The sequence below is a fragment of the Salmo salar genome, chromosome ssa19, assembly GCF_905237065.1.
Source record: "Salmo salar chromosome ssa19, Ssal_v3.1, whole genome shotgun sequence".
NCBI lineage: Eukaryota > Metazoa > Chordata > Actinopteri > Salmoniformes > Salmonidae > Salmo > Salmo salar.
Genome location: NC_059460.1, coordinates 12547797 through 12836154, shown reverse-complemented (window position 1 = coordinate 12836154; position 288358 = coordinate 12547797). Strand labels below are relative to the sequence as shown.

At 43.2% G+C, this 288358-nt stretch overlaps 7 protein-coding genes and 1 non-coding gene across 17 annotated transcripts in view; 6 read left to right on the top strand and 2 right to left on the bottom strand.

The window, feature by feature from the left end:
* ntng1a (netrin g1a) overlaps positions 1–18091 on the top strand; it is a 149029-nt gene extending 130938 nt beyond the window's left edge. For 3 of the 6 annotated variants that reach the window (XM_045702102.1, XM_014157321.2, XM_014157315.2), the window contains 3 exons: positions 3819–3953; positions 4698–4763; positions 16936–18091. In XM_045702102.1, coding sequence (XP_045558058.1) covers positions 3819–3953; positions 4698–4763; positions 16936–17189 — 455 coding nt within the window. In that variant the 3' untranslated portion in view covers positions 17190–18091. The remainder of the gene's footprint in view (positions 1–3818; positions 3954–4697; positions 4764–16935) is intronic. The other 3 variants (XM_014157326.2, XM_014157325.2, XM_045702103.1) reach the window with 2 other exon arrangements.
* A 27582-nt stretch (positions 18092–45673) lies between these two features.
* trnas-uga (transfer RNA serine (anticodon UGA)) lies at positions 45674–45749 on the top strand. The gene has a single exon. It is a non-coding gene; the product is annotated as a tRNA-Ser (tRNA).
* A 2830-nt stretch (positions 45750–48579) lies between these two features.
* Positions 48580–168548, bottom strand: vav3 (vav guanine nucleotide exchange factor 3). 2 transcript variants are annotated; one of them, XM_014157308.2, is made up of 28 exons: positions 168016–168548; positions 150093–150209; positions 110137–110195; positions 109971–110039; positions 109090–109201; positions 103928–104020; positions 103544–103612; positions 103172–103275; positions 101304–101403; positions 100993–101088; positions 97419–97487; positions 91689–91775; positions 91499–91584; positions 90946–91078; positions 89283–89392; positions 83967–84068; positions 82726–82817; positions 77435–77457; positions 76293–76326; positions 72432–72562; positions 69836–69901; positions 68735–68769; positions 68010–68126; positions 62769–62856; positions 62072–62201; positions 55799–55879; positions 54199–54350; positions 48580–53130 (listed from the first exon to the last, which is right to left on the bottom strand). In XM_014157308.2, exons 1-28 carry the CDS (start codon positions 168220–168222, stop codon positions 53086–53088), a joined length of 2607 nt encoding a protein of 868 aa, XP_014012783.2. In that variant the 5' UTR covers positions 168223–168548; the 3' UTR covers positions 48580–53085. The 2 variants fall into 2 exon arrangements, with proteins under 2 accessions (XP_014012783.2, XP_014012785.2); XM_014157310.2 differs by lacking the exon at positions 55799–55879 and having other exon boundaries at positions 168016–168546.
* An 18882-nt stretch (positions 168549–187430) lies between these two features.
* On the top strand, positions 187431–199127 carry selja (selenoprotein Ja). The gene is given in 10 exon segments (NM_001193497.1): positions 187431–187496; positions 187816–187882; positions 188507–188686; positions 188837–188935; positions 190738–190830; positions 191103–191259; positions 196670–196785; positions 197412–197489; positions 198097–198236; positions 198697–199127. Coding segments are annotated over 10 exon segments (1035 nt in total). The 5' UTR covers positions 187431–187493; the 3' UTR covers positions 198799–199127.
* Positions 199128–201960: 2833 nt separating this feature from the next.
* Positions 201961–227281, top strand: sh3glb1a (SH3-domain GRB2-like endophilin B1a). Its single transcript, XM_014157307.2, has 9 exons — positions 201961–202229; positions 204917–205058; positions 213217–213345; positions 216355–216488; positions 216861–216953; positions 224117–224206; positions 224540–224640; positions 224805–225033; positions 225275–227281. Exons 1-9 carry the CDS (start codon positions 202167–202169, stop codon positions 225380–225382), a joined length of 1089 nt encoding a protein of 362 aa, XP_014012782.1. The 5' UTR covers positions 201961–202166; the 3' UTR covers positions 225383–227281.
* A 10923-nt stretch (positions 227282–238204) lies between these two features.
* Positions 238205–257614, top strand: nrros (negative regulator of reactive oxygen species). Of its 2 annotated transcripts, none has more exons than XM_014157306.2 (3): positions 238205–238355; positions 248812–248932; positions 255254–257614. In XM_014157306.2, exons 2-3 carry the CDS (start codon positions 248825–248827, stop codon positions 257219–257221), a joined length of 2076 nt encoding a protein of 691 aa, XP_014012781.1. In that variant the 5' UTR covers positions 238205–238355; positions 248812–248824; the 3' UTR covers positions 257222–257614. The 2 variants fall into 2 exon arrangements, with proteins under 2 accessions (XP_014012781.1, XP_014012778.1); XM_014157303.2 differs by lacking the exon at positions 238205–238355 and adding an exon at positions 247068–247299.
* Positions 257615–260102: 2488 nt separating this feature from the next.
* LOC106578473 (F-box/SPRY domain-containing protein 1-like) lies at positions 260103–262955 on the bottom strand. Of its 2 annotated transcripts, none has more exons than XM_014157301.2 (3): positions 262324–262955; positions 261531–261887; positions 260103–261110 (listed from the first exon to the last, which is right to left on the bottom strand). In XM_014157301.2, the coding sequence occupies exons 1-3, from the start codon at positions 262639–262641 to the stop codon at positions 260904–260906; spliced, it is 882 nt and encodes a 293-aa protein (XP_014012776.1). In that variant the 5' UTR covers positions 262642–262955; the 3' UTR covers positions 260103–260903. The 2 variants fall into 2 exon arrangements, with proteins under 2 accessions (XP_014012776.1, XP_014012777.1); XM_014157302.2 differs by having other exon boundaries at positions 260103–261089.
* Positions 262956–265100: 2145 nt separating this feature from the next.
* Positions 265101–283547, top strand: LOC106578472 (myelin-associated neurite-outgrowth inhibitor). Of its 2 annotated transcripts, none has more exons than XM_014157299.2 (7): positions 265101–265483; positions 266038–266132; positions 266278–266364; positions 272594–272736; positions 280732–280918; positions 281064–281176; positions 281476–283547. In XM_014157299.2, exons 2-6 carry the CDS (start codon positions 266057–266059, stop codon positions 281162–281164), a joined length of 594 nt encoding a protein of 197 aa, XP_014012774.1. In that variant the 5' UTR covers positions 265101–265483; positions 266038–266056; the 3' UTR covers positions 281165–281176; positions 281476–283547. The 2 variants fall into 2 exon arrangements, with proteins under 2 accessions (XP_014012774.1, XP_014012775.1); XM_014157300.2 differs by having other exon boundaries at positions 265109–265483; positions 280735–280918.
* Positions 283548–288358: the final 4811 nt, after the last annotated feature.

The following is a 288358-nucleotide window of genomic DNA, read 5'->3' as shown; positions in this document are numbered from 1 at the left end:
TGAGTTGTAGGGGTTTAATGGCACAGGCAGGGAGCCCAGCCAACAGCGAGTTGCAGTAATCCAGACGGGTGATGACATGTGCCTGGATTAGGACCTGCGCCGCTTCCTGTGTGAGGCAGGGTCGTACTCTGCGAATGTTGTAGAGCATGAACCTACAGGATCGGGTCACCGCCTTGATGTTAGTGGAGAACGACAGGGTGTTGTCCAGGATCACGCCAAGGTTCTTAGCACTCTGGGAGGAGGACACAATGGAGTTGTCAACCGTGATGGTGAGATCATGGAACGGGCAGTCCTTCCCCGGGAGGAAGAGCAGCTCCGTCTTGCCGAGGTTCAGCTTGAGATGGTGATCCGTCATCCACACTGATATGTCTGACAGACATGCAGAGATGCAATTCGCCACCTGGTTATCAGAAGGGGGAAAGGAGAAGATTAATTGTGTGTCGTCTGCATAGCAATGCCGCGCCGGAGATGCCCAACTCGGAGAGGGTGGAGAGGAGGATCTGATGGTTCACAGTATCAAAGGCAGCAGATAGGTCTAGAAGGATGAGAGCAGAGGAGAGAGAGTTAGCTTTAGCAGTGCGGAGAGCCTCCGTGACACAGAGAAGAGCAGTCTCAGTTGAATGCCCAGTCTTGAAACCTGACTGATTAGGATCAAGAAGGTCATTCTGAAAGAGATAGCAGGAGAGCTGGCCAAGGACGGCACGTTCAAGAGTTTTGGAGAGAAAAGAAAGAAGGGATACTGGTCTGTAGTTGTTGACATCGGAGGGATCGAGTGTAGGTTTTTTCAGAAGGGGTGCAACTCTCGCTTTGGCATTGTCATGCTGAAGCAGGAAAGGGCCTTCCCCAAACTGTTGCCACAAAGTTGGAAGCACAGAATCGTCTAGAATGTCATGTATACTGTAGCGTTAAGATTTTCCTTCACTGAAACTAAGGGGCCATGCCCAAACCATGAAAAAGAGCCCCAGACCATTATTCCTCCTTCACCAAACATTACAGTCGGCACTATGCATTTGGACAGGTAGCGTTCTCCTGGCATCCACCAAACCCAGATTAGTCCATCGGACTGCCTATCACGTTTCAGGAGAAGACCCAGATGCAGACAGTGTCGAAGTAACAAAAGTTTATTACTAGAACAGGGGCCAGGCAAAATGACAGGTCAAGGGCAGGCAGAGGTCAGTAATCCAGATCAGAATCTAAAGGATACAGAATGGAAGGCAGTCTCGGGTTCAGGGCAGGCAGAGGTCAACAATCCAGGGTGGTGTGACAATGGTACAGAATGGCACTCAGGCTCAGGGTCAGGGCAGGCAGAATGATCAAAACCGGGAAAACTAGAAAAAGACAGGAGCAAGGGGAGAAATGCTGGTAGGCTTGACGAACAAAACAAATTGGCAACAGACAAACAGACAATAAATACACTGGGGATAATGGGGAAGCGTGATTCATCACTCCAGAGAACGCGTTTCCACTGTACCAGAGTCCAATGGCAGCGAGTTTAACATCACTCCAGCCGACGCTTGGCTTTGCACATGGTGATCTTAGGCTTGTGTGCGGGTGCTCAGCCATGGAAACCCATTTCATGAAGCTCCCGACGAACAGTTCTTGGGCTGACGTTGCTTCCAGAGGCAGTTTGGAACTCGGTAGTAAGTGTTGCAACCGAGGACAGACAATTATTTACGCGCTACGCACTTCAGCAATCGGCGGTCCCGTTCTGTGAGCTTGTGAGGCCTACCACTTCGCGGCTGAGCCAATGTTGCTCCTAGACATTTCCACTTTACAATAACAGCACTTACAGTTGACCGGGGCAACTCTAGCTGGGCAGAAATTTGACGAACTGACTTGTTGGAAAGGTGGCATCCTATGACGGTGCCATGTTGAAAATCACTGAGCTCTTCAGTAAGGCCATTCTAAAGCCAATGTTTGTCTATGGAGATTGCATGGCTGTGTGCTCAATTGTATACACCTGTCAGCAACGGGTCTGGCTGAAGTAGCCAAATCCACTCCTTTGAAGGAGTGTCCACATACTTTTGTATATATAGTGTATGTTTCACAAATAACCAGAAACACGTAGGAATCTGTTCTAAACATGTTTAACTTCATGCACATTCTTTAAGTAGGTCCCTGTATTTTGCGCAGTCATGTGACATTATCCTGTATTTTAGGCCTTATCCAGAAATAAGAATTCCACCAAAAATGAAATCAGTTGTCTGAGGATGGTGCTTAACCATCTGAATTGAAAAGAAAAGGCGGCAGTTGAATGTAAAGCTTTAAATTAAAGGTTAGAATCCAGGCATGTCACATGATTGTGCAGAACACCGGACCCTATAAAAAGTATATGAAAGTATATATAGATAGTGTATATAGATAGGTTTTACCATACGTTCCACTATGCCTTTCCATCTGGGTAGTTTGTAGTGACTCTGCACCTTACACATGCACATAGCACCCAATAAACATCTGTTGTCCCTCGCCCTCTGACGTTCTGATCTGGCTCTGGAAAACTGAAAATATTATATCCACCCCATATCCAGGTGTCTCTTCCAGCCTGAAGGCGAGTCTAATGAACTCGCACACTCCACGCGTAAACCCAGAGGTGTCGGAGCATGACAGATAAGCATGACGGCAATGGCAACTACTGCATATGTCACTGTGGAAGTGCTAGGCCCAACCCTGCCCAGGAATAGCAATGCAATTCCATCAGTAGCCTTTATAGGGTGCGTCTCAAATGTCACCCTATTCCTATATAGTGCACTACTTTTAATGTCATCCCTATAGGGAATATAGTGCCATTTCGGACGCACCCAGAGTCAGTGCGGTCTTGCCCTGTGTATAACCCTTTACCCTTACCCTTCATAGCGCGTCAGTAGTTGTGTTATCACAGTCAAACCAGTATTCAGATATATCTTACAAATGCTGTAGAGCTATAAGGTTACCATACAGATGGGAAAGAGGAGAGCCTTTTAAGGCTTCTATGTTCACAAGCAGGATTTGGAAAGAGCTTTAACTGTTGATAATGGTAAAGACATGGCCATTTTTGGTGTGGTTAATGATGGTTGTTTTGTTCACACATTATTCTACCCAGACAATATCCACTTATAGTATTAGTCAAATAAGCAGTTTACAATAAACATATTTGCCCTGTAGTTAATCAGTTTCCCATGAAATCTAAGTGTGAACCAAATTACTAATTGGAATTTTTTCGTTTTGGAATGACTTGAAATGTCTGGAGACAACATATATTACAGTACAACAATGCCCATTTCAATGTTACCGTCCCACTTTCGTCACATTTCAAACATTCGCTGAATCATACTGGACAAGTCCAAGCTATGTAAATCCTTTCTTGTACATTTCTCATGTAATTCCTATGACATCTCTTTGTATGTCTCCACTGTCTCTGTCTCACCTCCTCTGTTGTCATGTTTCCCTCTAACTTTCATGTCAGAAAATGTGTAATCTTAATGTCATGTCATTTTTCAAATATGGCTACCATATTTAGCTAAATAAGGTTTTGCTTATTGCACTATGCGTAAATGTGACTTGTTAAAATGCATAAAATGTTCTAGAAAATAATGAATCACCTCAAATGATCCATACAGTGCTTAATGTATCATTTCCTTCAGTCACTCTTTATCTTCATTTCACCTCATTACTTTTGAAATGGTAGCATTTCTTCTGTAAGTGATAGCTAAGTAATATGTTGCTTAGAAATGTTTCCCAATGAGCCTGTCTATGGCGGTAAAAGGTTGTAGCTGCTGTAAGAAGCCAAAGCACCACCTTGTTTTCCAGCATGTGTGTGTTTGTGTGTCTTGTTTCTACAGACTGTAGTTGTAATCCCTATGGCTCAGACAGTGTTCGCTGTAATGGCACAGGATTTTGTAAATGTAAGGAGGGAACTACAGGGGCTAAGTGTCGAGATTGTCTGCCGGGATATTTGTGGGACAATGGCTGCAAATGTAAGTAGAACCATACCCCTACTCTTGTAACTTTGCTCGGACCCCGACCTGTACCTCTCGCTATCTCTCTACTGTATCTCTACCTCTATCTATTCTATCTCTCCTTCTATCTCTCCCTCTTTTTCTCCCTTTTACCATCTTATCTTATTCTCTACTTTCTACTTTTTCGCTGCCACTGCTTGGTTATGCAGGCATGTGCAGCTTTGAATGTCCCCACTCTTGCGGGGAGTAGGCCTATGGATTTAACCCTGACTAACGTTGACTAACCAGAAATTAGCAGTTTTTCAATGATTTAAGACTCAAGGTTGTGAGGCTATAAATGCAGCGGTTTAGACTCAAACCGTTTTCTCTCAGCTTCTACTGGTAGATGTCGCTGAGTCCGTCAGCGAAGCAACCACGCTTTGCATTTGGATGCTTTGTGTTTAGTCATTCAGTGGCGTCAAAGAGCTGAAACATACAACAGCTGAGCTAATATTGACTGGCTGGCGAGCTGTTTGAGCAGCCCTTTCCCTCTCTCCACCATAACTGTCTGTTTAATGCTCATGTCCAGATGATGATGGCCAATGCCAGAGGTGAGCTATTGCATTGTTTAAAATGCTGTTTATCGCTCAAATTCCAGTATGTTGTTCCAATAGTTTCTATTTAGAGGCAAAAGTAGAGAAGGCATTGAACAGGTCAGTCTACTGTACTATTCTACTAATATAGAGTACCTGATACAATCGATGTGGGATTGCTGATCCACAGGCGTCATCAGCCAGGGCAACCTCTCACTGGTCGGTTCAACTCCTGACCTGGAACATCCTCAAGATGGTGAGTTGACAGTAATTGGCCAGATCACTGCTCGCCTGTGGATGGCTTCCAGCTTGGTGCATATCTTTTCAACAGCGCTTGCTAGGCGCTGAACCGCATATCTTCTGTCCTTTGTTGCCCAGAGCAAAAATCAGTCTTCATGTTGATTGGGCAGGGAAACCACCGCAGCTAACTCCATCTGGGGCAGACACTTTTTGAGTGTTTAATTTAACACTATTTGAATTGAATTAACACAGGCACTTTTGCTATGTAGAACTGTGATACATGTATTATTCCATTGTTAAACAGATCCGAATTGTTATCCACTTATTGAATATCAGATGTGAGGTTCAATCCATGTGTAAATGGATGAAAGGAGATGGATAAGTAGAAGATGCACTCTAAGGTCAGAGTAGATTAGACTGATGTATTCTGTGTACACATGGATGCACATGGAAACAGACTGTTAATGAATACAGTTTATCAGAGTGACTGGCAGCATCCGCACCATCACAACTCCACGTTCGCACATGCATGACGGGAGGTTTGAGCATGGGTCGGCACCAAATGGGAGAAGAGGAATAAACAGAGCGAGAGGAGGAGAGGGGGCAATATAGACAAGCTACTTTGGTGGAGAACATGTATTACTTGCATTACATTGCTGCATTACATTGCTGAGATTGTCTTAGTGAGAATGCTCTTTGTCCCTACTCAGTAAAGCACGCTAGCTAGACACACATCACTGGTTTAGGCCTACGCACAATAATTATACACAGCTAGTGTGAAGTAAAATCTCAGATAACTGTCTTTGACACTGTACATGAGCAATCATGCATGGCAATGAACAAACAACGGAGAGATGTATAATTGTTATATCAAAATTAAATACATTTTTATTTGTCACATGCGCTGAATACAACAGGTGTAGACCTTACCGTGAAGTGCTTACTTACAAGCCCTTATCCACAACGCAGTTCAAGAAATAGAGTTAAGAAAATATTTACTAAATAAACTAAAGTAAAAAATAAAAAGTAACGCAATAAAATAACAATAACGAGGCTATGTACAGGGGATACTGGTACAGAGTCAATGTGCAGGGGTACAGGTGAGGCTAGGTAATTTGTACATGTACAGTACCAGTCAAAAGTTTGGACACACCTACTCATTCCAGGGTTTTTCTTTATTTGTACTTTTTCTTTATTTTCTACATTGTAGAATAATAGTGAAGACATCAAAACTATGAAATAACACATATGGAATCCTGTAGTTACCAAAAAAGTGTTAAACAAATCAAAATACATTTTATATTTAAGATTCTTCAAAGTAGCCACCCTTTGCATTGATGACAGTTTGCACACTCTTGGCATTCTCTCAACCAGCTTCATGAGGTAGTCACCTGGAATGCATTTCAATTAACAGGTGATGAAACTGGCTATCATGAGGACCGCCACAGGAAAGGAAGACCCGGAGTTATCTCTGCTGCAGAGGATAAATTAATTAGTTAACTGCACCTCAGATTGCAACCCAAATAAATGCTTCACAGAGTTCAAGTAACAGACACATCTCAACATCAACTGTTCAGAGGAGACTGCGTGAATCAGGCCTTCATGGTCGAATTGCTGCAAAGAAACCACTACTAAAGGACACCAATAATAAGAAGAGACTTGATTGGGGCAAGAAACACGAGCAATGGACATTAGACCGGTGGAAATCTGTCCATTGGTCTGACGAGTCCAAATTTGAGATTTTTGGTTCCAACCGCATGTCTTTGTGAGACGCTTTGCTAGTGATGCTGTCGTGCTTTATTTAGAATTCAAGGCACATTTAACCAGCATGGCTGCCACAGCATTCTGCAGCGATAAGCCATCCCATCTGGTTTGTGCTTAGTGGGACTATCATTTGTTTTTCAACAGGACAATGACCCAAAACACAAGTCCAGGTGATGGAGTGCTGCATCAGATGACCTGGCCTTCACAATCACTCAATTGAGATGTTTTGGGATGAGTTGGACCGCAGAGTGAAGGAAAAGCAGCCAACAAGTGCTCAGCATATGTGGGAACTCCTTCAAGACTGTTGGAAAAGCATTCCTTGTGAAGCTGGAGAGAATGCCAAGAGTGTGCAAAGCTGTTATCAAGGCAAAGGGTGTCTACTTTGAAGAATCTAAAATATTAAATATATTTTGATTTGTTTAACACTTTTTTGGTTACTACATGATTTCATATGTGTTATTTCATAGTTTTGATGTCTTCACTATTATTCACAATGTAGAACATAGTAAAAAATGTGTAGTTGTGTCCAAACTTTTGACTGGTACTGTAGGTAGGGGTAAAGTGACTATGCAGTAGGGGTACACTTTGTTGAGTATGTTTAACATAGCTATACAATTTAAATGCTGTAAAAGCTTGATGTAGCTCTACATTATCTAACTACATTACCCATTATAATGTAGTGTTACCTACATTACCCAATGTAGGTCTATACCTGGCTCTCCTCAGATATCACTCAATTGTACATGAATAGGACAGTCTCAATCTGTATGCAGACTGGAGCATGCAATTAAAACTCTAATCTCTGACCAAATAGAGCCCGTTCCCACAGAGGCACACCTAGCTCATTGGTTTCCTTCTCTAAATATTATCCCTCATATCAAAAGTAAACCCTATATATCTCTGTTTATTCTCTGCGCAGGGTCTGTTTACTCTCAGGGAATGGTAAACGTGAGAGATTGGGAGGAACAGTGTGTGTTGATTGCATCCACCCCGTCCCAATTTTTGTTTACCTGTTCCTCCTCGACTGTCTCATCAGTTTTAGTTTACCTGTTCCTCCTCGACTGTCTCTTCAGTTTTACTTTATCTGTTCCCCCTCGACTGTCTCATCAGTTTTAGTTTACCTGTTCCTCCTCAACTGTCTCATCAGTTTTAGTTTACCTGTTCCTCCTCGACTGTCTCTTCAGTTTTAGTTTACCTGTTCCTCCTCGACTGTCTCTTCAGTTATAGTTTACCTGTTCCTCCTCGACTGTCTCTTCAGTTTTAGTTTACCTGTTCCTCCTCGACTGTCTCATCAGTTTTAGTTTACCTGTTCCCCCTCGACTGTCTCTTCAGTTATAGTTTACCTGTTCCTCCTCGACTGTCTCTTCAGTTTTAGTTTACCTGTTCCCCCTCGACTGTCTCTTCAGTTTTAGTTTACCTGTTCCTCCTCGACTGTCTCTTCAGTTTTAGTTTACCTGTTCCTCCTCGACTGTCTCATCAGTTTTAGTTTACCTGTTCCTCCTCGACTGTCTCATCAGTTTTAGTTTACCTGTTCCTCCTCGACTGTCTCTTCAGTTTTACTTTATCTGTTCCCCCTCGACTGTCTCTTCAGTTTTAGTTTACCTGTTCCTCCTCGACTGTCTCATCAGTTTTAGTTTACCTGTTCCTCCTCGACTGTCTCTTCAGTTTTAGTTTACCTGTTCCTCCTCGACTGTCTCTTCAGTTTTAGTTTACCTGTTCCTCCTCGACTGTCTCTTCAGTTTTAGTTTACCTGTTCCTCCTCGACTGTCTCATCAGTTTTAGTTTACCTGTTCCTCCTCGACTGTCTCTTCAGTTTTAGTTTACCTGTTCCTCCTCGACTGTCTCTTCAGTTATAGTTTACCTGTTCCTCCTCAACTGTCTCTTCAGTTTTACTTTATCTGTTCCCCCTCGACTGTCTCTTCAGTTATAGTTTACCTGTTCCCCCTCGACTGTCTCATCAGTTTTAGTTTACCTGTTCCTCCTCAACTGTCTCATCAGTTTTAGTTTACCTGTTCCTCCTCGACTGTCTCTTCAGTTTTAGTTTACCTGTTCCTCCTCGACTGTCTCTTCAGTTATAGTTTACCTGTTCCTCCTCGACTGTCTCATCAGTTTTAGTTTACCTGTTCCCCCTCGACTGTCTCTTCAGTTATAGTTTACCTGTTCCTCCTCGACTGTCTCTTCAGTTTTAGTTTACCTGTTCCTCCTCGACTGTCTCTTCAGTTTTAGTTTACCTGTTCCTCCTCGACTGTCTCATCAGTTTTAGTTTACCTGTTCCTCCTCGACTGTCTCTTCAGTTATAGTTTACCTGTTCCTCCTCGACTGTCTCTTCAGTTTTACTTTATCTGTTCCCCCTCGACTGTCTCTTCAGTTTTAGTTTACCTGTTCCTCCTCGACTGTCTCTTCAGTTATAGTTTACCTGTTCCTCCTCGACTGTCTCTTCAGTTTTAGTTTACCTGTTCCTCCTCGACTGTCTCATCAGTTTTAGTTTACCTGTTCCCCCTCGACTGTCTCTTCAGTTATAGTTTACCTGTTCCTCCTCGACTGTCTCTTCAGTTATAGTTTACCTGTTCCTCCTCGACTGTCTCTTCAGTTTTAGTTTACCTGTTCCTCCTCGACTGTCTCTTCAGTTATAGTTTACCTGTTCCTCCTCGACTGTCTCTTCAGTTTTAGTTTACCTGTTCCTCCTCGACTGTCTCATCAGTTTTAGTTTACCTGTTCCTCCTCGACTGTCTCTTCAGTTTTAGTTTACCTGTTCCTCCTCGACTGTCTCATCAGTTTTAGTTTACCTGTTCCTCCTCGACTGTCTCTTCAGTTATAGTTTACCTGTTCCCCCTCGACTGTCTCTTCAGTTATAGTTTACCTGTTCCCCCTCGACTGTCTCTTCAGTTATAGTTTACCTGTTCCTCCTCGACTGTCTCTTCAGTTATAGTTTACCTGTTCCCCCTCGACTGTCTCTTCAGTTATAGTTTACCTGTTCCTCCTCGAATGTCTCTTCAGTTATAGTTTACCTGTTCCCAGGGGCGGAAATCCCGGGGGGGACGGGGGGGACACGACCCCCCCATCCTGGGAAAAATATGATTTGTCCCCCCAATATATCACTGAATCATAACTATGTAATTTAAATAATATTAATAATACACAATGAAAGCAATTGTGCTGATTATAGACACTTAATAGCGCGTTTTTAAGTTTCAAATGATTGCGACCCCCCCGCCCTTTGCCTCACAATGGTTTGATCCACTGCCAGTTCCTTAGCTTGCTACGTAACTGCCGTGAGGTTCATCCAGTCAATCGCGCACACACACACTAGCTGAATATGCAGAGCTAGCGCGCAAATATTAACTATTAAGCTAGCTAGTACCTATTCCATTTATGTGGCGTCGTCAAAGATGGAATCAGCATGCAGATGATGTAAGTTAGTGCTTCAAAGTCCCTGTGATAAGGTTAGCGATAAACTGAAGTCCAAACTGAACAGAACTACACTCTCATCTACCATTGTCTTAAATATATTTAACGGTCTCGTTACAAAAGCTAAATTGTCGCAAGGGAACTTTTATTTATTTAATTTCACCTTTATTTAACCCGGGTAGCAAAGATTATAGCAAACACCACTGAAACTGAATTGGTGCTCGCTAGCTTTGCAAATTCAGCTATTGTTGGAAGCCAGCCAATATGAAACAAACTATTAAAATTACAAAAGGTTGCAGCATATGTTGTGTAAATGGTAAACTCATACAGCTGTCAACTCTTGTCATTTTAATCCGTTTCACATTTGCTAGCTACCTTTTAGATCGAAGCCCATATAGAATGATTGAAGATGATAGAAGCCCATCTCCTACTGTAAATAACCTACACACTGTGTGTGTAGCCAGCCAGGTAGAAAAATGGCAGAAAAATAAAAGACGGACATCAGAGTATTTTTCAATACACCAAAACGCATAGTAAGAACCCTAGTAGCCTAATATCTCAAAGACTAGTTGATAAAATGTTCATAAGAAAGAAATGAAATTCTAATGGAAATGTTTCACAATGATGTCATTAGGCAGAGCAGGCAACAGATGGCACACAGACAGCAGAGTTGGGGACAGATATGCAGGGACAGACTGGCAGAGACAGGGAGTCTCAGGTAAGTTTGTTGAGTCTTTGTTTGGCAACATTATGAAAGGTTCTCAATTTTTTTGACTTGTAAAATAGGAACATAATTGGAAAATGCCATGGATACCCCCACTCTCAACTTAAACTGGTGACTGAACTAAGATTTGTTAAAGGCAATGGTATTGCTGTTGTGATTAGTTGTGTAGTTTTGGGTACCGGTAGTTAGGAGTACAGCAAACACCTTATTTCATTGGTTCCTCAATATACATTTACCATATTACAATGTAGGCTATGTGTTACAGCACTACTTTTGGTGTCCCCCTCAGGAATTGCTCTTGAGAAAATTTCATGTAATTGTCCCCTCCAAAGTGGATATCAGATTTTCGCCCCTGCCTGTTCCCCCTCGACTGTCTCTTCAGTTATAGTTTACCTGTTCCCCCTCGACTGTCTCTTCAGTTATAGTTTATCTGTTCCTCCTCGACTGTCTCTTCAGTTTTAGTTTACCTGTTCATCCTCGACTGTCTCTTCAGTTTTAGTTTACCTGTTCCCCCTCGACTGTCTCTTCAGTTTTAGTTTACCTGTTCCTCCTCGACTGTCTCTTCAGTTTTAGTTTACCTGTTCCTCCTCGACTGTCTCTTCAGTTTTAGTTTACCTGTTCCCCCTCGACTGTCTCTTCAGTTTTAGTTTACCTGTTCCTCCTCGACTGTCTCTTCAGTTTTAGTTTACCTGTTCCTCCTCGACTGTCTCTTCAGTTATAGTTTACCTGTTCCTCCTCGACTGTCTCTTCAGTTTTAGTTTACCTGTTCCTCCTCGACTGTCTCATCAGTTTTAGTTTACCTGTTCCCCCTCGACTGTCTCTTCAGTTATAGTTTACCTGTTCCTCCTCGACTGTCTCTTCAGTTTTAGTTTACCTGTTCCTCCTCGACTGTCTCTTCAGTTATAGTTTACCTGTTCCTCCTCGACTGTCTCTTCAGTTATAGTTTACCTGTTCCTCCTCGACTGTCTCTTCAGTTTTAGTTTACCTGTTCCTCCTCGACTGTCTCTTCAGTTTTAGTTTACCTGTTCCTCCTCGACTGTCTCTTCAGTTTTAGTTTACCTGTTCCTCCTCGACTGTCTCTTCAGTTATAGTTTACCTGTTCCTCCTCGACTGTCTCTTCAGTTTTAGTTTACCTGTTCCTCCTCAACTGTCTCTTCAGTTTAGAACCCATTATTTAGTGTGGTGTTGACTATTTTCAGATGCTAATTTCAACTCCGCCTTGTCCTTGACCACAGTTTGCTTGAATTATTTTGTCATACTAATCCTCAGGCTGAAAAGACTCCTAGATGAATATAGATCTCAGTGGAGGCTCCTCAGAGGAGGAAGGCGAGGACCATCCTCTTCGTAGAATTTCATAAAAAGAAAAATTGTGAAACATAAAAAACACTAACATTTTTAGATAAAACTATACTAAATATATTCACGTCACCAAATAATTGATTAAAACACAATGTTTTGCAATGAAGGCCTACCTCAAAAGCGTGTAAGGAAAATGGCACCGATAGAGAGGGCAGCCGTGCTTCTAGCCCCTAGGGAAAACATTTTTTTACAAGCATTTCACTACACCCGCAATAACATCTGCTAAACACGTGTATGTGACGAATAAAAAGTTATTTGATTTGATTTGATTTGAAAGCACAGTGTAGGGAAGGACTATGGTGTAGCCGGAGGACAGCTAGTTTCCGTCCTCTGGGTAAATTGACATATATACTAAACCTAGGAGGCTCATGGTTCTCAACCACTTCCATAGACTTAGACAGTAATTATGACAACTTCCAGAGGACGTTCTCAAACCTATCAGAGGTCTTGCAGCACGAACTGACATGTTGTCCACCCAATTAAAGGATCATGAATTAATCTAATACTGTAAGCATAAACTACAGCTAGCTAGCACTGCAGTGCATATAATGTGGTGAGTAGTTGACTTAAAGAAAGAAAAATACAATAGTTGAACAATTTTGAACAAATTGATTTCTTGAAGAAGAAGCAAGAGAGAGAGAGAGATAGCTATATTTCGTTGTATATATTTTTTCACTTTCACTAAGCTAGCGAATGCAGCTAGCTAGTTTAGCCTACTCAAACACCCGGCTCAAACAGAGAAGTATGCTATGTTAGCTAGCTGGCTATGGCTATCCAACATGGGAAATCTTCCAAGTCAAGGTAAGCTTTTGGTTTTATTAATTTATTGCCACCGGGGCCCTCGGTGTAACTGCTAAACTGCTTTCTGACTGTACACTGTACTGCATGATTGTAGCAGGTTTACTAACACGTTACTTCTAGTAGCTATGTTGACTATGATGTTAGCTAATAATGGTGACAATGATGTAGGCTGTGTGTAGCGGTGAGCAGTTATGATATGAAGGTTTGGCTTGGAAATGTTTTTCGTCTGATCATAGACAGCTGATGTGTTGTGCACTGAAGTCCAAAAGTGAAGGGAAATGGTTAGAGGAGGAGAGCACGAAGGCACGAGAAGGAATTATTGCTACAACAATCAAAGTGATCATGCTGCTTGTATGTTGCTGCTATGAAAGTGAACTGTGTTTGCGTGTGATCAGGGGTGTATTCATTCCGCCTATTCTGTTGAAAAACGTTCTTAAACGGACGCAAACAGGGATAAACATGCATGAATTTGTAAAGGGAAAATGTTAGTATCATTTAGTAGCCTATTTTATTTGTTTAATCCTTATTTTACCAAGTAAGTTGACTGAGAACACATTCTCATTTACAGCAACGACCTGGGGAATAGTTGCAGGGGAGAGAAAGGGGGGTGAATGAATCAATTGGAAGCTGGGGATGATTAGATGGCCATGATGGTATGAGGGCCAGATTGGGAATTTAGCCACGATACCGGGTTTAACACCCCTACTCGTACTATAAGTGCCATGGGATCTTTAGTGACCACAGAGAGTCAGGTCATCCGTTTAACGTCCCATCCAAAAGATCTCACCCTACACAGGGCAATGTCCCCAATCTATTTTTTTAGACGAGAGGAAAGAGTGCCTCCTACTTGCTCTCCAACACCACTTCCAGCAGCATCTGGTCTCCGATCCAGGGATCGACCAGGATCAACCCTGCTTTCCTTCAGAGGCAAGCCAGCAGTGGGATGCAGGGTGGTATCCTGCTGGCTAAAACTTCTCAATGTTACATTAAGCTGGATGAATGGAATATGAATGACCGAAATAGAAATAAGGCCATGCTCATTAAGAAAATAATCGTCCTCCCTCATTTTGTATAGCCACTGATAGAGTTATTGGAACAACTGTATCCATACTTAGTGTAGCTCAGCTCCAACCCCTAAGCCTGTGCTCTGAGCAGTGGGCCAATATGAAGGTAACAGAGACACAAAGAGATGTGTGTCCAAGGTGGACCAGGAGCTCTCCCAGGGGTAATAAATCACAGGTAGGAAGGCAACATCTCCTGGGCTCAGCACCCTGGTAGGGCATGAGGGGACAGGGAGACAGAGGAGGGAGGGAGAGGCGTAGGAGAGAGACAGACAGAGAGAGAGGGAAAAGAGAGAGAGAAGAGAGACAATAAGAGAGAGAGAGAAGAGAGTAGCCTTCCCCAGGAAGACAGGGATAGAGAAACTAAAAAAAGTAACTTCCTCCAGCTAGAATGAATTATTTTCAGGTCAGGCCTCTCAAAACAGAAAGCAGAATCTATCCCACCTCTTTTAGTCTGACTAATGTAGTCTTTAGAACTCTGTCCAAGTTTACCATCACTTCATTTAACTGTCACCATTACTGCTCTCCTCTTCTACCAACTCTCTGGTAACACTTTGGTATTGATCTGTCAGTGTTAAGTGGTTCAGTGGTTAATGGCTGCTCTTTTCCTTCCACTGCATTTCTGGCCCTTAATTCAAACCCTGTTGTATTATTAGAGTATCAGTAAGAAGATTTATCTATGTGTTAGGAATAACATATTTCTAGGGACCTACAAGTCTCATTAGAATGCATTACCAGTAGATAGAGAATTAATATGCGCACACCATCCTTTGTCAGGGCAAAACCAATAAGGCCCCTCTTGCAAAATAATCATATTTTTGCAAAGGGCAATTGGAGATAAAAATGTATGGACAAAACGAAAGGTTGATGTTTAATTAATAGAGTCTTGTCCATGTCAGGATTACTTCAGGGACCCTAGGGGTAAAACCTATTTTTAATTAATTCACTTGATTACTCTCAATGCAATCTTGAGGGGAACACACACCCCATTACCAAGTTGGTCTGCCTGCCTGCTCATTTCCCTGATAGTATTTGCTGAACCAGACAGTGAAGAGGATAAAACAAAAGATACCTGACTCATAAATGAATCAGTGATGTCATTGTCATGTGTCAAATTGTCTGTTAATATCAAGCCGTCCATATGATGATTGCCTTGGTAACATTGCATTAACAGTCTTGACGCCACAGGTGTTTTATTTTTTTTACGTCCATGATAGTAAACAGTTGCTTGATAGTTTACAGGGAAAAGATGAATTAGCATTGTAGAGGAAAAAATTGTATTGGGCATGCTGGATGATGAACACAAACCCATGATTGGAGTCTGGGACTTGTAGTCTTTTGACAGTGTACCGGTCCATCAAACCCTGTTGGGTTGAACAGACAATTTCTAAATAAAATATAGCCTTTAAAGATGTTTAAAAAAACAGAAGTTCATACCTGCAGCTGTGGATATGAAAAATAAGTGTGAGAAAGGGTCAGTGTCAGTTATTCTTGTAATATTTGCTTTTCAAAATATTTCAGGGGGGGGAACATTCAACTGTCACATTGTTTTCCCCTTTCATGAAAGGGCAAAATGAGCTCCAGCTCTCTCTTGTTGTGCTGCATTGAGGTGGTCTGGCCCTAGCCTGCTTGTTTAGCACTGTTTATTTGTCTCTCTCCATCGGTTGGTTTGTTAGTTATGTGCTGGGTTGGGATTGTTGGTTTGTTTGCCTGCAGCTTGCTTGACAGCTAAGCTCCAATGGGAATAGACTGGCCTTGGTGTCCCCGTCTCTAAATATACCCATTCCCACCTAACTCTCAACTCAACTCATATAAAGTCAGTTCAGTGTTTTGGAAATGCCCACGGGCTGTGGAGAAACTTTGTGCCCGAGCTACTATTCATCACGTGGTATAGACCCTTCAGTGGGTTCCTAGTATATCACTGCAAAATGAAGCATGACAAATGGTAATTTTGGTAATTAATGTAATGGGAATGATAAAAGGAACACATTCAGGTTGGAGAGGAACATTTGAGAAAGACGCAATGATCAAGTGCGTTATGCAAAAAATATATGAATTGTCTATAGAAGTGGGCTTATAAACCAGAATCGTAATAAATAATTTCTATTTTGCATAGTGAGTACAAATGTTACAAATACTTTTCGTTTATTTTCGTTTCTTTATCTATTACAGAATGCAGTTGGAAGAAGAAAATGATTCATGCAAGAATTTCATAGATAGTGCTGAAAGACCAGCCCTTCATTTTGATCAATACAACAACAAAAGTTTTATTCACTACAACTGGAGTTGACATGAACTGTAGAACTTATTTGACAAAATCATGTTGGAAATGAAACTGTTACCTTACTGCAATGCAACAGCTGGCAGGGTGACAAATGTACCACAACAGTATGGTCAGAATAAATGTCTGATCAAAAATGTTTGGTAATAAAATATTATAGTCTTCTACCATTCATATCCTGTCGTCAATATTGTGGGAATCAGATGGTTGGAAATTGATTTTAAAAGATTTATGTTATTTTTATTTGTTTTTTGTTGTTGTTTTATAGTAACCAGTATAAATTACTGACATTCTTTTTTATTACTGCACTGGTTATGCTGCATGTGATGCGTTACTATCATAGTCATGATTGATCTGCAAAGTAGCTAAAATGCTGAATTCAACTTAATGCTAAGTAAACTTGCTAGCTACTTCAGTGGATGTTGAACACATTTTTACAGGTAAATGAACACATTTCTAGCGGCAAATGTGTCAAATTATAGCCATGGTATGAAAGAGATCATCAACGTGGGGCTCTATGCGTTCTCTGGAAAATAACAAAACTCTGTGGAAGGTCAGTTCTACTCCGTTAGTTCTTCATGGAACACGCCTTCCACGTCGTTCATTATGTTTCATAGAAAGCATAGCCCCTCGTTGATAATCCTTTCTTATTGCGCTCACTAGAGTGGAGATCAGCTCAGATAACAGTGCGATTTGTAAATCAACATAACAGTCAGGGTAGTGAGCAGTGCACAGTACTCTATTCCAGGTGTGTGTATGTGTCTCACATATCTCTCCATCTCTCTCTCAGCCCGAGTGTGTGACAACGAGCTCCTGCGCTGCCAGAACGGCGGTGTGTGTCTGAACAACCTGCGGTGCCAGTGTACCGCAGCATTCACGGGCCTGCTGTGTGAGAAGCCCCGCTGTGAGTCGGAGCTGGGGGGCTGTGGTGGGCCCGACTCGGGCCAAGCCGCCCTCTCGTCTACACCACTCTCCACCTTGCTGCTGCTCCTGCTGGGCTCGACGCTGCTCAGAGAGGCCTCCTACAGGCCCACCCTGCTCTGAGAACCAGAGGCCTACACTGTCTACACTGAACTGGTGGAGCGAACTACCCAATTACCAACTTCTCTACAACAACAACCAGAACTACAACGACCATGAGCTTAGTCTACTATACTGTACTGTACTATAATGTACTATACTGTACTGTACTAGCTGTCCACCAGTCACAGCAAGGACACACGCTGTCTATAAGGGAATGTGCCAGAATGAAAGCAAAACTTTAATTTGAGTAAAAAAATAAAAGTATATATAGAAATGAGAGTTTAAAAAAATGAAATCAATAAAGAAAAATAAATACCAGATATTTAAAAAGAGTTTAACTTGAGCATTTGCTTCATAAAAAGTCAAACAACAGACATCAGTGACCTAAGCCATACCAGAGACTTTTCCCCCTAACTGTCAAAAGGAGGGACTGGAGATGACAGACACTTTGTTCACTTCCTCTCTTATCGCCACGGCAATGGCAGCTGCGACCAATAAGCGACAGCAAGCTCTAGCTAGCAAGGCCAGCAGCTGCTAGCTGCCCCTGTCTTAGGGCGCTTTGGGGTTTGGTGCTGGCTGGACTGAACTGCTTCTGGGCTGAACTGACTGACTGACTGACTGACTGACTGACGAAGAACTCCATAGAACTGTCCCTACCGCTGCTGAAGGGTGGACAGACAGGCTGTTTGAAAAATAAAACCTAAATAGAGAAATTGAGGCAGAGGGAAAATAAAAAAGGAAATGTAAGCAATCTTTGCTGTCAGTGCATTGTGGATATAAGGAAATCCATCCGGACTGCCACATTTTGACCTGCATCAAAAATCTTGCCCACGTCTCTCTCTCGGTCTGTCTGTCTGTCTCTCTCTCTCTCTCTCTCTCTCTCTCTCTCTCTCTCTCTCTCTCTCTCTCTCTCTCTCTCTCTCTCTCTCTCTCTCTCTCTCTCTCTCTCTCTCTCTCTCTCTCTTATTCTCATCTCTCTGTCGCCCTCTCTCTTTCTCTCTGTCTCGCTCTCTTTCTGTTGGGCTCCCGAGTGGCGCAGCGGTCTAAAGCACTGCATCTTAGCGCTAGAGGCGTCACTACAGACACCAGGCTGTATCACAACCGGACGTGATTGGGAGTCCCAAAGGGCGGCGCACAATTGGCCCAGCATCGTCCGGGTTTGGCCGGTGTAAGCCGTCATTGTAAATAAGAATTTGTTCTTAACTGACTTGCCTAGTTAAATAAAGGTTAAATAAATACAATTCTCTCTGTCTCTCTCTCTCTTTTTCCTTTTCTGTTCTTTCTCTGTCTCCCTCTCTCTCTCTGTCTCCCACGCCATCCTTCTCTATATCTCTCTCCCTATATTCCTCACCTGTCCCCTTCCCTCAGTCCCACCCAGCCCCTCTGTCCACTGACCTGTGCTTTTGTGAACGTTACTCTGTAACCCTTGTCGGTTGAAAGATTTTTTTGTCCGGTGTTAGTGACGCACATGTGTAATAGCCCCATATCCTCCTTCTCCAAAAGATAGCCAGACTACCTGTGTACTTATTTGACCTGTAGACATCTGCATTACCTGAGACCTTGGTCAAAGAGCTTAGTGTTCACTTGAGCTGACAAAGTGCTTAGAGAATCATCAGTGTATTTACAATTTATTTTCTTGACAGAGCAAAAAATAAATGTAATAATTATTTTGTACTATTTGCCGAACAGTGTTAAAATGCAACTTGTTACTGTATCTACTCCAGATGAAAATGAAAAAGCAGAAGAAATGTTTTGGACTTGTTCAGCTTTTGTTTTTGTTATTTATTTTCTTTCACTGGTTTATTTTTCTCTTTTGGTTGCGCAGTTTGAGTTTCCTCAGTATTGGCAACGTGCTGGCATCAAAGAATATTGGTTAACATCTACAGTATACCATAGTGTAATAAGATCCCACAAAAGGACATTCTAAATGTTTTCTTGTTGCTTTAACACTGGACAAATTTAAGTGAATAAAAGTTTAAGAAATAAGTTGAGACAACTGTGTTGATCATTGCTTGTTCCTCAGTTGAAAATTCAACAGTGAATAAGCTGCAATAATAAAAAAAAAAGTGTGTATGTACTTTAAGGACACAAACAGTAGTAAATCGTTTTTCCAAGCACAACTGATGCAAAGAGCTTTAAATACCTTGGGAAAGGCTAATAATGGAGAATGCTATAAGCCCCAGTGAAATTTGAATGCTATTTATCTTGAATTCAATCCGGTAAAGATTTGTTTCAGTGAAATGCATTGTGGGGGAGGGAGGGTGAATTAAATATTAACAGCTATCGACGACTACCTGAGAGCCTGTGTTCAAAGTTTATAAAGTGGGTCTTGTCAGATACTAGACAGTTCATCCATAACCTGGAAAATCCAAACCTCACCTCCTGCTGAGGATCTCTTTCTTTCTTAGTTTCTCTTAAAGTTTAGGTTACTTGAAGTTTTAACTTTAGCATTGTTTGTTTAGTTGGAGGGCTTATCTGATGTCCTATGATGTGTTCTCCCTGTTGTTCCATCAGTGTGTATGCTGTGAGGATAATGTACCTGGTCTATGACAATGGCACAATGGCAATGTACGTAAAGAAACAGGTTGTTGTTGTTTTTCTTTTTCGAGTTTTGTCATCTTCATGAATGAGTATTGCTCTCTAAATGTCAGGATCTCTAGTGGCACTTCATCCAAATAGTGTTGGAAGAGATTACAATAACATACATTCAGCTCTCCCTGGATCCTTGTTATGGAAACCCCCCAGAAAATAGCTGCTTATATACTGTGTGTTTATTGGGGCAATAACTACTGTATTTATGCCATCTTCGCATTTTACAGCTTGGGCGACCATAACTGCCACTTTGCAGCCTACTCACTGATGAAGACATACTATTCGAACAGCCACGTGTTTTCAATGGTGTGCTATATCTTTATAAAACACAAAGTCAGTTGCCTAGGCAAAATCGCAGTTGGCAAAGGCCTTTTCTAATCATTATGTTTCTCAGGAGCGACTATCGGTTGAAAAAAAGTACAATACTGTAGTTTGGCCGAGTTACAGCAAGCTCAATGATTCATTTTAATTTCTGTGAAGGTCCCTGTTGCAATCCTGACGGAGCCACCAAATCATATTCAAATCCCAGGATTAGGTTGAATACCAAACCTGCTGGCCCTCTCAACCCTCTCACAGGTAACATATGGTGGCCGAGATTACACACTAGTATGCCTCTTTCCTCCGATGGAATAATCAACTATCAGCTTTACTCCTATTATCTTTGAAAGAGTAGTTGCCTGGCATTGGACTTTGTTGATGAAGAAATATAAGAGTGACAGGCCCCAAAAATAAATTCAATATCTTTTTTTATGTATCATTATAACAATAACGTAAGAAGCTCCAGGGTGTTACTTCCTCGCCCTCTCCAACATTTACACCCCAGAAACGTGTTGATGAAGCCAGTCAAAGTCGTGGTTTTGTCAAGGTCCCCTACAGTGGGACAATTTTAACTATATGTTCAGGTGTCAGCGTGCATTCTGTGTGGATAATTAAAATAGACTATAGTTGTTCAGGGAGAAGACTTCTTCCTAAATAGCTCACCTTCAACAGCTGTTCTGCTATCTATCTGCTCACTGACCTAAACACACAGAATCACTAAACACAACCCAGCTCTGTTAGCAAACACTGCTAATGGCTAGCTAGCGACTGTACCACTGGTTCACTTCGCTGTAAACTTTGTTAAGAGTAGTTTTAATGTGTAGAGAAGGGTTCCCCAACTGGCGGTTCGCGGGCCGAAGATGGCCAGCGGGTGTTTTTTTGGGCCCCCAAAGTATTATTATTGTTATATTATTTTCATTATCATTATTGGACAAAAGACTGTAACAACACCAGGAAATCGTCTCCAAGTGATTTTAATTTTGGAAATATGTTCCCAAGTATTCCCACGCATGATAGAGAGACACGTGATGTTTTAGTCAAATATGATATCTGTTTGGGCTTCTTGCGGTCAATTTGCAGTCTACAAATTATTTATAATAATGTTCCGGCCCCCCAACCAGCCACTCAATAAAAAATCGGCCCACAGCTGAATCTAGTTGATGATCCCTGGTGTAGAGTCTCACAGAATGTATTGTGAGAAGAGTTTTTTTGTTGCTGACCATATTCTTATCTATTATCCTTGTTTACTTGTTATATCGATCCATTTTGTGTTGTTCTGTTGTGTTTACCAACATTCCTTTAATAATGACCATACCAAGGGAAACGGACCAAGGAGGAATAAAAAGAGAAGATGCCTCTTGAACAAAAATACCAGAAAGACAAAACGACTCGAGAGATGCCATTAGATAGCTATGGGTTGTAGTGGAAACAAGCAGAAGAGAGTCTGTGTACTGTAGGCTACAGTAGCCTAGTGGTTAGAGTTGTACTATCATTTTACAAGGGGCTGGACTAGACCTGGGTGTAGTCTGCACAACTCAAGCACCAAAGACAATTCAGACCCTGTGCATAACTGCAGCAGCAGAGATATGCACTGTGGGGCTGTATTATTATGCACTGTCAATCAATCAATCAATGAAATGTTATTTGTCACATGCTTCGTATACAACAGGTGTAGACTACCAGTGAAATGCTAATTTATGGGTATTTTTCCAACAATGCAGAGTAAAGATAAAGATAAAACACAAGAAAAAATGGCGAATAACAATTAAGAGCAAAAGTAGCATAGCTAACACTGTGGGGCTGTATGTGGTGCTGTCTGTAGATTATGCACTGTGTGGCTGTATGTGGTGCTGTCTGTAGATTATGCACTGTGGGGCTGTATGTGGTGCTGTCTGTAGATTATGCACTGTGGGGCTGTATGTGGTGCTGTCTGTAGATTATGCACTGTGGGGCTGTATGTGGTGCTGTCTGTAGATTATGCACTGTGGGGCTGTATGTGGTGCTGTCTGTAGATTATGCACTGTGGGGCTGTATGTGGTGCTGTCTGTAGATGATGCACTGTGTGGCTGTATGTGGTGCTGTCTGTAGATGATGCACTGTGTGGCTGTATGTGGTGCTGTCTGTAGATTATGCACTGTGTGGCTGTATGTGGTGCTGTCTGTAGATGATGCACTGTGTGGCTGTATGTGGTGCTGTCTGTAGATTATGCACTGTGTGGCTGTATGTGGTGCTGTCTGTAGATTATGCACTGTGTGGCTGTATGTGGTGCTGTCTGTAGATTATGCACTGTGTGGCTGTATGTGGTGCTGTCTGTAGATTATGCACTGTGTGGCTGTATGTGGTGCTGTCTGTAGATTATGCACTGTGGGGCTGTATGTGGTGCTGTCTGTAGATTATGCACTGTGGGGCTGTATGTGGTGCTGTCTGTAGATGATGCACTGTGTGGCTGTATGTGGTGCTGTCTGTAGATTATGCACTGTGTGGCTGTATGTGGTGCTGTCTGTAGATTATGCACTGTGTGGCTGTATGTGGTGCTGTCTGTAGATTATGCACTGTGTGGCTGTATGTGGTGCTGTCTGTAGATTATGCACTGTGGGGCTGTATGTGGTGCTGTCTGTAGATTATGCACCGTGTGGCCATTTTAATTACGGAATATTTTGACTTATGTTAGCTGTCAGTCAAACAAACAATAAAAAAGTGAAACTGAAACTCAACTCGACGGTTAAGTTTAGGCGTTCATTCCGAGTGGGTTAAGGTTTTAGGTAAGTTTAGAGTTACTGGTAATTACTGATAAAATGACACTACAACATTATTCAAAAATTGCCCTCTTGCTAAATTGATGAATGCAGACATTGGAAAATAGTACAAAATGTTTGTCAGCTCTTAATTCCGAGTGGTTAAGGTAAGGGTTAAGGTTGGGATAGGTCTGAGCCTGCAGTAAGGTGGGCTGGGTGTAGAATAGCTGGGCTGGGCTGGGTTGGGTGAATATTGACCTTGGCCCTGGTTACTGTTTCCCTGCATGGCCCTGATGCTTCTCTCTCTGTGTGATAATCAATGCAGAGATCCAGCCAGAGACAGCAGCCATCGATTTGTGTTCCTTTCTGAGCAGTCGTCTTTACTTATCAAACGCCAGCTCTCTCCACGCTTTCAAACCTGCTATCGGTCTAGTAATGGAACCCAGGGTGTGGGTGTCACTAAATTGTAATCCTGTTTAGAACGACCAAACTCTATTGTCAGAGATTGTTATAAATACAGTGTGTTACAGTAACTTTTATTATACAGGTAACTGCCAAAATAAAGGAAACACTTGAGTTAATCAGGGATACAAAGTATATTGAAAGCAGGTGCTTACATGTGTGGTTCCTGAGTTCGTTTTTTTTCTTCATTTTTGGTATTATTTTCACAAATAATCACAACTCTTTGTACAGAACTCAAAACAGATCATGAAAAAGGCTGTTTTTTCAAAACTTTAAGCGCATTTTTAATTGACAATTACTTTTCATATAAAGTAATTGCCTTTCACAATGCAATACTCACAATACTTTTCATATGATTCTCTTCTTATTTGTTTAAATACGTATGACCATACCTTAATCCAACTTAACGGTTAATCACTTAACCGTTTGGTAAACCTATATATGGATGATTTTGAGAACTAAAGAAATAAAAGGTGTGTTTGTAAAGTATAAACATCTAAATTACATGTATGATACATGATAACCATACATAATGAATATTCGTTTTTGCAAACTGATTTCACATAGTGTTAACCATAATTGGTCACCATATAAAAGGGGTGTGTGTGAACACTTGACATTTCTTTCAACATGGAGCAGATAGACAGCAAGGGAGAGGAAGAAATCAAAGAGCTGGTGGACAAGGTGCCTGTCAGAGACGTGGGCACTGGCCCCATCAAAGAGGTCAAAGAGGTGGGCATGGGCCCTGTCAAAGAGGTCAAAGAGGTTGGCATGGGCCCCGTCAAACAGGTGGACATCAGAGAGAGGGAGGCAGACAGCAGAGAACTGTTGTATCTAATGAAGTCTGGGCCATCGTCGTGGACCGTGTGGTAAACAGAGGCTGCCAGATCACCCCAATCTGAAAAGATCAACTGTCAATTCGATCATCAGAATGTTTCGCAAAAAAAAAAACAGTAAGTCTGCAGGATATTTCATGTTTAACCATTACATTTACAGTAAATTACATATTGTAATGCAGGTAAATTCACAAAACATGTTACAGTATGAACTATTGACAGTATACTCTGTTCTACACTCAGAATTGACAGAAGACCCCATGGTGGTGGCCGTGGCCGTTTGCTGACCGACCAGCAGGAGTGGACAGTGTGGGACATGGTGAGGACCAGGAATGACACACAGCTGTCCGAAATAAAGCAGGCCATTGAGAAGAATGATGACATCTTTGCCAATGTGGCATCCATCAGCCTACCAATAATTGGACGCATTTTGAAGAGGCACCAGGTATCTATGAAACACATTTACCTGGTGCCTTTTGAGAGAAACAGCCACTGGGTGAAACAACTGCGGGCCGATTATGTTCAGGTACAGCACTATATACTGTATTACTGTTACTATTTGATGCACATGCTACTTCACAATATCATATTGGAACTATACTGTAAAAATAACTAACCAAAATATATAGAGGGTAATGGTGCTTGATGCTGCTGTGAACCATCACAAGTATATCTTTGTTGATGAAGCGGGCTTCAAACTGGCCAAACCTCATCGGCCAACGTGCAACCGTCCAAGTGCCTGGGCAACGTGGTGAAACATCTTCATGTGCACAGCTACAGTATGTCTGAAGATGGTGTGGTAGGGCGTATGCCATTACTTGGATCATACAATGCTGCACACCACATTGTGTTCCTCAATGAAATTGAGAAGGCCTGTCAAAGTGAAGGGGTCACCTATGTCATTGTGCGGGACAATATCAGGTTCCACCATGTAGAGGTGGTTCAGGCATGGTTTCGGGCCCATCCCCGATTTGTGACCCCCATACTCCCCTTTCCTCAACATTATTGAGGATTTTCTTTCAGCATGGAGGTGGAAGGTGTACGATCGCCTTCCCCATGAGAGTGCCACCCTCCTTCTGGCCATGGATGAGGCATGTGGCGACATCACTACAGACCAATGTCAAGCTTGGATTCGCCATGCCAAAAGGTTTATCCCGCAGTGCATGAACAATGAGGACATTCAGTTTGATGTGGATGAGAATTTATGGCCAAATGCTCAAGACGGGCTTGATGCAAATTAATATGTATTAAACATTATATTTTATTTTCATTCATTTAATTTCTTACATTTAATTACAGAAAGTACATCTAATTTGCAATCATATCTGAAAAATATGTTTTTTTGCATGAATGATTGTAGAGGATGTCTTCATTGATCACACCTTGGATAGATATTATGGAAATTATAGATTTTCTGTCAATTTGCCTAATGTGAAAATGTGTAATTTTGTAATTTACAGTACTGTAGCATATAACTTTTTTTTTGCTGTTGGATTAACTGGTAGTTATGTTGTGTTTTGGTGATTAAACCAATGTTCCCATTACATTTCACAATCAACTTATATTCTGAATCAATGATTGTGTGGTGAGAGATGTTTCTAATCCAAATGAATGCACAAACACTGGTTTTGAATGGAAGACTGCTGCGTTACAAGTGTGACCAGTTTGGAGTTTTGTACTAAGTTGTGAAAATGTACCACGTACAGTGCATTCAGAAAGTATTCAATCAATCAATCAATCAATAAAATGTATTTATGAAGACCTTATATCAGTTGATGTCACAAAGTGCTGATCAGAAATCCAGCCCAAAACCCCAAGCAATGCAGGTGTGGAAGCACGGTGGCTATCAGTATTGACTTTTTCCACATCATTTCCTCATCAATCTACACACAATACCCCACAATGACAAAGCAAAAACTGGTTTTTAGAAATGTTTGCAAATGTATAAAAAATAAAACTGAAATATCACATTTAGCTAATTATTCAGACCCTTTACTCAGTACTTTGTTGAAGCACCTTTGGCAGCGATTACAGCCTAGTCTTCTTTGGTATGACGCTACAACCTTGTAACACCTATATTTGGGGAGTTTCTCCCATTCTTCTCTGCAGATCCTCTCAAGCTCTTTCACGTTGGATGGGGAGAGCTGCTGCACAGCTATTTTCAGGTCTCTCCAGAGAAATTCGATCGGGTTCAAGTCCGGGCTCTGGCTGGGCAACTCAAGGACATTCAGAGACTTGTCCTGAAGCCACTCCTGCGTTGTCTTAGCTGTGTGCTTAGGGTCGTGGCCCAATGGGAAGGTGAACCTTCACCCCAGTCTGAGGTCCTGAGCACTCTGGAGCAGGTTTTCATCAAGGATCTCTTTGTACTTTGCTTCGTTCATCTTTCCCTCGATCCTGACTAGTCTCCCAGTCCCTGCTGCTGAAAAACATTCCCAAAGCATGATGCTGCCACCAACATGATTTACCATAGGGATGGTGCCAGGTTTCCTCCAGAAGCTTGGCATTTAGGCCAAAGAGTTCAATCCTGGTTTCATAAGACCAGAGGATCTTGTTTCTCATGGTCTGAGAGTCTTTAGGGGCCATTTGGCAAACTCCAAGTGGGCTTTCACGTGCCTTTTACTGAGGAGTGGCTTCCGTCTGGCCACTCTACCATAAAGGCCTGATTGGTGGAGTGATGCAGAGATGGTTGTCCTTCTGGAAGGTTCTCCCATCTCCACAGAGGAACACTGGAGTTCTGTCAGAGTGACCATCGGGTTCTTGGTAACGTCACTGACCAAGGCCCTCCTCCCCTCATTGCTCAGATTGGCCGGGTGACCAGCTCTAGGAAGAGTCTTGGTTGTTTCAAACTTCTTCCATTTAAGAATGATCGAGGCCACTGTGTTCTTGGGGACCTTCAATGCTGCCATTTTTTTTTTGGTACCCTTCCCTAGATCTGTGCCTCAACACAAACCTGTCTCTGAGCTCTACGGACAATTCCTTCCACCTCATGGCTTGGTTTTTGCTCTGGCATGCACTGGCAACTATGTGAGCCTTTCCAAATCATATTCAATCAATTGAATTTGCCACAGGTGGACTCCATTCAAGTTGTAGAAACATCTCAAGGATGATCAATGGAAACAGGATGCACCTGAGCTCAATTTCAAGTCTCTTAGCAAAGGGTCTGAATACTTATGTAAATAAGGTACTTCAGTTTGTTATTTGTAATAAATTTGAATTTTTTTCTAAAAAACTGTTTTTGCTTTGTCGTTATGGGGTATTGTGTGTAGATTAATGGGGATTTAGTTTTATTTAATCCATTTGAGAATAAGGCTGTAACATAACAAAATGCGGAAAAAGTCAACGGGTCTGAATACTTTCCGAATGCACTGTATTTGTGAAAATTGTACCAAAGCGATACCAAAAAACTGTAAGCAATTAACATGTCATCATACTTAGGGTCATGTATAAAAATGCCCAGTTGCCCATTATGTTGGCTACCATGGAAAGAATAAGAGAGCTGTGACTTTGAAAGAGGGGTCTCAAGGAGAATAGGGGGTTTAAAGGGTGGAATGGGTTTTAAAGGGTGTTATGGGGTTTAAAGGATGTAATGGGGTTTAAAGGGGTGTGTGTGTGTGTGTGTGTGTGTGTGTGTGTGTGTGTGTGTGTGTGTGTGTGTGTGTGTGTGTGTGTGTGTGCCTATGGTGCAACGCCTATTAAGACACTTTTAATTGGTGTTTCGTTTTTTATGGCAGTTACCTGAATGTTGCCCCTTACCTTTACTTTAGCAGATATAGGATGCTTTAATACAGTGTGTAACATTAAGTGTAATATGTTTACTTTCACCTTCATTTTACCAAGTATAGGTTGGGAGAAATATTATATGTTTATCTCAAAATGGCTAAAACGGGGAAATAATCAATCAATATTATGTTAAGATTGAAAATGATACTGAACTGTACAAGGTTCCTTTCATGACCCACATTGCTTCCTTTTAGTGTGCCTCAGCATTAATGGCGTAATCTCAACGCTTGGGTGACTAATGAACGTTTTCACCACTCCATTTTTCACAAGGTACAGACTTACTTCAGAGAGCTGCACACCTGAGAATATCCGTGGTGATGTTACCAGGGCGATATGTCTTGTTCAGTGATGAAGTGTTACGTGCCAAGCATTTTTACCATGGTGAATTATGGGTAGGTGCTGTAAAGCATTTCTTGGGGGAAATGTCCCTGGACATCTCCTGCAGTCTTTGGGAGCACAAGTTATTAGTTAGAGTTGGACAGACTGGAACACTTCTACAGTCATTACGGTATAGGTATGTTTATCATACATAAAAATAAAATGTCTACATTATGTGAATTGACTAAGCAGATATTTTGTCAATATTATGCATCAAAGTGTAGGTTTAGAAGGTGTTGCCATAAAGGAAGTGAAAAGGCCAAGGCCATAGATAAGTGTCTGTTGTCTATTCATAACCCCTCTGTTAAACACATTGCCAGTGTAGACAATGAATATATTATTCCACTATTATTACCACTCCAGTATGACCTTGCGTTAGCTTACTTTCTCCACCCGGCTATATGGAGGTGTGTAAACCGATACAAAATACAGTTAAATTGATACTGGCATTTCTTAACAGGTAGATCGTCCTGCCTGAAATTGACTTTTTCCCCATACACCATCCAGACAGAGGTAGGAAAGGACATCTTTCAAATTGTTATTCTTTTTTTGTTGTTGATAGAGACTAACAGTATTATGAATATTTGGTCATGGGTTTGAGTTATAGCTCTGTAAAACTAGGTAAGGACATCCCAGACTGAATATTCCTTCCAGCTTGTAGAAGGGTTGTGTAGAAGGGTGGTGTAGAAGGGTTGTGTAGAAGGGTGGTGTAGAAGGGTTGGAACAGCTTCCTGTGGCTCCTCTCTGTACTGTCGGTGTAGTGCTCCAGGGGGTTGTTCCATAGACATCATGTGAAAAGGACCGGCTCCTTCATTAGCCTGTGATTCTCACATACCAGGGCTGTTGATTCTGAAGCCTATACACTAGTTCCTGTTACACAGCCACACATCAGTGGTGACGGGATGTGAGGTTGCATGTGGGGTGGGGGGGTGGTAGTGCAGAGGGGGAGAAATCTCACCTTAACGCTGGAGAGCACTCGCCTGGGTTTCAGGTAAAGGGACTCACCCTTTTGACTGGAGCTCAGCACCTATCAAATAGCTTTTTCGTAATACAAGGAAATTGTCTCAGTACTCCTATTCTGTACCATCTTCTACTTTACATCTGATGGTCAAAAGGCCACTAAGGAAAAGAGGATATAGGAAGCTATTTAGTACTATTGTTTGAGACACAGATCAATTTCACCTGTTGCCAATGCCAGAGACAGTGGTTTAAATGGATTTGCACTACTTAGCTACCCTGGAGCAAGCTGTCTGAGGAATGTAGTCCCTGTTAATATGACATGGCTTCTTGTTTTTTTATTTAACTAGGTAAGTCAGGAACACATTGTTATTTACAATGACAGCTTTGGAACAGTGGGTTAACTGCCTTGTTCAGAGGAAGAACGGCAGATGTTTACCTTGTCAGCTCGGGGATTCAATCTAGCAACCTTTCAGTTACTGGCCCAACACTCTAACCACTAGGCTACCTGCCACCCCTAACCGCTGCCGCCCCTGACCTTGTAAACAGGTCTGAGAGACACCCCTGGATTTCCCACCTTGCCTCTGAACCCCTGAACCCATCATACCAACGCACCCCCTCCTAAATCACGTGACCCCATACCGACGCAACCCGTCCAATAACGCGGCCCCAACCAACGCACTAAGCACAATGCCTTGGGTGTTGATGATCTGGTCTTGCCATCACCTAGTGATCTGCGTGGGGTGAGGTAGGGAGGTATGAGGGAGGCTGAACTATTAATTAAGAGGATTAATTAAGAGGATATCACAGTGTTGCTGCAGGGTCAACTAAGAGGATATCACAGTGTTGCTGCAGGGTCAACTAAGAGGATATCACAGTGTTGCTGCAGGGTCAACTAAGAGGATATCACAGTGTTGCTGCAGGGTCAACTAAGAGGATATCACAGTGTTGCTGCAGGGTCAACTAAGAGGATATCACCGTGTTGCTGCAGGGTCAACTAAGAGGATATCACAGTGTTGCTGCAGGGTCAACTAAGAGGATATCACAGTGTTGCTGCAGGGTCAACTAAGAGGATATCACAGTGTTGCTGCAGGGTCAATTAAGAGGAGATCACAGTGTTGCTGCAGGGTCAACTAAGAGGATATCACAGTGTTGCTGCAGGGTCAACTAAGAGGATATCACAGTGTTGCTGAAGGCTTAACTAAGAGGATATCACAGTGTTGCTGCAGGCTTAACTAAGAGGATATCACAGTGTTGCTGCAGGGTCAACTAAGAGGATATCACAGTGTTTCTGCAGGCTTCACTAAGAGGATATCACAGTGTTGCTGCAGGGTCAACTAAGAGGATATCACAGTGTTTCTGCAGGCTTAACTAAGAGGATATCACAGTGTTGCTGCAGGGTCAACTAAGAGGATATCACAGTGTTTCTGCAGGGTCAACTAAGAGGATATCAGTGTTTCTGCAGGCTTAACTAAGAGGTTATCACAGTGTTGCTGCAGGGTCAACTAAGAAGATATCACAGTGTTGCTGCAGGGTCAACTAAGAGGATATCACAGTGTTTCTGCAGGCTTAACTAAGAGGATACCACAGTGTTGCTGCAGGGTCAATTAAGAGGATATCACAGTGTTTCTGCAGGCTTAACTAAGAGGATATCACAGTGTTACTGCAGGGTCAACTAAGATGAAGATCACAGAGGATCACACAGTGGACTTGTACTGCTGCCGTCAAAGGGAAATCATGTCACTGTGCAGAAAAGCTGTATAAGGTTATAAAGTCATTTAGGCACATGAGAAAGGGCATGCAATACATTACAGACAGTCTAGAACGTGGTAAAGAGGTTATTATTGTGATAAAGGTGAACGTTTTGTTTACAAGTTAATCCAACAGTAGTTGATAAGAAAGGTTTACTAAATGCATTATAAAACGATTCACAAGTGACAAAAAAATAACCAGAACTTTTCAATGGTTTCCATTGGCTGTGTAAATGAGGTAAACTAGTGCATGCTGCCTCTGTTTTTCCTTCGATCTTCACCCAGACGTGTCTACGGAGCCCTGTCAACCTGAGTACACACTGACCACGTTCCGCTGTTGCCACACGCCCGTTTCTCGGGTTCTGCTGTTGCCAGGGTACCTGTGCCCTGTTTATCAGGTCGCCCAGATGTGTACTCAACCAGAGAGTCAACAACCCAATACCGTCGATATACTGAGCAAACCTGGGCCTGAAACAATGTAAGCAGATGATACACCAGAGCAGGGCCTATGCTATCTATCTGTTGGAAAGTCAATCGGTTTGTTGTGTTGAAGTGTATTATGTGGTGACAAAGTACCTTATCATGACATTTTACTGTTTTCGGAAAATGCTTGTCTCTTTTAATAACCTCTTAGATGTCCACCTAAATAGACATACCCAAAAGTAACTGCTATTCATCTGTACGTACATGATTCTGACATGCCAAAACATGGTCTATTTGGAAAGAAGACATCTGGAGGATTATGAGGAAATGATCAGGAGATCGATAGGAGTTACATAGTTCAGAATACACAAGATCAAGCACACACAAAATAACCGCTTTTTGTATTTTTTTCATTTTGAAAGTAATCTTTCATTGACAAGCTATAAGTGAATTAGAGCTGGGAACACATCAGATGGCTTCCACAACATGTGAACAATATCAGAACAAAATGGGATTGGTAGACCTAACAACGAGAAATGGGCAGTGGTGTCAGGTGTGGTCACGGGACGTTTCCAAGTGTCCCTACTACCTCTCCAAAGTGACATATGTCTGTAAATTGTTACATATCGATGCCTCTCCTTGTTCGGGCGGTGATCGGCGGTCGACGTCACCGGTCTTCTAGCCATCATTGATCCATTTTTCATTTTCCATTGGTTTTGTCTTGTCTTCCTACACACCTGGTTCCAATCCCATTCATTACATGTTGTGTATTTAACCCTCTGTTTCCCCTCATGTCCTTGTCGGAGATTGTTTGTTGTTATGCTCGTGATATTCGATTGGTGCGCGACGGGTTCTTGTACCCACGTTTATTTTATTATGTACTTTGGTTTTGGAGGTTTTGTTTTACGTTATTAAACTACTCCATTTATACCAAGTTTGATTCTCCTGCGCCTGACTTCCCTGCCACCTACACACACATATTACATATTTGCAATCCCTAAATGCTATTTGATCAGTCTAAAAACACAATTTCTACCATATCAACCTCAATCAAACATTGCGTTGGTGTTATGGTGTATCCAGGGTACATTCAAATGTCCTTTCCTGCAATTACCACTGCAATGTGGTAATGGCAGTGTTTTTGCACACTGGACATGCCTAAAAGCTATTGTTCACTATGAAAACACAATTTCTACAACACCAACCTCTCTCAAACATTGTGGTGGTGTCAGGGGACATACAGGGGATATCCATGTGTTTTCATCATAGTTTTCATGTGCAAAGATATAGTCACTCTGTGGATATTCGATGTTGCCATTAAGTCATCCATCATCAGATAACATTGGTAATAGGCTAGATTTGTTCCTACCAACATAAGGATTCATTTCACCCCCCATGTAGCTATAGCTCAAACACAGACCAAACTAAAGCTTACCTTGTAAGATGTTTGCTGTTTGGTGAAAACGTGTAAAATAAACATTTTGACTCTCGGGGCTGGTGGTCAATAACGGTAGGTCACAGACAGACAAATAAGACATCCTCATGATCTGTGGAGTCCCGGCTTTCGGTATCAACATATTCCGTGTTTATTTTGTTTATGCTTCACAACGCTAACCAGAATGTAGGTATCTTGCGGTCATCGCCTACCTTTACACATTTGTATGGCCATATATAGTAGTAAGTCACACCAAAGATTTTAAAGCACAGATAAATAGCCAAGATACTCAGCTTTCTGCTGACACCCTGCTTTTGCAGTTAGGGGCTACCATTCTCATAAAGTCCCCTAAATATGGCGACTTTACATTTAAGAGGTTATAACTGATGAGTTTCTCCTTTATGTCAAGCGGTTTCAACTCTCAGTCATGAGGAGGAGTGCAGTGTTTGTATGAACACTAGTCTGCTTTGACAGTCAAATAGTTCCTAAAACACTTATTTAAAATGTCACTTACTTTGGTTCTAGGCATCTAGGTATCTAATTTTGTCTAGAGTCGTGTCTGTAGACTTCCAGTTAAGGCCATCATCGCAGGGTTTAGTGAAAAACAGCTGTCAAACTGTCTCTAAATGTGTTCCTCATTTCAGAGTAATTGGCTAATTCAGCAAGTCTATTCATACAGATTGTACAGTAGTAAATAGTTCAACTAATTACGAGAACATATTCAATATCCTTGTGTTTGTTGATTTTTAAATAAACTAATTTGTTGGTCTTCCTGGCTCTGTAATGACTGGTAACAAGTATCAAGCAGAAATGAAGTAGGGAACATTGGATCGCAATTGATATTGAGCCTTTGGCAATAAAATTGGTGCAAAGGGTGGGTTGATACAAACGTGCTATAGTTCATTCTCAGCATGACATATTGTAAAGCACTGGGGGAGAAATGTAAGTCCTTGGTTTCTCTTTGTACTCACATGTCAACAATGATAAAAGCTGTCGTCGAGACAAGCACTCCTGTTCTTATGAATCGGCCTGTCCTCTACCTATCCTGAACACTATAGCTGAACAGATATGGGAAAAACACAAACCCATTTCAGTTTATGTTTCACCTATTGTCCCTTGGTAAACAAAGTGATGCACTTCACAGATCACATATATATTGCTGTTTTCAATTGAAGCTATACCACTTTAAAACTAAAGTGGGAAAGGGGAAAATAACCCTTTGAATTGGGAATTAGTATTTCACTAGTGTGCATTTTACCTTCAAAGGTGGGTTGGGGGCTAAGTCCAGGAAGATCCCTTTGATGTAGCTCAGGTACGGCATGTATCAGCATGTAATGGTAGACAGAAGTAATGGGGTGAGCTGGGCTGTGGAGGATAATACGCCATGCTGCGTGTTAACTACAGATGAGGGCAGAGATGGGCATCAGCAACATCATTAGCGCAACATTCCTGGATATTTCTCTCTAGAACAAAAGAGAGAGAGTGTGTGTGTGTGTGTGTGTGTCTGTCTCCCTCCTCTCACAACTCAGTCATTGGCAGCCCCTACAGTTTTAATAAGGGTAAATAAGGACAACACGCCATCTGCATTGTTGCTCCAGTCCAGACTATCTCTATGAACACACAACCAGGCAACCAGTCAGAATAACCTTTTTTTTATATAGAATAGAAAAAAAGAACTAGATTTTTTACACAAGGGAACTTCTTTTTGGAGTGGTAAGTAAATATCATAAACATACTGTAGTTAGTCTCCACAGTAGACCTAACTACTAGGCTGAACTTGGTTACACAGATAACAGAGGAGGACAGGATGATGATTGCACAACATAAAAACAAAATACAGTGGTGCTGGCTCTCCATGGTGCTGGCTCTCCATGGTGCTGGCTCTCCATGGTGCTGGTTGGCCGGTGTCTCTGATCTTTGATGAGAATGATATGATATGGTGGATAACCATGGCTGCCGGTCCAGTATCTTGGCTAGGTCATTTGTTGTGTGGGCACGCTCCAGGGCTTGGAAAGAGCTATGTTTTGGACGGTTTGTGTCATTTTATGAGCAATTAATAAAGTATGTGGCCTATTTTCAGTAATTAACAATTATTTGAAACATCTTACCTAAAGGACCATGGCAATGTGGAAGACAAGTTTGATTATAAGTTCTGTTTCCTGGAACCGCCTTTGAATGGCCTAAAAGTCTCCCCTGTTCTTGTCACACACGCACGCACACACGCACACACACACACATGCACACACACACATGCACACACACGCACACACACGCTGTCCTTGTCTGATGTAGCGGATACAGTCTCTAACCTACATTACTGCAGGAGAAGGTAATTACAGATCTTATGCAGCACAGAGACAGAAACGTCCCCAAGGGCCAGAACAGGTGAATGAGTGGTACAATTATTCTTGGCATTTTGCACACCAAGTCCTCGGCACAGCTTGGGCAAACACAGTTCAGTGACAGAGGGAGATATGAATATATTGTTTTTTGTTTTTTACTTTTCATATTAAAGTTGGGTTGAAAAAGACTTGTATTATGTTTTAACCTATACAAGAGAATAATATATACTTTATAATGCCAGTATTTCCCATTTTTGCATTGATGCTGATCTCTCAGGAGTGGTATTTGGTTGCAGGTTTTAGCTGACATATATGCTGTTTTTACCACTTTCCCCTAGTGATTTTGCTTGATGCATCGCCTAAATCACAATGTCGTCGAGTCCTGCGCATCCCACAGTTTATCCAGCTTAACTTTTACTACTTCTACAAACAATCACTCGTCTGTCGTTATGATGCCATTCATGTGTCCATTATGGTTCCGTTCTGCCTCATATTAAACAGTCCCTCATTCAGTTTACAGCCCAGCCATCCATTACCATGCCAACAGAGAGAGGGAAGAACAGGCCTATGGAGAGGGGAGGGGATCCAGGATTCGGATGATGATCATGATGATGGTGAATATTCTCCCTAAGATCAAAGAGAGGATCAGAGGATCTTAATCAACCATTTTAGAGCTGCATGTTTTAAAATAAGAGATCATCTAAGATGCTTATTTACACATGAAGGGAACAGTGAGGTGGAGTCTGTTTTATCCACATTAAATACTCACTAATTGGATATAATGGGAATATTTACATATGACCTTTCTGTCTGGTTTTGGTTTGGGATTGAGGTGCGTCCCAGTTCATGAATATGAAGAGACAGCTAGATTAAAACCACAACTCCCAGATGTACAGAAGGATGTAATCATTACTTTGCTGACTATTTTCCTGCTTAGCAGGAGATGTATATGTGAGTTTTAAAGGAACTTCTAAAGTTTTACATTTTTGACTTGATTTCCTCTAGTGAAAAATGTATCAACTCCTACAAAAATGTCCAATAATTATAATCCACATTTGCTGTTGCTGCAGTATTATTTTCCTACTGTAGCAAACTGCCTCAAATTAAGATCCTACATCTGTATGGTGATGATGGTGAGAAGTCAGAGAGAGAGAGAGAGTGTGTTGTTGTGTGTGTGTGTGTGTGTGTGTGTGTGTGTGTGTGTGTGTGTGTGTGTGTACATGTCGGGACTATCACATAGGAGTGTGAACTGCCATAACCTGAGATGACACTCATTTACCAGGTGGAGTAATTCCCATTGCACCAAGGCAACCCCCAACACGCACACACACTGCTGCCACTCTGGGTCTCACGATAAACCTTTATTTTATGCTCTATGAACTGTCATCAACATTTCCAGATCATCCCACTGTGAATACACTATCAGCAAATCGACTTCCCTTTCTCCCTTCAGTCCCTCTCTCTCTTCCCCTTTCAGTCTTTCTTTCTCTATTTCTCTCTCTCTCTCGCTCGCTTTCTCTCCCCTCATTCTCTCTCTCTCTCTCTCTCTCTCTCTCTCTCTCTCTCTCTCTCTCTCTCTCTCTGACTATCTCTTCCAGTACTCTCTTCCACCCACCTGTTCTCTCTCCCCTCATTCTCTCTCTCTCTCTCTCTCTCTCTCTCTCTCTCTCTCACTCTCTCTGACTACCACTTCCAGTAATCTCTTCCACCCACCCGTTCTCTCTCCACTCATTCTCTCTCTCTCTCTATCTCTTCCAGTACTCTCATCCACCCACCCATTCTCTCTCCCCTCTTTCTCTCTCTCTCTCTCCCTTCTTTCTCCTCTTCCTCCTTGCCTTGTCTTCTATCTTCTACAATTTGGCCCAAGTTCGTCTTGTCAGCTAACGTATTTCTCTGCAAAGTGAAAAATGACATATCAGGTCGGGGACTTCAAGGATGGTCAAGTTAATGAATGGCCACCAGATGGCCCTTATTAGACTAATGTGCTCCCCTCTCCCCAGCCCTGGCCCTCTCCTGGAAAACAGCCATGCTCTCTGCTCTGCTCTGGCAGTTAGCACCAAGTGTGTGTGCGTGCGTATGCGTGCTTGTGTGTGCAGGAACAAACTCTAAAAAGCCACATTTAATCAGGTTAACCTGCCTCAACAGTGGGAGGACACTCCGTCCGTACATCTCTCTCTCTCTCTCTCTCTCTCCATGTCTCTTTTTTCTCTCTCTCTCTCTCTCTCTCTCTCTCTCTCTTTGTAATGTTTTGATGAGGTGAACCTGCTACCACAGAAAGACACACAGCTAACCTCTAACCTCTCCACGTCACCCCCGGCTCGCCCTGCTGTTTCTTGGGCTGACAGTTAGACAGGACCCGGGCACCAGCTTTAACATGACTCCTATGAAGTCTTAAAGAGGAGTAGCCTAGCCTAAGACCTAGTGAGATGAGAGTAATGGGTTAGAGAGAGGAGAGTGTGTCTCTCTGAGAGGCAGGTTCTTTCCCAGGAATCTGACAGCTTCTTAATTGCCTCATTTGTATAATCCATGCTCATGGTGTTGAGTAATTGCGGGGGATACACACTGATACAAAGACCTTCATTAAACTCTGGAATTATGCTAAACATTGTAATTAATTGAGCTTAATTTATTAGCTCATCATCGTACAGGGCCGACCGAAGTGCCTTTGAGTGTTTGGCCTCACGGTGTGGAGAGCTATTGTTGTATAGGGAGGGCAGAGGGGTAGGTAGGAGAGGAGAGGAGAGGAGAGGAGAGGAGAGGAGAGGAGAGGAGAGGAGAGGAGAGGAGAGGAGAGGAGAGGAGAGGAGAGGAGAGGAGAGGAGAGGAGAGGAGAGGAGAGGAGAGGAGAGGGAAAAAAGGGAAGGGAGGTTATTTTATAGGGAGGGAGCAGGAAGGGGAGGGATGAAAGGGAGGGAGGGAGGAAATTGTGGGGAGAAGAGAATCAAACATTGGTGTGTTTACAGAAAAACCACATGAATCTCATGTGATCACGTGTGATCTTGTGTGATCACATGTGATCTTGTGATCTTGTTTAATGTTATCACATGTTGCTTTTACATGTTGTCACGTTATCACATTAACTTCACATACTGTAAGATCACAACATTAAACTACACATGTGAAAATATGATATCATGTGAAATAAATGTGACATGGGGATGCAAATGTGAAAATGCAATTCTACATGTGCGAGTTAGATTTTCACATGACAGTTTTTCACATGTGAAAGTGCAAATTCAATTTTCAAATGTGAAAGTTTTTCAGCAATTCACAAAACATGTTATTCTCCTCACATGTCAATCATAATTCCTTTTTATGCACTTTTCTCTTTATGCATATTTGGACATTGAACCTAAACATGAGAATAGTATGCTATTCACCTGCTATTAGTTTTGGGATCTAAGAAATGAAGGTGTAGCGGAGGTGTGTCTACAGATACGCCTTATTCAGACCTTGATTAAATTCCCTCATAATTCCACCACCTTTACGTGCGTGGAAACTATAAATAAAGTCTAGCGAACCTACCGATTCCAAGTGGAGAAAGCATTTAATTAATGTTTTTCTGAAATATAACTCCATTCTCCATGCACTGTAATTTACAACTTGATAAGAGCTATTGATAACAGGTCGGTAAATGAGTAATCCATTTGGATAAGGGAATTGTAAATATAAATAATATTTGTTTTAGATATATTTTACGTTATAATCGCTGGAGACAAATGTGAAACCAGTCAAATGGCAGCAAACGGAAGCATATAAACATATCAACTTTTCCACAGTAAAGTTTATGAAATGCTATGCCATTATGCAGATTTTAATTGTACAGTCTTTTAACTTGCAGGGATGGGAACTCTCGAATGTTTTCATTTGTAAAGGTCCTGTGTGTAGCTGGTGTAGAGAGTCAGGCGCAGGACAGCAGATATGAGTAGAACAACACCAGGTCTGTAAGGGTCCTGTGTGTAGCTGGTGTAGAGAGTCAGGCGCAGGACAGCAGATATGAGTAGAACAACACCAGGTCTGTAAGGGTCCTGTGTGTAGCTGGTGTAGAGAGTCAGGCGCAGGACAGCAGATATGAGTAGAACAACACCAGGTCTGTAAGGGTCCTGTGTGTAGCTGGTGTAGAGAGTCAGGCGCAGGACAGCAGATATGAGTAGAACAACACCAGGTCTGTAAGGGTCCTGTGTGTAGCTGGTGTAGAGAGTCAGGCGCAGGACAGCAGATATGAGTAGAACAACACCAGGTCTGTAAGGGTCCTGTGTGTAGCTGGTGTAGAGAGTCAGGCGCAGGACAGCAGATATGAGTAGAACAACACCAGGTCTGTAAAGGTCCTGTGTGTAGCTGGTGTAGAAAGTCAGGCGCAGGACAGCAGATACGAGTAATCAACGTACTTTACTCAAAAAGACAAATTTACAAAGTAACATCACGAGCCCACAAAGACGGGCCGAATTACAATAAACAATCACTCACAAACACAAGATGGGGAACAGAGGGTTAAATAATAAACAAGTAATTGGTTGAGTGAAGCCAGGTGTGAAAGACAGAACAAATGGAAAATGAAAAGTGGATCGGCGGCGGCTAGAAAGCCGGTGACGTCGACCGCCGAACGCCGCCCGAACAAGGAGAGGGACCGACTTCGGCGGAAGTCGTGACATAATTATAGGCTACCTCATCTTTCTCTGTCTCCTATTTCTATCATCTTAAATATTCGACTGTCAGTAGGCCGAATAACTACACATATTCAACTGTCAATTTACTGGTAGTTCCCTTCAGTTGGTTTATCATTCCATTTCATTTACATTGTTTCGTTTACCTCCATTTGCTTCATCTGTAAACTCTGTCACGGCCATGTAGTTGTTCCTGAGGATCAGTAGTAACAGCTGATAATATAAAAAATTCATTTGTTATGGAGCGGGGCGCAGACCAAGCCGTAACAGTTTGAACCCAACGCATGGTGCAATACTTGGGTTTTTCTGTATAGTTGTCTACTGTACAATTCTGTTTTAATGTTACTCCTGAATCACCATGAGAAATATAAGTGTAGGAATACAGGTGAAATCAGACGATGACAAAGACATGGTGGCGTGGCAGGAAGATCGGAATGCCGTCAACCAAGAGGTTGAGCGTTCGAATCCCAGGTGTAGACATGTTGAATAATAATTACTGTAGAAAAGAACATACACAATGTAGTCATGTATCGAAAATATGAATGTTGTAAACACCTTATGTTAAAAGCACTGTGTGTATCCTAAAAACTCATTTTTGTTTGCACAGTATTACCTGTGAAATCTCATGTGAAAAATATTCACATGTGAAAATCCACATCAAAAGTTAATGTGAAATATGATCACGTGTGAAGTGTTCCAAAAACACATGGTTTCACATGATTTAACACGGACGGTCTGCTCTATAGGGTGATTGACATTTAAAGGCATTGTTCCCGCATTCGTGGAGACTGCATTCACGGTTAACGCTGCATATGTCGGTTCAATCGGAAATTACCTTTAAATTTCATTAATGCTATAGTGTGGCTCTTCGGCACTACAGATTGAATCTAGGACTTCCTCTACTCACCCCCTGTAAATGTTATCTTCTGCATATACAGGTGTGCTATCTTAATTTGATCAGTTTCTTACAGCAGGAAAATAACCCTGCAGCAACAAGAAATGTGAGTTATTATGTGGGTAATAATTCATTACCATTTTTGTAAGGGTTGATTCATTTTTCGTTAGCGCAAATCAAGTCTGACATTTTTAGGTAGACATTACAAACATTAGAAGCCTTTTTAAACCTTGCATACACTACAAGTTTGCATTTCCTGCTGTACAGAGTGATCAAATTAAGAGAGTACACCTGTAAAGATAGGCTTGTATGTGCCCAGGAGACAGCAAACTTACCAGATCCAGGGCCAACTCCATCCTGACCCCTATGGAACGGCTAACCCAGCTCCATACAGAAAATACATATTTACAAAAAGAAACTCAAAAAACGAAAGAGGTTAACTAAAACCAAACAAAGACAGGGTCTATGGCAACCTTTCTCTAAAGGATAGACAATCCTCCCAATTGCCCACACCTGTGCACTCATCAAGGCTTGACACCTTGACACGGTTGCTGCTGCACACTAGGGATGGAGTGTGGATGTGGTAATGTCTAATCATGTTCCTAAGACCTAACCTATTCCATAACGAAAGTCGCTGTAGTGACCTCATGAAGGACTTGGCCTGAGAATCTCTTTCTGTGGCACAGAAGCGCTGATGTCACCATATTATAAGATGACAAATGGAAGTGGAATATTTCTGGAGGCGGTCCCGGGGACACTGGGGACTTACCATGTACCAAGTGACAGGTTGGATGTAGGAGTGAGAGAGAGAGAGAGAGAGAGAGGGGGGGGCAAGAGAGAAAGAGAAAGAGAGAGGCAAGAGAGAGAGAGAGAGAGAGAGAGAGAGAGAGAGAGAGAGAGAGAGAGAGAGAGAGAGAGAGAGAGAGAGAGAGAGAGAGAGAGAGAGAGAGGGAGGGGGGCAAGAGAGAAAGAGAAAGAGAGAGGCAAGAGAGAGAGAGAGAGAGAAAGAGAAAGAGAGAGAGAGGGGGGGGCAAGAGAGAAAGAGAAAGAGAGAGGCAAGAGAGAGAGAGAGAGAGAGAGAGAGAGAGAGAGAGAGAGAGAGAGAGAGAGAGAGAGAGAGAGAGAGAGAGAGAGAGAGAGAGAGACAGAAAGAGAAAGAGAGAGAGAGAGAGAGAGAGAGAGAGAGAGAGAGCGAGAGAAAGAGAGAGAGAGAGAGAGAAAGAGAGAGAGAGAGAAAGAGAGAGAGAGAGAGAGAGAATACACTAAAGTACACTAAAGCAGCATCTGGTTACTGTAATGTGTTTTTGACTATACACTGTGTCAGAGGTGATGTTTACTGTCATTCACTGGAGAAGACAATTAAGGAGAAAAGAATGTACACATATTTCACCCATCTGTATATCACAACCAACTCATAGACTCACACACACACACACACACACACACACACACACACACACACACACACACACACACACACACACACACACACACACACACACACACAGTGCATTCGGAAAGTATCAGACCTCTTGACTTTTTTCACATTTTGTTACGTTACAGCCTTAACATTTATTCACTTGTTTTTTTCCTCTCATCAATCTATACCCCATAATGACAAAGCAAAAAACACGTTTTTTTGAATTTGTTGCAAATAAAATAAAATCGAGTAACTGAAATATCACATTTACATAAGTATTCAGAGCCCAGTACTTTGTTGAAGCACCTTTGGCAGCTATTACAGCCTCGAGTCTTCTTGGGTATGACGCTACAAGCTTGGCACACCTGTATTTGGGGAGTTTCCCCCATTCTTTTCTGCAGATCATTTCAAGCTCTGTCATGTTGGATGGGGACCCTTGCTGCACAGCTATTTTCAGGTCTCCAGAGATGGTCGATCGGGTTCAAGTCTGGGTTCTGGCTGGGCCACTAAAGGACATTAAGAGACTTGTCCCGAAGCCACTCCTGAATTGTCTTCCCTGTGTGCTTAGGGTTGTTGTCCTGTTGGAAGGTGAACCATCGCCCCAGTCTGAGGTCCTAAGCGCTCTGGAGCAGGTTTTCGTCAAGGATCTCTTTTTTGTATATTTTACCTTTATTTAACTAGGCAAGTCAGTTAAGAACAAATTCTTATTTTCAATGACGGCCTAGGAACAGTGGCTTCCGTCTGGCACTCTACCAAAAAGGCCTGATTGGTGGAGTGCTGATGAAATGGTTGTCCTTCTGGAAGGTTCTCCCATGTCCACAGAGGAACTCTGGAGCTCTGTCAGAGTGGGCATCAGGTTCTTGGTCAACCTTCTCCCTAGATTGGTGAGTTTGGCCGGGTGGCCAGCTCTGGAAGAGTCTTGGTGGTTCCGAACTTCTTCTATTTAAGAATGAAGGAGGCCACTGTGTTCTTGGCGACCTTCAATGCTGCAGAAATTGTTTGGCACCCTTCCACAGATCTGTGCCTCGACACATTCCTGTCTCAGAGCTTTACGGACAATTCCGTCAACCTCATGGCTTGGTTTTTGCTCTGACATGCACTGTCAACTGTGGAACCTTATATAGACAGGTGTGTGCCTTTCCAAGCCATGTCCAATCAATTGAATTTACCACAGGTGGACTCCAATCAAGTTGTAGAAACATCTCAAGGATGATCAATGGAAACAGGATGCACCTGAGTTCAATCTCGAGTCTAGATCAAACGGTCTGAATACTTATGTAAATACGGTATTTCTGTTTATAAATTTGCAAAAATGTCTGAAAACAAGTTTTTCTTTTGTCATTATGGCGTATTATGTCCAGATTGATGAGAATTATGATTATTTTTTAATCCATTTTAGAATAAGGCTGTAACGTAACGAAACATGGAAAATGTCAAAGGGTCTGAATACTTTCAATACTTTTTAAGTGTCCCACACCTCTCATGTCCACAGTTTAAGTGTCCCACACCTCTCATGTCCACAGTTTAAGTGTCCCATACCTCTCATGTCCACAGTTTAAGTGTCCCACACCTCGACATGTCCACAGTTTAAGTGTCCCACACCTCTCATGTCCGCAGTTTAAGTGTCCCACACCTCTCATGTCCACAGTTTAAGTGTCCCATACCTCTCATGTCTACACTTAAACTACTTTCGCTATGCATCGCACAACAGGTCCCATAAATAAAAGATGGGACGCTTTCAGCCAGGCACCCAGAATAAAACAGTTATCGCATTTAACATGTATTGACGCTGCGGAGTATACTGTAGGGTGAGCAGTGAAGAGGGAGAAATTATGTTATGCACACAAACATGTGTAACAGCTAGCTTCCGCTAACAACCCAACAGGCCTATAGCATGCTAGCTAGCTCCCACTAACATCCCAACTAGTCTATAGCATGCTAGCTCGCTCCCACTAACATCCCAACCAGTCTATAGCATGCTAGCTAGCTCCCACTAACATCCCAACCAGTCTATAGCATGCTAGCTCGCTCCCACTAACATCCCAACCAGTCTATAGCATGCTAGCTCGCTCCCACTAACATCCCAACAGGTCTATAGCAGGCTAGCTAGCTCCTACTAACATCCCAACAGGCCTACAGCATGCCAGCTGGGCAAAACATTCCTGCCATCCAGCCAATCAACATGGAGCATTTTGTTTATTGCTAAAAGCATTTTCGATACATGACATCACAAAGAGAGTGAAGTAATTAGATTCTTAACAATCATGACAATGAGATTAAGACAAAGGGATGAGGAACATAAAATATCATTCATTTAATTATTAAAATGTGCCCTTAACACATTTATGTAGTTGAGCACAGAGTATCTGTCCAGCTGCAATGGGTGCCTTTTAGCTGATCTCATCCATTATCCCTCTCTCTCTCTTCTCCCCTCCATCTCTCTTCTCCCCTCCATCTCTCTATCTCTACATTTCTCTCTTCTCCTCCTCTCTCTCTCTGTTTAGTGCAGTCATGGGCCATGAGGGAGCCATCATCTGGGAAGCAGTCACTGGCATGAAAATATCAAGCAGCACTCTCTGACACACACACACACACACAAACACACTCACACTCTCCCTCCTGCTTTCCCAGAGACGATCAGCGCTGCATAAACAGAGGTGAACTCACTCAACACATCTCCATAAAAATCAACTTCACATAAACACTGCCTGGTCTAAGCTAACCCAGTTAGAAACAGCTGCATCATATTCTCAGTGACACTAGACTGCTTTAACATTATAGTTTTACCCACAATGCTACTGTTTTTATGCTGCCATGGCAGGGAGGTTGATGTTACTATACATTGTTGTCCTGTACTGTACTGTCTTGGTGTTGAGCAGAGATGTGTGTAGGTTGATTCAACACGTGCACACACACACACACACACACACACACACACACACACACACACACACACACACACACACACACACACACACACACACACACACACACACACACACACACACCGTCGGCGCTGTCTCGACAGGGAGCTGTAGCAGGTAGAACCATCTTTCTGCCATCGGGGGAGTGGAGAGTGCATCTCCCTGACAGTCTCTCATGTGGTGGGCCAGCCACTTCAACCCTGATAAGATAACAGAGGCCGACTTCAACCCTGATAAGATCAGAGAGAGAGCGAGAGCGAGACAGAGAGAAAGAGAGAGAGAGACGTTCAATTCTACAACCACCTAAAAGGAAGCGATTCCCAACCATCCATAGCAAAGACATCACCTACAGAGAAATGAACCTAGAGAAGAGCCCCCTAAGCAAGCTGGTCCTGGGGCTCTGTTCATAAACACAAATAGACCCCACAGAGCCCCAGGACAGCAACACAATTAGACCCAACCAAATCATGAGAAAACAAAAAGATAATTACTTGACACATTGGAAAGAATTAACAAAAAAACTGAGCAAACTAGAATGCTATTTGGCCCTAAACAGAGAGTACACAGTGGCAGAATACCTGACCACTGTGACTGGTCCCGTGTGGCTCAGTTGGTAGAGCATGGTGTTTGAAACACCAGGGTTGTGGGTTCGATTCCCATGGGGGACCAGTACCAAAAAGAAAAAAAAAATGTATGCATTCACTACTGTAAGTTGCTCTGGATAAGAGTGTCTGCTAAATGCCTAAAATGTAAATGTAAAAAATGAACCAAAATTAAAGAACGTTTTGACTATATACAGACTCAGTGAGCATAGCCTTGCTATTGAGAAAGGCCACCGTAAGCAGACCTGGCTCTCAAGATAAGACAGGCTATGTGGACTCTGCCCACAAAATGAGGTGGAAACTGAGCTGCACTTCCTAACCTCCTGCCAAATGTATGACCATATTAGAGACACAGATTACACAGACCCACAAAGAATTTGAAAAAAACAATCAAATTTGGATAAACTCCCATATCTATTGGATGAAATACCACAGTGTGCCATCACAACAGCAATGTTTGTGACCTGTTGCCATAAGAAAAGGCCAACCAGTGGAAAACAAAAACCACTGTAAATACAAATGCTTATTTATTTTCCCTTTTGTACTTAAACAATTTGAATATCATTACAACACTGTATATATACATAATATGACATTTGAAATGTCTTTATTCTTTTGGAACTTCTGTGAGTGTAATGTTTACTGTACATTTTTTGTGTTTCTTTCACCTTTGTTTATTATCTATTTCACTTGCTTTGGCAATGTTAACATATGTTTTCCATGCCAATTAAGCCCTTAAATTGAATTGAATTGAAAGAGAGAGAGAGACAGAGAGAGAGAGAGAGAGAGAGAGAGAGAGAGAGAGAGAGAGAGAGAGAGAGAGAGAGAGAGAGAGAAAGATAGAGAGAGAGAGAGAGAGAGAGAGAAAGAAAGAGAGAGAGAGAGAAAGATAGAAAGATAGAGAGAGCGAGAAGAGAGAGAGAGAGAGAGAGAGAGAGAGAGAGAAGACCACGGTGTACAGTACAGGATCCAGGGCTGCCATATCTCAAGACTGATCTAGGGCTCGAATCAATCCGTACCGCTGAAGATCCGCATTGTAGCGTGATTGACATGTAGAGGTCATTTCCGATTGAGCCGACATATGCGATGTTTACCATGAATGCAGTCTCCGCAAATGCCGGAACATTGCCGTTAAATGTAAATCGCGCTAGAACGCAGACCTTCAGCGCTACGGTTTGAATCGATTCTCTAATGGTGTTCTGCTGTAGTCACTCGCTGCAGTCAATGACACACTGGCTGTTGAGCTGAATCTCTTTGTCTGCTAACATCGGGTGTGTGTGTCCACTCACAGTACCTCCCAGTATCATAGCATGTATGATGTTTTTCTTGAACAGGGCCAGATATACTCTCTGTTTAAGACTGAGAGCTACATGTATATATAGTAAGAGGATATTAAGCAGAGCCGAGGGTGAACATTTTGAACCACAGAGGAACAGGACAGCCGGACAAAGTTGGAGTGGAGTTTGTCATTCTTTTCTTTTCAGTGTGAGGTGGACTGAAGCAGCTACATCTTTGCCCCTCTCTGTCACCGTCCACCATCTGTCGTCCTGGCGGTCCTGTCGCTGCTGGCGGTCTGCTGGTGTGGCCGGCTGGCGCTGCCCAGGTAAGGCTGCCCACCGTGGTCAGGGGACCTGGAGACTCCTGGACCCTCTCTACCCCTATGGTGGCAGAGCAGGGTGAGGCGGGCACGAGGTTAGCAGCCTGACCCTGTGTGTCTCATCTTGTCTGCCGCACGTCCACCCAGGAAGGAGCAGATGGCCAAAGAGACCATCACCCACACATGCACATGCAGAGATGCACACAGACACACACACACTATAGTCATTCAAGACTGCACACACACAGACACACACACACACACACACACACACATTATAGTCATTCAAGACTGCACACACACAGACACAGACACATACACTATAGTCATTCAAGACTGCACACACACAGACACACACACACATTATAGTCATTCAAGACTGCACACACACAGACACAGACACACACACTATAGTCATTCCCGACTGCACACACACACACACACACACACACACACACACACACACATAGTCATTCAAGACTGCAAACACACAGACACACACACACACACACTATAGTCATTCAAGACTGCACACACACAGACACACACACACACTATAGTCATTCAAGACTGCACACACACAGACACACAAACAGAACATATACAGTGCACACATGATTAGGAACCCAATAACATGACCTTGCTTCTCCCTTTAATGAAAGCAGTGGAATCTGTTAATTTCAGTGATATTGTACTACAGCTTCCATTTTCACCATGCTTGCACACTCACCTTCCATGTCTGTGGGTGGGATGGGGGAATGAATGAATGGCACTTCACTATTGGTATAGTGTGTGACAGACACACGCACACAAGGACACATGCGCGCGCACGCACACGCACACGCACACGCACACACACACACACACACACACACACACACACACACACACACACACACACACACACACACTGAATATGTCTTCATATAATAAACACCTGTTTGTTGGTTTTATTCTCTTATCTGTTGTCGCTTCCTTCTCTCATTGGGCTGGTTTGTGTCTCATGCTAACAGCAAGCAGAGCATTCCTTCGTTTACCCGTTTACCTCATTAGATGTGCACCAATTAGCCAATTAGAACTCTGGAGCAGGCGCTCCGGTGGTTTTAATTAAAATCTAAGTGCAAAAAAACTCTCTTTAAAAAACAACAGTGTTTCCTTTGGTCTTGGCTGTGCAGGCAGAGGCAACACAATAACAACCACTTAATGAATCCTACTTAGGCTCAAGCTAATTTAGAAACAAGAATAATTTAAGCAGCTAGCAGAGAGAAGAAAATATGAATAAACAGACACTGCAATGATATTAAAAAGAAGCCATATACATTTGTGTTTATTGTGTGATATTTACATATTTACAGTATGATACAATTCTATGTGGTTATGTTCCACACTGAACTCAGATTGCACGGCTGTAGGTTAGTGAGGCCACAGTGGCAGGTTGCCATGGTGTTTACACTCAAATATAGGTACAGTAGACATATTTGGCTTCATAAACGATGTTCTAACAAGGTGAACAATGCACTATACAGAGTGTCACAACTGAGAGACACAGTAGAGACAGCACACCGTTCTGTTGTTGAGCAATATAACTATGGCTTCTTATCTGTAAGCAAAGGCTTTAATGGCTTGTCCATGACTTCCAGTGAGATGATGGTTATTTCAGCCACAAAAGACTGAAAATAAGTCTGTATGTGGCTGTCTGGTGGAGTAGACTGAAACATCTCCTCTCTATTTTACAATATAACAGAGTATATACTGTATATCCTATCCTGGTATGAAGATACAGTGCTGGGTTTCAACCACTTCACCGAGACAAGGACAGGGAGAGAATACAGAGAAGCAGAGAAAGAGAGAAACAGAGAAAGAGAGTTAGATATAGAGGGCAAGATGGAGCAAGGGCATAGTAAGAGGGAGAGAGAGAAATGAACAGATTGTTGGATGTAGTGGGTGTGCTAGGTGAGGAAAGATAGTGTAGAGATCAGATCATTGATACCCTTGAGGCTTTATTCTGTTCTCTCTGGTTAGAGGATAAAGACACACACAGGGAAGGAAGAAGCCCTGCTAGTGTAAACCCCTTAACGTCGCAGTTCACCTCTCGCGGAAAAGGTGGGGGAGTAGATTACTAGATCCCATGCTTAGAAAGGCTGTTCATATCTCTCTGTGTTAGTAGATTACTAGATCCCATGCTTCAAAAACCTGGTTGCAACCGGAAATGTTCTCTCTGTTATGTCTATGGTGGGGCTATCACTTTAAAGGCAACTCCCAAAGCATCTCATAATGAATTCAAACAACCCCCAGTCCACACTGTCATAGGAAGAGGCCATAAGTAAAGCATGGTTGAAGGTGGAGGAGAGACATGCAGAGAAAGAGGTGAGGGCAAAGATGTGCTTATGCTGCTGCCATCTGGTGGTAGCTAACATGCACTGCAGTTAGAAAACAGAGCAGGGGTGGATGGGGACACTTCACAATGCAACCTGTACACACACTATCATATTCCATCAAAACAATTCAAAAATAAAAATACATCTCTTATACACATTTCATCATATCAAGACATTATCCAGATGGCTTGCACATTAAAACAAATAAAACAAATAGTTAAGCTGGAATTTGAGCTGCCTTCACTTCAAAAAAGCATATTGCCATTGTGGTGGGAAACAGTTCAAATAAGCACAGGAGAGTCACAGGAGAGGACAGTCTTTCACTCCACTGATTCCTTATTACAGTTCAAACACTACTTTCCATTGAGACATACAGTATGGTAAAACACTACATTTCCCAGCATTCCAAGGACCAGATTCACATCATAATCCATGTTGTGCCTCAATGACCAGCATCAACACACCAAAGAACCACAGGAAGACAGCAGAGTTGTATTCATTAGTGCACACCATAGCAAAACAATTGAAAACGAATATGAGCGTTTATTATTGTTCAGGTAGTCCCTTTCCTGTTTAAGTCTGCTTGCTCCCATTTGGTGCCTAGTGAATACGACCCAGAAGACAGGGACATTGCTGAGGCATTGAATACCTCCCATTTATAGTTACAACCCTGATGATTTCATACGTTTTGTTGCCCAATATAATCTTTATAATAATATATACATCACGTATGTATGGATATTGAATGGGTGAACTGAAGACGGTTATGGCTGTGCCGTGTGTGCGTGCCCGCGTGTGTGTTTGTGCATGTGTGTTTGTCTAACAGCTCTCCTCCCAGACGCCACCACCTGAACTATGACCTCACAGAACTGTAATTAACACATTGTGGCATACCATAAACCTGTCAATCAAAGGCAGAGGGTTCAGACTACGGCATACAGATCCTGGTGCAATTGCATTGGGACTAAAAAGCCGTATGAATGAAAACACTGATCACTGGTGTGAGCTGTGATTTGGCTAACATCACCTCCCATTTTCTTCTGTACTGACTATTACACTGCATTGTCTGTGGTGACTTTTACATTATTACACGGCCTGATCCGCCTGCCTGAGTGTGTTTTTGAGTGTGTTTTGATGTGAAGTCATTATTCCCTCAAATGTCGTAAATCCCTCTCATTAGAGGATTATGAAGGAAGGAAAGCACTGCCTGGAACTTCTACTGGAAACCCCCTTCCGGGGAGAAAGGAGGGGGGAGTGGAGAGAGAAAAGAGAGATGAGGAAAAGGAGAAGGAGAAAGGGAGAAAAAAAGCGGGGTTAAAATAAGAGAACGAGAGAGGGAGAAAGAGAGAGAGAAAGAGAGAGGGAGAAAGAGAGAGAAAGAAAGAAAGAGAGAGGGAGAAAGAGAGAGAGACAAAGAGAGAGGGAGAAAGAGAGAGAAATAGAGAGAGACAAAGAGAGGGAGAAAGAGAGAGAGAGAGACAAAGAGAGAGGGAGAAAGAGAGAGAAATAGAGAGAGACAAAGAGAGGGAGAAAGAGAGAGAGAGAGACAAAGAGAGAGGGAGAAAGAGAGAGGGAGAAAGAGAGAGGGAGAAAGAGACGAAGAAAGAAAGAGACAGAAGACAGAGGGCTGGAGGCCCCATCAGTAGGGATAACAGGAGACAGTGTTTACAGGCCAATCAGAGTATTCCCTTTTGTTTTCTGTCAGAAGGAAGAGAAAGAGCGGAGAGAGAAGAGAGAGCGGGGGCCTCTTGCGTCCGTCGTAGGGTAGCATCACATCACTAGCTTGTTCCCTGACAAACCAGCCAGGTCCCTATAAGATCAACACACAGCGACAGCCCCTAACCCAGCCTGCTGTACAGCTGGAGAGATGAGAACATGATGGGTGGCGATGATATCCCCCAACATCCCTCTCTCTCATCTTTTGTGTGTGTGGCAGGTTGGTATTTACTGGGATGACTCATGTACTAGAGGCAGCTGTGCAGGGTGGTCACTAGCTGCCACAGCCACAAAGTCATAAAATCCCTAATCCCTAATCTTAACCCTAACCTTAATCACACTGCTAACCTTGTGCCTAAACCTAAATTAAGACCAAAAACCTCATATTTGTTACGATATAAACAATTTTGACTTTGTGGCTGGACCAGCTAACAAATATCGCTCAGCTCTGCCTCCAGGACTAGATTCATCTCAATAAACGTCAACCTGTGCGTGTGTCGTGTTCAGTGGCAGAGATTGTAATCTGTGAGGATGGGTGTGGGAAGTGTTTCATGACAGCATTAGGGTTACGTAGCTTGCTCAAGGTCACATTGACAGATTTTTAGCCTTATCGGCTTGGGGACTCGAACTAGCGACCTTTCAGCGCTCAAACCACAAGGCTACCTGCCGCCCTGTGTGTGCGTGTGTGTGTTTGTGTGTGTGTCTCTTCTCTCTCTCTCTCTCTATTTTCTCTTTCACTTTTCCAAATCCTTAGACAATCTTAGCTATATTCTGGGTGGTGTGGACAGATGGGTAAATGGATGGATGGATAGCTGGATGGGCGGCATTTAAATATTTCAGCGACAACTTGCGGTAGCAGTATTGACAGAGGGAGAGAGGTGGATGGGAAGGAGAGAGGGAGAGAGGAAGAGAGGGAGGGACGGAAGGAGAGAGCTGGGTTCTGGCAAAGGTCCTTCCCCTGCTGACAACAAAGCTGTTGAAGTGGTGGAGCAGAGCAGAGTGAACCAGTCACTAGTCTGTTGCAGAGAGAACCAGTCAATAGTCTGTTGCAGAGAGAACCAGTCACTAGTGTGTTGCAGAGAGAACCAGTCACTAGTGTGTTGCAGAGAGAACCAGTCAATAGTCTGTTGCAGAGAGAACCAGTCACTAGTCTGTTGCAGAGAGAACCAGTCAATAGTCTGTTGCAGAGAGAACCAGTCACTAGTCTGTTGCAGAGAGAACCAGTCACTAGTCTGTTGCAGAGAGAACCAGTCAATAGTCTGTTGCAGAGAGAACCAGTCACTAGTCTGTTGCAGAGAGAACCAGTCACTAGTCTGTTGCAGAGAGAACCAGTCACTAGTCTGTTGCAGAGAGAACCAGTCACTAGTCTGTTGCAGAGAGAACCAGTCACTAGTCTGTTGCAGAGAGAACCAGTCAATAGTCTGTTGCAGAGAGAACCAGTCACTAGTCTGTTGCAGAGAGAACCAGTCACTAGTCTGTTGCAGAGAGAACCAGTCACTAGTCTGTTGCAGAGAGAACCAGTCACTAGTCTGTTGCAGAGAGAACCAGTCACTAGTTCATCGAGAAACCCCTCTTTTCCCAAAGGTCTCTGGGACGTCGCTGACTTAACAGCCAATAGGAGGGCTGGAATCCCAGATAAGGAAGTCCCATCTCAGCAAGCTGTCAGATCAACCATAGAGGGTCCAGTACTAAACCAAACAGTATTTTCTTTATCACTCCTCTCCTTCTTCCACATAGGTAGATGGAAACCAGCCCACCTGCGATAAAAAGAAGAACAATTTTTGTTAAAAATATAGCGGTACTGTGTGTGTATGTGGACTGTTGTTACACCCCCCCCCCAATAACCTTCAAGACGACACCTGAGTGGCTTATGATGGTGATACTTTTAAATAGGCATCTGGCAGAGTGATTAGCCTATTAACCAGTTAGCTTTTCAGCCAGTTAAAAAGCTAACCAGTTAGCTGAAACGAGTTAGCATGTTAGCTTATTGTCTGTGAAGGCTACAGCTGTGCAGGGATAATAGCATCCAGCAGCAGTCCTTCACCAGCCTACTTCCTCGTATTATCTGATTCACTAGAGAGAGAGAAGCTCTATTCCCACAACCACAATGGCATTTAGAGTATTGCGATACTAGCTAGCACCAATCCATCTATTCCACTCTGAAGAGGGGCAGCAGTGCAGTGCTCTGCTATTGAACTCTGTTTAGTGATCACTAGAGCAAAGTCAACAGACAGACACCAGGGCTCAATAACAGGGAACAGATCTCAGTCTACACAGCAGCTCGAACAAACACACTCACACACAGTATTTGTTTTCATTTCAATTTGGTTGAGTTGTCAACTTATGTGAATTCAATGTGAAATCAATAAATACATTTTACTATGTCATCAGAAGTTGGGTAAAAAAGTGCCCTTTTTGAAAATCAAATACATTTTCCACATTGATTCAACATCATCAAGCAGATTCTTTTGGGCTGAAATGATTCAACCATTTTTTCCCCAGTGGGGAGGTACTCACATACATACTTCTTCGACCAATTGTCAAAGTTGGATATATACACACACATAACTGCACACTCACACAAAAACATACATACATAACGCATTTGAATAGGACCTGTTCATAGGCAATATCAAACAGGGATACAGAGACCTAACCATGAAAGAAGCATTTATACCATGTTGGTATGTATATATGGTATGTACTGTATGTTTGTGTGTTTATTTGCTTGTTTTGTACGTGACTCTCTCTCCCCACCTCCCCACAGGGATAACAGATAGGTGATTGGATGGAGAGATTGATTGACGTCTGGAGGGACCACTCACCCTGCCGCTGACCTCTCCCCTCCACCAGCCATTGGCTCCTGACTTGGTGTAGATCTTCACTACGTCTCCCTCCTGTAGAGACAGCTCTCTGGTGTCCCTGGAGCTGAAGTCATAGCGGGCTATCGCCACACCCATCACCTTAGGGGTGAACACTGTGGAGAGAGAGAAGAGAGGGAGAGAAAGAGAGAGAAGGGGAAGAGAGAGAGAGAGAGAGAGAGAGAGAGAGAGAGAGAGAGAGAGAGAGAAAAAGCAAATAAAGGAGAAAAAGGAAAGAGAATTTAAGAGAAAAGATAACGAGAGGGAGGATTAATTATACACTTCAAAATAAGAAGTCAGCTTCTACATAAGACCAACTCCTATTTCTCTCTCACACTGAGATGGATGTTATCCTCTCTTTCACCCCAGACAGACACAGTCTAGAGAGAGATGTGGAGGCGTGCATAATCGCATCACTCTCTTCTCTCTCTCCCCCCATTTCCCCCTGTCTTAGCCCAGCCCCATTTAAATAAATGATATGTGCAAAGCCAGGTCCAAATGAAGTGTCTGTTTTGATTGTGGGCTTGATTGTGTCAACAGCGTAATCCACACTCATACGGGTGGCTGGGTTAATCATAAACCAGAGCGTTGGAAGGGAGGAGCACTAAAAGGTTCCTCCAACCTGTCTCTACTTGGATGCTACGTTATCTTTAACAGACCATAGACTGCATACACACAAAAACAGCCTGTTGCTCTCCAGTGATGTCTTCATTCATTTTGTATGTGTATTGTACAGTACGGTGCTGTGATTAGACCATAGCTTTGTTTTATTATGATGCTTCAACACATCCCATCTGAAATACAGCCAGGAGAGACAGACAGAGAGAGAGAGAGAGAGACAGAGAGAGGGGGAGAGAGCGAGAGAGAGAGAGAGAGAGAGAGAGAAAGGCAGGCTGGCTGGCTGGCTGGCTGGCTGTGTGTGCATGTGTGTGTGTGGGTGTGTGTGTGTGTCTGCTGCTGCTGATGTGAAATACCTTGGCTTGTGAAGACACGGTAGAGACCAGTCTGTCTGTCTGTCTGTCTATGAGCTGCAGTCATGCAGACAGTAAGATAACAATGGGAAAAGACAGATATGGAACTGGAGCTGGTTAGCTCTGCAGGGTACATGGCAGGTTTGGACTGTAATACTACTGCTGCTGTGGGAAAATGCTTCACTGGCCTGACAGCTTAAATAGGGCATTTTGATTGGTCTGCAGAGGTGTCATTCAGGGTCACTGGGGTGTGATATGATGACCCAGTCAGGGTCAATCTACTTGGGCCATATCTTGGTGGTAACACAAATACAAACAAACGCTATGTATGCACTTAGACACACACGCACACACCTACACGCACACACCTACACACACACACCTACACACACACACACCTACACACACCTACACACACACACACACCTACACACACCCACACACCTACACACACACACACACACACACACACACACACACACACACACACACATTTCCAGGCAGATGGAGGGTGGTGAGATGTGGCCCACTGCGCATGCTAAACAGTCAGGGCCCAAAATGAAAGTAGAAGAAATAAAAAGTGGTACCTGTACCTGACCAGAAAGGAGCGGAGGAGGGAGGAACAAAGCTGTAGCCGGCAGGAGTTACATAAGTCAGCCCACAAAGCAATGGGGCTATGGCAGGGGAGAGGGAGAGGGAGAGGGAGGGGAAGGGAAGAGGGGAGGGGAGTGGAGTGGAGGAAAGGGGAGAGAGCAGGGTAGAGGAGTTGAGGGGAAGAGGGGAGGAAAGGGGAGAGAGCAGGGTAGAGGAGTAGAGGGGAAGAGGGGAGGAAAGGGGAGAGAGCAGGGTAGAGGAGTAGAGGGGAAGAGGGGAGGAAAGGGGAGAGAGAAGGGTAGAGGAGTAGAGGGGAAGAGGGGAGGAAAGGGGAGAGAGCAGGGTAGAGGAGTAGAGGGGAAGAGGGGAGGAAAGGGGAGAGAGCAGGGTAGAGGAGTAGAGGGGAAGAGGGGAGGAAAGGGGAGAGAGCAGGGTAGAGGAGTAGAGGGGAAGAGGGGAGGAAAGGGGAGAGAGAAGGGTAGAGGAGTAGAGGGGAAGAGGGGAGGAAAGGGGAGAGAGAAGGGTAGAGGAGTGGAGGGGAAGAGGGGAGGAAAGGGGAGAGAGCAGGGTAGAGGAGTAGAGGGGAAGAGGGGAGGAAATGGGAGAGAGAAGGGTAGAGGAGTGGAGGGGAAGAGGGGAGGAAAGGGGAGAGAGCAGGGTAGAGGAGTAGAGGGGAAGAGGGGAGGAAAGGGGAGAGAGCAGGGTAGAGGAGTTGAGGGGAAGAGGGGAGGAAAGGGGAGAGAGCAGGTTAGAGGAGTGGAGGGGAAGAGGGGAGGAAAGGGGAGAGAGCAGGGTAGAGGAGTAGAGGGGAAGAGGGGAGGAAAGGGGAGAGAGCAGGTTAGAGGAGTGGAGGGGAAGAGGGGAGGAAAGGGGAGAGAGCAGGGTAGAGGAGTGGAGGGGAAAAGGGGAGGAAATGGGAGAGAGCAGGGTAGAGGAGTGGAGGGGAAGAGGGGAGGGTGGAATAAAGGAGAGAGAAGCGAAGGGAAAGCATGTTTAATCCCAACTCAAAGTTCACAGGCAAAAGAAGTAGCTGGCAGTAGAACAGTGCAGTTTGATAGGACATGAAAATATCCTCTGACCAGAAACCCAAACAACCACAGCAATTTCACTGAGCTAAATGATGGTCCCCCTGTAGAATGCTCTGCTGGACTACTTTACATTTCTATTCACAAACCCATCCAGGGACAGAACTGAAGTTCAAATCAGTTATTTGAAAATGTCCATTCCTTTTTAGAATGTGTTGATTTCTGATAAATGGACACGTTGATTTATTTAACATACAGTACATTTTTCAAACGCTGCTCATTCATATTTTATGAGATATTGAATTGACATTAATAGCATTGAAATGAAATTTACCCAACTGTGTTTCTTTGTGTCCAGACTGTGTGTGTGTGTGTGTGTGTGTGTGTGTGTGTGTGTGTGTGTGTGTGTGTGTGTGTGTGTGTGTGTGTGTGTGTACCCCTCTCAAGCACCCTGCCACCCCATGCACCTGCTATCCGCTCTGGCAGTTCTGGCCCTCATCCTGCTACCATATGAATCCCCGTCTGACCAGCAGGCTCAGAGCAATGCAACAGAGCTGATGTCAACCATGCAATATGTTTACCCAGCTCACAGTCACAGGCCTAATGACTGCTGCTATACAGCCCCACACAGAGACATTTTATTCATGAGCCACCGCTGCCTATCCATACTAACAACCCACTGTACGAGCTTCACACACACACACACACACACACACACACACACACACACACACACACACACACACACACACACACACACACACACACACACACACACACACACACACACACACAAACACAAACACACACACACACACACCATACACACACACAACATACACACACACAACATACACACCACCAACCAGACTCCCTGGTCAACTCTTGCAATCCTCTAAAAATGTATATTAGAAGAAGCTCATTGAAAGCCAAGCCTGGTTTCTATCACAGGGAGGAAGATCAGAGGAGAAATCTGATGTGCATTTTAATATCTGTAGGTTATATCTCTCTCTCCTCTGCAGGAAATATGTTTCCATACGACCGCATACTGTGTCCTCTGAGGAGCCAGCTTCCTCTAGACACATACTGTGTCATGCAGGTAATAACCTACATATTACCCATGTGTGATGGATCAACAGCGACGTTATGGTCCTCAAGAGAGTTGATTAAGGTTGTCAATTCCAGTAACTCTCTCCATATTCCCTGGTTTCCCCGATGTCCTGCTTATTCCGTCCTGCTTATTCCATCCTGCTTAATCCATCCTGCTTATTCCATTTTCCAACTGGGAAGTCTGATGCTGCTAGGGTTGATTATGGTATAAATCTGCAGGGACCAGGAGGGTTTTGAGATATGTAGACATACAGCAGAGTCATGTCCAAAACAGAAAATAAACTGCATTGGCATTTCAGCCATGCTGGTAGAAATGAACAACTAAACAAAAGAGTGATTTACAAGTACAGAATGGAGCTGAATTCTATGAGTTGGGGCCTTAGAGAGGATGAAAGAGAATGAGAGAGAAGGAGAGAGAAGGACAGAGGATGAGAGAGAAGGAGAGGATGAGATAGAAGGAGAGAGGAGGAGAGAGAAGGTGATAGGATGAGAGAGAAGGAGAGGAGGAGAGAGGAGGAGAGAGAATGAGAGAGAAGGAGAGAGGATGACCGAGGAGAGAGGATGAGATAGAAGGAGAGAGGAGAGAGGATGAGAGAGGAGAGAGAAGGAGAGAGGATGAGAGAGGATGAGAGAGAAGGAGAGAGGATGAGAGAGGATGAGAGAGAAGGAGAGGATGAGAGAGAAGGAGAGAGGAGGAGAGAGAAGGAGAGACAACAAAAAGAGAGAGAAAACAAACAGGTTGGAATTCAATTCTGTCAGTGAGGGACGAGTTGTTTTCCATCCTTCCTCTCTGTATGTGTGTTTGTTTTTAGGCCGAGAGACATTCGAGAGCCATTTGAGTGACAAGCGAAATGAAAAGTGAGACATGCAGCATCCAGCTTCTGACTCACTATGATCCTCTGCCTTTCTGTTCTGTCGTGTTTCCCCAACACTTGCAACACGACCTTCAGCGAATCCTGGGAGTTTTTCTTGCGCTTTTCACACAGTGACATATGGTGCTACAATGAAATCTAATCTCAGCACTGATTGCGATGCGTCATAAACTCTCCATCAACCCCAGAGAGAGGCTCCAGTGCTGCGGGTGTGCTGCCGGCATCAGGTACTGTGTTTAACCCCTTCATCACCACTGGGATCCAACATGCCACTTCTCTGTCTCTGCTGTCTTCTTATCCATGCTGTAACAGCAGTACAGGACTATCCAGTATTCATGATGTACAGTAACACAGTGCTACTAACAGCGTTTTAACTGACAGGGACCACCACTATATTCTGACTCTGATTGAGGATCACTTCTATTAAAACTAGAACTAGGAACAGATTAAGAACCATCCAGTCCACACACCAGTCCACAAACCAGTCCACAAAACCAGTCCACAAACCAGTCCACAAAACCAGTCCACAAACCAGTCCACAAAACCAGTCCACAAACTAGTCCACAAAACCAGTCCACACACCAGTCCACAAACCAGTCCACAAAACCAGTCCACAAACCAGTCCACAAACCAGTTAACAAACCAGTCCACAAAACCAGTCCACACACCAGTCCACAAACCAGTCCACAAAACCAGTCCACAAACTAGTCCACAAAACCAGTCCACACACCAGTCCACAAACCAGTCCACAAAACCAGTCCACAAACCAGTTAACAAACCAGTCCACAAAACCAGTCCACACACCAGTCCACAAACCAGTCCACAAAACCAGTCCACAAACCAGTCCACAAACCAGTTAACAAACCAGTCCACAAAACCAGTCCACACACCAGTCCACAAACCAGTCCACAAAACCAGTCCACAAACCAGTCCACAAACCAGTTAACAAACCAGTCCACAAACCAGTCCACACACCAGTCCACAAACTAGTCCACAAAACCAGTCCACACACCAGTCCACAAACCAGTCCACAAAACCAGTCCACAAACCAGTCCACAAACCAGTTAACAAACCAGCCCACAAAACCAGTCCACACACCAGTCCACAAAACCAGTCCACACACCAGTCCACAAACCAGTCCACAAAACCAGTCCACAAACCAGTCCACAAACCAGTTAACAAACCAGTCCACACACCAGTCTACAAACTAGTTCACAAAACCAGTCCACACACCAGTCCACAAAACCAGTCCACAAAACCAGTCCACAAACCAGTCCACAAACCAGTCCACAAACCAGTCCACACACCAGTCCACAAACCAGTCCACAAACCAGTCCACACACCAGTCCAAACTATTTCACAAACCAGTCCACAAACCAGTCCACAAACAAGTTCACACACCAGTCCACAAACCAGTCCACAAACCAGTCCACAAACCAGTCCACAAACTAGTCCACAAACCAGTCCACACACCAGTCCACAAACTAGTCCACAAAACCAGTCCACAAAATTGGTCCACAAAACCAGTCCACAAAACGGTCCACACACCAGTCCACACACCGGTCCACACACCGGTCCACACACCAGTCCACACACCAGTCCACAAACCAGTCCACAAACCAGTTCACAAACCAGTCCACAAACCAGTCCACACACCAGTCCAAACTATTTCACAAACCAGTCCACAAACCAGTCCACAAACCAGTCCACAAACCAGTCCACAAACCAGTCCACAAACCAGTTCACACACCAGTCCACAAACCAGTCCACACACCAGTCCACACACCAGTCCACACACCAGTCCACAAACCAGTTCACACACCAGTCCACAAACCAGTCCACACACCAGTCCACACACCAGTCCACACACCAGTCCACAAACCAGTCCACACACCAGTCCACATACCAGTCCACAAACCAGTCCACACGCCAGTTCACAAACCAGTCCACACACTAGTCCACACACCAGTCCACAAATCAGTCCAAAAACCAGTCCACAAACCAGTCCACACACCACAGAAAGTGTCAGATACTATACACTATTTGATTATAATACACATTTTTGAGCCAATGTCTTGCTAATTTCACTATACAACTATTCCAAAACAAACTGTTGAAAATGTCATTTGTTTCGTCATACAACATATTCTAAGCAACAAAAACGACCAGCTAATGACTAATTAAATCTGCCAATGAGAGATTGAATGAGAGATTGAAATTGGAGCAATCATAATCATCCTGTGAAACACCTGTCCTCTCTCCAGGTGTGTTGCTGTGCTCACAGTGAAATGTCACCCAGCACACACTCTTTACCCAAGACTTATCAGCCAGCTATCGCAGCCATAGCAACACCGTTCTAAGCCAGGTTTCTGTGGTACTGTTCATAACAAACTCCTTTTTTTAAAACCAAACCTGTTTCTAGAACTGCCACTAGACCTCCATCCCTTCACTAGACAGTAAAAAGCCTGTTTCTAGAACTGCCACTAGACCTCCATCCCTTCACTAGACAGTAAAAAGCCTGTTTCTAGAACTGCCACTAGACCTCCATCCCTTCACTAGACAGTAAAAAGCCTGTTTCTAGAACTGCCACTAGACCTCCATCCCTTCACTAGACAGTAAAAAGCCTGTTTGTAGAACTGCCACTAGACCTCCATCCCTTCACTCGACAGTAAAAAGCCTGTTTCTAGAACTGCCACTAGACCTCCATCCCTTCACTAGAGAGTAAAAAGAAAGAGCAGTCTACAGTATAATTCGTTTTTTCACTGTCTCAGCAAAGAGCTTACCCAAAACAAAACCATGCATGAATGTACCTAGCCAACTATCTCTCCTGGGAGGTTAGTATTCAGCGACATGGTAGGCAGTCATCACATGATAGGAACCGAAATTCAATGATGAAGAGTTTGATTGTTATTTGCAAGTCCTGACTACAGACCCAAAGGAGGCAGTGCCTTTATGTGTACACTCTTTGAAAAAATCGTTCCAAAAGGGTTCTGCGGCTGTCCCCATAGGAGAACCCTTTTAGGTTCCAGATAGAGTCCTTTTTAGGTCCAGGTAGAACTATTTTGGGTTCCATGTAGAACCCTCTGTGGAAGGGTTCTACATGGAACCCAAAATTGTTCTACTTGGAACCAAAAGGGGTTCTTCAAAGGGTTCTCCTACAGGGACAGCGAATAACCCTTTTTGGTTCTAGATTGCACCTTTTTTTCTAAGAGTGTAGTGTTGTACTGTGTTCGTGTTGTGTATGTAGTGTTGTTTTTATACTCACTGTTTCCTCCAGGTCTGTTGGTGTGGAGCATAGCAGCATTCTCCTGCTCTCTGTAGGGGAACTGCAGTGTTGTGTCCAGGCTTCTGAAGCCTTCCCTCAATGAATGGTGTTTGTAGTACTCAATTAGTTCCTGTAACACACACACACACACACACACACACACACGCACACACACACACACACTCTCACAGTTAGCCAAATAGCCTCACACAACAACATCATTGGCATGAAAATTATTTATGAAAAAATAGTAGTGTGCTCTATATAATTCTAAACCTGTTTTAAAATGTCCTCTGTCCAATACCAATTAAATGAAAACAACAAAATGATTAACTTAATATGAAGCTTAATATGAAGATGAAATGTTTGGGTGAAATGAAAGTAGCATACACGTACAGAGTAGGACTAACAGCAAAATCTCATTTCTAACCGCAGCTGAAGGAAACACAATCCTGGGTGAATAGAAGGGAGAGAACACATCCAATCCACCCTGGACCGATCCCTGTCTATAACTCTCTACAAGGCCTACGGGCAGTAAAGTAAATCACACCAGTAATCCACCTCTAATCAGAGCTATTTTCACACAGCAAGGGGCTAAAAATAAGATTCATGTTTTGACATTTAATTAAAGAAACGCTGAGTGATTTATTTATGTGTGAAATGCAGAGGTGGTGCTATGAAAGGGAAACAGACTCACTAATATACTCCTGAACTTCTTGTTCTCTGCGATGTGGAAGCAGGCATCTCTGGTCAGGATCTTGATGTGCTTCACGTCATTGCTGTACCTGTGGGCCATGAATAAGGGATGAGTGTAATGTTCTGGTGATCATTGAGATCGATCCCCCAGTAGACCCATGCGGAGGGACCGCTGCCATGGTAATGCATGGGCCCAAAGGTTTCTGCAGCCTGGTCTCATAGACTACACGTTACATAGTAACTGTAAACCAGGGACATGCAAATTTGTATACAATTTTACGAATGGTATGTTTACATAAGACAGAAGATTAACTAAGGCAAAAACAAAAGGAGGGTGGTTGGTAGGGGTGGATGGGTGTGCTTATAACGCGAACGTCTAGCAACCCAAAAGTTGCGTGTTTGAATCGCTGCATGGACAACTTTAGCATTTCAGCTAATTAGCAACTTTTCAACTACTTGCTACTTTTTTTAGTTACTTTGCTACTATTTAGCATGTTAGCTAACCTTTCCCCTAATCCTAACCCTAACCTTAACCCTTTCAGCTGACCCTTCCCCTAAACCTTAACCCTTTAACCTAATTACTAACCTTAACCCTAACCTTTGGGTTCGGACTTCCTAACTTTAAATATTGTTAATCATCAGTTATACTAGAGACATGAGGGGTGCCAAAGTCTAGGGTTTACACCAGAAGTAAATGGTTATCTGTAGGAGGAAGGTATATGGTGGACGTAATTAAGCTTGAAATGTATTGAGTAAATGAAATAAAATCACATGTTGGCAGGCACTGATAAGGATGGAGAGCTGTGGATTAGTGAGAAAGGGGGTTGAGGTCAGGTCAGGTCACATTAAGGGAGAAGGAACAGTTTGTGGCCCGTATCACTTGCAGTTGAAGTCGGAAGTTTACATACACCTTAGTCAAATACATTTAAACTCAGTTTTTCACAGTTCCTGACACTTAATCCTAGTAAAAAGTCCCTGTCTTAGGTCAGTTAGGATCACCACTTTATTTTAAGAGTGTGAAATGTCAGAATACTACTAGAGAGAATGATTTATTTCAGCTTTTATTTCTTTCATCACACTCCCAGTGGGTCAGAAGTTTACATACACTCAATTAGTATTTGGTAGCATTGCCTTTAAATTGTTTAACTTGGGTCAAACGTTTTGCGTAGCCTTCCACAAGCTTCCCACAATATGTTGGGTGAATTTTGGCCCATTCCTCCTGACAGAGCTGGTGTAACTGAGTCAGGTTTGTAGGCCTACTTGCTCACACACAATTTTCAGTTCTGCCCACAAATGTTCTATAGGATTGAGGTCAGGGCTTTGTGATGGCCACTCCAATACCTTGACTTTGTTGTCCTTAAGCCATTTTGCCACAACTTTGGAAGTATGCTTGGGGTCATTGTCCATTTGGAAGACACATTTGCGACCAAGCTCTAACTTCCTGACTGATGTCTTGAGATGTTGCTTCAATGTATCCACATAATTTTCCTCCCTCATGATGCCATCTATTTTCTGAAGTGCACCAGTCCCTCCTGCAGGAAAGCACACCCACAACATGATGCTGCCACCCCCGTGCTTCATGGTTGGGATGGTGTTCTTCGGCATGCAAGCCTCCCCCTTTTTCCTCCAAACATAACGATGGTCATTATGGCAAAACAGTTCTACTTTTGTTTCATCAGACCAGAGGACATTTCTCCAAAAAGTACGATCTTTGTCCCCATGTGCAGTTGCAAACCGTAGTCTGGCTTTTTTATGGAGGTTTTGGAGCAGTGGCTTCTTCCTTGCTGAGCCGATATATGTCGATATAGGACTCGTTTTACTGTGGATATAGATACTTTTGTACCTGTTTCCTCTAGCATCTTCACAGGGTCCTTTGCTGTTGTTCTGGGATTGATTTGCACTTTTCGCACCAAAGCACGTTCATCTCTAAGAGACAGAACGCGTCTCCTTCCTGAGCGGTATGATGGCTGCGTGGGCCCATGGTGTTTATACTTGTGTACTATTGTTTGTACAGATGAACGTGGTACCTTCAGGCATTTGGAAATTGCTCCCAAGGATGAACCAGACTTGTGGAGGTCTACAATTGTTTTTCTGAGGTCTTGGCTGATTTCTTTTGATTTTCCCATGATGTCAAACAAAGAGGCACTGAGTTTCAAGGTAGGCCTTGAAATACATACACAGGTACACCTCCAATTGACTCAAATGATGTCAATTAGCCTATCAGAAGCTTCTAAAGCCATGACATCACTTTCTGGAATTTTCCAAGCTGTTTAAAGACAGTCAACTTCATATATGTAAACTTCTGACCCACTGGAATACAGTCAATTATAAGTGAAATAATCTGTCTGTAAACAGTTGTTGGAAAAATTACTTGTGTCATGCACAAACTAGATGTCCTAACCGACTTGCCAAAACTATAGTTTGTTAACAAGAAATTTGTGAAGTGGTTGAAAAACGAGTTTCAATGACTCCAAACTAAGTGTATGTAAACTTCCGACTTCAACTGTAACTTCCTGCCTAGTAATAAAGATGTCATGTTTAGAGAGAAGGAGGAGACTCTACCCAAATTGGGGTATATATATTACCACTGGTGGAAATATGTATATGTCTTATGCAGCTGTATGACCCAATGGGAGAACAAACTTGGTTTAAGCTTTACTAATTGTCCGTGAGTTTTAATAGGTTAATTTAGAACCTGAAACCCTAACCCTAGAACCTAGCTAACGTTAGCCAGACAGCTAAAGTTAGTGTTAGCTCCCTAGCTAATGTTAGCCACAACAAATTGGAATTTGTAACATATTATACTAACTGTAATTCGTAACATATCATAGGAAATGGATGATGGATACCCACAAAGGAATACATACCATACGAAACGTAACATATCATACGAAATGCCCTGAGACCAGGTTGGGTTTCTGACACCTGAGTGATGGAGAGGGGGTGTGTGTGTGTGTGTGTGTGTGTGTGTGTGTGTGTGTGTGTGTGTGGACGTCGATAGACAGGGGCACCATTCCTCATTATCAGTTGGTATTCACGGGACCAGGGGAGGGGGCTGATGGAAGGGCAGTCGCCCCCATTTAGAGGGTCTCAGTAGTGCAGAGTGGGGCAGGGAGGAGGGGAGGGTATGGAGGGTATAGAGACACAGAGCCAATAGCGTCAGCCCCCTTTGTCTGTCTCTCTCAAAGAAAGCCCTGTCCTCTCTTGATCTCTATTAGACGCCATTATTATCCTCTTATCTCCCTCTTAGAGCCGTAATCCCCCCAATAATATGGCCTAATCCATATTCTACGCACCAAAACAAACCCCAGTGACGGGCCTATTGTACACTGAAATGCCAGAGCTTAATTTAGACTGACTGGGCCCTCTTGGCTGGAGTCGCTGTAGCTTGTGGAAGGAAGACGGCAGGGTCTCAATAACACAGTAGTGTGATGCAGAGGGAGCCAAGGATAGGGCATTGTCTGTTTCAAACACTTTCTTAATGTAGTTTCCACACAGATGTGGAGTTTTCTTTTTTTCTCTTTTTCTCTCGTTTTCTTTGTGATGGTTTAAATAACCTTGAGCAGGCTGTCTAACAGTCTCTCTGGGTCTCTTCACTAGTGCTGCAGCGGCATGCTTCGCACACAAGCAATTAAGACTTCAGCTCTGGTGGAACTGGAAGGCATTGAAAAGCTCTGCCTTCGTAAGAGAGGAAAAAGGAGGAGATGAATTAAGTGGAGTTGAAGGGAACGTTTCAAGCAGCCTCTCAGAGCAGCTCTCCCTCTCTCTCTCTCTCTCTCTCTCTCTCTCTCTCTCTCTCTCTCTCTCTCTCTCTCTCGCTCAGCTCTACCAGCTCCCTTCAGGGAAGGAGTGTCGCAACCCAACTTGGGACAGAAACGGCGGCAGGTAGCCTAGGGTGGCAGGTAGCCTAGCGGTTAGAGCGTTGGGCCAGTAACTGAAAGATCACTAGTTTGAATACCCGAGCTGATGAAAAATCTGCCGATGTGCCCTTGAGCAAGGCACTTAAACCCAGAACTATGTACTAGGTACTATGTACCTAGTACTATGGCTGACCTTGTAAAACGGCACGCACCTATCCGGAGTATGTGACAATAATACATCTTGTTTTTTTTACCCTGCATATCATTGACATGTTCCAACCTGTCTGAACATACAGGACTGTAATCTGTCTATCTACAGCATACAAACAGCCTGGGGGGACTGAAATGATACAGTGATAACACGCAAAAGTGTTATTTTCCCATCTACCTCGCATGGGGTTTACATGTGCTTGCAGCAATTCTACACAGCATGTAAAACAAATACCACTCTACTGTAGCACTCACTTATCAGAATCGTAACTCCTGCACGCCTCAAATCATTGTTGTAATTATTTGTAAATTACTTTTTAATGCACAATACAATGCATGTATTGTCCAATGCTGTCCTTCAGCCCATGCACTTATCCAGAGCAGAGCAACATACAGTACAGTCTGTGCAGAAAGTCAATGGTAGGACTGAACCAGCATCTCACTAGCACTGACAGAACTAATGATTAACGCAAGCTTTAAGAGGACTATTTGCAGGGTGTGACTGTGCTGTGCTGTGCTGTGCTGTGCTGTGCTGTGCTGTGCTGTACTGTACTGTACTGTATTGTACTGTGCTGTGCTGTACTGTATTTTGCTGTACTGTACTGTGCTATGGTATACTGTACATTGCTGGACTGTGCTATACTGTACTGTACTGTACTGTGCTGTACTGTACTGTACTGTGCTGTACTGTGCTGTGCCATGCTGTACTGTACTGTGCTGTGCTGTGCCGTGCCATGCTGTACTGTGCCATGCTGTACTGTGCTGTGCCATGCTGTACTGTGCTGTGCTGTACTGTGCTGTGTTGTGCCGTGCTGTACTGTGCCGTGCTGTACTGTGCTGTGCCGTGCCTGCCATGCTGTACTGTGCTGTGCTATGCTGTGCTGTACTGTGCTGTACCATGCTGTGCTGTGCCATGCTGTACTGTGCTGTGCCATGCTGTACTGTGCTGTGCCATGCTGTACTGTGCTGTGCCATTCTGTACTGTGCTGTGCCATTCTGTACTGTGCTGTGCCATGCTATACTGTGCTGTGCTGTGCAATGCTGTACTGTGCTGTACCATGCTGTACTGTGCGTGCCATGTTGTACTGTGCTGTACCATGCTGTACTGTGCTGTGCCATGCTATACTGTGCTGTGCCATTCTGTACTGTGCTGTACCATGTTGCTCACTTACTTGATGCTGATGGCGTACTCTGTGAACTCGCGGCTCCGGTGGCGGACCAGGTAGGTGCTGTTCCCTCTGTTGATCAGCTCTGCCTCAGCCTGAAGTCTCTCCATGGGCCCAGCAAACCTACAGGCCAGGAGGCACTGACAGGTTACAGAACTATATATACACACACAGGTAGCACGTACAGTATGATACCTGTGTTTGCCTCTGAGGAGATAAATAAAGCAGCATTCAATTGAATTGAATAGGGGGGTTATATATACTGAGAAACACATCTAGTGACAGAAAAACTACAAAACAGTCTAACCTACACTCACAAATAATGATTTTACTAAACTATAGCCTACATTAACTAACAACCACATATTTATTCTTATGTACTTATTATTTATTCTAACAAACACATATTTATATTGTTACAATTAATGGTATGGTAACTTGATAATTAATGGTATGGTAACTTGATAATTAATGGTATGGTAACTTGATAATTAATGGTATGGTAACTTGATAATTAATGGTATGGTAACTTGATAATTAATGGTATGGTAACTTGATAATTAATGGTATGGTAACTTGATCATTAATGGTATGGTAACTTGATAATTAATGGTATGGTAACTTGATAATTAATGGTATGGTAACTTGATAATTAATGGTATGGTAACTTGAGTTCATTATCATGCATTTTGTATTCAAGTTTGATGAGGTCCAGGCGAACGTGAACATACCAAGGTTGTGTGGAGTAGTCGACAGGTTTGGGGACCTGGGGGTAAAGACGAGCGACAGAGAGAGAGTGAAAGAGAGAGAGAGAGAGAGAGAGAGAGAGAGAGAGAGAGAGAGAGAGAGAGAGAGAGAGAGAGAGAGAGAGAGAGAGAGAGAGAGAGAGAGAGAGCGAGAGAGAGAGAGAGAGAGAGAAAGAGTGAGAGAGAGAGAGAGAGAGAGAGAGAGAGAGAGAGAGAGAGAGAGAGCAACATGTGAACCATTGTTCTTTCATTCCCATGAATCCCACCCAACCTCAAGTTCACTTTTATCCATCTAAGTCAGTAAAGGATTTATTTTCCCCTATTGGCAATCTAAGTCAACTGTGTTCTATTTTTTTACTGTAGTCCGGGCTACAATAGATACGTTTAAACGTCATGGTTTTTTTGTTTTCGTAAACAGGTGGTTTGGTGGTTCTTATGACCCCAGTGAAGTAGGATAATGTATTGTTATCTTTATGATGGTGTAAGCATTCAGATAGCACTGCAGGCCATCTACTCTGTGTCATTGTAAAAGTCCATCGATGCAGCTGCTGACCATGTGAATGTCATAGTGTCAGACTAAGAACAGACACATTACAGAAATGTGGATTCTGAAGGAACATGATGTCCAGTGATACAATCAAGTCATAAAGGTTTCATTCAAAATACACTAAATTTAGTTTTATAAGCAAATGTTTCAAATGCATTTAGTAATAGATAGCCTAGTACAGCATTTTCCAAACTCGGTCCTGTGGACCACACGGGTTCTCTGCACTAGTACTACTCAGCTGATTGAAATAGTCCACTCATCATCAAGGTAAGAAGTGTGAAATTACACAGTGAAGTATCTAAACTCTCTTTTTAATTAAACTGTTTAATTAAATACTGTAGCTAAAGCTACATTCGCTCTCTGCTTTTAACATAATCAGGTAAAATCACCTACAATTTCCTCAAACATAAACTGCCTGTCATTGATCTCAGTGTCAGTTTCACCACCAGGAAGAATATGTTCATCTGCCTGCTTCCTCACCCGCGCGCCTACTCTACTGCTACAACACTTCTAACATGGGTGCTTAGTGCTTAGCTTACACATGGGCACGGCTTCACGGCGTCACTTGGAAAGAAGCCGACCTCTCTCGTCGACAGAATTTTGCCCTGAAACCATAGCAGAGAGAAAGAGAGAGGGAGACAGAGAGACAGAGAGAGAGAGAGAGAGAGAGAGAGAGAGAGAGAGAGAGAGAGAGAGAGAGAGAGAGAGAGAGAGAATTGCGTTACATTCGGCTGGTTGATTTCTTCTCTGTAATTTAGGAACAATTCGGTCAGCAACAACAGCAGAGCAGATTCACAGTCCTAGTTAACTATTGTTTAATAATCGCTCAAGGAGAGAGTTGAGTTAAGGAACAGCTGAGACTGAGGACTTTCTTCTCTCCCAATGGTAATGACTCGAAAGGAGTCTAGTAGCATGTAATACAATGCAGACTCATTGGCTGATTTAACACGTGTGTGTGTGTGTGTGTGTGTGTGTGTGTGTGTGTGTGTCGCACCATGAAAACCCAAGTATGCTGCTCCGCATTAGGCCTGTGTTTCCTTGCCCAATCTCTCACTTTCTTCCTATTCTCTGTCAGGCTCTTTCACACACATAGATATACACATCTGAGCCTCTTCCTCCTGCACTTGGGCCCATCTGATTTGGTTAGGCCTGCGCTCCTGAAGCGCCCCTGATACAGTTAGCCTAATCACATTGTATCAGGGCTCTTGGAAAGCTTTGCTATTGGTTATGAGGTTATGGGGCGCTGATGAGTGTTGTGATAATCATCAAGCCTTAACCCTGTTAGAGTAAACAGACGCAAGCCAAGGGGGAAAATGAAATTACACTGATCGATTATATTAGTCTGGCACCAGCACAGGAATTATGGTCTGCTGGTTACCACGGTGATGAATACTGAGCATTCAGTAATTCGGTCCGCTGTCACAGAGATTAAGTAACCTAAAGGTGATGATGTAATGATGTATTTTTTTGCACAATATCAAATTAAATTAAATATATTAAATGATAAATATAAAACTCTCATTCAACAGCTAATGGATTGGTGATTGTACACTGCTTGGCGGCACACTTCCCCCGAAATAGCATGCTAGAGATTAATCTGTAGGAATATCAAAAAGGACGCTCACCACACACACAAAAATACACACATATGAATACACACACACACAAACACACAAACACACACCTCCCAGCCTATGCCAGCTATAGTGAGGCTGTGCCAGCAAAGTGACAGTGCTGAAAAGCCTGGGCTATCACACCTAGTGTCTCTGACTCCACTGGGTCTGACTGAGCCAGTCCAGAGAGAGGGACAGGAAGGAAGTGGGAGAGAGGTGAAAATGGACGGTGTGAGAAAAAGGTGAGGGCTGGGAAGGGAGAGGGAGAGAGAGAGAGAGAGAGAGAGAGAGAGAGAGAGAGAGAGAGAGAGAGAGATAAGATAGCTTCTATATCTAGGCCCACGTGGACTCAGGCAGAGCCAGAGCAGACAGCATAAATAGCAAATAGCCTTCCTCCCTGCAGTTGCTGTTGTAACGCCGTCCATCCATCCATCCATCCATCCATCCATTCAGCCAGCCAGCCAGCCATCCATCCAGCCAGCCAGCCAGCCAGCCAGCCAGCCAGCCAGCCAGCCAGCTAGCCCAAAACACACAAACAAAGAGCTGGAAGGTGTCTGAATGGGCGTGTGCCTCTGTGTGGTTTGGAAAGGCACAAACACACACATTGGCAGGGTAGGCTGTACACAAAGACGGTGATGCCCACACCCTCATTTGGCGTGCTCCTGAAGGCCTGTTATTGTTCTCCCAGATTAAAGTCACATTATGGAAGAATGTGTGTGTTTGTGGGTGTGTGCATGCGTGCGTGTGCGTACGTGTGTTGTAAGACTTCCTCCACACGACAACATGGTGAAATGTTCAGTGTTGTCTGGGTGTTGTCTCAGTGTGTACCCCCATGTTCACGACAGCTCCTCAATGTTGCTGTAAAAATGCCACGCTGAAACCTACAGTTTCAACAATTAACAAAGCAGTGGATTAGCCACTCCCTGTGCAGTTACCCTTAGCAGTGTGTGACAGACAGACAATGCGGCTAGAAATGCACTGGAGTCACACAGGAGTCACACAGGAGTCACACTGGAGTCACACAGCGCAGAGGCACAGTCAGACTAGAATAAACTGCCAAACAAAACAGACCAGTCTAAGAAAATCAATTAGAGCCATGTTGATTACTGAATATTGTCAGAATTAAACAGAAATGGTCAACAGAAAGAAGACTTAGAAAATGACACTTGTTTTCCTTTCACAATGCTCATTTAGTTCTTGTCCCAGTCTAATAGGTGTGTCTTTCAATAGGTTTTCCTGTACAGTGCTAATACACAACAACGTTATGTCACTGGTCAGGGCAGGGCTTCAGTTTACACAATGGTGCATATGATTCACTGATTGAACAAACCAATTCCTTTAGTTTCATCTGAAATAGTTTGTTAAGACATGGTTTGATCAAGAGGGGTGAGGTAACATGTAATGGTCGAGAGAAGTGACACTTCGCCTGCCACACACACACACACACACACACACACACACACACACACACACACACACACACACAGAGAAAGACACACACACACACCGATGTCTCTCTCACCTGCCACCAGGAGCTGTGTAGATCGGCACAGACCAGCTCGATGATGTCACCTTGCTGGATGTTGAGGGGCGGGCCACATATGGGACTTGGCACGCCAAAATAGTTCCTCGTCACCAACATCTTAGGTAACCCTGAGTGAGAGAGAAAATACAACCACAATATCAGTGTGTTCCTACTCATCTATATGGGTGCGTGTGCAGATCTGAACGCAAAACAATGCACCTTTGCCACCCTCCCACTTGTCACCATACCAACCATCCATATACGACCAAGCAATCTAAAGCTATGAAACAATAGCTTTATCCTTGGTCTTGGTAACATCGCATGTGCTATTGTCCAATTTTCCAGTCATCAAACATTTTTGTTATCCAAAGGTAAAACAAAAGCCAGGTAGAATCCAACAGTGTAGACTAGAATTAATAGAACCATATTCTTGGCAATATCTGTTCAATTGTGTTTGTATCTAAGGAGATTCAGCTCAAACAAGAACAGTGTGTTTACAATCCACCACACATTGCTGTGTTTCTCACTCCATGGTGATGAAGAAAGCTCAAACTCTTATAAAGAGAGTAGAAACAGAACAGCAGGATGGGGGAGAATAGATTAAGGATGGTCGACAAGAGAGGGATGCAGATATATTTTAAAGTACCTGTGTTCCTAGGGAAGTCAGGGTTTGGATGGGGGGGGGCTGTGATAGTAACACTCCTTAAACCTCTAATCCTTATGGCCTAAGATGGAGATGGTCTGGACAGAAGCTCTCCTGTGAGCTGAGAGGGTGCTTAAATACTAGAGAAGCTAGCAGGGCTGAAGATGGGGCTCTCACGGTCACTTCTACACACACACACACACACACACACACACACACACACACACACACACACACACACACACACACACACACACACACACACACACACACACACACACACACACACACACACACACAAGACAAAGGATATCTTCCATTAAGCACGACATTGCCTTTCTCTCCCCACAGCTGCTCATGACGAGAACTGAGGGAATAGTAACCCTGCAGTAAGGCCACAGACACCAGGGAGAGAGAGAGAGAAAGAGAGAGATAGAAAGAAAGAGAGAGAGGGTGAGAGAGAGAGATCAAAAAGAGAGTGAAAGAGATTGAAAGAATCTCTAAAAAGTTTCTAAAGCCAAGCAGAGGAGTTTGAGAACGACAAAAGAGAGAGGTTGATTATCCTTCATCTCATAGGAATTAATCATTTGGGGGAGGGTGAGCACATTTTTCTGGAAAGATAAAGCATTTTGTGAGAATGAATAGTTGTGAATGGCCTGTGTGAAGGGGCCAAAGGGAGAGTCTGAGGGCGAGACTGAAAGAGAGACTGAGGGAATGACTGAGAGAGAGACTGAGGGAGAGAGAAAGACTGAGGGAGAGACTGAGAGATAGACTGAGGGAGAGACAGAGAAAGACAGAGAGAGACAGAGAGACAGAGAAAGACTGGGGGTGAGACTGAGGTAGAGACAGAGAGAGACTGAGGGAGAGACTGAGAGAAAGACAGGGAGAGTCTGAGAGACAGAGAGAGACTGAGAGAAAGACTGGGGGAGAGACTGAGGGAGAGCCTGAGAGAGAGACTGGGAGAGAGACCGGGGGAGAGACTGAGAGAGAGACTGAGAGAAAGACTGGGAGAGACTGAGAGAGAGACTGGGAGAGACTGAGAGAGAGACTGAGAGAGAGACTGGGGGAGAGACTGAGGGAGAGACTGAGGGAGAGACTGAGGGAGAGACTGAGGGAGAGACTGAGAGAGAGACTGAGAGAGAGACAGAGAGAGACAGAGAGAGACTGAGAGAGAGACTGAGGGAGAGACTGAGGGAGAGACTGAGGGAGAGACTGAGGGAGAGACTGAGGGAGAGACTGAGAGAGAGACTGAGGGAGAGACTGAGAGAGAGACTGAGGGAGAGAATGAGAGAAAGACCGGACGAGAGACTGAGGGAGAGACTGAGAGAGAGACTGAGGGAGAGACTGAGGGAGAGAATGTGAGAGAGACTGAGGGAGAGACTGAGAGAGAGACTGAGAGAGAGACTGAGGGAGAGACTGAGAGAGAGACTGAGAGAGAGACTGAGGGAGAGACTGAGGGAGAGACTGAGGGAGAGACTGAGGGAGAGACTGAGAGAGAGACTGAGAGAGAGACTGAGGGAGAGACTGAGGGAGAGACTGAGGGAGAGACTGAGGGAGAGACTGAGGGAGAGACTGAGAGAGAGACTGAGAGAGAGACTGAGGGAGAGACTGAGAGAGAGACTGAGAGAGAGACTGAGAGAGAGACTGAGGGAGAGACTGAGAGAGAGACTGAGGGAGAGACTGAGGGAGAGACTGAGGGAGAGACTGAGGGAGAGACTGAGAGAGAGACAGCCTCCCAGCAGAGAAGCTGTGCTTTAGTACCAATACAGAGGCAGAACTGAACTGAGGTCATTTCACACTGAGCAACTTAATGAATCAACAGACCCCAATATACCCAGGGTGACCCCCATGTCTTCATGTACGCTGCAACACTATGCCGTGGATTTCATCCTGATGGAGTGTGTGTGAATATGTGTGTGTGCGTACCCGTTCACACGCGCGATTCTCCTAACTCTTTTACAATATTCATGATCCCATTATAGAAGATAACGAGGGGAGACACACGCACACACACACCTGTCGTTCCATCATAACCATAACCTCTCTCATGTCATAATGTTTCATCAAGTTAAGCATGCAGACATACAGTATAACTGTACTCTAGTTCCTCGTCCTGTTATCAGATGGGAGATAACCTTCTTCAATTATGTGTGTTTGGGTTCAGACCTGTTTCTTAGACCTGTTTACCGGGGAACTACCATTAACTGGTTATTTCCTGGTTGTCCTACAGTAGCACTCCTAACCTGGCCTATTTCACCCTGACACACTAGTACACAGTCCCCACTCTACTGTAAACAACGGGGTGAGACTGAGGGGTGACATAACTTGCTTTCTGTTCTGTTTTCCTCTCTGTATCTGATTCCAACGAAAAGTCTATTGAGTCAGGGGTAACGTGTGTTAGCTTGCCCGAACAGGCACAGACACTAGTACGTGAGAATATCAGTGAGGAGAACCGAGTCTCAGAGCATGAAATGCATTTCCAACAGCACAAAGACAAACCCCGTGTTAGCCCACCTTTGAGCAGACAGAACTATGCGAGTGCGGACAATTATAAAACGATAAGGGCCCAAGCAATCAAGTGCCTATTGATTTCACTGTATGGTGGGTCAATAAGGATTTTCCACAGTATAACAGGCAATTTGCGCCCTCCTCCTCATGTAGCTGTGTGTCTATGATTTGAGAGTTTGCAGTATGTCATGGTCCATTCCGACAGAGGAAGAAGGAGGGTGGAATTAAAAGAGAGAGATAGAGAGAAGGGAGAGAGACAGCGAGAGAGCGATAGAGAGAGAGAGGAGATAGAGAGGGGGAGAGAGCGAGAGATAGAGAGGAGATAGAGAGATAGGGGAGAGAGCGAGAGAGAGATAGGGGAGAGAGTGTGAGAGAGAGAGATAGGGGAGAGAGCGAGAGAGAGAGATAGGGGAGAGAGTGTGAGAGAGAGAGAGAGAGAGAGAGAGAGAGAGAGAGAGAGATAGAGAGAGAGAGAGAGAGAGAGAGAGAGAGAGAGAGAGAGAGAGAGAGAGAGAGAGATAGGGGAGAGAGTGTGAGAGAGAGAGAGAGAGAGAGAGAGCGAGAGAGAGAGAGAGAGAGAGAGAGAGCGAGAGCGAGAGCGAGAGCGAGAGCGAGAGAGAGAGAGAGAGTGAGGAGGGGGGGATTATGTGACTGATGTGAGTGGGTAGGAGGTGACTGTTATTACCATGTATTCAGAATGCACTAACCTGGATCTGAGCGCCGTCCTTGCACTGATTTTTCCTGCAATGGAAAAAAACAGACACCATGATTAACTACTGTGACACACACACACACACATACACACACACACTGAAAGTTCACTCTCACTGCACTATGAAACACAGGTTTGCTCAGAAAGATATTGAGATGTAAACCTAATGTTTCCTCTCCCTAACCTACGACCTGCATACTGTACATCCCTAACATACATACATACATCAATTGTACATGTTCATTGTGACACGCACACAGTGACATGTATTCCAATGTAATAAAGCTGACCAGATACTGTAGCAAGCAAACCTGCCATGATGAGAAAATGGGGCTTGCCTCCAGTTGGAACTCATATATACATATATTACGTGATAACTTCAATTCATATACGGTAATTTTACAGGCCCACACAAACCTCCCCCACTGCTGTAGGGTAAATGGGTTAAAGAAGTCATACTCTGTAGGGTTGCATTGCATCACCAGTAAATGCATTTCTATCTAGCGTTGCATGCTAAATAACTGATTTATCTTGTTGCAGTGAGATGAATATAGAGGGGACTGGTTGGGTAATGCTATGAATGTGCCTGCTCTGCTGTGCAAACACACAATGAATATTTCATCCAATGCTATCTCTGCAAACAGCCGATATGCATTTTTACACATAATGCATTATAACCTCCATCTTAATTTATAACCTCCATCACCAGTTATAACCTCCATCACCAGTTATAACCTCCATCACTAGTTATAACCTCCATCATAATTTATAACCTCCATCACCAGTTATAACCTCCATCACCAGTTATAACCTTCAGAATCCCGGAATCGCAATCTATCTTAGCCACCTTCAAAAAAAACATTCAGAATAGTTGCCAAAGTTGATACATTTCTTATCGTGCATGTTTCAATGAAACACATGGGGGTTGCAGTTATACGCTAAGACCTGGCCTTCACAACTCTCCAATCATCTACAGAAGAATTGTATTCACTATCTATCGGCTCACGCTAAAATAAGTAAAGTCAATTGGAGTTTCTTCGGCAATATAAACAGAGAGGGGAACGTCTTCAAAGGGTAAGAACAGAACAGAGCAGAACTTTGGAAAGGGAAAGGAGATAGAAAGACACACTGTCTTACCTGAGTTCTGAAGGAGCCCGGATCTGAAAGGAGTTTGAAAACAGGCATGGTGAGTGGGTTACAAGGAGAACGCATAACAGCCACACACACACTCACGATCACACAAACAAACTGTTACCCAACACACACACACACACACACACACACACACACACACACACACACACACACACACACACACACACACACACACACAGTGTTCCAGCGCTGCAGAAGCACTCTCTCATTAGTGAAGCAGAAAGCAACTGGCAGTACTGTCTACTCTTTTTCCTCATTGGTTTGTTGTGCTGTGCTGAAGGTACCTGACAGGAGTAAAGAGTCTGGAGTAAACCACTTCAGGGGGCAGGGCTGACGACTGTTCTGCTCTGAGAGTTTGTTCTCTGTTTGTTCATTGGCTCTCCTGGGACGGGCTACACCCCATCAACAAGCACCCCTCCCCCTCCCTCCTCCCGCTCCCTCTCCAGCAGACAGCCAGGCAGCTCTGGATCGAACTTTGACCTGTTACACAAAGTAACGCTGAACAGGGCTGATAACGAAGAGCAGAGGGAGAGAGAGCCAACTGGGACCTGAGGTAAACAAGCCTCACCTGCAGAACACCCTGGAGACAGAGTACTGTAAACACATACCTCCCGCAGAACTGCAGGCATAACGCGGTGTCCCAAGGCACAGCATTCATTGCTGTAATGCACATTTCTGATTGTCCATGGATGTTGTGATTGTGTTCTGTTTTCCTGTCAATAACTGCTATGTGTTGATGAGGTTACTATATCTATTGCTACTGGTCCAACATCAGCCATGCGTTAATAACTGCTTAACAAGCAAGTTGGTAGTGAAAGCATAGTTGCAACATAACATATTGCAACCAAGTGCATTCTACTTTCTAACACTGTAAAAGGGACTAACATTTATCTTTTCTCCAGCCCCCCCGTGGCATGACACTAATCTATTCAGGGAAGCTAGTGACCAGGTGTGGCTGGTGACTGCGATATTGCACTGCTGACCTGATTGCTTGTGAGTGATGCCAACACCAACAGGAGCAGGCACCTTGCTGCAATCTGCGCACGCACGCACGCACGCACACACACACACACACACACACACACACACACACACATACATACACATACACACACACATACATATATATATATATATATATATATATATATATATATATATATATATATATATATACACATACAGACCACTGACACACTCACTGCCAGTCAGGGGAAGTCTGCAGGACCTGTTTGTCATGAGGAATGTCATGACCAGTCTACTCTAATCACTCATGTTCCCATTGCGTGTGTGTGTGTGTGTGTGTGTGTGTGTGTGTGTGTGTGTGTGTGTGTGTGTGTGTGTGTGTGTGTGTGTGTGTGTGTGTGCGTGCGCTTACATGTGCGCGCGTGTGTGCGTGTGCACATACGCGTGCGTGTGTGTGTGTGTGCAGGGAACAGTTTAAAGGTATGTATAGTGAGTGAGCACAGTGAGCAGCTTGCTGCATCTAATGTTATTTGATTGGAGTTATATAAGTGTTCAGGTTTCATACTCTGACCAATCCCCGTACACAGTGACTATGAGCTTTTCCTTATTGTAGGTTAATTATCAGCAGCTTTTCAATTTACTTTCAGGTATACACATTAACATGAAATATACATTTTAAGAGTATATATACACAAGTATGTGGACACCCCTTCAAATTAGTGGATTCGGCTATTTCAGCCATAACCGTTGCTGACAGGTGTATAACATTGAGCGTGCCGCCATGCAATCTCCATAGACAAACATTGGCAGTAGAATGCACAATACTGAAGAGCTCAGTGACTTAGGATGCCACCTTTTCAACAAGCCAGTTTGTCAAATTTCTGACCTGCTAAAGCTGCCCCGGTCAACTGTAAGTGCTGTTGTTGTGAAGTGGAAACGTCTAGGAGCAACAACGGCTCAGCCGCAAAGTGGTAGGCCACAAAAGCTCACAGAACAGGACTGCTGGGTCTGTCCCCGGCTGCAACACTCACTACCGAGTTCCAAACTGCCTCTGGAAGCAACGTCAGCACAATAACTGTTTGTTGGGAGCTTCAAGAAATGGGTTTCCATGGCGGAGCAGCCACACACAAGCCTAAGATCATCATGCATAATGCCAAGCGTCAGCTGGACTGGTGTAAAGCTCACCACCATTGGACTCTGGAGCAGTGGAAACACGTTCTCTGGAGTGATGAATCACGCTTCACCATCTGGCAGTCCGATGGACGAATCTGGGTTTGGCAGATGCCAGGAGAACGCTACCTACCCCAATGCATAGTGCCAACTGTAAAGTTTGGTGGAGTAGGAATAATGGTCTGGGGCTGTTTTTCATGGTCGGGCTAGGCCCTTTAGTTCCAGTGAGGGGAAATCTTAATGCTACAGCATACAAAGATATTCTGGACAATTCTATGCTTCCAACTTTGTGGCAACAGTTTGGGGAAGGCCCTTTCCTGTTTCTGCATGACAATGCCCCTGTGCACAAAGCGAGGTCCATACAGAAAAAGTTTGTCGAGATCGGTGCGGAAGAACTTGACTGGCCTACACAGAGCCCTCAACTCCATCAAACACATTTGGGATGAATTGGAACATTGACTGCGAGCCAGGTCTAATCGCCCAACATCAGCCCCCGAACCTCACTTAGCTCGTGGCTGAATGGAAGCAATGTTCCAACATCTAGTGGAAAGCCTTCACGGTAGAGTTGATGCTGTTATAGCAGCAAAGGGAGGACCAACTCCATATTACAGTTTTTTACAATAGCTAGGAACAATTTCTCAATACTTAGGTCACTTTTTCAAAATTCTTCACACAGTGAACACAACAGCAGTCTATGTGGGCTAAACTGTGGATCATTTGTCATTGCTTTGGCACAAAATGCATTCAATGACTACATCTTTCAAATTTCATGAATTATTTTCTCACTCAGACACAACCACCACCAAAACTCTATGTACCTACAGGCCAATTTGCACATGTTTACATACTCTTTTCAAAACTGTTAAACTTAAGTTCAAAACCTAACATAACACAAAATTGAATAAGAAAACAATGTGCTACATTTCTACAGTAATACCGTATTGAAATATATTCCAAATCTAAAAAATGAAACACTATCAAAACAATTAGACCAAGCACAGCTGATTCCCATTGCACCTGAACACCTACCCAGGTGTTAGTCATTCAATTTCATTACCATCTATACAAAAGGGGACATCTTAGGAATAATGCTGTACTGTAATGTAAACATGGACCCAGCCAGAGATAGAGAAGTGGCTGACAGAGGAAGAAGAGTGGCTGGGAGAGGGAGAGGAGTACGTACGCGTGGTGGAAGAAGACCGAGAGGAAGCTCAAGAGCTGTTGTCTCAGATGAGATTAGGGCTACTATAATTGACAATGTAATAAATCATGGTCTTTCAATGAGAGAGGCTGGTCTGAGAGTGCAGCCAAATCTGCAACGCTCAACAGTGGCATCTATTGTGAGAAATTTCCGGCAAAACAACAGGTAAGATGTGCATTCTGCAAGGGCATCTGACTGAACTGCACATTACAGAAGTAAATTGAGCAAAGCCTCCAAACTCATTTGTGTGTAATTGTTTTTGTATTTCTGCTTAGGACCCAAAGGTTACCTCCCACAGGCAGGAGAGGTAGGATTTTCACTGCTGTGCAGGAAACTGCAATCGTTGATATGGTCATCAGAAACAATGGCATAAAACTCACAGAGATTCGGGAGTGTTGGCAGACAACAATACATTTGGAAATATTCACAATGTATGCATAACAACTATTTCTAGAGTCCTGAAACAACATCAAGTCAGGATGAAGCAGATGTACACTGTCCCCTTTGAGAGGAACTCTGAACGAGTCAAGCAACTCAGGAACCAATATGTCCAGGTAAGATGACTATAAAATACACAACTGGTTTTGAACAAAACCAAACAGGGCAGAGAAACACAATGGCCTGTTTTTAGCTATAATGTAAACTACTGTAATAGCCTAACTCTTATGTTGCCTTGTGGATTTATTTTAGAGAGTCATGGAGATTGAAGCCAGGCAAACACCCCACATATTCATCTTTGTGGATGAGGTTGGTTTCAACTTGGCCAAAACACGGTGGTGAGGAAGGAATGTGATTGGGAAAAGAGCCACGGTGGATGTCCCGGGCCAGAGGGGTGCCAACATCACAATGTGTGCAGCAGTATCCTCTGATGGATTGCTGTTACACAAATCGCTAATTGGGCCATACAACACCGAGTGTCTCATTTCATTCCTGGGTGACCTCTATGGAAGGGTTGTGCCTGGTGAGGAAAGGGTTGAAGTGAGGCGAAATCGGCCAACGTTTGTAATTGTATGGGACAATGTGTCATTTCACCACTCCTGTGCAGTCACAGAGTGTTTTGCAGCCCATCCCAGGATGGTGTCACTTTTCCTCCCACCTTACTCTCCATTCCTCAACCCCATAGAGGAATTCTATTCCTCATGGAGGTGGAAGGTTTATGACCACCATCCACATGATCAAATGTCCCTCCTGGACGCAATGAATGCTGGATGCCTGGACATATCTGCAGAAGATTGCCAGGGATGGACCAGACATGCCAAAAGATTCTTTCCTATGTGTATTGCCCAAGATGACATAAGATGTAATGTGGATGAGAACCTGTGGCCAAATGCAGAAGACAGGGTTGACTAGCATTGCTGCTGTATCTGTATTGGTAGATGGTGTATATACAAATTCTTGTATTTTGGAATCACTCAATGCCAAAAAATGACACAAAACATATTGAAGCTTACTGCATCATGTCTGATACATTCCTGTAACATATACTGCAGTGAATTCTAAACAGTAGAGAGGTGTCATTCTTGTTTTGTATAGAAAACATTGTGTAGTGCTACCTGTTGTTAGTGTTGTTTAGGTCATTGTTTTATGAGTGACAACGTGTCCTTGTTGGGTGACAACCTTTGCTATTTCTATGGAAGAATGAGTTGATTTGAGACATATATGAAGTGTTTTGGTAGTTTTAGTGCATTTTGGATGTGAAATGAACTGCTCTGCCAAGCTGAAAGTTGGTTAGGAGAACTGTGTGAAGAGTTTTGAAAAAGTGACCTAAGTATTGAGAAATGGGTCCTAGCGATTGTAAAAAAACTGTAATGCTCATGATTTTGGAATGAGATGTTTGACGAGCAGCTGTCCACATACTATCGGTCATATAGTGTATGTACTGTACTACTTGTACTGTACTGCTTTCTTGAGTCTGTGTTTTGAGGGGGGTTCTCACCTGTTTTTCCACAGCTGCCAAACCTCCCCAGACATTCCTTATGGGCTCCAACACCACACTTGGAGCACAGGTACCCCTGGTTAAAGATGCCCCTGGAAGAGAGAAGAGAGGGACAACCAGCATTACTCAGTGTGGTGTGTGTGTGTGTGTGTGTGTGTGTGTGTGTGTGTGTGTGTGTGTGTGTGTGTGTGTGTGTGTGTGTGTGTGTGTGTGTGTGTGTGTGTGTGTGTGTGTGCGTGTAGGATAAAGAGAGGGAGTAAAGAAAGAGGAGGACGACGTCTTTAAAAGATGTGACTTGGTGCCATTCCAACTTCCCTGTCTCGGGTTCAACCATCCGTCATCGCCTCTCCACTCCTCCCTACCTGCGGCGGTATTTTCTTTCACATAACTGCTCCAGAACCTCCTGCTGATTACAATGATGTAAAGCCCGGCAGCCCCAGTCTGACTAACTCTCCTGGTGAGCCATGCACAGACACAAGAATTAGGGTTGAGCCAGGGTGTGGACATCCATGGTAGCTAAGGTATGGGTTAGGGTTGAACCCAGATGTGGACTTGAAGCTGGGGTTAGGGTTAGGGTTGTGGGTGAGGCTATAGGGTTAGGGTTGAGCCAGGTTGTAGACATGAAGCTAGGGTTAGGGTCATGGGTTAGGGTCATGGTTACACACAGATGTTGTAATCGCACCATACACACAGGTGCACTGCACATGCTCAGTCAGCTCACACTCTTGTTACTCCCCTTCTCGCCTAGTATATTTGTCCTCTTGCATGCTCAAATATATTTTAAATATATTTTCCCCATCTGACATCCACCCGGAATGGGCAGTTATGGGCCATATTGGGTCATCAGCTGGGTCTTCTTCACATCATGCGCCCCCAGCCATGAAGTGATCCATATATTTAACTAGGCAATGACGGCCTACCAAGGAACAGTGGGTTAATACCTGCCTTGTTCAGGGGCAGAACGACAGATGTTTACCTTGTCAGCTCAGGGCCAGTAACCTTTAGACGCAACGCTCTAAGCACTAGGCTACCTGCCGCCCCAACCAATATATACCCATTGGTTGTAGATACAGGCTCAGGGTTGTCAGTCAAAAATCTGTTTGCACTCCCCTTGAGCAAGGCACTTAACCCTAATTACTCCTGTATGTCGCTCTGGATAAGAGAGTCTGCTAAATGACTCAAATGTAAAATAACATGTAGTATGTGATAGTGTGTGCGCGCATGCGTGTGTGACCCCGTACCTTAGCAGCATGTGGCAGTAGCTACAGGATGTGATTCTGTCGAAGGTGTGCATCTTGAACTCATGGAAGTTACTGGTGCCGTTCTCTGGACGTATGTTGGATCTACAAGACATGGAAAAGGAAGGATATGAAGATTAGAAAAGACAAGTGCAATTGTACATTGGCAGTTTCACATTGTGACGTTAAGGTAATTGCAGTCAGCTATACTAGTAGCAAATCTCGGTTCCACATTGGAACTTGACTGTAGCTCTACAGTCTACATACAGACTACACAGTACTTTGATACAAGCTTGGCAGTTTCTGTATTACTTCCATAAGTCGTTATGTTCACACGTGGCCCATAGTACCACCTGATGTCAGGGGCCTTCACCTAATTTTTGCCAATTATGAAAAATAAAAAACCTGGTAGCAACCCGAGACAGACTTCCTGGTTCTTCACACATGAAAAAATATGACAGTTTACTATAGAATATTACGGTCAGTACTTACTATATAATTCTATAGTAAAATGTAGTATACTGTAGAATAATACACTACACGTTGTAGTATCCCTCGATCATGTGTAGTACTTACTATAGAATGTTGTAATATACTGTGGAATACTATAGTAAATACACCAGTAATGTTCGCAAAACCGCTAGTCTGCAAAAACACTACACTGCTTTTAACTATAGTAAATACCATACTATTTAATTTGCATATACCTAGCCCATTCCCCTCCCCATATCACATTTTGTGCCACCCATAAGTGAGAAACCTACATGCCTAGTATAGACCATATTGTGTTCTCTACAGGTTATAGAAAAGAGCAGAAGCTCTGAACTATCCGTTCAGACACCAGTCCTACCTACAGTGCATTCGGAAAGTATTCAGACCGCTTTCTTTTGTGCCATATTGGGGCGGCAGGGTAGCCTAGTGGTTAGAGCGTTGGACTAGTAACCGAAAGGTTGCATGATCGAATCCCCGAGCTGACAAGGTACAAATCTGTCATTCTGCCCCTGAACAAGGCACTGTTCCTAGGCCGTCATTGAAAATAAGAATTTGTTCTTAAATGACTTGCCTAGTTAAATAAAGGTAATATATATATTCTAAAATGGATTAAAAATAATGTCCCTCATCAATCTACACACAATTTATTACTTAAGTATTCAGACCCTTTACTATGAAACTCAAAATTGACTCAGGTGCATCCTGTTTCCATTTTTTAGATGTTTCTACAACTTGAATGGAGTCCAACTGTGGTAAGTTCAATTGATTGGACATTATTTGAAAAGGCATACAACTGTCTATATAAGGTCCCACAGATGACAGTGCATGTCAGAGAAAAAACCAAGCCATGAGGTCAAAGGAATATTCCGTAGAGCTGAGGAAGGGTCTGGGGAAGGGTACCAAACAATTTATGCAGCATTGAAGGTCCCCAAGAACACAGTGGCCTCCATCATTCTTAAATGGAAGAAGTTTGGAACCATCAAGACTCTTCCTAGAGCTGGACGCCTGGCCAAACTGAGCAATCGGGGGAGAAGGGCCTTGGTCAGGGAGATGAACAAGAACCCGATGGTCACTCTGACAGAGCTCCAGAGTTCCTCTGTGAAGATGGGAGAACCCTCCAGAAGGACAACCATCTCTGTAGCACTCTACCAATCAGGATTTTTTGGTAGAAGCTACTCCTCAGTAAAAGGAACATGACAGTCCCTACGGTGAAGCATGGTGGTGGCAGCATCAATCTGTGGGGATGTTTTTCAGCGACAGGGACTGGGAGACTAGTCTGGATCGAGAGAAAGATGAACGGAGCAAAGTAGAGAGAGATCCTTGATGAAAACCTGCTCCAGAGCGCTCAGGACCTCAGACTGGGGGTGAAGGTTCACCTTCCAACAGGACAACGACCCTAAGCACACAACCAAGACAAACCAGGAGTGGTTTCGGGACAAGTCTTTGAATGTCCTTGAGTGGCCCAGCCAGGGCCTGGACTTGAACCCGATCAAACATCTCTGGAGAGACCGGAAAATAGCTGTGCAGTGACGCTCCCCATTCAACCTAACAGAGCTTGAGAGGATCTGCAGAGTGGGAATGGGAGAAACTCCCCAAAGACAAGTGTGCCAACCTTGTAGTGTCATACCCAAGAAGACTCGAGGCTGTAATCACTGCCAAAGGTGCTTCAACAAAGTACTGAGTAAAGGGTCTGAATACTTGTGTAAATGTGATATTTCATTATTTATTTATTTTTTAATTTGCAAGCATTTAAAAAAAACTTTTTGTTTTGTCATTATGGGGTTTTGTGTGTAGATTGATGAGCGGAAAAAAAACGATTGAATAAGTTTTACAATAAGGCTGTAACGAAACAAAATGTGGAAAAAGTCACGAGGTCTGAATACTTTCCGAATGCTCTGTATCCACAGGTTATGGAAAAGAGCAGCTCTGAACTATCCGTTCAGACACCAGTCCTACCTACCTACAGGTTATGGAAAATTTCCCCAGTAGGTTTCCTGAAAGAAAAAGCCTCCACTTCTATGTCAAAGATAATAAAACTAAAACACTACAGTAAATATTACAGTATACTACAGTCAGAAAAAAAACATAATTATAATAGTTTTCTTTTACTACAATATTCATACTATAGTTAACTGTAAATACTACAGTATACTACAGCTAACACTACAGTGAATACTACAGTTAAGTCCGCAAACACACTACAGTGAATACTATAGTATTTATATCATAGTATACTATAGTATTTTTTTATGTGGGTTAGGTCAAGTACTCCAGAGTTAGTTTGAGTACAGTGCCATTATATTAGCAGTCTAAATGTGTCTCCTCCTCCTCACTGTGTTGAGCTGAACTGAGCTGCAGCGCGTGACAAAACAACAGTACTGGGATCAGTCAACAGTCTCTCCAGGGAGCCAAGTGACTCAGTGATTGTGTGCCAAAGAAACTGAAGGAGCGTCTCTCGCTCTCTCTGTCTCTTGCTCTCTAACTCTTCTGCCTCTTTCTGTCTCTATTTCTTTCTCTTCACAGTCTCTCTCACACTCTCTCTCGCTGTCTCTCTCTCCTGTCTCTCTCTCTCCGCTCCAATCTCATTAATTCCACTGAGTTAATCAAGCTCAAGCTTCTCTCAGCATTGCGTCACGCCTTTTCACTTTTTCCCCCCTATTTTCTATTTTCTTCTCTGATTCTGTCTTCCTTCCTTCCTTCCTTCCTTCCTTCCTTCCTTCCTTCCTTCCTTCCTTCCTTCCTTCCTTCCTTCCTTCCTTCCTTCCTTCCTTCCTTCCTTCCTTCCTTTCCTCCTTTTCTCTTTTTGTTTCTAATATCACTGGCATAGAACAGTCCAAAGTACTATTTAATATAATTGACCCTTCACTAAGCCCCGCCCCAGAATTTTCGGCAACCAATTGCAGCGTTTCAATGGATAGCAACTGTCGTCGAGTCCAACACCTTGGACATTCTCATCTTTAAATCACATGAAAGCCAGTGAAGGCTATGGCAAAAACTGAGTTTAAATGACAAAATAATTGGGGAGTACTTGCTACTGTGATTCCTGAATCCGAAATTATACTGTTGTTATATTGTTTGCTAGCTCAGCTGGTTAGCTAGCTCTCAGTCTCACCAAACATTGCTAACACCAGCTAGCTAGCCACTTAACTTATTTTCAAATTTTTGTAATATTTATTTTTATTTAACCTTTATTTTAGTCATGCTGAGACCAAGGTCTCTTCTACAGATGAGCCCTGAATTAAATAAATTACAGAAAATACACGAATCAATATAAATACAAAATGCAAGCGGAAAGAAAAACACGATCATAATAAAAAAAACACACTCATCAGTAATAATGTCCTCAATCAGCTTTGTGAATTGCCCTAGAGGAACCAAAACATCACATTTAACAACATTTTGAAGATTGTTCTAGAAATAAGGTGCAAATAAACTATGTAAATTTTTTTATGTTAGCTAGCTAATTTAGCAATGTTATGAATAGAACTCCAATCTGCTGTCGACATCAGGATAGTTATAGCTTTGACTGCATGCTGACAGTGAATTCAGAGCCATTCAGTGGCTAACTACACTACAAACATCATTTTACTAGGATCCTGTGAAGCAATTGTAATGACAATCCACCACAACATACCCAAGAGTTTCTTGATTAGCAAGGGGTAGTCAGTCTGTGTTTAATTTCATTGTGTGTTACAAACACAGTTTGAGATCATTGTGGGGGGATTTTGAATGTGGTTGAATGGGAATTGGGCTTCCAGGGAAAATGTTGTCCGAGGTTGGAACGGTAACCAAGGGTCTTAGCAAATGGTCAATTGTTCCCCCCCCCCCCCCTTTTTTTTTGCTGTAGCAGGTGCCCCCAACCCCCCCTGTAAACTAATTGTAAATGTCGTTATCAACACCAACAAAGCCTCTAATAATCCCAGATCCTCTGATCTCCACTCAGGGGAAAAGGACCCCTGTCCTCCACTAGATGACCAGATGTGTTTGTGTTTGGCTCAGTGGTTTTTTATGATGACAGGTGCATGTTAGATCACATGTGCGAGTGAAGTCCCCAACGAGACTGAGAGAGATGACACAGAGGACTTATAGGGACAATATTCCTATATGGCCAAGTGTGCATGCAGTTGAGTCAATGGACTACTTGATAAAACCGATTCTGAGTCAGAGTCACTAATCAGCTTCTCTGTCAGGACATTGTTAGATATCCAGTCTATTACAGAATGAATTTAACACACTGGTGTTTATTCAAGCAATTTGATAAAGTAGTTAAACATCCCCTTATATTTGGCAATATTTGGCACAGTTTTATGTTTTTGTGCAAAGTAATTATAGAACATACTGTACACAAGTTTCATCCATTAATCAAAGCTGGAACGCTTGAGTGTATTTGCCAAGGAGGCGCTGTTCTTGTGCAAGCATAATATATAATTGCACCATTCACTGAAAGGAGTTTTGATTGTCTAAGAAAGTGTTATATAGGTTTTGTCCAGGCAGTCAGTTCTGGCTGTTGTATCAGTCTGGTGATTTGGAGCAGGTGAGGGGAGGGGAGTCTTTCCTGTCTTTAGTGTTTTAGAGCAGGGTGCCAGGAGAGTTCAGGACTGTGACACTCATTAATCCTGATCTGTACTTACCTGAATAACTGGAAGAGTGACATGTCAATACTGTGACACTAAGGCAGTACACACAATAGAGGACACACACAAACACTTTATCTGTCTCTCTCACAGAAACACACACACACACACACAAACACACAACACACACACACACACACCGCTGCAGGGGGAGTGAGGCAGAGGCATGACATGGGACAGTACACACACTCACATGGCCATGCCAAACTGCTCCAGCCATTTCTTCTTCAGCTCCTTGGTTTTGAAGAACAACTCGAAGCCACTCTGCCCCTGGTTGTGTGTCAGGTAGAACCCATAGGACCACTAAAACAGGAGACAAAAAGGGCGATAAGAGAGTGAACTAGAGAGAGACAGAGGGAGCTAGATGAGGGGGTCATAGTGAGGTAGAATGGGAGATTCAACATAGAAAGAGAGAGTGGTGTATGCAGGGAGAGAGAGAGAGCGAGAGAGAGAGAGGGGGAGATAGAGAACACTGTATATAGACATAATATTAGACATAATATGACATTTGAAATGTCTTTATTCTTTTGGAACTTTTGTGAGTTTAATGTTTACTGTAAAAAAAAAATATTGTTTATTATCTATTTAATTTGCCTTGACAATGTAAAAATATGTGTCCCATGCCAATAAAGCCCTTAAATTGAAATGGAAATTGAGAGAGAGAGAGTTCCTGTGAACCAGTGTCCATGCAGCCCCAGATATCAACGCAGATACGACACTGCAGAAGTTAATCACTAAAGATTAGCCACCTTAAAGACTAGCCATTACTCCAGCGTCCCTGATAACAATCTGCTACAACCACCTCTCCTTGTTATTACACAGAGACAAGGCTGTCTTGAAAAAGGTACTCTGACCCAAATTTCAGCACAATAAACAAGTGTATATTGAGAGGTAATGTTGTGTGTTCTGCTAGAGTTATCGTTCCTACAACGAAAGCTCTGTGGTCTGCATTTACCGTTACTGCTCAGTGCTCAGGGCAGCTGTGCTTATAAAAACAATGAGAAGAGCCATTAAAGGGACAATTAAACTACAAATGGATGTACAAATTCCAGATTGACCCTTTAAAGTGGTCTTCAGGTTGCAGTGGTTGGGGTAAGCCACCAGTCAATCAGATAAGAGAAAGAGAGCCTCATGACCAATCATAGGGGGTAGGTGGGGGGTCGTGTGAGAGGGTGGGGTTTGAAAACAGGTACCGTACACTATAGACCAGCTTTCGTAGGTTCCTAGCCTTATACGACAGACAAGGGGTGGTCTTTCATGTAATAGGAAAGATGCGTGCTGCTTAGATTTTGGCTTGATTCTTGTTTCATTTCTTAACAAATTAAAGTTATTATAAGCTAAATGATTATTATCCCCTGGGAAGCCATTGTGCAATGTATCATTATCCACAACAGTGAATATTATACTTTGCTGTGTGTGTGTGTGTGTGTGTGTGTGTGTGTGTGTGTGTGTGTGTGTGTGTGTGTGTGTGTGTGTGTGTGTGTGTGTGTGTGTGTGTGTGTGTGTACCATCAGGCACAAGGCAATGTTTAATAAACACACCATCTGGGGAAAAGGCAAGCTGTTCTATCCATCAAACCAACACAATATCTGATCACGCTCATTAATGAATGTGGCAATCTCAATGTGTGATCTGATTCGCTTTCAGTGACAAATTTCCTAAAACTTACATTCAAAAATAAAAGTTTAGCATGTCCTCTCCTGTACAGTACTGCCTGAGCCTGCAGCAAATTAAGAAATCCCTCAAAGTCAACAATAATTCAAGTGTGAATGATTGAAGGATGATAAAACTACGATTGTTTTTTGTGCCCTCTTTCATACACACACGAGCGAACAAACACACGCACGCACACACACCTTCCTGTTCTCCTTATCTGACGTGGGGTTGTTGGTGATCTTGAAGTGGTGCAGGTCGATCACCTCCTTCATCTCATAGTTGTCTCCTCTCCTCTTACAGACGATCACAGCAGCATCGAACAGGAAGATGTGCCTGTGGTGTCAGAGGAAAGACACAGAGGGAGAGATAAAAAGAAGGTAAAAGAATGAGAGGTCTGCACACAGAATATTGCTGTTCCCCAGTGCTTTATTCCTGCCCCCAAACACACAATGTTTCCACTTCACAGAAGTCTTTGTCAGGTGAGATAAAAAGATGACTTTGGTTAGCATGAATACCCTTTTCAGAATGTATTAGAAGTGCATTTGTAATGCCTGATTGAGTTATGCATAATGCACTACAATAGCTGCTAATAAACACCTATTACTGGATCCATAAAGCATTACGAGCAGGCAGTAGACGAGGGACTGTAAAAAGACTTGATCTTATCTTGCCACGTTCCAGACAAACATACACACATGCACTCACACAGAAACACACAGAAACCCACACACACACACCAGACAGACATCTCACCGGTCCTGTTTGGCACGTTTGTCGATTGAGGTAACGCGTACCTCTCCGTCTCCTTTTGGTCTCCCATAGGTACTAAGAGACTGATTCTGAAGGGGTGGGGGGGGGGGTGGATGAAAGAGAGAAAGAAAGAGGTCACACTTAAAACCCAGCTCACTTCACAATAATTTTTTAATCAAGATGAGTTGCTTACAAGGTTTTCGATGGATTTCTGATACTGGGCTATGTCTCTCAGAGTCTCATTGTCTCTCTTCACTTCATTGACGTACTGAGCCAGGTCCTACAGTACCCAACACAACACAGAGAACACAAAACAACAAACATTAAGACTTGACATTCAAGATGGGTGCATTTTGGCATACACTATATGAGACAGGCTCACAACAAATGACTGCTTTCCAATGCTCTTCCATACAGTAGCCTAACTAATAGTCCTGGAAACAGTCTAACTCCTGTTTCTTCATTAGTTCTGCATTAGAGTGGAGCAACAGTATCTACAACTTCATGATTAAAATCGCACCACCTGCAATGTCAACATATTCTAGAGGACTTTCTCTCTCTCTCTCTCTCTCTCTTTGAGCAGCATGATTAATTGTTTACGCAAGAGTACATTGTGTAAATCTTCCTCTCAACACAGAGTGAGTCTGGTTCAAGTAGCACTGTTTAAAATCCCATCTTTCATAAGGTCTGAGATAATCAGCGCTGAAAAACACTTGGTTGCTGTCGCACCACATGACGCAATGCAGAGAAACACTCCAGGAACATTAAGCACATTAGCTCCCCCAATCAATGTCAAGTGGATCATTTAGCCAATTGAAATCATCGCAGACGCCCTCAGAGTAAATGTTCACTTTCATACCCGACGTGACTTGCTTCTAGTACTTTCCTGGTACGTGTCAAACTGTATTCACACACCCACATCATCAACACCCTGTACATCAAGACTAAAGAGATAAGTGATTTTTTAAGTGCAGATTTCAGAAGAAAACAATGTCAAGCTGAATAAAAAAACGAATGATGCGCAATAAATCTTTCTCAAAGAGAGATGGGGAGCCACGAAATTGTGTAACTGCTGTCAAACTCCTATGCAAAGAGAACAACTTAAAGTATTTATGTTGTACCTAATCTTGTCAGAGATATTTCATTGAGATACAGTTGAAGTAAGACGTTTACATACACCTTAGCCAAATACATTTAAACTCAGTTTTTCACAATTCCTGACATTTAATCCTAATAAAAATTCCCTGTTTTAGGTCAGTTAGAATCACCACTTTATTTTAAGAATGTGAAATGTCAGAATAATAGTAGAGAGAATGATTTATTTCAGCTTTAATTTCTTTCATCACATTCCCAGTGGGTCAGAAGTTTACATGCACTCAATTAGTATTTGGTAGCATTGCCTTTAAATTGTATAACTTGGGTCAAACGTTTCAGGTAGCCTTCCACAAGCTTCCCACAATAAGTTGGGTGAATTTTGACCCATTCCACCTGACAGAGCTGGTGTAACTGAGTCAGGTTTGTAGGCCTCCTTGCTCTCACACACTTTTGTAATGGTCACTCCAATACCTTGACTTTGTTGTCCTTAAGCCATTTTGCCACAACTTTGGAAGTATGCTTGGGGTCACAGCCCATTTGGAAGACCCATTTGCGACCAAGCTTTAATTTCCTGACTGACGTCTTGAGATGTTGCTTCAATATCTCCACATAATTTTCCTGCCTCATGATGCCATCTATTTTGTGAAGTGCATCAGTCCCTCCTGCAGCAAAGCACCCCCACAACATGATGCTGCCACCCCCGTACTTCACAGTTGGGATGGTGTTCTTCGGCTTGCAAGTCTCCCCCTTTTTCCTCCAAAAATAACGATGGTCATTATGGAAAAATAGTTATATTTTTGCTTCATCAGACCAGAGGACATTTCTCCAAAAAGTACAATCTTTGTCCCCATGTGCAGTTGCAAACCGTAGTCTGGCTTTTTTATGGCAGTTTTGGAGCAGTAGCTTCTTCCTTGCTGAGCGGATTTTCAGGTTATGTCGATATAGAACTCGTTTTACTATGGATATAGATACTTTTGTACCTGTTTCCTCCAGCATCTTCACAAGGTCCTTTGCTGTTGTTCTGGGATTGATTTGACTTTTCGCACCAAAGCACGTTCATCTCTAGGAGACAGAACGCGTCTCCTTCCTGAGCGGTATGACGGCTGTGAGGCCCCATGGTGTTTATACTTGCGTACTATTGTTTGTACAGATGAACGTGGTACCTTCAGGCGTTTGGAAATTGCTCCCAAGGATGAACCAGACTTGTGGAGGTCTACAATTCCTTTTCTGAGGTCTTTCTTTTGATTTCTTTTGATTTTCCCATGATGTGAAGCAAAGAGGCACTGAGTTTGAAGGTAGGCCTTGAAATACATCCACAGGTACACCTCCAATTGACTCAAATGGTGTCAATTAGCCTATCAGAAGTTTCTAAAGCCATGACATCCTTTTCTGGAATTTTCCAAGCTGTTTAAAGACACAGTAAACTTAGTGGATGTAAACTTCTGACCCACTGGAATTGTGATACAGGGAGTTATAAGTGAAATAATCTGTCTGTAAACAATTGTTGGAAAAATGACTTCTGTCATGCACAAAGTAGATGTCCTAACTATAGTTTGTTAACAAGAAATGTGTGGAGTGGTTGAAAAACAAGTTTTAATGACTCCAACCTAAGTGTATGTAAACTTCCGACTTCAACTGTACATGTGTTGGTGGCAGGAGTGTTTTTAGGTTTTTGTGTGTAGGCCTAGAGTACGCATGCCGTAGGTCTGGAGTGGTGCTTAAATAGCTAGCAGGTTGGTAGAGTCATCGTTATGACCAATAATCTGGTCTCAAGGCAGGTCTCAGTAGGAGGCATATGTGGACCTTCAGAAAGTATTCACAACCCTTGACTTTTTCCACATTTTGTTCTGTTACAGCCTGAATTTAAAATGGATTAAATTGAGATTTTGAGTCACTGGTCTACACACAATACCCCATAATGTCAAAGTGGAATTATGTTTTTAGAAATGTTTACAAATTCAAAATATTTCAGCTTTTACAAAATATGAAAAGCTGAAATGTCTTGAGTCAATAAGGATTCATAAGTTCAGGAGTAAAATAAGTTCAGGAGTAAAAGTTCAGGAGTAAAAAATGACTGTATATATTTAGTTATGTATTAATTACTGTATATTTGTAGTTATGTATTAATTACTGTATATATTTAGGTATTAATTACTGTATATATTTAGGTATTAATTACTGTATATATTTAGTTATGTATTAATTACTGTATATATTTAGTTAGTACATAACTAAATATATACAGTAATAAAAATGTAACTAAACATAGAACAGCCTCAATTTGTCTGGACATGGACAAGGTGTCGAATGCGTTCCACAGGGATGCTGGGCCATGTTGACGCCAATGCTTCCCACATTTGTGTCAAGTTGGCTTGATGTCCTTTGGGTGGTGGGCCATTCTTGATACACACGGAAAACTGGCACCTTCTAATACCCTGTTCAATAGCACTGAAATCTTTTGTCTTGCCCATTGACCCTCTGAATGGCACACATACATAATCCATCAATCAATCAAAAATTCCTTTTTACAAAGCATATGTCACAAAGTGCTTATACAGCACTCCAGCCTAAAACCCCAAACAACAAGCAATGCAGATGTAGAAGCACAGTGGCTAGGAAAAACTCCCTTGAAAGGCAGGAACCTAGGAAGAAACCTAGAGAGGAACCAGGTTCTGAGGGATGGCCAGTCCTCTTCTGGCTGTGCTGGGTGGAAATTATAAGAGTACATGCCCATTAAGGCCAGATCGTTCTTCAAGATGTTCAAACGTTCATAGATAACCGGTAGGGTCAAATAATAATCACAGTGGTTGTAGATGGTGCAACAGGTCAGCACCTCAGGAGTAAATGTCAGTTGGCTTTTCATAGGCGAGCATTCAGAGGTCGAAACAGCAGGTGCAGTAGAGAGGGAGACAGAGAGGGAAGGAGGGAGAGAGAGGGAGAAGGAGAGAGGGTTGAAAACAGCAGGTCAGAGACAAGGTAGCACGTCCGGTGAACAGGTCAGGGTTCCATAGCCGCAGAACAGTTGAAACTGGAGCAGCAGCACGACAAGGTGGAACGTCCGTTAAACAATCAGTCTCAATTGTCTCAAGGCTTAAAATTCCTTCTTTAACTTGTCTCCTCCCCTTCATCTACACTGCTAGAAGTGGATTTAACAAGTGACATCAATAAGGGATCTTAGCTTTCACCTGGATTCACCTGGTCAGTCTATCTCATGGATAGAGCAGGTATTCCTAATGTGTTGTACCCTCAGTGTCAACAGTCATAAATACATAACTATACAGTAAATAGAGACATTTTGAGTCCCTAAAGACGTGTTCTCCTGTTTATTGAAAGCTTGCGTCAGTATTTAATAGCCTGCAGTCTGGTGTATAACTGTAGATAGATGAAGACTACTCACTTACATTGCAAGTGTTAGCTGGTGTGCCTGTGCACGCCTGCAAAAAAATGTGTGCCTACAGTGGCTTGCGAAAGTATTCACCCCCCTTGGCATTTTTTCTATTTCATTGCCTTACAACCTGGAATTAAAATGGACTGTTTGGGTGTTTGTATCATTTGATTTACACAACATGCCTACCAAGCAATTACAGCTGCAAGTCTCTTGGGGTATGTCAATATAAGCTTGGCACATCTAGCAACTGGGATTTTTGGAAATTCTTCAAGGCTAAACTGCTCCAGCTACTTCAAGTTGGATGTGTTTCGCTGGTGTACAGCAATCTTTAAGTCATACCATAGATTCTCAATTGGATTGAGGTCTGGGCTTTGACTAGCCATTCCAAGACTTTTAAATGTTTCCCAATAAACTACTTGAGTGTTGCTTTAGCAGTATGCTTAGGATCATTGTCCTGCTGGAAGGTGAACCTCCGTCCCAGTCTCAAATCTCTGGAAGACTGAAACAGGTTTCCCTCAAGAATTTCCCTGTATTTAGCGCCATCCATCATTACTTCAATTCGGACCAGTTTCCCAGTCCCTGCCGATGAAAAACATCCCCACAGCTGATGCTGCCACCACCATGCTTCACTGTGGGGATGGTGTTCTCGGGTGATGTGAGGTGTGGGTTTGCACCAGACATAGCATTTATCTTGATGGCCAAAAAGCTCAATTTCAGCCTCATCTGACCAGAGTACCTTCTTCCATATGTTTGGGGAGTCTCCCACATGCCTTTTGGTGAACACTTTTAGCAATGTCTTTTTTATGGCCACTCTTCTGTAAAGCCCAGCACTGTGGAGCATACGGCTTAAAGTGGTCCTATGGACAGATACTCCAATCTCCGCTGTGGAGCTTTGCAGCTCCTTTAGGGTTATCTTTGGTCTCTTTGTTGCCTCTCTGATTAATGCCCTGCTTGCCTGGTCCATGAGTTTTGGTGGGTGGCTCTCTTTTGGCAGGTTTGTTGTGGTGCCATATTTGTAAAAAAAATTCTGATCTTATTTAGGGGTTCATAGCAAAGGGGGTGAAAACATATGCACGCACCACTTTTCCGTTTTTTAAAATGTTTTACATTTTATTTCACTTCACCAATTTGGACTATTTTGTGTATGTCCATTACCTGAAATCCAAATAAAAATCTATTTAAATTACAGGTTGATAATTGAAAATAGGAAAAAGTGGGATGAATACTTTTGCAAGGCAGTGTAACTATGTAGATGTGCGTGTGTGTGTGTGTGTGTGTGTGTGTGTGTGCGTGTGTGTGTGTGTGCGCGTGCGTGCGTGCGTGCGTGCGTGTGTGGTGTGTGCGGTTCAGGTGAGGAGAGTCATAAGATCAGACACAGACCTGGCACCCCAATTACTCTTTCATTCCTGATGTGATGCGAGAGCGTCGTATAACACTTACCTTCATGGCATCCAGCGCCAGCCGCAAATTGCTCTTGTCAGCCGCGTCGTGAGTGTGTTTCACTAATTCCTGTAATTGGATCAAAACAAAACACAGTGCTATTTTATGCTCTCTGTTTTCACCAGCTAGCTAATTAGCCACACAGAGCCCTGAGAGAAGTAGGAAAAATAGAGATGACAGGTAGGCATTAGGCCATCTCTCTCTGCCTGACACTTCAACTACAGCTCAAAATTATAGACAAACAGTGTCAACCAAGGTTCTACCATGTTAGAAATGAGCTGTGTTTATCAAGTGATGTTGTTTCATTTGGACTGCGACTTCAGGGTTAGAAAAATAAACAAGGACAAACAAACGAAGCGATCGTTGATTTCTATTTTCATGTCACACACACACAGACAAGTTACTGTTGCTGTGCACAATCACACACATACTGTGCACACACTTCTATACAAACACACACACACACATACACACATACATACACACACACCTGGAAAGTAAATCCCAACCAACATCATAATCCTAGATATGAAATAAAAAGGTGGGATACCATGAAAGAAGCCAGTAATAAAATAAAATAAATTGCTGTGTGTGTGTGTGCATTCGTGCGTGAATTCCTGCGTTCTCTGTATGTATATGCTTATCTTGTGTGTATCTTGTGTGTGGGCTGAAATTGCTTTCCTGTAGCTGGCGAGTAAACAAGACATCTAAGCCGTTTGTCTGTGTTGTGGAGGATAAGGAAGGTTACCATGCATATCCTTCACACACACACACACACACATCCCAGCCCAGATAAATGGCTTCCTTCCCCTCTCCTTCCCCTCGCCCCAGTCCCCTCGCCCCCAGCCCCCTCGCCCCCAGCCCCCTCGCCCCAGTCCCCCCGCCCCAGCTCCCTCGCCCCAGCTCCCTCGCCCCCAGCCCCCTCGACCCCAGTCCCCTCGACCCCAGTCCCCTCGCCCCAGTCCCCTCGACCCCAGCTCCCTCGCCCCCAGCCCCCTCGCACCAGCCCCATCACCCCAGCTCCCTCGCCCCCAGCCCCAGCCCCCTCCCGCTGGGCCGTATGTGTCTGCCTAGAACTCCTCAAATCCCAGCTATCACTCAAGCTGAACCTGGGCATTATTATCACAAGCAATGCGACAGGACCCTATTTTTCATTCTCTGCTCCTAACACACACCTACACAGTGAGCCCATGGGAGAGGTGGGGAGGGGGTAGCAAGAAAGGGAGAAAGAGAGAGAGAGAGAGAGAGGGGAGAGAGAGAAAGCGAGAGAGATAAATAGAGAGAGAGAGAAAGAGAGAGAAAAAAGTAGAGAGAAAAAGAGAGAGCGAGAGAGAGAGAAAAGGAGAGAGAGAGAGAGAGAGAGAGAGATGACCAGATAGTACAGGCTTATTGATGGATTCCAGTTATAGTGAGTTTGGAATAAATAGAGAAATGGGAAGAAAGCAAAGAGTGATAGAGAGACAGAGAAAGAGAGAGGGTTCTGACACTACTGGCATATTGATGGATTCTGGTTATAGTGAGTTGGGGACTGGTGGGAGCCACTATGAAATAATTACAGAGGGAACTCAGAGAAATGGAGGTAGAGAACGAGAGAAAGACCTACCTGCCCTCCATCCTCCTTACCTCTCTTCCATGATCTAAGCACTCACCTCCACTCTTTCCTCCCACCTCTTCCTCCCCTCCCTCCCTCACTTCCCTCTCTCACTCCCTTCCTCCTCCCTCCCTCCCACTACCCCGGGAGCGTGTTCCCTCCATTGGAGTGGATCGGGGATTGGCACAGGCCAGGCCAGGTCCCCAGGGTCCACATACAGCCCTCCTAGCCCGAAACAAACAGACAAACAGACACACACACATACACAGCCCTGACAGACAGACAGCTCTGACTGGCTCTCTCCTACGCAACAGTGCCTCCTGTCCTATGGAGTGGAATGGAACGCACCGACAGGGAGGAAGGAAGAGAAAGAGAAGACGGCTCGGAGCTGACCGCCAGTCACACGTCAACCCCCTAGGAACGTACACAACCACACACGCCTTTCCACCTTGCCCCTGACTGCTAACATGTCTGCCCATGCAGTGGTGGCCTAGGACTAACGTTAGGGCTGCAGGAGTCAGGGCCAGAGGGCTGCCTGACTGACTGATTGCAGTAATGCCTTATCAGGGTATTCACACCCACTACTTTTCTCTCTATCCCTCTTCTTATCTCTTTCTTGCACTCTCTTGCTTATGACTACGACAGTCAGACAGTCTTGAAGGAGTTCCCACATATGCTGAGCACTTGTTGGCTGCTTTTCCTTCACTCCGCAGTCCAACTCATCCCAAACCATCTCAATTGAGTTGATGTCGGGTGATAGTGGAGGCCAGGTCATCTGATGCAGCACTCCATCACTCTCCTTCTTGGTCAAATAGCCCTTACACAGCCTGGAGGTGTGTTGGGTCATTGTCCTGTTGAAAAACAAATGATAGTCCCACTAAGCGCAAACCAGATGGGATGGTGTATCGCTGCAGAATGCTGTGGTAGCCATGCTGGTTAAGTGTGCCTTGAATTCTAAATAAATCCCGGACAGTGTCATCAGCAAAGCACCCCCACACCATCACACCTCCTCCTCCACCTACTCTGAGTCTCACAAAAACAGCGGTTGGAACCAAACATCTCAGATTTGGACTCATCAGACCAATGGACTCTTCTTCTTATTGGTGTCCTTTAATAGTGGTTTCTTTGCAGCAATTCAACCATGAAGGCCTGATTCACGCAGTCTCCTCTGAACAGTTGATGTTGAGATGTGTCTGGTATTTGAACTCTGTGAAGCATTTACTTGGGCTGCAATCTGAGGTTCATTTAACTCTAATGAACTTATCCTCTGCAACAGAGGTAACTCTGGGTCTTCCTCTCATAGCGCTTGATGGTTTTTGCGACGATACTTGAGGAAACTTCTTGAAGTTCTTGAATATAACCTTCATGTCTTAAAGTAATGATGGACTGTCGTTTCTCTTTTCTTATTTCAGCTGTTCTTGCCATAATATGGACTTGGTCTTTTACCAAATAGGGCTATCTTCTGTATCACCCCTCTACCTTGTCACAACACAACTGATTGGCTCAAACGCATTAAAAATGAAAGAAATTCCACAAATTAACAAGGCACACCTGTTAATTGAAATGGATTCCAGGTGACTACCTCATGAAGCTGGTTGAGAAAAAGCCAAGAGTGTGCAAAGCTGTCATCAAGGCAAAGGGTGGCTATTTTGAAGAATCTCAGATATAAAATATATTTTTTATTTGTTTAACACTTTTTGGTTACTACATGATTACATATGTGTTATTTCATAGTTGTGATGTCTTCACTATTATTCTACAATGTAGAAAAAGTTAAAATAAAGAAAAACCCTTGAATGAGTAGTTGTGTCCAAACGTTTGACTGGTAGTGTACATCCACAGAGGCGTCCAGGACTAGTGTATGATTAAAACATGGGTAACTGTGCCTCCACTGGTGATAGTCAGTAGTGGAGCTTTATTCCTGGTACTGAGGTAACAGTTGAATAGAAGTCATTCTCAGCTCTCAGAAGATATATATCTTACCTGTAGAAGAAGATGATACTTCAGTACCCGCTGCATAGGGACCACTAGCAGATCCCTCAGTGTAAACTTTCCATAGTTGGCTCTCTTCGCACATTCCTGGCACACACAATAAATCAATTATACTGCATGGTATTTGAACTGTCACTGCAATATAACACAAAACATATTCATTTAGAGAAAAAAAATAGTACTTATTCATTGAAAAAAATATATATATAATTGCAGTTGGTGTGCCATGATCTGTAATACCTATGGTAAACACTAGATGGCGGTATCTGACCACTGATATAGACAGATAATGCAGACTTTACCTCCAGCTTCATTCGGATGTCCTCTCTGTGTTTGCAGATGTCATCCAAAGCAACGATGGCCGTTTCTACATGGCTACAGTATTTCCCATATATTAGCAATCTGGAATAGATATCAGTATATATCAGTATATATATTGAGGTGAACGAAATTGAGAGAGAGACTTGGGCTTGGGCCATGACTTGGGCCCTGACAGTGAATCTCAGTAAGACTAAAATAACGGTCTTCCAAAAAAGGTCCAGTAGCCAAGACAACAAATACAAATTCTATCTAGACACTGTTGTCCTAGAGCACACAAAGAATTACACCTACTTCGGCCTAAACATCAACACCACAGGTAACTTCCACAAGGCTATGAACGATCTAAGAGACAAGGGAAGAAGGGCCTTCTATGCCATCAAAAGGAACATAAAACTCATTAGGATAAAACTTTAATAAGCTATGGAACCTATTGCCCTCTATGGTTGTGAGGTCTGGGGTCCACTCACCAACCAAGAATTCTCAAAATGGGACAAACAGCCAAATGAGACTCTGCCTGCAGAATTCCACAAAAATATACTTTGTGTACAATGCAAAACCCCAAACAATGCATGCAGAGCAGAATTAGAACTATGCCTTCTAGTTATCAACATCCAGAAAAGAGCTGTTCAATTCTACAACCACCTAAAAGGAAGCGATTCCCACACATTCCACCACAAAGCCCTCACCTACAGAGAGATGAACCTAGAGAAGAGTCCCCTCAGAGCCCTCACCTACAGAGAGATGAACCTAGAGAAGAGTCCCCTAAGCAAGCTGGTCCTGGGGCTCTGTTCACAAACACAAACAGACCCCACAGATCCCCAGGACAGAAACACATTTAGACCCAACAAAATGATGAGAAAGCGAAAAGATAACTATACACTGGAAAGAATCAACCAAAAAACAGACCAAACTGGAACGCTATCTGGCCCTAAACAGAGAGTACACAGTAGCAGAATACCTGACCACTGTGACTGACCCTCAATTAAGAAAATCATTGACTATATACAGAGAGAGGCCGCCATAGGCAGACCTGGCTCTCGAGAGATGACAGGCTATATGCCCACTGATGAGGTGGAAACTGAGCTGCACTTCCTAACCTCCTGCCAGATGTATGACCACATTAGAGACACATATTTCCCACAGGTCACACAGACCGACAAAGAATTTGAAAAGAAACCAAACATTGATAAACTCCCATATATGTCAGGTGAAATACCTCAGTGTGCAGTCACAACAGCAAGATTTGTGGCCTGTTGCCATGAAAAAAGGGCAACAAGTGGAGCACAAACAACCTATATTTCTCTGTTTATTCTCCCTTTCATACTTCAACTACTTGCACATTGTTACAACACTGTACATAGCCAATAATATAACATTTTAAATGTCTATATTCTTTTGAAACTTTTATGGGTGTAATGTTTACTAATGTTTCCCTTGTTTATTTCATATTAGTTTATTGGGTATTTCATTTGCTTCGGCAATGTAAACATGTTTCCCATGCCAATAAAGAGAGTGAAAGAGAGAGAGAGAGACAGAGAGAGAGGGAGAGAGAGAGATAGGGGGAGAGAGTGAAGGAGAGAGAGAGAACCAGGAACAAGAGATCGAAAGATCGGAAGAACAAGAGATAGAGAGAACGAGACAGAAAACCAAGGCTGGTTCAATCAACGCTGTTTCAACACGGAAAACTGGGAATTTCGTCTTTTTTTTCATGTAACTTTTGACCTAAATCCAATGTGATTTTTGTTGTTGTTGATTTCACGTTGAATTCATGATTTACAACCTAATGTAAATCAAAAATAGACGTTAAACTGACGTCTGTGCCCAGTGGGATAGTTCTGTGGAATTGTACCTCTCTTTGTAGTTGATGAAGATCTGGTAGATGTTCTGAGCACTTTTATGGCGGACAGAGTCTTGGATCTCCACCATGAGACTCTTGTGAACTTTAACCAGGTCCTGAAACACAACAACAGTCCATGACAAACAAACACTGAAGACCCATCGGGCTTGGGACAACAGCTATCAGCTCATATGTTGGAGAAGGGTCTACTTGCAATAACTGTGATATGTGTTGGCTTTTTTACTACTCAACATAGCAAGTCAAATCCACTGACTGTAAATCAATCTGGAATAAGAGCATCTGCTAAATGACTAAAATGCCACTGCAATCTCCATCTGTACCATCTACATGTGGATAGTTGGGGGTTTCCGTCCTGTAACTTACCGGAATGTTGACAAACACTTTCTTCATCTCCTCTGAGGACAGGAATGTCGTAAGAGGTGCCATAAAATACTGGATGGGGAACAGAGCATAAGAAAAAGAGTGAGTGGGTTGGTTCCACTAAAACAGGAGAGGTAGGTAAGCAGTTGCTGCATGTTTACGGGGACTATTTGGGTCAGCCAAATAATGACTTGTTGCACAACCCAAGTGATTTATCAGAACAATCTTAATCTTAAACAGTGTCTGCCTACATAAGGGACGGTTTTCATAAGGTCATGAACGGAATGGTTAATGAATGAAGAGGATTGTGATAATACAGTATGAAGGGGGAGGTATTTGGTTGTAGCACCAGAGGGGTAGGGGAGGCATTTGGTAGTAACACCTTACCTTCTCTATGGAGTCCAGAGTCTCTGTGTACTTCTCCTCAGTCTGCTTGATCTCTGTCAGACAGCAGCTCCTGATGTCTGTCTCTACCTGCTTCTGTAACGATTACATGCACACACACGGACACACACACGCACGCACGCACACACACACACACATACACACAGCTGTCAAAGCAGAGCCTTAAAGCTAGAATCCATACTTGCGACATCCATTTTTTGACTTATAAATGTATGATATATACCTATTGCTTCTTGAAGAATATAACTTAGAAATGCCTCATGAGCTTAGTTCATGTCGTACCCCCATCAGAACCCAAAATATAAGCTTGGTTTACTTGAGTTGAGTTATTAATTGAAAGTGGTGAGGGTAGAAAAACACATGTCAACAAATCTATGTACCCAAATAACAAGTGTGCAGTCAACATACAGATGTATTTTCCCAGGGGCGCGGAGTTAAACAGGGGAACAACTCGAGCTCAAGTCAATGTAAGATCTATATAAATGAATTGGACAAAAAGCTTGAGCAATCAACAGCCCCCGGTCTCACTCTTAAAGACAGGAATAAAATACCTCCTGTACACAAATGATCTGGTACTGCTGTCCCCGACAAAACAGGATCTACAGCAACAACTAGATCATCTGCAACAGTTTTGTCAGACTTGGGCAATGACAGTCAATTTCAAGAAGACAAACATTATGTTACCGCAGAAAAGGTCTAGAGGTCAGGGAAGATTTTTTTACTGGGCTCGATTCATATAGAACACACACACCTACAAAAACTTGGGACCCAAAAATTGCTCCACAGGGAACTTCAAGCTGGCCATGAATTAACTGAAAGTCAAATCAAGGAGGACTTTCTATGCCATTAAAATATATATTAAATTAGACATACCAATTTGGATCTGGCTCAAAATATTCTAATCAATAATATAACCAATTGCACTTTATGGCAGTGAAGTGTGGAGTCCGCTTACCAAGCAAGAATTTGACAAATGGGACAAACACCCAATTGAAACCCTGCATGTGGAATTGTGTAAGAGCCTCCTCAGAGTACAGAGGAAAACTCAAAACAACACTTGCAGAGCAGAATTAGGCCAATTCCCTCTTCTGATTCATATCCAAGAAATATCCACCACCATATCCACCACCAAATGTTATAATCATTTAAAAACAAGTGACCCCCACTCTTACCATTACAGAGCCCTCAAATGCCAAGAGGTGAACATAGAGAAGAGTCCCCTCAGCCAGCTACCAACCCAACAAAGCCTCAGGGTAACACCCAGAAAATCTGGCCCAACACTGTGTTCCGGAACTCCAATTTGAGCAGCAGCAGCTGAAAAATGAGCTCCTACAAATATTGAAATTTACATGGTTTTTAGAGTGAAGTACATCGGAAAAAAGCAAAAGAAAACTGCAAGACTGAATAGGAGAAAAAACAAGCAACAAACAAAGAAGATAGGCTTTTGAAAAATAACTATTTTTCATAAAATTGTAGTTATCTTAGCTAGCTGAATTGTTTACCAGTTGCTAAGCAGTTGCTAGGGACTCTTTTGGAAGAAGCTAGCTAGCTAACGAAGAACAACAAAGAATATCTAGTTAACAGAAGAAAAGAAAGAGAAAATCAGGACAGAAGAAAAAGGATATCAAAGTGAAACAGTTCTCTAAAGACACAGGAGACAATAATACAAGAAACAACACTTCTGTAGCTTGTCAACTATGTGTCTGTCTATCCCTGTTCTCTCCTCTCTGCACAGGCCATACAAACGCTTCACACCGCGTGGCCGCTGCCACTCCAACCTGGTGGTCCCAGCGCGCACGACCCACGTGGAGTTCCAGGTCTCTGGCAGCCTCTGGAACTGCCGGTCTGCAGCCAACAAGGCTGAGTTCATCTCAGCCTATGCTACCCTCCAGTCCCTAGACTTCCTGGCGCTGACGGAAACATGGATTACCACAGATAACACTGCTACTCCTACTGCTCTCTCTTCGTCTGCCCACGTGTTCTCGCATACCCCTAGAGCATCGAGCCAGCGGGGTGGTGGCACTGGAATCCTCATCTCTCCCAAGTGGACATTCTCTCTTTCTCCCCTGACCCATCTGTCTATCTCCTCATTTGAATTCCATGCTCTCACAGTTACCAGCCCTTTCAAGCTTAACATCCTTATCATTTATCGCCCTCCAGGTTCCCTTGGAGAGTTCATCAATGAGCTTGACGCCTTGATAAGTACCTTTCCTGAGGATGGCTCACCTCTCACAGTTCTGGGTGACTTTAACCTCCCCACGTCTACCTTTGACTCATTCCTCTCTGCCTCCTTCTTTCCACTCCTCTCCTCTTTTGACCTCACCCTCTCACCTTCCCCCCCTACTCACAAGGCAGGCAATACGCTTGACCTCATCTTTACTAGATGCTGTTCTTCCACTAATCTCATTGCAACTCCCCTCCAAATCTCCGACCACTACCTTGTATCCTTTCCCCTCTTGCTCTCATCCAACACTTCTCACTCTGCCCCTACTCGGATGGTATTGCGCCGTCCCAACCTTCGCTCTCTCTCTCCCGCTACTCTCTCCTCTTCCATCCTATCATCTCTTCCCTCTGCTCAAACCTTCTCCAACCTATCTCCTGATTCTGCCTCCTCAACCCTCCTCTCCTCCCTTTCTGCATCCTTTGATTTTCTCTGTCCCCTATCCTCCAGGCCGGCTCGGTCCTCCCCTCCTGCTCCGTGGCTCGACGACTCACTACGAGCTCACAGAACAGGGCTCCGGGCAGCCGAGCGGAAATGGAGGAAAACTCCGCCTCCCCTGCGGACCTGGCATCCTTTCACTCACTCCTCTCTACATTCTCCTCTTCTGTCTCTGCTGCTAAAGCCACTTTCTACCACTCTAAATTCCAAGCATCTGCCTCTAACCCTAGGAAGCTCTTTGCTACCTCCTCCTCCCTCCTGAATCCTCCTCCCCCTCCCCCCTCCTCCCTCTCTGCGGATGACTTCGTCAACCATTTTGAAAAGAAGGTTGACGATATCCGATCCTCGTTTGCTAAGTCAAACGACACCGCTGGTCCTGCTCACACTGCCCTACCCTGTGCTTTGACCTCTTTCTCCCCCTCTCTCCAGATGAAATCTCGCGTCTTGTGACGGCCGGCCGCCCAACAACCTGCCCACTTGACCCTATCCCCTCCTCTCTTCTCCAGACCATTTCCGGAGACCTTCTCCCCTTCCTCACCTCGCTCATCAACTCATCCTTGACCGCTGGCTACGTCCCTTCCGTCTTCAAGAGAGCGAGAGTTGCACCCCTTCTGAAAAAAACCTACACTCGATCCCTCCGATGTCAACAACTACAGACCAGTATCCCTTCTTTCTTTTCTCTCCAAAACTCTTGAACGTGCCGTCCTTGGCCAGCTCTCCTGCTATCTCTCTCAGAATGACCTTCTTGATCCTAATCAGTCAGGTTTCAAGACTGGGCATTCAACTGAGACTGCTCTTCTCTGTGTCACGGAGGCTCTCCGCACTGCTAAAGCTAACTCTCTCTCCTCTGCTCTCATACTTCTAGACCTATCTGCTGCCTTTGATACTGTGAACCATCAGATCCTCCTCTCCACCCTCTCCGAGTTGGGCATCTCCCGGCGCGGCCCACGCTTGGATTGCGTCCTACCTGACAGGTCGCTCCTACCAGGTGGCGTGGCGAGAATCTGTCTCCGCACCATGCGCTCTCACCACTGGTGTCCCCCAGGGCTCTGTTCTAGGCCCTCTCCTATTCTCGCTATACACCAAGTCACTTGGCTCTGTCATATCCTCACATGGTCTCTCCTATCATTGCTATGCAGACGACACACAATTAATCTTCTCCTTTCCCCCTTCTGATAACCAGGCGGCGAATCGCATCTCTGCATGTCTGTCAGACATATCAGTGTGGATGACGGATCACCAGCTCAAGCTGAACCTCGGCAAGACGGAGCTGCTCTTCCTCCCGGGAAGGACTGCCCGTTCCATGATCTCGCCATCACGGTTGACAACTCCCTTGTGTCCTCCTCCCAGAGTGCTAAGAACCTTGGCGTGATCCTGGACAACACCCTGTCGTTCTCCACTAACATCAAGGCGGTGACCCGATCCTGTAGGTTCATGCTCTACAACATTCGCAGAGTACGACCCTGCCTCACACAGGAAGCGGCGCAGGTCCTAATCCAGGCACTTGTCATCTCCCGTCTGGATTACTGCAACTCGCTGTTGGCTGGGCTCCCTGCCTGTGCCATTAAACCCCTACAACTCATCCAGAACGCCGCAGCCCGTCTGGTGTTCAACCTTCCCAAGTTCTCTCACGTCACCCCGCTCCTCCGCTGGCTTCCAGTTGAAGCTCGCATCCGCTACAAGACCATGGTGATTGCCTACGGAGCTGTGAAGGGAACGGCACCTCCATACCTTCAGGCTCTGATCAGGCCCTACACCCAAACAAGGGCACTGCGTTCATCCACCACTGGCCTGCTGGCCCCCCTACCTCTGAGGAAGCACAGTTCCCGCTCAGCCCAGTCAAAACTGTTCGCTGCTCTGGCACCCCAATGGTGGAACAAGCTCCCTCACGACGCCAAGACAGCGGAGTCAATCACCACCTTCCGGAGACACCTGAAACCCCACCTCTTTAAGGAATACCTAGGATAGGATAAAGTAATCCTTCTAACCCCCCCCCTTAAAATATTTAGATGCACTATTGTAAAGTGGTTGTTCCACTGGATATCATAAGGTGAATGCACCATTTTGTAAGTCGCTCTGGATAAGAGCGTCTGCTAAATGACTTAAATGTAAATGTAATGTAAATGTAAATTATCACGAAGCAAAAATAAAAACATTTCACCTACTGGAAAGACCACACAGAAAATCTAAAAGTCAACTTCAATGCTATTTGGTTGTAAACAGAGAGTACATTCTCACTAATTCATCATTGCCCTCATTCATTTCTTTCTGTATTCTCCTGTTAACTGATATTACTCATTGAGTATTATTATTTTTCCTGTTATTATCGTTATCACCATGTATTTATTCCTCGTGTCACTACTTTTATATTTACTGTAACTCTGCATTGTTGGAAAAGGACCCGTAAGTAAGCATCTCATTGTTAGTCCACACCTGTTGTTTACAAAGCATGTGACCAATACAATTTGACTTGATTTGAACTAACCAGAGGAGGAGGGACGGCTTCAGCCTTCATCAGATCTTCATAGATCTCTCCTCCGTCTTCATCATCGTAGACACAGTCATAAAGATCCTCCTCATCCTCCACACCTTTCTCACTGTCTCACACACAAATGGGTTACCATTATAATAATGTAACATTTATACTGCTGTTGTTATCATCAGCCTACGCGTAGTCATGCACGTGATTGTGCGCATGTTTGCATTAATGTCTGTCTGTGTGGGTTTGTGACTCTTTGTGTGTCTGTCTGTGTGGGTTTGTGACTCTTTGTGTGTCTGTGTGGGTTTGTGACTCTTTGTGTGTCTGTGTGGGTTTGTGACTCTTTGTGTGTCTGTGTAGGTTTGTGACTCTTTGTGTGTCTGTGTGGGTTTGTGACTCTTTGTGTGTCTGTGTGGGTTTGTGACTCTTTGTGTGGCTGTGTGGGTTTGTGACCCCTTGTGTGTCTGTGTGGGTTTGTGACTCTTTGTGTGTCTGTGTGGGTTTGTGACTCTTTGTGTGTCTGTGTGGGTTTGTGACTCTTTGTGTGTCTGTGTAGGTTTGTGACTCTTTGTGTGTCTGTCTGTGTGGGTTTGTGACTCTTTGTGTGTCTGTCTGTGTGGGTTTGTGACTCTTTGTGTGTCTGTCTGTGTGGGTTTGTGACTCTTTGTGTGTCTGTGTGGGTTTGTGACTCTTTGTGTGTCTGTGCGGGTCTGTCTAGAAGCCTGGGACAGTGTAAGTGTGAGTAGACCCACTGGCCATCTCTGACAGCCTACATCATCTAAGCCAATTAGCTTAGCAGCTGTGTTGTTATCCCAGAAGAAGCCAGGGACAAGAAGTTGTGAGTAGACCAGTAAGAGAGAGTAAGACAGGCCAAGAGGTAGACTTACTCAATCAGGTCTTCTAGGTGGTTATAGATGTCCTCATCTTCTTCTAGACTCTCCTCTGACGGAAAAGCCCTTTCGGAAAGAAAAGCGATGTCATGGCACCAAACACGTACTAATACAAAACCCAATTTGATTTGTGAATTGGAATAAACACTTGGTCAGAACTTACTTTATTCCGGTTTGTTCTGAAATCGTGGTGTGGGACAGTTTGGACAATGTGTCCATAACCTGCAATGAAAATGAACGGAAACGTTATAGACTTGGTTATTGTAATGATCATATTAATGTTGTACTTCTGTGTTTAAGTCAGCAGAGGGCAGTGTTATCCAATAGTAGAGTATTACATAAGAGACCTGTGGAAGAGTAGTAAATTGTGAGAGATTACATGACATTCCAACATAATCCATAAAGTTAACAACATTGTGTTTTATTGCAAAGATAATTAACATATTTTTGTTTCTTGTTTCCGACATCACCAAATGTTCTTTAAACACCAACCCGAGAGGCTTGCAGGAAACCCAAATAAAAGGCTATGACTTTATCAGCTGCTAAAGAATGTCATCAATACAGCACAACATGGAACAATCAGTGTGTCTTAGGTCCTTGCACCTTCAGTCTGGCATCAATCACTATCAACAGATATGAGAATAATCCATAACATTCAGTATCAAGTCTAGTGACCATCAACCCAGACCTTGAGTGTCAAAAACAGAACATGAAATCATGTGTATTACAGAAAGGGGAAATATATAAATATGCAAAATAATGTGATAATCACTCTAAACTGAATGGGAACCTTAAGTGATCTTACATTTCCCCATTATAATCCCTATAGAGATTCCTGTTAATAAATCACAGTACATAAATTACTAGATAAAATAGCAATGAAATTGCAAAAATACAAATAGACCAATATGTCGATATAACAGTGTAAACATGGTTGAAGAATAAAATCAATGATTGTATCTTTAAATTAATTAGTAGTGTTAGGCCTCTGTGAGTCAATTACCAAGTGATTGACATGTATGACACACGACATGTAATTTCACGCTGAATCGGTCAGTAATGACAATGCCCTTGACCTGATACAGTACAATAAGAGCATTGTATGCTGGGTGATCAAAAAGGCAACTTTAAACAAACATGTTCTTATAGTGGCTTCATATTGCGTAACATATAGAAATCTCCTGTTGGTTCATTGGTGTAATTCCTTCCTTTTTCTCTGTAGATGATCTATCGGCCTGTAAACACAGACTGACACACACTTCATCACTAGCCCTCAGCTCTCACTGATCAATACTGATCAAACTAGCTCATCTAGATGTTTCCTCACCCAGCCACGCTACTAATAGACACACACAACCCCACACAGGATATTGGCCAAGAGATCTAGAGTTTTTAACTGGCCTTTGTTTCAAAGCAGATTGATGATACTACTATTGCTCTCCACTTGACTGGGTTAGGTCAAGTGCATAATGAAGGTTGTGGTCCAGTCTGCAGTTGACCCCAACAGTGGTCATAGTAAAGCCAGTGGTCACAGTAATGTGTTAGTGAATGTTTTATCTTTTTTTTCACCTTTATTTAACTAGGCAAGTCAGTTAGGATCAAATTCTTATTTTCAATGACGGGCTAGGAACAGTGGGTTAACTGCCTTGTTCAGGGGTAGACAGATTTTTACCTTGTCAGCTCGGGGATTCGATCTAGCAACCTTTCGGTTACTAGTCCAACGCTCTAACCACTAGACTACCTGCTGCCCCAATGTGTCAGATAAGGGTGTAGTATTTCCCCAACATGACTGCAGGCCCTGTGGGGCCCAGACGGACAGAGAGATGGAGTGGGATGGAGAGCAAGAAGGACAGAGAGGGGAAAAGAGAGAGAGAAAAACTGAGCAAACTAGAATGCTATTTGGCCCTAAACAGAGAGTATCCAGTGGCAGAAAACCTGACCACTGTGACTGACGCAATCTTAAGGAAAGCTTTGATTATGTACAGACTCAGTGAGCATAGCCTTGCTATTGAGAAAGGCCGCCGTAGGCAGACATGGCTTTCAAGAGAAGACAGGCTATGAGCAATCTGCCCACAAAATGAGGTGGAAGCTGAGCTGCACTTCCTAACCTAAAGACACATATTTCCCTCAGAATACATAGATCCACAAATAATTTGAAAACAAACCCAATTTTGATGAATTCCCATATCTACTGGAAATACCACAGTGTGCCATCACGGCAGATATGTGACCTGTTGCCACAAGAAAAGGGCAACTAATGAAGAACAAACATCACTGTAAATACAACCCTTATTTATGTTTCTTTCTTTTCCCTTTTGTAATTTAACTATTTGCACATCGTTACAACACTGTATATAGACATAATATGACATTTGAAATGTCTTTATTATTTTGGAACTTGTGTGAGCGTAATGTTTACTGTTAATGTTTATTGTTGATTTCACTTTTGTTTATTATCTATTTCACTTGCTTTGGCAATGTAAACATGTGTTCCCCATGCCAATGAATCTATTGAATTCAATTGAGAGAGAGAGAGAGAGAGAGAGAGAGAGAGAGAGAGAGAGAGAGAGAGAGAGAGAGAGAGAGAGAGAGAGAGAGAGAGAGAGACAAGGAATCACAAGTGTTGTCCATTGTTAGCATCACCTCAGACACTATCTACTGAAACCCCTGTGACACAGTGTGTGTATCTAGAATACCACGTGGTCACTGTTGTGGGAAAACACTATTTATCATCACAGACAGAAGTGGAGCACAGAAGTGCATATATAAAAATATGTGTATGTAGTGGAAAAATAGAAAGAGTGAACAAATGTGAACGATGATGAAGGCCAGAGATGGTGTGTCTAGTGACTTTCTGACGAAGGCGTGTTGATTCAATTTGACATTATCTGGATGGATGGCTGCATATTTGCATCTCACAGGAGAGTCACACCTTCGCCGTGGCAATTTTCAGGAAGAGGTGTTCTCACGGAGGTCCTGGGGTGTCTGACACCAGAAGTGTGACGACTGATCAAACTTGAATTGACTAAATGAGTGTTACTGTGTGAATGAAGTGTTTGGATTGTTTCAAGAGTTCTTAAAGAGCTATGCATTTTGATATGTTTTATTGTACTGTAAGTGCTATGGATTTATTGTTACAGAGACACTGTGTTATTCTGTTTGTCGGACGGCGGATAGTTGAAAGAGGAGCGACACAGGGGTGTGCTCTTATCATACAGTATTTAGGTGTGATGACTAGATTAGAGAATGCGTGTGGAGTTTAATGCCTTCTGTTTTAATGTTTTGAGCCATGCAAAGTGAGGTTAATTATATGATGGAAGATACTGGGATTTGGCGTTCTTGGAAGAATAAAAGCTGGGTTTAAACGTTGATCTCTTGGCATTCTCTCAACCAGCTTCATGAGGTAGTCACCTGGATTGCATTTCAATTACTCGGTGTGCCATGTTAAAGTTAATTTGTGGAATTTCTTTCCTTCTTAATGCGTTTGAGCTAATCGGTTGTGTTGTGACAAGGTAGGGGTGGCATACAGAAGATAGCCCTATTTGGTAAAATACCAAGTACATATTATGGCAAGAAAAGCTCAAATAAGCAAAGAGAAATTACAGTCCATCATTACTTTAACACATGAAGTTCAGTCAATCTGGGCAATTTCAAGAACTTTCAAAGTTTCTTCAAGTGCAGTGGCAAAAACCAGCAAGCGCTATGACGAAACCGGCTCTCCTGAGGACCGCCACAGGAAAAGACGACCCAGAGATACCTTTGCTGCAGAGGATAAGTTCATTAGAGAGTTACCAGCCTCAGCGCAAATAAATGCTTCACAGAGTTCAAGTAACAGACACATCTCAACATCAACTGTTCAGAGGAGATTGCATGAATCAGGCCTTCATGGTCGAATTACTTAAAAAGACACCACTACTAAAGGACACCAATAAGAAGAAGAGACTTGCTTGGGGCAAGAAACACGAGCAATGGACATTAGACTGGTGGAAATCTGTCCTTTGGTCTGATGAGTCCAAATTTGAGATTTTTGGTTCCAACCACCGTGTCTTTGTGAGACGCAGTGTAGGTGAACGGATGATCTCCGCATGTCTGGTTCCCACAGTGAAGCATGGAGGAGGAGGTGTGATGATGTGCTTTGATGGTGACACTGTCTGTGATTTATTTTGAATTCAAGGCACACTTAACCAGCATGGCTACCACAGCATTCTGCAGCGATACGCCATCCCATCTGGTTTGCGCTTAGTGGGAGTATCATTTGTTTTTCAACAGGACAATGACCCAACACACCTCCAGGCTGTGTAAGGGCTATTTGACCAAGAAGGAGAGTGATGGAGTGCTGCATCAGATTACCTGGCCTCCACAATCACCCGATCTCAACCCAATTGAGATGGGTTGGGATGAGTTGGACCACAGAGTGAAGGAAAAGCAGCCAACAAGTGCTCAGCATATGTGGGAACTCAGCATATGTTGGAAAAGCATTCCAGGTAAAGCTGGTTGAGAGAATGCCAACAGTGTGCAAAGTTGTCATCAAGGCACAGGGTTCCTACATTGAAGAATCTCAAATATAAAAAAATATGTTGATTTGTTTACCACTTTTTTGGTTACCAAATGATTCCATATGTGTTATTTCATAGTTTTAATGTCTTCACTATTATTCTACCATGTCGAACTTTTTAAAAATAATGAAAAACCCTTGAATGAGTAGGTGTGTCCAAACTTTTGACTGGTACTGTACGTGTGTATGTCATAGTGGTGAATGTTCCATACTGTTTACATTTTAGTCATTTAGCAGACGCTCTTATCCAGAGCGAATTACAGTAGTGAATGCATACATTTCATTAAAAAAAAAAATTCCCGTACTGGTCCCCCGTGGGAATCGAACCAACAACCCTAGCGTTGCAAACACCATGCTCTACCAACTGAGCCACACGGTACATCCTTAGTTAAGACAAAGGATGTACCATTTGTTAATTGTATTCTTATTGCATAACCGTAATACATCTGATTACATTTAAATAGATTCAAACCGTAGTCCTCACAATCTGAGTAATATTCCTTGAATTATTATTTGGTAAAATGTCTAATGGTAAATGTTATTCCCAATATACATAGCATAAATGCTCAGTCTCTAACATGCTGACCAGACCGCACACGTGCGTCCGTGTGCGCTATCGCGCGCAAGTTGATTTTGTTCACCCACACCTGACGCGATCAGGACAAACAAACATTTATGGCAATTTAGCTAGCCAGCTTTCTGTTGCTAGCAAATTTTTCCTGGGATTTAAACCTTGGGTTGTTATTTTACCTGAAATGCACAAGGTCCTCTACTCTGAAAATGAATCCACAGATAAAACGGCAAACCAAATTAGTTTCTCGCCATCTCTCCTCCTTCCTTCAGGCTTCTTTTTCTTCTTTGGACTTTATATGGCGGTTGGCAACGAACTTTACAGCATTACTACAACCGACTGGAGTGTGGACCTCAGTTCATCTTTCAATCACCCACGTGGGTATATGCTCCTAAAAACCAATGAGGAGATGGCACATGGGTATATACTCCTAAAAACCAATGAGGAGATGGGACGTGGGTATATGCTCCTAAAAACCAATGAGGAGATTTGAGAGGCAGGACTTGCAGCATGTTGAGCATCACAAGTAGAACCATGTTCTATTTTAGCACCCGGCTACACAGACCAATGATTGAATAACATGTACGTGTACATTTATTTTGCAACGCGAGCGGTGTGGTCAGCATGTAACTGTGCATCTCTGAGCTAAGGTTAACTCAATCATTTATTGCTAGGACATCGATTGCAAGATATTAGCTATTTGTTCCTTAGCCTCTTAATAACTGAATAACGGTAAACCTAGACGCATGCATCTTATAGTATTTTGAGTGGTGATGCAAGGCTCGCAGCCTTGGCTACCATTGGATACGTTTATGGGCCTATAGCCTTCAGATAATAATGGAGTCAGATAGTACATCATATTAGGGTCATAGACACTCCACACTAATTCTCTGTATTCCTCAGACAAAGTATTCACTATTCTACATGTGCGTGTGTGTCCTTTGTGTTCCTTTGAAAGCAGAGGCTGTTATTCTTTGAATGTGGCATGAAAAAGAGAAGGCTGTTCAGTACCAGTAGACTCACGCTAGGGTCACACTGAGATGTTGGAGTGTTTGGTTCTAGACATAGTCATGCAGCGTATGCAGCCTGTAAGACAGTCTCCACAGGGGCTCTCCCCCTATTCTCCCTCTACCCTGATCTCTCTATGGCTGTCTTCTCTGTTGCATCACCTTTCTATGAACCCATGTTCTGTCTAGAATACTCCATCTAACATCTCACTAGAGCATGAACCTGTACTGTGAGTCACCCTGGAGCACTAGGCTGAATTCTGAGGGTCAGTTCTGCTTCTCTCCTCTTGGCTTTTAAAGGCTAGGATCGCAGGAGAGTCAACTGATTGAAGATCTGATTATAAGGTAATCTTCTGCCTGTTGGTCCCATTGGGAAGCACACTGGCTAGCTGTCAGACTGGCTGACTGACTGACAGGCTGACTGGCTGGGTCGCTGGCTGCCTGGCTGACTGAATGACTGGCTGACTGGATGACCAACAGGAAATGATGTAATAGCTCAGAGTGATTGATGGTTAGTGAGGCTTTCTGGGATCAGCTGGGGTTGTTGGCGTGGTTGGTGGTGTGTGTGTGCGTGTGTGCGTAAGTCTGTGCGTGCAGGCGGGCGTGGTGTGATGGCGTGGCAGGTTTGAATGAACGCCTCTCCTGAGACAGGCTGTTAATGCTTTCTGAGCTGTGTGTTTGGGAAGGTCTCCAGAATGTCCTGGGGCCAGTTTAGGGCGAGTGCTCTGTAAAATCTTGGCTTCATGAATCATAAACACCAAGCACATTCAAACAAAACACCACTTTTATACAGACTTTAAAATACTGCTCACTTTCAACCCACTTTATCTAAACCACAAACCAGAAAACACATCATTACAAGGCTTTGCAATGTTTGACAAAAGAAGTTCAAACCCAATCATATGGGAAGTTGTTGACTATAAATGAACTCATTTTGAACACTGACATTAAAAACCAGGTCAGCATATTACTCCGTACCAACCACAAAGTTTCAAGTTATGATCATGGAGTGTACAATAGAGAGCAGACTTCAGCTCACGGCATCATAAGAAGACCAGGGCCCAGATTCACAAAACACTTCTTATGCAAAAACTTAACAAGCTTCTTAAGAAAAAAATAAGAATTTCATAACATAGTTCGTAAGTGCAATTCCTCAACAATATATTAAGGTAATGATTTTCTTACGAACTTCTCAAATATCTTCTTACAAATCTTCTGAAGATGTTCGTTGCTAGGCAACCGTTTTAGCTAGCTATCTACGGCAATCATGTTAGCATATTTCTTACTGAGATTACTGTTCTAAAACATGTTCTTGGGTTTAAAATAATCAATACTGAAACTTTTAGACAAAGTTTGTGAGTGAATGAAATATGTTAAATTGCTTTCATGTGCTTTTTCTCTCACTGCCCTGAGTTTAAGACAAGGGTTTAGCTATCTTGGAATTAAGAACATTTACAATAAGTTTATTTTCAAGAATCTAATTTCTTCTTAACTTTTTGTTAAAGAGAAACATAACAAATAGCGCAATAAATTTTCCAAGAACCTTTGAGGAATAGCAACTTTGCTTAATTTTTGTTGAGTCTGCCAGTTAAGAAGACATTTCTTCTCAAAGACAGTTTTGTGAATCTGGGCCCAGGACAGTAGATCTCACAGTCATAATCAGTCAGTCAGTCAGTCAGTCATAGTCAGTCAGTCAGTCAGTCATAGTCTGTCAGTCAGTCAGTCAGTCAGTCAGTCATAGTCTGTCAGTCATAGTCTGTCAGTCAGTCAGGCAGTCATAGTCAGTCAGTCAGTCAGTCAGTCAGTCAGTCAGTCAGTCAGTCATAGTCTGTCAGTCAGTCAGTCATAGTCAGTCAGTCAAGGCAGTCATAGTCAGTCAGTCAGTCATAGTCTGTCAGTCAGTCAGTCAGTCATAGTCAGTCAGTCAAGGCAGTCATAGTCAGTCAGTCAGTCAGTCATATTCGGTAAGTCAGTCAGTCAGTCAGTCAGGCAGTCAGTCAGTCAGGCAGTCATAGTCAGTCGGTAAGTCAGTCAGTCAGTCAGTCAGTCAGTCAGTCAGTCAGTCAGTCAGTCAGTCAGTCAGTCAGTCAGTCAGTCATAGTCTGTCAGTCATAGTCTGTCAGTCAGTCAGTCATAGTCAGTCAGTCAGTCAGTCAAGGCAGTCATAGTCAGTCAGTCATAGTCAGTCAGTCAGTCAGTCATAGTCGGTAAGTCAGTCAGTCAGTCAGTCAGTCAGTCACAGTCTGTCTGTCTGTCAGTCAGTCAGTCAGTCAGTCAGTCAGTCAGTCATAGTCAGTCAGTCAGTCATAGTCAGTCAGTCAGTCATAGTCTGTCAGTCAGTCAGGCAGTCATAGTCAGTCAGTCAGTCAGGCAGTCATAGTCTGTCAGTCAGTCAGGCAGTCATAGTCAGTCAGTCAGTCAGTCAGTCAGTCAGTCAGTCATAGTCAGTCAGTCAAGGCAGTCATAGTCAGTCAGTCAGTCAGTCAGTCATAGTCAGTCAGTCAAGGCAGTCATAGTCAGTCAGTCAGTCAGTCATAGTCGGTAAGTCAGTCAGTCAGTCAGTCAGGCAGTCATAGTCAGTCGGTAAGTCAGTCAGTCAGTCAGTCAGTCAGTCAGTCAGTCAGTCAGTCAGTCAGTCAGTCAGTCAGTCAGTCAGTCAGTCCCACCAGATCAGTAAGACTACCATTGCAGGATAAGACAGAGTTGTACTACTATGGCTGACCCTGTAAAACAACACACATTTCAATGCACCTATCTGGTGTATGTGACAATAAAACATATTTCATCTTTAACATATGAAGACTTGCCTTTGAAGGGATTCAGAGAATTGATCTTATGTTATGTAATGTAATTCCACTCATGCCAGACGGATTAAAAGCAGGATGAGATGACTTCCACAGAGATAAAAGGACAGTGACTGTGTGACAAAGACATAATAGCTTATTTAACCACAGCAGGTGTGTGTGTGTGTGTGTGTGTGTCACTTAAACGTGTGTTAAACGTGTGTGTGTGTGTGTTTGTGCGCGCATGTGTGTGGACATGCACGTGTGTGCATGTTTTTTTAATCTTGTTTTGTATTTCAAAGGGGAAACTATGTCCCTCAACTATTGTTGAAAGAGTTCTTATCTACAGTAGGGAAAACAGATCATGAAAGTTTTACAATCCCATTTTGCACTTAATTGTGTAATTGCCCTTAGTGACAAATCATTTACGTTTCTTTTTCTAGGGTGGGGAAGACCACAAGAGGTCTATACAAAAGTCAGCAAAGTTCACAAATGCACTCAGTGCTAGGGAAAATAGAACTGGTCTTACAAAGCAGTTCTAGGGAAGGTGTTACTCAGAAAAGGGGTACTTCAGTGAACCCAAGACATCTGGTGTTGCTCTGCTTCATCTTCTAGCAATTAATCCACTAAAACCCCAGCTGTGTGTGTGTGTGTGTGTGTGTGTGTGTGTGTGTGTGTGTGTGTGTGTGTGTGTGTGTGTGTGTGTGTGTGTGTGTGTGTGTGTGTGTGTGTGTGTGTGTGTGTGTGTGTGTGTGTGTGTTTGCGTATGTGTGCGTGTGTGTACACAACCTTGCGTGCTCTGCATAACAAATGGTGGACGAATAAGGCACAGGAAATCCAAATTGACACCAACAAAAACGACATGCACAATTTATGCAACTCAGCTAAAACTATATATGGCCCTAGAAGTCACTCCATCACCCCCTGAAAACAAGCTTATGGTCTGACTCTCTTGAAGGACCAAAACCAGATCCTGATGAGGCGGTCTGACCACTTTGAAACACTACTCAATCAGTGCTCTCCGACAGACCACTCCATCCTGGAAGAACTGCCTGTCCGCCCACCCATTCAAGTCCTCAACCATTTGCCAACCTTCCAGGAGGTGTTATCAACTATCTGTTCTCACAAGAACAACAAGACTCCTGGTGCTGACAGCATCCCGGCAGAGCTACCTAAGAAGGGAGGTTACTTCTGCACCAGAACGCTCCACCAGTAGATCACTGAGGTTTGGGACCGGGCGATCGTCCCCCAACAGTGGCGAGATGCAAACATTGTCACCATCTATAAGAACAAGGGTGACAAGTCCCTCTGCGGCAACAGCCAGGGGAAATCTACACCTGCTTCTACACCTGTATTGCTTGCTGTTTGGGGTTTTAGGCTGGGTTTCTGTAAAGCACTTTGAGAAATCAGCTGACGTAAGAAGGGCTTTATAAATACATTTGATTTAATTTGATTTGATATCCCTTCTGGCTGTTGCAGGCAAGGTCCTGACCAAGGTGATGCTACACAGGCTGGTGAATAACATCACAGAGGAACTGCTCCCAGTCACAATGCGGCTTCAGAAAGAACAGGAGTACGGTCCACAAGATATTCATGGCAGGACAACTCCAGGAGAAGTACCGTGAACAACCTCAGGACTTTCATGGCCTTTGTCCACCTCTCCAAGGACTTCAATACTGTAAGCAGGGAACTACTATGTGGCATTATACTCAAATGTGGCTGTCCAGACACATTTTTCAACATCCTTTGCCAGTTCCATGATGGGGTGATGGCTCGGGTGGCCATAGGAGGACAGGAGTCAGTGTCCTTTGGAGTAAGCGTTGGTATGAGGCAGGGGTGTGTGCTGGCACCTGTCCTCTTTAACATCTTCCTCCTATGTGTCACCCAGCTTCTCCACAAGGAGCTTGAGGACAGCAGCGGTGTTGCGGTGGACTTCAGGCTGGATGGAAACCTATTCAATATCAGGAAGCAAGCAACCACCAAGGTTTTGACGGAGCGGGTTCTTGAGCTGCAGTATGCTGATGACTGTGCTCTTGTGGCCCACACTCCAGAAGACCTTCAGTCCATCCATGTAGCGGCTGTGAGGGTCTATAGTAGGACGGGACTGTCTATCAACACCACCAAGACAGAGATGGTTTGCCAATGAAGATCCAGCCCTCCAACCACTATGCCTGTCTTCACCAATGAACACAAATCACTGGCAATAGTCTCGTCATTCAAATACCTGGGCAGCATCCTCTCGGAGGACTGCAGCATCGACCTTGAAATTCAAAACAGGATCAAGCAAGCATCAGCTTCCTTCGGGAAACTCAGATGCAGGGTCTTCCAAAATAGGGATGTCCACCTCCACACTAAAGTCACCTTCTATCAAGCCATCTGCATCACCACTCTTCTTTACAGCTGTGAAGCCTGGGTCACCTACAGTCGCCACAACAAGCAGCTCGAGCGATTCCACATAAGATACCTGCAGCGCATCTTGGGAATCCCCTGGTGTGACCGTGTGCCCCTTACAGAAATACTTGCTAAGACCAATTGCAAGAGTATAGAGCCCATGGTCACCCAACACCAACTGCACTGGCTTCATCTCATTAGAATGTCTCAGGAGTGCTTGCCGCGGAAGATCCTGTACAGCCAGATACACCTTGGTCGTGGTCTGTAATGGGGGCAGATGAAGGGCTACAAGGACCAGCTGAAAACGTGGCTGAAGAAGTGCAACATCAAACCCACAGACCTGGAGGCCGTTCCACCTGGCGGCAGCTTTGCCAGTGCACAAAGAAACGCCAACACAGACTACACATGCCCCACCGGCAATAATGGTTGTGGATCTCGGTTTGGACTCTATAGTCACCAAAGAATTCACCGTTAACTCAGAAGTGGAAGTCATCATCGGATACGATGGACTACCAAAACGTAATGTAACGAAACTGTATACTAGTTCCTTATATATAACGCTGTTGATAACACACTCCATCCCCATTAACTGCCCAATGAAAATATGATTGGCTAAGAACTGAATAAATATTTGCCAGTCAGTTCACAGCCTATTAAGTCCATAATATCTCATTATCCGATAGGGTTGTTTGGATAAATGTACAGATCACACAGATCACTCATGTAGAGCGCTTGGAACGCCACACACGTTTTCTCTCCCCCTCACTCTTTTATTGCCTATTTCTATCTATCATTTTGTCACTCATTTACTTCTCCTCGTTCACTCTCTCCATTTACCCCTCTCTCTCCCCCATCCCCCCTCTCTCTCTCTGTTTCTTTATTTCCCTCTCTCTGTCTGACCCTCTCCATCCCTCTCTCTGTTTGACCTTCTCCACCCTCTCTCTGTTTGACCCTCTCCACCCTCTCTCACTCTGACCCTCTCCACCCTCTCTCTCTCTGACCCTCTCCACCCTCTCTCTGTCTGACCCTCTCCACCCTCTCTCTCTCTCTCTCTCTCTCTCTCTCTCTCTCTCTCTCTCTCTCTCTCTCTCTCTCTCTCTCTCTCTCTCTCTCTCTCTCTCTCTCTCTCTCTCTCTCTCTCTCTCTCTCTCTCTCTCTCTCTCTCTCTCTCTCAATTCATTGCAAGGGCTTTATTGGCATGAGAAACATATGTTAACATTGCCAAAGCAAGTGAACTAGGTAATAAACAAAAGTGAAATAAACAAAATTAACAGTAAACATTACACCCACAAAAGTTCCAAAAGAATAAAGTACTAAAGTGAGTTGTATTTACATGAGTTGATGAGTATGAGTTGTATTTACAATGGTGTTCGCTTTTCACTGGTTGCCCTTTTCTTGTGGCAACAGGTCACAAATGTCGCTGCTGTGATTGCACACTGTGGTATTTCAGCCAATAGATATGGGAGTTAATCAAAATAGGGTTTGTTTAAGAATTCTTTGTGTATCTCTGTAATCTGAGGGAAATATGTGACTCTAATATGGCCATACATTTGTCAGGAGGTTAGAAAGTCCGGCTCAGTTTCCACCTCATTGTGTGGGCAGTGTGCACATAGCCTGTCTTCTCTTGAGAGCCAGGTCTGCCTACGGTGGCCTTTCTTTCTCTCTCTCTCTCTTGCCCTCTCTCTCCCCGCTCCCTCTCTCTCTCCCCCTCCTTCTCACACTGTCTCCCTCTCTAACTCCCCCTACCTCCCTCTCTCCCCGTTCCTCTCTCTATCCCCCCTCTCTCTCCCACCTCCCTTTCTCTCTCTCTCTCTCTCTCTCTCTCTCTCTCTCTCTCTCTCTCCCTTCCTCTCTCTCTCCCCAATCCCTCCCTCTCTCTCTCCCCCTCCTTCTCACTCGCTCTCTCTCTCTCTCCCCCTCCCCCACTCTCCCCCTCCCTCTCTCTCTTGCCCCTCCCTCTCTCTCTCTCTCTCTCTCCCCTTCCTCTCTCTCTCCCCAATCCCTCCCTCTCTCTCTCCCCCTCCTTCTCACTCGCTCTCTCTCTCTCTCTCTCCCCCTCCCCCCACTCTCCCCCTCCCTCTCTCTTTTCCCTCTTTCTGCGGTACTGGGATGTGATAAGCTAATAACTCCATCCTGTCTGCCCCCGAAAGGTCAAAGACAAGGGCGCCCTGCCAAGGTATATCACAACAACCCCCACTGTCTACTACTACCCTGGAGGAAGGCTAGGAGCTGGCCACCACACACTCACACATGCGCCGACACACTCACACATACCCACAACATACACCCAATCATATTCATACAGAGAGACACACTCACAAGCAGCCCTTTCTCACATACAGCATGCATTCACAGCATCACACTCACACATACAGTTGAAGTCGGAAGTTTACATACACCTTAGCCAAATACATTTAAACTCAGTTTTCACAATTCCTGACATTTAATCCTTCCCTGTTTAAAAATTCCCTGTTTTAGGTCACTTATGATCACCACTTTATTTTAAGAATGTGAAATGTCAGAATAATAGTAGAGAGAATTATTTATTTCAGCTTTTAGGGTCAGGAAAATTCCAGAAAAGTTTACATACACTCAATTAGTATTTGGTAGCATTGCCTTTAAATTGTTTAACTTGGGTCAAACATTTCGGGTAGCCTTCCCCAACTTTGGAAGTATGCTTGGGGTCATTGACCATTTGGAAGACCCATTTACGACCAAGTTTTAACTTCCTGACTGATGTCTTGAGATGTTGCTTCAATATAGCCACATAATTTTCCTTCCTCACGATGCCATCTTTTTGGGAAGTGCACCAGTCCCTCCTGCAGCAAAGCACCCCCACAACATGATGCTGCCACACCCGTGCTTCACGGTTGGGATGGTGTTCTTCGGCTTGCAAGCCTCCCCCTTTTTCCTCCAAACATAATGATGGTCATCATGGCAAAACAGTTCTATTTTTGTTCCATCAGACCAGAGGACATTTCTCCAAAAAGTACAATCTTTGTCCCCATGTGCAGTTGCAAACCATAGTCTGTCATTTTTATGAAGGTTTTGGAGTAGTGGCATCTTCCTTGCTGAGCGGCCTTTCAGGTTATGTCGATATAGGACTCGTTTTACTGTGTATATAGATACTTTTGTACCTGTTTCCTCCAGCTTCTTCACAAGGTCCTTTGCTGTTGTTCTGGGATTGTCACAATTGTCTTCAAAAATGGACCAAGGCGCAGCGGGAATGTGGATACTCATAGTTTAATTCAAAAAGACTAAAGCATCCACTGTGAAAAAACAATAAACAAGACAGCAACAATTTTGCAGGCTAACAAAACGCAGTGCAAAAACAACTACCCACAACCCCAAAGAAAAACACACAATCCTATATAGGACTCCCAATCAAAGGCAACTCAACACACCTGCCTTCAATTGGGAGTCCAATCACCCACACAACATTTAACAAACACAAACCCCCTGCCACATCCTGACCAAGACTAACACAATTACGCCCTCTGCTGGTCAGGACGTGACAGGGATTGATTTGCACTTTTTGCACCGAAGTTTTGTTCATTTCTAGGAGACAGAACATGTCTCCTTCCTGAGCGGTATGACGGCTGCATGGTCTCATGGTGTTTATACTTGCGTACTATTGTTTGTACAGATGAACGTGGTACCTTCAGGCATTTGGAAATTGCTCCCAATGATGAACCAGACTTGTGGAGGTCTACAATTTTTTTTCTGAGGTCTTGGCTGATTTCTTTTGATTTTCCCATTATGTCAAGCAAGCACTGAGTTTGAAGGTAGGCCTTGAAATACATCCACAGGTACACCTCCAATTGACTCAAATGATGTCAATTAGTCTATCATGAGCTTCTAAAGCCATTACATAATTTTCTGGAATTTTCCAAGCTGTTTAAAGGCACAGTCAACTTAGTGTATATTAACTTCTGACCCACTGGAATTATGATACAGTGAATTATAAGTGAAATAATCTGTCTGTAAACAATTGTTGGAAAAATTACTTGTGTCATGCACAAAGTAGATGTCCTAACCGACTTGCCAAAACTATAGCTTGTTAACAAGAAATGTGTGGAGTGGTTGAAAAACGAGTTTTAATGCCTCCAACCTAAGTGTATGTAAACTTCCGACTTCAACTGTACATACACACTCACACATTTCCAAACACACATAGACACACACACACACCAACAACACACATGTCTATTCATTGCCACAGGCACCTACACTACACTCCACATGCATTGGTGCCACTGCCAAGCCCTTATGGTGCATTTCCATACCGCAGTGTTTAACCCAAAAGGCTCAGACTTTTCTGTTTCCATTTACATGGGCCAGCACCCGTGTCTCACTGGGCCATGGCTCCGGTGGACCTGCTCTCACTTGGGGCCAAAGCCAGGCCACTGGTACTTTTCAGCTGGTATTTAAATAACAATGGCTAGCTGTGGACTTCAACATCTTCTCACAAAGAAACTGTATTGATTACGCAGAGATTGTTGGTTCTGCTCTTCACAAGTACTCATTGTCAGCCCTAGCTATGGAAACCCAACTTCCGTATTATAACATAAGGGTATACTCTAGTGTAACACTGGTCGAAAAGCAGCATTAGTGTTCTGACAGTCATAAACTTGTTTTCTACATCTCAGACGGATTGCCACAGAACTGGAGGAATACAATAAAATAAAATAAAATGTTATTTGTCACATGTGCCGAATACAACAGCTGTAGTAGACCTTACAGTGAAGTGCTTACTTACAAGCCCTTAACCAACAATACAGTTATTTTTAAATACCCCCAAAAAATAAGAATAAGGAAAAAAGTTACAAATAATTAAAGAGCAGCAGTAAAATAACAATAACGAGGCTATATACAGGGGGTGCCGGTACAGAGTCAATGTGCGGGGGCACCGGTTAATCGAGGTAATTGGTAATCCGTCTGGTCCTGCAGCCTTGTGAATGTTGACCTGTTTAATGGTCTTACTCACATCGGCTGCGGAGAGCGTGATCACACAGTCGTCCGGAACAGCTGATGCTCTCATGCATGTTTCAATGTTACTTGCCTCGAAGCGAGCTTAGAAGTAATTTAGCTCATCTGATAGGCTGGTGTCACTGGGCAGCTCTCGGATGTGTGTCCCTTTGTAGTCTGTAATAGTTTGCAAGCCCTGCCACATCCGACGAGCGTCAGAGCCGGTGTAGTACGATTCGATCTTAGTCCTGTATTGATGCATTGCCTGTTTGATGGTTCGTCTGAGGGCATAGCGGGATTGACATTGGCAGCTCTAACCTTTAGCTCAATGCGGATGTTGCCTGTAACCCATCACTTCTGGTTGAGGTATGTACGTACAGTCACTGTGGGGACGACGTCATCGATGCACTTATTGATGAAGCCAGTGACTGATGTGGTGTACTCCTCAATGCCATCGGAGGAATCCCGGAACATATTCCAGTCTGTGCTAGCAAAACAGTCCTGTAGCTTATTATCTGCTTCATCTGACCACTTTTTTATTGACCGGGTCACTGGCGCTTCCTGCTTTAATTTTTGCTTGTAAGCACGAATCAGGATAGAATTATGGTCAGATTTGCCAAATGGAGGGCGAGGGAGAGCTTTGTACGCATCTCTGTGTGTGGAGTAAAGGTGGTCTAGAGTTTTTTTTCCCTCTGGTTGCACATTTAACATGTTGGTCGAAATTAGGTAAAACGGATTTAAGTTTCCCTACATTAAAGTCCCCGGCCACTAGGAGTGCCACATCTGGATGAGCGTTTTCCTGTTTCCCTATGGTGGTTTACAGCTCATTGAGTGCTGTCTTAGTGCCAGCATCGGTCGGTGGTGGTATGTAGACAGCCACGAAAAATACAGATGAAAACTATCTAGGTAGATAGTGTGGTCTACAGCTTATCATGAGATATTTTTAGATATCCTTAGATATCGTGCACCAGCTGTTGTTTACAAATATACATAGACTGCCACCCCTTGTCTTACCAGAGGCTGCTGTTCTATCCTATCGATACAGTGTATAACCCGTATGTTATTCATGTCGTCGTTCAGCCAAGACTCGGTGAAACATGGTCAAATCAAATTAAATCAAATTTTGTTTGTCACATACACATGGTTAGCAGATGTTAATGCGAGTGTAGCGAAATGCATGTGCTTCTAGTTCTGACCATGCAGTAATATCTAACAAGTAATCTAACCTAACAATTTCACAACAACTACCTTATACACACAAGTGTAAAGGAATTAATAATAATATGTACATAAAATATATGAATGAGTGATGGCCGAATGGCATAGGCAAGATGCAGTAGATGGTATAGAGTACAGTACATACATATGAGATGAGTAATGTAGGGTATGTAAACATTATATAAAGTGGCATTGTTAAAAGTGGCTAGTGATACATTTATTACATCAAGATGGCAAGATGCAGTAGATGGTATAGAGTACAGTATATACATATGAGATGAGTAATGTAGGGTATGTAAACATTATACAAAGTGTCATTGTTTAAAGTGGCTAGTGATACATTTATTACATCAATTTTTCCATTATTAAAGTGGCTAGAGTTGAGTCAGTATGTTGGCAGCAGCCACTCAATGTTAGTGATGGTTGTTTAACAATCTGATGGCCTTGAGATAGAAGCTGTTTTTCAGTCTCTCAGTCCCAGCTTTTATGCACCTGTACTGACCTTGCCTTCTGGATGATAGCAGGGTGAACAGGCAGTGGCTCAGGTGGTTGTTGTCCTTGATTATCTTTTTGGCCTTCCTGTGACATCGGGTGGTGTAGGAGTCCTGGAGGGCAGGTAGTATGCCCCCGGTGATGCGTTGCGCAGACCTCACTACCCTTTGGAGAGCCTTACGGTTATGGGTGGAGCAGTTGCCATACCAGGCGGTGATACAGCCTGACAGGATGCTCTCGATTGTGCATCTGTAAATGTTTGTGAGTGTTTTTGTTGACAAGCCGAATTTCTATCTCGTCGGGCTTCCACACCTTAGCTGGCTCGAAAGGTTGTCTTGCCTCGGTGGGCTCGGCAGATGCGCACCCCACGTCATGTTTCAGCCGGCCCATCAGACTCCCACGCCTCAGCGGGATCGTCGGGCTTTCACGCCTCAGCCGTCGGGCTTCTACACCCCAGCCGGCTTGTCCAGCGCCCATGCCTTGGCCAGCCCGTCAGGCTCGCCCAGGTGGGACGCCGGGTTGCGCCCCGGGGGGTTACTGTCACGCCTGCTACCGCTCTCCCTCTCTAGCACGAGGGCACCAGGCTGCCCTTCATTACGCACTCCTGTCACCATGATTACGCGCAGCAGCATTCACTGGACTCCTTCCCTTTGTTGATTGCCCCGTCTATAACTTTCTGCTCCCCTGTTTGTTCCCTGTGTCTGCATTAATGTTGTTATGTGTTCTTGTCCAGATGTTGTCACTGACCTGGACCATGACAGGACAGCTAAACTTTCACTCCCTGTACCTGCTTCTCATCTCTACCAGCATCGATCCTTACACAGCAGATATTTTCACCTGTTCATGAAATCCACCAACACTTCAATGCACTGTAGCGCCGCCGTGGGCTACGTAACATTCGAGTAAAGAGAGACAAGACCCGCATCTCAATGTATAAACGTTATCATAGTCGAGCTGTTTGTACTGTATTGTCAGCTTCAATGAGAACATTCCACACTCCACCTCTCACTATACTGTGTGTCCCAAATGGCACCCTATTCCCTACATCGTGCACTACTTTTGACCAGGGCCCAGAGTCTAAAGTAGTGCACTATATAGAGAATAGGGTGCCATTTGGGATGTAGTCCTCTCACTGTATAAGTGTGTTAGTGAGACTATGATCACAGAGGACAGGCGAGGGCAGAGAGCCTATAGGGAAGAAACACATAGTCAAAACACTACTACAACTCTTCCTCTTAGATCCACAAAAGGACTTAGGGGCTATGGGCTAGGGGTTGATTTGGGATTCAGGGTAAGTGTGATAGTCTGGTCACAGAGGACAGTTGAGAGCAGAGCCTGCAGAGCCCTGCAGCTGAAACACATGACTCCTACTCCTGTTCTCTCCAAGCAGCACATTGACACATTGGCTGCTTCCGAAATGGCACCCTATTCCCTATTAAAGTGCACTAAATTTGATTTGGGCCCACATAGGGGATAGGGAATAGGGGATAAGGAAAAGGGTGCAATTTCAGACACAGCCATTGTCTAATGAGTTGAGCTCCTTTTCTCCAGGCAGCACTGTGACAGTTTCCTTTCTCCATTATTCAATGACCTAATGCTCTCAGAAGGACAATGGTGTATCCCTGATTTGCTATTACTGAGGCAGGAAAACCTACATTATGCATCATGGAAGGCACTGAGGGTCTACTGAGATTTGTCTAGTTACCAGGAGGGCTGTGCCACAGTGCAACTATGTCCATTGTGTAAAGCGACAACTTACTGCCCTGTTGACAGATTGGCTGTGTACTTAGGTATTCTTCACACAACTACAGTAAAAGTAACTTCAGTCCTATGTATGTATGATCTTCCAGCAGTGTGCATTTTCCAATACTTTTGGTCCGATTTTTGGTGACATACAATTTGTCGAGGAAAATAATAATAATATGTTATAAGTAATCAATTACATGTTTTGTGGGTTCAATTCCAAACGGGTGTGTTTATGGGGTCTGACTGTAGGCCTACATAACCTGGTATACATACTGTTGTACTGAAGCGTCATATTATATTTGTTTGCATGAGGAGCCCTGGAATCACCTCCCTTTCATCTCATTCAAATCTCATACCTCATCTGCATAACTGCCACGTAATCCATGTAACCGTGACAATCTACTGTTATTATTCTTGACATGACTGGCACCCGTGACCAGTAAGAAGATCATGGTATTAGGAATTAGAATGTAATTTAATAGGATCTCTATGGAGAAGATACGCTGCTGAAATCCAGCCTGGTGATTGGCTGATTGCTCTGAGGTTGTTGCTTGGAGATGTCACTAGGCATTAAAGCACTGTTCCCTATTGTAGTGTGGTCCCCAAGCATGTATCTAAAAGAACCCCTGTCTTTTTCATTGATGATTCTACTTTATCATATTGATAATGCAAATAATTAGGTGGGTGCTTATATTTGTCCTATTTCACACATATACAAGTGTGTATTATACTGTGATCATGCAAAAGACTTTGTCCCTACTGTGTCCACCCACCATACAGACATCCACCATATTCAACACAGGCATCTATTCTGTAGTCTTGGAGAATCTCCAATCCATTGACTAAATCCCCTTTGAAACTCATGATTGAAATACTAGCCATGTTTTACACTTTGCAGGATGACATAAAACAAACTGAATCACTGGCTTCTTTTGGGTGAAAATATGGACTAAGACTTTAGCCCCACATCCCCCGAGCAGCCACTAATGTACATTACCGTACTTGTGTTTCCAAGCAGCAATAATAATAATTCAGCTTCTTGTAGAGTCATTTGTAGATCTAAAATACTGACATCGTAACTGAACAAGGGAGAGTAAGCATATATATATATATATATAATGTATATATATATATATATATATATATATATATATATATATATATATATATATATACACACAGTATATAGTATATAATGTCCTTAAGGAGCAGTGAAGTAGAAATCTTTATGTACATTCCCGAAAGCTTCCCCTCCTTAAGGAGTCTTTGATCCTGTACTGTTGACTATGGATCAGACTTTAATTTTAGTCTGAGTTTATCTCAGTAGAGCCCAGAGGCCCTTGTGTCTGAAAGAGATGACGGCTAAGTGGCCTAAGTGGCTCCCAATGTGTCCAATGGATGGACTGCAGAGCACTACAAGGTGACATCACAGAGTCAAATACACGAACAGGGAGGTCAGAGATGGAGAACTGCCTGAGTTCTAACCGGTTTCCCCCCCCACAAAAAAAGAGTAAACTTAGAAGGAAAAGTGTTACATTAAAAACTTCAGAAGTTTGCTCATTGACTACAAAAGCCCTTAACTGTTTTAGGACTAATCATTCAGGTAAACAATCAACTATCAACTATCCCATTGTACTGTGGATGGTATAACACAGGTGCGCTCCCTGCACACACTCACTTGATAATGGGTTAGCCACGAATAACCATCTCAAGTCTTTGCTTTATGTGGGTTAGCATCTATTAGCATAGCCTTAGGAGAGCCCATTAAACCCTGTTCTACCATGGCAACACTACTCCATACTCATTACACAGATTCACAAAACATGTTTCCGTATGTATCTGTTTCTGTATCTTTCTGCGTCAATGGTTTTTCCCTTGGTACCAGTATCTGGGGCTCCCGAGTGGCACAGCGGTCTAAGGCACTGCATCTCAGTGCTAGAGGGGTCACTACAGACCATGGTTTGATTCCAGGCTGTATCACAACCGGCCGTGAGTGGGAGTCTCATAGGGCGGCACACAAATGACCCAGCGTCTAGGATTAGGGTTTGGCCAGGGTAGGCCGTCATTTTAAATAAGAATTTGTTCTTAACTGACTTACCTAGTTAAATAAATAACATTGAAGAAAATCTACTCTAAGTCTTCCAATGACGTAGTAGGAACATTAGCAGACCAAACATCTCCCTCTTTGGATGAGAGTTGAATAAGAGAGTTATGTTTTAGTCTCTCTCGCCAGGCTCAGGGAACTCCACAACGCTCTGTGAGAAGAAACTAGTCAAGATCACACTATTGTTTCTTTTTCTTTTGTAGAGTTAAGGATTTGACCCTTCCTCTTCCATGGCAAACAGTAAGAACTTAGTCGTCTCCATGTTTGGTCTGTCATGTCCACACCACGGTTATGATATTCCTACTGTTTATGAGATCGAAATCATCACAATTCTGACACCCACATAGAAACACTGGGAAGAAACAGAGTGGACACATGGACTGTATATACAAGTACTGTAGATCCTATTGGTCATGATTGGGTACCACTGAATGGGAACAAGTAAACTTGGTTAGAACAGATCCAGCTGCTATCACAGCCTAGCCATGTTTCCTCATTGTGTAAACACACAAAAGAAAATACTCCATGAGTTGTAATTTCTATTACTGGAAAACAAGCAATGGAAATATTTTTGTGCATATTCCTTTAGTGTTCGGCACATGAGGGAACTATCAGTGATTACAAATGATGACATGGACCTTGTGAAATTATTTTGAGGAAGGTCAAATTGTGAAACACCAAACCAAATTCTCAAAACTGTGGAGAGCTTTTACCATTGTAACGGCAAAAGTTGCAAGGTTTTTAAAGGCCTTCAGTAAGCCATATGTTGCTGACACCTCAGCTCTTCATGTTCGACAAGAGTTAAACAGAATTTGTTTTACGTTTACACAATGTTGCTGAACTTAATTGAAATCTCCCCTGGAACTCGTAGATACCGTGCAAGCATATTCTGACAAATTACACAGTGAAGCCACTTCTTGACTGGAACATGTATTTTTCAGTTTTCTTCCAAATACACAGTAATTCTCTGGATTATTAAACTTGTAATCAACATTCCACAGTTAAACATGATTTATTTTATAAATATTCCTTGTTCTTCACAAAGAGATGATGTGAGAGCTTATTTACTGAGATATGTAAGCAGTGAAAATGGTTTATAATATGTTATAATATGCTTAATCATGAGGCTCCAAAATGCAAAAAGATGTGTTATTTTGCTCCAGGAGTCACACATGGTATACAGTGCAGTCACACGGTTTTCCAAATGGCCTCTGCTCAACCACCACAAGCAACATTTCTAATAAATGCTAGTTTGAACCACTTTCCTATAGGTTATATCCTTGAGTTTGGAATGAGAAGAAGAGGAGGTTCAGGTGTGTGTGTGTCTGGCAGCTGGAGAGTAGCTTTTCACGTCCCACACACATCGACTGACAGACCTCGACTGACAACAAACCCACCCCCACCTCCTCCACCACTGGTAATGAGTACAGGGATGACCAACCAGCCCCCACTGAGACACACACACTCACCAACCCCCACCTCCTCCACCACTGGTAATCAGTACAGGGATGACCAACCAGCCCCCACTGAGATACACACACTCACCAACCCCCACCTCCTCCACCACTGGTAATCAGTACAGGGATGACCAACCAGCCCCCACTGAGACACACACACTCACCAACCCCCACCTCCTCCACCACTGGTAATCAGTACAGGGATGACCAACCAGCCCCCACTGAGACACACACACTCACCAACCCCCACCTCCTCCACCACTGGTAATCAGTACAGGGATGACCAACCAGCCCCCACTGAGACACACACACTCACCAACCCCCACCTCCTCCACCACTGGTAATCAGTACAGGGATGACCAACCAGCCCCCACTGAGACACACACACTCACCAACCCCCACCTTACTGCTGCACATCTGACAAAAGACTCAGTGTAAAAACATACAAAAGATCTACTACTCTGCATGGTAAAGAATCCTTCTGCTGCTGGGGTGGGATTTTATGTTACACTCTGGAACACTTGGCTAAAATATCTCTGGAGTCTGTCACTAAAATTTGATCAAAAAGTGTAAATGTTCCCAGTGATATCCCATTTGTGTCCATCTGTACTCGATGCCTTTAAAGATGAGAGCAGAGCCAATGTTCCTCATGAAATACTTAGTGGAAAGCTTTTAAGAGGGGTTGAACTTGAACTGAAGATGAAATAGTTGATTTGGTCGATGAGCTGAACCAGGAGTGAGCCCAGAGGAGAGCAGAATGCAGTCTGAGTAGAGAGATACTAGAGTATTAAAGAAGTATGGTTTGAGTAGAGAAACTAGAGTATTAAAGAAGTATAGTCTGAGTAGAGACATACTAGAGTATTAAAGAAGTATAGTCTGAGTAGAGAGAAACTAGAGTATTAAAGAAGTATAGAAAGTAAACAACATAATAATAATGTCTATGGACTGTCCTGGGGCTGTCGTGCTACACGGAAGGGACTGCAAGTATGCACGTGTGAGCACGCACACACACACACACACACATGTCTGACCTCCAGGGCTCCAGCCCTGCCACAGGAAGCATGAGTAAGACCCCGATAGGGCCCTTAGCAGGACATCACACACACACACACACACACACACACACACACACACACACACACACACACACACACACACACACACACACACACACACACACACACACACACACACACACACACACACACAGCCTGGGCCCTAGGTCAGGAAGGAGCAGGATAGAGAGGAAGTCCAACTGCCTTTCCCACTGTGTTTACTTCCCTCATCAGACACTGCTCCACTGCCCTGGTGACTAGTATTGAGGATGGAACACACACACAAGTGCACGTGAGCATACACACACATATGCACACACATAAGAAACACCCCCAGAAACACATCACACAGCTGCAGGGGGAGTGAGGCAGGCAGGGGTGTGACATGGGACAGAACACAGAGCAGGGAGATGGGACATTAGTCTGACAGCTCAAAACAATAGCACCTGTGTGTGTGTGTGTGTGTGTATGTTTGTGTGTGTGTGTTTGTGTGTGTGTGTGCATGCGTGTGTGTGTCCAGGAGCATGCACGATCACGCACACACACACACACATACACACACACTGAGGTAAGAAGTGTACATACAGAGTGACACAAAGCAATCCATGCATTTATCAGGCCTATGTACAGCGATGAGCACACACCCACAGGTGGCAGGTGTATGGCAGGTGTGTGTGTGTGTGTGTGTGTGTGTGTGTGTGTGTGTGTGTGTGTGTGTGTGTGTGTGTGTGTGTGTGTGTGTGTGTGTGAGAGAGAAAGAGAGAGGGGGAGAATAAAGCCCCTTGAATTGAATTGAGAGAGCAAGAGAGGGAGAGAGAGAAAGGAGCTGTGAGTGACTCTGTTCCTGTCTGTCTTTGACTAACGAGTGTCACGTTTGTTTCGTTTAAGGATCATTTCCTTTCCCCCTGGCTGTTTCCTGCTGCAGGGAGATGAGACGACTCTCTCCCCAGAGATATGGCTCTCATCTGGGTCCTGGGCCCTCCGCTGAACCACCTCTACCCTCCACCTCCCTGTACTGGGTACATTAAACAAGGATTAACACCCCTGTCCCGGCCTCCGAATGAGCACGGCGACCTTGGTCTCCTTTGTGCTAAATGATTTATCGTCCAGTCTACACGATGACAACTGGTGCTGCTGCTCTGCTCAGCTTCTTACAGGGCTAGAGGGTGAGACGTGAAAACCACTTCACAGAATCCGGTTTGTCTAAGCTCAAAGCCCTGCCGTAACATTGAGAAACATTGAGAGAACGTTAAGGGCCAGACAGCAGACTCTCTCACGCAAAGCTCAAGGAGAGGCTCGTCCGGTATTCTTGAAACTCCAAATAGGAGAGGAGAGGAGGAAGCCCTGGAGCACCAGACTGGGTACTAGAGCATAGCTGGGAAAGAGGAAGGAGACAAAAAAAAACACAGCTCTCTATTCAGTTTACTGTGTTCATGCGTGCGTGCGTGTGTGTGTGTGTGTGTGTGTGTGTGTGTGTGTGTGTGTGTGTGTGTGTGTGTGTGTGTGTGTGTGTGTGTGTGTGTGTGTGTGTGTGTGTGTGTGTGTGTAATATCACGGATGTTTCAGTGTGGCACCTTGTTATCCAGGGATGTTTCAGTGTGTCACCTTTTTATCCAGTGATGCTTCAGTGTGTCACATTGCTCTCTGGGGATGTTTCAGTGTTTCATACTAACAAGCTGTTTCAGACAAACACTTTAGAGGAGCTCTCCTTGACTTAAATGTTATGCTACATCATACAGCATACAGACTATACTCCTACGGCTACTCACATTTAAGCACTAAGGCACAACAGGAAGTGCTGTATCATGGATACAGTCACAAGTAAATGGCATTGTCCGGCCTGACACGATAGCAACATATTAAAATAACAACAAATTACATATTTACATGAAAACGTTATTTTGATAAGTCAATCCATACAATTACATTCTCCCACCAGAAGATTATAGTCTGGACAAAAATCTGCTTGTTTGTTCTTTTGGTCATGTTGCTACAGATGGGACCTAGTCTTTCATTATTTTTGCAGAGCTGCTATGCAAAAGAACTGGTCATCCATTCTAAACAAAACGGTTGCTATGCAGGCTGGATAAGGTTCTGTCACATGCTCATCACGTCAAACACTGAACCTGAAATGACAGTACACTAGCTGCTTTGCTTCCATTAACCCCCGCTGTACCATACTAAATGCTAGGCTGGAAGCAAGGTGAAATAAGGTGTGAGTTGAGATCAGGGGCGAAAATCTGATATCAACTTTGGAGGGGACAATTACATTACATTTTCTCAAGAGCAATTCCTGAGGGGGACACCAAAAGTAGTGCTGTAACACACAGCCTACGTTTAATATGGTAAATGTATATTGAGGAACCAAAGAAATAAGATGTTTGCCGTACTACTAACTACCGGTACCCAAAACTACACAACTAATCACAACAGAAATACCATTGCCTTTAACAAATCTTAGTTCAGTCACCAGTTTAAGTTGAGAGTGGGGGTATCCATGGCATTTTCCAATTATGTTCCTATTTTACAAGTCAAAAAAATTGAGAACCTTTCATAATGTTGCCAAACAAAGACTCAACAAACTTACCTGAGACTGCCTGTCTCTGCCAGTCTGTCCCTGCATATCTGTCCCCAACTCTGCTGTCTGTGTGCCATCTGTTGCCTGCTCTGCCTAATGACATCATTGTGAAACATTTCCATTAGAATTTCATTTCTTTCTTATGAACATTTTATCAACTAGTCTTTGAGATATTAGGCTACTAGGGTTCTTACTTTGCGTTTTGGTGTACTGAAAAATACTCTGATGTCCGTCTTTTTTCTGTCATTTTTCTGCCATTTTTCTACCTGGTTGGCTACACACACACACAGTATGTAGGTTATTTACAGTAGGAGATGGGCTTCTATCATCTTATCTTCTATCATTCTATATGGGCTTCGATCTAAAAGGTAGCTAGCAAATGTGAAACGGATTGCAGTGACAAGAGTTGACAGCTGTATGAGTTCACCATTTACACAACATATGCTGCAACCTTTTGTAATTTTAATCGTTTGTTTCATATTGGCTGGCTTCTAACAATAGCTGAATTTGCAAAGCTAACGAGCACCAATTCAGTGGTGTTTGCTATAATCTTTGCTACCCGGGTTAAATAAAGGTGAAATAAAATATATAAATAAAAGTTCCCTTGCGACAATTTAGCTTTTGCAACGAGACCATTAAATATATTTAAAACAATGGTAGAAGAGAGTGTAGTTCTGTTCAGTTTATCGCTAACCTTATCACAGGGACTTTGAAGCACTAACTTACATGCATGCTGATCTTGGAATAAATTGACGATAGCAAAGATTCCATCTTTGACGACGCCACATAAATGGAATAGGTACTAGCTAGCTTAATAGTTAATATTTGCGCGCTAGCTCTGCATATTAAGCTAGTGTGTGTGCGTGATTGACTGGATTAACCTCACGTCAGTTACGTGCATTGAGTGCCTTTCAGACAGTAGATACGACCTCTACGTTACCTCGCAAGCTAAGGAACTGGCAGTGGATCAAACCATTGTGAGGCAAAGGGTGGGGGGGGTCGCAATCTTTTGAAACTTAAAAACGAGCTATTAAGTGTCTATAATCAGCACAATTGCTTTCATTGCGTATTATTAATATTATTTAAATTACATAGTTATGTTTCAGTGATATATTGGGGGGACAAATCATATTTTCCCAGGATGGGGGGGTCGTGTCCCCCCCGTCCCCCCCGGGATTTCCGCCCCTGGTTGAGATCAATACAAGAGATGATTCAGACAGCAACATCAACATGATATTCTGATGGAGACTCAGTGATCATTTTCAGATGGAACCGTTAGCAGGCGTAGATGTGTCGCGGACGGCGAATACAGCACGGCTTGGAACGCTGTCCAATCAGCATCCAGGATCCAAACAACAAGTTTCATAAACATTCATAACAAACTCAGACATGTAACAGGAATATGTCCTTTCACTCTCAGTGGCCTCATAGTGTGTGCATAACTTTGTCGTACGTGAGCTTGAATTTGAAGCAACCTTTGTAACACTATACAGTGTTCAAAGGACATTCTCGGTAACGCAAGCTGGACATACCCTCTGTCATGTACATCCGTGTGATTTCTACACACAAATGCTCTCTCTCTCTCTCTCTCTCTCTCTCTCTCACTCACACACTCACACACACACACACCTACACACCTACAGTACACATATACACTCTCTGGGCTCCCGAGTGGCGCAGTGGTCTAAGGGACTGCATCTCAGTGCAAGAGGCGTCACTATAGTACCTGGTTCGAATCCAGGCTGTATCACATCCGGCCATGATTGAGACTCCAATAGGGCGGCGCACAATTGGCCCAGCGTCGTCTGGGTTTGGCCGGAGTAGGCCGTCATTGTAAATAAGAATTTGTTCTTAACTGACTTGCCTAGTTAAATATATAAATAAATACACAGAACACTGTGAATACAGTGTACAGTATATATCATCACACCCTATGTGATTTCATACACTCACTGGGTAGAGAGATCCGACCACAACACTTCCTGCCAGCCGGCCTTCCTGTCTGCCTCTCTGCCTGCTTGCCTGTCTGTCTGCGTGCCCGGTAGGTTGGCCTGTCCCCGAAGTATCTATTACCCAGCATCTGTCATCTGATACCCAACCCTGAGCATCCGCTGGCCTGGTTGGGTTGGAGAGAGGACTATCTGAAGGGCACTCCACTGCCACCAGCAGGGAGAGAGGGGGAGAGAGAGTGAGAGTTGGAGTTGGAGGGCGACAGACAGATGCAGAGAGAGAGATGGAGGAAGAGAGAGAGTTGGAGGGAGACAGAGAGAGTTGGAGGGAGACACAGAGAGAGAGAGAGAGAGTTGGAGGGAGAGAGCGAAAAAGAGAGCAGATATTGATTATTGTCTTAAGTGACTGTGATATATTTAACCATTCTTTGGTAAGGCAGATACTCTTAATCAACCACTATCCTCTCCTCTCTTCCCCTTTCTTCTCCTCTCTTCCCCTCTCCTCTCTTCCCCTCACCTCTCCTCTCTTCCCCTCTCCTCTCTTCCCCTTTCTTCTCTTCCCCCCTCCCCTCCTCTCTTCCCCTCACCTCTCCTCTCTTCCCCTCTCCTCTCTTCCCCTCACCTCTCTTCCCCTCTCCTCTCTTCCCCTTTCTTCTCCTCTCCCCCCTCCCCTCCTCTCTCCCCTCACCTCTCCTCTCTTCCCCTTTCTTCTCCTCTCCCCCCTCCCCTCCTCTCTTCCTATCTCATTTGTTCCCCTCACCTCTCCTCCCTTCCTTTCTCCTCTCCCCTCCTCCCCTTTCTTCTCCTTTCTTCCATCTCCTCTTCCCCTCTCCTCTCTGCTCTTCACCTCTCTTCTTTTCCCCTCTCCTCTTATCTCCTCTCTTCCCTTCCCCTCTCCTCTCTTCTCCTCCCCTCACTTCCCCCTCTCCTCTCTTCTGTCCTCCTCTCCTCTCTTTTCTTCTCCTCTCCTCCCCTCTCCTCTACATTCCTCTTCTCCCCTTCCTTATCCTCTCCACTGCTCTCCTCTCACCCTCTCTTCTCTTTTCCCCTCCTCTCCTCCTGAGGGCTGGTGTGGCCCAACATACATGGTTTCTAAACCAGCTGAGTTCATAGTCTCTGTGTGAGGAGGGAGACAGCAGGGCCACTAGCCACATCAAAGAGAGAGAGAGAAGAGGGAAAATAAGAAGAGAGGGGGGGGGGCGCTGTTAAAGTGGAGTCAGGAACTGTTCATTAGTATCCTGTGGCGTACTTAATGATGTTTGCCCTTCTTTTCAAAATGCTAGTCAGACAGGCATAAATGTGAACACATCTACAAACTCATCACTAGTAAACATATGATAGCTTCTAAGTCCCGATAAAGGAATTAAAACTCATGACAAAACAAATTTGTGCTTTCAACATGAAAAAGCGAAATAGCACACCATAGGTAGTATTAAGGCAATGACATCTATCGGTAATACATCCTGAGCTGGGTCCTCTTTCAATTCTAATGGTTAAAATATGTCTAAATCTGCCTCTGCAGACGTTTCTTTTCAACCTCCACCGTGACATCATGTACAAAGAGTGAGCTGACAGTTCAATATTGACAACACACTGCTTGTCCTGAAGCTTGCTTGAACTGACTAAAGCATGTAGCCTACAGTACAGTACAGCACAGTGTGTGAACGCCAATCGGTGAACTCCGGGAATCTTGTTGAACTGTGGTCCGAGTTAGAGGCTGAATCATCTAGAGACTGTAATATGCCGTCTACAGCTGCGGTTGATGGAGTCTATGAGGTAATGTCTCTTCTCTATATCTTCCTACCGTATCAGCTGATTTTAAAATAGAAAGTGCTGACTGGATGTTTCCATATGGAATCCTATGATTGATGACCTACAGCATGGTCCCTCGGAGACATGCAGATGTACAGACGGTCTCTTGGACAGATCAGACTTCTTTAGTTATGCCCTCACAGCAGAGTTAATAACATGCGAGTAGCTGATGTTTATATTGGTGACATGTCGTTCTTTTTTCTGACAGAATGTGTCTCTAAAATGAGAGCGATATTTTTCTGTTAGTCGGCACCTAACAAACGTTTCAGGTGTGTGTCAATATTCTTTCTTTTATTATGATAAAGAACATCAGCTTAGAATGTCCAGACATAGACTATCAATCTCTATGTTCCCTCTTCTCCGGGTCCTTCGACCTAAAATAAATGTTTGACTGTAGTTCCATGTGAGGATTTTCTCATGCGATGGCTCGGTTAGTTAAAACCTGTTTAGCTCACGGCCAAGGTGTTTTCTGTAAATGTTCCATCCACCACGTGTTGCTTTCTCACGTATTACTTTACGTAAACTTTTGCGTGTACAAAGATGGGCACTGAGACTCATAGACGGCATCATTACTGAATAGGGGCATTCATATCAAAATGAGAGGTGTTGTAGTTCTGTCCGCGTTGCTGTTCTGTCTGTCTGGGGCATGGGTCACGTAGAGTGGAGAAACAACCCGAAAACAACAACTGACCAGACCACCAATATTGACATCTGGAATGAGCTGAGAAACATGGTGCACACCCTGACCTGTAAGGTGGACAACTTGGAGAGAGCGAATGCAGGTGCTGTAATAATACAAATTTGTGCATAATTAAAATGTTTGTCCATTTACAGATCATCAGGTTTAAGAATGCTTTTTTCCCCCGTAATGCCAGAACAAGCAGCGGAGCTGTCAGCCCTTCAGACCAGACTCTGAGTCAGTGAGGGCCAGGTAGAGGAATTGAAGAAAGAGATCATATCAGGTTAAGTCTGGATCAAATTTAAACTAATGTAGTAGGTCAGTTGCAGTGAAGAAAAATGTAGAATTCAATCAGGATTAAAGTTGCTCCTAGATAGTAATTCCACCAACTCAGTGGACTTGTGGTTTGAGTGTCTGCCCTGAGATTGGAAGGTTGGGAGTCATACCAAAGGCTGTAAAAATGGGACCCAATGTCTTCTTCGCATTCAGCATTAAGGAGATCAATTGGGAGTAAGGCCCTGCAATAGACTAGCATCCTGTCCAGAGGGTTGTACTTGTACATCAAGCTGCCTCACATTACAGAAACAGGAGATTGCCTCCGGCTCCTGTGAACCGTTCTGGCTTGCAGAAGCCTTGGCTTGTAAGGCTACCACTAACATAAAATCCATAAACCCCCAAAAATTGGAACACTGTTTAAAGCTATTGTTGTTTATGATTTCAACTCAAGCTGCAGAACAGGCAGTTATGCAGGCCAGAGTGACAGCCAGTGAGAACATCATAGAGGGAACTGGAGAGCAAGAACACAGGTACTGTAAAACAAATATACGCAGTATCCAGTAAGTATGGAAATCTGTGGAAAATCCAGAAGTTCACACAAACTAACCCAATGTGTTTCCTCTACCATAACCTACAGACACACCAAGGGTGGCCTTCTCTGCTGGTTTCACTGATTTAGTTGATGAACATATAGGGGCCTTTAGTGTTAACCAGGCTTCCCAACTGATCTTCACAAATGTAATCACCAACATTGGAGCAGCATACAATGCAAAGACTGGTAAGTACATTGTGTTCACCACCAATACAGCTGCAATTTACATGAACACAGTGATTATTGGGAACAAGAATAAGGATGCATTTGGTCTGGATGGTGCCAGTGACCTTAAAGGTTCTGGTGAGCATGTGTCCAATGCATTTATTCTAGAGCTGGAGGAGGTAGATGTGATCTCCACAGTCCTTCCCCAACACATGGGACTCTATGATATCATGTTTTTCTACAACGCCTTCAGTGGCTTCCTGCTCTTCCCTTTGTTAGGGGGACACCATCAATGTGCTTAGGGCCTCTGAAGTTCCAAAATGACAATTAGACAAATAATCATGGTTTCAATAATTGGACATTGCAATAAACAAACAAAAATATTGTTGAACTACTATGTATTTAGTAATAGTGTGAAATCAACGTATGGTTGAAATGATGTGTTCTACAAAACATGAACTTTACTGGAATTATGTAGTTGGTATCGTAATAAAATGACACATACTGGATTGTTTTTGTATAATTTTTACCATATAGGTCAATAATTCACCTTTCCTATATAAGTAGTCCCGTGACAGCTGTCTCATCTAACCAACGCTCCCCTTCAGTCTCGGCGGTACCAAGTATTTCTACATAACACACACAGTATTTCTACATAACACACACAGTATGTCTACATAAAACACACAGTATGTCTACATAACACACACAGTATGTCTACATAAAACACACAGTATGTCTACATAACACACACAGTATGTCTACATAAAACACACAGTATTTCTACATAAAACACACAGTATTTCTACATAACACACACAGTATGTCTACATAAAACACACAGTATGTCTACATAAAACACACAGTATGTCTACATAAAACACACAGTATGTCTACATAAAACACACAGTATGTCTACATAAAACACACAGTATGTCTACATAAAACACACAGTATTTCTACATAAAACACACAGTATTTCTACATAACACACACAGTATGTCTACATAAAACACACAGTATGTCTACATAAAACACACACACACAGTATGTCTACATAAAACACACAGTATGTCTACATAAAACACACAGTATGTCTACATAAAACACACAGTATGTCTACATAATACACACAGTATGTCTACATAAAACACACAGTATGTCTACATAAAACACACAGTATGTCTACATAAAACACACAGTATGTCTACATAAAACACACACACACAGTATGTCTACATAACACAGACACACACACGGTATGTCTACATGACAGATGTGCTAAACATATGTTTTGCAATGAAGTGAAAAAAAGTACTGCAGATTGCATCTGTGTGTGTTTTCCCAATGCTATGATGTGAGAGCAGAGGAAATACAAACACGGCTATAGCGACAGAGACTAGGCTAGGGTTGAATAGTGGGAACCAGCTTACCGAGATTTACCTCCCAAACCCACTCCCTATTCCTGGGATCAATAACTTGCTAGAAACCAGTAAATTATACTACATGACCAAAAGTATGCTCATCAGACATCTCATTCCAAATTCATGAGCGTTACACCACTCCAGTCAACGCTTGGCATTGCGCATGGTGATCTTAGGCTTGTGTGCGGCTGCTCGGCCATGGAAACCCCTTTCATGACGCTCCCGAAGAACTGTTCTTGTGCTGACATTGCTTCCAGGGGCAATTTGGAACTCGGGGCAGCTCTAGCTGGGCAGAAATTTGACAAACTGACTTGAAAAAGGAAAGATGGCATCCTATGACGGTGCCACGTTGAAAGTCACTGAACTCTTCAGTAAGGTCATTCTACTGCCAATGTTTGTCTATGGAGATTGCATGGCTGTGTGCTCGATTTTATACACCGGTCAGCAACGGGTGTGGCTGAAATACCCACACCCGTGGTAGAATCCAGTCATTTGAGAAGTGTCCACATACTTTTGCATATATAGTGTATAATAAATTATTTCTATGAACAGCATGACATGAAATGGATCTGTTAAATTATATGCAATGTCTAAACCTGGCTTCTCTACGGGCCACAGCCTCCTCTCTGCTATCAGCGTGATCAATTATCAATGCTCAGGGTTGACAGGCAGCACATCTCAGTAGCCTTTGGATGGAAGTTCAAAATGCATGTATCGCATCATGATAACTTTTTTTCTTGTGAAAGGTAGGACTATATTGCAACAGTATTGCCATGTGTATTTCTGCCCCATGTGAAGACAACATGTAAACCCTGGTTTCTAACGGTAGAAGGTGAACGACAGGCAGATTCTCACATTTCCTGTTCTCTCCGCTCCATTACCACCTGAAGAGCTTGGTAGAGTCCCAAATGGCACCCTATTCCCTGCATAGCACACTACTATTGAACTGGGCCCTATGGGCCCTGGTCAAAAGTAGTGCACTATATAGGGAATACGGTGCCATTTGGGACGCAGACCTAGCCTGGCGTGGCAGGGATTATAGCCAGGGTAACCATCTCACTTTATGGCTATCCAATTCCATCTGCACAGAGTGGAACTCACTCGACGGACTAGAGAAGATCTATTGCATTGCTAAGAATTAAATTTAAATGTACAGTGTGTGTCAAGAATACAGCACAACACCAAATCAAATGAAGGGCCATCTATTCTATACTGCACTTAAGGTTGAGGCCAGAACATCCAAAATGTTTCTGTTGGAACTAAATAAGCAAACGCCCCAACAGAACCAGTTCATCACAGATCAATGACATATCAACATACAGGAACTCCTTTACAACAAGAAGGTGTGGGGAGGGAGAGAGAGAGGAAGAGAGAGAGAGAGAGAGAGATCTGACAAATACTTGAATCAGTTATAGAACCCATTGCCCTTTATGGTTGTGAGGTCTGGCGTCCGCTCACCAACCAATTATTCACAAAATGGGACTAACACCAAATTGAAACTCTGCATGCAGAATTCTGCAAAAATATCCTCTGTGTACAACGTAAAACACCAAATAATGCATGCAGAGCAGAATTAGGCCGATACCCGCTAATTGTCAAAATCCAGAAAAGAGCCATTAAATTCTACAACCACCTAAAAGGAAGTGATTCCCAAACCTTCCCCTAACAAAGCCATCACCTACAGAGAAATTAACCTGGAGAAGAGTCCCCTAAGCAAGCTGGTCCTGGGGCTCTGTTCACAAACACAAACACACCCCACAGAGCCCAAAGACAGCAACACAATTAGACCCAACCAAATGAGAAAAAGATAATTACTTGACACATTGGAAAGAATTATTTAAAAAAACAGAGCAAACTAGAATGCTATTTGGCCCTAGAAAGAGAGTACACAGTGGCAGAATACCTGACCACTGTGACTGAACCAAACTTAAGGAAAGCTTTGACTATGTACAGACTCAGTCAGCATAGCCTTGCTATTGAGAAAGGCCACCATAGGCAGACCTGGTTCTCAAGAGAAGACAGGCTATGTGCACACTGCCCACAAAATGAGGTGGAAACTTTGTACTTTAACTACTTGAATATCTTTACAACACTTCATATAGGCATAAAATGACATTTGAAATTTCTTCATTCTTTTGGAACTTTTGTGAGTGTAATGTCGACTGTTCATTTTTCATTTCACTTTTGTTTATTATCTATTTCACTTGCTTTGGCAATGTAAACATATGTTTCCCATGCCAATAAAGCCGGTTGAATTGAGAGAGAGAGGATGTATGGGGTGTGATATCAATAAACTAATCAGTCAACCCTCCATGTCCTTATTTTATTATTTACCTTTATTTAACTTGGCAAGTCAGTTAAGAACAAATTCTTATTTTCAATGATGGCCTAGGAACTGCCTTGTTCAGAACGACAGATTTTTACCTTGTCAGCTTGGGGAATCAATCTTGCAACCTTTCGGTTACTAGTCCGAAGCTCTAACCACTACGCTACCTGCTGCCCCAAAATATTAAAGATATTGATACAGCAATAGGAATGCCACCGGACACATAATGGGAAATGAGCCAATCCTTCTAGCAGCAACTGTCATTTTTCCAGTTATATTTTCTATGGTGAAGAAGGATTAAGAAGAGCTACATTTGCATATACTGTACATATTCAACAAGGAGCTGTTGATTTGTGTATGGAATATTCTGGGGATTTGTATCTTGGCGTGTGAAGGAAGGAAGAGTGTCTTCTTGACAAGCAGCAGTCAGACTGTGTTTTAATTATAAATGACTTAACTCAACCAAGCAAGCAAGATACCAGGAGAAATCATTTAAACACTTTAACAACCATCACAACAGATTATGATATGTACTGTACATCAAATGCTGTGTTGTCTGATATTTTACTAACTGTATATAGAAAAACAACAACAGTGAATTAGCCTAGCTGTTTTCTAATGGTTATGTAACAATAAAAAAAGTAACTTTAGTTCATTTATTTTCTGAATCCTATATCGAAAACAGCCTAGATGTTTTCTAATGGTTATGTAATTTTGGTGGTTTACTAAAGTCCATTTAGTTGATCCACATACTTAGCTAGTTAGTGAGTTAGTTGGTTGGTTTGTTAGTTAGTTCATTAGTCTGTTAGCTTGTTGGTTCGTAAGTTTATTAGTTTGTTAGTTCGTTAGATTGGAGTTCCATGTAGTATCCACATAGGTAACTTCCTGGATGCCCTAGGAGTTCTGATGAGCTGTGAGGAGTTCTGAGCCCAGGTGGAGCTAGAGGTCAAAGGTTAGTAGAGTTTCTACCCTGGAACCATCTAGGCATTCAGCTAAGCGTTCCTATTGATCATAGAGGCACTCCAAGCTGAGCTGTCTGGAGCCTGACAGATGTTATAAGTCATTAAGGCTAAATCAAAAACGCTGTCTGTCTGTCTGTCTGTCTGTCTGTCTGTCTGTCTGTCTGTCTGTCTGTCTGTCTATAGGTCTGTCAAATCAAATCAAATCAAATTGTATTTGTCACGTGCTTCGTTACCAACAGGTGTAGACCTATAGTGAAATGCTTACTTACGGGTACTTTTCCAACAATACAGAGTTAAAGATAAGATAAAACATTGAATAAAAAATATAAATAGTGACACGTACAGTCTGTCTCTTTATCTGTCTCTTCTCTCAGTCTTTCTCTCTCTCTCTTACACACACACACACACATACTCAAAAGGCATAAAAATGTGAGAGAGAGCGAGAGAGAGAGAGCGAGAGAGAGAGAGAGAGAGAGAGAGAGAGAGAGAGAGAGAGAGAGAGAGAGAGAGAGAGAGAGAGAGAGAGAGAGAGAGAGAGAGAGAGAGGATGTATAGAATGGGATATCAATAGACTATTAAATAAATCAGTCAACCCTCCATGTCCTTATTGATACAGCAATAGGAATGCCACCGGACACATGATGGTGAAATGAATCAAGCCTTCATCAGCAGCTACTGTCATTATTCCAGTTCTATTTTCTATGGTGAAGAAGGATTAAGAAGAGCTACATTTGCATATACTGTACATATTCAACAAGGAGCTGTTGATTTGTGTATGGAATATTCTGGGGATTTGTATCTTGGCGTGTGAAGGAAGGAAGAGTGTCTTCTTGACAAGCAGCAGTCAGACTGTGTTTTAATTATAAATGACTTAACTCAACCAAGCAAGCAGGATTCCAGGAGAAATCATTTAAACACTTTAACAACCATCACATCATATTCTGCTCTGTAAAGTAGATCAAAATCTGTGTGGATTCTGCCCAATTTCCAGGATATTTTACTAATCCTATATCGAAAATAACCTGTGTATTAGCCTAGCGGTTTTCAAATGATTGTCATTTTTTTGTTTTACTAAAGTCCATTTAGTTGCTCCACATACATATCTAGTTAATTAATGAATTAGTTAGTTGGTTTGTTAGTTAGTTCGTTAGTCTGTTAGCTTGTCAGTTCGTAAATGTATTAGTTCGTTAGATTGGAGTTCCATGTAGTATCCACATAGGTAACTTCCTGGATGCCCTAGGAGTTCTGATGAGCTGTGAGGAGTTCTGAGCCCAGGTGGAGCTAGAGGTCAAAGGTTAGTAGAGTTTCTACCCTGGAACCATCTGGGCATTCAGCTAAGCGTTCCTATTGATCATAGAGGCACTCCAAGCTGAGCTGCCTGGAGCCTGACAGATGTTATAAGTCATTGAGGCAAAAGCATAATCAAAAACTCTGTCTGTCTGTCAGTCTATCTCTCTCTCCCTCTCTTTCTCTCGGTCTCACACACACACACACACACACACACACACACACACACACACACACACACACACACACACACACACACACACACACACACAGGCCCATGGTTCCATGCTCAGTCAAGGCTCACTGATTCGGGAGATGTCCCCCGGGATGAAACAAACGCCACAAATCCTGTCCCTCTGTCTGTCTGTCTATCTAGCCCGCCCCTCCCACTTCAGAGGCCAGCCGCCTCCCTCCCTCCCTCCCCTCTCCACCTCCCTCTGCTTTTAATTAAAGCACACTGGGGACTTTATGAAACTAGCGGCATGGCTGTTAAGAGCCACCGCCTCCCTCACACACTGACAACACAGCACTCACACAAAGGCTGCGTCAAAACAGGCAGCCCAATTCAGATTTTTTTCTTCCAGCAATTGGTCTTTTGACCAATCACATCAGATCTTTTTCTGAGCTGATCTGATTGGTCAAAAGACCAATTAGTGTAAACTGGGCTGCCTGTGTATACGTAGCCATATCACAACGATGAACCAAGACAAAACAAGGCTTTTAACCCCATTACAACTGAACTGTTTTCTTTTTAATGAGTGGAAACTGAAGCATTGTCCTATGTGTCAGTAACTACGGAGGATGAGAAATGCTCGCACCATACAGCGTGAGGTAAATGTGTGTACATACAGAGGAAGAGCATCCAACTGTAGCGTGCCAATACTGTTCTCTTCAAGTAATCCACTATGATAGGTAGTATTCTCTCATACAGTCAGTGATGGTATACATTATTCTCCTAAAACAGCCCATTACAGGGGACACTAATCTCCTTACATGACTCTTTGTCGTGTGCACTATTCATCTCAAGGTGTTCCCAAGCTGACAACAGTTAAGTATAACAGGATCCTTCCAGCTTGAGTTATGGAACACTCAAAGCAAAATATGTGAAGGGAGAGTTGAGTATCCACAATGAAACAGTGAGCATGGACGGTTACATGCACACAATAATACGATTATTGTGGATAATAATACGATTATTGTGGATAGTCAGATTAATATAATAGTTTGTTTAAAACATTTACATGCTTTGCAAGAACTGGTTCCCTAATAATGCTGTTTACATGGACACATTTGAAATCAGGCTACTGAGGGGACATTTTTTATAAATGCAAGAAATCACCAATAAAAATAAACGTTCTACCACAGGGCCCATTTTATTTTTGCGAAACCTTTTTGATTCTGAGTTGGGACATATAAAGTTTGTACGTGAAAACTCTTTCTAAGATGCGTACTTTCAGTTTTTCCGAACTCACTTCATACGTAATAAGAGGGAGGATTGATCGGCTGGGACTAGCACATGTGCAGATCAAATACACTGCTAGAACGTCGATTAAGCTGTTTGCATGTCCTAATAATTCAAAACATAACCTCACGCCAATTAACATAAGCAGAGTAAGGTGTTTAAATGACTATTTCCGTACTCGGCCTACTGCCATAATCAGTTTGATATCGAATTATTGGTCTGCATGTAAACGTACTCAGTGCCTGAATACTGTTGCTTACCTTTCCAAAGTCCCGCACATCAAACAAGTCGAAGGCCTCAAAGAGTTCACTCTTCTTCATGCCAAATATCTCATAGCAGGCGGAGAGAAATGTCCTGATGTTCTTCAAGCACAGGAACTGGAAACAGAGTAAAGGGGGATATTGTGATTATTCGTTGGGTGATGATATAAGATGATTGACCATACAGTCACACAAAGTAAAATGAGTCACTTTATTCTGATGACAGACTTGCTTCACTGCATAGCTCGATCTCATTTTAAATGCGTATTTATTTAAGTCTAGACATAAATGTAAGCCGATTTGAGAAATCCCCGTCTATTCAGCGTGTTTGAAGGCGGAGTACCACAGATCATACCACAGTCTTCTCAGAATCAGACCCCAGTCTCACTATTATCACTTATCAACACTGGTCCTGACCTGTTTGCCACAAACTGTCAAGAGGGCCTAAACATTTATATTGAGCAGTTGGAGGCCAGAAGAGGCTCATGTCTGGTTCATACTTCAACATGGCTGCCACACAACACATTCCCATTCCACCTGGCTTCCACAATAAACATACTGCCATTGTTGTATATGTGAAAATGACAAATCAAATCAAATGTTATTTGTCACATCTTCCCGAATACAACAGGAGTAGACCTTACAGTAAAATGCTTACTAAGAAGAGCTTAACCAACAATGCAGTTTTAAGAAAGTATTTACTAAAATAAACTGAAGTAAAAAAAATACAAATACAAAAATAAGAAAAATAGAAAAATAACAAATAATTAAGGAGCAACAATAAAATAACAGTAGCGAGGCTATATACAGCGGGTACCGGTACAGGGTCAAGGTGTGGGGGCACCGGTTAGTCGAGGTAATTAAGGTAATATGTACATGTAGGTAGAGGTAAAGTGACTATGCATGGATAATAAACAACAGCGTGAAAATGGGGGGTGGGGTGGGGACAATGCAAATAGTCCGGGTAGCCATTTTATTAGCTGTTCAGGAGTCTTATGGCTTGGGGGTAGAAGCTGTTAAGAAGCCTTTTGGACCTAGATTTGGCGCTCCGGTACCGCTTGCTGTGCGATAGCAGAGAGAACAGTCTCTGACAGTGTGGTGCCAGGACAACAACCTCTTTCTCAATGTGAGCAAGACAAAGGAGCTGATCATGGACTATAGGAAAAGGAGGGCCGAACAGGCCCCAATTAACATCGATGGGACTGAAGTGGAGTGGGTGGAGAGTTTCAAGTTCCTTGGTGTCCGCATCACCAACAAACTATCATGGTCCAAACACACCAAGACAGTTGTGAAGAGGGCACGACAACACCTTTTCCCCATCAGGAGACTGAAAAGATTTGGCATGGGTCCCCAGATCCTCAAAACGTTCTACAGCTGCACAATCGAGAGCATCCTGACTGGTTGCATCACCGCCTGGTATGGCAACTGCTCAGCATCTGACCTGAAGGCGCTACAGAGGGTAGTGCGTACGGCCCAGTACATCCCTGGGGCCAAGCTTCCTGACATCCAGAACCTCTAAACTGGGCGGTGACTCCACGGCAAGCTCCTTCTGACCTTCTTCAGCCACTACCGGTTCCTCATCGTCCCTGTTCCCATATCTCTCTGGACTTCGTCACTGGGCTTCCCCCATCTGATGGCAACACCATCATTCTGACAGTGGTGGATCGGTTCACTAAGGCTGCTCATTTCATCCCTCTCCCCAAACTTCCCTCTGCCAAGGAAAGGGCCCAGCTCATGGTGCAGCACATCTTCCGGATCCATGGACTCAATTCTCATCTCAGTTTTGGAAGGAGTTCTGCACCCTAATTGGGGCGTCGGCCAGCCTATTCTCCGGATTCCATCCCCAGTCGAACGGCCAGTCGGAGCGAGCTAACCAGGACCTGGAGACCACCCTAAGATGCCTGGTCTCAACCAACCCCACTACCTGGAGCCGACAACTAGTCTGGGTGGAGTATGCCCGGAACATCCTTCCCTGTCCAGCAACGGGACTCCCCTTTTGAGTGCTCCATGCGGTATCAGCCTCTGCTCTTCCCAGAACAAGAACTAGAAGTCAACGTACCCTCGGCCCAGATATTCGTCCCCGCCGTTGACGTACCTGGAGAAGAGCTTGGATAGCACTTCTCAAGACCAACTCCAGGTATCGTCAGCAAGCAGATCGCCACCGGACTCCAGTTCCCCTCTACCGCATTGGGCAGAGGGTATGGCTGTCCACACGGGACTCTGCCCCCTTCAGAGTCCTGAAAACTGTCCCCCCATTTCATTGGTCTGTTTCCCATCTCTAGAGTCCTTAGTTCCACTGCTGTCCATCTCTTGTTACCCCATACCCTCCGCATTCACCCTACGTTCCATGTGTCTAGGATTAAGCCCGTGTCTCACAGTCCTTTGTCTTCTGTCCCCAGCCCCCCCCCCTCCCCGTGTCATTGATGGCCATCCGGCATACACAGTGAGACGTCTCCTGGGTGTTCGACCAAGGGGCAGGGGTTTCCAGTACCTGGTTGACTGGGAGGGTTATGGCCCGGAGGAGAAGTGTTGGCTTCCCGCTAGAGACATCCTGGATCCAGCCCTCATCACCGACTTCCACCGTTGACACCCCGATCAACCAGGTATGCGCCCAGGTAGGACGCCAGGTGGCGTCCCTAGAGGGGGGGGGGTACTGTCACACCCTGATCAGTTTCACCTGTCCTTGTTATTGTCTCCATCCCCTCCAGGTGTCGCTTGTTATCCCTGGTGTATTTATCCCTGTGTTTCCTGTCTCTCTGTGCCAGTTCGTCTTGTATGTTCCAAGTCAACCAGCATGTTTTTCCCGTGCTCCTGTCTTTTCTATTCTCTTTTACTAGACCTCCCGGCTTTGACCCTTGCCTGTTTAGGGACTCTGTACCCGCCTGCCTGACCATTCTGCCTGTCCTGACCTCGAGCCTGCCTGCCTGCCACACTGTACCTCCTGGAGTCTGAACTGGTTTTGACTTTTTGCCTGTCCACAACCATTCTCTTGCCTACCCCTTTTGGATATAATAAATATCAAAGACTCAATCCATCTGACTCCCGTGTCTGCATCTGGATCTCGCCTTGTGCCCTCCTTGAAAGCATAAGCTCTACCTTTAGCTCAGTGAGGATGTTACCTGTAATCCATGGCTTCTGGTTGGGGTATGTATGTACGGTCACTGAGGGCACGATGTCATCAATGCACTTATTGATGAAGCCAGTGACTGATGTAGTTTACTCCTCAATGCCATCGGAAGAATCCCGGGAAACATATTCCAATGTGTGCTAGCAAAACAGTCCTGTAGCTTAGCATCTGCGTCATCTGACCACTTCCTTATTGAGCGAGTCACTGGTACTTCCTGCTTTAGTTTTTGCTTGTAAGCAGGAATCAGGAGGATAGAGTTATGGTCAGATTTGCCAAATGGAGGGTGAGGGAGAGCTTTGTATGTATCTCTGTGTGTGGAGTAAAGATGTTTTTTTCCTGCTGGCTGCACATTTAACATGCTGGTAGAAATTAGGTAAAACGGATTTAAGTTTTCCTGTATTACAGTCCCCGGCCACAAGGAGCGCCGCCTTTGGATGAGCATTTTCTTGTTTGCTTATGGCCTTATACAGCTCGTTGAGTGTCGTCTTAGTGCCAGAGTCACGTATAACAGTCAAAGTCCAGAAACTTTGTTGAGTTTGAAAATGGATGGGGCTATTGTCTGTCTAAAACTGCAGCCTGACATCCTGACAGAATCAAATAAGTCAAAACTCCATCCAGTATTATTAATAAGAAGATCGTTTACTGACTTGCCAAACCTTTCTGCCTAGTGCACATCCCAAATTTGAAGTAATGAACCTAATGTAGATCAATAGACAGGCCTCTTCCTATCCAGATCAGTCTCCGACAGAACCGCACATAGGCAGAGTCAGTAGCCTCAAACCCTGCCACATAGCGTTGGCTGAATAAAAATAGATTTAGTGAAGCTAAAATGCTGACGCGATGGATGCTACTGCAGTCTTACAGTTGAGAAGATGGGAGAGGTGAACATCACACTCAGTGTAATCTTAACCTTTTGATCAGAGTGCTGTGTCTGGGACAGAGACAAACGAGGAGGCCCGTTAAGATAATTGGCTGACATAAAACATGGTTGACACACAGTGGGTTAGCTACTCTGTGATAAACTCTGGATGAAAGAGAGGATGTTGTCATAGACTGTTTTATAGGAGGATGCTGTTGGCACACCCCCGTCATTACTAGAGTAGACTACTATTCCCAACCAAATCTGAACTGAAATGCTCTCTCATCTGTAACAATGCATTGTGTACTTGTTCATTTCTGTAGGTTGCAATAAGCTGCTTCTCTGCAGGTTTTGAGAATTGCAGGAAAATTAACATTTATGAATTGCAGGGTCATTGACATCATGATATGTGCATATTTAAACCATATCGCCAAATGATGGACTTAAGTCACTCAACACAGGATATCCCCAACAACTAACTATGCTGATGGTAACATCCTCCAATGCAAGACTTTCTCACAACAGGCTGTTAGAATGACATCAGTCCTCACAAACACGTACTGATGTACAGTGAATAACCAGTAACCAGGCTCTAACAAGCCTTATTTCAGGGCGGTACTGAAACCCTTCAGAGATGGGGTTGTTTGCTTACTTCTTTTTCGTTTGGTCTTGACTCACAGGCAGGCTTTCACAGGAAGTGTTTTTTTATCGGTTGTTCTCTCTCTCTCATTTTTACAACAGCACAGCTGTTGTCTGTGTGATACTGTTGTCTCTGTGATGCTGTAACTCTGCTATGCACGACAGTAGATGCAGTCAACGAGTCTGGGTTACTAGAACAGTGTTACAATCCTAGTAAACAATGCATTGTTAAAAACAGAATTCACAAGTCAAACAACTGAGAGGCAAAGTCATCTTTCTCTATTCATTATAACAGTTTCTCTATTCATATTTCTCTATGCAATATTTTGCTATCCTCCTGAACTGTGGCACGAGATCAGAGCCGTCTCTGAAGATGATGATGGGCACAAACATCAAATATTAAATTCTGCTCCACTCAAATCGCATCAGGCATTACAGATGACTTCACAAGAACGGCCTTGGGGCAGAAAACCCCAGATAAGACAGTCAGAGCGAAGGGCACGCAGGCAGCTAGTAAATAATGTTGAATGTTTACACTTGTATGCATGCCGTTTTATCTGAGGAGCACATCTTGGAGACGGCCGCCCGGGGGCTTCTGAGCAACCCTGAAGAGCTTTAGTATCTGAAGGAAACAGCAGCCTCACAGAGAGGCATCTGAAACCCACAGCACTAGGCTCAGTGGGCTGAAACCCTTTCTGTAGCACTGGGGTGAAGCATGCTGGGTGCAGGGAGGGAGGGGGTGGTGAGCAAGCACCAGGGAGGCTCAGGATCGTTTCACACTGAGCTGTTTTCTGCGTTAGGAACACTCAGCCCCCTAAGGCTCTTGTACAGTACAGAGAGAGGCCTGACTGGTGTGGGTACCCTCAAAACCATCCTTCTGACATGGAATGCCGATTTCACACCACGGCTTATTGTTGCATCCCGGCAGACATCTCCCGAATCAGTGAGCCTTGACTGAGCATAGAACCATGGGCCTGCTGTGTTAGAGTGTGTGTGTGTTAGAGAGTGTGTGTGTGTGTGTGTTAGAGAGTGTGTGTGTGTGTGTGTGTGTGTGTGTGTGTGTGTGTGTGTGTGTGTGTGTGTGTGTGTGTGTGTGTGTGTGTGTGTGTGTGTGTGTGTGTGTGTGTGTGTGTGTGTGTGTGTGTGTGTGTGTGTGTTAACCTGTAGAGTAGGGAAGGGGACCAGGAAGGATACAAGGGTAAGTGTAGGGAGAATTCACCACAACACTGTATAATGAAGGTGTAGCATTTCATATCTGAAGCACCATGCCAAAACCATCTGCAGAAATAAGACAACGAGAAAATGGTCTCTACCACCATCCAATCCCACATTCTGCTTTTCAAGTCATGTGGTATTGCTGTGTTGAATCTGTTCAGAGCGCTTTAGCTCCATAATAAGGATCTTATTTCGTTCTGCTCATGTATTCCCTTCAATACGCTCCAAAGCTCCATGGCAACCACAGTGTGGGGATCTTTTAAAACCCCAGTGTGTATTGTATGTAGCCTAGCCTACCAGCTACTACCTAATCAAATCCTACTCTATTTGGTCTAAAATCTCCCACATGAAAAGCCAAACTGAGTTAGACTCATCTCATCTCTTTTGGTTAATGAGTGTCAATTAACAGCCGGTTAGATGGCCGACTCTGTCACAGAGGAAGCAGAGGACGTACTGATGTACAGTGAATGAGATTAGAGACCTGAGAGGCCTCTTTCTGTTTGTCCTTTCACTCAATCTGATATGCCCACAGACAACCCAGCCCAGCCAACAGGGAGCGAGAGTGCCAGGCTGCATCTGAAATGGCAACTGATTCCCTGTATACGCGCTATTGACCAGAGCCATATCGGCCCTGGTCAAAAGCAGTGCACTATGTATGGAATAGGGTACCATTTAGACGCAACCTCTGTCTGTGTGCTACTAGCCTGGAATCCCAACTGATACAATGGTAAAATGGAGCATATGAGTTTGGATTCCAGGCTAGTGTGCTACTGCTTGGAGTATCCCACATAGACAAGACAGATAGAACAATGGTTTAACTATAGGCCTGTAGCAATGAATACCGTCGTATTCAACAGGGTATTGAATCAGAATGACATAACCCCTGCATGCTTTCTCTATGACTCATACCTACTGTCTCTTATGACCGTCTCTTGAGATTGTGTCAGGTGAGAAGAAATGGTGTCATATGAAACCCTTTAGGAGGAAAACAGAGGGCCACGGACCACGGTAATGTATAGCTTAATGTATGAGCCTATGACATGGAAACAGATCACCAGGGTTCCATCCAAAATGGCACACCCTATTCCCTATGTAGCGCACTACTTTAGACCAGAGCCATATGGGCATTACATGGGGAATAGGGTGTCATTTGGGACGCATGCCAGACCTGAGGTACTGTATATGTCACATACATTGATGTGAGAGCTGGGACCTGTTCTCAGCTGTGTCATCAGGAAACCTGAGTTGGAGTGTAGGCGAATGAATATGTGCTGACTGCAGAGGAACATCTGTCCTCCTTTTACAACCAGGTCCAGCTAAGGGTCAAACCCTGCCAGAAGACAGACAGCTAAAACAGCAGGATGCACAATCCAGAGATACACCCCCTCAGATTGTACTCTGTCCATAAACCTCCTAGGCAGTGGATAGTAGACTCCATACTACACACTAGACTCCAGTAACTGCCACAGAATGACGTATTTCTCTCACACCCAGTCTGAAGGATAATACTCATCAGCGCAGTTTGCACTCGAATCAAAAAACAAACTGAGACATACGCCAGCAATTCGTTTATTCGGGCAGCAGGTAGCCTAGCAGTTAATTAAGAGCGTTGGGCCAGTAACCGAAAAGTATGCTATTCACTCCCTCTAGTGGTGTGGGGGCTGTGCTTTGACAAAGTAGGTGTGGTTATATCCTGCATGGTTGGCCCTGTCCGGGGGTATCGTCAGACAGGGCCACAGTGTCTCCCAACCCCTCCTGTCTCAGCCTCCAGTATTTATGCTGCAATAGTTTATGTGTCGGGGGGCTAGGGTCAGTCTGTTATATCTGGAGTATTTCTCCTATCTTATCCGGTGTCCTGTGTGAATTTAAGTATGCTCCCTCTAATTCTCTCTCTCTTTCTCTCTCTTTCTCTCGGAGGACCTGAGCCCTAGGACCATGCCTCAGGACAACCTGGCCTGATGACTCCTTGCTGTCCCCAGTCCACCTGGTCGTGCTGCTAATCCAGTTTCAACTGTTCTGCCTGCGGCTATGGAACCCTGACCTGTTCACTGGACGTGCTACCTGTCCCGGGCCTGCTGTTTTGGACTCTCTACTGCTGTCTCTAACTCTGAATGATCGGCTATGAAAAGCCAACTGACATTTACTCCTAAGGTGCTGAACTGTAGCACCCTTTACAACCACTGTGATTATTATTATTTGACCCTGCTCATCATCTATGAACATTTGAACATCTTGGCCATTTACTGTTATAATCTCCACCCGGCACAGCCAGAAGAGGACTGGCCATCCCTCAGAGCCTGGTTCCTCTCTAGGTTTCTTCCTAGGTTCCTGCCTTTCTAGGGAGTTTTTCCTAGCCACTGTGCTTCTACACCTGCATTGCTTGCTGTTTGGGGTTTTAGGCTGGGTTTCTGTATAGCACTTTGTGACATCGGCTGACGTAAAAAGGGCTTTATAAATCAATTTGATTGATTGATGGTTCGAATACCATCTGTTGAAGTGTCATTGAGCGAAGAACTTAAACCTCATTTTCTCCAGGGGCGCCGTACTACTTAACAGCATATTACACTGCACCTATCTGGTGTATGTGACAATAAAACACATATTTTGTATTCACTTTCATCACTCATCCGTAAGGCTACAGAGAGAGAGAGATTGAGATATCGAGAGTGAGAGACAGAAAGGAGGGATCGAGAGAGATCATAACTTTCACCCTGACTCTTCTATTTAACAGTACACTTATTTAACGCAGCACTGACAGGCACAGCTCTTCATGACAGCCCTGTTTCATTACATTATTAATGAGAGATGACTGATTGGCCTCAGCTGGCCGGCCTGCTAGCTACGGTCCACAGTAGCTGATCCAAACCCAGGGAAAGTAGACTACGTTCCAAATGGCACCCTATTCCCTTTATAGTGCACTACTTTTTTTTCTTCTTTTTTTTACCAGTACACAGAAGCAGTGCACTATATAGGGAGTAGGGTGCCATTTGGGACGCATCCACAGACTAATAACATTTGGCGTCTCCAACGCCTCTTATGTGCTTTCATGTACAGCCCGAGGTATTTCAAAAGGGTGGGAAGTCGCCCATAAAGAGTAACAACGTTTCTATATCTTTCGGCATTTTCCATGAAATGTTTCCCAACCCACATCCACCAGAAGCTAGAGGTTATGTATGTGCACACCTTGATGGATAGAAGTATGGTTTTTGTTATTTGGTGCGGTCCAGGTGCTCTGTCTTGTCTGTTTACGGAGCGGGTCAAGTGATGCAGAAATTCTGTGATGGGGTCATGAGAGACGGAGGGTTGTGATAGGTTGGCTGGGATATGGTGGAGGCCAGAGAGATTCATGGGTAAATGTCCTTCATGGAAATCTTCACAGCAAAGTAGTGTGTTGGCCAGGCCAGGGTATGTCAATATTCACACCACAGTAGTGTGTTGGCCAGGCCAGGGTATGTAAATCTTCACAGGACAGTAGTGTGTTGGCCAGGCCAGGGTATGTAGAGCTTCACAGCACAGTAGTGTGTGTTAGGGGACACATAAATCTTTACTGCTCATCAGCTGTAATGACCTGATCCAAGGCTCTCCCTCTCCAGCCTCTCTGTTCTCTCAGAAGAGGCAAGGTGTACGACCATCGTCTTCTCACTGGAGCATGAATACTGTCTGTCCGCCCCTCCTCCTTCCCTTCCTACTCCTCACATCTCATCCTCCTCCTTGTCCCCTCACTCCCCCTCCCCTCCTCCCCATCCAGTAAAATATCATAAATCTGGTTTCGAGCTGCAGAGGGTGTGTGAGACAGGTCAACTGGTGTCTGACCCTGCGTTCATGTGTGTCTGTGCGAGCGTACCATAGTGTGTTTCTGTATGTGATTATTAACACTCTTCTCCACCACAGGTATATACAGTGCATTCGGAAAGTATTCAGACGCCTTGACTTTTTCAACATTTTGTTATGTTACAGCCTTATTCTAAAATGTATTAAATTAAATGTTTTCCTCATCAATCTACACACAATACCCCATAATGACAAAGAGAAAACAGGTTTTTAGAACATTTTGCAAATGTATTAAAAATCAAAATCAGACATACCTTATTTACATAAGTATTCAGACACTTTGCTATGAGACTCGAAATTGAGCTCAGGTGCATCCTGTTTCTACAACTTGATTGGAGTCCACCTGTGGTAAATTTAATAAATTGGACATGATTTGGAACAGCACATACATAAGGTCCCGCAGTTGACAGTGCACGTCAGAGCAAAAAACAAGAAACAACATGAGGTCAAAGGAATCGTCCATAGAGCTCTAAGACAGTATTGTCTCGAGGCACAGATCTGGGGAAGGTAAAAAAAATATTCTGCAGCATTGAAGGTCCCCAAGAACACAGTGGCCTCCATCATTCTTAAATGGAAGAAGTTTGGAACCACCAAGATTCTTCCTAGAGCTGGCCGCCTGTCCAAACTGAGCAATTGGGGGAGAAGGGCCTTGGTCAGGGAGGTGACCAAGAACCCGATGGTCACTCTGACAGAGCTCCAGAGTTCCTCTGTGGAGATGGGAGACCCTTCCAGAAGGATAACCATCTCTGCAGCACTCTACCAATCAGGTCTTTATGGTAGAGTGGCAAGACAGAAGCCACTCCTCCATTAAAGGACATGACAGCCCGCTTGGAGTTTGCCAAAAGACACCTTAAGGACTCTCAGACCATGAGAAATAAGATTCTCTAGTCTGATGAAACCAAGATTGAACACTTTGGCCTGAATGCAAAGTGTCACGTCTGGAGGAATCCTGGCACCATCCCTACAGTGAAGCATGGTGGTGGCAGTATCATGCTTTGGGGATGTTTTTCAGCGGCAGGGACTGGGAGACTAGTCAGGATCGAGGGAAAGATGAACGGAGCAAAGTACAGAGATCCTTGATGAAAACCTGCTCCAGAGCGCTCAGGACCTTAGACTGGGACGAAGGTTCACATTCCAACAGGACAACGACCCAAAGCACACAGCCAAGACAACGCAAGAGTGGCTTTGGGACAAGTCTCTGAATGTCCTTGAGTGGCCCAGCCAGAGCCTGGACTTGAACCCGATCTAACATCTCTGAAGACACCTGAAAATAGATGTGCAGCAACGCTCCCCATTCAACCTGACAGAGCTTGAGAGGATCTGCAGAGAAAAATGGGAGAAACTCCCGAAATACAGGTGTGCCAAGCTTGTAGCGTCATACCCAAGAAGAAGAAGACTCAAGGCTGTAATTGCTGCCAAAGGTGCTTCAACAAAGTACTGAGTAAAGGGTCTAAATATGTATGTAAATGTTTATGTAAATGTTCAAAAAACAGTTTTTGCTTCGTCATAATGAGGTATTGTGTGTAGATCGATTTGATTCATTTTATTTTTTCATTTTAGAATAAGGCTGTAATGTAACAAAATGTGGAAAAAGTCAAGGGGTCTGAGTACTTTCCGAATGCACTGTACTTCTAGATGTCCCTCTACACTACACCCAAAGACACTGAAAATAGACATACAGTATTTAAATAGAGCTCAGCAGAGATGTCCAAGTATCACCAATACCCACTATTACACAGCATGAGGAGCATTAGACATCCTCATCCACACTAAGAGGAGGAACATGATATGAAATACATATTGTTAATACGTACACCACTGAAACACTAGGCTACACACTGCAAGACCAAGTGCTCTTTGCTTTAAGCATTATCATTACTGACTGCCTGACTGACTGCCTGACTGACTGCTCTATTTATTTTTAGCAGGATAGAAAATAATGTCCATTTAATTTGGCTCGAGGTTTTCAATGCTCCACTGGAGATTGGACGTACAGTAAAGGTTGCAGTGGTGCTGCAGGCTACAGAAACATCTCTCCCTCGCGTGCATCATCTGGACATCTCAGAGTGGGCGTATTGATCTAGGATCAGTTTAGCCTTTTAGGACATATTGAAGAAGATTACATGGACAGGGGAGAGCTGATCCTGGATCAGCACTCTGAGACACTTCATGAATAACGAGTCGGATATCTACTAAGACCATGACAAGGACAAAGAAATAAAAACCTGTGTTAACATATAACAAATGGGGACAATGCCATTCATGTGTTTCATTTTGTGTTGTTCCCATCGGATTCGTATTAGACATGGATTTAAATAGAGTTAAATGCTATCATCAATGGCCATTGTTTTCAATGTAACTATGTCAGTATTGACGAAAAAGCTCTCAGGAAGCACTTACAACAATACTGATGAAATGAACCAGTCTGGTAGGTTTCAAAAACGCAATAAACATTGATTGGAGATCAGACTCTCTTGCTTTTTGAAAATCATAAAATGTAATTACATAATTCCTCATATAGCATTACCATTTATTTGACTGGCACTCTGCAGAGGTACATATTCTATATTATAAACTGGATGGTTTAAGCCCTGAATGCTGATAGGCTCACAGATGTGGTATATCAGACCGTTTACCACGAGTATGACAAAACATGTATTTTTACTGCTCTAATTACATTGGCAACCAGTTTATAAAAGCAATAAGGCACCTTGGGAGATTGTGATATATGGCCAATATACCACGGTTAAGGGTTGTGTCCAGGCACTCTGTGTTGCGTCATGCATGAGTAGCCCTTAGCCGTGGTATATTGGCCATATACCACACCCCTTCGAGCTTTATTGCTTAATTGAATAGCATAGGCAAATCATAGGAAAATGAAAAGTATGGCCTCTATTTGTGACATATGCTAAGAGATGATATCTAAATTAAATCAAAAGTTCTGTTGAAGATGACTCTTCATTTCTATGAGCACTATAATTTATTTTGGTCTATAGATTAAAGGTGATGGTTTAAATTGATCCATTCGAGGGATTTCCAGGCATGTTGTTGTGTTGTATTTGCGTGTTTCCGTAATTTCATGACCATGGAAAGAATTGTGCCAACGTCATCATGAAAACTGCATTAATATACATGTCATATCATGATGACACCGAGGAGAAAACCTGCATGATTACATTAAACAACATTCGAATTTCAAATCAAAGGCTTCACTGACCTTGGTCTACAACTCTACGTGACGTGACATGGGATAAAACAATGTCTAGTTACATGTAGTGGTGTAAGGTAACTAAGTAAAAAATATACTTAACAAAATATAAATGCAACCTGTAGTGCTGGTCCCATGTTTCATGCGCTGAAATAAAAGATCCCTCAAATTTTCCATACGCAAAAAAAAGCTTATTTCTCTCAAATGTTGTGAACAAATTTGTTTACAACCTTATTAGTGAGCATTTCTCCTTTGCCAAGATAATCCATATACCTGACAGGTGTGGCATATCAAGGAGCTGATTAAACAGCATGATTGTTACACATGTGCACCTTGTGCTGGGGACAATAAAAGGCCACTCTAAAATGTGCAGTTTTGTCACACAACACAATGCCACAGATATCTCCAGTATTGAGGGAGTATGCAATTGGTATAGAATACAATTTCCCAAAACATTTAAATCTAGTCCAGCAAGGGAAATTCCGGTTGAATGCAGACCTTGGACAATAACGAGAATTCTGAGTCATTCAGAACAAAATCAGTAATGATGACATCATCAAAGTGTCCCAACACTGACAATTCTCTTTCCACTTTATCTCTTTCTCTCCCTCCTCCCTCTCTTCGCTCTACCTCTTGAAGTAATGTTCTTACTTAAATGGGAACTCTGAAGCTTTGTCATGTACTAAGTCAGGTTGCTTCTGTGTGTTTTTTTAGACAGAGTGGGTTTGGCCCAGGCATGTCAAGTTTCACTTCCTTCCTCTATTCTGTCTCCTCACTTCCTTAGTGTGCCAAAGCTCAGGGACAGTCTTTTAAAAAGAGGCCTATATGTACTACTGCTGCTGCCGACGCATAATGCATTCACGTGTAAGCCACGTTGTGCAGCTAATATTGAAACCAAACCACAGCTTACAAAACCTTTTGGTCTTGACTCTGGAGCGTAACAGTCTCAGCAGCCATTTGCCCATCTACACTTCCTCTCAGTTGACACTTTCATACTGCCGTGTTGTAACATCCACACAAACCGAGATAAACACATACCTAAAAAAATAAATAAGTTAGCCACTTTTAACTCACTCCTGCTGCATTTTCCTCTCACAAGCAGACACACTCCCATGACAAAATACTACAACAGCATCCAGAGCTATTCTGTGGATGTCAGATTTATACTTCTCCTTTCCTTAGAACTTGTGACCTTGTGGATTTTATGGAGAACGTACGAAGGCCAATACCCCTCATATCCATTTCATGTATCTCTAGCTTTCATTATTCGTATCTCTTGAAAGACAGGGCCCAGTCAAAATGTTTCCAGGTTCAAGCACAATCCTGTCACAAGAAATGTTTGAGTCGATTTCTAGTTGTATTTGTACTGCATAACTGTTACTACATAACTTGTCTTACCCTGAGAAAACAACAACAACTGGATATTGGTTTTGACTGAACACAGCAGCTCAAAAGTCACACACTGCTAGCACACTTCACATCAGAGAGACACGCTGTTAGCACACTTCACATCAGGGACACACACTGCTAGCACACTCCACATCAGAGAGACACACTGTTAGCACACTTCACATCAGAGACACACCTGATATCACACTTAACATCAGAGGCACACGCTGTTAGCACACTTCACATCAGAGACACACGCTGTTAGCACACTTCACATCAGAGACACACACTGTTAGCACACTTCACATCAGAGACACACGCTGTTAGCACACTTCACATCAGAGACACACGCTGTTAGCACACTTCACATCAGAGACACACGCTGTTAGCACACTTCACATCAGAGACACACACTGCTAGCACACTTCACATCAGAGACACACACTACACACTCCACTACTTCCCTCTTGCCAACCCCGCTGCTGCCATCACTGCTGGACAACTAAGTCTCCAGAGGGGCTGATGAATTGTGCTTTAATTACGCATCTAATACAGCCACGGGGCCACTGCTTTTTGAGGGTCCAGGCCCCTGTGTTCAGAGAGGGGTCTCTGATATGGTTCTGTGCACCAGACAGGTCCTTTGTGCTCTGGGCCCTCTAAGGCCTTTGTCTGGGTCTCTCCGCGGTCCCCAGGGTCCCACTGGGTGAGGGGAGGCCTAGCGTCCCATGTGTTTGTAAATGGACCAATGATAAAATAGCTGCTGCCACTGTGTAGTCATTAATTATTCACTGTGGTATTCATGCATCTCAACCAACCCTCCGTTATGTAAATGACACCTCCATGGAGCACTGAGGGCTGGGGGCAGTGGGTGCTTCCCAAATAGCACCCTAGTCCATATTTAGTGTACTAATTTTGACTGGGCCCTGGTGAAAAGTCGTACACCATATAGGGAGTAAGATTCATTTTCGGACGCAGATAGAAAGTTGTGGAGGGGCTATTTTAAATGTTTTATTTCCCCTCCAGTTTCTGTTGTTGGATAGTGATGTACAACCAAAGGGAATTGGTTTCCTTAGCATGCTGTATGAATGGGTGTAGCACCCTAGTAGTGTGTTAAACCAAAGGACAGAAATATTATATCCTCTTGGTCTACAATCAAGAGAAAGTAGGCTGAGCAGAATTGTAAATATTAATCGTATTTGCTTCAGTGATGTACGTGATGTAGGTGTTTACACTTTTGTATGTATCATCCTTATTGAATCATAATGACTAATCCAAGCTGGCATCAAGCCATGTCTAAAAATAACATAGTGTTACAATGGGTAAGCATAGGACACATCCAATGTGCCTGCTACATAGTGTGCCATTATGTCATGACTTAGAGCGGATGCTGGCAAATAATGATCTTCTCTCGATCAATAACTGTAGCCGTTGGCCTTGTCTAACCCTGAGAGTAATACACAGCTCAACCTCTCTTCTTACCAACACAATCTAGTTTCCTCTCTTAAAGCACCATGCAAACATGGTAATTTGTTTGAGGCACTAAAAGCAATACAAAATGTAAATAACAATAGCAAATGTAATGGTCCACTTGACTTTGACCATTTTAAAAACAAACTTGATTACGAATCTATTGTAGAAGTATATGATATTGACATGAGGATTGTAGAATTGTTTTAGAGTGCACTCACTGTCACACAATCTGTCTGTCAGCTGTAGTTAGTTGGTTTGTGAAACAGCTTACTCATTGGCTGCTTCATTCGAGTGTGCGATGGCTGAGTGTGTGTGTGGATAGCTGAGTGTGTGTGTGCGTATATGCGTGCGGGCATGTGTGCGTGTGTGTGACTGTGGGAGTGCGTACATGCATGTGTGTGTGCGTGTGTGTGTATGTGTGTGGTCGTCAGGTGCTCTAAAGGTTGGTCTAGACTCGTCACATGGAGTGACCGTCCCCTCTCTCCCCTGAGAGTTGTCATTGAGACACAGATTTAGCTGTGATGTGAAGGAGAATTATAATCTGCCCAGCCCAGAGCCAGGCCAGGCTGTGACATGCTTCGTGTGACCCAGGCTGTGACAGGACAGACTTGGCGTGGGACAGGACAGGAGCAGATGGTCTTTGACAACCAGGAGAGGAGAGGAACACGTGGCAGGAGGCTGGAACCTCTGTTTTTAATAACGCAGAAGACAGGGGAGCTGTACCTGTATCTGACAGTCACGCTACCTGTATGTCTGTCTGTCTGTCTACCTATCTGTCTATCTGTATGTATGTCTGTCTGTCTACCTATCTGTCTATCTGTATGTATGTCTGTCTGTCTGTCTACCTATCTGTCTGTATGTCTGTCTGTCTGTCTACCTATCTGTCTATCTGTATGTATGTCTGTCTGTCAGCCTTTCTGTGTGATAGGAACATAATAGATATTGTCATATACCTGTACTTCATACTGGCTATTGACTCAATATGTGACAATAAATCAATATGAAAGGATGAAAGTGTAGAGACGCAAGAGCACAAATCAAAAAACAACTATGTTACAGGGAAGGGAAAATGAAAGCACAGAAAAGACCAGCTACCACTTATTTACAATAGATAAAACGTGTAATGTACCATCACAGAGAAATGTGATAGTTGGCCCATGTAATTTTACTGCCTTTGTGGGGCTATTCATTTGATTATTTATTTATATAAATAAATATAAATCAAAATATGGGGGAGGGGGAAACATAAGAATTGATTGAAACTGTTTCGTTTATGTATATAAAGCCATATCCTCAAAGTAACCTCTCTACCTCCAGCTGAATGTGTGACTCTCATATCCTACAGACAGCCTGGTCTCATAGACTAGATGTATGGTTATATAAGACAGAAGGTTAATTAAGGCAAAAACTAAAGGAGGATGATTGGTCGGGGTCTATAGGTGGGTGTATAATGCAAAAGTCTAGCAACCCAAAGGTTCAAATCTCATCAACTTTGGCATTTTATTCAATTAGCAACTTTTCAACTACTTACTACATTTGAGCTACTTTGCAACTACGTAGCTTGTTAGCTAACTCTTCTCTTCCCCTAACCCTAGCTAATGTTAGCCACAACAAATTGGAATTCCTAACATATCATAGTTTTTGCAAATTCATAACATATTGTACATTACAAATCTGTAACATCAGGTAGTGTACATTTTGCAAAATCTTAACATATAATAGGAATTGTAATTCATAACATATCATACGAAATGGATGATGAACATCCAAAATTAATCCATACCATCGAAACCTAACATATCATACTAAATGGAGTGTCAGATTTATGTACAGAATAATATGAAATGCTCTGAGGCCTGGTTGCCATAGAGGGCAAGCGAGGTCTGACTCGGTTCAGATAACGGTAAAGCAGTGCTTTAAGAGATCAAAATAATGGAATCTTCCCTCGTTGACAAAAAAATGAACACTTTCGAGGATATGAAACAATTCCCAAGTTCACAGCGAACTAAGTTAAACTAATGTGATTCAAACTGCCAACAGGTTTTCCCTCCCTCTGTGCAGAGTCTTCTATGTTTTTGATTACTCCATTTGATGCGTGAAAATATGGGCATTGTAGTTTAGCAGAGTATTTGAAGCGTTTAATGTTTTTGATATGAAATTATTGTAAACACGTTTGTTGTTTTACCTGTGACATCTGCGGTCTGAGATTGATCTCTTTGAGGTTGATGGACTGGGGTCGGAGGTTGTTGAGAAGTTGACACAGGAGCACTCCATCTCGGAGTGTCTGAGCGAGGTCGAATACCTGGGCGGACTCCCATGTTACCCGATGGTTGGGTGGAAGCACCTTGCAGTTGATCAGCCATAATGCGCACTGCCTCCAATACTCCATCATTGTTAAAGTATGGTTGAGATCAAACAAATCTTCCGCAAGGAATAAAGCCTATTGGAGTCTAATCAATAGCGCGCGCTAACACAACGTTGTCTCCATTTCAATCTGCAATATAAACGATGAAAGCGAAACTAGGTAACCGGATTTGATTATACTTCCCTCCGTTTCATAGCAGAAATGAAGGTACATTGAAAGAGGCTATGCTACTGGCTACGTGTGTACTCTGTCCATTGATGACTGAATCGTTCCACAGCTGACAGTAAAGGCAACACTGTTTGTGCGCTCTCCCTCCCTGCCTCCCTGCCTCTCTCCATCTCTCTCTCTCTCTCTCTCTCTCTCGCTTTCTCTCTCCGTCCATACCAACCCTCCGCCTCTCCTTTTCCGCTTGCCACTCATATGTTCCATAGAGTTAATTACTGCATTGATATTAGCATTGTGTCACCCACCTCAGAACATTCTTAGAAATAAAAAAAAACACAGTCCTGTTTGGAAAATTGAAGCCTATTAAGAACGATTTAGAAGTAGTCGTAGTCTATTCGGAGAGGATGAATATTAAATGACTTAACTTTAGTTAGAAAAATTCACTTCCATAAAATTATTTGAATTATTTAACATAAATAGAATGGGTTTTGTCTGTTCAATTTATCGAAAACAGATTTTGGTTCAATTTGGTTAAATATGTAAATTGTCTGTCTCAGCACTGGTGACTTCAAAGAGATAGCCTATTAATAATTGATAGGAATAGATGAATGCATCTTTATCAGTCAAATAAATCTATTGCTGCTTGAATGAAGACTCCAATAATGCACAATCGGTTTATGTAGGCCTACATATTTCATTTTATTTGATAATCGTCAAGATAAACATTCTATTTCCCTGGAAGAGTAGCTGATGCTTTTGCAGCAGCTATTGGGGATCCTACTAAATACCAACAACCAAAATTAGACTACCCTTTGCATGATTCTGCTGATGAAAATATAAATATGTTATGGCTTGATAATCTATGTTCTCCATTCTCCATTTAGTAGTGCTGTGGTCTGCAGTGCATCACATGGCTTCCGTTGTTATCCATTAATTAAAGGTGGGGGGAAATTATTTGAATAGCAAATAAAAAAAAACATTTTGTGGGTAAATATATGTGCATGAGAGGATTCGTTATACTGGAATGGGGGAAGGTCAAAGTCTGGATCATAGAATGGGGTTTTATTAGTAGGCTAGTACATGCTTTGGTCTGTCCTACTGTACATGTCCATCAGAGCTCTATTTCATTCCGTTTTATGCCTTAAAGGTCCAATGCAGTCGTTTTTATCTCAATATCAAATCAATTCTGGGTAACAATTAAGTACCTTACTGTGATTGTATTCAATTAAAATGGTCAAAAAGAAACAAAAATCGCTTTTTAGCAAAGAGCAATTTCTCAAGCAATAATTTAGTTTGGACTGTCTGGGAGTGGTTTGAGTGGGGAGGGGAAAGCTAAAATGAGCTGTTATTGGCAGAGAGATTTGGAACTCTTTTTCTTACAGTGGCATGTATTCATGGATGCCAAACATATAAAATAATTTAGCTTTCGTCTCTCTGTGTTTTATAATTTTCCTTCAATTTGCAAAACTTCACCCCTCTTTTTCTCTATGTGTAGACTATCTTATGCTGTCTGGTCAAAAAGAGTATGACATTGTTGCCGCCCGTAGCATTGAATATAAGGGAAGCCAGCGAGCATTTGGCCTCCCTTGACAAAAAAGTATAAAATAATAGCCAATAAGCATTGAGCTAAACTGAGTGAGCTCAACTGTGAATGGTCCTGGAAGCCAGTTTGGATTTGGCTTCACTCCAATCACACCCAGAGCATAACGTAATTGACAGAAACAACTTGAAATGTTGCATCTCGTTGTGTTCTTGTCCTCCAGTGGCTAGCTAGCTAGCTAGCTAGCTAAAATTGTCCATTTCCTAAATTAGCCATGGATGGAGTTAGGGATTTGGACTTCTGGTTTTTCTTAATTCTCCGTACTGGCCAATGATTATAATGGTGACTCTGATCCAATCATAAATTAATTAATTGTGCCCCTGGCCTGAGAGGATGGAAGTTCAATATGTAGCTAGATGTAGTAGACTAATGTTAACTAGCTGGCTTTGCGCATTGTTGCCCATGAAAGGAAGATAGGCTAGCGAGCAAGCATTTTAGCCAGGTACTGTAGCCTAGGACAACAAAAACTAAAAGTGTGTACTGTATGACAGAGTGATAGACCGTTTCATCAACACGAAAGAGAGGAGAATGGCATTGGCATTTCTCTACAAGTAGGGCGAGTCAACACGTTTTTTCTAACTCTCCGTGGTTCTAAATCAACGATTGTTTAGTAGTATATTTCCGGAAACATTAACTTGATTGACCATGCTGTAGGTCATGTAACTGTTTGTTACATGCAACATGTTTGGTGGACTTCAATGGACAGAAGATTCTCTCCAGTTTGTGATGAAACAAAGGTGTGGTTTAATTAATTCTGCCACTGTGTCTTCTTATTGTCTCGACCTTAGGCCTATATATCACGATCGCAAGGCATATGAACTAACAGGTTATAGAGCAAACAACGCAATTATCACCACACTTTTTTTGCGTGGGAGCTTGGCTTCCTCTACTGCTCTCTTATTGATCTATTAACTAATTTACCGCATTGTGATGTCACCATGGAAGTCCAAAAACTCCCTGCCACCAAAACAGGTTGAAATTGTAGGCGTTTTTTTCTTCAGACAACTCTTACACTAAAGGGCATTATCATCATTTTCATAATTTCACAGTATTATTCCAACCGCATTGTGTGGAAATATATGAAACACAGGAAATTATTTTTTGACTGCACCGGGCCTTTAAAGGTACAGGCCACTTCCCCATTGTTGTGTCAGAGCCATAGCCTGGATCTAAACTGAATTGTCTTGTTTCACTTCACAATTTCAGTCTGGACTTCCCGCCATTTAAATTGTGAAGTGAAACAATAGTGAAACAGATCAATTCATTTTGGATGCAGGCTATCTGATCCATGCTCCAGCAATAGTACATAGCTGTGACAGTCAGAATAAGGGGAGGTGGGGTGAAGTATTGGTGCTATGGCGTTCCTCACATAAGAGTGAAATGGCAAAGGCTCAGAGGCACAATGTCATGGATATCCAGTTCCTGTCTCCTCCTGCTGGCACAATGAACACTGGGAAGCATCTCTCTCTCTCTCTCTCTCTCTCTCTCTCTCTCTCTCTCTCTCTCTCTCTCTCTATTTCAATTTCAATTTAAGGGGCTTTGTTGGCATGGGAAACATATGTTTACATTGCCAAAGCAAGTGAAATAGATAATAAACAAAAGTGAAATAAACAATAACAATTAACAGTAAACATTACACTCACAAAAGTTCCAAAATAATTGTAATGATGTAGAAATAGTTAAAGTACAAAAGGAAAAATAAATAAACATAAATATAGGTTGTATTTACAATGGTGTTTGTTCTTCACTGGTTGCCCTTTTCTTGTGGCAACAGGTCACCAATCTTGCTGCTGTGATTGCACAAGTGGTATTTCACCCAATAGATAATTCTTTGTGGGTCTGTGTAATCTGAGGGAAATATGTGTCTCTAATATGGTCATACATTTGGCAGGAGGTTAGGAAGTGCAGCTCAGTTTCCACCTCATTTTGTGGGCAGCGTGCACATAGCCTGTCTTCTCTTGAGAGCCAAGTCTGCCTTCAGCGGCCTTTCTCAAATAGCATATAAGTTTGCTCTGTTTTTTTGTAAATTCTTTCCAATGTGTCAAGCAATTATCTTTTTGTTTTCTCATGATATGGTTGGGTCTAATTGTGTTGCTGTCTTTGGGCTCTGTGGGGTGTGTTTGTGTTTGTGAACAAAACCCCAGGACCAGCTGGCTTAGGGGACTCTTCTCCAGGTTAATTTCTCTGTAGGTGATGGCTTTGTTAGGGGAAGGTTTGGGAATCGCTTCCTTTAAGGTGGTTGTAGAATTTAACGACTCTTTTTTGGATTTCGATAATTAGCAAGTATCGGCCTAATTCTGCTCTGCATGCATTATTTGGTGTTTTACATTGTACACTGAGGATATTTTTGCATAATTCTGCATGCAGAGTCTCAATTTGATGTTGGTCCCATTTTGTGAATTCTTGGTTGGTGAGCAGACCCCAGACCTCACAACGATAATGGGCAATGGGTTCTATAACTGATTGAATTATTTTTAGCCAGATCCTAGTTGGTATGTCGAATTTTATGTTCCTTTTAATGGCAATGAAGGCCCTTCTTGCCAAGTTTCTCAGATCGTTCACTGCTTTGTTGAAGTTACCTGTGGCGCTGATGTTTAGGCCGAGGTATGTATAGTTTTTTGTGTGCTCTAGGGCAACGGTGTCTCGATGGAATTTGTATACGTGGTCCTGGCAACTGGAACTTTTTTGGAATAACATTATTTTTGTCCTACTGAGATTTAATGTCAGAGCCCAGGTCTGACAGAATCTGTGCAGAAGATCTGGGTGCTGCTGTAGGCCCTCCTTGATTGGGGACATTTGCTCAGTACATTGTTTTCTCTGAGGAAATGTACGAGTCTGCTGTTAACGATAATGCAGAGGATTTTCCCAAGGTTACTGTTGACGCATATCCCCCGGTAGGTACTGGGGTCACATTTGTGATCAGTCCTTGGTTCCAAATATTGGGGAAGATGCCAGAGCTGAAGATTATTTTAAAGAGTTTAAGTATAGCTAATTAGAATTTGTGATCTGTATATTTGATCATTTCTTTTAGGATACCATCAACCCCACAGTTGGAGGGTTTGTATTTTGTCCTGTAGTTCATTCAATGTAATTGGAGAATCCAGTGGGTTCTGGTAGTCTTTAATAGTTGATTCTAAGATTTGTATTTGATCATGTATATATTTTTTCTGTTTGTTCTTTGTTCTTTGTTATAGAGCCAAAAAGATCGGAGAAGTGCTTTATCCATACATCTCCATTCTGGATAGATAACTCTTTGTGTTGGTTGTTTGTTTCGAGTTTTCCAATTTTCCCAGGAGATTCTATGGATTCTTCAATTACATTGAGCTGATTTCTGACATGATGTTCCTTCTTTTTCCGTAGTGTATTTCTGTATTGTTTTAGTGATTCACTATAGTGAAGGCGTAGACTCAGGTTTTCTGGGTCTCTATGTTTTTGGTTGGACAGGTTTCTCAATTTCTTTCTTAGGTTTCTGCATTCTTCATCAAACCATTTGTCATTGTTGTAAATGTTCTTAGGTTGTCTGCTTGACATTTTTAGATTTGATAGGGAAGCTGAGAGGTCAAATATACTGTTTAGGTCTTCTACTGCCAAGTTTACACCTTCACTATTACAGTGAAACCTTTTGTCCAGGAAACTGTCTAGAAGGGATTGAATTTGTTGTTGCTTAATTGTTTTTTGGTAGATTTCCACACTACTTTCCTTCCATCTATAGCATTTCTTATAATTCAGTTCCTTTGGCTTTGATGCCTCATGATTGAGCATAGCTTTGTTCAAGTAGAGTGTGATTTTGCTGTGATCTGATCTGATAGGGGTGTCAGTAGACTGACTGTGAACGCTGAAGAGACTCTGGGTTGAGGTCAGTGATAAAGTAGTCAACAGTACTACTGCCAAGAGATGAGCTATAGGTGGTCTGGGCGGGGGGCCCGTTAATCTGTTGCTCCTGTGTGAGGTGCTGGGGCTACGGTTGAGGGTGATGTCCTCCAGGGTCCTGGCAAAAGTTGTGATTGCTACCTTGTACAGGTGGACCTGGTCATAAAGGCTGTTCAAGTCCAGGGTGGAGTGGTGGGCCAGGTATACATTAGGTTTTGAGGCACAGTCTCGTTAAATGCTTGCATTCACCCCGTTATATGGTGGCAGGGTGAAAGTATTTTCATGGTAGCAGTGTGGAGACAACCACTTGTGTGTTGGGGAAAACGGAAGTCTCTCTCTCTCTCTCTCACTCTCTCTCTCTCTCTCTCTCTCTTTTTCTTTCTCTGTCAATTCAATTACATTTGCATTATTAGTGTCACACCTAGAGAGCTGTTTTTTCTCTGTTTAGTTAGGTCAGGGTGTGATAGGTGGGTGGGCATTCTATGTTTTTGTTTTCTATGTTTTGGCCGGGTATGGTTTCCAATCGGAGGCAGCTGTCTAACGTTGTCTCTAATTGGAAGCCATACTTAGGCAGCCCATTTTTCCCTTTGTTTTTGTGGGTAGTTGCTTTCTGTTTAGTTTGTTAACCTGACGGAACTGTTGGCTGTCATTTTGTTATTTTGTCTAGTGTTCGTTTTTTAATTAAAATATTTAACAATGAGCTGAGCCTTGGTCTCCTCTATACGACGCTTGTGACAGAACTACCCACCACCAAGGGACCAAGCAGCGTGATATGGAGCTATGGACAATTAAGGAGATAAGGAGGAGTATATCTTGGGTTTTGGAGGAGTTAGAGGCAGGAGAGGAGCGCCTCCCAGGGAACAGGTATTGGACAAGTGTCGTGGCCTACCGGGGAGGAATGAGAGGCACCCCCAACATTTTTTTTTGGGGGGGGGCACACGGGTAGTTTGGCTGGGCCAGGGGTGAGACCTGAGCCAACTACCCGTGCTTATGTTGGTGAGCATGTGCCTGCCTCTCGCACTCTCTCTCCAGTGCGCCTCCATAGTCCAGTACGTTCGGTGCCTGCTCCTCGCACTCTTCCTCCAGTAAGCCTCCATAGCCCAGTACGGCCGGTGCCTGTTTTGAGCACTCAGTCCTCAGTGCGTCTCCCCAGTCCGGTGAGACCTGTTCCAGCTCCACGAAGAAAGCCTCCAGTGATAATCAATGGTCCGAAGCCTGTATAGATGATCCATGGCACGAAGCCTCTAGTGATGATCCAAGGCCCGGAGCCTGTAGGGATGTTCCATGGCACGAAGCCTCCAGAGGTAATCCATGGCCCGGAGCCTGTAGAGATAATCCATGGCAAAAAGCCTGTAGGGATTATCCATGGTCCGGAGCCTGTAGGGATAATCCATGGCACAAAGCCTGTAGGGATAAACCATGGCCCGGCACCTGTAGAGATGATCCATGGTAAGAAGCCTCCAGTGATGATCCATGGCGCGGAACCTGTAGAGATGATCCATGCAAGGAGCCTGCAGAAATGGTCCCTAGTCTGGAACCTACAACGACGCTCTCCAATTCCGGACCCGCCGGCGACTCTCCTCAGTCCGGAGCCTCTGGCGACGCTCCTCAGTCCGGAGCCTCCAGTGACGCTCCTCAGTCCGGAGCCTCCAATGACGCTCCTCAGTCCGGAGCCTCCAGCGACATTCCTCAGCCCGGAGCCTCCAGCGACGCTCCCCAGTCCGGAGCCTCCAGCGACGGTCTGCAGCCCAGAGTCGTCAGTGGCGGTTGGCGTCCCAAAGCCTCCGGCAATTATCCACGGTCTGGTTCCTCCGGACACACAGAAGCGGGGGGATCAGTGGGCGGTGGGGGTGCTACGCCCTGAACCAGAGCCACCGCCAATTATAGATGCCCACCCAGACCCTCCCCTATAGGTTCAGGTTTGCGGCCGGGAGTCCGCACCTTTGGGCGGGGTACTGTCACGCTCTGACCTAGAGAGTTGTTTTTTCTCTGTTTAGTTAGGTCAGGGTGTGATAGGTGGGTGGGCATTCTATGTTTTAGTTTTTTATGTTTTCCAATCAGAGGCAGCTGTCTATCGTTGTCTCTGATTGGAAGCCATACTTAGGCAGCCCGTTTTTCCCTTTGTTTTTGTGGGTAGTTGCTTTCTGTTTAGTTTGTTAACCTGACAGAACTGTTGGCTGTCATTTTGTTATTTTTCTAGTGTTCGTTTTTTCATTAAAATATTTAACAATGAGCACTCTACACGCTGCGCCTTGGTCTCCTCTATACAACGCTTGTGACAATTAGCATGACTTAATAATGTATATATTGCCAAAGCTTACTTTGGAGATTTACAATATATACATAATTAATAATAATAATCAATATTGTCAACAGTAACAACAATAACCAAGGGTCAAAATAACCATACATTGAACAATAACAATAAGCAAAGAGGACATGTGCAGGTTGGTTGGTCTGTCAGGCACTGTCCCTCATCTTCTGGCGGGCAGCAAAGTAGTGAACTGCCAACCCACAGCTCTCTGTGTCCTCCTCCAACAGGACAGGTAGCCTATCCTCATCAGAGAGGTCTTTGAAACCTTGAATAAGGGTTTCAAATTTGGGGAAATTACACTCTCTAATTGTTTTATATTTTTGACATTTAGTCAGGAAATGCAGCTCCGTCTTGGGTTCTGCTGTGGTGCAGAGGTTGTACAGCCTTTCCTCTACAGGGAGACATTTTTTCCTGTGTCTACCCTTCTCAATGGCAAGGTTTTTCGAAGGTTTTGATCAGTAACCATGGTCAAATAGTTAGCCACGGTGTACTGTCAATTTAGGGCCAGATAGAACTGCATTTTGCTTTGTGCTTGTGCTTGCTTCCCAATAAGTCATGTAGTTTTGTTTTGACTGTGTTGTAATTTGTTTTGATCTGATTGATTAGATGTACTGGTCTTGAGGCTTCAGTGTGTTAGTAGAACAGGTTTGTGAAATCAGCCCCAAGACCAGCTGAACGAGGGGACTCTTTTCTTGTCTCAGCTCTTGATATTGCAGGGCTTGGTAATGATATGAGAGGGGTCACTGTATTTTAGATGTTTCCCAAACTTAATTGCTATTTTTTTAGGTTTTATTATTAGTGGATATTGGCCTAATTCTGCCCTGCATGCATTGTTTGTAGTTTTCCAATGGGGTGTTTGTCACATTGGGGGAAATCTTGTTTTGCAAGTGAACCCCACACCTCGCTGCCATAAAGTGCAATTGGTTCAATGACACATTAAATTCATTTTAGCCAAATTTTTATAGGAATTTGAATTTGTTTTTTTAATGGCGTTTAATTTCTTTCTCAAGTTCATTCACTGCATCATCAACTTTGGTCTAATTCCCTTAGATCTTGATCTTCTCTGGAAAAACATTATTTTACTATTTTTGGGGTTTACTGCCAGGGCCCAGGTTCTCTCTCTCTCTCTCTCTTTCTCTCCCCCCTTTCTCTCTCTCTTTCTCTCCCCCCCTTTCTCTCTCTCTTTCTCTCCCCACCTCTCTCCTGTTCACTGGTCCTCTATGCATTTTGATTGCCAGGGAAATATGAAACAAAGCAGGAAATCCTACATGTTTTTGAAAATAAATTGTTTCATGCTTGGGTATAATGGTACATGTACTGTTGTGACTTAAGTATAAAAATCCCAATTTTCTCCCAAGAACACAGCAATTAAAGCTCTGAAAAAGAATGGAAATAGGCATTCATATTCAGTTTTGAATGAGACTTAGGGACCAATGCAAGGATCCAAAATCCCCAAATAATTGCTATGTGTGACTTATTCATTACAGGTATTATAAGGCCACAGGGTGAGACCCAGATACAGACACGGGAGGCAGATTTTTCGAGTCTCTGATATTTATTATAATCCAAGGGGCAGGCAATAGAATGGTCATGGACAGGCAAAAGATCATAACAAGGTCAGAGTCCAGGAGGTACAGAGTGGCAGGCAGGCTGGAGGTCAGGGCAGGCAGTATGGTCAGGCAGGCGGGTTCAGAGTCAAGGCAGGCAAGGGTCAAAACCAGGAGGACTAGCAAAAGAGAGATAAGAAAAAGCAGGAGCATGGAAAAACAAGACGAACTGGCAACAGATAAACAGGGAACACCGGAATAAATACCCAGGGACTAATGGGGAAAACGGGTGACACTTGGAGGTGGGTGGAGACAATCACAAAGACAGGTGAAACAGATCAGGGCGTGACAGGTATAGGCTATGATTCACTGGGGGAATGTGTGTGGGCTAACACAGCTCCCATCTCTGCTAGGTACCAGTTTCTTATGCTTACATTGTATGAGGGGGTTGGACAACCATGGAATTCAGTATAGGCCTGTTCCAGCCGTACTCTTATCACCAACATGTAAAGTTTAGACATCCATTAAACACTGTTCTCTGTGTTATTCAATTCTTTACATTTTCCGCAGAGATATATTTTTCTGTCGCTCTCTCCATCTCTCTTTCTCTCCCTCTCTCTCTCTGAGGGATGAAGAGGAGGAGGATGGGGAGTGAAGTGATTGAACAGTAAGCAGCTGGCATGGCGTGGCCTAGCATGGTTGTTTCTGAATGCCAAGGATAGCGCAGCAGAGCATATGACTGGAGAGGTGGCCTATGTCCAGACCAGGCACTATCTCATGTGCGTCCCAAAGCGCAACCTATTCCCTATATAGTGCACTACTTTTGATCAGTGCCCACCAGGGCCCAAAGTAGTGCACTACATAGGGAATGGGGTGCCATTTGGGACACAACCCTCCTCTGTCCTCTCACCACCACTCAGCTCCTGTTACAGTACAGCTATCTATCTCCCAGAGACTCCACACAGCACAGTACAATGTGCAGGACCATCTGATTGCCAGGTAGTTATCATCATTCTTCAGATGAATACATACGGTGCATTCGGAAAGTATTCAGACCTCATGACTTTCTCCACATTTTGTTACGTTACTGCCTTATTCTAAAATGAATTAAAAAATAAATAAATCCTCATCAGTCTACACAAAATATCCCAAAATGAAAAAGCAAAAATAGTTTTTTTGAATGTTTGCAAACGTTGATTTAAAAAACAGAAATACCTTATTTACATAAGTATTAAGACCCTGTGAGACTCGAAATTGAGCTCAGGTGCATCCTGTTTCCATTGATCATCGTTGAGATGTTTCTACAACTTGATTGGAGTCCACCTGTGGTAAATTCAATTGGTTGGACATGATTTGGAAAGGCACACACCTGTCTATATAAGGTCCAACAGTTGACCGTGCAGGGTTTTTTTTGCATGAGCTGCAAAATCTGGACCCCTACAAATCATCCGGGCTAGACAATCTGGACCCTTTCTTTCTAAAATTATCTGCCGAAATTGTTGCAACCCCTATTACTAGCCTGTTCAACCTCTCTTTCGTGTCATCTGAGATTCCCAAAGATTGGAAAGCAGCTGCGGTCATCCCCCTCTGCTACAGACCTATATCTATCCTACCCTGCTTTTCTAAAGTCTTCGAAAGCCAAGTCAACAAACAGATTACCGACCATTTCGAATCCCACCGCACCTTCTCCGCTATGCAATCTGGTTTCAGAGCTGGTCATGGGCGCACCTCAGCCACGCTCAAGGTCCTAAACGATATCTTAACCGCCATCGATAACAAACAATACTGTGCTGCCGTATTCATTGACCTGGCCAAGGCTTTCGACTCTGTCAATCACCACATCCTCATCGGCAGACTCAATAGCCTTGGTTTCTCAAATGATTGCCTCGCCTGGTTCCCCAACTACTTCTCTGATAGAGTTCAGTGTGTCAAATCGGAGGGCCTGTTGTCCGGGCCCCTGGTAGTCTCTATGAGGGTGCCACAGGGTTCAATTCTTGGGCTGACTCTTTTCTCTGTATACATCAATGATGTCGCTCTTGCTGCTGGTGAGTCTCTGATCCACCTCTACGCAGACAACACCATTCTGTATACTTCTGGCCCTTCTTTGGACACTGTGTTAACTACCCTCCAGACGAGCGTCAATGCCATACAACTCTCCTTCCGTGGCCTCCAACTGCTCTTAAATACAAGTAAAACTAAATGCATGCTCTTCAACCGATCGCTCCCTGCACCTGCCCACCCGTCCAGCATCACTACTCTGGACGGTTCTGACTTAGAATATTTGGACAACTACAAATACCTAGGTGTCTGGTTAGACTGTAAACTCTCCTTCCAGACTCACATCAAACATCTCCAATCCAAAGTTAAATCTAGAATTGGCTTCCTATTTCACAACAAAGTGTCCCGTCCTGACCATAGAAAGCTGTTATTTTCTATGGTAGAGTAGGTCAGGGCGTGACAGGGTTTTTTTGTTATGTTCTAGTTTTGTATTTCTATGTTGTTGTTTTTGTTTGTTTGTTTGTTTTATGTGATGATCTCCAATTAGAGGCAGCTGGTCTTAGTTGTCTCTAATTGGAGATCATACTTAAGTAGTTGTTTTTCCCACCTGGGTTTGTGGGAGATTGTTTTTGAGTTAGTGTATGGTTCACCTCTTCGTCACGGTTTGTTGTTTTTGTTCTTTAGTTTATTTGTATGTATTGCATAGTTTCACAGTTTAATAAAGAAAATGTGGAACAATACACACACTGCATTTGGTCCTCTCCTTCATCATACGACAGCCGTGACAGAATCTCCCACCACCAAAGGACCAAGCAGCGAGCCCTGGAGGAGCATCCTGGACCTGGGAGGAGGTAATGGCAGGGGACAAAGACCCTGCAATGGAAGCAGGCGGAGATAGCAAGAGAGGAACGGCGACAATACGAGGAACTAGCACGGCAACGACGGAAGCCCGAGAGACAGTTAAAAAAAAAAAATGGGGTGGGGGGGGCACATGGGGAGATTGACGGAGTCAGGTTGTAGACCTGAGCCAACTCCCCGTGCTTACCGTAGGGAGCATGTGACCAGTCAGGCACCGAGTTATGCTGTGATGCGCACTATATCACCAGTGCGCATTCATAGCCCGGTGCGATCTGTGCCTGCGCACCGCAGTTGCCGTGCTAGAGTGGGCATTCAGCCAGGACAGATTGTGCCGGCTCAGCGCTCCTGGTCTCCAGTGCGCCTCCTCGGTCCAGGATATCCCGCGCCAGCTCCACGCACTGTGTCGCCAGTATGGCTTCACAGCCCAGTTCGTCCTGTGCCAGCGCCCCGCACTTAGGCTCCACACATTAGGTCTCCAGTGAGTCTCTCCAGTCCAGTGTGTCCTGTTCCTGCTCCCCGCACTCGCCCTAGGTGCGTGTTACCAGTCTGGCGCCACCTGTGCCAGCCCCATGCATCAGGTCTCCAGTGCACCTGCCCAGTCCAGGGTGTCCTGTTCCTGCGCCCCGCACTCGCCCTGAGGTGCGTGTTACCAGTCTGAGCGCCACCTGTGCCAGCCCCACGCATCAGGCCTCCAGTGGGCAGTCCCAGTCCAGAGCTTCTGGCGACAGTTCCCAGTCCAGAGCTTCCGGCGACAGTTCCCAGTCCAGAGCTTCCGGCTCCGGACCTCCTGAGATGGCCTAGAGTCCGGAACCTCCTGAGACGGCTTACAGTCCGGAACCTCCTGAGACGGCCCACAGTCCGGAACCTCCTGAGACGGCCCACAGTCCGGAACCTCCTGAGACGGCCCACAGTCCGGAACCTCCTGAGACGGCACACAGTCCGGAACCTCCTGAGAAGGCCCACAGTCCGGAGCCTCCTGAGAGGGCCCACAGTCCGGAGCCTCCTGAGAGGGCCCACAGTCCGAAGCCTCCAGCGACGTCCTCCAGTCCGAAGCCTCCAGCGACGTCCTCCAGTCCGGAGTCTTCAGCGGCGGTCTGCAGTCCGGAGTCTCCAGCGGTGGTCTGCAGTCCGGAGTCTCCAGCGGCGGTCTGCAGTCCGGAGTCTCCAGCGGCGGTCTGCAGTCCAGAACCTCCAGCGGCGGTCTGCAGTCCAGAACCTCCAGCGGCGGTCTGCAGTCCAGAACCTCCAGCGGTGGTCTGCAGTCCAGAAACTCCGGTGATGGTCCGGGTCCTTTGGCGACGGTCTGTAGTCCGGAGTCTCCAGCGGTGGTCTGTAGTCCGGCGTCTCCAGCGGCGGTCTGCAGTCCGGAGTCTCCAGCGGCGGTCTGCAGTCCGGAGTCTCCAGCGGCGGTCTGCAGTCCGGAGTCTCCAGCTGCGGTCTGCAGTCCAGAACCTCCAGCGGCGGTCTGCAGTCCAGAACCTCCGGTGATGGTCCGGGTCCTTCGGCGACAATCCAGGGTCCGGTGACACAAAAGCAGAGGGATCAGCGGGCGGAGCGGGGGATACGCCCCGAAGTGGAGGAGTGCGTTCAGCAGCACGCGACCATGTTGCAATGTCTGGGCACAGCCATGGATTGCGTGCTGCAGACGATGGATCGTTTGGAGAGAGGAGGAGGTTTTCCAGCGCCTCTACCAGCCCCACTACAGCAGGTCCCACTGTCCACCCCTCCTTCACCCGGTCCCAGCGGGATTCGGCACGCCACCAAAGCTCCACCCCTGTGCTTTCTTTTCGAAGAAACTCAGCCTGGCGGAGCTGAGGGACCAGGAGCTGTTGGCTGTTGTCAAGGCTCTGAAGGCGTGGAGACATTGGCTTGAGGGGGCTAAACACCCTTTTCTCATCTGGATTGACCACCGCAATCTGGAGTACATCCGGTCCACCAGCCAAGGTGGGCTATGCTCTTTACCCGTTTTGTTTTCACTCTATCCTACAGACCAGGTTCCCAGAACGCTAAGGCAGACGCACTGTCCTGGATGTATGACACAGAGGAGCGGTCCATGGATCAAACTGCCATACTTCTGGCCTCTTGCCTGGTGGCACCGGTGGTGTGGGAGCTGGACACGGACATCGAGCGGGCGTTACACACAGAGCCCACTCCCCCCAGTGTCCAGCTAGGCGCTTGTACGTTCCGTCTGCTGTCTGCGACCATTTGATCGATTGGGCCCATACGTCACCCTCCTCTGGTCATCCTGGCATCGGTCGGACGGTGCGTTGCCTTAGTGGGAAGTACTGGTGGCCCACCTTGGCCAAGGACGTAAGGGTTTATGTTTCCTCCTGCTCGGTGTGCGCCCAGTGCAAGGCTCCCAGGCACCTGCCCATAGGGAAATTACAACCCCTACCCGCTCCACAACGGCCGTGGTCGCACCTGTCGGTGGACTTCCTGACGGATCTTCCTCCTTCACAGGGCAACACCACAATCCTGGTCGTTGTGGATCGGTTTTCTAAGTCCTGCCGTCTCCTCCCTTTGCCCGGTCTCCCTACGGCCCTATAGACTGCAGAGGCCCTGTTTACAAGTCTTCTGGCACTACAGGGTGCCTGAGGACATAGTTTCTGATCGGGGTCCCCAGTTCACGTCCAGGGTCTGGAAAGCATTCATCCAACATCTGGGGATCTCAGTCAGCCTCACCTCAGGTTTTCACCCCGAGAGTAACGGGCAGGTGGAGAGAGTAAACCAGGATGGGGGTAGGTCATATTGCCAGGACCGGCCCGGGGGAGTGGGCGGCGTTCATCCCCTGGGAAGAGATGGCACAAAACTCACTCCGCCACTCCTCCACTAACCTCTCTACTTTCCAGTGCATACTGGAGTATCAGCCGGTTCTGGCACCGTGGCATCAGAGCCAGATCGAAGCTCCTGCGGTGGACGAATGGTTTAAGTGATCGGAGGAGAACTGGGACGCCGCCCATGTGCACCTACAATGGGCCGTGAGGCGGCAAAAAGCGAGCACCGACCGCCACCGCAGCGAGGCCCCGGTGTTTGCACCGGGGAACTGGGTCTGACTCTCGACCCGAAACCTGCCCCTCCGCCTGCCCTGCCGGAAGCTGGGTCCACGGTTTGTGGGGGCCATTTAAAGTCCTGAGGAGACTGAACGAAGTATGCTACAGGTTACAGCTTCCCCCAGATGATCGTATTAATCCCTCGTTCCATGTGCCGGTGGTGGCTGGTCCACTCCAAGAAGCTGAGGTGCGGGAGGTTCCTCCGCCCCCTCTGGTCATCGAGGGGGCCCCGGCGTATGCTTTTTCGAGCCATCCTGGACTCGAGGCGTCGGGCGAGGGACCTTCAGTGCCTCGTGGAGTGGGAGGGGTACGGTCCGGAAGAGAGATGCTGGGTGCCGGTCCTGGACCCTTCTTTGCTGCGGGATTTCCACCGTCTCCATCCGGATTGCCCTGCGCCTCGTCCTCCGGGTCGTCCCCAAGGTCGGTGTCGACACGCGGCTGGGTCAAGGGGGGGTACTGTCACAACTTCCGCCTAAGTCCTTGTTCGGGCGGCGTTCAGCGGTCGACGTCATCGGCTTTCTAGCCGCCGCCGATCCATTTTTCATTTTCCATTTGTTCTGGCTTTGTCTTACACACTTGGCTTCACTCACCAATTACTTGTTTATTATTTAACCCTCTGTTTCCCATTGTGACGTCCTGACCAGTATAAGGGGTTATTTGTTATTGTAGGTTGGTCAGGACATGGCAGGCGTGTGTTTGTTTTGTGTTGTCGAGGTTTTTGGGTAGTGTTCTATGTTTTGTATTTCTATCTTCTATTTTCTAGTTATTCTATTTCTATGTTTAGTTTATTGTTTTGACCTTCAATTGGAGGGAGCTGTTCCTCGTTGCCTCTAATTGAAGGTCCTATTTAGTAGGGGTGTTTTTCTATGGGTTTTGTGGGTAGTTGTTTCTTGTTTAGCTGTGTGCCTGACAGGACTGTTTTCGTCGTTCTTTTTGTTCAGTGTTCATTTATTTAATAAAGAAGAAAATGAGCATTCACATCCCCGCTGCATTTTCGTCCAATCACTACGACGCCCGTGACACCCATGTTGTGTTTGTGAGTGATTGTTTGTTTGTTGTAATTCGGTCCATCTTTGTGTGCTCGTGATTTACTTTGTATATTTGGCTTTTTGAGTAAAGAACTTTGATTACGCATATCTGCTGTCCTGCGACTGACTCTCTACACCAGCTACACATAGGGCCGTTACAGTCAGGGCGGTGACCAAGAATCCGATGGTCACGCTGACAGAGCTTCATAGTTCCTCTGTGGAGATGGGAAAACCTTCCAGAAGAACAACCATCTCAGCAGCACTCCACCAATCAGGCCTTTATGGTAGAATGGCCAGACGGAAGCCACTCCTCGCTAAAAGGTACATGACAGCCCGCTTGGAGTTTGCCAAAAGGCACCTAAAGGACTCTCAGACCATGAGAAACAAGATTCTCTGGTCTGATGAAACCAAGATTAAACTCTTTGGCCTGAATGCCAAGCGTCACGTCTGGAGGAAACCTGGCACCATCCCTACAGTGAAGCGGGTTGGATGTTTTTCAGCGGCAGGGACTGGAGACTAGTCAGGATCGAAGGAAAGATGAACGGAGCAAAGTACAGAGAGATCCTTGATGAAAATCTGTGGTGAAGGTTCCCCTTCCAACAGGACAACGACCCTAAGCACACAGCCAAGACAACACAGGAGTGGCTTCGAGACAAGTCTCTGAAGGTCATTGAGTGGTCCAGCCAGAGCCCGTACTTGAACTCGATCTAATATCTCTGGAGAGACCTGAAAGTAGCTGTGCAGTGACGCTCCCCATCCAACCTGCCAGAGCTTGAGAGGATCTGCAGAGAAAAATGGGAGAAACTCCACAAATACTCCACAAATGCCAAGCTTGTAGCATCATACCCAAGAAGACTCGACGCTGTAATCGCTGCCAAAGGTTCTTCAACAAAGTACTAAGTAAAGGGTCTGAATACTTATGAACATTTCCGGGGGGGGTTTAAATGTCAAAAAACCTGTTTTAGTTTTTTCATTATGAGGTATTGTGTGAAGATTGATGAGGAAAAAAAACAATTTAATACATTTTAGAATACGGCTGTAAAGTAACAAAATGTGGAAAAAGTAAAGAGGTCTGAATACTTTCCGAAGGCACTGTGTTGAGATAAATATTGAGATTTATCAACATAGATAGACACATACAGACAGGCTTCAAATGGATCTAATCCCCTTGTCTGATAATGTGAATTATGTTTTGAATCGTAATCCTCGTCACAGAGGACATACCCATAGTGTGCCATTGTCTTATTTTGAAAACTGTTTGTTGGAGTCTGAGTCCATGTTTAGATTTGGGGCATACAATACGAGACACAGTCGATGGAGACCGGCTGAAAAGCACTGACCGTGTTTGTACATATTTGTCCTGAACTTTCTTTAAAACTGTTTTGATTCACGAGAGCAATGGTGAGTAAGATTTCCTGTTTATTTATATTATGGAACATCAACTTGGTTTGATACTGTTATTTTTTAGAACTCATATTTGGATATTGGAAGCCTGACAGGGCAGGGCCAACAGAGGAACGAAGTGGAGGGAGGGAGGGAGGAATAGAGAGAGAGCAAGAGAGGAGAGTGAGAGAGAGAGAGAAAGAGAAAGATAGAGGGGGAGAGAGGGAGAGAGAGAGGGAGAGAGCGAGACAGAGGCACTATGTGTTCAGGCCAGGGTCACTGTCAAGCTATCTCCTCTTCCCTCCCCTGTCCCTCTCTCAGTCCCTGTCGCTATTTCGGAGGCTTGGCACAGGATGGCATAGTGGCATACCCCCACTGGGCAGCCAGATGATCAAGCCCTAAAGCTCAGTCCTCCTGAGCACCCAGGCCCTGTCACATAGCCCACATTCCCACAATCCACTTCTCTCTCTCGAGCCCGGCATCATGTTTGTAATATATGGAAACCCTCTCCTCTGCCCTCGCTCACGCTGACATTTCATCTGGTGACAATGGATAATATCTTTACACCACAGGGCTCCTTTCACTCCACATCCTGAGATGATGTTGCTGGATAGGTCGGGTGGGCAGGTGGTTTTATTTAAGCTACATCCAGAATGTAACATTAGCCTTTTGCAGGAACAAACACTTCTCATGTTGTGCCATGTTAGATTTTACCTAGGCCTTGTCCCATAGTATAATCCTATGATATAAACATGATTTAAAATGTGTATATACACTGTAGATAAAGTTATTATATGTGTATTATGGTTAGTATATAAATATAATATTATTGAGCTGAGGTTTATTGTCTTACAGATGAATAGTCAAAACACTGTTGGACAGAGCAGAAATGGTCTAAATGGATCTGAGAGCTAGCATTATAGCCCCTAAGTGATAGAAGAGGCGCCATAGGTTGTGTTCATTGTTTTGTCTCCTGTATTGATCGTCTGAATGATATAACCCTAACACTCTCAGTATGTGGCTGGTCTGAAAGGGCCAGGAGAGACCTGACGAATCAATGGGCTGGGAGACCCAGGAGAGGGTTAGGATGAGGGGGATCAGATCAGACGGCCAGAGGGCATCAGCTGTGTATAACTGATGGGCAAAGCAGTGGAGTGGAAAGCATACAAACATGGAAATAGAGGAGGGGGGGGGATCATCCACATGAGTATCCTGGGAGCAAACACTATATTCAAAAAAGGTTACCATGGTTTTACTGAGTAACATATTTTATTAAACCATCTTATCTTAAACCTGAGCGATGCAATAACAGATCAGAATATATGCCCCCTAACGGTCTCTCTCAGAACTTTTCATGAGTCATCGTTGCAGTGTTATAACCGTCTCAGTATATCTGGGCAGTCCTCCAGCGTCAGATGACACAGCGTCAGTCAAGTTTTCAAAACAACATCAGTGTGAAGCTGGGGGGAGAATAAGAAGAAAACTATGGTAAGGAAAGTGTTAATCCTGTGTGCTAATTGACTCATATTGTTTTGAATGCATGACGTACAGTACAGAGGGTGGTATGGTCAACTGTCTGTTACATTTCTTAGTTGATTCATATATTTTGTATTACAGCCATGTTAAATATTGTTATTTTTCTTGCCAATATAGTATCTAGTAATAATGTTTTCAATTTCAATTATTCAAAATTCACATTTTGTCATCCAGTACAATAAAAACGGAGAAAAACTGAAAAGCTGAAGTACATTTCAGGAGAGAGCCATTTTAACCACTAATTCTGTTTCTGTTGGACTACATGACACAGACGGCTTCGACGGTGGCAGAGAGAGCCATAGGTGCAATCATTGGAGCAGCTGTGGCAGACGCAGCAGGTCATTTCATGGGACTGATATCTTTTCATTAACAGTAACATCCCAATAAGATACTGCAGCACTGGCTCAAACATAGCTCTGATGTAATGTCTTGGTGTTAATCAGTATGAGAAAGCTGCACAGCTGCCAATGATGATATTAAGAGTATAAAAGGGTGTTACCCTACTCTGCCTTCTCAACAAAGTTCAACAACAGTGTTATAAAATCAATAATGTTCCATTAGAATTAAAGTACATACAATCAATGTCATATGGATTGATTAACGTTGCGCTCTTGCTATGTGCAATATTACAAGCCGTACACATACAGTATGGCAATTTATGATCTGGACTCATTCTAGAATTGGAAAGTGGAAAGTGTTCAATATCATTATGTCTAATAACCACAGTACATAACGCATACCGAAGACTGAATATTATGACAGGGAAGTCATAATATAAGCTGATGAAACCTCTATTTCTGGTTGTAGATACCTTATACTACATCCACAGGAAATAAGGGTCACAGACTATAACAATGACTCAATACATTAGGTCTATGCCAAAATAAAAGTCCAAATACAACTAAGGTTACACTAATATCAGTCCAGTAACTTTCTCTTTTCGATGTACCCCACCCCAACAGCCCAGCCCATGCATTGGATTTACAACCCAGAGCGACTCAAGGAGGTTCTGTCAGATCTGGAACCGTGTCCCGAGTTCCGCCCTCAGTCTGCTAACCCGTTCTACCGCAGAGAGACCGGAGAGCAGACGTGCTACGGAGACCAGGCCTATGTACTGCTAGAGTCACTCAGTCAATGTGGAGGTAACATACTGACACTAAATAGGACAAACATCCAATGGCCTAATGTCTTGCTAAATAAAGAACATTTCATGTCGAGTTTGTTTTATCGTGTTCACTCCATGAATGACTTAATATACTCATATGCTCTATGTTTTTATTGGTAATCACTAGATGTGAACGTGGAGGACTTGACCAAGCGCATCTACAAGTTCTTTGGCCCAGACACTGTGTATGATCTTCCTCTCAATAACCCATACAGACAAAAGAACGGTAGGGAACCGATCAGCCGTCATTTCCTGTATGTGTGTAAACTGTTGCTTTTCTGTGCCCCATCATCTGACCTATGACAAGAGAAACAGTGTAAAAAAGTGAATAACTGACTAGGCATCTGGTCCCACAGAGGGGTAGAGTGGTTGTGTGCTTTTGTCAGTTTTTATACCACAGAGTTCTGTTTTATCCTTTGGTAACTTATGGGGAATCCCCTTTTGAAAAGACGATGTTCTGGACAATGACACTTTCCTATTGGGATATCATGAAGCCAGGGTTTTTAAACTATTCTCCACAGTATGGTTATTGAACATGTAAAACTCAGCAAAAAAAGAAACGTCCCTTTTTCAGGACCCTGTCTTTCAAAGATAATTCGTAAAAACCTAAATAACTTCACAGATCATTGTAAAGGGTTTAAACACTGTTTCCCATGCTTGTTCAATGAACCACAAACAATTAATAAACATGCACCTGTGGAACGGTCGTTAAGACACTAACAGCTTACAGACGGTAGGCAATTATGGTCACAGTTATGAAAACTTAGGACACTAAAGAGGCCTTTCTACTGACTCTGAAAAACACCAAAAGAAAGATGCTCATCTGCATGAACCTGCCTTAGGCATGCTGCAAGGAAGCATGAGGACTGCAAATGTGGCCAGGGCAATAAATTGCAATGTCCGTACTGTGAGACGCCTAAGACAGCGCTACAGGGAGACAGGATGGACAGCTGATCGTCATCGCAGTGGCAGACCACGTGTAACAACACCTGCACAGGATCGGTACATCAGAACATCACACCTGCGGGACAGGTACAGGATGGCAACAACAACTGCCCGAGTTACACCAGGAACGCACAATCCCTCCATCAGTGCTCAGACTGTCCGCAATAGGCTGAGAGAGGCTGAACTGAGGGCTTGTAGGCCTATTGTAAGGCAGGTCCTCACCAGACATCATTGGCAACAACGTCGCCTATGGGCGCAAACCCACCGTCACTGGACCAGACAGGACTTGCAAAAAGTGCTCTTTGCTGACGAGTTGCGGTTCTGTCTAACCAGGGGTGATGGTCGGATTTGCGTTTATCGTCGATGGAATGAGCGTTACATCGAGGCCTGTACTTTGGAGCGGGATCGATTTGGATGTGGAGGGTCCGTCATGGTCTGGGGCAGTGTGTCACAGCATCATCAGACTGAGCTTGTTGTCATTGCAAGCAATCTCAACGCTGTGCATTACAGGGAAGACATCCTCCTCATGTGGTACCTTTCCTGCAGGCTCATCCTGACATGACCCTCCAGCATGACAATACCACCAGCCATACTGCTCGTTCTGTGCGTGATTTCCTGCAAGACAGGAATGTCAGTGTTCTGCCATGGCCAGCGAAGAGCCCAGATCTCAATCCCATTGAGCACGTCTGGAACCTGTTGGATCGGAGGGTGAGGGCTAGGGCCATTCCCCCCAGAAATGTCTGGGAACTTGCAGGTGCCTTGGTGGAAGAGTGGGGTAACATCCACAGCAAGAACTGGAAAATCAGGTGCAGTCCACGAGGAGGAGATGCACTGTAGTACTTAATGCAGCTGGTGGCCACACTAGATACTGACTGTTACTTTTGATTTTGACCCCCCCACATGTCTGTGGAACTTGTTCAGTTTATGTCTCAGTTGTTGAATCTTGTTATGTTCATACAAATATTTACACGTTAAGTTTGCTGAAAATAAACGCAGTTGACAGTGAGAGGACGTTTCTTTTTTTGTTGAGTTTATATTTTTTTCAGTCAGCTAAAGCTGTTCACTCTCAATTGAAATGTAAAGGTCCTAAAGCTGTCCTCCCCATTGATGGCCCTTGGAGAAACGCAAGCCTCAAAGCCTTCATGAGGAACGTGGATGCAGGAAAAGAAGAGACAGGTACAGTAACAAAAAGATCACCAGCCGAAAGGAAGCACGTCTGTCCTGGGTTAATTTATTATGAGTTACATTTAGACACAACCTGTTTGAAAAAAGTACAATTTGTCAAATCGCTGATTCCTTCTGTCACTGATTCCTCACCTCCCTCTCAAGGCGCATTGGAGGATAGTCTCCAAGGTCCCTCTCCTTAGACCTCCTCCTCCAATGAGCTTTGAGAGGGACGTGAGGAATTGAGGGAATCAAAGATTTTACTTTTTCACTCTCCATTTCAGGATGTGACGTGGACTGTCAGATGGACGGGGTCACCAAGATGGCTCCTGTTGTGGCGATGTTTGCTGGGATGCCAGAGATGTTGGAGAAGGTGGAGACGGCCATACGTGTAACCCAGAATAACGATATGTGTGTGGCCATGACACTGGCTGCAGCAAGGTACTGTAGGCCTATAGAGCAGAAAATGGCTCTTAATTCATAAATTGTGTAATTTATCTCATTACTCACTCCATTAACCGTGCTTAATAACACAATCCATGCTTAATAGGCTCCCAAGTGGCGCAGTGGTCTAAGGCACTGCATTTCAATGCTAGTGGTGTCAATGCAGACCCCCTGGTTCGAATCCAGGTTGTATCACAACAGGTTGTGATTGGGAGTCCCATAGGGTGGCGCCCAGTGTCATCCAGGTTTGGCCGGTGTAGGCCATCATTGTAAATAATCATTTGTTTCCTAACTGACTTGCCTAGCTAAATAAAGGTTAAAAAAAATGTTTTACAAAAATAAAATACTGACTATGGTTGTGGTAGGTACAATTTACGAGATTATGCCATATCTAAACTGAACAAAAAATAGAAATGCAACATGGAAAGGTCACATGTTTCATGAGCTGAAATAAAATATCCCCCAAAAAATTCCATAAGCACAAAAAGCTTATTTCTCTAAAATGTTGTACACCAATTCATTTACATCCCTGTTAGTGAGCATTTCTCCTTTGCCAAGATAATCCATGTAGTATATCAAGAAGGTGATTATGTACCTAGCCGGTGGACATTTCGGTGGGGTGCCCCCACCCAGGCAGTGGCAGTGCTGGCAACACTAGCTGCAGTAACCCATGGGGAGGGGGTCACACTCGGACATTCAGAGAGGGGGTATATTATTGTGACCCTGGTGGCACAAAATCAAAAGTCTGACTGCATGGAGATGCTTGGGAATATGGTCAATACGGGTGACCGTACTGTGGGTGTTTCAGGGAAAAGGTGTACATTTGACCTCCATCATCTAGGATGTGACAATGGTTAATAAAATCTCCCAATTTCTGCCCATTTTTTGCACGGTCTTGCAGGCTTTCTAATGCAGCTGCAAATCTAAGTGCATTTGTAAATCAAGTCCTTTCTTGAGTTGGGCTCTGGGATGGTGCAACTGTTGAGAATGTGAGTTTATGGTTGTGTGGGGGGAAAGGGTTGAGTGTGTGTGGGTGTATGTGTGTATCCCACAACTGTTGCGAAGGAGTAAAAGATGTTAGGGACAATAGAGGATGATCCACAGCTATATATAATACAAATCGAGGTGAGGGCGATGGAAATGCATTTGGCAATTGATTTACTTAAATTCGGTAAATGGCACTGTGTGTTCTTTTCGAAGGATGGATCCCAGTCTGTTCAGGGCTATGGGATATGGGGGATCGGGGGTGGTCTGCCGGGCATTGGGATGACAACCCAACTAGGGATGAGGAAGGCTTTTAGCGGGTGGAATAGTAGGGACCAATTGGAGGTTTACTTAGTAGCAATGCAAATATCATGGAACAGCTATATAGACACTCAATCATCATGTTACTTTTTAATGGTACGTTTACAAACATATATTTTCATAAATAGAATTTAAAGTTGTGTCTCATTATGGTAAGTGGTGAAATAAGTATAACCAGTTACAATTGTAATGGCCTAGCAGATAATAAGAAAAGACGATCAGTATTTACCTGGCTAAAAGAGAAGGAATATAATATCTATTGTTTACAGTAAACCCATTCAACAATTTTAAATTAAGTTTTGTGGAAAAAGAACTGGGGGGCGAAATATATTTCTCCCATGGGCAAAGAAATTGAAAAGGGGTGATGGTTTTAATTAACAGTAAATTTTGATCCAAATGTGCAAATTGTCCAAACAGATTATCAGATTATATGGATTATTTTAAATATGTTATTGGACAATAAACCGATATGGCTTATTAACCTATACGGTCCGAATAATGATGATCCAAGCTTCTTTGAAATATAAGAATTTATCAACTCTACAAGCAACACTAGACTCTATTATTATGGTGGGAGATTTTAATACGGTCTTAAATACCTCTATGGACCGGAAAGGAAATCACACAACAAACTATCACCCTCAGGCACTTAAGGAAATCATGAATGTCATGGATATATTGGAATTAGTGGATATATGGAGACTTAAATACCCTGACCTAGTGAGATATACATGGCGGAGGCTTAATCAAGCTAGTCGTCTTGACTACTTTCTTATGCCATTCTCTCTGGCACCAAAAGTTTTAAAAGTGTTGATAGGGGACAGAATGCGGTCGGATCATCACATAATTGGCATATATACTACTCTTACAGAATTTCCACGTGGGCGAGGATATTGGAAATTTAATCAAAGCCTACTAGATGATAAATTGTTTAGAACTAGGACAGAAGAATTTATAACTGACTTTTTCCAGACATAACATAGGTACAGCAGATCCCCTTATTGTATGGGACACTTTTAAGTGTGCCTTTAGAGGCCATGCAATTCAGTACTCATCTATAAAACAAAAGCAATTTAGATCAAAAGAGTCCATATTAACAAAGGAAATTGAAGGACTAACAGTACAGTTAGATAGCAATAAAAACGGTACCATAGAGGCACAGAGGAAAAACAAAAAGAAATGGAGGAACTTATTCAAGAAAGATCCAGTGTAATATATTATAAAAATAAAGCGAACTGGATGGAATATGGGGAAAAAAATGCACCAAATTCTTTTTCAATCTTCAATATAGAAATGCTACCAATTTTTTTTTATTAAAACTTGTTACAAATGATGGAGTCACGCATGATTCACCAAATGATATTTTGAAAGAGGAAGTAAAGTACTTTAAGATTTTGTTTTTCGTTTCAGGCTGCTCCATCTCCACTAACTGAAACTAATTGTATGGATTTTTTTCCTAATAATAATGTAAAATTAACATCTTTACAGAAAGACTCATGTGAAGGCCAAATTACAGAGGAGGAACTGCTTGATGCAATTGGGGCCTTTAAGGATGGGAAAACTCCAGGGCTGGATGGCATACCAGTGGAAGTATACAAAACTTTTTTTGATATACCCAAAGGACCATTATTAGCATGTTTTAACCACTCCTATATAAATGGTAGATTATCAGACACGCAACAAGGTCTGATATCATTATTACTGAAACAGGACCCAAGTGGTATATATAAAGATCCAGTCCATTTAAAAAATTGGAGCCCTCTTACACTTCAGTGTTGAGATGCAAAAATCCTAGCAAAATGCTTGGCGCATAGAATTAAAAAAGTATTGTCAGATATTATTCATCCTAATCAGACAGGTTTTTTACATGGACGATACATTGGAGATAATATAAGACAAGTACTGGAAACAATAGAATACTATGAAATATCGGGGACACTAGGCCTGGTTTTCATAGCTGATTTCGAAAAGGCTTTTTGATAAAGTACGACTGGAGTTTATATATAAATGCCTACAATATTTCAATTTTGGGGAATCTCTTATAAAATGGGTTAACGTTATGTATAGTAACCCTAGGTGTAAAATAGTAAATAATGGCTACATCTCAGAAAGTTTTAAACTATCTAGAGGAGTAAAACAAGGTTGTCCACTATCGGCATATCTATTTATTATTGCCATCGAAATGTTAGCTGTTAAGATTAGATTAAACAATAATATTAAGGGATTAGATATCCGTGGCTTAAAAACTAAGGTGTCATTGTACGCCGATGATTCATGGTTTCTTTTAAAACCACAATTAGAGTCTCTCCACGGCCTCATAGAGGATCAAGATACTTTTGCTATCCTCTCTGGATTAAAACCAAATTATGATAAGTGTACTATATTACGTATTGGATCACTAAGAAATGCACATTTTACATTACCATGTAGTTTTCCAATTACTCCAATTGGGGGATCGGTGGTAGGGTTTGCGGGGAATAATAATAAGGGTATATTCTTTAAAAAAGTATGTTTATATAGGTATGTGTATGTATATATGTGTATATGTATGCATGCATATATGGATATATATTTACCAAAAAAATATATGGGGGATTGGAAATGATGCAGACAATTACATTGATGGAAGCAATATTCTTTCCGCAATATTAAGCTGATCCACCCCTAAAAAAAGAATATTTAAAAATAAAAAATTTGGGGGTTAAACAAGATGATCATTACACAGGTGCACCTTGTGCTAGGATAATAAAAGGCCACTCTAAAATGTGCAGTTTTGTCACACAATGCAACTGTAACGGCCATCGTATGAATTGGACCAAGGCGCAGCGGGTTGAGTGCTCATTTTGACGTTTATTTTAAATAACCACGAACACTTCACGAAAACAAGAAAACGGACGACACCATAACAGTTTGCAGGCTAACCCTAGCAGTGCAAAACAACCTCCCACAATTCCTAAAACAAACATACTCCTAATTATAGGACTTTCAATCAGAGGCAACGATAACCAGCTGCCTCCAATTTAAGGCCCCAATCCCAATTACTAAACATAGAAATAAACACCCTAGAAACAGACATAGAACTATACAACATAGAACTAAACCAAAAACCCCGGAAACATAAATCAAACGCCCCTCTACCTAAACACACACTCAAAACCATATAAAACAAATACCCCCTGCCACGTCCTGACCAAACTCTAATTACAAATAACCCCTTTACTGGTCAGGACGTGACAGCAACGCCACAGATGTCTCAAGTTTTGAAGGAGAGTGCAAGTGGCATGCTGACTGCAGGAATTTCCACCAGAGCTCTTGCCAGAGAATTTATTGTTAATTTCTCTACCATAAGCCGCTTCCAACATCGTTTTAGAGAATTTGACAGTACGTCTAACCGGTCTCACAACCACAGACCATGTGTATGGCGTCGTGTGCGCGAGCGGTTTGCTGATGTCAACATTGTGAACAGAATGCCGCATTGGTGGTGGTGGGGTTATGGTATGGCAAGGCATAATCTATGGATTACAAACACAATTGCATTTTATCAATGTCAATTTCAAAGCACAGATATACTGTGACGAGATCCTGAGGCCCATTGTCGGGCCATTCATCCGCCATCACCTCATTTTCTCCATCATAATGCACGGCCCCATGTTGCAAGGATCTGTACACAGTTCCTGGAAGCTGAAAATGTCCCAGTTCTTCCATGGCTTGCATACTCACCAGACATGTCACCCATTGAGCACGTTTGGGATGCTCTGGATCGATGTGTACGACAACATGTTCCAGTTCCTGCCAATATCCAGCACCTTCGCACAGCCTGATCAACTCTATGCGAAGGAGATGTGTCGCGCTGCATGAGGCAAATGGTGGTCACACCAGATACTGACTGGTTTTCTGATCCACGTCCCTACCTTCTTTTTTTTAAGGTATCTGTGACAAACAGATGCATATCGGTATTCCCAGTCATGTGAATTCCATAGATGAGGGCCTAATGAATTTATTTCAATTGACTGATTTCCTTATATGAACTGTAACTCAGTAAAATCTTTGAAATTGTTGCATGTTGAGTTTATAAATTTGTTCAGTATGCATTTCTTGTCAGGTTCCTGGAGCATTTCATCCTGAATGGTTCTGACCCCAATGCTCTGGACTCAGTGTTGGCCCAGCTCAACGACCCAAACAGAAACAACCCTCAGGATCTGGACAGGGCTGTCATTGGTACGACTCTAATGCCGCTCCTGCTTATAAACATTCACAATCTTTCTGCTCATGCATTATTAGGGCTTCATCCCAAATGGCACCCTATTCCATATTTATGTAATGATGAAGTAGCCTTAAAATAAAATTTTCTGTCACTACTTTGTCAGTACACATAGGTATTGAGTCTCCTATGGTTATCCGACTTATACAGATTGAAATGTACACATTGTTAAAGGCTGGACTCTCGTAATGTAGGTCTATGCAGTTTACGCAAACTTTGGACCAGGGCCCATAGAGCTCTGGTCAAAAGTAGTACACTATTTAGGGAATAGGGTGCCATTTGATGTGCAACCTAGCTAGAATGTTAAGTAAGGATGTAGAGCTCAACTGATTTATTTTACTAATCTCCTGTGAGCGTTAGATTATACATATTGTATATTAAATATTAATACAATGGTGGGAACAGCCAAATCTCACCCAGTCAAAACCTAAAAAGGTAACGCAAGACTGTAAAATGTAAATGGAATAGAATCTTGAGTGGCAGGTTAATGAAGAAAATAGGATTTTTCCCCAAAGTATGGTAATAAAAAATGCATATGGGAAGTGTTAAATGTTGCATTTCACTCTGCCTTTCACCATTGCAGCACAAATCTGTCAGGTGAAGGACAACTTAGCCAAGCATTCCCCAGAGCTGATACCTGCTGTGTTCACTAACACATGAGGTAGGTCCCACACACACACACACACACACACACACACACAAAGGTAGGTGGCGTCGCCAGCACGGCTGTGGCAGCAGCAGGGTCCAGTCTGTCGACTTGGCATCGTAACCACACCATCCCAGTCAGCACATCCGTTAGCTAGTTAGTTAGTTAGCTCTGGTCTAAGAAAGTGCTTTCCTTCTCTCTAGTCTTTGATCCCGTCATTAATGAACCCGTCCTTAAATTTCCCTCCCGTCTGAAGTGGGAGACGGGAGCTCCTGCATCTTTGGAGCCAAAACGCATGTTAGGATGTGTGTAACTCATGGTAGGATGTGTGTAACTCATGTTAGGATGTGTGTAACTCATGGTAGGATGTGTGTAACTCATGTTAGGATGTGTGTAACTCATGGTAGGATGTGTGTAACTCATGTTAGGATGTGTGTAACTCATGTTGGTGTATTCCTCCCTTCCCCTCTCAGTTCAAAAGGATTTATTGACATGGAAAATGTAACCACACACACTGCCCAATAAAACTTAAGAAATATATTGAATGATTGATGACATGAGTAAATAGTATGAAGACAATTACCTCTTGGTCCTTATCTGTGTCTGCGGTTCCTATTCCCAGCCTTGCCAGGTGCATTCCAGGGAGCGCTGCACGGGGTCCTGACACAGAGCCAGCTGGAGGAGGCAGTCAGGGGAACCATGCGCCGCGGGGGATGCACCGCCAGTAGGGCCTCATTCATAGGGGCCTGTTTTGGAGCACAGGTAGGGTTGGAGCAAAACCCTACATTTACATTGGTCATTTAGCAGGTGTTCTTATCCAGAGCAACTTACAGTCAGTTATACTGTATGGCCCATGCAAATATTATCCAAATATAGAACTTTTATTCATCAGAAGTAGCTAGCTAGTATTTCAAGTAGCTAGTATTTACATAGTTGTTACATGGTCATTTGATTGTAAGACATTCCACACAGCGGGATATTCAAACCTAATTATTCAAGTTATTTGTTCTATAAGTCAACCTTCCTCCAATTTATAAATGTTGACTATAAGGTGTAGCCTATATAATGAGTAAGCAATAAAAAAACGTTTCTGTATCCCGTGTCCATAGTTTCAGCCTGGGTAATGAGTTTGACCTCGGATGGATTGCTTTGTGTCTGCTCTGAAGGCTTAGCATTTTATATACTGTAGCCTTTATCTGTTCTTCCTCCCTTGTCTTTCCAGACAGGTCTTCAGGGAATCCCAGAGTCTTGGAAGAACAGGACCCTCAAATATCCTGTGCTGCTGGGACTGGCTAAGAAAGTTGTAGACTCACAGCAAGCCTAGATTTGGCACATTGTGTTAAAGGCAGTTATGCAAATGTATATTACTAAATGAATGTATTGCTAAAGCTGATTAACATAACCAGTCCAACATATTATTAGGGAATATGAATTATGTATTGATGTGTTTTTTTTTTTTTACAATTGCTTTGTAAGCCCATTTTATAACACAGTTGTACTTTGACAAAACAGTTTATGAAAGTTACATTCTAAAGTAACATTTGACGGATGTAACTTGAACCTTGTTGCTCTGTCAAAGCTGCAGTATGTTGCAAAATGATGAGTATATGAAATATGGAATATTCTTGTCATGTATACATTAGGATTAAAAGAGGAAGGATACTTGTGGTCCATTTTTGAGGTAACTGAGTATGTAAAATGAATTAACACAGCATCTAAACTAGATGAGGAAGATTACAAATAGCATTTGTGTGTTGTAGTACTTGCATGTATAGGAAATTATTAACTTATCACATATTGCAATTGTTTACTTTAACTTAGCTACAGCTCTGAAATACTGTCTCTATGGTTTTGGGTGGTTTTTGAGTTGAAATAACCTCTGCTCTGGTTAGAGAAACTGAGGGCTTGCAATAATTTAAAGAACAGAAATGTATTTTGCAAAAGAGGAAATGAATTTCAGCAAGTTTCAATACTCTATCTCTTTCTCTCTCTGGCATGGGTTCTGTTGAAGTGAAATAACAGAGGCACAAAGATTTACCGTGCTGAAACAACTGAAGGGACTGCAACTTATCCCTCCCTCAAAGGAGTTAGTCTGTTTTCTTAAAACTGCTGACTTCCATATTACCATGTTCTCAATGGCTCCTCTGATGATTTTGAATATACTCTCTGCATAAAATGAAGCCATTATCTTAATATCTTTGACATGGAGTGTGGTTATGAAAACAGGAATATAAGACGTAATGCAGTGTAAAGCCTTTCATTGGTTTGCATGGCTCTGGCTATACGATGTGGTGAAAGTTGACTAGTAGACGTTATAATTTAGGGCAGTATAACTGAATTACATTATATGCACTTGTAAAATCATAGATAGTGACTTTGCTAACATCGACTACTACTTATTTATACGGCTGGCATAATTTAAAACAGCTACATTGCTCTCTCTAACCGGAGGCCATGGCTAGTCAGATCAGCATTCAAAACTACAACCTGTTAATGGCTTATTAAGTTTGCGTAAACTGCATAGGCCTACATTACAAGAGTCCAGCCTTAAACAATGTGTACATTTCAATCTGTATAAGTCGGATAACCATAGGAGACTCAATACCTATGTGTACTGACAAAGTATTGACAGCACATTTTACTTTAAGGCTACTTCATCGTTACATTTTCCTCTTGTATTGTTTTGTATGTTAAATATTTCACTAGGTGTGTTATGGTAAACTCACTGCTAGTCATCAGTAAACTGAGGCAACACAACACAGCCCTTCCAACAGGAGGAACATCAGTGTATCAATGTGTGTCTGTCTATGAGTAATGAGGGGAAGTCATTTGATCCCTCGCACCTACTTCCCCTTACCCAGCAGGCACCACAGCAGGTAACCGGCTGTATCGGAGATAATTGTATCCAGATCTTCAAGGTGTCTTGTTTTTTTATCTTCAAATCTGGTCCGTGCACTGATTCACAGAATTTCTACATTGACATGTGTGAGAGAGAGAGAGAGAGAGAGAGAGAGAGAGAGAGAGAGAGAGAGAGAGAGAGAGAGAGAGAGAGAGAGAGAGAGAGATAAAGAGAGTGAGATATATAAAGAGAGAGAGAGAGAGATAAAGAGAGATAGAGAGATATAAAGAGAGAGAGATAAAGAGAGAGGGGGAGCAATATCATTTATCTGGTGCATTGTGTTCAGTCAGTCAGCGCAACGTGTTTAGATTACATCTCAAGCTCTGAGTTCCTTACAAAGTCAACTTATCTCATGTTGTAACATCTGACAATGGGAGTTTCCCTTTCCTGTCTCCCTGGTGATGGAAATACTGTAGTGATGGTCTCCAGGCTTTATCAGCTGTGTGGCAGAAGGCCTCTGCTTAGCCAGCTTGTCAGAGAGAGGAGACCCCGCCCATATATAGAAGAGACTCTGCCCAGACGTGTGTGTGTGCTAGGCTTCTGATTCCACCACCAAACACTGTAAAAGATGAAAGGGGAAACAAAACAGCCGACTACAGCCCAGACCAGACTCACACTAATGAGAAACAGATCACACGCTGCATTGCATGGCCAACGTGTCATTTTCCCCTGATAAACAAAACCTGGCTCACTCTCTGCTTCACAGTGCAGGAGATTCGGGCTCCCGAGTGGCGCAGCGGTCTAAGGCACTGCATCTCAGTGCTAGATGCGTCACTACAGACCCTGGTTCGATCCCAGGCTTTATCACAACTGGTTGTGATTGGGAGTCCCATAGGGCGGCGCACAATTGGAACAGTGTCATTTAGGGCGGCGCACAATTGGAACAGTGTCATTTAGGGGAGGGTTTGGCCGGCGTAGGCCGTCATTGTAAGTAAGAATTTGTTCTTAACTGACTTGCCTAATTAAAGACAAATTGTAGACTACCTACAGTAAGTGTCACTATGACCACGGCAATGTGGTTGAAGTAGTGAGCCGGTGCCGACCAAGCGGCATGGCCCCCTAAGTGTTTAGTAATGGAGTAGCCTACCATCCAGCAGCTGTAAAATATGAACTAGTAAACAAACCACTGGCACGTTTTATGTTTCACTTCAAGCGTTACTCATGACAGCACCAGAGAAATAATCTCTGACTGCTCAAATTAGTATGGCTAATGCATGTCTCTGACTGTATATGAAAAAGTATGAAAATGTATGCTGGATAAGAGCGTCTTCTAAATGACTAAAATGTAAACGTATACCCCATGCATTGAACAGTATCTCCACACCATCAAGACCCTCATAACATTATTAAGAAGTAAAATCAGTGCAAAAGCTTAGCCCTGAACACATAGGGCTGGTTTCCAAGAGCAAGAATAAGACTCGTCCTGGACTAAAAAGAACTTTCAATGGAGATGTTCCAATTAAGCATGTTTTTTAGGTTCAAGTTTAATATGGCCCACAGAAGAGTGAAGGCAACAGCTGAAATCTGAGACAAATCTGCCCCCTAGTGGTGACAAAAGGTTTTTAATCAACTCTGACTACACTGCCAGCCCCGCCTACTCTATCTACGAATGCCACACATCGACAGTCGGAAAACTCCCTAAAACGAAACAGTCAACACTTAGCTGCTTCTTGTCCAAATCTAACCACGGGAAACGTAGCTAGCAAGGAAAATATTAATTTGTTTACCATTCCTCTGTATGGATAAGTAATTTGCCAGTTTTTTTTAGCACAAAGTGTAATCTACAATTAAACATGGATTTCAACGTCAAAAGGTTAGCAGCAGACGCCGGTACTTTATTCAGTCGTGCGGTTCAAGTAAGTTTACACATTTGTTGTTATTTTCTGAATTCAGATATTTTGCGGTCTTCACATTGTCGCTAGCTAGCTAACAATGTTGAGAGCTAGGCATCAACTTTGGAAACTCCGCTGCTGTTTCAGGCCTGCGACTGCTGGCGATATGCTATTGCTAGGCTAGTTAACTAGTTTGGAATTTGTCATATTTGGCTAAAGATGTGTGTGTAATGTTAATGTCATTACTTCTACATGACTTACTTTATTTGATGCACTTTAACAGCCAACTAACAAATACATGTTTTGTTTGACCAAAAGTTTAGAATAGTAAATTTAGCACATCCGCTCTAGCTTGTAACGGGAGTAAATTAGGCAGTGATTGGGTCAACTCTGGTCCAGGGCGTTACGTGCGGCTTGAGCCCTGCATCTTTCCATGTATCCCTCCTCCCTATGTGGTGGTTTCCGGTTTTGTAAAGTGTACTTAGTCACCGACCAAAGTAAAGGTGTTTCTGGAGTGTGGACGTGTTTTTCTCTGAATGCGCTGTCCATACTCTGTTCCATGTGCATGCCTCGTAGTATAGATCAGACGCGTGCGCAGGAAAACAAAGTGAAAGCGTTACTCTTTTTTTAATATATTTTTATATATAGGTTTTTATATATATTTTTGAGAAACGACAGTTTCCACGAAGAGAGAAGCTTATCCCTCTAGCAACATTTTTACTTTGGTGACTAACGGACGTATATTGAAGCCAGTCACTAAACAAAATCGGGGGTTTTCGATGTTGGTTTCGATTATCTTTTCAACATTAAATGCACTATGCATTATGTGGGATGGCTGCTTTAGCAACCCAGAATAAAACTATTAATAAAATGCCCATGATGGTAGTGACTGCCCATTACTGCTTATCACTTATTAACTTTACTACAATAAAATATTTCAGTTGTCCATTACATTTCTTTTATTTGATGACTTTACTGTTTAATTCCAAGTCATCTTTAATAGAGCCCCACAGTGGAGGTGTCATAATACCCCTAAAACCTAGCGGTCAAACAGGGAAATGGTTCCAATCATTTTTCCTACATACATTTTTCCCGTAGGGAATTTTAGAAACAATTAAAATATGGGCTGTGTTTCATGTAGGCTTACCCTGGCATAACATTTTGATAGCCATGTAAATCTGACAAGTTGACTTATAATTAAGCAATAAGTCCAGCCGTATATGGCCAATATACCACAAACCCCAGAGGTGCCTTATTGCTATTATAAAGTGGTTACCAACCTAAGTAGAGCATTAAAAATACATGTTTTGTCTTACCCATGGTATACCACGGCTGTCAGCCAATCAGCATTCAGAGCTGGAATCACCCAGTTTATAACTAGGAATAAACGGACAGAAACAGTAGCAGCAGCATACAGTGCATTCGGAAAGTATTCAGACCCTTCACTTTTCCACATTTTGTTACATTGCAGCCTTATACTAAAATGGTTTCAATTGTTTTTTTTTCACTCATCAATCTACACACAATACCCCATAATGTCAAAGCAAAAACAGATTTTTAGAAATACAAAAAATGAAAGCACATTTACGTAAGTATTCAGACCCTTTACTCAGTACTTTGTTGACGCACTTTTGGCAGCGATTACAGCCTCAAGTCTTCTTTGGTATGACGCTACAAGCTTGGCACACCTGTATTTGGGGAGTTTCTCCCATTCTTCTCTGCAGATTATTTCAAGCTCTGTCAGGTTGGATGGGGAGTGTTGCTGCACAGCTATTTCCAGGTCTCTCCAGATATGTTCGATCGTTTCAAGTCGGGGCTCTGCTGCCACCACCTTGCTTCACCGTAGGGATGGTGCCAGGTTCTTCCAGACGTGACGCTTGGCATTCGGGCCAAAGAGTTCAATCTTGGTTTCATCAGACCAGAGAATCTTGTTTCTCATGGTCTGGGAGTCCTTTAGGTGCCTTTTGGCAAACTCCAAGCGAGCTGCCATGTGCCTTTTACTGAGGAGTGGCATCTGTCTGGCCACTCTACCATAAAGGCCTGATTGGTGAAGTGCTACAGAGATGGTTATTTCATCTCCACAGAGGAGCTCTGTCAGATTGACCATCGGGTTCTTGGTCACCTTCCTGACTAAGGCCCTACTCCCCCGATTGCTCAGTTTGGGCAGGCGGCCAGCTCTAGGAAGAGTAGGTGGTTCCAAACTTCTTCCGTTTAAGAATGATGGAGGCCACTGTGTTCTTGGGGACCTTCAATGCTGCAGAAGGTACCCTTCCCCCGATCTGTGCCTTGACACAATCCTGTCTCGGACAATTCCTTCGACCTCATGACTTGGTTTTTGCTCTGACATGGCCTGTCAACATGCAAAGGGTCAATCCAGATAAAGTTACCCAAATAGCTACCGGGACTAACTAACTATTTAGCAGTCTTATGGCTTGGGGGTAGAAGCTGGTCAGGGTCCTGTTGGTTCCAGACTTGGTTCATCAGTACCGCAAGAAGGCTTCAGCTGCACGTAATGTCCTGGATCAGAGCTATGATTGGGTTAGCTAGTCAGGCAAGCTAAGCCAACTTGGAAGAGGTAAATAGACAGTGCCAAGTACTTATGTCAAATAAAAGCTTCACTTTCATTGAGCTACAGGTAGCCTAGTTTGACAACCATCTGACTTTTGTCAGTTTGTAGCCACTAGAGATTCACCCTTTCATTTCATCTTCAGTTTACAGAGGAAAAACTTGGGCAAGCTGAGAAGACTGAGTTGGATGCTCACCTGGAGAACCTTCTGTGCAGAGCAGAATGCACCAAGCAAAACACGGAGAGAATCATGAAGCAGACAGAGGTTCTACTACAACCAAACCCAAGTAAGACTGCACTCACTGATGTCAAATAAAATTCTATTTGTCACATGCGCCGAATACAACAGGTGCAGACTTTGTCGTGAAGTGCTTACTTAACCTCTTGGGGCTAGGTGGGACGCTAGCGTGCCACCTGTGGTGCACTCCATCAACAGCAGGTGCATTTCAAGAGCGGCAAATTTGAATCCAAATAAATGTCAAAATTCAAATTTTTCAAAAATACAACTATGTTACACCATTTGAAAGATAAACATCTCCTTAATCTAACCACGTTTTACGATTTCAAAAAGGTTTTACGGCGAAAGCATAAATTTAGAGTATGTTAGGACAGTACATTTACAAGAGTTGTGTGTAATGTTTTGTCAAGTCAAAGACAGGGTCACCAAAACCATAAAACCAGCTAAAATGATACACTAACCTTTTACAATCTCCATCAGATGACACTCCTAGGACATTATGTTAGACAATGCATGCATTTTTAGTTCTATCAAGTTCATATTTATATACAAAAACAGCGTTTTACTATGGCATTGATGTTGAGGAAATCGTTTCCCTCCAATAACCGGCAGTCAAGTCAGCGTCAGAAATTAAATAATTAAAATTAGAAAACATTGTTAAAATATTATATTGTCATTTAAAGAATTATAGATTTACATCTTTTGAACGCAATCAACTTGCCAGATTTAAAAATAACCTTACTGGGAAATCACACTTTGCAATAATCTGAGCACTGTGCCCAGAAAAATACGCGTTTCGATACAGACTAGACGTCATGTTGGGGAGATCTAAAATCGAAAATACTATGTAAATAATCCATTACCTTTGATTCTCTTCATCAGATGTCACTTCCAGGTATCACAGGTCCATAACGAATGTAGTTTTGTTCAAAAAAGCTCATCATTTATGTCCAAAAATCTCCGTCTCGTTAGCACATGATGTAAGCCAGCCGGACTTCTCGTCATGAACGAGGGGAAAAAATATATTTCCGTTCGTTCAAACATGTCAAACGTTGTATAGCATAAATCATTAGGGCCTTTTTAACCAGAACATGAATAATATTCAAGGTGGACGAATGCATAGCCTTTTATAACGTATTGGAACGAGGGTACCCAACATGAAGTAGCGCCCAGGTGTCTAATGGGACATCAAGAACCCTTTCCCAACAATGCTAAGTTAAAAAGTAAGAAAGAAAAAAAGATATTAACACACTAAAATTACAATAACGATGCTATATACAAGGAGTACCGGTACCGCGTCAATGTGCAGGGTTACGAGGTAATGCGGCAGGTAGCCTAGTGGTTCGAGCGTTTGGCCTGTAACCGAAAGGTTGTTGGATCAAATCCCGAGCTGACAAGGTATAAATCTGTCATTCTGCCCCTGAACAAGGCAGTTAACCTCTCTGGGCTAGGCGGGACGAATTCGTCCCACCTACGCAACAGCCAGTGTAATCCAGTGGCGTGATTTTCAAATACCTTAAAAATCCTATTACTTCAATTTCTCAAACATATGACTATTTTACAGCTATTTAAAGACGACTCTCGTTAATCTAACCACACTGTCCGATTTCAAAAAGGCTTTACAACGAAAGCAAAACATTAGATTATGTCAGCAGAGTACCCAGCCAGAAATAATCAGACACCCATTTTTCAAGCTAGCATATAATGTCACAAAAACCCAGAAGACAGCTAAATGCAGCACTAACCTTTGATGATCTTCATCAGATGACAACCCTAGGACATTGTTATACAATACATGCATGTTTTGTTCAATCAAGTTCATATTTATATAAAAAAAACAGCTTTTTACATTAGCATGTGACGTTCAGAACTAGCATACCCCCCGCAAACTTCCGGGGAATTTACTAAATTACTCACAGTAAAAGAATTATAGATACAGAACTCCTCTATGCACTCTGTCCGATTTTAAAATAGCTTTTTGGTGAAAGCACATTTTGCAATATTCTAAGTACATAGCCCAGCCATCACGGGCTAGCTATTTAGACACCCGGCAAGTTTAGCCTTCACCAAAATCAGATTTACTATAACAAAAATGTTATTACCTTTGTTGTCTTTGTCAAAATGCACTCCCAGGACTTCTACTTCAATAACAAATGTTGGTTTGGTCCCAAATAATCCATCGTTATATCCAAATAGCGGCGTTTTGTTCGTGCGTTCCAGAAACTATCCGAAATGGTAAATCAGGGTCGTGCGCATGGCGCAATTCGTGACAAAAAAAATCTAAATATTCCATTACCGTACTTCGAAGCATGTCAACCGCTGTTTAAAATCAATTTTTATGCAATTTATCTCGTAAAAAAGCGATAATATTCCGACCGGGAATCTCCTTTTCGGTAAACAGAGGAAAAAACACAAAGACGGGGGCGGCCAGTGCACGCGCCTAAGCCCACAGTCCCTTGAGAAAGGCCACTTGAGAAAGGCGATAATGTGTTTCAGCCTGGGGCTGGAATGACGACATTCAGGTTTTTCCCGGGCTCTGAGAGCCTATTGGAGCCGTGGGAAGTGTCACGTTACCGCAGAGATCCTAAGTTTTTGAAAGAGATGTCAAAGAAAGACAACGAATGGTCAGACAGGCCACTTCCTGTAAAGGAATCTCTCAGGTTTTGACCTGCCATTTGAGTTCTGTTATACTCACAGACACCATTCAAACAGTTTTAGAAACTTTGGAGTGTTTTCTATCCAAAGCCAATAATTATATGCATATTCTAGTTACTGGGCGGGAGTAGTAACCAGATTAAATCGGGTACGTTTTTTATCCAGCCGTGTCAATACTGCCCCCTACCCTCAACAGGTTAACACACTGTTCCCCGGTAGGCCGTCATTGTAAATCAGAATTTGTTCTTAACTGACTTGTCAAGTTAAATAAAGGTTCAAATAAAAAATTTAGGTAATATGTGGGTAGGGGTGAAAGTGACTAGGCAATCAGGATCGATAATTAACAGAGTAGCAGCAGTGTGTCTGTGTGTGTTGGAGTGTCATTGTAGTATGTGCGTGGGTAGAGTCCAGTGAGTGCGTATAGAGCAAGTGCAAGAATGTCAGTGCAAAAATAACAAAAAAAGGTGGGTGAATGAAAATAGTCGAGGTAGCCTTTTGAGCAGCACCAAGACAGTCATGAAGAGGGCACGGCAATACCTTTTCCCCATCAGGAGACTGAAAAGATTTGGCCCAGATCCTCAAAGTTTTACAGCGGCACCATTGAGAGCATCCTTACTAGAGGTCGACCGATTATGATTTTTCAACACCGATACCGATTATTGGGGGAGCAAAAAAGGTCGGTACCGATTAATCGGCCGTTTAAAAATATATATATATATATATATATATATATATATATTATTTTTTTGTTGTAATAATGACAATTACAACAATACTGAATGAACACTTATTTTAACTTAATATAATACATCAATAAAATCAATTTAGCCTCAAATAAATAATTAAACATGTTCAATTTGGTTTAAATAATGCAAAAACAAAGTGTTGGAGAAGAAAGTAAAAGTGCCATGTAAAAAAGCTAACGTTTAAGTTCCTTGCTCAGAACATGAGAACATATGAAAGCTGGTGGTTCCTTTTAACATGAGTCTTCAATATTCCCAGGTAAGATGTTTTAGGTTGTAGATATTATAGGAATTATAGGACTATTTCTCTCTATACGATTTGTATTTCATATACCTTTGACTATTGGATGTTCTTATAGTCACTTTAGTCTTGCCAGTGTAACAGTATAGCTTCCGTCCCTCTCCTCGCTCCTACCTGGGCTCAAACCAGGAACACATCGACAACAGCCACCCTCGAAGCAGCGTTACCCACGTAGAGGAAGGGGAAACAACTACTCCAAGTCTCAGAGCGAGTGACGTTTGAAACGCTATTAGCGCGCACCCGGCTAACTAGCTAGCCATTTCACATCGGTTACACCAGCCTAATCTCGGGAGTTGACAGGCTTGAAGTCATAAACAGCGCAATGCTTGAAGCATTGCGAAGAGCTGCTGGCAAAACGCACAAAAGTGCTATTTTGAATGAATGCTTACGAGTGTGCTGCTGCCTACCACCGCTCAGTCAGACTGCTCTATCAAATCATAGACTTAATTATAACATAATAACACACAGAAATACGAGCCTTAGGTCATTAATATGGTCGAAACCGGAAACTATCATCTCAAACATAACGTTATTCCTGTTACTTTGCACAATCTTCAATGTTATGTCATAATTACGTAAAATTCTGGCAAATTAGTTCACAACGAGCCAGGTGACCCAAACTGTTGCATATACACTGAGTCTACGTGCAATGAACGCAAAATGACACAATTTCACCTGGTCAATATTGCCTGCTAACCTGGATTTCTTTTAGCTAAATATGCAGGTTTAAAAATATATACTTGTGTATTGATTTTAAGAAAGGCATTGATGTTTATGGTTGGAGCAACGTGTACCTAAGCGATTATATTCAACGCAGGACAGGCTAGATAAACTAGTAATATCATCAACCATGTGTAGTTAACTAGTGATTATGATTGATTGTTTTTTATAAGATAAGTTTAATGCTAGCTAGCAACTTACCTTAGCTTCTTACTGCATTCGCGTAACCTCATGGAGTGCAATGTAAAGCAGGTGGTTAGAGCGTTGGACTAGTTAACCGTAAGGTTGCAAGATTGAATCCCTGAGCTGACAGGGTAAAAATCTGTCGTTCTGCCCCTGAACAAGGCAGTTAACCCCACCGTTCCTAGGCCGTCATTGAAAATAAGAATGTGTTCTTAACTGACTTGCCTAGTTAAATAAAGGTCCCCAAAAATTTTAATAAATAAATCGGCCAAATCGGCGTCCAAAAATACAGTTTCCGATTGTTATGAAAACTTGAAATCGGCCCTAGTTAATCGGCCATTCCGATTAATCGGTCGACCTCTAATCTTTACCGGCTGCATCATCACCTGGTATGGCAACTGCTTGGCATCTGACATTAAGGAGCTACAGAGGGTAGTGCGTATGGCCCGGTACATCACTGGGGCCGAGCTTCTTGCCGTCCTATATACTAGGCGGTGTAAGAGGAAGACTCCAGTCACCCAAGTCATAGACTGTTCTGACCAAAAGGCTCCTTAACAGCTTCTACCCCTAAGCCATAAGACTGCTGAACAATTAATCAAATGGCCATCCGGACTATTTACAATGACCCCCTCCCATTTACTCTGCTGCGAGTCGCTGTTTATTATCTATGCATAGTCGCTTTACTCCGACTAATCTGTAACCCCGCACATTGACTCGGTACCCTGTATATAGCCTCGTTATTTTATTGTTACTTTTTATAACATTTTCTTTAGTTTATTTAGTAACTTAGCTATATTTGTTGGTTAAGAGTTCGTAAGTAATAATTTCACGGTAAGGTCTGTTGTATTCGGTGCATGTGACAAATAAAATTTGATTTGAACCGGTTTTATTTAACCTCTTACATCTAGATGTTCCGCTAGCGGAACGCTTCGCCAATATCCAATGATGGGGCGTGGCGCGAATTACAAATTACCCATTTTTCAAGATAGCATATAATGTCACAAAAACCAAAACCACAGCTAAATGCAGCACTAACCTTTGATGATCTTCATCAGATGACACTCGTAGGACATTATGTTATACAATACATGCATGTTTTGTTCAATCAAGTTCATATTTATATCAAAAACCAGCTTTTTACATTAGCATGTGATGTTCAGAACTAGCATACCCACCGAAAACTTCCGGTGAATTTACTAAATTACTCACGATAAACGTTCACAAAAAACATAAATTATTTTAAGAATTATAGATACAGAACTCCTTTATGCAATCGCGGTGTCCGATTTTAAAATAGCTTTTCGGTGAAAGCACATTTTGCAATATTCTGAGTAGATAGCCCGGCCATCACAGGCTAGCTATTTTGACACCCACCAAGTTTGGCACTCACCAAACTCAGATTTACTATAAGAAAAATTGGATTACCTTTGCTGTTCCTCGTCAGAATGCACTCCCAGGACTTCTACTTCAACAACAAATATTGTTTTGGTTCCAAATAATTCATAGTTATATCCAAATAACGGCGTTTTGTTCTTGCGTTCAAGACACTATCCGAAGGGTGACGCGCCGGCGCGTATCGTAACAAAAAAATTCAAAATATTCCATTACTGTACTTCGAAGCATGTCAAACGCTGTTTAAAATCGTAAAATAGCGATAATATTCCGACCGGGAGACATTGTTTTCGTTCAAAGACTGAAAGAAGAAAATGGTGTCTTCACGCGCCACCCGTGTCATTGTTCTCAGATCGACCACTTTCCAAATGCGCTACTGTTTTTCGGCCAGGGACTGCAGAGTCATCATTCTCCGTTCTGGCGCCTTCTGAGAGCCTATGGGAGCCTTAGAAAATGTCACGTTACAGCAGAGATCCTCTATTTTCCATAAAGAGGCTATAGAAGGCCAAGAAATGGTAAGAGAGGGCACTTCCTGTATGGAATCTTCTCAGGTTTTGGCCTGCCATATGAGTTCTGTTATACTCACAGACACCATTCAAACAGTTTTAGAAACTTTAGGGTGTTTTCTATCCAAATCAAACAATTATATGCATATTCTAGTTTCTGGGCAGGAGTAATAACCAGATTAAATCGGGTACGTTTTTTATCCGGCCGTGAAAATCCTGCCCCCTATCCTAAACAGGTAAAAAAATTGCACACAGGGATATAATCTATGCAAATGATATAATATACGGATCATTTAGCACTTCAATGTGCTGTTGAGTCTTCAGATGGCAATGAATGGTGTCACGTGATCAATGGCTTTGTCCGTTCATATACAGTCATTGATTCAGCCCCATTTAAAAAGTTATGAAGCATTACATGTGGATGTTGTCATGGTCCAGGAGGATGGTATGGTGTCTAATACTGTATGTTCTATTGCTGTGTGTTGTCTTGGCTTCAGTCAGCTGTAGAGTAGGTCTGGGAAACAGGCCTAGATGTTACACAAGTCTATTAGGTATGACTGTGCTATAGACACAGTGAGAGCCAGGGTATTCATGCATCTGTTGCTGTAGTTCAAATTCAACTCTTGAGGGATTTAACTGATGCACAGTTAGCCTACTCTGAATGTTAACAAAGAAGAAGAGATTAGACGGTGCTGCTGTTTTACTTTAACATTATTATTAGTCTTCGAATACTTAGACACGCTACTTTTTACCTACATGTTAGTAAAAATCTAGGCTAATGTATCCTTTATTCAGCCTTTGACAGATTCCCTTGAAACTGGTTGTAAGAATAATGGTTGGTTTTTGGGCCAAGTTCCCCCTCAGTAAATAAGCAGTAACTGGTTAGCAACTTTCCCTTCATAGTCAATTGGCTACATTTTATCCCGTTTTTGTGCCACAATTGGACGGTCCTAATCCTTTACATTCTAAGCCTAGGCTTCATAGGCAGCGTTTACACAGGCAGCCCAATTCTGATCTTTAAAAAAAATGTTTTACTAATTGGTATTTTAACCAATCAGATCTGAAATAGATGGTCAAAAAGATCTGAATTGGCTGCCTGTGTAAATGCAGCCATATTGCCAATTCTTCAACGAACCACACCATGTGTACTTATGAGTATGGACTGTTAAACCACAGTTGGGTGTCTATGCAACTGTAAGCTCAGCTGTGGACCCTCTGAGTTTACACCATGGTGCTGCATAGCTCAGTCTGCTGCTAGGGCCACACACACACACACACACACACACACACACACACACACATCTTATCTCCAGGCACACTCACAACCAAAGCACACCTACTTCTGCTTGCTGTTAGGCATAGTTATTATGATTGTACTCAGCAGCTAGTCTTATAGTTTCTGGTTTAGTAGATAAAGCAGTTGGCTCCATCAAAGGTGGTTAGTTAGCCTAGTGCCAGAATTGACTTGTGTAGTCAGTGTACGGTCTTATGTAAGTCTGTGCTAGCTCAATTAGCCTACTATAAGGCTCTTTGAACCCCAGTAATGTTGTTGAAGATTTACTAGACTAGATCGTAGGATTTGCCTGGATAGCCTGTGTGATATCCCTGTTATCTGGCTGTCGGGTCATGCAGCACAAGGTTGCTCCTTAGTCTTGTTTCCTCGTGACTCTCCTTTCTCTCTAATTGAGTTTATCGTACAATTTTCAGATGTCAGAATAGAGGAATTTCTGTACGAGAAACTGGAGAAGAAAGTCCCCACGCGGATGAACAACCACGAGTTGCTTGGCCAGTCCATGATCGAGTCGGGGACTGAGTTTGGCCCTGGAACGGCCTATGGTGAGTGAGTTGTACCTGGGGTGCATTAATAAGTGCAACGGAAAATCAAAACATGCATTTCTTATTGGACAAATGCTGGTAGTCCCTCTTTTTTGTTGTTGCTCTGCTTGGTTCCAAATGAATACTACCCTTAGGCTGCGTTTCATTCCACAAGGAGTGAACAAAGGCCGATAGGAGGGAACACTGTCATATCACCCCCCCCCCAATGAACTCAATGTCATCTATCAGAAATGGCACTGTTGACAACTGCTAATTCTTGTGTGTATGTACTGACATGTATGTGTAACTGGTAGATGTACACACACTATGATTCCTTCGTTTTATTGTTTATTTTTGTCTTTTTAAAAATAAATTATACAGTACCAGTCAAGAGTTTGGACACACCCTACTCATTCCAGGGTTTTTCTTTATTTTGACTATTTTCTACATTGTAGAATAATAGTGAAGACATCAAGACTATGAAATAACACATTGGAATCATGTAGTAACCAAAAAATCATGTAGTAACCAGATTCTTCAAAGTAGCCACCCTTTGCACACTTTTGGCATTGTCTATGATAATGTATGTAAATTGTAAAGTATTTTTGTCTGTAATGTCTTTTTCGTTATGTGTCGGACGCCAGGAAGACTAGTATGTTAAGTGGGGGAGTAGCATAGATTGGAAGTACAGTTTTGCTACCTCTATAGTCAAACAATTTTGTATGAATTGGAAATTAGCTAGGTTGAATTTGAGTTACCTTTTTCACCATTATTTATCACACGTGCGCTGCAAACATATAACCTAATAGGCTACTTGCTCAGTGCGCAAACTCCATTACAGGTGCGCTACAGAAACACCACTAGCCAAACAACCTGGCTGGTGCACACACAAAAAAAAATTTGATTTTTCCCAGACCTCAAATGGTCCCCTGACGTGGTTTAAGCATTGTTGTAGACTTGGAACATCCACATTTGGTGTTTTTCTATTAAGTGTTTTGAGAGTAAAACCTGATGAAACTAGGGGAAATCAGTCCTCCCCATTTAATTTGTCTGTCGTTTTTTTCCAATATTTTGCAATTCATTTTAAGTCTCTTTTCTGTTGCTGTAAATCGATCCAAATCAATGTAAAAACAAGGGCATGCTAATTTAAAAGATGGATAGTCGTTATTATCCTGGTTCTGTATGGAATGCAGGAACTTTATTGGACACAGGCCAGACCATTATAAATGATTTTACTGGTGCCACCAACTGGGGGAAAAAATGGTGTAGAACCCTGTATAGGCTATGCCTTATCAACAACGCAGTTGCTAAAATAAAAAGGAATGAGCGTTTATGGATATTGATGCGCCTGTGACTGAATCAATTTTATTGGACATATTTAAAATCTGTATAGAGTTGCCTCATTCAGCTGAGCACAACATTCACATTGGCCAGGTGCCAAGGAATTCCTATGTTATACACTGCTCAAAAAAATAAAGGGAACACTTAAACAACACAATGTAACTCCAAGTCAATCACACTTCGGTGAAATCAAACTGTCCACTTAGGAAGCAACACTGATTGACAATACATTTCACATGCTGTTGTGCAAATGGAATAGACAACAGGTGGCAATTAGCAAGACACCCCCAATAAAGGAGTGGTTCTGCAGGTGGGGACCACAGACCACTTCTCAGTTCCTATGCTTCCTGGCTGATGTTTTGGTCACTTTTGAATGCTGGCGGTGCTTTCACTCTAGTGGTAGCATGAGACGGAGTCTACAACCCACACAAGTGGCTCAGGTAGTGCAGCTCATCCAGGACGGCACATCAATGCGAGCTGTGGCAAGAAGGTTTGCTGTGTCTGTCAGCGTAGTGTCCAGAGCATGGAGGCGCTACCAGGAGACATGGAGGAGGCCGTAGGAGGGCAACAACCCAGCAGCAGGACCGCTACCTCCGCCTTTGTGCAAGGAGGAGCAGGAGGAGCACTGCTAGAGCCCTGCAAAATGACCTCCAGCAGGCCACAAATGTGCATGTGTCTGCTGAAACGGTCAGAAACAGACTCCATGAGGGTGGTATGAGGGCCCGACATCCACAGGTGGGGGTTGTGCTTACAGCCCAACACCGTGCAGGACGTTTGGCATTTGCCAGAGAACACCAAGATTGGCAAATTCGCCACTGGCGCCCTGTGCTCAGAATGAAAGCACGTTCACACTGAGCACATGTGACAGAGTCTGGAGACGCCGTGGAGAACGTTCTGCTGCCTGCAACATCCTCCAGCATGACCGGTTTGGCGGTGGGTCAGTCATGGTGTGGGGTGGCATTTCTTTGGGGGGCCGCACAGCCCTCCATGTGCTCGCCAGAGGTAGCCTGACTGCCATTAGGTACCGAGATGAGATCCTCAGACCCCTTGTGAGACCATATGCTGGTGCGGTTGACCTTGGGTTCCTCCTAATGCAAGACAATGCTAGACCTCGTGTGGCTGGAGTGTGTCAGCAGTTCCTGCAAGAGGAAGGCATTTATGCTATGGACTGGCCCGCCCGTTCCCCAGACCTGAATCCAATTGAGCACATCTGGGACATCATGTCTCGCTCCATCCACCAACGCCACGTTGCACCACAGACTGTTCAGGAGTTGGCGGATGCTTTAGTCCAGGTCTGGGAGGAGATCCCTCAGGAGACCATCCACCACCACATCAGGAGCATGCCCAGGCGTTGTAGGAAGGTCATACAGGCACGTGGAGGCCACACACACTACTGAGCCTCATTTTGACTTGTTTTAAGGACATTACATCAAAGTTGGATCAGCCTGTAGTGTGGTTTTCCACTTTAATTTTGAGTGTGACTCCAAATCCAGACCTCCATGGGTTGATAAATTGGATTTCCATTGATTATTTTTGTGTGATTTTGTTGTCAGCACATTCATCCATGTAAAGAAAAAAGTATTTAATAAGATTATTTCTTTCATTCAGATCTAGGATGTGTTGTTTAAGTGTTCCCTTTATTTTTTTTAGCACTATATTATCATTGTAAAAAAAATCCTGTCCCTACAGGAAACGCACTTATTAAATGTGGCGAGACGGAGAAGCAGATTGGAGGAGCAGAGAGAGAGTTCATCCAGAGCTCAGCCATCAACTTCCTCACGCCATTCAGGAACTTTCTAGAAGGAGACTTCAAAACCATCCTGGTGAGTGTCAACGGGATGATCCATTCAGCGTCCCAAATGTCACCCTATTCCTTATGTAATGCAGCATTACTTTTGACCAGTCCCCATTCATTACCCTGAGGGTCATGACCTTTTGGATTGAAACTAGGTGGTTGGAAGTAATTGAATCTAAAAGAGTGAAGGTCACTTTTCTCTGCCAGTGCCCACCACGTGAAAGCTAATTGCCCTAATAGATGTAATAGTCAGTCCAGTCATATTTGTGGCATGACGTTATCTTGCTCTTTCTCTGCAGGCCCTCGTACAGTACACTCTAGTTTCATTGTCATTACTCTATGTAATGACGATGCAGCTGATTTGATAGTAATCTGTCATTGTTTGTTGTGTTGTGTGCAGAAAGAACGGAAGCTTTTGCAGGTGAAGCGTTTGGATCTGGACGCGGCAAAAACCAGGCTAAAGAAAGCCAGAGTTCCTGATGCTAGAGCAGTGGTGAGTGGGCTGTTTTACTGTCCCTTTAGTTTCAAAACGCATGCGCACGCACGTCTGAAATGGATGGTAATATAGGACCGTGTTCATTTGTAGATAACTAAATTACTAAGAAGAACAACAAAACACCTTGTCGAGGGAGACGTTGTCGGACGGGTGAAAGTTATCTGGGCGTAGTCTGTTAAGTCTCCAGACACAAGTCACTAGACTGACCTACAACTCTGTGGCCTTGGTTACACAACATTGGCTGAACCATTCCCCCTCCCTGACCAACACACTGTCACATGGCTCGTTATGAGAAGGGCCAGTTCCTCTTTTCAATTTCTCTGGAGCTCCTCTCTCTTCCACAATCCTGTTTTCCTGTAGCACTCCTCCTCCTTACTCCCATTCTACTCTGTCCTTTCCTCTGTGCACGTCTTCTCTTTCTGGCTACAGGTTCAGTCTCCTGCACGTCACATGGGTGGCTGAAGGTTGGTTGTCTTTTCATTCATGTGAATGCATGGCCTGTGTCATTGAAAACTATAGTGGAATAGTTTCTAGGCTAATGCTAACTAGCCTCTACCCGACCAGGTACGTGCATACTCTAATTCAGGGATCATCAACTAGATTCAGCCACGGCCCCATTTATTTTGTTGAGCGGATGGTCAGGGGGCCGGAACATAATTACAAACAATTTGTAGACTGCAAATTAACCGCATGAATCCCGAACAAATATATTAGATTAAAACATAATCGTTTCAAACGTTGCTTACATTTTCTATACGATCACATATCTCTTATGCGTGGGAATACTTTTGGAACCCTGCTCTAGTAATTTACTTACAGCACTTAACCTATTATACAAGAGAACTGGATGTCACATACTGTACTACAGAGCAGCTTGAAACAGGCCTATTCCACTAACGTATCTAGGGTCAAAGGTCGATGTAAAGTGGTGTTCCCTCATCAGATGGCGACTGTCGGTCTGCCATATCTTGTGGTCCACCCGTCAATATCTAGCTAGCACTAGACCTTAGCTGTGGCCTGGGTTCCCCTGCAAGCCTCGTTGTTACCAGTCCGACTGATATGATCGGATGTGTCATCATGACTGACCATGTCCTTCAGAGGATTGAGCTGTTGACTGTTACAACAGGCACAGCAAATTACCAAACCATGAAGGGGGACATTGTGAAACAAGTAGCAGTGATGGATAATAAAAAAAACATATCCTCGTGATCCGTAGGGCGTTCTGGGATTCAAACACCAGCAAAGTGGTCAGTCACCCCGCCAATGTTTTGGTAAAAAGATGAGGGATGGAGAAATGTAACCAATGTTATACCAATCCCAGATTGGCTTTAATGTAACCAGCGAACCTAAAGTTACATTTAGCTTAGCGGTGTATCTTTGTACTGTACTGTAGGAGGCCCCAGTCAACTTGTTGGCACAGCCGTCTGCCGTTTCCCTAAAGGATGTCGACAACAGCAAGAGAAGGCCGCTTGGCGTTTTGTTGAGAAACTGTGTCATGTGGTTGTAGTGCAGCTTGTGTATCAGTCTGTGGATCTGTGAATACTAGTCAACCGACATGCACTATTGTGTGTTGTAGTCAGACTGTTGTACTATAAACACACACACAATATCAGGATAGGAGGCTGTGTTGTGTTGGCTGTTGACAGTCTAGGGATGGTTGGCTGTGGTGTCACAGCAGCTGTAGCTCTAATAGAATGACTCTGTCACTGTTTCACACCGCACTAACGAACAGATGTGGCCATAGGAAGTGACCGAGGTGAGTGGAATGTTCAGCAGCCATGTTGGAACTGAGGACCGGAACACCTCCTGCTGGCGTCATGGTTAGCAGCTGTTTGTGTGTCTCTTGCCGTCTCTCTTATCTCCCATCCTCTCTTTCCGTATCTCTCTCTACTCTGGTCTTTCACGCTCTACTCTGGTCTTTCTCGCTCTGTCTGTCTGTCTCTCGCTCTGTCTGTCTCTCTCGCCCATCTCTCTCCGTATCTCTCGCTCTACTCTCGGTCTCCTTCTCTCTGCCATCTCGCGCTCTCTCTCTGGAATAATAGTGTAAAGCTGGAAGGAACAGAGGGGTCCAACACCATTGTCAATGTCACAGTGGCCATCAGTCAATGTTTATGGGTCTTTTCCTCTGCATGCAACTACTAGAGTCAAATGAGTCAGAAGAATATGGCATTGTCCTCACTCTGCCTGATAACTCCTGTTCCTGAACCACAGAGTTACCACACAGCCTAATGAAAAACAAAGGTTGTCCTGATTTCACTTGGTTGAAACAAATGCCCTGAACTTCCTTTTGTGGTCTTCACAAATGGGTTCATTATGCACAATAAGTTTCTCCGAAACATACCTACAGTTGAAGTTTACATACAGTTAGGTTGGAGTTAGGGCTGGGCGATATGGACCAAAAGTCAAATCCCGATATATTTAGGCTGAATATCGATATAAGATATATATCCCGATATTTTTTCCGCAAAGTGAGAGCAAATGTTCAGTCAAAGTCAAAGCCAGATATGACATGTCTCAAGTAGTTTTATTGAAAGCGGCTATTTCAGTGAACAGTTGAAAAATCAAATGAATAAATAATAAACAGGGCTCTTCACCTGGTTCAGATTAAATGCTCAGCTGTTCAAATAACAATAACATGTAAACATAAACACTGTAGAACAACAGGACGACCTTTTTTGAAATCAAAGCTCCATAAGGTGCACATTTAAATAAAATATCTTAAACAAAAATAGCCTATAAAATAGGCCTATCTTTTTCTGAAATAAATATATATATTTATGAGAAAAGTCAACTTTTTTTTAGTTTGACAACTTTAAATGGCTTATTAAAATCAAATTACAGATTTCTTCTCCTTTCTAACAAATCCCCAGATGCAAATAACGAACATTACAAAATAATAAAATATGACAAACCCTAGTAAGGGCAGCAATTATATATAAATAAAGAACAAAAAAGTGCTCAGTTTGAGAAAATGTTTTTTAAACATCAGCCTGAGATTACCATTTGCTTTTTGTTAACTCAATTTCTTATCTGAACAGCCTCAGTCTGTTTCTTGTGCAACTTGTTATCAACTCAAACATTTTCCCCCTCTATTTTTTACTTTGATAAACAGTAATGCTGTCTTGAGGTAGACATTGGGCACACTGCGGGAAAATGAAGTTTGCAGTGAGCTTTGTTTCGGGGCTGGAGCTTTTTCGGGTTGTCGACGGCTTGCGGCTGGGGCTTCTGCAGCGCGCAGTTTCACACACTCTTCGTATTGCAGTTTGTGCCACTGTTTTAGGTGGTGAAAAAGATTTGTAGTGCTTCCACCCCTGGCTGTAACTTTTTTTATGGCATTGCCTACATATAACGTGATTTTGTTGCTCATCTGATACTTTGAATCCGAACCATCTCCAAATTACTGAGCCAATGCTTTTTCTTTTACTAACCAATTCCTCCTCAAAACGCTCCGCAGACGCTGTTGCTTCCTCCATGTTTGTTGAAGTGTCTGTTCCTGCCCCTCCGCCCTCTGTGCATGAGAGGGGCGGGGCGCGGGGAGCAGCGCACAGAGCTCCGGGTCTGCAGCTTGCTTGGAGCAAGGATCAAAGCGCAAATTTGAACTATATCGATATATGCGAAATGGTCTAATTTCATATCACATTTAAAATATATCGATATTTTTTATATCGATATCGCCCAGCCCTAGTTGGAGTTATTAAAACTCGTTTTTCAACCACTCCACAAATGTCTTGTTAACAAACTATAGTTTTGGCAAGTCAGTTGTGTCATGCACAAAGTAGATGTCCTAAGTAATTTTTCCAACAATTGTTTACGGACAGATTATTTCACTGTCACAATTCCAGTGGGTCAGAAGTTTACAAACACTAAGTTGACTGTGCCTTTAAACAGCTTGGAAAAAGACAGATAATGATGTCATGGCTTTAGAAGCTTCTGATAGGCTAATTGACATAATTTGAGTCAATTGGAAGTGTACCTATGGATGTATTTCAAGCCATACCTTCAAACTCAGTGCCTCTTTGTTTGACATCATGGGAAAATCAAAAGAAATCAGCCAAAACCTATCTGGTTCATCCTTGGGAGCAATTTCCAAACGCTTGAAGGTACCACGTTCATCTGTACCAACAATAGTACGTAAGTGTAAACACCATGGGACCACACAGCCGTCATACCGCTCAGGAAGGAGATGCGTTCTGTCTCCTAGAGATGAACGCACTTTGGTGCAAAAAGTGCAAATCAATTCCAGAACAACAGCAAAGGACCTTGTGAAGAGGCTGGAGGAAACAGGTACAAAAGTATCTACATCCACAGCAAAACCGCCATAAAAAAGCCAGACTACGGTTTGCATCTGTACATGGGGACAAATATCATACTTTTTGGAGAAATGTCCTCTGGTCTGATGAAACAACAATAGAACTGTTTGGCCATAATGACCATTATGTTTGGAGGAAAAAGGGGGAGGCTTGCAAGCCGAAGAACACCATCCCAACCGTGAAGCACAGGGGTGCTTTCCTGCAGGAGGGACTGGTGCACTTCACAAAATAGATGGCATCATGAGGCAGGAAAACTGTGGATATATTGAAGCAACATCTCAAGACATCAGTCAGGAAGTTAAAGCTTGGTCGCAAATTGGTCTTCCAAATGGACAATGACCCCAAGCATACTTCCAAAGTTGTGGCAAAATGGCTTAAGGACAACAAAGTCAAGGTATTGGAGTGGCCATCACAAATCCCCGACCTCAATCCTATAGAACATTTGTGTGCAGAACTGAAAGAGTGTGTGAGCAAGGAGGCCTAAAAACCTGACTCAGTTACACCAGCTCTGTCAGGAGGAATGGGTCAAAATTCACCCAACATATTGTGGGAAGCTTGTGGAAGGCTACCCAAAACGTTTGACCCAAGTTAAACAATTTAAAAGGCAATTCTACCAAATACTAATTGAGTGTATGTAAACTTCTGACCCACTAGGAATGTGATGAGAGAAATTAAAGCTGAAATAAATCATTCGCTACTATTATTCTGACATTTCACATTCTTAAAATAAAGTGGTGATCCTAACTGACCTAAGACAGGGATTTTTTACTAGGATTGATTGTCAGGAATTGTGAAAAACTGAGTTTAAATGTATTTGGCTAAGGTGTATGTTAACTTCCGACTTCAACTGTATATTAATAAAGCTGGTTTACCATATTTTCATCCCTGAAAAGTGTGTTGTGTTTCTGTTAGAGGTCGACCGATTATGATTTTAACGCCGATACCGATTATTGGAGGGCCAAACCGGTGCCGATTAATCGTCCGATTAATTTTTTCCCCCTTGCTTTTTGTAATAATGACAATTACAACAATACTGAATGAACACTTATTAACTTAATATAATACATCAAAATCAATAGCCTCAAATAAATAATGAAACATTCAATTTGGTTTAAATAATGCAAAAACAAAGTGTTGGATTAGAAAGTAAAAGTGCAATATGTGCCATGTAAGAAAGCTAATGTTTAAGTGCCTTGCTCAGAACATGGGAACATATGAAAGCTGGTGGTTCCTTTTAACATGAGTCTTCAATATTCCCAGGTAAGAAGTTTTAGGTTGTAGTTATTATAGGACTATTTCTCTCAATACGATTTGTATTTCATATACCTTTGACTATTGGATGTTCTTATAAGCACTTTAGTATTGCCAGTGTAACAGTATAGATTCCGTCCCTCTCCTCGCTCCTACCTGGCCTCAAACCAGGAACACATCGACAACAGCCACCCTCGAAGCAGCGTTACCCATGCAGAGGAAGGGAAACAACTACTCCAAGTCTCAGAGCGAGTGACGTTTGAAACGCTATTAGCGTGCACCCGGCTAACTAGCTAGCCATTTCACATCGGTTACACCAGCCTAATCTTGGGAGTTGATAGGCTTGAAGGGGTGGGTATAATTTGTGGAAAGTTCCAACAGGAATCTGTTCCTAAAAACGTAAAGTAAAAGGTTGCCAACCAACAACGCATACAAACCTAGCTAACTAGCTGCCGAATAGGCATCAACTCACCATGTAGCTTATTCTTAATGTTTGTCCATAGGCAACCACAGTGAGGACAGACATTTTTCGGAATAAACGTGATGAGTGAAAAACGCAATGAAATGGACCACTCCCTACCCGGTATCTTATTCTGCCGCTATACAACTTTGTATGCGTTGTTTTTTTGGAAACCTTGTTATTTACGAAGTTTTTGGAATAGATTCCTGTTGGAACGTTCCACAAATTATACACACCCAGGTTGAAGTCATAAACAGCGCAATGCTTGAAGCACAGTGAAGGGTTGTTTGAATGAATGCTTACGAGCCTGCTGCTGTCTACCACCGCTCAGTCAGACTGCTCTATCAAATCATAGACTTAATTATAATATAGTAAACACACAGAAATACGAGCCTTAGGTCATTAATATGGTCGAATCCGGAAACTATCATCTCGAAAACAAACGTTTTTTTTCTTTCAGTGACATACGGAACCGTTCCGTATTTTATCTAACGGGTGGCTAAGTCTAAATATTCCTGTTAGGCATTGATGTTTATGGTTAGGTACATTGGTGCAACAACAGTACTTTTTTCGCAAATGCGCTTGTTAAATCAACACCCGTTTGTCGAAGTAGGCTGTGATTCAATGAAAATTAACAGGCACCACATCGATTATATGCAACACAGGACACGTTAGATAAACTAGTAATATCATCAACCATGTGTAGTTAACTAGTGATTATGTTAAGATTGATAGTTTTTTTATAAGTCTAATGCTAGCTAGCAACTTACCTTTGCTTCTTGCTGCCCTCGCGTAACAGGTAGTCAGCCTGTTAATCCTTGTGGAGTGCAGTGTAAGGCAGGTGGTTGGAGCATTGGACTGGTAACAGGAAGGTTGCAAAAACGAATCCCCCCTGAACAAGGCAGTTAACCCCCGTTTCTAGGCCGTCATTGTAAATAAGAATGTGTTCTTAATCTGACTTGCCTAGTTAAATAAAGGTGTAAAAAAGTTATTTTTTTAAAGTCGGCAAATCGGTGGCCAAAAATACCGATTGTTATAAACTTGAAATCGGCCCTAATTAATCGGTCATTCCGATTTAAATCGGTCGACCTCAAGTTTCTGTGCGTCTGTGATGACTGTGTTGTGTGTGTGTCTCCCAGGCAGAGCAGGACCTAAGGATGACCCAGAGTGAGTTTGATCGACAGGCTGAGATCACCAGGCTGCTCCTGGAGGGGGTCAGCAGCACCCATGTACGTACCTTGACCTCTGACCCCACGACTCGCATGACCTCAATCAACGTTTGTCTGAAAGGGCCCCCTATTGCCTTTTTTTATAGTGCACTACTTTTGACCAGATCCTAGCGGAATAGGGTGCCCTGCCTGTCCCTGCCCACAACCCTCCATGACGCCAGCATGACCTAGACTCTGTCTAACCCAAAGGGTCAATTACTGTACCAGCGTGCATCTTTGGTTTAATTCATAAATACCTGTTTGTAGAGGAGTTTTCCTGTTGGTAGACATGCCTCTCTTTCTCCACTTATCTCTGCCACCCCCTCCCCAATCCCTGTACTCTCTTTACAATAGGCACACCACCTCCGCTGTCTGACTGACTTTGTGGAGGCCCAGACGACATACTATGCCCAGTCTTACCAGTACATGGTTGACCTCCAGAAGCAACTGGGGAGGTATGTTTACCTACTCTGACAAATCACCTCCATCTAAGTGTGTGTGGTTTATTCTACTACAGTTTTGTTGGCGCAGCATAACATCCATTTGTAAAGTGTGACGATCTGTTCTTAAATGTAGTTAGCCTTTCTTTTTACCAGTGGTGGTCCTCTTCTCTCCCCAGCTTCCCATCTACGTTCTCCTCCAACAACAACCAGTCGTCTAGTAGTTCCGGTGGGGCCAGTATCTCAATACCCACCATCCCCTTGTCTGCCTCAATGCTCAGCCCCTCTCCCGGCCGGGGCTTGTCAGGCTTCAGTGAGCTCCGGATCTCCAGCGGCAGCCGTAAAGCCCGCGTTCTCTATGACTACGATGCTGCTGGCAGCAGTGAACTCTCCCTGCTTGCTGATGAGGTAACATGGGACTGGGGTTGAGCACTTCTCAAAAGCTTTAATGGGCTCTGGTTTTGGGCATGCCTTTCCGTCTCTCTGGTTTTTCTTGCTCGCTCTTTGCCTTTTAGCTTTCTCCTTCTTTCCTTCCCACCTTCTCATCTTTTTCTTTCTCTTTCCCTCTTGTTTGTTCCGACTGCAACATCTGAGGTTCTTGCTGATTGCATGACTGAGAAGGGGCGTGTTATGTCTTGTTTACTTCCAGGTCATCATGGTGAGCAGTGTCCCAGGCATGGACTCTGATTGGCTGTTGGGCGAGCGGGGTACCCAGAAGGGTAAAGTGCCCATCACCTATCTGGAGCTGTTGAACTGATCAGAGCGGAGGGATGCCTGTATGTGGGAGAGACTCCAGACTGCGGGGCCCGTATTCATAAGGCATCTCAGAGTAGGTCCTAGGATCAGTTTTAGATTATAACTATATGGACAGGCGGGATCTGATTACCTGATCCTAGTTCAGCAGTCATACTCTGAGACGCTTTGTTAATACAGGCACCAGGATCCAGAGGAAAGCAACAAGCAAGCCCAGTGTAGTAGAGCAAGGTTTCCCTATTTATACTGTCTACCACGGGATATGGTCTGCTCCATGCTAATTCTGTCAATTCATCAGGAGAATTGTAAGTCAATGAAAAACGGTGACAATGACATTGTGAATTGAAATTCGTCAAAGGAATTGGATGGATTGAATTGGAACTGACCCTATCCCTGCCGTGCCATGTATGCAACTATGTTTATACAAGCTGCTTCGATGCCTGTTTTTCGCTCAATGCAATCTTAATTCAATATGTGCCAGACTTTCTCCACAACCTTCCATTTGTACAACCAAACCTTTTGTTTAAAATACAATTCAGATGTTGGTCTTAGTGCTTTTTGATGTGACTTTTTTTCTTCTACTCACTGCCAATTATAGTCGTTTTTAATATGGTTGAAATGCTAGGCATGTCTTTTTTTTGTATTTTCAACAAGACAAAAAAGCACTTTAATTTGCATAGGACGACTTAAAAATAAACTGATCTTAACATTAAGTATTATTTTGTATATCATAATCAGGGGCGGCAGGTGGTTAGAGCGTTGGGCCAGTAACCGAAAGGTTGCTAGATCGAATCCCCGAGCTGACAAGATAAACATCTGTTGTTCTGCCCCTGAACAAGGCAGTTAACCCACTGTTCCTAGGCCGTCATTGTAAATAAGAATTTGTTCTTCACTGACTTGCCTAGTTAAATAAAGGTTAAATAAATATTAGCTACTGGTTGCCTTTTGACAATTGCACAGTGCCTTTTGTGGAACCTTAACCATGACAATGGTCCAGGAAAATTCCATTAGATTCGAATGCAGTTAGAATGGGTAAGGTCTTACTGTAAGTTGCATTAAGGATTGTCTGGCACGGCTAGGAGAGGCATGTGCCTCACATTCTCAATCTGACGGAGGTATCTGGAGAGCTGTATCTCTGATGTAAGGGTGGGTTAAACATTACAGTTAACCCTGTTAAGACCCTGTTATATATATGTATGCCATAACTGTAGCTACCCAGTAAAGTATTTGTTAATAAGAAACCATTTCAAAACAACCCTCTTTCTTAATATTGACCCCTAATCTATATATTATTTACGTTGTCTGAGAGTTAGGGACCAACATTTTCACCTTCGGCAACATTATTTTAGGAAAGCACATTTTGACTTTAGGTAAGCCTTTTTATTTCATTCATTCAGTAGCAGCAACTCTCAAGCAGCTTCAGGTATTTTCTTACTGCTTCTGATTTGATTATACAATATGGTTAACTAGTCAGTTTTAATATGGGCTGTCCTCGGTGCTCTGCGGTGTGTGGCTAGACTTTGTTTACTTTGATGGGCAACAGTGCCTTAATGGAAAGCAAGAGGTGGTCTTCATTTTTTCAGTACTAACATGTAGTGTGTAACCAACCAGACCCCCAGCACACACACCAGTGGAGGCTGAGGGGAGAACGACTCTTAATAATGGCCGGAAGGGAGCAAATGGAATGGCATCATACACATAGAAACCATGTGTTTGATACTATTCCAGATATTACCACAAACCCGTCCTCCCCAATTAAGGTGCCACCAACCCCAAACACACACTAGTTCATTGGGGGGGGTTAAATTATATAATGGCTTATTGCTGCTCATTTTTTAAAACTGTAATCATAGAATTGTAAAGAATATATGCAGTTTGGTATTAAAGTAATAACGTATTGCTTGACCGTCTCTTGTTTTTCTTCATATTAACATGCAGCATGTCACATTAAGTCATTTATTCCTTTTTGTAACCACTAGAGGACAGGCTTGTGACTGCTCTGAGGACCAAGAGTCAATCTCAATTGTGCTCCTCATGTCCTCTCCTTGCCTCTTCAAAACGCACTGGAGAAGGTTAGAGGTTCCTCCCTCAGGCCTTCTCCGATGCGCTTGGAGAAGGAAGCGAGGAGATGGGACACGGAGTCAAGGAAATTCAAATGAGACCCATTACAAAACTGTCAAGAACTTGTTCTCTGTGGATATTCATTAGCATTCTGCACAACATATTACAAAGCATCCAACTAGGGACAAATGATCCTCTGTCCCAACGGCAGTAAGGCTTCTGAATGTTTAAATCCACAAGTAGGAACAGCGGGTTGGACTATGGCTAACGTAGTTTATATAGTGTTCTGTTGTGTACGATCAATGTTTAATCTGCTCATGAATTGCACTTTTTCTACCTGTATATGTCCTTAGTCTATCTTATGTATGCACAGCTGTAACCAAATGACTTTATCCCCATGGGGAAATGCATCTTTAGGCACTATATAAAGGCCGGTACATAATCAAGGTTCATCCTGCTTGGCCTTGACACATGATTGATTATGAACTTTAAAAATATATATGTCAGGATTCATTTAGTTTGTATAACTTTAAGGCCCACTTACACTAATACAATGTTTGCATCTCAAATGTTATCCTACCCCCTATAGAGTGCACTACTTTGACCAGAGCCCTATGGGGAATTGGCTTCCATTTGGGACAGAGTCTATTAAACCCCATGGTTGAAGTAAACACTATTGTACACTAGTAGGCCTTTTCTCTTTGGTTGCAATCCACCAGCCTGTGATTGAGGTCAGAGAGGAGAGGGTTAAGAGGAAGTGGAGCTCAGTTAGAAACCTTCCAGTGTTGCTGCCTGTTACTCATGCTCACATGACGAGGGGCAGAGGCCCAGAGCAGTTCCTTCCCAAAAACATGAGCGTGTAACCATGTATGCAAACCAGGGCCCCACGCACGCAGCTTCCGCCACATAGCAACCCTCCTGGGATGGGTTTCCCAAATGCATCGCAGCACTAAGATCAGGGATCATCAACTACACTGAACAAAAATAGAAACGCAAATGTAAGGTGTTGGCTCATGTTTCATGAGCTTAAATAATGATTCCATACATTTTCCATACGCACCAAAAGCTTATCTTTCTCATTTTGTGCACAAATTTGTTTACATCCCTGTTAGTGAGCATTTCTCCACGGCCAAAGTGATCTACCTGACAGCTGTTGCATATCAATAAGCTGAATAAACAGCATGATAATTACACAGGTGCACTATGTGCTGGGGACAATGAAAGGCCACTCAAATGTGCAGTTTTGTGTCACAACACAATGCAACATGTTTTGAGGGATCGTGCAATTGGCATGCTGACTGCAGGAATGTCCACCAGAGTTGTTGCCAGAGAATTTAATGTTAATTTCTCTACCATAAGCCACCTCCAATGTCATTTTAGAGAATTTGGCAGTACGTCCAACGGGTATCACAACTGCAGACCACATGTAACCACGCCCACCCAGAACGCCCACCCAGAACAGCAAAAAAAGAAACATCCCTTTTCAGGACCCTGTCTTTCAAAGATATTTTGTAAAAATCCAAATAACTTCACAGATCTTCATTGTAAAGGGTTTAAACACTGTTTCCCATGCTTGTTCAATGAACCATAAAGAATTTATGAACATGCACCTGTGGAACGGTCGTTAAGACACTAACAGCTTACAGACAATAGGCAATTAAGGTCACAGTTATGAAAACTTAGGACGCTAAAGAGGCCTTTCTACTGACTCTGAAAAACACCAAAAGAAAGATGCCCAGGGTCCCTGCTCATCTGCATGAACGTGCCTTAGGCATGCTGCAAGGAGGCATGAGGACTGCAGCTGTGGCCAGGGCAATAAATTGCAATGTCTGTACTGTGAGACGCCTAAGACAGCGCTACAGGGAGACAGGACGGACAGCTGATCGTCCTCGCAGTGGCAGACCACGTGTAACAACACCTGCACAGGATTGGTACATCAGAACATCACACCTTTGGGACAGAAACAGGATGGCAACAACTGCCCAAGTTACACCAGGAACGTACAATCCCTCCATCAGTGCTGACTGTCCGCAATAGGCTGAGAGAGGCTGGACTGAGGGCTTGCAGGCCTGTTGTAAGGCAGGTCCTCACCAGGCAACAACGTCGCCTATGGGCACAAACCCACCATCGCTGGACCAGACAGGACTGGCAAAAAGTGCTCTTCGCTGACGAGTCGCGGTTCTGTCTCACCAGGGGTGATGGTCGGATTTGCGTTTATCGTCGATGGAATGAGCGTTACACTGAGGCCTGTACTCTGGAGCAGGATCAATTTGGAGGTGGAGGGTCCGTCATGGTCTAGGACTGTGTGTCACAGCATCATTAGACTGAGCTTGTCATTGCAGGCAATCTCAACGCTGTGTGTCACAGGGAAGACATCTTCCTCCCTCATGTGGTACCCTTCCTGCAGGCTCATCCTGACATGCATAATAATGTCACCAGCCATACTGCTTGTTCTGTGTGTGATTTCTTGCAAGACAGGAATGTCAGTGTTCTGCCATGGCCAGCGAAGAGACCGGATCTCAATCCCATTGAGCACATCTGGGACCTGTTGGATCGGAGGGTGAGGGCTAGGACCATTCCCCCCAGAAATGCAGTCCCGTTCTGAGAGCTTGTTTGGCCTACCACTTCGCGGCTGAGCCGTTGTTGCTCCTAGACGTTTCCACTTCACAATAACAGCACTTACAGTTAACCGAGCAGCTCTAGCAGGGCAGAAATTTGACAAATTGATTTGTTGGAAAAGTGGCATCCTATGACGGTGCCACATTGAAAGTCACTAAGCTCTTCAGTAAGGCCATTCTATTGCCAATGTTCGTCTATGAAGATTGCATGGCTGTGTGCTCGATTTTATACACCTGTTGCTGAAATAGCCAAATCCACTAATTTGAAGGGTTGTTCACATACTTTTATATATATATAGTCTACTTGTACTGTAGCTTTGTTGGTCTCAGGGCAAAGCCCCTTGTGGTTGGGCTGTTACCCAGTATCTGTATTGGGTCTGCTACTTTTCACAACTTGGTTGAATAAAGTGGCATTGAGGAATGTCTAAGCTTCCACATAGGCCTACATTAAACATAGTTTTCTGTTGTTTTGAGTTTGATTGCCGTTGCATTGCATCATTACTTGTTTACAATGAGACTGGGTGCAGTGGTGTGCACGTAGAGACAACATCATAGATTACTTTAGAGTTGTGAAAGCACACTTCCTCTTTCATCAGGAGATGGCCGTTTTACATGTATTTTTAATGAACAAACCAATACACAAACCTATTCTCAGTCAGCTCAGTAGATAACCCCCGGTGTGGAGAGCAGCCTGAAGTGTGCAGAGAGAGTGAACCCTCATAAATGCCACTGCAGCCTGAGCTCCAGGCTTCTCAAAGGCCTTCCCTCCCTGCCTGTTGCGTTTCTCTTTCTCCCTCTGTTCCAACCATAGATAGGCATTGCATTATTGTATCTGTCCCATTATTGTGTCTGTGTGAGCAGGGGCAAGGCACTGAGGTATATATGAACTGCTGTCCTCTGGGCACAGTGGAAAGTGTGCTCCAGAACGGAACCCTGGGGCCTTGAGGCAGCGCCATTGAGGCCATCTCCATATTGAAGTAGTCAATATTCCTCTTCTACTACTTCTATGAGTTGGTAAACAAATGGAAAGGGTGCATACTGCCACCTGGAGTGTGTTGTTTGAACAGGTATAATTTTTATTTGAAATGTTTTATTTAACCCTTATTTAACTAGGCAAGTCAGTTAAGAACAAATTCTTATTTACAATGACGGCCGACCAAAAGGCAAAAGGCCTCCTGCGGGGACGGGGGCCTGGGATTAAAAATAAAATTTAAAATACAATATAAATATAGGACAAAACACACATCACAACAATAGAGAGAACACAACATAAAGAGAGACCTAAGACAACAACATAGCAAAGCTGCAACACATGACAACACAGCATGGTAGCAACACAACATAACAACAACATGGTAGCAACACAACATGGTAGAAGCACAAAACATGGTACAAACATTATTGGGCACAGTCAACAACACAAAGGTCAAGAAGGTAGAGACAACAATACATCACACAAAGCAGCCACAACTGTCAGTAAGAGTGTCCATGATTGAGTCTTTGAATGAAGAGATTGAGATAAAACTGTCCAGTTTGAGTGTTTGTTGCAGCTCGTTCCAGTCGCTAGCTGCAGCGAACTGAAAAGACGAGTGACCTAGGGATGTGTGTGCTTTGGGGACCTTCAACAGAATGTGACTGGCAGAATGGGTGTTGTATGTGGAGGATGAGGGCTGCAGTAGATATCTTAGATGGGGGGAGTGAGGCCTAAGAGGTTTTTTTTAAATAAGTATTAACCAGTGGGTCTTGCGACAGAGGGATATAGAGTGCAGTGATGTGTCCTATAAGGTGCATTGGTGGCAAATCTGATGGCCGAATGGTAAAGAACATCTAGCCACTCGAGAGCACCCTTACCTGCCGATCTATAAATTATGTCTCTGTAATCTAGCATGGGTAGGATGGTCATCTGAATCAGGGTTAGTTTGATAACTGCGGTGATAGAGGAGCGATTACGATAGAGGAAACCAAGTCTAGATTTAACTTTAGCCTGCAGCTTTTATATGTGCTCAGAGAAGGACAGTGCACTGTCTAGCCATACTCCCAAGTACTTGTATGAGGTGACTACCTCAAGCTCTAAACCCTCAGAGGTAGTAATAACACCTGTGGGAAGAGGGGAATTCTTCTTACCAAACCACATTACCTTTGTTTTGGAGGTGTTCAGAACAAGGTTAAGGGTAGAGAAAGCTTGTTGGACACTAAGAAAGATTTGTTGTAGAGCATTTTGCACAAAATCTGGGGAGGGGCCAGCTGAGTATAAGACTGTATCATCTGCAAATAAATGGATGAGAGAGCTTCCTACTGCCTGAGCTATGTTGTTGATGTAAATTGAGAAGAGCGTCGGGCCTAGGATTGAGCCTTGGGGTACTCCCTTGGTGACAGGCAGTGGCTGAGACAGCAGATTTTCTGACTTTATACACTGCACTCTTTGAGAGAGGTAGTTTGAAAACCAGGCCAAAGACCCCTCAGAAACACCAATACTCCTTAGCCGGCCCACAAGAATGGAATGGTCTACCGTATCAAAAGCTTTGGTCAAGTCAATAAAAATAGCAGCACAATATTGCTTAGAATCAAGGGCAATGGTGACATCATTGAGGACCTTTAAGGTTGCAGTGACACATACAGAACCTGAGCGGAAACCAGATTGCATACCTGAGAGAATACTATAGACATCAAGAAAGCCAGTCAGTTGATTATTGACAAGTTTTTCCAAAACTTTTGATAAACAGGGCAAAATAGAAATAGGCCTATAACAGTTAGGATCAGCTTGATCTCCCCCTTTAAATAAAGGACAAACCGTGGCTGCCTTCCAAGCAATGGGAACCTCCCCAGAAAGGAGAGACAGGTTAAAAAGGTTGGAGATAGGCTTGGCGACGATAGGGGCAGCAACCTTAAAGAAGAAAGGGTCTAAAACATCTGACCCATATGTTTTTGGGGGTTAAATTTAAGGAGGTCCTTTAGCACCTCAGACTCAGTGACTGCCTACAGGGAGAAACTTTGTAGCGGGGCAGGGGGAAAAGAGGGAGATGCATCGGGGATAGTCGCATTAGAAGGGGTGGGAGATGGGGAAATGTTGGACGGGCAAGGAGGCATGCCTGAGTCAAATAGGAATCCTGACTTAATGAAGTGGTGATTAAAGAGCTCAGCCATGGGCTTCTTGTCAGTAACAACCACATCAGCAACATAAAGGGACATGGGCAGCTGTGAGGAGGAGGGTTTATTATCAGTTTTCCCTACTTCTTGGGGTTGGACCCACAGAGAGAGAACTGCTCCTTAAAATAACTAACTTTGGCCTTCCGGGTAGCCTGAGTGCACTTATTTCTCATTTGCCTGAACGATAGCCAGTCAGCTTGAGTATGCGTGTGCCGAGCCTTTCGCCAAATGCAATTCTTGAGGTGGAGTAACTGTAAGATCACGGTTGAACCAGGGGCTGAACCTGTTTTTAATTCTCATTTTCTTTATGGGGGAGTGTTTGTTAACAATACCACTGAAAATATCAAAAAAGAAGGTCCAAGCGTCTTCGACAGAGGGGATCAAGCTGATTCTATACTATTTTACAGAGGCCAGTTCATGAAGGAAGGCTTGCTCATTAAAGTGTTTTAGCAAGCGTATATGACAAATCAGGACAGGTCGTTTCACTGAGCAGCCATTACGAACACAGGCTGTAAAACAGTGATCACTAAGGTTATTACAGAAAACACCAGACTGATACCTAGCAGGATTATTTGTGAGGATAACATAGAGGAGAGTGGTGTTTGGAGTCAAAGCTTGTGGGATTGGTAATAATCTGAGAAAGATTTAGGGAGTCCTATTGCTTTAGGACTTGGTCAGGTGGTTTAAGCATGTCCCACTTTAGGTCACCTAGCAGGACAAATTCAGACTTAGTGTAAGGGGCCAGGAGCGAGCTTAGGGCAGGTAGGGTACAGGCCGGTGCTGATGGAGGACGATAGCACCCAGCAACAGTCAACAAAGAGCTATTTGAAAGTTTAATGCTTAAAACCAGCAAATCAAATTGTTTGGGGACAGACTTGATGGAGACAACTGAGCACTGAAGGTGATCATTGGTAAAGATTGCCACTCCACCACCTTTGGAAGATCTGTCTTGCCGAAAAAGGTTATAAACAGAAAGGTTAACATCACTATCCAAAACACTTTCTTAACCACGTCTCAGTAATGACCAACACATCTGGATTGGAGCTGTGAACCCACACTTTCAATTGATCCATTTTAGGTAATAACCTTCTAGTGTTAACGTGCAGAAAACCCAGGCTTTTACGAGAGCAGAAATCAGTGAAACAGATATCAGAACACAAGTCAGAATTGGGGCTAGCAACTGTAGATGGGCCAGGGTCTACATGCACATTTCCAGATATCATCAACAGTAATACAATCAAGGCACGGCATAGGACAGGGGGAGCTCTGCAGTGCTGATTTATGACATCTGAATGTGCATCAGATGGCAACAAGATCAAATTGTACAGCAATTTAATCAGGTAACATGAATACAAAGAGGTGGTTAGAATAAGATGGGAGGCCAAAAGTCAGTGTAACCAATAGAGAGTCAGAGTCCCGAGTGTGGGAGCAAACATAGTCTGTCCCACGGTTGGGTAAAGAAAGTTTGTAGTCATCAAAGTATGCAGGAGTCATGAGGCAAATAGCAAAATGCACAAGAAAAAAATTATATATATAACAACTTGGGGCTAACTGTTGTAAGTTGGGGTGGCAGGGTAGCCTAGTGGTTAGAGTGTTGGACTAGTAACTGAAAGGTTGGAAGTTCAAATCCCTGAGCTGACGAGGTACAAATCTGTTGTTCTGCCCCTGAACAAGGCAGTTAACCCACTGTTCCTAGTCATTGAAAATAAGGATTTGTTCTTAACTGACTTGCCTAGATAAATAAAGGTACAAATAAAAGTTCAGAGTCACTTGCCCCAACAGTGCATGTGTGCTGGAGGTGCTTGGGAGAGAGGGGTGAGTGTGGTGGAGGTACCTGTACCAGACATGGGGAGACATGCCAGGGCAGATGGTGAACAGGTCACCAGGTGGAATCCAAGCAGCAGGCAATGGGAGTAGGTGTCCCACCCACTTGGGAGAAGCTTTTACTTCTGGAGGAAGATTTCTTGTAGAAAATGCCAGTCTTTGAACAGCAGGAGGGGGCTTCAGAGGACACTTCAAAAACTCCTGACACTTGTTGGCCCAAAGGTCTTTTACTTCACACCTTAGTGCTAATTGAATTTGTATTTGGCTCAGTTCCAGGTTGGAATGGTGTCCTCAGTTCTCTGCTGTTTGTTGGCTAGAGCACCCTCTTTATAGCTGGAAAAAATAAAAACCTTGAAAGCAGTAATCTCTCTGGTTAATTTTGGTTAAAATTAGGTTGTAGGTTTGGAGTTTTGATCTGGAGCGAAGGCCATGCTGTGGAGTGTAGCATCCTGCATACGTACCTGCTGAAAAATCCAAGTTTGTCTAACTCCAAATCTATCCTTTTGTAAAAAAACATGTTGAAAATGTGAGAGCTCACATTAAGCTGTGTCTTAACTTTGGGTATAACTCAAAGTTGGCAATTTACTGCCACCTGCAGTTATGGAATGTTTGCTCACGAATATAATTCATTGGCTGATCCCTCCTGGTGACCTGGATGGAATTACGTGGTCCTTCTCTAACCCATAGGAAGTACCACCCAGTTGACTACTTAAATATTGTGAAAGTTCTCAAAAGCACTGCCAACGCTAAAATGGGATTTTGGGCACTAGAGTCCTCTATCTATCTCTATGGTTCCAACCACCATGACCTACAGCCACAGCATAACCACAGTGGTAATCTGGTTACGCTCTGGTTAAACCTTCACTCCACTTCACGGTTGCTCTACATTCCACAGCCATCCTGACCGGCACCCAGTACTGCCTGCCTGCCAGTAACCCTGAGAGTCCTGAACTGATACACACACACCAACACTCTTTACATACCAGAGCTAAGGTAGCTAGATGACTAAACTCAACTCCATGGTGAAGTAATTTTCTGATGAACTCCACCAACGGAATTGAGCAGAGACCAGGCTTTGTGGAATTCAGATCCGCCTACATCAATTCGCCCAAGGCCAATACTTCAAAAAATGTAATTTAGGAAACGCCTGCCTTGTACGTATGTTTGTTCTCTGTAGTTGGGTGCCTTTCTTTGTTTGCTGAAATGCATACTTTTACTAAAATGTTAATCAAATACAACCACCGACACAAAAAGATCCCACCATGTCAGACGAACAAATTGTCTGTCGACATTTATAAAATTGTACCGGCATTTCCTGTTTCCATCAGCCCGGACTTGACTTTTTTCATGCGTCAGGTAATTAATCTGCATGAAATGGTTGGAACGAAACCTGGTTACTGGCTTCAATTGTAAAAATTAGGGGTTATTGAAAAGATTTCTGATTTTAAACTGATATTTGGATGAACATACACTAATTATAAATGATAAATTCTTAATTTAATCTTGTAGTCATATCATATTGACCAAAAACGGAGTAGCCAAAATGAATACATTTTATATAAGATGCTTTTAGCCCCATCAGCAACCCTCCTTCCCGGACTACGGAAATGTTTGCCATTTTTTTATATGATATCTGAGTGAGACTGACACAATCATGGGGGTCCCCCTGGCCGGCAATTCGACCATGATAACAGTTCCTTTTTGGGAAATTGATCCAATCCCTGTTTAGTGATATTATGTGAATGTGTCTACTGTAAATACCATATAAAATACCACTGCATTTTAGGTAAGGGGTTGTGAGACAATACAACAATAATTATTGTCATAAACTATACCAATCAAAAGATCTCTTCTTACTGATCAAAATGATTTATGATTAGATAGCCTTCATGGGGAATGTTGCACAGGTCAATAATCAAAAATTTGTGGCAGCAAGAATATTTAGAATTAGGCCAGAAATGATTTTTCTTGTCAATTCATTTTTTTTTTAATTCATGGATTTAAGCAAAACTTCCTAGCAATGTAGAATTTAGTTTTTACTTTGTGCCCTGTGTTACTTTGTGCCCCGGTCTCCGACTAGATCTATAGGATTCTGTTTTTTGCCAAGGTTTTTATTCTGTAACTTTGTTTTAAGTAGCAAGGCCTAAGGTCTGTGTGGTGCAGTGATTAAGAAACATAATAATACGGCATTTTCTCGTGTAACTACTTTAGAGGTTTACAACTGTGTGGTTGTTTGGTAAAGTAAAACTTTTAAAGATAATGTGTGTTGATTCAGCTGTCTAAAGGATGAATTCGCTATTTGACTGTAATTCACTGTTCTGATATCTGTTTCATTTTATTTGGTCTTCCAGACCATCTCAAGCTATTTAAGCCATTCAGTAGTTGTTGCCATTTAAACCACTCTTAGTAGCCCTAGGCCTAATTTGGTCCCATTGAGATGGTTGGTGGCCATTTTGAAAAACTGCTGCCTGTGGAGTAGGCCTAAAGCGTAAAGTCTGCTATTTTTATTTAGACTTTTGCTGGCTTTCTGTAAAGGTTAAGTTGTCTCATCATAAAAGTATTTTGTGAAAATGGGTTTCCCCTCTGCTGGATTCTGCATTTCTATTTAATTATATGGGTGTCTACTGTCTACATGGCAGGTTGCTTATTTTTTAATAAACTAAAAGTCTATGTACTTTCCAATGTAGGCTAAGAACATGAAGAGGATTTTTTATATTCACTGAAATCAACCGGTTGCCCCTATCCCTTCCATTGATTGTTAGCGAGCTGTGGCTAAGGTTAGCTGAAGTTTGTAGTGGCTGTGGATTACAGTTTCACCTGGCTCATAGACTACTTTCAGTGTGAGCAAAAATAAAATACTCAACTTTGGCTTTAAATTTGGACTGAATTAATGACTGGTTAATTTAACCAAACCATTATTTTATTAAATGTACATGTAATTCAATCCATTTGTAATTTGTAACTCCACTCGTAGGCTCACTTATGAGGACCATCTCAGGAGGGACACCGGACTGGAGGAGGAGATTACATCTGCAATGGAGGACAGGAAGCAGCTAAGTCGAAAACATACAGGTTAAGTCAACGTCGTCACAAATTTGGGACCAGCACCGTTGTTAACTACCAGCGCTGTTGCTAACTAGAAAACTGGTCCCATTGTTGCAAAGAGCTATGCTATATTAGAATCCCGTTGTCTTAACCTTTGTCATCTTCAACCTAGAGCTATGGAAGACACACGTTTCATCACATCATGCCCAGATGACCAGATGAGGTTAAAGGTATACAAGCATACACTAAACTAGAGCTGAAGTGAAGAGCATGAAGATAAAGGTATGTGCTGTTTCTTACATACTTTTATTATTTTGGCCCATGTGCCGATCGTGAAATGTGGCCCGTGTGCCAGTTGACTGTTTCTTTACTGGGGTGCAGTCCAAAGCAACTTACAGAGTGTGTGTGTGTGTGTGTGTGTGTGTGTGTGTGTGTGTGTGTGTGTGTGTGTGTGTGTGTGTGTGTGTGTGTGTGTGTGTTGAACGACTGTGTCTCCTGAGACAGGTTGTTAATGCTTTCTGAGCTATGTCATTTATTTCCTCAGGTGTTAATTGGTGCGTCACTTTAGGCAGGTTTATTTGTACGGAGCATAGTGATTGTCAGTTTTAAACACAGTGAAAGCACAATACTTTTAGGAAATCCATAACCTTTAACTGCTCTTAGTTCAGTACATAGGACTGACAACATAGCAAATGTGAAGGATAAAGTTGTGCCGTAGTCTAACACACTTTTATACTAAAATTGTACCTTTCAAAGCCATATTGGTGGAATACTGGATGCGGTCCCTGTGGCCAATGTTGTAGCTGTGCCTCACAAATGCGACTCGAGGCCAACCCCTCTTTTCTGAGATAAAGAACTGGGCAGTTGCTGCACATCTCAACAAAACAGGAAATTTCATGTTTCCTCGGCCACTTTTAGCAACAGTTTGCATCACAAGACTTCTGCACACACATACACACATCATGCGCACACAATAGGCCAACATAGGCCCTTAGAGGCAGGGAACCAACTACACATTGCGCCATCAGATTATAACAATGCAAAAAGGTCCAGCAAATTTATGGGAAATCCTGACTGGCTTCCGAAAAATGTATAGCACGCAGTTATTTATCACATCTGGTTTATTTTAGCAGGATGTTTGTTTTATGTTTCGTCAATATGAGAAATCACCACATGTAGAGGAGAGTGGGGTTACATAATCAGAACTCATGTTAACATTACAGCTTTGAAAACATAGCTTGTCCAAAAAAATATGGTCTCTTGGCAGAAGTTATGTGGTAAGTTGAGCCGCTGGACAGGGTAAGTTAAGCCGCCTACAAATTTCTGTACCAAATAAAATATTACCACTACATTTTTAAAACCATGTCTATCTAATTCAACATAATCGCAATTACGTTTTTGTCTTTTAATAATTTTAAGCATCATTTAACAGAAGTTTAATATCTAACAAACACTTTGTCATTTTTTTACACTATAACATAGGCCAGGCCCTGTTGTTACCTCATATCCCAGCAATAATGCCTTGCATTACGCCTGGGTAGTGGGGATTTTAGCATGTAAATCTTGGTGTGGCAAACCCCAAAAAATGTTTACATGCATGACAGCATAGCAACTACACAACACAACACTAAACAATACATTAATTGCACTATAACGGTGACAAACGGTGCCCACAAACTGTTAGGGCCTACATAAAGCTGTCCCAACAGCAGAGCTTTCTTTTCAGCACCATGGAGTGAATCCTTACCACCTCTACACCTGGCTATCAGCGGAGCCTTGTCTGGCAGCGAAACAGTTAATTCAGCCTCATTTACAGCCTTATAAAAAACATAGCTGATATGGCTGACTTGCTTAAACAAATGTGGTTTCTACTGACAATTGAGATGTACAAACGATGGCATAAGTGAACGATGAGCGGATAAGAGGCAATCCGTAATTTCGATTAAGACATTCATGAGCGAGCTAAGATGGACGAGGTCAATATAACTATTTGTTCAGCACTTTTAAAATGTACAGGGACAGAATTCAGAACATGGGCCGTTCTTACAGTATTCTCCCTGTACATCAAGTCAGAACCGTAGGATAAATAAAGGGGGCATATAAGCAGACAATGAAAGCTCTTACAAAATTTGATGATGACGTTTCTCTAAAAACAGGCTATAGGCTACACGTGCACCACCAAGTCAGAACAGTAGGCTAAGTTATGAGGGGGAAAGGGACCAAGTTATTACGGTGAGGCAAATGGGCTACTAACAGCTTACTATATAACATACACTTAGAATTACTTTCTTAGCTACAGTATACATATCTCCCTGGTATATTACATCATTTATGCAGCAGCATAGAATACATTTTTGTGCTGTGATCACTTGAACAGGAAGGTGGCGCAGCGGTCCTTTTTGTGTGCCAATTTTTTCATGAAACTTTGCCATCAAGGTCTGGCATTCTCTGGATTTATGGTGCTTTCAAGACAACTGGGAACTCTGAAAAAAACAAGGTTGAATCATGACATCAGTGATCTTCAGGTCTGAGCTCTAGAAAGAGGCCCGAGTTCCTGACTTCAACGTATTTTCCCAGTCTGAGGTAGTTTTCCCAGTTCCGTGTTTCCAGTTGTTTTGAACGCAGCAGAAGTCATGCTGTATTGACAGCATGGTCAATATATTCAACCTTTTCTGACCAATGGTGTTATGTGTGAATGTTTATCCTTTTAATCTTGGAAAAGAGACTCTTAAACCCAGACTTGGACCACACACACCCTCTCCACTGAATAGCAGGGGAAGGACAATAGCGATTGTTTTGCAAACTACTCATTGTTGAATTTGAGATTTCAAACTTGTTTTGTAATGTTTATGTCCAATGGCTGATAAGTACTGATACCTTTTTATCTATAATTTCTCTTCATATGACAAGGATTGGAAAGGATTTGCCAGTAGATTGTTGATATGATTCATGATGAGTGCTTGTCTAGCTTGCTAGCTACGATTTTGAAAGTATAATGCTGACATGATCAGTCCAATCAAAGCTACGGTAGATATGTGATTTGACGTCCTTTTATCTGTGGCCAATGACCTTGAGCCTTCTTGGATGGGCACTTCTAATGTAAATCTATGGCAGATCCCAAGGGGGCTTGAATTTACTAGCTCTCCCTGTAGATTTTCGGTGACATTGTGTCCCGGTGAGTGACAGAACACTGAGCCAATCACAGCGCAACTAGAGAAGATTACTAATCCCTATGCTCTGTATTTTCCGCTGGCTGCCCCTCCACCACAGAAAGCACTAAGATAGGCTGAAACACCTGCATTTAGGAGCTGCCTTACTCAAGAAAGCAAAAAGGAGACCATGTTTTTATGCAGCTTTATATGTGACACGCAAACTGATATCTGACACGTATTAATGCAAAAATAACATGCAAAACAGGCAACAAAAATATATATATCATTATTTTATTATAAAAAGCGACCTGGGAAGAAAACACTTTTAATTTGCTCATCTTGCCATTGGCTCAACCATTGGCTCAATTTACCCCATGGTCATTAGCTCAAATTAACCCAAGGCCATTAGCTCAACTTAACCCACGTTGGTTATGATACAAGCATCATGAAACCTCTAACATAAAACATTTATTTGACTTGGTGAAAATCCATTTTTTGGATCTAACTTGCTTACTACTTTTTCAACGTGGTTTCTTCCTTCACAGAGTCCATGAAATGATGACCTCTTTCTAAATATTTGGTCAAATTATTCATTTTGTGTATGGTTTCCTAGAAACAGCGGTGGCTCAACTTACCCCACTCTCTCCTAATGTAAACGTTTTAATTACTGACCTAAACTCAATTGCTTTGTAAGGAAACGTTTATTTCTGCCTTGGAATTGCATTGATATCGTTCCTCCTCAAAACGCACCAGAAAGAGGATTTCAACACCCACCATCTCAGATTGTTCTGAAATCGTTTCTGTAGTTACAAACAGTTAACATAAGCATTCCGGAAACATTATTTGGTTTAAATATAATTTAATCTCTTTAAAATGAAGCTAATTGACTGCACCCAAATTGGCCATTTTAATTTATAGCATTCATATAATATTCAATAAATATACTGTAGTACCTAACATCCAATTTGGACCAAACTTTTCTAACAATGAGTAAGACATGAAGAATCCAAAGACATGGTCAAACGCCACCCACTGACCCCCCACGCTAATCCCAACCCAACAATGGTTATATAGTATCAGTTCTCCATGTTTGACGGGTAGTATGGAGTTGCAGCTCTGAGTATTGTTTCTTCGTCTTATGTAATGTATTCTCAGTGGTTTTGGTGATGTTTTTTTTCTTCTGTTCAGATAAATTAGTCATTGAAGTTGTTGGTTTTACAGTGCCTTCAGAAAGTATTCATATCCCTTGACTTATTCCACATTTTGTTGTGTTACAGACTGAATTCAAAATGGATTCAATATTTTTTTTAATTACCCATCTACACACAATACCCCATAATGACAAAGTGAAAACATGTTTTACACATTTTTGCTAATTTATTGAAAATTAAATCCAGAAATATCTAATTTACATAAGTATTCACACATTTAGAAAAGTCAACGGATGTGAATACTTTTCGAAGGCACTGTATGTCCCATCCTACATCCTGGTACCTACATTAGCATTTTTACGCTTAATCTCCAAATCATCCTAAAGTATTTAAAAATGTAAATGATGTGACTTATAGATGATTTGGATATGAAGCGCAAAAATGCTAATACAGGTACCATTGACTTGCATTGGATATGGTAATATCAGGAGAAAGGTTTTGCTAGGTTTGTAACCTAACAACTTCAATTACTAATTTCTATGAACGGGGGGTGGGGGGAGACGACACCAAATTCACTGAGAATACATTACATAGGATGAAGAAACAATACTCAGAGTCGCAACTCCAAACTACCTGTCAAACATAGAGAACTGATACTATATACTCGTTGCTGGGTTGGGATTGATGTGAGGATTTCTCATGTCTTACTCATTGTTAGAAAATAATTTGGTACTATAATTATTGAATATTATAATGAATCCTATAAATTAAAAGTGGCCAATTTGGGTGCAATCAATTAGCTTAATTTCTCAGAGATCAAATTATATTTCAACAAAATAATGTTTGCGGAATGCTTATCTTGTTTTACCTTTGTTTAACTAGGTAGGCAAGTTGAGAACAAGTTCTCATTTACAACTGCGACCTGGCCAAGATAAAGCAAAGCAGTTCGACACATACAACACAGAGTTACACATGGAGTAAAACAAACATGCAGTGAATAATACAGTACAAAACCAAGTTTATATACAATGTGAGCAAATGAGGTGAGATAAGGGAGGTAAAGGCAATTAAAAGGCCACGGTGGCGAAGTCAATACAATATAGCAATTAAAAACACTGGAATTGTAGATTTGCAGTAGGTGAATGTGCAAAGTAGAAATACTGGGGTGCAAGGGAGCAAAATAAATAAATAAATACAGTAGGGGATGAGGTAATTGTTTGGGCTATTTATAGATGGGCTATGTACAGGTGCAGTGATCTGTGAGCTGCTCTGACTGCTGGTGCTTAAAGCTGGTGAGGGAGATAAGTGTTTCCAGTTTCAGAGATTTTTTTAGTTCGTTCCAGTCATTGGCAGCAGAGAACTGGAAGGAGAGGCGGCCAAAGGAGGAATTGGCCCTGGTGGTGACCAGTGAAATACAGCTGCTGAAGCGTGTGCTACGGGTGGGTGCTGCTATGGTGACCAGCGAGCTGAGATGAGGCGGGACTTTACCTAGCAGGGTCTTGTAGATGACCTGGAACCAGTGGGTTTGGCGACGAGTATGAAGCGAGGGCCAGCCAACGAGAGCGTACAGGTCGCAGTGGTGGGTAGTATATGGGGCTTTGGTGACAAAACGGATGGCACTGTGATAGACTGCATCCAATTTGTTGAGTAGGGTGTTGGAGGCTATTTTGTAAATGACATCACCAAAGTCGAGGATCGGTAGGATAGTCAGTTTTACAAGGGTATGTTTGGCAGCATGAGTGAAGGATGCTTTGTTGCGAAATAGGAAGCCAATTCTAGATTTAACTTTGGATTGGAGTTGCTTGATGTGCGTCTGGAAGGAGAGTTTACAGTCTAACCAGACACCTAGGTATTTGTAGTTGTCCACATATTCTAAGTCAGAACCTTCCGGAGTAGTGATGCTGGGCGGGCGGGCAGGTGTAGGCAGCGATCGGTTGAAGAGCATGCATTTAGTTTTACTTGTATTTAAGAGCAGTTGGAGGCTACGGAAGGAGAGTTGTATTGCATTGAAGTTCGTCTGGAGGGTAGTTAACACAGTGTCCAAAGAAGGGCCAGAAGTATACAGAATGGTGTCGTCTGCGTAGAGGTGGATCAGAGACTCACCAGCAGCAAGAGTGACATCATTGATGTATACAGAGAAAAGAGTTGGCCCAAGAATTGAACCCTGTGGCACCCCCATAGAGACTGCCAGAGCCCCAGACAACAGGCCCTCCGATTTGACACACTGAACTCTATCTGAAAAATAGTTGGTGAACCAGGCGAGGCAATCATTTGAGAAACCGAGGCTGTTGAGTCTGCTGATGAGGATGTGGTGATTGACAGAGTCGAAAGCCTTGGCCAGGTCAATGAATACGGCTGCACAGTATTGTTTCTTATCAATGGCAGTTAAGATATCGTTTAGGACCTTGAGCGTGGCTGAGGTGCACCCATGACCAGCTCTGAAACCAGATTGCATAATGGAGAAGGTACGGTAGGATTCGAAATGGTCGGTAATCTGTTTGTTAACTTGGCGTTCGAAGACCTTACAAAGGCAGGGTATGATAGATATAGGTTTGTAGTAGTTTGGGTCAAGATTGTCCCCCCCTTTGAAGAGGGGGATGACCGCAGCTGCTTTCCAATCTTTGGGATTCTCAGACGACACGAAAGAGAGGTTGAACAGGCTAGTAATAGGGGTTGCAACAATTTCAGCAAATAATTTTAGAAAGAAAGGGTCCAGATTGTCTAGCCCGGCTGATTTGTAGTGGTCCAGATTTTGCAGCTCTTTCAGAACATCAGCTGACTGGATTTGGTAGAAGGAGAAATGGGGAAGGCTTGTGAGAGTTGCTGTGGGGGGTGCAATGCTGTTGACCGGGGTAGGGGTTGCCAGGTGGAAAGCATGGCCAGCCGTAGAAAAATGCTTATTGAAATTCTCAATTATAGTGGATTTATCAGTGGTAACAGTGTTTCCTAGCCTCAGTGCAGTGGGCAGCTGGGAGGAGGTGCTCTTATTCTCCATGGACTTTACAGTGTCCCAGAACTTTTTTGAGGTTGTGTTGCAGGAAGCAAATTTCTGCTTGAAAAAACTAGCCTTGGCTTTTCTAACTGCCTATGTATATTGGTTGCTAACTTCCCTGAAAAGTTGCATATCACGGGGGCTGTTCGATGCTAATGCAGAACGCCACAGGATGTTTTTGTGCTGTTTAAGGGCAGTCAGGTCTGGAGAGAACCAAGGGCTATATCTGTTCCTGGTTCTACATTTCTTGAATGGGGCATGCTTATTTAAGATGGTGAGGAAGGCATTTTTAAAGAATAACCAGGCATCCTCTACTGACAGGATGAGGTCAAAATCCTTCCAGGATACCCGGGCCAGGTCGATTAGAAAGGCCTGCTCGCTGAAGTGTTTCAGGGAGTGTTTGACAGTGATGAGTGGAGGTCGTTTGACCGCTGACCCATTACGGATACAGGCAATGAGGCAGTGATCGCTGAGATCTTGGCTGAAAACAGCAGAGGTGTATTTAGAGGCCAAGTTGGTTAGGATGATATCTATGAGGGTGCCCATGTTTACGGCTTTGGGGTTGTACCTGGTAGGTTCATTGATAATTTGTGTGAGATTGAGGGCAACAAGCTTAGATTGTAGGATGGCCGTGGTGTTAAGCATGTCCCAGTTTAGGTCACCTAGCAGCACGATCTCTGAAGATAGATGGGGGCAATCAGTTCACATATGGTGTCCAGAGCACAGCTGGGGGCAGAGGGTGGTCTATAGCAAGCGGCATCGGCGAGAGACTTGTTTTTAGAGAAGTGGAATTTTAAAAAGTAGAAGTTCAAATTGTTTGGGTACAGACCTGGATAGTAGGACAGAACTCTGCAGGTTATCTCTGAGAGGAGAGGATTCATTGCATGAAAACAGGAAGGAAGCCCCAACAAATCACCGCTGCGATGGCAGCTCCATCACTTCCTGATTCTAATTCCCTATTCTAATTCCAGAACTATGGGAAAATACACGACACAAACTATGCTGTAGGCCGCAGAATTAAACGTAATTACTTGTACTTTCTCAATGTGTGTGTGTGTGTGTGGAGAGAGAGAGCGCATGGGCTGCACCAATTTTAATCTGTTTTGTGGTAAATTCGTATGTCATGGTCAGTAAGACCACCAGCAGATACTAGGCTACTGAAAAAAAAGCTGTGTTTCTCTTCCAATGGTTCATGGTAAATGAGAGGGCTGGTTGAGTATTTACAGTGTAAATGTCAGTATGACGTGTCAAAGTAGCTGAACAAATTGCAAAGAATCAAATCGTTCCCTTGGCTGTTGCAAAAGTGTCAGCTAGGCAGGAAGGGTGTGAGTGTTGAGTGGTTTCCTCTCTGTAGTATCTGATGTTCAGAAACAGGAGTTGGAGAGTGAGAGGTGAGAATGGGGTTTTGTCAGTAGTTTTTCGTAGTAGACAAGATATGCCTACACAAACACATGCACACACAAATCATGGTGTGGATGGCAGGTTTCCAATTATACCCGTTTTTTGTGAGATGATGAAGTGCTTCACATTGCAACAGTATTTTAACCCAGAATTCCCAAATAGAAACAGATAGGTGAGAAAGTTGCATTTGATGTAAGTCTATTATCTGCAAATGCATCACATGCATCACATAAAAAATACAGGGAATCTTCTAGTTCCAATGCAATATGTGTATGCAGTACAGGACACGCATGTCCCTGACCTAGGCCTGCGAACCTATATGTATGATCTTGCTTGTCCATGTGACTTTGGTTTCCGTTGCTTGACTGCTTCCGCAAATACTAAAAGCACCGCTCCGCTATGTAGAGAACACACAGCGCTGCACATAGATGAGAACCAATTTACCGACCGACGCTGCGTCGAACAAACCAGAGAATATGGTCAGGAGCTCAACCGTCAGTGGCTTGAATAACACACACCTAACCACCAGCGTAAGTAGTAGATGCATGGCGCACTGTGCACTTACTCAACCTGTGTGTGACTTATCTACACTCAACAGCGTCTTGCAAAGTAATGAATAACATCAGCGCAAATGGCACACTTCTCAGTACGTGCTTGTAATATCAGAACAGAAAGTGTGACTTTGAATGTATTGTCATTCATGTTCATAAGTCAAGGAATGTTACTTTGTAGCTTAATATCCTTATCGTTATACAGTCTATGCTAATTCGTTGTATTTCTCAATCTGCTTATAAATGGATAAAACTTTATTTGTTTATTTTACTATTAGTAAACGCATTGTAAAGCATTATACTGTGCATTATCTGTTCAGATATGTAATATGTCAATTCAATATTTTGGATTTATATATTATTCCTAATTAATGTATTTGATTACTACAGTAGTGGAGAGTTCAAAAGGTAGTCGCACTCAAACCATGATAAGGACTAACCCAAGGAGGCTGAGATGCAAAAATTATATAGGCCTACTTAATTTAATCAATTTAAAAGAATACAAAGGGTGACAGTGAAATGTGTTAAAAATAAAACATAAAATAACTTACGTTTCAGACAAGCATGTATTAAATTAAGTATATTCTTTTTGCGTCTCAGCCTCCTTGGGTTATTCATTTTCATGGTTTGAGTGCGAATACCTTTTTAACTTTCGGTATATACAGTATTACAGTACAGTATTGATCAGATTTAATGGTTACAGGATAAAAATAATTAATTGAACGCTTTATCAATGTTAAAAGATAACTGCGATATACAGCTGTTATTCTGTTTTTATGGTTGAGAGACTGCGTTGGTGTTATATTGTCTGGCATACACTCAATAGGCCAGTTTATTAGGTACAGCCATCTAGTACCAGGTCAGATTCCCCCCCCCCCCTCTTGCCTCCTGAACAGCCTGAATTCTTTGTGGCATTGGTATCAAGGGAACTAACGTGGGCCAGGAAAACATTCCCCACACCATTAAACCACCAGTCTGTACAGTTGACACCAGGCAGGTTGGGGCCATGGACTCATACTGCTTACGCCAAATCCTTACACTGCCATCAGCATGACGCAACAGGAGCCGAGATTTGTCAGACCAGGGGATGTTTTTCCACTCTTCAATTGTCCAGTGTTGGTGATCACGTGCCCACTGGAACCGCTTCTTCTTGTTTTCAGCTGATAGGAGTGGAACCTGGTGTGGTCGTCTGCTGTAATAGCCTATCAATAGCCCATCTGTGACAAGGACCGACGAGTTGTGCATTCCAAGATGTCGTTCTGCACACCACTGTTGTACTGCGCCGTTATTTGTTTGTGGCCCGTCTGGTAACTTGCACTATTCTTGCCATTCTCCTTCGACCTCTCATCAACAAGCTGTTTTCGCCCACAGGACTTCCTCTGACTGGACATTTTTTGTTTGTCACACCACTGAGTTTGGGAAACCCTGACATAGATTACCTCTCCTTTTCTGAGTCTCAGTCCTCTCCTGCTTCCCTTCTCTCCTCCACAGTGAGGATGTTAAGATGCCCATCCACGGCCTACTCCCTACCCTGGTCTGTCTCACCATCTGGACCCTGTGGAGCCTGCTAATACCTGCCCTCTGCCACCCACACCACAGCCTCTGCAGACTGGTAAGAGCTACATTTCTTGAACAAGCTTATTAGAGTGTAGAGGGAGAAAATATACACTCTAAACAGAAAATGTTCCTGTAGGCACCTTCAGGGCTTCCTCTGATTACAACACCAGCGGAACCTCTGAAGGTGCCTCCTGGAACCTTTTCCTTGAGGAACCTTTTAGGGTTTTAAGGATCCTGTAGGAAACTTTTATGTCCCATGTATTCTATTATGAATAATATAAATAATAATACTATTAACAATAATAATAATAATATAAATAACATTGAGTGGCACACTTGTAAAGTCACAAATTAATTTGATTGACTTTGGAAGTCACAGAAATCCAAATATGCAATCAATAAATAAAGTACAATGCCAACCATTGATATTTAATGTGTATCTACAACAAGATAGGAGCCTATACTAATCTGAATCTTGTGAGAAAATACAATAACTATTGTCATCAACTAGACAAATCAAAATACCCATTTTACTGATAAAAATGATATGTTTAGACACATGGAGAATATTTCACAGGTCAATAATAAAACTCATAGGCATGTAGCACATTGAATAACAGCTTTTCTAAGTGGTTTCTAAATTGTATACGGTGACGGTCTGAAATTATTGACACCCTTGATAAAGATGAGCAAATGTTTTATACTAATACAATTGCTCAGCGAAAGAGATTGTTTAAAATGATTGACAATACCTTTCAATACTTCACCTTCTGAGGATAAGGGGCAATGAGCCTTTTTCTAAAATGTTTTATGAGTTGGAGAACACATTGGGATGGATTTTAGACCATTCCTCCATACAGAATCTTTCTAGATCCTTGATATAATTCGATCTGCGTTTATGGACTGCCCTCTTCAATTCAAACCACTGGTTTTCAACGGGTTTCAAATCCGGAGACAGATGGCCTTTGCAAAAATTGTTGATTTTCTTTAGTGGCCAATTAAATATTTTTTTGTGTGCTTGGGGTTATTGTCTTGCTTCAAGATGGCCACCATTGTTCCTGTACCCAAGAATGCAAAGGTAACTGAACTAAATGACTATCGCCCCGTAGCACTCACTTCTGTCATCATGAAGTGCTTTGAGAGACCAGTCAAGGATCATATCACCTCCACCTGACTTGTCACCCTAGACCCACTTCAATTTGCTTACCGCCCCAATAGGTCCACAGACGATGCAATCGCCATCACACTGCACACTGACCTATCCCATCTGGACAAGAGGAATACCTATGTAAGAATGTTGTTCATTGACTACAGCTCAGCATTCAACACCATAGTACCCTCCAAGCTCATCATTAACCTCGAGGCCCTGGTTCTGAACCCCGCCCTGTGCAATTGGGTCCTGGACTTCCTGACAGGCCGCCCCCAGGTTGTGAAGGTAGGAAACAACACCTCCACTTCGCTGATCCTCAACACTGGTGCCCCACAAGGGTGCGTGCTCAGCCCCATCCTGTACTCCCTGTTCACCCATGACTGCGTAGCCATGCATGCCTCCAACTCAATCATCAAGTCTGCAGACAACACAACAGCAGTAGGCTTGATTACCAACAACGACAAGACAGCCTACAGGGAGGAGGTGAGGGCTTTGGGAGGGAGGTTATTTTCCTGACACCAGTCACCCAACATCAACAAAACAAAGAAGATGATCGTGGACTTCAAGAAACAGGAGAGGGAGCACCCCTCTTTCAACGGGAAAGCAGTGGAGAAGGTGGAAAGTTTTAAGTTCCTCGGTGTACATACAGTTGAAGTCGGAAGTTTACATACACCTTAGCCAAATACATTTAAACTCAGTTTTCACAATTCCTGACATTTAATCCTTGTAAAAATTCCCTGTCTTAGGTCAGTTAGGATCACCACTTTATTTTAAGAATGTGAAATGTCAGAATAAAAGTAGAGAGAAGTATTTATTTCAGCTTTTATTTCTTTCATCACATTCCCAGTGGGTCAGAAGTTTACATACACTCAATTAGTATTTGGTAGCATTGCCTTTAAATTGTTTAACTTGGGTCAAACGTTTCGGGGAGCCTTCCCCAAGCTTCCCAAAATAAGTTGGGTGAATTTTGACCCATTCCTCCTGACAGAGCTGGTGTAACGGAGTCAGATTTGTAGGCCTCCTTGCTCGCATGCACTTTTTCAGTTCTGCCCTAATTTTCTATGGGATTGAAGTCAGGGCTTTGTGATGGCCACTCCAATACCTTGACTTTGTTGTCCTTAAGCCATTTTGCCACAACTTTGGAAGTATGCTTGGGGTCATTGTCCATTTGGAAGACCCATTTGCGACCAAGCTTTAACTTCCTGACTGATGTCTTGAGATGTTGCTTCAATATATCCACATCATTTTCCTGCCTCATGATGCCATCTATTTTGGGATGTGCACCAGTCCCTCCTGCAGCAAAGCACCCACACAACATGATGCTTCCACCCCCATGCTTCACGGTTGGGATGGTGTTCTTCGGCTTGCAAGCCTCTCCCTTTTTCCTCCAAACATAACGATGGTCATTATTATAAACAGTTCTATTTTTGTTTCATCAGACCAGACGGCATTTCTCCAAAAAGTAGGATCTTTGTCGCCATGTGCAGTTGCAACCCGTAGTCTGGCTTTTTTATGGCGGTTTTGGAGCAGTGACTTCTTCCTTGCTGAGCAGCCTTTCAGGTTATGTCCATATAGGACTTGTTTTACTATGGATATAGATACTTTTGTACCTGTTTCCTCCAGCATCTTCACAAGGTCGTTTTACTGTGCTGTTGTTCTGGGATTGATTAGCATTTTTTTGCACCAAAGTACGTTCATCTCTAGGAGACAGAACACGTCTTCTTCCTGAGCGGTATGACGGCTGTGTGGTCCCATGGTGTTAATACTTGCGTACTATCGTTTGTACAGATGAACGTGGTACCTTCAGGTGTTTGGATATTGCTGCCAAGGATGAACCAGACTTGTGGAGGTCTACAATTTTTTTTCTGAGGTCTTGGCTGATTTATTTTGATTTTCCTATGATGTCAAGCAAAGAGGCACTGAGTTTGAAGGTAGGCCTTGAAATACATCCACAGGTACACCTCCAATTGACTCAAATGATGTCAATTAGCCTATCAGAAGCTTTTAAAGCCATGACATAATTTTCTGGAATTTTCCAAGCTGTTTAAAGACACAGTCAACTTAGTGTATGTAAACTTCTTACCTACTGGAATTGTGATACAATGAATTATAAGTGAAATGATCTGTCTGTAAGCAATTGTTGGAAAAATTACTTGTGTCATGCACAAAGTAGATGTCCTAACCGACTTGCCAAAACCATAGTTTGTTAACAAGAAATGTGTGGAGTGGTTGAAAAAATGAGTTTTAATGACTCCAACCTAAGTGCATGTAAACTTCCGACTTCAACTGTATTACTGACAAACTGAAATGTTCCACCCACACAGACAGTGTGGTGAAGAAGGTGCAACAGCGCCTCTTCAACCTCAGGGGGCTGAAGACATTTGGCTTGTCACCTAAAACCCTCACAAACTTTTACAGATGCACAATTGAGAGCATCCTGTCAGGCTGCATCACTGCCTGGTACGGCACTGCACCACCCACAACCGCAGGGCTCTCCAGAGGGTGGTGCGGTCTGCACAACGCATCACCGGGGGCAAACTACCTGCCCTCCAGGACACCAATGTCACAGGAAGGCCAAAAAGATCATCAAAGACAACAACCACCCGAGCCACTGCCTGTTCACCCTGCTATCATCCAGAAGGCGAGGTCAGTACATGAGCATCAAAGCTCGGACTGAGAGACTGGAAAAACAGCTTCTATCTCAAGGCCAACAGACTGTTAAATAGCCATCACTGGCACAGAGAGGCTCCTGCCTATATACACAGACTGGAAATCATTGGCCACTTTAATGGAACACTAGTCACTTTTAATAATGTAACTTTAATAATGTTTACATATCTTGCATTACTCATCTCATATGTATATACTGTATTCTAAACTATGAACTGTATCTTAGTCTATGCCGATCTGACATTGCTCGTCCATATATTTATATATTCTTAATTCCATTCCTTCACTTAGATTTGTGTGTGTTAGGTATTTGTTGTGAAATTGTTAGATATTACTTGTTAGATATGGCTGCACTGTCTGAACTAGAAGCACAAGCATTTCGCTACACCCGCAATAACATCTGCTAAACACGTGTATGTGACCAATAAAATGTGATTTTATTTTATTTGGAAGAGCCACTCCTGGCAGAGGCAACCAGGTTTTTGGCTAAAATATCTTGTTACTGGGTATAGGTCATGATGTCGTTGACCTTAACAAAGGCCCAATGACCAGTGGAAGCAAAATAGCCCACTAACAGCAAAAATCCACCACTATATTTTATGGGTTATTTTCTGCTCATGCATTCTCATCGACACCAAACCCAAAACTGGCCAAAGAGCTCTATTTTCATGTCATCCAACAAATGTAAACGACAGGAGTTTGCTAAACAGCGTTGGCACTTGGATTGGAATTGGTGCTTTGGTCAGATGACATGAAAATAGAGCACACCAGTGGTGTGTTTGGCGTCGAAATGAGAGAAAAAAAACCATATACTGTAAAATATGAAGGTACCCAGGAAAACCAGCGGCCCAGGGACCCCCCATCATACTTTAGCAAAAATGTCTTATCAAGTAAATGAAGTAACATGAATAGACTTGGTAGATAGTTTTTCATTATTTTGACCCACCCCCCCACATTATAATTGGAAGAAAAAGTGTAAACTCTAACATAGCCTATTAGATAGAAAGGTACTCCAAACACTGTTGCAGCTGTTTAGCTGGTTAAACAAAGTTTAGCCATGTGTTCACAAAAATGAATGTCCAAGGTAAGGAAACTTACCAGCATCCAGCGGCTGCATTGGTAGCCTATTCATGGGTGTGTGAGTGTAATTGGCTCCAATGACTGTAATTTGGTCAATATTAGGAGTTAAAGGTCCAGTGCAGTCAAAAATGTGATTTCTCTGTGTTTTATATACACTGAGTGTACAAAACATTAGGAACACCTTTCTGATATTGAGTTGCACCCCCTTTTGCCCTCAGACAGCCTCAATTTGTCGGGGCATGAACTACAAGGTGTAGAAAGCGTTCCACAGATATGCTGGCCCATGTTGACTTCCCACAGTTTTGTCAAGTTGGCTGGATATCCTTTGGGTGGTGGACCATTCTTGATACACAACGGGAAACTGTAAAAATACTGTGAAATTGTGAAAATGATGATAATGCCCTTTTAGTGTAAGAGCTGTTTGCCTGAAATTTCTGCCTGTTTTGGTGGGAGGGAGTTTTGGCGTTCCATGGTGACATCACCATGTGATGAATTAGTTAATTGACCAATAGGAAAGAGTTCCAAGCCTCTCTGCCAATAACAGCACATTTTAGTTTTCCTCTCCCCACTCAAACCACTCCCAGACATTCCTAGCAAAATTCTTGCTTGAGAAATTGCTCTTTGCTAAGAATAAATGTTTGATTCTTTTTGACCATTTTAATTTTAAACAATCACAGTAAAGTACTTAATTGTTACCCAGAAATGATTTGATATTGAGATAAAAGTGGCTGCATTGGTACTTTAAGAAATAAGTTGACATCATTAGAAATAAGAGATCCTCCCCTTTTCTACTATAGGTATATAATTCAAAATTATTGCTAGCGATATTCTTTTATTTTATGCACTATTTTTGAGGACCCCCTGCAGTTTCTTGGGCTGCGGACCTCCGGTTGAATACCCCTGGTCTATAATCTCTCCCAATGTGTTCTTCAACTCATAAAATATTTCAGAAAAAGGCTCAGTTTTTTGGAGCCTACAACATAGCTCACTCAGTGTTTGAAATATTTATTTTATACAGTCATTTTTGCTCATCTTGATCAAGGGTGTCAATAATTTCAGGCCCCACTGTAACTCTCAATAAAAATAATAAACATACAATACCAGGTAAAGAAAGTTCCTTTGAATTATGAATTTCAGAGCTTGTGGTTCTCACTGAAAGCTGTGAAAAAGTGCCTCTGACATTTTCATAAGACATGCAGCATATACTCTGGTTTCTGAAGGGAAGAGAGAGCATAAGTTACCACAATAGATATAAGCAAAGGTAATTCTATCATGGAAACTGCTGCTACGGCTGGTTCTCAAGGTTTCCGTTCATGCATACATGAAATACTTGTATACCCTCGTGTACTCTCTGGTCTGATTTGTGGTATAATACTTTTTTTCTTTGCTGTTTAAAGTATTTTAACACATAAAATGAAGTATTTTAAATTGTATTGATCTCGCATACACTGAATTTCTCTCCCTTTCTCTTTACAGACCCAAAAGATTGCTCTCTGTAGTGATAGTGAGATCTCATCTGTGCCGAGGGACCTACCGGACAACATAGAGGAACTCCACCTGACCCATAACCACATTCAGATGCTACAAGATGACTCCCTCTCCCGCTACATCTCCCTTCGCACTCTAAGCTGTGCAGAAAACCGCTTGGAGACAGTGGGGTCAAAACTCTTTCACAACTCACCTCATCTAGAGAGCCTCAATCTAGCTGTCAATCAACTTCACGTTGGATACCAGGAAACTAGCAGGGCACTGCTCACCCTGTCTAGACTCAAAGTTCTGGATCTGTCAGAAAACCAGCTTACGAACGACATAGCTTCGGTCCTCCTCCAGAATATGACGTCCCTGGAGTACCTCAACCTTTCCAGGAACCTCCTGCTGAGGCTGGACGAAAGTTCCTTCAGCGACCTCCACCAGCTTAGGGAGCTGGACCTGCAGAGGAACATGCTGTTTGAGATCGTTGATGCCTTCGACCACCTGCACAAGCTCCAGAGACTAAACCTGGCCTTCAACCACCTGGCCTGCCTGATGGACTTCGACATGACCCAGCTCGTGGTGCTCAACGCAAGTCACAACAACATTGAGTGGTTCATAGCCAACCAGGACCTCCAGGAAACCTTCCAGCTGGAGACCCTGGATCTCACCAACAACAACCTCCTTTTCTTCCCCTTCCTGCCCATCCAGAGCCGCCTGAGGAACCTCTATCTGTCCCAGAACAGGGTGAGCTTCTACGAACACCTGGCAGACACCGCTGGCTATCCAAACTGGACCAACAGTGTCCAGTTCTTCAACCTGAGGGGCAACGTGACCAATGTCACAGCCCAGCTATGGGACGAGAGCCTGCACGGTGACATCTCCTCTCTAGACCTGCTGGATCTGAGTGGAAATCAGGTGGGCTACTTCCCCCAAGGGTTTATCAGCAAAATGCCTAGCCTGGCCAGGCTCAGGATGCAGTCAAACTGTCTCGAGGTTTTAAATCTAACACTGGAAAAACTTCCTGGGACGTTGTATGAGTTGGATGTGAGCAACAATAGATTGACGGAGCTCCATGCTGACCAAGGTAGTTTAAGTGAGTTAGGAAAACTGAGCTATCTCAACCTGAGCCAGAATGACCTGCAGAGTCTACCTCCTAGACTGTTCTCCTCTCTCACCAGCATCAGCTCTGTGGATATCAGCTTTAACAGAGTTGGCATATGCCCCCTTGAGGAAGGGGGTGGGAACAGGGGTGGGGGTAACCAATCAGACTGTGTTGTTTGGAGAAACATCATCTCTCTGAGACAGCTCCACCTATCAGGGTGTAACCTGGGGAGACTGCCATCGTCAGCGTTCGCAGGGACACCTCTAACACACCTGGAGCTGTCTAACAACCCAGAACTCAACATTGGGCTAAGATCGATAGTAGGCCTCAGCAGAACTTTACACCATCTAGGATTGGGAAACACAGGCCTGAGAGACTTTGACTTCTCTCTTTTCCACCACTTGAAGTCTTTGAACATTTCCAGAAACTCTCTTACTCAGCTCCCTGCTTCACTGCAACGCCTTGAGCTGAGGCTGCTGGACCTGAGGGACAACAAACTGAACACTGTCCCCTCAGATCAGGCTAACACATTAGCTTTGAAACTACAGACTGTTTTTCTTAATGGAAACACTTTCAACTGCTGCCAGTTGGACTGGTACAGGACGTTTGAGAGGGCGAAAACGGTCAATATCATCGACCTCTCAGACATTTCATGTCAGGATCTGACAGAAAATACACACAAAGTGGTGTTTTTAGACCCTTTAATATGTGGTGGGAGTGAGGAGGAGTCTGTGTACTGGTACATCCTGTTGTTTATCGTACCTGTCCTCTGCCTGGTTGGGATTTCTGTCATCTTCCTGCTCACCTTCAGGCCCAGACTGCTTCCCAAGGCCATTAAAAATAAATGCCGGAGGCCCACGTCATACTGACATTTCAGTCACCTTCCCTGTGTTGTGGAAGAAAGGTCAAATGATTAAGACAATGTGGTACATTCTGTCCAAGTGTGATGTTTTGCACATGGGTCATTCCATGTCATTTCAGCAAGTCATGACATCCACCATCTCAGATTGTTCTGAAATCATTTCTGTAGTTAGAAACAGATACGGGGCGGCAGGTAGCCTAGTGGTTGGAGCCTTGGACTAGTAACCGAAAGGTTGCAAGATCGAATCCCCGAGCTGACAAGGTAAAAATCTGTTGTTCTGCCCCTGAACAAGGCAGTTAACCCACTGTTCCTAGGCAGTCATTGAAAATAAGAATTTGTTCTTAACTGACTTGCCTAGTTAAACAAAGGTAAAATAAAAAGTAAAACAATTAAATTCTAATTTCTGACTTGATTAAGTGATTGGCAGCTGAAGCCAGCTTTATGCTCAGTTGAATTCATTAATTCAGTTGACATTAATTTTTCATAGGCCTTCCTTCAAATATTAAGCCTAGATCTTTCTTCCAATATCCCATTTAGAAAAACACATTTATGCCTTGTTTTAAAAACTGTACACAGTACAAACTACACACACAGACATCCCTCATGGGCTCCCGAGTGGCGCAGAGGTCTAAGGCACTGCATCTGTGCTAGAGGTATTGCTGCAGACACCCTGGTTTGAATCCAGGCTGTATCACAACTGACTGTGATTGGGAGTCCCATAGGGCGGTGCACAATTGGCCCAGCGTCATCTGGGTTTGGCTGGCGTAGGCCGTCATTGTAAATAAGAATTTGATCTTAACTGACTTTCCTAGCTCCCTCATCAAAAGTGTGTGTGTGCAGCATTGAGGTAGAACCCCACTGACATGCTAAGCTTTCATGTGGTTGAAACACAAACACCCAGGAAGCTTGACAAACTGGTACATTATTGTGGCAAACTATACTGAACAAAATTATAAACATAACATGCAACAATTACAGTTCATATAAGGAAGTCAGTCAATTGAAATAAATGTATTATGCCCAAATCTATGGATTTCACATGACTGGGAATACAGATATGCATCTGTTGGTCACAGATACCTTAGAAAAAAGGTACGGGTGTGGATCAGAAAACGACTTAGTATCTGGTGACCACCATTTGCCTCATGCAGCGTGACACATCTCCTTCGCATTGAGTTGAACGTTGTCCTACTCCTCTTCAATGGCTATGCGAAGTTGATGGATATTGGCGGGATCTGGAACACGCTGTCGATCCAGAGCATCCCAAACATGCTCAATGGGTGACATGTCTGGTGAGTATGCAGGCCATGGAAAAACTGGGACATTTTTAGCTTCTAGGAATTGTGTACAGATTCTTGCGACATGGGGCTGTGTATTATCATGCTGAAACATCAGGGGATGGCGGTGGATGAATGGCACGACAATGGGCCTCAGGATCTTGTCATGGTATCTCTGTCTATTCAAATTGCTATCGATAAAATGCAATTGTGTTCGTTGTCCGTAGATTATGCCTGCCCATACCATAACACTACCGCCATCATGGGGCATTCTGTTCACAACGCTGACATCAGTAAACCGCTCGCCCACACGACGCCATACACAGTCTGGCATCTGCCCGGTACAATCGAAACTGGGATTCATCTGTGAAGAGCACACTTCTTCAGCGTGCTAGTAGCCATCGAAGGTGAGCATTTGCCCACTGAAGTTGGTTACGACGCAGAACTGCAGTCAGGTCAAGACCCTGGTGAGGACAACGAGCACGCAGATGAGCTTCCCTGGGACAGTTTGTCCCTGGAAAAGTTTGTGCAGAAATCCTTCGGTGGTGCACAGCTGATGACCTGTGGGTTTGCACCACCGAAGGATTTCTGCACATCTGACTCTCAGAAACCGTCCCAGGGAAGCTCATCTGTGTGCTCGTTGTCCTCACCAGGGTCTTGACCCGACTTCAGTGGGCAAATGCTCACCTTCGATGGCCACTGGAACACTGGAGAAGTGTGCTCTTCACAGATGAATTTCGGTTTCGACTGTACCGGGCAGATGCCAGACTGAGTGTATGGCGTTGTGTGGGCGAGCAGTTTGCTGATGTCAGCCTATGGTAGGGAAATTAACATGACATTTTCTGGCAAAAGTTCTGGTGGAAATTCCTGCAGTCCCTTTCCCAATTGCACGCTCCCTGAAAACTTGAGACATCTGTGGCATTGTGTTGTATGACAAAACTGCACATTTTTAGAGTGGCATTTTATTGTCCCCAGCACAAGGTGTAAAGATCATGCTGTTTAATCAGTTTCTTGATATGCCACACCTGTCAGATGGATGGATTATCTTGGCAAAGGGATAGAAACACATTTGTCCCAGAATTTGAGAGAAATAAGGTTTTTGTGAGTATGGAAAATTCTTGATCTTTTATTTCAGCTCATGAAACATGGGACCAACACATTACATGTTGCGTTTATATTTTTGTTCAGTTTATATCAGAAACCTGGCAACACTTTTCACCTGCTTTACTTAAGATAACCTTGGGCATAGGAAATGTCAAAGACCTACACTATGCTGCAGTTAACTCAGCCCACAAACACCAACTGTATGAGAAAGTCAGACAAAACAAAAATAATTTGATTGTAGATAAAGGGAGAGTGCAATATGACTAGACATTGAAAGGTGGCTTTCAATTTGGGAAGTAAGTCAATGTCCTATTTGTATGTATTAAGGATCCCCATTAGCTGCTGCCAAGGGGTCCCGCAAAATTAAGGCAGTTTATAATTTTTTTTAAAAAGCATTACAATACATTCACAGATGTCACAACAAATATCATTGGGTGGTTCTTATTTTATATAGAATATAGAAGTCAATGATTGCCCTCTTGTGGAAGCATTACGAAACACAATCAATTAGAGACGCACCAGGTAGACTTTATTTTGAAGGTTCCATGACCTCTTCAATAGTACCACGAATTAAAACCTATAAATAAATAATGAAATACTATGATGAATACCACCACAATTAAAATGGATTCACAGTAGCATAGTCTCCTCACTTCTGCTCTCCTATACAATGTATCTGAAGAGGAGACATTTCAGTTATACTGCAATGACTAGCTTTTCTACTGAAGCAGTCTTTTCCAAGTGTCCCATACGGTATAGTCCTCTGAAGTGTCCCCGTTGCTGTTCCATCCATGGCAGTTACACGTGTACTCTAGAAATGTTACAGCTTGCATTGTCACATATACATTGTGATTTGTCTTTATTTGCCACAGTTCATATTTGGTTTTGCCTCATAGGAACAGACATCATAAAACCGTCCGCATGTACAGGACTCAGTGTTGTTACTTCATAAAATAACATACAAAAATAAGTAAAGTCCTCCCGTACTGTAAATAAAATGGTCCAGCAGCTGAAGTGGATAGGATCCACGTTGTGTCAGAAACACCTTTGAAACAGCCCCCAGTCCCCCACCCTCCATCAATGATCACTTCCCAAAACCCTAGTCAAACCCTATTGTCCATCAATGATCACTTCCCCCATCCTAGTCAAATTCTCTTGTCCATCAATAGTTCACTCTCATCCATGTTGATTTTGTAGTCCATTCCTGTGGTTGTGGCATATTAGTTTAGAGTCCTCTCGGTGTCAACCATCAGTCATTATCCTTGGCACACCTGATGTGACGTGGCACCAGCTGGTGTTGTGGCGGTGCTACCCATCCAAAGGCTTGCCAAGGTAGACCATGGTCACCTCAGTGTTGCCATAGACAGCCGAGACGGCCGGGAAGAGGCAGGCTTTAGGCAGCCCTCTGAAGGCCACTCCCAGAAACTCAAAGCCTCTCTCGAAGGCCAGGGTCTTGTTATCCATGTCAAGAATCACTCGTATCCTCTCCCCAATCTGTGGACGGACACCATTACACTAGAAAGTAATATAACAATAAGTAACAGCTACAATACAGGGAACGGCTTCTCTTTCACGCTACAATTAATACATGATTACTGTTGAGAGAACTTCTAATTTAAGGTAGCGTTCTTCTTGACATGCATTCTACTGCACAGGCATAACTCATCCCACAAATAACTGTTTATAATATTTCAACTAGAATCACTTCATTGGGATGGGTCATCAGCCTAAAACAACGGCTTTGAACTTCAATAGAACATTTTTTAGTTCATGCATACAAGATATGTTGTCTTCCTCTATTTGCAGCCTACCCCATGGTGACAAAGTCCCTGAACTCCGGCACTAAACTCACTGCTTAGCTGTCGTTTCCGTTGCAAAACATTTTGCTATGGTGTGTACTTATCAATACGACCCAGGAGAAAAACGTTAACCTACCTGGTATTTGGGTGCGTTGTTGCACTGAGGGAAGTTCCCGTTGACCTCCCCATTGTGGAGCAGGTTGTTATCCACCAGATTCCAGCCCCAGCTCTGGTCGTCACTGCCCAGGAGGGCCACATAGCCCTGGCATTGCATGGCAGCACGCTTGGTGGCAATGCCGATCACTGCCACGGTCCCCAGGGGCCCCTCCCACCAGATCTCCCAGGCATGGCGGCCCTCAGAGAAGCCGATCTTTCCGCGGGCTCCGTCGGTGCTCTGGGCGATGGGGTTGCGGTGAAGGGTGAAACCGTTCTTCTTCACATAGACGTTGCGTGAGCAGTCGTGGGAACTCAGAGCGTGCAGGTAGGACTTGAGCTGCAGGAGAGGCAGACAAAGATGTGCTAGGGTTTTGAAGAGGACATAAATCCAAGTGATTGAGAGCAGAATCAACATGCATACCAGCAACCAAAAATCATTGCTATTCCATTTTACTTAAAATATGATCTAATTCAAGGAAATAATTGCACCATGCTGATGGATCGTATTTAATGCTGGCGTTGCTGCATAAACAACTGGACGTGTGTGTATAGAAGGCTAGCCACTAGTCTGTGCATGACAGACAGGGTGACTAATACCATTGATGAGTAGCCTAGGCTATGATTGAATGGCAAGTTAATGTGTGCTCATTGGGTTTGTGATCTTTTCACAATGTGGTATCTTCTGGATTTAAATAAAAATCTGTAACAGCTATAGGCCTTCACTTCGGTCTTCAAATAGTAAACAAACGTTATTAGCTTAGCTAGTGAGCTACCTTTCCCTTGTATGTTGTCAGATTGCAAAGAATGTCGGAGCGCAGTGCCTCTTCACTAAGAGAGCGAGCGCACAGACTCCGCCACACCTCACTGTTCTCATCCGCGAGGCAGTTGTTCCAGTGCCAGCACACCAACGAGCACCGCATCAAATCATACAAGTCCAGATAGGAGAACACATGCTCCAGAACCCGACTAGGTAGCCTGCCTGCTATTCCCACTTCTCCGCCCGCTGCAACATAGGACGACCCAGCTGAGCTACAACTGGCAGCGGCTGCGCCGATGCAAGAGGACGCCCCTCCGACCGCCGCTGCCGACATAATTTGCTAAATTTAGAATAACGACCGATGAACAGTGTTTTACAGCATAAATTCTTAACTAAAATGTATTAAAATGGACAATTTCTAAATACTAGCTAAATCACGGCGGTGATATTGTCACGCATTTAATTCGATGGACCCAGACCGGGTTGGTAAAGTGGGAAGACAAACGCGAAATCCAGTCAGGTCCCGGACATTTTTGTATGGCAACGATAAATCATGCATTTCTAAATTAAATATTTACTCTGACCCGCTATCTTCAATAATAAAGAAGGAGACAAATGATAATCCCATGATCAACGTTTTGTCGTAAATTATAATTGGTGTATTTTACTTTGTGTTCCTGTTAGGACCTTTGTCGGTCATACAGCGGCCCTCGCAGCTGATCTACAGTCAGTTTAGATTTTTACCCCTTAGAGTCCATCCTTAAATTTGTAGTATGGTTTACTGTTTCTATTCTGTGGGTTGCCCTAATTAAGTGATAATGCCCTCGAAGGCGTTGTTTGGAGGATATTGGCACATATTACCAACATAAATAATGATTGACAGATGTTCATTAAAAACTTTATTTTGATGAATTTATTCATACTATTTCTTCCTTCCACAAGATATTGTCGCGAAACAAATCTATGGTTGCTACCCAAGCCGGCTGGTCGTTCAATTGGTTCAGTTGCCAAAGACAAGACCCAGACGTTGAGTCTTTTTGTTCTGTGTCTATGGACGTGACCCAGTCGTTCGTTCTAAATGTTCCATTGCCATACTGGCTGGCAACGTTCTTATCCCTTGCTTGCCAACTACGGCTAACTTCAAACAGTGCAGACAGAATAACAGTAGCTGCATTTGTTTAACCTCTTGGGGATCAACTGTTTTCTAGTGACATTTATTTGGATACATCCATAACAATAAGCTAATGAGGCACGATTTCGGGTGGCATAGAAAATGTGTTTTCTCGTTAGGACACTGTTGTTCAGAGGAGCTAGCAAACAACACAGCTAACACAATCACTTCAAACTGAAGCTGGAAAGACCGCAAACAATCTGCACTTCGTTTCGTTTTACATTTTTTCAATTTACATTTCTTTGTATATATCCATGAAAATGATGCCAGGTGATTCATGATTTCGACTGGCTGAATGTTAGACAAAAATAAATGTGATAATGTCTATATGCTTTTTATAGTGGAGATCAAGTTAATAACTTCCCTGCCTGGGCTGATGAGACAGTCGATTGCACAGTCAGATGGAACAGGGTAAATAGGCATTTTAACCTTCCTATTATGTTCATTTCATGTTAATTAATTCTGTGTTCCCGGTCCAAAATGACCGCCCCAGCTATAAATCCATAATAATACATATATTAACACCTAATGTTGTGTTAGATCTTTTTATCAACTTAAGTTCTTGTTCACATTACTTGTTTTGAACTTCTAAGTTATGATCAAGAGCCTCACATACAGTCTATCGTTTGGTCATTGTGCTGCCACAGAATGAATTGTGAGCAAGGCCTCAAAAAAGCTTTATATACCAGAGCTGCGAGAAAAGTTCCATATACTATTGAAACAATGTTGCGATTGTTTGTTAGAATGTTAACGGGTGTGGTTCCTGCGGGGAAATATTATATTGAGGAAAGGTTCCCTTGGGGGTTGGGAGTTGCCATGGAAGCCAAGATGGAGTGAGGTGTGTGTATGTGCTCAAACACACATGCATGTGGGGGTCTGGGAGAGGAAGTGTGTCCATCTGATGAATGGGCATGTGCCTGAACTAAATTTTATACAGTAATTGTAGTCTCACCCATTCATTTCTAATGACTGGTCAAAATGACCGGGAACACCACAGGTGTACAAAAGTTAAATAAAACACCCAAAATGTATTGTGTGTGTTCAGATGCCCTGTGTGGACAAAGTCATGGAACCTTATGACAATCAGATGAAATTAACTACATTTTTTTCAGAGAGAAAAGTTGTAAATCGGTCCAATTCGACCAGAACACAGCAGGAGGGTTAAGGTATTAGATTTAGCCAGTGGTAATTTGTGGAATAGACACCGACTGGAATACGCTTTTAACCAATCAACATTCAGGATTAGACCCACCCGTTGTATAATAGTGTAATACTCGTGGTTAGAATTGTTATTCGATGGATGCAAGAATGCTTCTTTCAGGTTTGATACCGGTTTTGTATGAATAATGTATTGCTGAGCAATGCCAGCACCTAAACAGGTCCAATATGATAACTTGTACAACTTCGTAATTATTTGGTTCAAGACAGACGTTGCCTATGTGTTTTTTTACTCTACTTGGGATATATGAGTTATATAATGGAGTATAAAATGTTTCACATAAATGCCGTCCCAGACCCAGAGAGACAGTAAAGCGAAAGTAAACATTTTATACAGTACCACATCATGTGACATGGGCAAAATGAGCTTCATACAGCTTTCAGAATAACTGGGAACTCGGAACTCGTAAATCCCTGAATTACGATGTCAATGCCTTCAAGATAACTGGGAAGTCGGGAAAAACGAGCACCGATTGAGAAAAATGGTTTTGAACGGTCATCTAACTCGGAATTCCATGTCGGAAACTCGGGCATCTTTCTAGAGCTCCGACTTTCCGACTTAAAGATCACTAACGTCATGATTTGACCTTGTTTTTCCTGAGATCCCAGTTTTCGTGACAGCGCCACAAGCTGTACTCGGAAGTGACGCCAGCTGCTGGATCATTTTTGTGTGCAGTGAGCCAAGCATAAAAAAAGTGTCAACTCAACCAGTGAGAACCAAAATACAATACCCAAAAGTAAAGAGTCGAGCCAAAGAACAGCAGTCGGAAACTGAGAAATTACAACTGTGAGTATCATTGAAAACTAGAGCTAACATCACAGTTGACATCTATTGTTAAACCTGTTGCCAATATTGGCAAAGACGAAGAGATAGTTGAAGGGTGACTGGAAGAGCCAGTACAAGATAAATAGAGAACGTTAGATGCTAAACGCCCGGCCCTTGTGTTTTTGTGGAGTTACTGCATCGCCTATTGATAAACGCATGTCTGTTAGGTAGCTAGCTAAATTACTATAGCTACCTGATGAAATTTATCAGCACAGACGGACAATAACATGTTTTAAATCTAGTTTGTTTAAATCTAGCTTGCTAGCTACGCTAGGCATTTTATATTTCGATAACCAACATACATTTAGCTAGCTAATGTTAGCTACTGCTGCGATCAAGGCAAGGGTCCCATTACGTTTAAGCGAAAGGGCGCCGTATGATAGCTAATTATGAATGACAAAAAATCATTGATCAATGTAACGTTAGCTAGTTACTTAGCCACTGAATAAAATACTTTGTAACAAAAAAAAAATCTGAATACATTTTCTCAACAATGTGTCTTGTCTTTGTTGCAGTATCTGAAAAGAGTGCATTATGAACCCAGTGTACAACCCTGCACCAACAGGGGTCCCCTATGTCAACCCTAAGGGACATTTAGTAGGATACCCAGGTAAGCAGTGTAACTAGTGTGTAATGGATTGGGAAATGTATACCACCCAAACAGACCAGTGGGTAATTAACACACACTGTTTCTCTAAATGTATGTCTGAGCTTCTGATTTTCTTGTCACTTATATATGACCTTTGACCCTGCAGCTGGATTTCCTGGGGGGTACTCAGCTGGCCCTGCTTACACTCCCAACATGTACCACCCTGGAGCCAACCACCCAGCCTTCCCCACAGGTGAGTTATCAGTCCCTCTCAGAGAGCTGCATGTAGCCTACTCTTGTACAGTGAGTGCATAGATTGTTTTTGTATGTCATCCCTAGGAATTGAACCCACAACCTTAGTGTTATGCATGACGCAACTCGGAGTGCCTGGATACAGCCCTTGGCTGTGGTATATACTGCCCATATACCACAAGCCCCCAAGGTGCCTTATTGCTATTATAAACTGGTTACCAACGTAATTAGAGCAGTAAAAATACATGTTTTGTCATACCCGTGGTATAAAGTACCAGTCAAAAGTTTGGATACACATACTCATTCAAAGGTTTTTCAGCACTCCATCACTCTCCCTCTTGGTCAAATAGCCCTTACACAGCCTGGAGGTGTGTTTTGGGTCATTGTCCTGTTGAAAAACAAACGATAGTCCCACTAAGCGCAAACCAGATGGGATGGCTTATTGCTGCAGAATTCTGTGGTAGCCATGCTGGTTAAGTGTGCCTTGAATTCTAAATAAATCACAGACAGTTTCACCAGCAAAGCACCATCACACATCCTCCATGCTTCACGGTGGGAACCAAACATGCGGAGATGATCCGTTCACCTACTCTGCGTCTCACAAAGACACGGCGGTTGGAACCAAAAATCTCAAATATGGACTCCTCAGACCAAAGGACAGATTTCCACCGGTCTAATGTACATTGTTTGTGTTTCTTGGCCCAATCAAGTCTCTTCTTATTGGTGTCCTTTAGTAGTGGTTTCTTTGCAGCAATTCGACCAAGAAGGCCTGATTCACACAATCTCCTCTGAACAGTCGATGTTGAGATGTGTCTGTTACTTGAACTCTGAAGCATTTATTTGGGCTGCAATTTCTGAGGCTGGTAACTCAGAGGTAACTCTGGGTCTTCCTTTCCTGTGACAGTCCTCGTGAGAGCCAGTTTCATCATAGTGCTTGATGGTTTTTTTGACTGCACTTGAAGAAACGTTGAAAGTTCTTGACATTTTCTGGATTGACTGACCTTCATGTCTTAAAGTACTGATGGACTGTCGTTTCTCTTTACTTATTTGAGCAGTTCTTGCCATAATATGGACTTGGTCTTTTACCAAATAGGGCTACTTCTGTATACTATCCCTACCTTGTCACAACACAACTGTTTGGCTCAAACGCATTAAGAAGGAAATTCCACAAATTAACTTTTAACAAGGCACACCTGTTAATTTAAATGCATTCCAGGTGACTACCTCATGAAGCTGGTTTAGAGAATGCCAAGAGTGTGCAAAGCTGGCATCAAGGCAAAGGGTGGCTACTTTGAAAAATGTAATGTATAAAATATTTTGATTTGTTTAATACTTTTTTTATACATGACTCCATATGTGTTATTTCATAGTTTTGATGTCTTCACTATTATTCTATGATGTGGAAAATAGTAAAAATAAAAACCTTGGAATGAATAGGTTGTGTCCAAACTTTTGACTGGTTGTGTGTGTGTGTGCGTGTGGTGGATTTAAAAAGTCTTCAGACCCCTGTTAAAATGCCAGGTTTTTGTGATGTAAAATAATGAGACAAAGAGAAATCATGTCAGAACTTTTTCCACCTTTTAATGTGACCTATAACGTGAACAATTCAATTGAAAAACAAACTGAAATCTTTGAGGGGGAAAAATAAAAATCTCACAATAACCTGGTTGCATAAGTGTGCACACCCTTAAACTAATACTTTGTTGAAGCACCTTTTGATTTTATTACAGGACTCAGTCTTTTTGGGTAGGAGTCTATTAACATGGCACATCTTGATGTGGCAATATTTGCCCACTCTTCTTTGCAAAAGCGCTCCAAATCTGTCAGATTGCGAGGACATCTCCTGTGCACAGCCCTCTTCAGATCACCCCAGAGATGTTCAATTGGATTCAGGTCTGGGCTCTGACCGGGCCATTCCAAAACGTTAATCTTCTTCTGGTGAAGCCATGCTTTCGTGGATTTGGATGTGTGCTTTGGGTCGTTGTCGTGCTGAAAGGAGAACTTCATCTTCAGCATTCTAACGGACGCCTGAAGGTTTTGTGCCAAAATTGCCTGGTATTTGGAACTGTTCATAATTCTCTCCACCCTGACTAAGGCCCTGGTTCCAGCTGAAGGAAAAACAGCCCCAAAGCATGATGCTGCCACCACCATGCTTCACTGTGTGTATGGTGTTCTTTGGGTGATGTGTTGTTTTTGCGCCAAACATACCTTTTGGAATTATGGCCAAAAAGTTCAACCTTGGTTTCATCAGACCATAACACATTTTCCCACGTGCTTTTGGGGGACTTGTTTGTTTTTGTAAACTTCAGCCGGGCTTGGATGTTTTTCATTGTAAGAAAAGGCTTCTGTCTTGCCACCCTACCCCATAGCCCATTCATATGAAGAATACGGGAGATTGTTGTCACATGTAGCACACAGCCAGTACTTTCCAGAAATTCCTGCAGTTCCTTTAATGTTGCTGTAGGCCTCTTGGAAGCCTCCCTGACCAGTTTTCTTCTCGTCTTTTCATACATTTTGGAGGGACATCCAGTTCTTGGTAATGTCTCTGTGGTAACATATTTTCTCCACTTGATGATAACTGTTTTCACTGTGTTCCATGGTATATGTAATGCTTTGGAAATTATTTTGTACCCTTCTCCTGACTGATATCTTTCAACAATGAGATCCCTCTGATGCTTTGGAAGCTCTCTGCGGACCATGGCTTTTGCTCTGTGATGCAACTAAGAAAATGTCAAATCCTACTAGAACAGCTGAACTTTATTTGTGATTAATCAGTCACTTTAAATGATGGCAGGTGTGTAATGACTTCTATTTAACATGAGTTTGAATGTGATTGGTTAATTCTGAACACAGCCACATCCCCAGTTATAAGAGGGTGTGCACACTTATGCAACCAGGTCATTGTAAGGTTTTTATTTTTCATTTCCCCCCCTCGAAGATTTCAGTTTGTTTTTCAATTGAATTATTCACATTATAGGTCACATTAACAGTAGAAAAAGTTCTGACATGATTTCTTTGTCTCATTCTTTTACATCACAAAAACCAGGCATTTTAACAGGGGTGTGTAGACTTTTTATATCCACTGTATATATTACAGTTGAAGTCGGAAGTTTACATACACCTTAGCCAAATACATTTTTTTTTAAATTCACAATTCCTGACATTTTAATCCTAGTAAAAATTCCCTGTCTTAGGTCAGTTAGGATCACCACTTGATTTTAAGAATGTGAAATGTCAGAATAATAGTAGAGATTTATTTCAGCTTTTATTTTTTTCATCACATTCCCAGTGGGTCAGAAGTTTACATACACTCAATTAGTAATTGGTAGCATTGCCTTTAAATTGTATAACTTGGGTCAAAATGTTTCGGGTAGCCTTCCACAAGCTTCCCACAATAAGTTGGGTAAATCTTGGCCCATTCCTCCTGACAGAGCTGGTGTAACTGAGTCAGGTTTTTAGGCCTCCTTGCTCGCACCCACTTTTTCAGTCTGCCCACAAATTTTCTATAGGATTGAGGTCAGGGCTTTATGATGGCCACTCCAATACCTTGACTTTGTTGACCTTAAGCCATTTTGCCACAACTTTGGAAGTATGCTTGGGGTCATTGTCCATTTGGAAGACCCATTTGCGATCAAGCTTTAACTTCCTGACGGATGTCTTGAGATGTTGCTTCAATATATCCACATAATTTTCCTTCCTCATGAAGCCATCTATTTTGTGAAGTGCACCAGTCCCCCCTGCAGCAAAGCACACCCACAACATGATGCTTCCACCCCCGTGCTTCACAGATGGGATGGTGTTCTTCGGCTTGCAAGCATCCCCCTTTTTCCTCCAAACATAATGATGGTCATTATGGCCAAACAGTTATATTTTTGTTTCATCAGACTAGAGGACATTTCTCCAAAAAGTACGATATTTTTCCCCATGTGCAGTTGCAACCCGTAGTCTGACTTTTTTATGGCGGTTTTGGAGCAGTGGCTTCTTCCTTGCTGAACAGCCTTTCAGGTTATGTCGATATAGGACTTGTTTTACTGTGGATATGGATACTTTTGTACCTGTTTCCTCCAGCATCTTCACAAGGTCCTTTTTGTCTGAGGTCTTGGCTGATTTCTTTTGATTTTCCTATGATGTCAAGCAAAGAGGCACTGAGTTTGAAGGTAGGCCTTGAAATATACTGCTCAAAAAAATAAAGGGAACACTAAAATAACACATCCTAGATCTGAATGAATGAAATAATCTTATTAAATACTTTTTTCTTTATATAGTTGAATGTGCTGACAACAAAATCACACGAAAATAATCAATGGAAATCCAATTTATCAACCCATGGAGGTCTGGATTTGTGGAAAACCACACTACAGGCTGATCCAACTTTGATGTAATGTCCTTAAAACAAGTCAAAATTAGGCTCAGTAGTGTGTATGACCTCCCTACAACGCTTGGGCATGCTCCTGATGAGGTTGCAGATGGTCTCCTGAGGGATCTCCTCCCAGACCTGGACTAAAGCATCTGCCAACTCCTGGACAGTCTGTGGTGCAACGTGGCGTTGGTGGATGGAGCGAGACATGATGTCCCAGATGTGCTCAATTGGATTCAGGTCTGGGGAACGGGCGGGCCAGTCCATAGCATCAATGCCTTCCTCTTGCAGGAACTGCTGACACACTCCAGCCACACGAGGTCTAGCATTGTCTTGCATTAGGAGGAACCCAGGGCCAACCGCACCAGCATATGGTCTCACAAGGGGTCTGAGGATCTCATCTCGGTACCTAATGGCAGTCAGGCTACCTCTGGCAAGCACATGCAGGGCTGTGCGGTCCCCCAAAGAAATGCCATCCCACACCATGACTGACCCACCGCCAAACCGGTCATGCAGGAGGATGTTGCAGGCAGCAGAACGTTCTCCACGGCGTCTCCAGACTCTGTCACGTCTGTCACATGCTTCATCTGTGAAGAGCACAGGGCGCCAGTGCCGAATTTGCCAATCTTGGTGTTCTCTGGCAAATGCCAAACGTCCTGCACGGTGTTGGGCTGTAAGCACAACCCCCACCTGTGGACGTCGGGCCCTCATACCACCCTCATGGTGTCTGTTTCTGACCGTTTGAGCAGACACATGCACATTTGTGGCCTGCTGGAGGTCATTTTTGCAGGGCTCTGGCAGTGCTCCTCCTTGCACAAAGGCGGAGGTAGCGGCCCTGCTGCTGGGTTGTTGGCCTCCTCCACGTCTCCTGATGTACTGGCCTGTCTCTTGGTAGCGCCTCCATGCTCTGGACACTACGCTGACAGACACAGCAAACCTTCTTGCCACAGCTCGCATTGATGTGCCATCCTGGATGAGCTGCACTACCTGAGCCACTTGTGTGGGTTGTAGACTCCGTCTCATGCTACCACTAGAGTGAAAGCACCGCCAGCATTCAAAAGTGACCAAAACATCAGCCAGGAAGCATAGGAACTGAGAAGTGGTCTGTGGTCACCACCTGCAGAACCACTCCTTTATTGGGGGTGTCTTGCTAATTGCCTATAATTTTCACCTGTTGTCTATTCCATTTGCACAACAGCATGTGAAATTTATTGTCAATCAGTGTTGCTTCTTAAGTGGACAGTTTGATTTCACAGAAGTGTGATTGACTTGGAGTTACATTGTGTTGTTTAAGTGTTCCCTTTATTTTTTTGAGCAGTGTATATCCCCAGGTACAAATCCAATTGACTCAAATAATGTCAGTTAGCCTATCTGAAGCTTCTAAAGCCATGACATAATTTTCTGGAATTTTCCAAGCTGTTTAAAGGCACTGTCAACTTAGTGTATGTAAACTTCTGACCCACTGGAATTGTGATACAGTTAAATAATCTGTCTGTAATCAATTGTTGGAAAAATTACTTGTCATGCACAAAGTAGATGTCCTAACCGACTTGCCAAAACTATAGTTTGTTAACAAGACAATTGTGGAGTGGTTGAAAAACTAGTTTTAGTGACTCCAACCTAAGTGTGTGTAAGCTTCCAACATCAACTGTATATATTTTTGTTGCTCAGAACATGGTGGGCCAAATAAAACCACCGGCGGACCAAATTCGGCCCACGGGCCACCAGTTGGGGAACCCTGTCAATGGACAAAGGCCTAAAATGTATATATATATTTTTTTTTTCTCCTGTTAAAATGTGTAATACCCTAGACGGTGTGTTAACAACGTCTCTCCTTGCTGTGTGTTTATATCTCTGAAACCCTCTCTTATAGGTTACGTTCCGGGCACTCCTTTTAAAATGACCTGCTCGCCCACCACAGGGGCTGTCCCACCCTACTCCTCATCACCCAACCTCTATCCTGCAGCAGTCTTCCCTGTGAGGAGCACCTACCCCCAACAGATCCCCTACACACAGGTCAGTCAGTCAGTCAGTTAGTCAACTGACATCATCTGCCTCTACTGTCTGAAGTAGTATGATGTAACTGAACCTGTTTAACTTATTTGTTGTACTGCAGAATTGGTATTTATAGCTGCATTGCTACAAGGTCATAACAGTTACATAGGTCTGCCTTAGACAGTTAAGATACACATTAGCTTGCTGCTGTAGTTGTACTTGTCTTACTGCGGCACTGACATTTGTTTTGGTATTTACTCTTCCTGGGGTCACATTAAGGCAGTGACAGTAGGTGTCACTACTCTTCCTGGGGCAACATTAAGGCAGTTACAGTTGATGTCGGAAGTTTACATACACTTATGTTGGAGTCATTAAAACTCGTCTTTCACTCCACAAATTTCTTGTTTACAAAGTATAGTTTTGGCAAGTCAGTTAGAACATCTACTTTGTGCATGACACAAGTAATTTTTCCAACAATTGTTTGCAGACAGATTATTTACACTTATAATTCACTGTATCACAATTCCAGTGGCTCAGACGTTTACATACACTAAGTTGATTGTGCCTTTTAACATCTTGGGAAATTCCAGAAAATGATGTCATGGCTTTAGGCTAATTGACATAATTTGAGTCAATTGGAGGTGTACCTGTGGATATATTTCAAGGCCTACCTTCAAACTCAGTGCCTCTTTGCTTGACATGGGAAAATCAAAAGAAATCATGCAAGACCTCAGAAACAAAATTGTAGACCTCTACAAGTCTGGTCCATCCTTGGGAGCAATTTCCAAACACCTGAAGGTACCACGTTCATCTGTACAAACAATAGTATGCAAGTATAAACACCATGGGACCACGCAGCCATCATACCTCTCATGAAGGAGACACGTTCTGTCTCCTAGAGATGAACGTACTTTGGTGCGAAAAGTGCTAATCAATCCCAGAACAACAGCAAAGGACCTTGTGAAGATGCTGGAGGAAACGGGTACAAAAGTGTCTATATCCACAGTAAAACAAGTCCTATATGGACATAACCTGAAAGGCCGCTCAGCAAGGAAGAAGCCACTGCTCCAAAACCGCCATTAAAAAAGCCAGACTACGGATTTGCATCTCCACATGGGGATAAAGATTGTACTTTTTGGAGAAATGTCCTCTGGTCTGATGAAACAAAAATAGAGCTGTTTGGCCATAATGACCATTGTTATGTTTGGTGGAAAAAGGGGGAGGCTTGCAAGCCGAAGAACACCATCCCAACCGTGAAGCACGGGGGTGGCAGTATCATGTTGTGGGGGTGCTTTGCTGCAGGAGGGACTGGTGCACTTCACAAAATAGATGGCATCATGAGGCAGGTAAATTATGTGGATATATTGAAGCAACATACCTGACTCAGTTACACCAGCTCTGTCAGGAGGAATGGGCCAAAATTCACCAAACTTATTGTAGGATGCTTGTGGAAGGCTACATGAAACCGTTGACCCAAGTTAAACAATTTAAAGGCAATGCTACCTGTTAAGTTCATGTTTTAAGTATCCCTATATTTCTGTTATTATGGGGCTATCACTCATTCAAGAGTGCCCCTGCGCAGGAAGTGTTGTCGTTGATGGACCTAGCCTAGAGTGGAATGGCTACCATGTAGTGTGTTCATACGGTATAGTGAACTTTGTTAAACTGGAACCTTGTCGTTGTGTCATTGAGTTAACATTGGTAGCAGAGGCTGGCTAATAACTACAATGTGCCACCTCGCTTCGACGAGAAGAGGTCGTACGAAAGTTGGAAAAATTAACTTGGAATCTGGACGCGAAAAAGCAAGCACTTGCGGTGGTATTATCGCTCGAGGGAAGAGCGAGAGATACAGCACTGGAAATATCGGTTGAGGATTTGAACATGATGGTATGGGAACTTTGATCAGAGCACTGGATTCTGTATTTCTTAAAGAAGAGAAAGACCGTGCCTACGAGTCATATTCAAACTTTGACAGTGTTACGAGAGATATTTCGGTTGCAATGACGGATTACATCATTGATTTCGAACAGAGGTACAGTAGGATGCGGAAGTACGACATGGTTCTCCCAGATGCAGTGTTAGCTTTCAAGTTGCTAGATACTGCCAGTCTAGATGGTAGGGGGAAACAGTTGGCTTTGACTGCTTGTACTATGCTGACTTTTGCATCAATGAAGTTGGCACTAAAAATATTTTTTGGTGAAAAGACGTCTGTCGCGCCGTTAACAGATGGAATGCAAGTGAGTGACGCAGCATATTACACTGAGCAGCAGAGAAAAGGCGCCAAAAGGCCACGTTCTGAAGACAACCAGAAGAGGGCGCTATTTCCCGGCACAAATCCACTGGACAAATATGGAAGGAGATCAAAAGCACTTACCATTGGGTTAAAGACTGTCCTCATAAAAATGAACAAGTTAAACTATCAGAGGAAAATGTACACACAGAGAGAGAGAGCAGTGTAACATTACACTGTTTTCAAATGAATCTGCTTCTGATACTGAGATTTTTATATAAGAGCGTCTGCTAAATGACTTAAATGTAAATGTTATAGTTGAATCCTTAGGATCTGCTGTGATTGATACTGCATGTACACGGACAGTGTGTGGCGCAAAATGGCTTGATAGCTATATCAGTGAACTAAATATGAAAGAAGTACAAAATATGATTGACACACCAAGCAACAGAGCTTTCAAATTTGGAGATGGGAGAATTGTCCATTCTACCAAGAGAGTTAAGATACCAGCAAAAATTGGTCAGACTAAGTGTCACATTGAAACAGAATGGTCCCTACAGATATTCCCATATTATTAAGCAAAGCTTCCCTCAAGAAGGCAGGGGCTGTACTAGACATAAAAAATGACAAGGCAGTGATGTTTAAACAACCAGTGACTCTTGAACTTACTACCTCAGGCCACTATTGTGTAAACATTTTAGACAAAGACATCACACAGAGTCCATGTAAAAATGAGATTCTGATGGACACAGAGCACATGGAGATTCTGACAGTCACTGAGAACATGAACACAAAAGAAAAACACAAAGTATTGTTAAAGCTTCACAAACAGTTTGGACATGCTACAGTTGACAGACTTCAGAAGTTACTTAGCAGTTCAGGGAATAATGATGAGTATTTCCATTCTACAGCAGATAGTTAAGGAGAAGTGTATCTATAATTCTTTGAATAACTGTTTAATATTTTATCAACGTTTATGATGAGTATTTCTGTAAATTGATGTGCTCATTCACCGGAAGTTTTGGGAGGCAAAACATTTCTGAACATTACACGCCAATGTAAAATGGGTTTTTTGGATATAAATATGAACTTTATCGAGCAAAACATACATGTACTGTGTAACATGAAGTCCTATGAGTGCCATCTGATGAAGATCATCAAAGGTTAGTGATTAATTTTAGCTGTATTTCTGGTTTTTGTGACGCCTCTCCTTGCTTGGAAAATGGCTGTGGTTTTTCTTGTCTCGGCGCTGTCATAACATAATCTAATGTTATGCTTTCGCCGTAAAGCCTTTTTGAAATCGGACAATGTGGTTGGATTAACGAGAACTGTATCTTTAAAATGGGATATAATAGTTGTATGTTTGAGAAATTTGAATTATGAGATTTTTGTTTTGAATTTGCCGCCCTGCTATTTCACTGGCTGTTGAATAGTGTCCCGCGGATGGGACGCTAGCGTCCCACATACCCCAGAGAGGTTAATGCAACCACTGTGTCAAATTTCCAAAAAGCTTTACGGCGAAAGCACATTTTGTAATAATCTGAGTGCAGCGCTCAGACACCAACAACAAGCAATACAGATACCCGCCATTTTGGAGTCAACTAAAATCAGAAATGGCATTATAAATGTTTGTGTTGTTCGATAAAGTCCATCATTTATGTCCAAATACCTCCTTTTTGTTTGCAGGAAGCGCACACAAAATGTCACGACAACGTCAAAAAAAGTTATATTTACGTTCGTAGAAACATGTCAAACGATGTATAGCATCAATCTTTAGGATGTTTTTATCATAAATCTTCAGTAATATTCCAACCGGACAATCCCATGGTCTTCAAAAAAGAAAAGGAACACAGCTAACTCTCACGTGAGCACGCGCCACAGAACTCATGTCATTCTCTCAGTCATCTGACTCCATATACTCTTATTCTCTCCCCAGTCACAGTAGAAGCATGAAACAACGTTCTAAAGACTGTTGACATCTAGTGGAAGCCTTAGGAAGTGCAAAATGAACCCTAAGTCACTGTATATTGTATAGGCAATCACTTGAAAAACTACAAACCTCAGATTTCCACACTTCCTGGTTGGATTTTTCTCAGGTTTTTGCCTGCCATATGAGTTCTGTTATACTCACAGACATCATTCAAACAGTTTTAGAAACTTCAGAGTGTTTTCTATCCAAATCTACTAATAATATGCATATCCTACCTTCTGAGACTGAGTAGCAGGCAGTTTACTACGGGCACGCCTTTCATCCGGACGTCAAAATACTGCCCCCTACCCTAGAGAAGTTAACAGTTGTGAGACATGTCAAAAATACAGTAAACCTATGCCCAAACTAGCTGTTGGTTGCCACTAGCTTCCAAATACAATGAAACAGTGGCTGTAGATCTACATGAGTTAGCACCAAGTGTGTGGTACCTTCACATAATCGACCACTTCACACACTTCAGCGCTGGAAGCATTGTGAATACAAAGAAACCCAGTGACATCGTCAAGCACTTCATGCATTCCTGGATATGTGTGCATGGCCCTCCCCAGAAATTGTACAGTGACAATGGAGGAGAATTCAATAATAATGAAATAAGAGAAATGGCAGAGAACTTCAACATGGAAGTAAAGACAACTGCTGCATACAGTCCATGGAGCAATGGACTTCTGGAGAGACATAATCAAACACTCACAGAGATCATGCTGAAAGTTAAGCAAGACAATGGATGTGACGAACACAGCCCTAGATTGGGCTTTGATGGCAAAATGCACAATGTTCATGGTTACAGCCCATACCAACTAGTGTTCGGGCAGAACCCTAATCTTCCCTCTGTACTGGTTGACAAGCCACCAGCACTAGAAGGGACCAGTGTGAGTACATGGGTGGGACAGCACCTTTCAGCACTACATGCAGCGAGAAAAGCGTTCACTGAAGCAGAGTGCTCAGAAAGAATTCGCAGGGCTCTGCGTAAACAGCTACGACCCACCGATGAGAAGTACGAAACTGGAAACAAAGTGTACTACAAACGAGTTGACTGTCAAGAGTGGAAGGGACCGGGAGTAGTCATTGGCCAAGATGGTGTGGTGATATTTGTGAGGCACGGAGGCATCATTGTCAGGGTGCATCACTCAAGATTGCGGAAAGTAAATGATCATCAAGATAGAGGGGCTGTTGCTGAGAATCATCCTAATGAAAAGGACACGGTAACAGACACAAACCTACCAGATGTCACATCCAATGATATGCAAACTGGCAGGAAAGGAAGCAGAGAACTTCAACCATGCCACAGATAATACTGTTGAGCGTTCAAATGAGGAAAACATTCAACAGCCACGTGTTAAGAGAACATGGTTGTTCCAATCTGAAAACTGGACAAACTGTTAAATACATGGACAGAGAAAGTGGTATTCCACATACAGCAACCGTCATTGGACGAGCAGGAAAAGCCAAAGGAAAACACCAAAACTGGTACAACTTGCAGTACTCTGAACCAGCTACACTGTCTGGTACAACAGGGTCAGCTGACCTGTCACTTGTAGATAATCTCAGAATTGAACCAATGGAAAATCGAGAAAAACAGAATGACATTCAAAATGATGTACTTGAAACAAAGGACGTGTCATTTGACTCAGCTAAGCTAGATGAGCTCAGTAATTGGAGGAAAAATGGAGTGTTTGAGGAAGTCAAAGACATTGGCCAAAAATGTGTCTCAACAAGGTGGGTGTGTACCCTTAAAGAATCCTTAACTGGAATAGTGCCTAAAGCACGTCTAGAGGTTTTGAGGAGCTGGCTGCTAAACAACTCCCAAAAGACTCACCGACATGCGCCTCAGAGTCACTCCGATTGCTGATGTCAGTGATCTGCCAGAAAAAATGGAAACTTAATTCCATAGACATCAAATCTGCATTTTAGCAGGGAACAGAGCTGTCAAGGGACATTCACATCCGACCTCCGCCTGAAGCTAAATGCGAAGGAACACTGTGGAAACTAAAGAAGTGTGTGTATAGACTGGCAGATGCATCACTCTACTGGTACAACAAAATCAAGGCAACAATGCTGAATACAGGTGGAAAAATGTCACAAGTGGATCCTGCAGTCTTCTATTGGCTTGATCAAGACTGCAATGTGACTGGAGTACTTGCCTGTCATGTTGATGATTTTATCTGGGGTGGCTCACAGACCTTTGCTACAACTGTGATTCCAAACCTCAAAGCTGTTTTCCAGGTCGGCCGTGAGGAGCATGATCATTTTTGTTATGTTGGCATAGAGTTTATTACAGTTGATGGAACAATACTGATGCAACAGGAGAGCTATATCAAGAATCTTCAACCCATTCACATGGATTCTTCAAGAGCCGTACAAAGGAATTCCCCTCTGTGGAATTGAAGCTAATCAATTGAGTTCAAAGATAGGACAAAGTTTATGGGTTGCTAGACAGAGTAGACCTGATGTAATGTTTGATGGTTGCAACTTGGCATCTAACACAAAACACGCCACTGTACAAACCATTCATGAGGCAAACAAAGTTGTTCGTAAACTGAAATCACAACAAGTGACTTTAAAGTTTCAGCATGTTGGAAAAGATGACTCTTTTGAAACTAGTTGTCTTCAGTGATGCTTCGCTAGGGAACCTTACAGATGGAGGCACACAAGGTGGACATCTAATCGTGTTAATGGGTGAAGGAGGAAGATTCTCACCTATCTGTTGGCAGTCAAAAAGGATCAGAAGGGTTGTCCGAAGCACACTTGCTGGAGAAACACTTGCTCTTGCGGATGGAATTGACAATGCGATCTTTCTTGCAACTCTGTTCTCAGAGCTTACCACTGGTGAGACAAAACGGCACATTCTACCTGTAGTTTGTGTCACTGACAACTAACTACTCATTAGTTGATGCTTTGAAGTCAACCAAGTCTGTCACAGAGAAAAGACTTCGTCTTGAGATTAGCAGCAGCAAGGAACTTATTCAAGCACAGAGAATCCAGCGGATTCTGTGGTCGACCACAAAGGAACAGCTTGCTGACTGTCTGACTGAAAAAGGAGCATCCGGTCTTGTGCTCCTACAGGCTCTCCTCCTACAGGCTCTCCTCCTACAGGCTCTCCTCCTACAGGCTCTCCTCCTACAGGCTCTCCTCCTACAGGCTCTCCTCCTACAGGCTCTCCTCCTACAGGCTCTCAGTAATGGAAAGTGGCAGCTTGAGTAATACAAATATAAACGGTCACACAACCCATTTGTAATGGGGAACTTGAATAATACTTGGACATTTTTAATTATGTTGTTGATGTTTAATTTGTCTTTAAAGAAAAGGGGGAGATTGTTAAGTTCATGTTTTAAGTATCCCTATATTTCTGTTATTACGGGGCTATCACTCAGTCAAGAGTGCGCCTGTGCAGGAAGTCTTGTGGTTGATGGACCTAGCCTAGAGTGTGTTCATACGGTATAGTAAACTTTGTTAAACTGGAACCTTGTCGTTGTGTCATTTCGAGTTAACACTACCAATTACTCATTGAGTGTATGTAAACCTCTGACCCACTGGGAATGTTATGAAAAAATAAAAGCTGAAATAAATCTCTCTACTATTATTCTGAAATTTCACATTCTTAAAATAAAGTGGTGATCCTAACTGACCTAAGACGGGGCATTTTTACTGGGATTAAATGTCAGGAATTGTGAAATTGAGTTTAAATGTATTTGGCTAAGGTGTATGTAAACTTCTGACTTCAACTGTATATACAGTTTAAAATATTACATTCTGTTTCATAAAACTGTACCTAATAACACTTGTCTCTCTCTCTCAGCAGCAAGGCACTTACTACACACAGCCTCTGTACGCAGCCCCACCCCATGTCATTCATCACACTACAGTGGTCCAGTCCAATGGGATGCCAGCAGCCATGTATGCCCCGCCCATGCACCACCAGTCCCGCCCCCACAACGGCGTAGCCATGGGGATGATAGCAGGGACCACTATGGCCATGTCAGCCGGTGAGTTCCATTTAGAATTTGTTTTTATGCGTTTACCATTTTTTAAAACCGTTTTAATACACACAATCCGCTCGCAACAGTGTTAAATAAATGGGTTTTGCGCTGTCTAATTTCCGGACCTCTCCCACCTCCTTCCTTTCTCCAGGAACTTTGTTGACGCACTCCCCCACCCCCCACCAAGTTACAATGCCCACATACCGACACCCAGGCGTACCCACCTACAGCTATGTTCCCCCCCAGTGGTAAAGTGATGGCACTGTGAGTACTGAATACATCCTCCATATCATATTCTCTCCGGTCAATATGGATGGGAATGAACACTGGGAAACAGCACTGACACTAGAATACATAATGGTTACAATTTATAGTCAGGAAATATTTAAATTCAGGTAGGGTATTTATATATATTTTTTGGGGGGGGGTTAGCTGTGGGCAATAGCTTCATGTCAATTAGGATAATACCCCCTGTCAGTAGAAATACTTCTATGTGTAGAAAGACCAACAGTAGGTATTATTACTGTGTATTTAATCAACTGTTTCTCTGCTTCTCTCTGCAGGTCAGACGATGGTAGATATGCATTCACACTCCAGTTGGTGATGACGCTCTCTGGTGTCTCGTGTCAGCTATCCTTCCTTCCTTCCTTCCTTCCTTCCTTCCTTCCTTCCTTCCTTCCTTCCAAGCATACTGTGAATCTGAAGCCTAACTACAAAACAACACCAGGTGTGTTCAGAACAGGATGAAGAGAATATTCCTACTGCTGACTATTCCTGTTTTGAATGATACTATCCAAGAATCCTTCACTCACCGTGCTGCATATCTGACAGCTAAGTCTCCATGCAAACTTGTGTTTTGTGTACTGCCTTGCGATTTTTATAGCTAACTCTATTAAGTGGTGAAAAGGGAGTTTGAATTTTGTTTAGATTTTCAGATCCATTTTGAGTTGAATGCATGTGTGTATATACACTGAGTGTATGAACATCAGGAACACCTTCCTAATATTGAGTTGCACCCCCCTTTGCCCTCAGAACAGCTTTAATTCATCGGGGCATGGCCTCTACAAGGTGTCAAAAGTGTTCCACAGGGATGTTGGCCCATGTTGACTCCAATGCTTCCCACAGTTGTCAAGATGGCTGGATGTCCTTTGGGTGGTGGACCATTCTTGATAAGCATGGGAAACCAATGAGCGTGAAAAACCCAGCAGTGTTGCAGTTCTTGACACAAACTGGTGCGCCTGGCACCTACCATAACCCATTCAAAGACACTTAAATCTTTTGTCTTGCTCATTCACCATCTGATTGGCACACATACACAATCCATGTCTCAAGGCTTGAAAATCCTTCAATAAGGGATCATAGCTTTCACTTGGATTCACCTGGTCAGTCTCATGGAAACAGCAGGTGTTCTTTAATGTTTTGTACCCTCAGTGTAAAAGAAGAAATAACACTAGCTCAATCTACCTTCTGTGACTAATGCAAAATCATCCAAAAGAATGCAATTTTGAATCACTGGTGCCATTTCTTAATGTGAAACATTAAAAGAAAGGAACAAGTTAATTTCACACAAACAGGTAACTTGAGTTTAACACACAAAGCTGTGCAGAACAATTGTTTTCGTTGCTTGTTTTTGGTAATGTTGCTAGGATGCTATTATTTCTCTGGGGGATGCTGTGTTAACATTTGTTTGTTGGCCATTTTTGTATTATGGGAAGGTGGGCCTTTTTGAGTTTTAAGCCTCTGTCTCAGATGTCTGATATCCATTCCAACACGAAAACATTATTCACGCTCTTTGCCCATGGAAGATGTAGCACAGACTTGAGTCCTAAAGGTCTTAGATAGGGAAAGGAAACGAAGAGGCCCTGAACAGTGCTTTACTTGGGTAGGAGCTCACCGGACCTGAGTACAGGCACCTCAAATGTTTTACTGCTTGAGCTCCTGTTCCCATTAGCTAAAAAGTATCTGGCACCCAAAATGAATACCGGAACCAATTTCAGTTCAAGTCAAGTACTGGCCCTAAAGGAAGCTAGCAGAATGACTGACCTGTCATGACATTTCATCTATTACTGGTCACAAAGGAAAGGATTTGAGAAAAGGAAGCAATTTAGAACTATTCGGACTCCATCCTACAGTGAGTGATGGTGCGAGAGCATTTGTATGCATGTGAGCGTGTTTGTGTATAATTCTATTTGCTGAAAGAGGATTAAAATACTAAAGCCATTGTGCATACAGACGTAATGTATGTATCATACCTGAACATTTCTACAGATTCCTTTCTGTTATTGGTTTGGGTTTAACCACACCAAGAGCTACAGACTTTAGAATCACTGCAAAACTGAGACATTTTAACAGGTTTTAATCTTTTATCCTGGATTTATTTGAATGTATTAAATAGATTAGAATTTGCTTAGTATTATTGGAAGAAAATTCACATTTGAGATGCTCTGTTTTAAGGAAGCCAGAACTTGACATTGTTTGCTAGTTACAAGGCCCCACCAGAACTCACCAACATATCATTGTCTTTGATTTGCTCGTCTATATTGCCTTTACAAGACGTCACCTCAGTTACTGAATGTTTTATGTGTTTTTGTTATTTTCAAGAAAGACCAAAAAATACAATTATGAGAATTGTCAATGGTTTCTATTTAAGAATTTCATTGAATCATGTCACCTTCACATTTCTAGGGACCCATGTTATATGGTGTTTAAGCTGACCACTATAACACATGCTCCAAGCTATGTCTTCTGAAGCCTGCGTCTAGCTAGCCCATTGGGATACCTTTTGTTTTCAGGCTCACTGCAGTAATCTGGTCAGATAATGTTTAAATGCCCACTAGGTGGACCATATGTCTCATATCTGCCTTCAGCGTCTACAATCGTGGCCAAAAGTTTTGAGAATGACACAAATATTAATTTTCAAAGTTTGCTGCTTCAGTGTCTTTAGATATTTTTGTCAGATGTTACTATGGAATACTGAAGTATAATTACAAGCATTTTATAAGTGTCAAAGGCTTTTATTGACAATTACATGAAGTTGATGCGAAGAGTCAATATTTGCAGTGTTGACCCTTCTTTTTCAAGACCTCTGCAATCCGCCCTGGCATGCTGTCAATTAACTTCTGGGCCACATCCCGACTGATGGCAGCCCATTCTTGCATAATCAATGCTTGGAGTTTGTCAGAATTTGTGGGTTTTTGTTTGTCCACCCGCCTCTTGAGGATTGACCACAAGTTCTCAATGGGATTAAGGTCTGGGGAGTTTCTTGGCCATGGAGCCCAAAATATTGATGTTTTGTTCCCCGAGCCACTTAGTTATCACTTTTGCCTTATGGCAAGGTGCTCCATCATGCTGGAAAAGGCATTGTTCGTCACAACTCTTCCTGGATGGTTGGGAGAAGTTGCTCTCGGAGGATGTGTTGGTACCATTCTTTATTCATGGCTGTGTTCTTAGGCAAATTTGTGAGTGAGCCCACTCCCTTGGCTGAGAAGCAACCCCACACATGTATGGTCTCAGGATGCTTTACTGTTGGCATGGCACAGGACTGATGGTAGCGCTCACCTTTTCTTCTCTGGACAAGCTTTTTTCCAGATTCCTCAAACAATCGGAAAGGGGATTCATCAGAGAAAATGACTTTACCCCAGTCCTCAGCAGTCCAATCCCTGTACCTTTTGCAGAATATCAGTCTGTCCCTGATGTTTTTCCTGGAGAGAAGTGGCTTCTTTGCTGCCCTTCTTGACACCAGGCCATCCTCCAAAAGTCTTCGCCTCACTGTGAGTGCAGATGCACTCACACCTGCCTGCTGCCATTCCTGAGCAAGCTCTGTACTGGTGGTGCCCCGATCCCGTAGCTGAATCAACTTTAGGAGAAGGTCCTGGTGCTTGCTGGACTTTCTTCGGTGCCCTGAAGCCTTCTTCACAACAATGTAGGTGCAATCTTACTGGCAGCAATATCCTTGCCTGTGAAGCCCTTTTTGTGCAAAGCAATGATAACGGCACGTGTTTCCTTGCAGGTAACCATGGTTGACAGAGGAAGAACAATGATTCCAAGCACCACCCTCATTTTGAAGCTTCCAGTCTGTTATTCGAACTCAATCAGCATGACCGAGTGATCTCCTGCCTTGTCCTCATCAACACTCACACGTGTTAACGAGAGAATCACTGACATGATGTCAGCTGGTCCTTTTGTGGCAGGGCTGAAATGCAGTGGAAATGTTTTTGGGGGATTCAATTCATTTGCATGGCAAAGAGGGACTTTGCAATTAATTGCAATTCATCTGATCACTCTTGATAACATTCTGGAGTATATGCAATTTGCCATCATACAAACTGAGGCAGCAGACTTTGTGAAAATGAATATTTGTTTCATTCTCAAAACTTTTGGCCATGACTGTATGCATTTAGTCAATGTGTGTATTGGATGTTAGTGTTTGTGTGAATATGTGCTATTCTCCATAAGATTTCTAGTTATGTAGAATGTGTGTGTGTGTGTGTCAAATTTGTGGATTCAGCTAGTTGTCGTCTAGAAGCGACAACTGCTCAGCCACGAAGTGGTAGGCCACACAAGCTCACAGAACGGGACCGCCGAGTGCTGAAGCGTGTAGCATGTAAAAATTGTTTGTTGCAACACTCACGACCGAGTTCCTAACTGCTTTTGGAAGCAACGTCACCACAAGAACTGTTCGTCGGGAGCTTCATGAAATGGCTTTCCATGGCCGAGCAACCGCACACAAGCCTAAGATCACCATGTGCAATGCCAAGCGTCAACTGGAGTGGTGTAAAGCTCGCCGCCGTTGGACTCTGGAGCAGGCGAAAAGCATTCTCTGGAGTGATGATTCACGCTTTACCATCTGGCAGTCCGACGGACAAATCGAGGTTTGGTGGATGCCAGGCGAATGCATAGTGCCAATTAAAAAGTTTGGTGGAGGAGGAATAATGGTCTGGAGATGTTTTTCATGGTTCAGGTTGGGCCCCTTACTTCCAGTGAAGGGAAAAATCTTAACGCTACAGCATACCATGACATTCCAGACGATTCTGTGCTTCCAAGTTTGTGGCAACAGTTTGGGTAAGGCCCTTTTTTATTTCAGCATGACAATGCCCCCGTGCACAAAGCGAGGTCCATACAGAAATGGTTTGTCGAGATTGGTGTGGAAGAACTTGACTGGCCTGTACTGAGTCCTGACCTCAACCCCAGTGGCATTTCTAGCTTGTATGGCTTCCTGGGCGAACCCCCCACTTCAGCCACCCCCCCCCCCCCCCCCAAAAAAGCACCATTATGCATTAACTCATTTTTATTCAGACATTTGGAACAACACAAATAAATAATCAAAACATTTAAAACTATATAAATATATACAAAAATTAGACTCATAAATATCAAAAAGAAGGAACAAAGACAAATAGAAACAAATTGTAGTATATAAATTCAAAATAAAAAAGAGAATCAAATTATTATGCTATTACCCTATTGCTAACAAAAAACACACAAATACAATTAAATTGCACAAATTCTATATCACACAAATAGAATAACACACTTATAAAGAAGATAACCTGCTTATTGCACTTCAAACAAGAGAAACAAATTAATTGCACTACTAATTGCATTAGTACTGTACAAAGTTAGATGTGTGCTATTTTATATATTCCCTCGCTCCCCCTTACTTCTGGCTTCCAGTGGGGAGACCTGAGATCAACCTACCACTGCCCCCCTCCCCATCTCGTACTTCTGAGTGGGAGACCTTCCCAGGCAGTAGCCTGCCTAGCTCACAAACTAGAATCAGGGCGCCCACTCTGACAAGGTTAATTGACCCACAGTCCCACACGATGACATGATATCATTGACGTGACGTGCAAATGAGCGATTGAAAACCGATCGCGCAAATGTCAACATTCAGAATATTTTTTTGGTGCGGGCGCCCCATGCCACACCCGGCAAGATGCTGCCCATGTCGCCTATGCTTAAATCCGCCACTGCTCAACCCCATCGAACACCTTTAGGATGAATTGGAACACCAACTGCGAGCCAGGCCTAATCGCCCAACATCAGTGCCTGACCTCACTAATGCTCTTGTGGCTGAATGGAAGCAAGTCCCCGCAGAAATGTTCCAACATCTAGTGGAAAGCCTTCCCAGAAGAGTGGAGGCTGTTATAGGAGCAAAGGAGGGACCAACTCCATATTAATGCTCATGATTTTGAAAATGAGATGTTTAACGAGCAGTTGTCCACATACTTTTGGTAATGTGTGTGTAATGTAATGTGTGTGTATGTGTATGTGTATATATATATATATATATATGTATACTGCTCCAAAAAATAAAGGGAACACTTAAACAACACAATGTAACTCCAAGTCAATCACACTTCTGTGAAATCAAACTGTCCACTTAGGAAGCAACACTGATTGACAATAAACTTCACATGCTGTTGTGCAAATGGAATAGACAACAGGTGGAAATTATAGGCAATTAGCAAGACACCCCCAATAAAGGAGTGGTTCTGCAGGTGGGGACCACAGACCACTTCTCAGTTCCTATGCTTCCTGGCTGATGTTTTGGTCACTTTTGAATGCTGGCGGTGCTTTCACTCTAGTGGTAGCATGAGACGCAGTCTACAACCCACACAAGTGGCTCAGGTAGTGCAGCTCATCCAGGATGGCACATCAATGCGAGCTGTGGCAAGAAGGTTTGCTGTGTCTGTCAGCGTAGTGTCCAGAGCATGGAGGCGCTACCAGGAGACAGGCCAGTACATCAGGAGACGTGGAGGAGGCCGTAGGAGGGCAACAACCCAGCAGCAGGACCGCTACCTCCGCCTATGTGCAAGGAGGAGCAGGAGGAGCACTGCCAGAGCCCTGCAAAATGACCTCCAGCAGGCCACAAATGTGCATGTGTCTGCTCAAACGGTCAGAAACAGACTCCATGAGGGTGGTATGAGGGCCCGACATCCACAGGTGGGGGTTGTGCTTACAGCCCAACACCGTGCAGGACGTTTGGCATTTGCCAGAGAACACCAAGATTGGCAAATTCGCCACTGGCGCCCTGTGCTCTTCACAGATGAAAGCAGGTTCACACTGAGCACGTGACAGACGTGACAGAGTCTGGAGACGCCGTGGAGAACGTTCTGCTGCCTGCAACATCCTCCAGCATGACCGGTTTGGCAGTGGGTCAGTCATGGTGTGGGGTGGCATTTCTTGTGCTCGCCAGAGGTAGCCTGACTGCCATTAGGTACCGAGATGAGATCCTCAGACCCCTTGTGAGACCGTATGCTGGTGCGGTTGGCCCTGGGTTCCTCCTAATGCAAGACAATGCTAGACCTCATGTGGCTGGAGTGTGTCAGCAGTTCCTGCAAGAGGAAGGCATTGATGCTATGGACTGGCCCGCCCGTTCCCCAGACCTGAATCCAATTGAGCACATCTGGGACATCATGTCTCGCTCCATCCACCAACGCCACG

What these genes read in the sequence shown, in the direction of transcription:
- vav3 (XM_014157308.2), bottom strand. Translation starts at nt 168,222, where the DNA reads ATGATGGAGTATTGGAGGCAGTGCGCATTATGGCTGATCAACTGCAAG. An exon ending in TGGCAGCTGTGGAAAAACAG is followed by an intron (nt 77,458 to 82,725) that starts GTGAGAACCCCC and finishes AACTCCTTTCAG; the next exon opens with ATCCGGGCTCCTTCAGAACT. An exon ending in AGGACGGCGCTCAGATCCAG is followed by an intron (nt 72,563 to 76,292) that starts GTTAGTGCATTC and finishes TCTCTCACTCAG; the next exon opens with GGTTACCTAAGATGTTGGTG.
- sh3glb1a (XM_014157307.2), top strand. Translation starts at nt 202,167, where the DNA reads ATGGATTTCAACGTCAAAAGGTTAGCAGCAGACGCCGGTACTTTATTC. An exon ending in AGGGGGTCAGCAGCACCCAT is followed by an intron (nt 224,207 to 224,539) that starts GTACGTACCTTG and finishes TCTTTACAATAG; the next exon opens with GCACACCACCTCCGCTGTCT. An exon ending in CTCCAGAAGCAACTGGGGAG is followed by an intron (nt 224,641 to 224,804) that starts GTATGTTTACCT and finishes TTCTCTCCCCAG; the next exon opens with CTTCCCATCTACGTTCTCCT.
- nrros (XM_014157306.2), top strand. Translation starts at nt 248,825, where the DNA reads ATGCCCATCCACGGCCTACTCCCTACCCTGGTCTGTCTCACCATCTGG. An exon ending in ACCACAGCCTCTGCAGACTG is followed by an intron (nt 248,933 to 255,253) that starts GTAAGAGCTACA and finishes TTCTCTTTACAG; the next exon opens with ACCCAAAAGATTGCTCTCTG.
- LOC106578473 (XM_014157301.2), bottom strand. Translation starts at nt 262,641, where the DNA reads ATGTCGGCAGCGGCGGTCGGAGGGGCGTCCTCTTGCATCGGCGCAGCC. An exon ending in TGACAACATACAAGGGAAAG is followed by an intron (nt 261,888 to 262,323) that starts GTAGCTCACTAG and finishes CCTCTCCTGCAG; the next exon opens with CTCAAGTCCTACCTGCACGC. An exon ending in ACAACGCACCCAAATACCAG is followed by an intron (nt 261,111 to 261,530) that starts GTAGGTTAACGT and finishes ATTACTTTCTAG; the next exon opens with TGTAATGGTGTCCGTCCACA.
- LOC106578472 (XM_014157299.2), top strand. Translation starts at nt 266,057, where the DNA reads ATGAACCCAGTGTACAACCCTGCACCAACAGGGGTCCCCTATGTCAAC. An exon ending in CCACCCAGCCTTCCCCACAG is followed by an intron (nt 266,365 to 272,593) that starts GTGAGTTATCAG and finishes CCTCTCTTATAG; the next exon opens with GTTACGTTCCGGGCACTCCT. An exon ending in CACTATGGCCATGTCAGCCG is followed by an intron (nt 280,919 to 281,063) that starts GTGAGTTCCATT and finishes TCCTTTCTCCAG; the next exon opens with GAACTTTGTTGACGCACTCC.